General features: G+C 45.3%; 12 protein-coding genes across 22 annotated transcripts in view; 8 read left to right on the top strand and 4 right to left on the bottom strand.

Moving 5' to 3' along the window:
- Window positions 1–1,293: 1,293 nt before the first annotated feature.
- CPNE1 (copine 1) lies at window positions 1,294–37,665 on the top strand. 4 transcript variants are annotated; one of them, XM_081148182.1, is made up of 16 exons: window positions 1,294–1,404; window positions 32,083–32,211; window positions 32,310–32,489; window positions 32,644–32,718; window positions 32,809–32,880; window positions 33,029–33,109; window positions 33,277–33,366; window positions 33,458–33,544; window positions 33,689–33,775; window positions 33,869–33,928; window positions 34,008–34,141; window positions 34,244–34,298; window positions 34,549–34,600; window positions 36,597–36,730; window positions 36,884–37,120; window positions 37,324–37,665. In XM_081148182.1, exons 2-16 carry the CDS (start codon window positions 32,083–32,085, stop codon window positions 37,462–37,464), a joined length of 1,614 nt encoding a protein of 537 aa, XP_081004308.1. In that variant the 5' UTR covers window positions 1,294–1,404; the 3' UTR covers window positions 37,465–37,665. The 4 variants fall into 4 exon arrangements, with proteins under 4 accessions (XP_081004308.1, XP_081004310.1, XP_081004311.1 ...); XM_081148184.1 differs by having other exon boundaries at window positions 1,376–1,445; XM_081148185.1 differs by lacking the exon at window positions 1,294–1,404 and adding an exon at window positions 1,739–1,834.
- RBM12 (RNA binding motif protein 12) lies at window positions 9,715–15,073 on the top strand (the record flags this gene model as incomplete). Its single annotated transcript, XM_081148181.1, has 1 exon — window positions 9,715–15,073. One exon carries the CDS (start codon window positions 9,715–9,717, stop codon window positions 12,523–12,525), a length of 2,811 nt encoding a protein of 936 aa, XP_081004307.1. The 3' UTR covers window positions 12,526–15,073.
- A 1,983-nt stretch (window positions 37,666–39,648) lies between the features above and the next one.
- Window positions 39,649–44,348, bottom strand: SPAG4 (sperm associated antigen 4). The gene is made up of 13 exons (XM_081150371.1): window positions 43,972–44,348; window positions 43,422–43,526; window positions 43,086–43,152; window positions 42,835–42,896; window positions 42,565–42,608; window positions 42,275–42,297; window positions 42,047–42,155; window positions 41,718–41,793; window positions 41,431–41,546; window positions 40,934–41,101; window positions 40,335–40,424; window positions 40,058–40,235; window positions 39,649–39,829 (listed from the first exon to the last, which is right to left on the bottom strand). The coding sequence occupies exons 1-12, from the start codon at window positions 44,279–44,281 to the stop codon at window positions 40,086–40,088; spliced, it is 1,320 nt and encodes a 439-aa protein (XP_081006497.1). The 5' UTR covers window positions 44,282–44,348; the 3' UTR covers window positions 39,649–39,829; window positions 40,058–40,085.
- A 5,802-nt stretch (window positions 44,349–50,150) lies between these two features.
- ERGIC3 (ERGIC and golgi 3) lies at window positions 50,151–63,178 on the bottom strand. Its single transcript, XM_081148630.1, has 13 exons — window positions 63,012–63,178; window positions 62,806–62,876; window positions 62,601–62,688; window positions 62,259–62,378; window positions 58,672–58,765; window positions 57,441–57,606; window positions 57,252–57,309; window positions 52,774–52,805; window positions 51,612–51,708; window positions 51,471–51,535; window positions 50,674–50,810; window positions 50,542–50,597; window positions 50,151–50,352 (listed from the first exon to the last, which is right to left on the bottom strand). Exons 1-13 carry the CDS (start codon window positions 63,097–63,099, stop codon window positions 50,273–50,275), a joined length of 1,152 nt encoding a protein of 383 aa, XP_081004756.1. The 5' UTR covers window positions 63,100–63,178; the 3' UTR covers window positions 50,151–50,272.
- Window positions 63,179–69,858: 6,680 nt separating this feature from the next.
- Window positions 69,859–71,156, top strand: LOC308562324 (CMP-N-acetylneuraminate-beta-galactosamide-alpha-2,3-sialyltransferase 2; the record flags this gene model as incomplete). Its single annotated transcript, XM_081148318.1, has 4 exons — window positions 69,859–69,968; window positions 70,110–70,468; window positions 70,702–70,880; window positions 70,961–71,156. Exons 2-4 carry the CDS (start codon window positions 70,157–70,159, stop codon window positions 71,154–71,156), a joined length of 687 nt encoding a protein of 228 aa, XP_081004444.1. The 5' UTR covers window positions 69,859–69,968; window positions 70,110–70,156.
- An 8,261-nt stretch (window positions 71,157–79,417) lies between these two features.
- CEP250 (centrosomal protein 250) lies at window positions 79,418–125,206 on the bottom strand. Of its 7 annotated transcripts, none has more exons than XM_081149289.1 (33): window positions 125,118–125,206; window positions 118,610–118,898; window positions 118,104–118,160; window positions 117,119–117,201; window positions 116,728–116,893; window positions 115,850–115,956; window positions 115,352–115,603; window positions 113,789–113,885; window positions 111,981–112,082; window positions 111,313–111,471; window positions 110,656–110,834; window positions 110,162–110,344; window positions 108,685–108,829; window positions 107,794–107,940; window positions 106,474–106,704; window positions 105,476–105,669; window positions 105,126–105,253; window positions 104,758–104,927; window positions 102,064–102,231; window positions 101,545–101,679; window positions 100,077–100,220; window positions 99,291–99,424; window positions 98,022–98,160; window positions 96,780–97,122; window positions 96,133–96,254; window positions 95,016–95,136; window positions 93,846–93,967; window positions 90,757–93,366; window positions 88,188–88,301; window positions 87,853–88,008; window positions 87,245–87,346; window positions 86,248–86,307; window positions 79,418–84,783 (listed from the first exon to the last, which is right to left on the bottom strand). In XM_081149289.1, exons 2-33 carry the CDS (start codon window positions 118,793–118,795, stop codon window positions 84,520–84,522), a joined length of 7,320 nt encoding a protein of 2,439 aa, XP_081005415.1. In that variant the 5' UTR covers window positions 118,796–118,898; window positions 125,118–125,206; the 3' UTR covers window positions 79,418–84,519. The 7 variants fall into 7 exon arrangements, with proteins under 7 accessions (XP_081005415.1, XP_081005416.1, XP_081005414.1 ...); XM_081149290.1 differs by having other exon boundaries at window positions 112,002–112,082; window positions 125,113–125,193; XM_081149288.1 differs by having other exon boundaries at window positions 125,113–125,193.
- Window positions 125,207–137,764: 12,558 nt separating this feature from the next.
- On the top strand, window positions 137,765–145,615 carry GDF5 (growth differentiation factor 5). The gene is made up of 2 exons (XM_081149295.1): window positions 137,765–138,773; window positions 140,913–145,615. Exons 1-2 carry the CDS (start codon window positions 138,149–138,151, stop codon window positions 141,785–141,787), a joined length of 1,500 nt encoding a protein of 499 aa, XP_081005421.1. The 5' UTR covers window positions 137,765–138,148; the 3' UTR covers window positions 141,788–145,615.
- A 6,793-nt stretch (window positions 145,616–152,408) lies between these two features.
- Window positions 152,409–245,548, top strand: UQCC1 (ubiquinol-cytochrome c reductase complex assembly factor 1). Of its 2 annotated transcripts, XM_081149298.1 has the most exons (10): window positions 152,409–152,616; window positions 165,458–165,562; window positions 175,228–175,323; window positions 176,223–176,330; window positions 182,253–182,325; window positions 187,930–187,987; window positions 202,137–202,245; window positions 235,428–235,505; window positions 241,037–241,150; window positions 244,072–245,548. In XM_081149298.1, the coding sequence occupies exons 1-10, from the start codon at window positions 152,593–152,595 to the stop codon at window positions 244,204–244,206; spliced, it is 900 nt and encodes a 299-aa protein (XP_081005424.1). In that variant the 5' UTR covers window positions 152,409–152,592; the 3' UTR covers window positions 244,207–245,548. The 2 variants fall into 2 exon arrangements, with proteins under 2 accessions (XP_081005424.1, XP_081005425.1); XM_081149299.1 differs by lacking the exon at window positions 165,458–165,562 and having other exon boundaries at window positions 152,575–152,616; window positions 244,072–245,536.
- A 9,347-nt stretch (window positions 245,549–254,895) lies between these two features.
- Window positions 254,896–261,251, top strand: FAM83C (family with sequence similarity 83 member C). Its single transcript, XM_081149229.1, has 4 exons — window positions 254,896–255,501; window positions 257,527–257,694; window positions 257,897–258,021; window positions 258,521–261,251. The coding sequence occupies exons 1-4, from the start codon at window positions 254,989–254,991 to the stop codon at window positions 259,944–259,946; spliced, it is 2,232 nt and encodes a 743-aa protein (XP_081005355.1). The 5' UTR covers window positions 254,896–254,988; the 3' UTR covers window positions 259,947–261,251.
- A 1,006-nt stretch (window positions 261,252–262,257) lies between these two features.
- On the top strand, window positions 262,258–269,306 carry EIF6 (eukaryotic translation initiation factor 6). Its single transcript, XM_081149085.1, has 7 exons — window positions 262,258–262,424; window positions 262,644–262,755; window positions 262,880–262,965; window positions 265,148–265,323; window positions 265,846–266,022; window positions 266,207–266,388; window positions 269,053–269,306. The coding sequence occupies exons 2-7, from the start codon at window positions 262,649–262,651 to the stop codon at window positions 269,060–269,062; spliced, it is 738 nt and encodes a 245-aa protein (XP_081005211.1). The 5' UTR covers window positions 262,258–262,424; window positions 262,644–262,648; the 3' UTR covers window positions 269,063–269,306.
- A 1,036-nt stretch (window positions 269,307–270,342) lies between these two features.
- MMP24OS (MMP24 opposite strand) lies at window positions 270,343–271,336 on the top strand (the record flags this gene model as incomplete). Its single annotated transcript, XM_081149979.1, has 1 exon — window positions 270,343–271,336. The coding sequence occupies one exon, from the start codon at window positions 270,343–270,345 to the stop codon at window positions 270,517–270,519; it is 177 nt and encodes a 58-aa protein (XP_081006105.1). The 3' UTR covers window positions 270,520–271,336.
- MMP24 (matrix metallopeptidase 24) overlaps window positions 271,290–283,508 on the bottom strand; it is a 23,901-nt gene continuing 11,682 nt past the window's right edge. The window contains exons 4-8 of the mRNA XM_081149976.1: window positions 282,055–282,216; window positions 279,546–279,760; window positions 277,398–277,536; window positions 275,823–276,089; window positions 271,290–273,941 (exon numbers count right to left, since the gene is read on the bottom strand). Of these exons, the coding sequence (XP_081006102.1) occupies window positions 273,604–273,941; window positions 275,823–276,089; window positions 277,398–277,536; window positions 279,546–279,760; window positions 282,055–282,216 (1,121 nt within the window). The 3' untranslated portion in view covers window positions 271,290–273,603. The remainder of the gene's footprint in view (window positions 273,942–275,822; window positions 276,090–277,397; window positions 277,537–279,545; window positions 279,761–282,054; window positions 282,217–283,508) is intronic.

Consider the following 283,508-nt stretch of genomic DNA (forward strand, 5'->3'; position numbering starts at 1 on the left):
CCTCATCCCTCCTTTTCTGCATCCTCTTGTTAGGGAGGCTTTTAACCATTTGCTCTCAAGTGACCTTGCTGGGGAAGCTAATGGCTTGTTATTTGCAGGACAGCTGCAAATTGCCCACAGTTTGGCCTTGTTTTAACTTTTCTGTCTCAGTTTCCCTATTCCTCCTGCCCTGGAATCCTGTAACAAAAGTATAGATTTGGTTTAAAAGTGGGGCCTGGCCCTGGCCAGGTAGCTCAGTTGGTTGGAGCATCACCCCAATACACCAAGGTTACAGTTTCCATCCGGTCAGGGCACATATAAGAATCAACCAATGGATGCATAAATAAGTGGAACAACAAATTAGTATTTCTCTCCCCCTCCCTCTCTCTAAAACCAATAAAATAAAAGTGTGACCTAGTTTGTTCGCTTTTTTCTTTCAAATTATGAGAAAGTTTATTTAGAAAGTTACAGAGGTAGTAGAAGCCAGCCAGCTGGGCTGCATAGGCTCAGGAAACAAGTGGCAGAGGCTGGAGAGGGGCTCTGGTGGCTTAGGGGAGAGAAGGGCCAAGGCGGGGTGCGGAGGGAGGAGGGGAGGGCCGGCTGCGCTCCAGAGAGGAGAGGGGCCAGGCCTGGTTTTTTTAACTTGCTAGTTTTGGCCCACAGGGCCAGCACCAGGAATTCTGCACACATGTCTCCCCAAAAGCTTGTTTAAGGTGTGGAAATTTGCTCCCTGATTTTATTAGTTTACTCCTCTCTTTGGACGATTAATTAGATTATGATGACATTCATGAAGCTACAGGGTATAGGCAAGGGCAGTGGAGCCTGGGCAGCCTGGGCCAAAGCAGCATCAGAATGATTTTCCTATAATAAAATAATACGGCTGTGGCGGGGTTAATGAAGACTGGTGGGTGGGGCTCCCCTGGCTGAAATTTTTAAATGGAAAAAAGAATCAGGTTTTGGTTCTTCTGTCAGGGAATCATCACTTGAACTAGGCACCATTTCGTAGTCCTTTTAATTCTCCACAATCATGCGAGGTAGGTATTATTTCCCTCCTTTTGCGAAGGCTTACAAAAATGAAGCAATTTGCACAAGCCCCTTAGCGAGGGGCCCGCCCAGTCCCCCCTCCTGTCCCACCACCAGCACCCGCTCCCCAGGTGCGGCTGGGGCGGAGAGGAGCGCGGCGGACCGCGGCTCTTCGCCGCAAACCCGGGCAGCTTCCGGGAGACCGCCCGAAAAGGTGAGTGCGCTTGCGCCGTCCCGTCCGTGACGTCAACCTTCCCATCCCGCCTCTCCGGGAGCGCGGACCTGCGGAGCGGGCCGGCGGCCATTTTGTGAAGCAGCGGAGGAGGTGGTGGCTGCTGTGGGCTCCGGAAAGCCGTTCGCGCAGGGGCTGTCGGCCGCGGGGCGGAGGCACTCTCGTGGGGGGTAACTCGGGTCTGGGTTCGGGTGCCGCGCAGTTCTCCCCGGTAAGACTCCCGCAGCCCCGGAACGGGCGGGGCTGTGCGGGGCTCGAGCCGCCCCTTGGTGGCCCGGGGCGGGGCCTTCGGAGGCCTCCGAGCCCGCCGCAGCGAGCGCCCCACACAAAAGGGCCGGGCATGGCTTCTGGGGGTCCGGGGCGCCACTTGCACCTCTGAGGCCTGAGAATGACGCAAGAGAGGACGAGCCTGCTTCCTGAAGTGGGGACGAGGCAATAGCGAGGACGTCCCTGTGGTCTGAGAGGGAGGAGGCCAGAACTGGGTAGCCCAGGGGCAGTGAAAGCACAGCTGCATCCCGAGTGAGCAAGAATTTCTGTGCCCCCAAAGAGGGCAGAGATCAGAACTCCATTTCTGTGCTGCGAAGTGAGGAGATAACCATAGTGAGCACACTCCCTCCGCCCCAAGTGGAAAGGAGGCCCCTGTGGCCTCTCAGAAAAGGGACTATAATTAGGACACACCTGTGGGAAGGAAGCTGTAACCGGTACTTTCCTGTGAGCCTAGGAAATAAGTTTAAGAAGTGGCCCATTTCGTGGCCCGAAGGTGGAAGGGGTTGCAGTTGAAATGCTTATAAGGCCCAATGCTGGGGCGGGGCTTACCCTCGAGGGTATCCCTTGGGAGAGCCTCCAGCCCTGAAGGAGGAGGAGGTCCTATGGGGTATGGAATGTGGGTGCTTTTGATGGAGAGTGAATTGAGTTTCTCTAGTGAAGGCTGGTCTCGTTACTTTGCAGCCACATGAAATGGGTGGGAGGAACTTGGAGGATCTACAGGTTAGTGACGGAGATGGACACTAGTGCAGAGGCTTAACTGCTAGATTGTAAGTGTATGGGCTTTATGTGTGCCACCATTGTGCGCTTTATAGTGAAAAATCTGAGGGTCTGGGTGAGGGTTATTCTGGGTTATTCAGCGCTAAGCCGTATGCTGGGGGTTGTATAGTGAGAATTCCAGGCTCTGTAGGAGAGACACTTCTGGACCCTAAAAATCCTCCTCTGGCTCCAGGATTCCCACAGGTGACCTGATGTAAATTGGGGTAGTTGGCAGGAACCATTGTGTATTATTCAAGAATAGGGTGATGCCATTCGGTATAACTGGAAAAAAAAAGTGATTGCAATTGACGTTTTGTTGAGGACACTTGTGACAGGAGTGTATCTCTTAGAGCTCCTTGCTTGACTGGTTTCAGGTGGTGTCTTTTTTTAATTTTTTTGGCAAATGCAGTATTAGGAACATGAATTGCCTTGGACTTTGTTATATAGCTTATATTGTTAATACATTTCAGAGCATTTCCAGTTGAAAAAGTCTACAAGTCTGGACATACAGGTCGATCTTGGTTTTTTTTTGTTTTTTTTTTAAATTATAGAAATATAATACAAGACTGGTTGTACTTGTTTTTGAAATTTGGTAGCTTTGATAGAATGGAGGATTTTTGGACGTTGTGGAAAGTAATTGTGTTAAGGTATTTTCCAAGAGTATTAAAAAGAAGTTGGGAAGAACTGCTACAGGTGGTTAAAATAATTTTATGGTAATTAATTTTTGAAGAAAGTGAAATGTTTAGTGTGTTTATATAAAAGTTGAGGATGTGCTCAGTATTGCTGGAAAATTTTTTTAACAAAACTGCATTTTTATATCACTTTTATATGCTCGATCAAATATTTGATTATTTTGTGTATAGGTTGTAATGCATAATTTCTGTTTTTCTTACATTCATATCTGTTAGGTGGAAAATGTGAAACTTTAGAAACCATTGTGGTAGTTACTTGGAACATATTGTTATGTGCTAATACTAGTATACTTCAGGCTTCTTTCACTTTCTTTGACATGCCAAATGTTTTGATTGTTGCATATTGAGAGTTTGGGGCTCTTGGTATAATTTTTAGATGTGAAACTTGATTTTGTGGGCCAGTGTGTTTTAGGTGCTGAAATCCAGTGACAGTTTCATACTGTTTTTATTCCATTTTGTAAAGACCCACTTCATCATTCAGTTTAGATGAATATTTTTTGTAGATGTTATAGGAGAACTTCTTAGTGTCAGTAGTGGTTGCACAAAAGATGGTTTTAGACATCCCTTCCCAAAATGCAGGGACTATGGTCCATTTCTGTATTTCCTGTCTGGCCCACAAGTACTTAATAAATGTTCATGGAATAAATGATTATTGTTAAATGTTTTAGTTCAACTAAGAAAAATAACTTCACCTGATTTGTAGTTTTATCAGATTTTATTATCACCACCCATAGACCTTTTGGTTTGCAGAATTTAGTTCATTAAATTTAAGGCCAGCTTATAAGATCAATAGTGCAGGTGAATGGGGTCAGCTAGGTTAGAAGTAATATTGTTACTTTGAAGTTTAAATCTAGTAAAATAATGAACATTTTTGTTGGCATTTGGGGGGACTGAAAAATAATATTATAGTCTTTTTGGCAAGAGGAATAACTATCGTATTTAGAAATGTCTTTTGATTGGCTGCCTTTGAGTACTGACTGGAGGTTAATGGGAAAGTTGAGTAATGTGCTATCAAAGGGGTATATCTCCCTCAGTGTCAGAATTGTTTTATTAAGAATGATCTCAGAATCTGAAATGTGATCCATTTGGGGATGGGAACAAAATCGAGTGGATGAAGCTGTGCGGTTGGTTGGTTGGTTGGTTGGTTGGTTGGTTGTTTTTTTATTTATTTTTGTAATGCTTATCATAATTTGATTATGCTGCTTATAGTGTTATGCCCATTATGATTGGTTCTCTGTTGCTCATCTCTGAGGTGAATATTTGAGGAGTACTGGTTTTAGTTTCTTTTAAATCTGAAGAACTTAGCTGTGCTGTACCCTGATTCTTGTTGATTAAAGAGTAATTATCGGACAAAGTTAAAATTCACTTTTAGGTGTTACCAGATGAAGAGTGGAAATGGTTAAGTTCTGGTTTGTGCCTTGGCTTCCTGATAAAAGGGGATTGTTGTCAGACATTTTATTCTGAAATTCCAGGTGATTGGAATGACTAGTAAATAAGAAAATTTGTCCTGTCATAATAATTTTTGTAGCAGATTTTGTAATTTGCTCATGTATGTATGTGGTACTTGTAAAGCTGAAGCAAGACCACTGTGTTAGGACTAATTCTTTAATATAAAGTGGAAAATTTTACTAAGCAGCCTTCTTTGGATCTTCTGAAATGTATCAGGGGACTTAATAGCAGATCAGGCCCATTTTCTCCTTCCCTACCCTTATGCTCTAGGCATAGGTAAAACATGTATTTGCATAGAATTCTTTCAGTCTTATCCTTCTAAAATTCACCAAAGTTGGAGGTGATTGGAATGGATTTTTTATCTTGATATCCTGCATTCCATTGCTAGCTGACATTTAGAACACAGGAATGAGTAGGTTTCCTGGAAAATAGCGATGCTTTTATTAGATTATTGTGTTGCTCACAAAGTGAGGCGTAGAAAACAAAAGTACTTCAGTTCTCAGTTTATATACCTTGCCTATTTGAAGGTGGAGGTGTAACAGCAAGAGTAGTGAAGTTCTGGGCTTCTGGCCTGAACTTTCTTTGTACTTCCTTTTGGTATGGGGTGAGATTGACTTTCCCCTTTGCTGAAATAGAAATCCACAAATTTATGTCTAGATTGATTTTGTTTTTATTTATTTTTGTTTTATTTATTTTTAAGATTGATTTTGTACTTTACATTGAACACGTATACCTTGAACTAGGCATTTGACAAGTTCAACTGGGCCTCTCAAGTTTTCCTGGTGGCATGAGGTGTTTCCTCTTTGTTAAAATTATTTCTGGCAATCCTATACAAATTTCCGGTAATAAACCTAGTATGTTCCTTTCCAGATGGACATAAGGTGTTTTATTGGTTCTGTGAGGGAAGAGGCTAAAGAACTTGTTTCCCTCACCTCTAGGGCACATGTCCTGGCCCCACACATCTTTTGAATTGCAGTCTCCAATAATGGATGTCTATTTATCACAAGTGCTTATCGAGAAAATTACCCCAGTTGTTTGGCCAGTAACCTTTATGTAAAGCAAGTTTTTTTCTGTTTCACATTTCCTTTTGTGACCAGTTTAAATGAGTTTGAAAACTCTTTAGATTTCATTAGGATTGATTTATACAAAATAAAAGATTAATACAATGCTGTGGGCTTTTGAAGGCATTGTTTATAAGATATTTGCATAGCTTTTTGTGGCAAAACAATCTCACTGTTCTTGAGTAATTTGAGTTGTTGTCTAGAAGATGTTTGGCTTGTCCTTTAGAAAAGTTTGGAGTAACAGTAAAAATTTTAAATGTTTTGCTTTTTATGATATTAAGCTCACTGATGGTATCTTGATCTTGAAAGATAATAGTTAAAAATGAGCATCATTGTAATAGTATTCTGTTGGTAATCTTAATACCTAACAGTGACAATTTTCTTCTACTTTATTTCTTTGAATTAAAAAATGATCTTTTGAATCCAGTTGCCTGATCATTTGGTCATTTATATTGCTTTTGAATTGTTCATAATTTCTCTAGTTTGGGATAAATTCCAGTGAAAGAAGAGTGATCTGTTTTTACTTTGGGAAGTACTCTTAATATGCCAGGTGTTTTTAGGGATTTTAAAAAATAAGTTTCTTGGGACTCCTACGGTGTTAGAAGAAAAAACACTTTTCCTTAATGTTTTGAACTAGGAATTAGTCCTTATAGCCAGATCTGTCTCTATTTTTTGATGTTTGATGCTATTTTGGTGTAAAGGACAATGTATTAAAAGAGTAATTGCAATAATTTTCATGAGTACCCTTGAATTGATTACTTAATTTGTCCAGGAACTGTTATTGTGTGAACTTATTATTGTGCTTTTTCATCAGAAATTTGGTGAGAACGTGAGAAAATAGGTTGTAGTTGGACTTGTGTTATGGAGTTTTCTGGGCTGGTTTTATCAAGTGATAAAAGCACTTACCTGCTGTGAAGCTGAGAGCTTTATGACTGTTTTAGTTTTCAGTCGATTGATTCTTGGGCTGATTTGTGACACATTCATGATGTATGTAAATATATAATGTTTTGAGAAATACTCAGATTTTAAAGCAATACCGAGTAATAAGCATGTGTAGGATTTGGTACATATCTCTTCTTCTTCTTCTTCTTCCTCTTCTTCATCATATGCATTCTAATGAAGTTCTCTGGTTTCAGACTCGCCTTGGTAATGTACAGTTCAGTGTGGCCTGTACGTGTTTTGTGTTTCCTGCATTGATTTTTGCCTCCGTTTATTCTCTATTGCAGTCTAAAAGTTGGTTTTAATTGGTTGCCCACAGGATTGACATGGCCTCTACTTCTTGTTAAGAAAATACATCTCTTGTTTTATCAGGTAAGAGATTTTGAATAGAGGGTTTGCTTTAATACGAAATAAAATGAGATAGCTTATTAAGTAACATGAAAATATGTGTAGTAAATTGTGGATATTTTTTTAAACAAGCTTATCTTAAAAGATAAAACAAGACAGGGATGGTGGTGGGATGGATTGGGCACCATGATGGAGGAACAGTTGTTGCTTCCTTCAGGGGTCAGTTTTATATGGATGCATTTCTCCTGCTGAATTCCTGATTATTAGGCAGTAAGTAGCTGGGTTTTTCCCCCCCTCAGTAGCATTTAGACTAATTACAAGTACTGGTGCTTGTTATTGGTATGTTTTATTTGTTTGTTTGTTTGTTTAATATTTCTTAGACGTATAGGCATAGATAATGGGTCATATGTTTTAGAATACAAATTTTGACTTTAATGGAACCCCAGTGATTGGAATCTAGCCCTCCTATTAAATAACTAAGGTAGGCTCCAGATAGGTTGAAACGATGTATCTGTCAAACAGGTACTTGGTAGTGGAATAGCACATCTTGTTTCATATTTTTCAGAACCTAAAAACTTTTCCTTTTTGATGTCTTTATGAATAAATCTTGTGCTCTACTTTGGTTTAGTCTTCAGCCCTTTTCTAGCTGGTAATCTGGATAGATGTTGAGTATCATATTTTCATGTGTGCCTTGTACAGACTTTAACTAAATCCCTTCTTTTAGCAGCATATGGTTTGAAGACTTACTGTGTATGTCCCTTTAACCTTGTGTTCAATTTTTGTGTTTTTGGGACCATATCAAGTCCTAATTTTTATTGTCCCAATGCATACTAACATCTCTCAAGTTGTTTTGGGTACATAGAGTACCCATGATGCTTCCTCCATATGTAGTGATTAAATGATTAAGCATTTTTTGAAGTTGAAAGGGAATGCTGTCTCAGTTCTGCTTGCATATAGCCAGTCAGGAATGTAATTACTCGGAAGCTTCTTAATGAACTTCCTGATAGACTGCTAAATAGCAAATGAGAAAAGAGTCTGTTGGTGTGATTGTTTTTCAGTATATTTCTTGTCGACTCTTGCAGACCAGTTATAAAAACTTCCCCCCTCCGCCAGTTTTTAGTGTTTATAATGGTCTCACAAAGAGCATTTTCTGTTTGCCAGTCCACCTTTCAGGATTAAATTTGAAGATGGAGAGAGAGAGAGAGAGAGAGAGAGAGAGAGAGAGGGGGAGAGAGTGTGTGTGTGTGTGTGTGTGTGTGTGTGTGTGTGTGTGTGTGTGTGAGTGAAAACTGTCAGGGCCAAACATACTTCTCTTTTCTGTAGAGCAGTCATAATACTGAACTACAATTACAGATTTTTTTCATTGAGTTAGTATTCATATAATATCTAACATTGAAAAACTGCTTTCATAGAGTTGTAGAGTTCTTAGAGCTTGCAACAGGAAACTTTGCTCTTCTCATCTCATTCGAGAAGATAAAACCAAAGCTCAACTGCTTTATATTTTCCCTAATGTCACAGAGCCAGTTTAATAGGTTTATATCTAAAAGTTGACTTTTAAGATGGCTTGGGCAACACCCTATGTTGTTGACCACATAAAGTTCAAATTAATATTTTTTCCAGTGCCAAGAGTTTGTTTTGTGTTGCTTTATAAAGGCCTGCCATTGGCATTTACTCTTTGAAGCCATAAGAACTGAAATACTGAAATTTTACTTAAATGTTGGAGAAACTTTTTAAAAACATTTTTAATTGATTTTTAGAGAAAGGGAGAGAGAAAAGTGGATGTGTGAGAGTGAAACATTGATCATTTGCCTCCTGCACTCTCCCTACTGGGAGATGGAGCCTGCAACCTGGCATGTGCCCTGACGGAATCAAACCAGCAGCCTTTCCGTGCACAAGTGGATGCCCAACCGAGCCATACTGGGCAAGACACTTTTTTTTATTAGATCAAAATGGACATTATCTAAGGATATCAGCAAGCACCCAGAAATTCCACAGGAGTTATGGTGGGCCAGAGACTAAGTGATCACTGAATGAAGTTTATATTCTAGTTTTTCTAAAACAAAACATACCTCTTTTTCATTATCAGTTCTTCCCTATGGGAAAAACAAGACTTTTTTTTAATGGAGGGTTTGGGAATGAGTCATTGGACCTGAATTTTAATTAAAACAGCCATGGTGAATGGCACTGTAACCAGGTTCTATTTTTTGAAGTGAATATAGGTAACTAAGATTTTGGCTATTTTATTCAGTATTTCTTTTAGATTCTTAGCATGTATTAGCCTTGTTTGTAATAATAATTTTATGTGTAGTTTTCTTTAATAAATAAAGCTGCAAGGAAGATTGAAGAGTTTTAGGGTGAAATATGGAGTCAGCTCTCATTTGAGATTTGAATCTACTTTAGTGTTGAGTATTATTTGTAATTAATTAGTTTTCTGTTTCTGTTGGATTTTAGATTGAGCCATATAAAATGACACTGAAAATTCTATGAAGTTGTCAGGTTTATAAGGAAGATGCCAAACTATTTTTAAATATTAACTTTGATGCATCCTTTGCATGTTTTTCCTCTATAGATTGTTAAATTTGTTTCCTGATTTGACTTACACATTCCTTTTAAATCTTAAATCTTACTTGTGGTCTGAATGATTTAATTGGTGATTTACTTTCCTATGGTTGTTTTTTTCCTGAAACTTTTGAGTCTTGGGACCGAACTTCTAATTGTTTCCAGAATTAATTCCTTTTGGAAGTTGAAATTGTCTAGGTTTTACATTGTAAATGGCACATGATACTCCGTTTTTAGAATATCCAAGTTAAAAAAAACCACGACATTGCTTGTGATAGTTTGAGGGATTATTTGAGGGCCTAATGTGGTAGCTGGTCATTCTTGTAGCTAAAAATTTGGTGTGATAAACAGGAGTCTGACCTGGCCGTTGCCTTTTCTCATCTGCAGGTGTGTGTGGTTTCAGCGCAGCATGGCTGTGGTCATCCGTTTGCAAGGTCTCCCGATTGTGGCGGGGACCATGGACATTCGCCACTTCTTCTCTGGATTGACCATTCCTGATGGGGGCGTGCATATTGTAGGGGGTGAACTGGGTGAGGCTTTCATCGTTTTTGCCACTGATGAAGATGCAAGGCTTGGTATGATGCGCACAGGTGGTACAATTAAAGGGTCAAAAGTAACACTATTATTGAGTAGTAAAACGGAAATGCAGAATATGATTGAACTGAGTCGTAGGCGTTTTGAAACTGCCAACTTAGATATACCACCAGCAAATGCTAGTAGATCAGGACCACCACCTAGCTCAGGAATGAGTGGCAGGGTTAACTTGCCTACAACAGCACCCAATTTTAATAATCCTTCACCCAGTGTAGTTACTGCCACCACTTCTGTTCATGAAAGCAACAAAAACATACAGACATTTTCCACAGCCAGCATAGGAACGGCTCCTCCAAATATGGGAACTTCATTTGGGAGCCCAACGTTTAGCTCAACCATTTCGAGCACAGCCTCTTCAATGAACACAGTCCCACCACCACCAATTCCTCCAATCCCAGCAATGCCATCTTTACCACCAATGCCATCCATTCCCCCAATACCAGTTCCTCCTCCGGTACCTACATTGCCTCCTGTGCCTCCTGTGCCCCCAATTCCTCCAGTCCCTTCTGTGCCACCCATGACCCCACTGCCACCTATGTCGGGCATGCCACCCTTGAACCCACCACCTGTGGCACCTCTACCTGCTGGAATGAATGGCTCTGGAGCACCTATGAATCTGAACAATAACCTGAACCCTGTGTTTCTGGGTCCATTGAATCCTGTTAATCCTATCCAGATGAATTCTCAAAGCAGTGTGAAACCACTTCCCATCAACCCTGATGATCTGTATGTCAGTGTGCATGGAATGCCCTTTTCTGCAATGGAAAATGATGTCAGAGATTTTTTTCATGGGCTCCGTGTTGATGCAGTGCATTTGTTGAAAGATCATGTAGGTCGAAATAATGGGAATGGATTGGTTAAGTTTCTCTCCCCTCAAGATACATTCGAAGCCTTGAAACGAAATAGAATGCTGATGATACAACGCTATGTGGAAGTTAGTCCTGCAACAGAGAGACAGTGGGTAGCTGCTGGAGGCCATATCACTTTTAAGCAAAGTATAGGACCCTCTGGACAAACCCATCCCCCTCCTCAGACACTTCCCAGGTCAAAATCGCCCAGTGGGCAGAAAAGGTCAAGGTCAAGATCACCACATGAGGCTGGTTTTTGTGTTTACTTGAAAGGGCTACCATTTGAAGCTGAAAACAAACATGTCATTGATTTTTTTAAAAAGTTGGATATTGTGGAAGATAGTATTTATATCGCTTATGGACCAAATGGGAAAGCAACTGGTGAAGGCTTTGTGGAGTTCAGGAATGAGGCTGACTATAAGGCTGCTCTGTGTCGTCATAAACAATACATGGGCAATCGCTTTATTCAGGTTCATCCAATTACTAAGAAAGGTATGCTAGAAAAGATAGATATGATTAGAAAAAGACTGCAGAACTTTAATTATGACCAGAGAGAAATGATGTTAAATCCGGAGGGGGATGTCAGCTCTACCAAAGTCTGTGCTCACATAACAAATATTCCATTCAGCATTACCAAGATGGATGTTCTTCAGTTCCTAGAAGGAATCCCAGTGGATGAAAATGCTGTCCATGTTCTTGTTGATAACAATGGGCAAGGTCTAGGACAGGCATTGGTTCAGTTTAAAAATGAAGATGATGCACGTAAGTCTGAACGCTTACACCGTAAAAAACTTAATGGGCGAGAAGCTTTTGTTCATGTAGTTACTCTAGAAGATATGAGAGAGATTGAGAAAAATCCCCCTGCCCAAGGAAAAAAGGGGTTAAAGATGCCTGTGCCAGGTAATCCTGCAGTTCCAGGAATGCCCAGTGCTGGAATCCCTAGTGCTGGAATCCCCAGTGCTGGAATCCCCAGTGCCGGAATGCCTAGTGCCGGAATGCCCAGTGCCGGAATGCCCAATGCTGGAATTCCCAATGCGGGAATGCCCAATGTGGGAATGCCCAGTGTGGGAATGCCCAATGCAGGAATGCCTAGTGCAGGAGGTGAAGAGCATGCCTTCCTGACTGTAGGATCTAAGGAGGCCAATAATGGACCTCCATTTAATTTTCCTGGTAATTTTGGTGGGCCAAATGCCTTTGGGCCACCACTTCCTCCTCCAGGATTAGGAGGAGCCTTTGGTGATGTTAGGCCTAGTATGCCTTCAGTTGGAAATAGTGGTTTGCCTGGTCTAGGACTGGATGTTCCAGGTTTTGGAGGTGGACCAAATAATTTAAGTGGGCCAGGATTTGGAGGGGGGCCTCAGAATTTTGGAAATGTCCCTGGTGGCTTAGGTGGCCCCCCTGGCTTTGGAAGTGGCCCTCCTGGTCTTGGAAATGCCCCTGGCCATTTGGGTGGGCCGCCAGCCTTTGGGCCTGGGCCTGGGCCTGGCCCAATCCACATTGGTGGTCCCCCTGGCTTTGGATCTAGTTCTGGAAAACCAGGACCGACAGTAATTAAAGTGCAGAACATGCCCTTCACTGTGTCTATTGATGAGATTTTAGATTTCTTTTATGGTTATCAAGTGATCCCAGGCTCAGTTTGTTTAAAATACAATGAAAAAGGTATGCCCACAGGTGAAGCCATGGTGGCCTTTGAATCTCGAGATGAAGCCACAGCTGCTGTCATTGATTTAAATGACAGACCTATAGGCTCAAGGAAAGTAAAACTTGTATTAGGATAGCTGTTCACATCAATTCTTTGTAGGGTAGATATTCATAGTGCTGTGATTAATGCATCCAGATTGTTTTCCTAGTATTTCCAGGTTAGAACCTGTGGATTGTTTCAATTGCATATAGGTTGGTTTCCATAACATAGAGCATTGGTTGACTGTTTATAGAAGACTCACCACCAGGATAAACAGCTGTATGTTATAGTAAAACTGTCTGGAGAGAACACAAAAATGATTTTGGCTTACCATTAGAGAAACAATTTGTAAAACTCATGATGACATAAAGCTTATCAAGGAGTCTAGATTGGTTTTGTTTTGTACCATATGGGATGAAGAAAATAGAATTGTCAATAGAGCTCATTAAGGGTGCTCTTGCCAGCTGCTGAAAAATAGAAGTTGGCTGCTCTTGCAATTTGGTTTAAAGCTGGACAAATTTGCTTTGTTATAGGGTCAAAGCTTTGTCTAAAGTCCTCATTTTCTTTTAAAATTAAATAAAATCTCTGTATACAGATTCACTGTATGTACCTTTATTGCTTTTTGAGGGTTCTTGCTGTATAGACAGTCCTGCTCCTGAAGTTGCTGCTTTGTTTGCCTAATTGACTCATTTGTAAATGAGCAGAACTGTTTTTGTTGTTTTTTTTTTTTTAAATATGAAACTCCACACTTGGTTTGTGCTATAACCTTGAACTTTGATTTCTAATGTCACACTTAAAACTGGAATAAGATTTTGCCACAAAAATAAAATATGGAGTTCTCTACCTACCAGAGCCTTTTTGGTTTGACTGCCAACTTTTAGTTCAGTCAGTTTGAAAATTGTTCATATTGTTTGGATGGCATCAAAAACCAGAAGCTGCTTTTAATAATCATTGTTTAAGATTCCTGATTTGAAGTCCTGTCTGTGATGGACTAATGTTCTGGAAATTTCCTTCTGTCCCAGATTTATGAAATTATGGCCTATAACTAAACACAGAGTCCATGCATAAGAAGGAACATTATTACATCTAGGTTTTTAAAACTGAAGTTGAAATTGTTAGCTGTGTTAACAATAGCGTTACAGAATAAAAAATCTCTAAGCTGGTTTGTAGATGGATATGCATTTAATCCTGTCACTTGGAGGCTTTTGGTCTAGTTGTTTGATCAGGAGCCTGTTTACAAAAATTCTTCGTAGAGTGTAAGTGCAGCTGCCAGAGGGGAGAGAATTGAGACTCCTTGCCCTTTCATACTTTTTTCTTTGGCATTCAGGTCACTAAGGCAGGAGGACCACATGGGTTCTGGTCACTAGGTGTCCTTGTCATGAAAACATTTGTCTTACAACGTCCTGCTCACTGCCACAAAGGCTCTACTTATGGTTACTTTCCTTCTTAGTTAAAATGTTCTAAAGAGGTGTCACATTATCTTGTAAACATGGATGGAATGGGAGATGGTGAGATATCATGAAAAACAAATTTTGGCTTTTACATGGGCCTCTGTTTGGTTTAAAACATCCCCAACATTTCCTACAAATCAAAGTACTTACAAGGGGGGTCAGCCTTTTAAAAGAAGTATTTCCTGAAAAAGAAAAAAAAGTGCCTTTTTGGTATTGCAAGTCAGTGGAACACTGAAATACAGCGTCGTGTAATTTAGAGTTAAGAGTGGCAACAGTTTCATTTGTGTGGTAAGATTTGGAAAGCCTTTTCATCACTACACTCTTAGAGGATTGACAGTGCAGGATTTTTGTTTAGGAAAAGGATTGGTGAGACTCAAAAAAGACATGGCTGTGTTGTGGGTCTTGAATTTCATGAATACAAATTTGCTTTGACAGATCACTAGATACTGCCCCCTCAACTAAAAAAAGCAATATGATGTTTGTATATGCTGTTTAATTTTTCTGTTAAGTAATCATTTCTCATTCCAAGGACAGAGTGCAAAAAACTTCAGCACTATTTATAGGAATTTTATTTCAACTGCAGAGTATTTTCCTCACTGGAAAGCTGACAATTTTTATTTTAGAAACATTGGTTGTTTGAAGATGAAAGTCTTTTATTTTTTTTTACAATTTATTTTGTTTATATGGTCATACATTCTTATTAAATATTTCATATACTTTATTACAACTATTTTGTTATTTCTACATCTTAGATAAATGCTGGAAAGGAAAACTTGGTTTTATTGTTCATTAAATTAAATTAAGAAAATAGTGGTTGTGTAGAAATTGGAGAGAACTGTTTCATATTTGGTTGAATCACAACAGTGCTTTTCTTGTTGTGAAATGTAATTAAATGCTTTGCCCTTTGGAATTTGATTTTTGTATATCTAAGACTTATAACATATTACATAGTGCTAACTGCTAAGCACACTTCATCTTGTGCTGGGCATTGGAGTTTGAGTTTTAAAAAAATTCTTAAAAATATGTTCTGTGAAACTATTTATGCCTCCTTTTTGCACATTTTCTCATACAGACTAGGTTTTGGGTGATAATGAATTTACATTTTCTTATTTGCTTTGTATGGTTTGAAGGATTTGTAAAGCTTTGCTCAAAGTTGTGTGCATTTGTAAACATATTTACAATTTTATGTGTAAATTTTATTGTCTGTTTTGGTGACTTACATTAATGGAAGAGAATCTTTTCCATTAGGTTTAATGTTTCTCTATCCTTCCCCTTCCCCCAATACCAGCTGAAGGTTGTGTGTGTGTGTGTGTGTGTGTGTGTGTGTGTGTGTGTGTGTTTTAGTTGAAAGGATTAGAGAAATCTACAAAATGTATTTTATAAGTAAACAAATTTGTAAACTTTTTCTGAACTTCAGTGAAACATTTAGTTCACAAGCAAAATTTGGAGGTTTGTTTGTGTATACACTGTAGTTTGGATGTACAATTATTAGTGGCTTTTTTTTTTTAATGCAACACTGTTGAGTGAAATGTAGTTTCTAGCTTTGTGCTCCAAGTTGTCAAAGCAATGCAATAACAGTGGAAATTGCTTTATATTTTCAGTAGGGAACTTTTTATTCAAAATTTCAGAGTACTATTTAGCATAATCATGTCAAGTTTAAGGCACTGGATAAAATCTAGGGCTGTGTATGGAAGTAAGCAAACACATTGAGTGGAAATACCTTGGATAAAAATAAGGATGCATGAAATCCTTAATCAAGAGTCCCTTTTATTGGATTCTGACATTGTGTACAAATGTGGGTCAACGTTTAAAAATAAATCCACTCATCAGTTTCAAGAACATTTAAAAAAGAAGTAAAGAAAATGTAAAAATTGTTGTTAGTCAAACCTTCTGGAAAGAATTTCTGGCAGTAATCACTTTTAAAATTATTTACCACTCTTGCAAAATTACCACATTTAAATTGTTCTACTGGCAGTTCTATAGTGGTCCATACTTTAGAAACCAAACACAATAAAATGACTCATTGCCAATATGGCCAAAAATTGCCTGCAAATATGGCCTTGGCATTATTCAGCAGAGGTTTTTGTTTATAAAGGTGAAGTCTTGGATACTGTTCAATAAACTCGTCACAAAATAAAACAGGCTGATGATTTTAATGCTTTAATTGCACAAGAGTACTCTAAGGAGCTATACCATCCGTTTTTGTTTTTGTTTCTGTTTTTTTTAACACCTGAAAATACGTTGTGCCCCTGGAAAGGTGGATTTGGTGATCTTGGAGGTAACAATTGTGCTTATCCTTGCTCACTAATGCAGAAGTATGGAAAGAAGAGGATACCTGGAACAGCAGGGAGGAAACTTGATTCTAGGTCAAATCTGTGGTGGTCACCCTGTAAGACTTACATTTTATTATATGTGTTTTGCTAGCAAGCCCAGTTCTTTATGTGAACTCAAGAAACCAGATGCTCCTTTTCCCTGGAGTCTTAAGGGGACTATGCATTGTCTTTTTAAACTGATTACTTTAGGAAATGGGAAAAGATATCTTCAGAATACATTGTCAAGTGCACTGTCCTCTAAAGCTTTGTTTTTCTTTTGTTTGTTTTTTGCAGTAGTGTGTTTGAGGTGGGGAAGAGGAGAGAGGAATCAGAAATACTGCAGCTTTCTGACGTTGGTACTCTGGTTTTGTCCCTTCCACATTTATTCAACGTCTGAAAAAGAGGGGGTGCAAATGAAAAGTTCTCGTAAACTACAGAGTCATTTAAAGAAAACAAATCTGGAGCTGCAAGAGATTCGTGGGCTATTCCCTTTAACTTAGGCTCCTGAGAAGTAAGGCTTGTAGCTTTATCGTGAGAGAATTTTAGCCTGTGTTTGAGTTTGAATACCCAGATTGTATTAGAGGGTTTGGACTAGGCAATTCTGGATAGTTGCTGAGCTGTTTTAAAATTACGAAGGTTCGACTAAGCATTTGAAAAATCACAGAGTGAAATCAGCTGCCTGCAGAGATCCAGATGGCCTTGACCATCTTAAAGGCGTGAACTGTGCTAGTAAGTCCTTACTCAGGAGAGACCGCTCGCCTCTATCACTCATTGCCCATTTTTCAACATTTTGCAGCAGGAAATAGTTTATCAATTGTGTTCATCGCCACCATTTTCCATATTTCCCAAAAGTAGAGTTGTTATGGGATATGGTTCGATGAAAGCTTACTGTTATCCTTTTTGATTAAAAAATTGTTTGATTTCAGTGTCATCTTTTTTAACATAAAAGCTGGTCAATTGACTTAATTGTAAAATGTTCTGGGAAGAGTACTCTGGTGGTGGCGCAGTGCTCTGATGCTATAGTGACCTTTCGGAGAAAGCCCTTCTGTTCAGCAGCATAAGCAAGTTCAGCTTTACTGGTGCCTGCTCATGTAAAGGTTAATTCTTTGCTGCTGTTGGACTTATTCTTGGGGCCCTGAGCTGCTTTGTGCCAGAGCATCCTAACCATCCTAGAACTGGCTGCTTTCTGGATCTACATAACTAGCAACAAGCAACTTAAGTGGCACTGCTTTTCTTCATATTGCTCTACAACTAAAGAGTTCAGATGGCAAAGGGCAGCACCCTAAAAATCTGGGGGTAGGAAAAAGTGCTGGGGAAAATCTCGAAATGTATTCCTTGAATTTTGTCAAGAGGCCCAGGGACAACCCCCCCTCCCGTGAAAATTGTTGACAGGTCATAGAGACTAAACACCAGTTGTAGAGAATTGGTTAAGTGGTACAGCAGAGCATTGGAGTTGCCTCCTCAGCTGTTCTGGACATCTGGACTCTGCCTTTAGAAACAATAGTTTCAAGTCACTTTTCCTGATCAGTAACTGAGGATTGCTATTTCATGTTGAGAGGAGGAGGAGGTGACTCTTTGGGGAAAATAGAGCCATGACCAGCAGAAAACATATTCAATATGAACAGAGTCAAAGATGTTGAATAAGCATAATCCCAGGAGTGAGCTATCATGTATTAAAACAGGCTGCCCCTTAGTGGTTCATTCCCTCTCAATTCTAATGCTGCCGGTTTTCCCCTTTTATCTGCTTATGTAGGAAGCCTGCTGGTAACCAGGACTATGACTTTTAGACCGAAGCCCCCTCACTGCTCTCTGTAGCACTAGCTTCCTAACTGGGGTGAGGGAGGCATGAGTTCACACACGCTCCTGATTAGTAAGATTTGTCACTTAGGCATTTGTGCTATGTATCAAGTGGAGCAACCACATTGTGCAACCACAAGCCACTTGTTAGTCTTCACAGATAGGAAAAACTTAAATCCAGCTACTTAAGGGGCCTTAACTGGTGCTGTTGCCGATTTTCTCATTTTCCTTTTCCACTTGGAAGTGAGTGAATGCCACTACACTCCCCCACACATTGGGTTGCAGTACAGAGGATCATGTCCTTTATACATAACTCCCTTCTGTGGTGTGGATCTATGGGACCAACAGGGTCTCTGCTATGGATCTAGCTAAAGTGCTGGGAAAATTAATGCATCTCTTCCTACTGAAGTAGATACTGCCAATTACCTTTGCTTCTATGACCATTGAAATAACAGGTTGGAATTGGAAACATCTATTGCCTCCAAGCTTTTGAGACAATTTCACATGGATATACAGCTCAACCATAGCTGTAAGCCTTGCTGAGTTTTTTGAGCAATGTACACCTAGTGCTTAGACACTGGTGGAAAAAGAAGCAAAATAAGATGCCTGTTTTTAAAGACTTAAATTACACGAATGTGTGGTGGTACTTGTGCATGTATGAGATACACTTACGTCCCACAGGAATTGTATAAAGGGTTTCCTGGCCAATTGCTAAATGGTCAGAAACGTGTAAAGGGAGACTTATTTGTAACCTGAGGAAAGGCGTGATGTCTAACCAAGGTTCTTGGGGAGGGAATATGTTAATTTAGTAAGAGGAAGTGATTAGTAGTGTGAGGAAACACAGTGGCACTCTCTAAAATGGTGCTTGTCCTGGAAGCTTTTAAAGTCCCATATAATATAGCATAGGCTGAGGTTCCCACAGCCTGAGTGGTTGGTAGGTTAAGCAGGCAGGAAAGGGTTGGTGCTAGGGGTGTCCTGGCCTACCTGAGGGATAGAACCTTTAATCTCTGTAATAACCTTTCGACTAGCTGACAAAAATAACTTTTTATAAGTGTTCTAAGACATTGAGAAATACTCCAGAATTAAGTAAATTCCCCCATCAATTTACTACTATGCATTGTTGACTACCAGAAGTTCATTCCTCTCTAAGTTTTGGGTCAGTTTGGTACAGTTTTTAGCTTTTCTGTATGAAACGTCAGTCTTGTGGTCCTTTTCTAGATCAGCACTGTCCAACAGAATTTTCTCCAGTGGATGTCCTTATACGCACTAATATGGTAATTAGTGGCCATGGTAGCTACTATTAAATTTAAATCACCACATGTAGCTAGTGCCTACTGTATTGAACAGCAACAGAAAATTTTCTGTCTGGTCTTTGGAGTTTTCAGTTAGGTAGCACTGTCCAATAGGAATGAGTCACTTGATGTCGAATTTTTCAAGTAGTCAGCCACATTAAAAATGTCAAAAGAGCTCTGGCTGGTGTTGCTCAGTTGATTGAGCGTCGTACTGTGCACCAACAGGTTTCTGGTTCAATTCCCAGCTAGGGCACATGCGCAGTTGCAGCTTGATCCCCGGCAGGGGGTGTGAAGGAAGCAGCTGATTGAGGTTTTGCTCTCATTGATGTTTCCCTCTCCTCTTCCTCCTTCTCTTTAAAAACCAATAAATATCTTTTTTAAAATGTCAGACAAGTGAAATTAACTTTAATATATTTAATTCAGTAGATCTGAAGTGTTACCTTTTCAACATATAAAATTATTGAGATAGCATATACTTTTTTGTACTAAATTTTTCAAAATACAACATGTATTTAATACTACATAGTGGTTTGAACTAAGCATATTTCAAGTGCTCAGTAGTCACACGTGGCTAGGAGATAGCCTAGCACACATTTATATTTAAAAAGTTATTCCTTGTCATTTATTTCTGTTACCTCTTTCAGCCCTTGTTTTACTTCTGAGATTTGAGGTTTGTTGATTCCTCCTAGAATGTTTCCCTTTCCTGCTGTGTTTGCAGTGTTTTTGGAGAACTTGTCTCAGTTACCTTTTTCATGGGCCACACTGGAGGTTAACTAGGTGACCTATAGTTTTATATTATGAAGTTATTAATCCTGCACCAGAAGCAGCAGAGCTAGAATCTCCACCACCTCACACCCCATCCACAATGGAAAGTGAGAAAATAAGTGTGTCAATAATGTAGTTTCCTATTGTCAGAATACTCCCTTTTTTATTTGTCAGCTTCCCTAACATACATATCTGAAGAGCAACCCATCTTAAGATCTTCCAAGTATCCCAAGTGAATTTATTCCAGTGAAGAGGGCTGGCATGAACAGTAGGTAGGTTTATTTTCCAGGGACTGTGGTCTGCTGCTTTTGTGCATTCACTGAGCTTCTGTGCCATAGGTCACAGTGCACACTGGAGATGCACAAGTTCTCATTGATGCCCTTGCCCTTGCCCTGGAGATGGATGCTTGGGAAGGTGGTCTAATAGTTATCGTAGACACTGAAGGCAACAGAGAGGCAGGGGTCTCATTAAAAGAAGGTAGATTAAAAATATGTAGATCCCAGCAGGGCAGAATGGGGCAGAATTGGCTGTCCAGTGGATGTTCTTTGAAATTTTGGGTATAAATCACATTTCCCTGAGGTGAATACTACTTTATTTGCAGTATTGGTGCTTTTTAAAGTTTATTCCTTTGATAAAGTCATCTAAATTGGAGTCCAGCAATTTCTCCATTCCTGCCCTGGTAGTCAAATAGGGAGAAAGTGTGGTGGATGCAGTATTTTTCATCTATATGCAAGGCTAGTTAGTATAGGTCATTGGAAGAGGCCACATGAGCCTCACTGCTCTTTAGTGGCTAGGTGGACTTTAGAATGGACCAGATTGCAAGGTGTGAGCTGTTGCTAAAATGGGTGGATATGGAAATCACATTCTCCTGGAATCCAGCTGTGGTTCATCAATTACTGTGTGTCCAGGACTAGTCATTTCCTTTGGCCTCAGTGTTCTATAGAATGCGATTTAAGCTAGATAATCTTATTAAGTTTTAAGCTTCTGTGATTCTGTGAACCTAGCCATTCTATTTCTCTATGGAAATCCAGTGAAAAAAATTTTTTTTAATTTGTCTTTATTGTTGAAAGCATTTACAGATTTCCCCTTTTCCCCTCCATTGGCCCCACCCCTGAAATCTAGTGAATTTGAACCTTACTTAAACTAGAGAGAGGCCAGCGGAACTCAAATTTTTTGGTCTTGCTACTTTCTCTACTGCTTTTTCTGAGTGTGTTGGCTGTCTTACACTGCAGATGGAGAATTTCATTAGAGAGAAAAGGGGGAAGGACCTTCATTTCCTCTTTTGGGGAAAGAGGGTCTTCGTTTCTTCAGTTAGGTCCTCTGGAGCAGGTAGACTAGAGACATTCCTCCTGGGTGTCCCATGAACCAACATGTAGATCATGATACCACAAAAGGATCCATTTATAAGCACCCAAAGTATAGCAGTTAGCATACATTGGGCACTTACTGTGTCAGACAGGGGCACTTTTCATAGTTGGCCTCATTTAATTCTCTCAACAACCCTGTAAAGTTAGCATTATTATTATCCCCACTTTACAGACAGGGAAATCCAGGCACAGAGTAGCAAAATAACTTGCCAAAGATCTCGATAGTAAGGTGTGAACACAGATCATTCACTTGTAGGTTTCCTACATTCCTCTAGAGGAGGGGTGGGGAACCTTTTTTCCGCCAAGGGCCAGGATATTTATAACATCATTCCCGGGCCATACAAAATTATCAACTTAAAAATTATCTGTGAAAACTCCTAGATTTATTGAATTTTGAGTCCCTCCTGCATCTGCTTTGGCAGGGCCAGACCTAATGATTTCGTTGTCGTACACTGCAGACTAGAGCTTCTCCACCCCTGTTCTAGAGGCTGAGCCCCTCCTTCAGTTGTTCCCTGCCTCTCCCTGACTTTTGTGGGAAGATGTGGGAGGCCACTGGTAGCACTTTTCTGTCTTGGATCTTGAACCTGCTGGGGAAGGGACTCCAGCATTGCTCTAGTGCTCCAATGTTTATTTTGAAGTAGGCTGGTGGTAGCTTTGTGTTAGTACATTCAGAGTTATAGGCAGAGAGAAACTCCCACTCCAATACAGTTCTGTCTTGCTTGAAACCCAAGTGTTCCTCCTCAGTTTGCTTCCTTCCTCATGTCCAATTCTCTACTCAAGCTAGGTTCTCTTTGAAGAGTTGGACACAGGTTGGATTTGTTCAACTTTGGGTTAAGTGTTGTGGGGACTTTGGAGTTGGATCAGTGGTTTCCAAACTTTTTGACCATCAGAGAATATAACAGGATGGAAAACCCTGTGACAGTTTATCATTTTTCCACTTTTCACTTTTTGTATGAACATGCATATTTTAAGCTTTATAGTATTGCCAAATACTATGTGGCAGCTGGACTTCTTAGCATTAAATGGATCTAAACCAAATTAATGCTTAAAATTTTTGTTTATAAACACAGTTTTTAAAAATTTATCTTTATTGTTGAGTGTTACAGATGTCCCCCTTTTATTTCCCCCATTGACCTCCTATAGACACAATTTTAGTAGCCATCAGTCATACGTATAAATAATGTTATTTTATAGTAAGGATTTGCATATTTGGTTCAGTTTGTGACTTATGAGAACTGTCGGTTTGTGACCTATAAGGGCTACTAATTTAAACCTGGGGAATCCCCAAGTTATAGAGGGCGAAGCAGGAGGGAAAAAGTTTGTCTGCCTTCTCCATGTCCTTTGAGGAGCGGAGAAGGAAAGGAAGAATAGTGGTGGTGGGCATAGGTCCTCTTCTCAGTCTTATGGGAAAAGAGGACAGTAAAACCTCGATATAACAGGCAAGGGGGTGTTCATTAAAGCCAAAAGTTCGTTATATAATAATGTAGGTTTTTTGAATGCATATGTTAAAAAATTGGCAAATTAGTGTACCTATTTTTACTTATAGACACATTCGTGTAATTAAAATTATGTATGAAAAGTTTACACAGAAAATTTTCTATATATGGATTATATAACTTTAAATTTATACTGAATAGGTATAGTAAATGGGTGCACTCACCAGTCACCAAGAGTAAACAAATGCACATACTGGGGCTTGGTTAGTGCACTTCGGAACATCACTGGCAGGAGTTAAAACTGCTGCAGAAAGTTACACCACACAACAACAGAGCCAATTACCGCACGCGATGTGGTGCTATCACATGCTAATCATTTGCTGAATATTGTTTTTGAGTGGCGACTCTTGGATTTAAATATGTATAGTTGTAGATATGTAATATTTATGTCAGTGAAATGACTACAGTGTTTTTTCCAACCTATGGCCTATTCACTAAAGTTTATTAAACATAACAGTGAATTAATAACAAGATAATCTGTTTAATTATAAGACAGTCTTGGTTAAAAGCATTTAAAAATTAATAGGGTGTTAACTTTCACATATAACATGGACTGGAAATTTTGCCCGTTAAATTGAGGTTCACAAAATCAAGGGTTTACTGTGTTCCATGGGTGCTGTTCTGCTCATTGTGAACCTATGGAGAATTTCCTGATTGGCTTTCAAGACCTGATCCAGCATCTGAGCTGCGCCAGCCTGGCAAGGTAGGCAACAGGAGTGTGAGCATGGCTTTGGTTTGTTGAAGGAGCATTCCTGCCACCCAGACATTTGTGCTTTCTCCTTCCTCCTCGAAGTCTGGAAATGGGATTGAAGGCTGGTGCATCTTTCCTTGTTAGGCTTTTGGGAATAGAACAGGGCAGTGTGACTCCTGAGCATAAAATACTGATGAGTTTCAACTCAAGTGGCACTGAATTGGATCCAACTGCATCCAGGAAAAAAGATCTATTCTTGGATTTATGAAGAACAGAGTTAGAATCTCCCAAGGCTGGAGAGTATGAAGGGCAAATTACTCCCTATTGGCAGAGTGGGATTCCCTATCAACAGTGGTATGCTGGTAAACAGGCTAGCTGGGGGGAGAAAAACCCAGATTTTTATCATTTGTCTAGTTTCTGTGGTTTAAAACTTACCTAGCCCAAAATTTCTTAATACTTAACAGTTGTCTCTTGAAAACCATACATGCCTACATTAGCACACTGCTGCAAGCCTCCCTTACGGATTTTGAATTCCCATTATGTGCACAGGTTTGTGCTATGTGACAAAGGAAATGCTGAAGCAGCATCTGAAGTTTATTTTGTTAACAGGGAGCTGGAAACATTGACAGAATACAATTGTCGCATGGGTTGAGTATAGTAGTCCAGAGTGAGATGTCGAGTACTGGTGAGATCATGAAAAGGAGAGCATGTGAGAGCTAGGCTTGAAGGATAATAATTGCTGACACTGGTGATAATAGTACCAGACTCTGTACTAAGCATCTTGTGTACATTATTTATATAAACCTTCAGAAATAGATAATATTGCCCACTTTACACCTGAGGATCTTGAGGCTTAGGTATTTTGCTCAAGTTACATAGGTAAGACATCATTCTCGTAGGTGTGTGGTAGTATCTCATTGTGGCCAGGAAGGAGTGAGGCCAGTATTTGGAGCCTGGTCACTTTATTGCAGAACCCATAACCCTTGCCCACTATATCAGATTGCTATTGAATATAAGAAGAATGGTTCTTTCAGGAGAGAAGAAGGGTATAGCCACAGTCCCAAGTTCTAGACTAGCTGGGAGTCAGAACATTTGAGTTCTAGTGCTTATTTTCCTTAACCATATACGTGACCTTAGCCAAATCACATCTTCCTTAAATTAAAGGACTTGGATTAGATGGTCACTCAGTTCCTTTATTTCTGACATTTTGGGAATTTGAAGTTATAAAAATGAGAATGAGCCCCGCCAGGTGGCTCAGTTGGTTGGAGCATCATCCTATACTACAAAAAGGTTGTGGGTTTATTTCCTGGCCAGGGCACATACCTAGGTTGCGGGTTCCATCCCCCATTTGGGGTGCATAAAGGAGGCAACCGATCGGTGTTTCTCTGTCGCAGTGATGTTTCTTCCCCCAACCCTCTCTCCCTTCCTCTCTAAAATCAATAAACAGATCTTCAGTTGAGGATTTAAATTTTTTTTTTTTTTTTTTTTGCCCTGGGCAGTGTGCACTGGCTTAGTTGGTTGAGCGTCATCCCATACACTGAGGTTGCCAGTTCAATTCCTGGTCAGGGCCCATGGCGGGGTTTTGGGCTCGATCCCCTGTAGGGGGCATGCAAGAGGCAACTGATAGATGTTTCACTCGCTCTCATGGATGTTTCTTTTCCCCTCTAAAATCAATAAAAACATTTAAAAATTTTTGGTTTTTAAGTGAGAATGAGTATGGATTTAAGGAATAGTGGGGGGAAGTGCCCTATCATGGTATGGGGCTTGGAAAGCATTAAGGTTGGTGATGGGGGTAAGCATAGGAAAGCAACCTATAAGGGGGAGTAGAAAGCAATGAGACTCCAAGTGGTAGACAGCAAAGGCAGAAAAGGTTGGTGCTATGTACTTAGATGTTTCCATTTGCAGTTCTTGACTAGCATAAAATGGAAAGGGGAGAGTTGGGGACACACAGATAACAAGCTAGTCTTTTGTGCTGGGTTTTCCTAGAAAGTTCACTTCTCCCTTGATGGCTTCAACAGCAGGCCAGGGCTAGTTTGGGATATTTCTGAGGATCCTTGGATTATCACCCCTTTCCTAGCATTCAGCAGTTACTTATAAAGCACCTGCTCTGTGCAAATGGGAACAACAAGATCTGGTCCCTCCTGTTGAATTTATAGTCTAATAGGGGAAATCGATAATAAGCAAGTAAATAATTGACACACTGATAGGTTTATGAGAACTTGGGTTTTGTTGGGTTGGAGTCAGGGAAGGTCTCTGACTTCAATACAGAGAACTGATCAGAGGGGACAGTGGAAATTGGGAGACCAGTTAGGAGACATACTTATCCAAGCAAGTTATCCTGGTTCAGAAGACTTGGTGAGTATTAGCCAGACCTCTAACAAAAAAAAATGAGAAAATTTCTACGACTTCTCTTTTATTGATTCACTTAAGTGTGATATTTAATATGGTTTTGTAAAATTCCAGTTCTATAAAGGAGGCTGAAAGTCCTTTGAGAGTAATTATACTGGGGCTAGATGAAAGGAAGCAAGTCTGGTTTAAAGTATGTAGTTGTTGAAGAGATACAGGACAGAAGAGTGACAATGAACTAGGAGTTTTAATTATAGAAAATTTCCAAACAGAAGTAGGCTCAGAGGTGGATTGTAAAAGAGATAAACAGGATTTGGGAGAGATTAATAATCCCATGTATTAGGTAGTTTAAAGGGACAATGACTTAAAGGATAGAAAACGGCACGTTATAACCCTGGCCGGTATGGCTCGGTTGGGCGTCGAGGGTTGCACTTAAGGGTTGCCAGTTTGATTCCTGGGCACATGCTGGTGTTGCAGACTCCATCCCCAGTGGGAGGCTGCCAATTGATGTCTCGCTGTCACGTCGGTGTTTTTCTCTCCCCCTTCCTCTCTGAAAATCGATAAAAACATTTTAAAAAAGAGAAAACTTGACATTATAGAGTTGCTAATTCCAATGAGAGAGCAAAGGAGGCAGATCTCTGAAAAAACAAAACTGGTTGTACAGGTAGCTCTAATCTCTCAGAATGGAATACAGCCTCATATGCTACTAAGGCCCACATGGGCCCACAGCATTCTGGTTGTGGTTGTAGTCTGGTTGGAGAAGAAATTGAAAAAGGGTAGAATAAGACCTGCTGTGGAGAAAGTAGTGGAAATGGTAACAGAAAAGACTTTGTGCTCTGGTCCATCAGAAATTGAGGCCAATACAGGAAAAAAACTCCTGGTCCACTGCCTGTGTTTGGCCCGGACCAAAAGCCTCTCTCTCTGGGATCTTTGAGGAAAGTCATGGAGTGAGGGAAGAGGCAGCAGCTCCAGTTGTTGCCTGTAATCTCACCACCACAGATAATTACTGCTACTGATTTTGTAGTTCACTACAAAACTCTATCAGGGATAAACCTGTAGTCCTCCATTTAAATGTTCTCCCAACATTTTATTATAAAAATTTTGAACATACAGAGAAGTTGAAAAACTTTGAACATACAGTGACTATCCATATATCCATTGTAGGTTCTACAATGTAAATTTTCCCTATATTTGTTTTACCACATATCTATCCATTTAACAAACCATTTTATTTTTTGGTGCATTTCTAAGTTGCTGTTGATCACTTCTTTCAGCTTACCTCACCCATAAACATTTCAACACGCCTTAACTTGAGTTTAGTATTTGTCTATGTTTTTTGGGGGGTGGGGGTGGTAAATTTTACATATAATAAGATGTATAATCCTTAAGTGTACCATTAGATAAAAATGACAAGTGCATCCTGGCCAGTGTACTCAGTTGGTTGGAGCATCGTCCCATACACCGAAAGGCTGTGGGTTCATACTCTGGTATGGTTGGGGCACTTAAAGGATTCATTGGATCCATGTTTCTATCCCTTCCCCTCACTCTAAAAAAAAAAAAACCCACCAAAAAACAAGTGCACCTGTGACTCACATTCCTATCAAGATAAAGAACTTTTCCATTCCCCCTAGAGTTCTCTCCTGCCTTTTCTCAGTTAATACTTGCCCCTCTGTGGGACAAGGGAAGAACAACCAGTATTCCGAATTTTTTCACCACCGATTAGTTCTCCCTGTTCTGAAACTTCCTAAGTATAACCTATATATTTATACTTCAAATACATGTTGCAGATATTGATAGTTTCTTTTTGTTGCAGAGTGGTTTTCTATTACCTATATAAACATTACGGTTTATCCATTCTCATGTTGACGGACACCTGAGCTGTTTCAAATTTTGGGCTATTACAAATAAAGCTGCTATGAACATTCTTGTACAAATTCTTTTGTGGCCATAATGTTTTCGCTTCTTTTGGGTAAAAATCTAGGAGTGGAATTGCTTTGGACTAGGTGTATGTTTGGTTTTGTAATAAGCTGCCAGACTGTTTCCAAAGTGGTATATTTAATGCTTTCACTAACAACAAATGAGAGTTCCATGTCCCTTGCCACCATTTGGCGTTCTTGGTGTTTTTACTTTTAGCCATTGTAGTGGGTGTGCAATAGTATCTAATTGTGGTTTTAATTTGCATTTCCCTGATGACTAAGTGCTGTTGATCACTTCTTTCTTTGCTTATTTCCAATTCATATATTTTCCTTTAAGAAGTGTCTGATATTTTTTGCCTATTTTTAAAGTAATTGTCATTTAATGTCGAGTTCCAGAAGTCTTGCATTTAAAATTTTTAAGCCCAGATGTACAAGATCATGATAGGAAAGATTTACTGCTGGACATTCGTTTAAATGTAAAAAGCCTGAAGGCTTGAGTTGAGCAAAAGCACATTTATCATTTATTTAGCAAAAGGTTATTAATACCAAATATGTACTGAGCACTAGTATTAGAGATACAGAAATAATACCCAGCCCTCATTCCAAGGAGCCCATATATTACAAGGGTAGATGGACAAAAGTAAAAAATTTTGATGTAGTGGTTTCAACGATACTTTTTAAAAATATATATTTAAAACATTTACTGAGTACCCACTATAAGGTAGGTACTATTGTAGGTACTAGAGAATAGAGACAGATAAACCAGACATGGTCCCTACTCTAGTATAAAGCTTAGTTTCTGGAGTATATATGAGGGAAGATAGCACAGAGGCCATGAGGTTGATATGGTGTGTATGTGGGTCAGAAATGAAACCTGGCTGGACATATTTGTGTGACAAGATGATTAGTTAGGCAAGGGTCAGGTCTTGCAGGGCCTTGTAGACCATAGTAAGAACTTTGGATTTTATTTTGAGGTTTAGGAAGCCATTGCAGCTTTAAGCAGAGAATTAGAGAAATGGTATGGTCTGGTTTCTGTTTGGCTAATAAACACAGAGGAGGCAGGAGGGGGGGAGGGAGGGAGAGGGAGGGGGGAGGGAGGGAGGAAAAGAGGAAGGAAGGAAGGAAGGAAGGAAGGAAGGAAGGAAGGAAGGAAGGAAGGAAGGAAGGAAGGAAGGAAGGAAGGAAGGAAGGAAGGGGAGAAAGGAGAGAAAGAAAGAAGAAAGAAAGAAAGAAAGAAAGAAAGAAAGAAGAAAGAGAGAAAGAAAGAAGAAAGAGAAGAGGAAGGGAGGGAGGGAGGGAGGGAGGGAGGGAGGGAAGGAGGGAGATACCAATAGATGACAGATGATAGATAGACAGACAGACAGACTGACTGATAGATAGATATTGCAGAAAGACTAATGAGGAAACCATTGCAGCCATCCAGAGGAGAGAATAAATAAATCCTACCTGGAGAAGGCCTCATAAAGGAATAAAGTTTTGGCAGAACCTTGGATGACAAAGCATTTGCTAGGCAGAAAAGTCAGAGGTATCAGCATGTATGTGTGTTTGAAGAACCAGAAATATCTTTGGATGACTGGATGGGTGGTGGAATGGCAGAAGATAGAGCAGGTTGGGAAGGGCTTTGAAGGTTAAATTAGGGATGTAGAGTCACCACATTATACAACTACTGAATTCTATGTGGATGTGTCCTCTGGTTGTGCCACAGGTGGCTCTGCTAGGGATTTTGGCTCTGAATCTAAGGGCTATAGACAGCTTCTAGTTAAGATAGAGGCTCGGGAAGCTGGCATCAAGGATGACTGGGTGAGGCAGTGCTGAGGAGGAGAAATCAGGGAGGAGGCAAGAGACAAGGAAGCCTGAAGTTAGGCAGGGGTTGTTGCTCTGGAGGTAGAGGCTTTAAGCTTAGAATCAGTAGTCAAGAGGACTTCAGGTATGGATTGAGGGAAAATGCTAATGAGGCCCTTTAAAAAATACAAAATAAGCAGTGTAAAATCTTGAAACAGTACAGAAATGTATAGAGTCTGTAGAAGTCTTAGCTTCTTTCTACTCCTGAGGCGTACATAAAAGTTGCATTTATTTGGTGTCTCTTCCATTTTTCCTAGTGTGTGTATTTTTTATTTATTGATTTCAGAGAGAGAAAGGCAGAGGGAGAGAGAGATAGAAATATCAATAATGAGAAAGGATAATAAATTGGCTGCCTCTTGCACACCCCATGCTGGGGATTGAGCCTGCAACCTGCGCATGTGCCCTGACCAGGAATCGAACCTCGATTTCCTGGATCCTAGGTCGATGCTCAACCACTGAGCCATGCAGGCCAAGCTGGTATTTATTTTATGTATGTATTCAATTCTATTGTATATATACACAATTGAAGTTTACAATGGAATCACTCTTCTTACCGTTTTTTGCAACTTTGTTTTTTTCTGTAGTACCAATATTATAGTTCTGCCTTAGTAATTTGTACCTGCTACTCAGAATCTATTGTTTGAATGTACCATAATTTAGTCACTACCCAATTGATAGACCTTTAAGCTGTCTCAGGTTTTTCACTGTTCTCAGCAATAGTGAAATGAGCAATCTTCTTCATTTGTCTCTGTACTGTGCAAATACTACCTCAGAGAACATGTGAGGTGAGAAGCAGGAGTCAGGTCGTGACTTGGGGAAGTTAGGTTCTCCTCCCTTAGGAGTATGTGTTCTGCTCTGGATCTGCCCTTGGGGAACCTTCATAGGGATCATCAGGCTGGTCAAGTCTACAAGCCACATTCTAGGGGCACTATTCAAAAGAACTGGGGCTGTTTCTCCAGATTTTAGCAGGGGATTTCACTGCTTCCAGGTATCAAATGGATTCTCAGAGTGAGATGGAATAAGGCTTTCTTGTAGAATTTTAGACTGGGGAAGAAATGGGACTAATGTGTAGAAGTGAGAATTCAACAGACTTGGCTTGGTTTGGGCAGGACTTTATGAAGAAGGACTTTTCTGATGAATGGATTTTAAGAGGTGGATTTTCCATCATTGGATGCATTCAAACAGAGGCTGAGGTGCTGTGGAGGGGCAGTATGTGAAGCAAGTTGACCTCTAAGAATTATTCCGACTTTGATTGATGGCATTCTAGATGGAGACCATGAAGTACCAAGATGGGAACAGAATTAACTGTGCTGGGTCGGGGGAAGGATTGACTGAGGGTCAGTTTAGGGGAGGCTGAGGCTGGAGGCATCCTGGGGTATGGTGCTGGGGAACCTGGAATGCTGAATTAATGCCGAGTGGGAGATCTGACCTTATTTGCACTCCTGGTGGTCTGCAGGTGTATGGGTCAGGGAGAACACAGGGATAGTGAGGGGTCTGAGGATAATTGTTATGGTGACTGTAGGAGGAGGGGTTACATGAGAATCGTGGTGGTACATGCAAGAAGATAATGTTTCCAGAAAAGGAAATGGATGAGTTGGAGAAGTTTGGTGGTATTTGATTGTCGTTTAGAGATGGCTGGGCTGGGAGTTGAGGCTGGAGGTGGTCTTTAGGATTTCATTCAATAAATATTTATTGTCTAGGTGTTTGGGATAGAGCAATGAACAGAAGAGACAAATACCCTTCCTTCATGGAGTTTACATTCTGGTGGGGAAGACAAATTATATAAATGTATATATAGGTATTAGAGAGTGATAAATACTAAAGAGTAAATACAACAAAGGGGTATGTGATGTGCCAGTGGTAGTAGGTTTAAAATTTTAATGTGTCTAGGAAAAAAAGCCTTTTCCTTCATAAGAAGATGATTTGGAATAAAAACCTAGAGGGATGAGGGAACAGCAAGCCATGTGGATATGAGGGAAGAACATTCCACACTTTGGGGTAGAAACGAGCTTCTTTGAGGAATGGCAAGCAGACCTGTGTGGCCAGAATGTAGTAAGCAAGATAATAAGGTGTTAGGAAATCAGGTTAGAAAAATAGATCTTTCAAGACCTTGTAGGCTGTGGTAGAGTTAGATTTTTTCTAAGCAGTGGGAAATCATTAGAGGGTTTAGGCAGAGGTGTGACATGACCCAACTTACGTTTTAACAGGACTCCCTGGTTGCTGTATTGAGAATGGCTTGTTGGTGTGAGGATGTCATGGGGGTGGACACAGGCTCATCCCTGCCTGGGTAAAGGCTTCTTGCCTTCTCAAGCTGGAACACATAGTCAGGGAAGGGTGGAGAAGCACCCTCGGTGCTTGACTTAGGTTCTTTTTCCCTAGATGGCCCACTGTGTGACCTTGGTTCAGCTGTCCATTTCCTGTGACCACCTCATTGACAAGGACATCGGCTCCAAGTCTGACCCACTCTGCGTCCTTTTACAGGATGTGGGAGGGGGCAGCTGGGCTGAGGTGAGAAGGACAATGAGGGTTAGGGTTGTGGAGGGAAACTAGGATTATTTTGGGGTGGAGGATGTGTGACTGTGATGTTTATTGGCCCCTGCCCACAGCTTGGACGGACTGAGCGAGTACGGAACTGCTCGAGCCCCGAGTTCTCCAAAACTCTGCAGCTTGAGTACCACTTTGAAACAGTCCAGAAGCTCCGGTTTGGCATCTATGACATAGACAACAACACACCTGAGCTGGGGGATGATGACTTCCTAGGAGGGGCTGAGTGTTCCCTAGGACAGGTACGCAGGGCCAGGGACTAGAGTCCTTCAGACACAGGTTTGGTAAGAGCCCTGTCAGACAACCCAGCCTGCTTGGAACTTGGAGACTGGGGGTCAAACAGGACCTAACCCTGCCTGAGATCTTGACCACCGCCTCCTCCTTACTGTGCCCCAGATTGTGTCCAGCCAGATACTAACTCTACCCTTGATGCTGAAGCCTGGAAAACCTGCTGGGCAGGGGACCATCACGGTAAGAAAGAACTCTGTAAGGGTGGGGTCAGGGATTTTAAATTAATGAAGAATTCATGAGGTGATACAGTCTCCTGCCTCCCTTACCTAGGTCTCAGCTCAGGAGTTGAAGGATAGCCGTGTAGTAACCATGGAGGTAGAGGCCAGAAACCTAGATAAGAAGGTGTGTGTGGAAGGAGGTCCTGTGGGTTCTCTCCTACCCCAAGATTATGGGGACTGGAATGGTGTGATGGGGGCCAAGGTGGGACAGAGGTCTGGCATAGTGGTTGTTTCTCCCTGAATCTTATAACAGGTCTCTGTGGCATTGACAGGACTTCCTGGGGAAATCTGATCCATTCTTGGAGTTCTTCCGCCAGGGTGATGGGAAATGGCACCTGACATACAGATCTGAGGTGTGAGAACCCTGGGATTGGGTGGGGTGGGGTAGGAGAGAATCTCCTGGGGCTTATGACTACCAAGGTTTAGAACACAAGAAGAGACTACGTTTGGGTAGAGAAAGGATGGCAGCTCACCCCACACCAGCCCAGAGCTCACTGGAGGTCTTGCCCTTTACCTTCAGGTAATCAAGAACAACCTGAACCCTACGTGGAAGCGCTTCTCTGTTCCTCTTCAGCATTTCTGTGGGGGAGACCCCAGCACACCTATCCAGGTGAGGAGCTTGCCTCCTGAGTGGACTGAATGGGTGCAGAGAGGCTGGGGAGGGATTTATTCTCACCTGCCACCTGCCTCCCCTCCCCCAGGTGCGATGCTCAGACTATGACAGTGATGGCTCACATGATCTCATTGGTACCTTCCACACAAGCTTGGCCCACCTGCAAGCAGCCCCGGTGAGTGCTGGTCCTGCTCAGGGGTGTTGAGGTGGGCCTAGAGAGGGCTATAGCCCCAGAGAGAAGAGGAGGGCAGGGCAGCTCCACTCCAGTTTTGGCTGATGTTCTCGGAGTTTCCTACCCTAATTTTTCTTTCCTCACCAGGCTGAGTTTGAATGCATCCACCCTGAAAAACAGCAGAAAAAGAAGAGCTACAAGAACTCTGGAACTGTCCGTGTCAAGATTTGCCAGGTGAGACAATAGCCGATGTGAACCAGGCTCTGACCCTTGAACTCCATGGCCCCAACCCCTTTACCTCAGCCATGACCCTGGTTTCATCTGCAGGTAGAAACAGAGTATTCATTCCTGGACTATGTGATGGGAGGCTGTCAAATCAACTTTACTGTAAGTTGTTTTACCAGGAGCCAGAGAACAGATCTGGGGCACAAGGTGGCCTTCAGCTCCCTTTCTCCTATCCTCCTAGGTGGGTGTGGACTTCACAGGCTCCAATGGAGATCCCTCCTCACCTGACTCCCTGCACTACCTGAGCCCAACAGGGGTCAACGAGTACCTGACAGCACTGTGGAGCGTGGGCAACGTGGTTCAGGACTATGACTCGTGAGTAACTTCTCTTGCCCATCCTCAGTCCCTGCAGATGCTTTAGCCTCTGGGCTCACAGTTCCCTCACTGCCTCTTCCCCAATTCACTGTCCTCCTACAGGGACAAGATGTTCCCAGCATTTGGATTTGGGGCCCAGGTACCCCCTGACTGGCAGGTGAGCACTCTCTTCCCTATTGTACTTGTGTTTTCAGTTTCAGTGTCCTGATTTTGGGGGATGCAGTGAACTTGCCGCCTGACACTCAGTTTTATGGGGAGATGCATGGTTGCATCCCTACAGGCATGTGTATAGCAAGTGCTCAGGACTAAATAGCTCCTGTTTGATGCTTGGTACATACCATCATGTCCTTTTTCTGAGTGTAAAGGTGGTCATGGGGGAAGAGCCTTATTTTCATTCTTGTCCTCAGGTCTCCCATGAATTTGCTTTGAACTTCAATCCCAGTAACCCCTACTGTGCAGGTAAGTGCCCTATCCTCCAACATAAGACAGATCTGTTCACACCTAGAGGGCCAAGCCATTGCTGGCAAGGGAGAGTGACTCCATTGTCCAAAAGAATGGATTTTAGGGCTAGGCCTCTGGAGTCAAACCTTCATCCTGCCGCTTACTAACCATGTGACTTGGGGCCAGTTGCTTAGCTTCTGTGTGCCGTAGGATTACAATATTGTAGGATATGTGTGTGTGTGTGTGTGTGTGTATTTAATATATCTTTATTAATTTCAAAGAGAAGAAGGGAGAGGGGGAGAGAGAGAGAAACATCAATGATGAGTCATCGATTGGCTGCCTCTTGCACGCTTCCTGCTGGGTATTGAGCCCAAAACCCTGGCATGTGCCCTGACCTGGAATCGAACCTTGATCTCCTGGATCCTAGGTCAATGCTCAACCACTGAGCCATGCCCAGCTTGGCAAGGATATTGAATATTTAAGGAGAGGATGGGCATAAAGCTTGAAGCAGTAAGCCTGGCATATATGAAGTGCGCTCTAAAAAAATAGTAGGTATTATATTATCATTATCTTTGCCTAGAAGCTCACAGGTACTTTTTTGGGCATCAACTCTTCAGGGCGCTTTATGCCCTGAACTCTTTTGCCTAGAGAGGGCCAAACCTTGTGGCTCCCTAGCTAGCCTTCATGGGCAAAAAGCCAAAGTGGAAAACTTGACCTGACCTAACCTGGCCTGGGTTTTTTATCTTGACATTAGTTCAGACTCAGAAAGTTACAAGAATAGTTATAGGAGGGTTCACGTCATTGGAGCTCAGGGTTCAGGGCCTGGGTTAAAGGGGCTGTTGTTTACCTTTACTCAGATTCCCCAAACATGAACATTTCACCACATTTCTTTGTTATTCTTTCACTCAAGTTCTCTCTCTCTCCCTACACACACACACACACACACACACACATTCTTTTTCCCCCTGAAATGTTTGAGAATGGCAGTAAACTGGCCCTACCAACTTTGGGCCCATCATCATGCACAAGGCCCTTTATCCCTAAATACTTCAGTGTGTGTTTCTTAAAATCAAAGACACTCTTACATAATAACCACAGTACAATTCTCAAAGTCAGAAAATTAACTTCAATACAATATTATTATCCAATCTATAGAATTTATTCAAACTTTGCCAATTGTCCTGTGGTTGTTGTTTTTTCAATTGTCCAGTCTTTTACAGCAAAAGAAAATCTTAGATCACATGTTGCATTCAGTTGTTTTATCTTCCAAAGTTCATGTCTTTAATGATACTGACGTTGTTTAAGATTACAGGCCAGATAAATTGTGGAATGCCCCTCAGTTTGGGTTTACCCCATGATTAGATTCAGATTATACATTTTTGGTGGGAATACCACTTGTTTCTCGGTGCACCACAGCAGGGGGCATATGGTGTCGATTTATCCTATTACCAGTCAGGTTAACTTTGATCACTCGGTTAAGGTAGAGTCTAACAGGTTTCTCCTCTATGCAAGTACTTTTTTTCTCCTTGTAGTGAATAACTTTTTATACAAATATCTAATTACTCATCTTTTACCCCCTCGAGTTTTAGCATTCATTGATGATCCTTGCCTGAATCAATTCTCTCTGATTATCAAATGATTTTGTAATTCTTCCTTCTACATTTATTAAGGAAGAGCTTGCCCTTTCTTTAATATCTCTATGGGTTCTTATTTTATTAAATAGATTGTAATTCATTATCTTATGAAGTGAGTTATAGTCTGATGCTCAACTGCTTTGGATTTTTCAGGGTATTCCCCTAATTTGGGTTTTAATTCAAACTGTGATTTAGGGCAAGTGTCCCTCCTGTCTTTGACCTTAATTTCCTCATCTGTAGGATAAAGTTAAGTACCCTGGGTTACTGGGGTGATTGAATGAAGTTCACCCAGGTTCCCAAATCTCACCAGGATGGGGAGATGTCAGGACCAGCTCAGCTGAGTGGCTCAGTATTTTATAGTGTTTTCTGCCCTTCTCTAGGTATCCAGGGTATTGTGGATGCCTACCGTCAGGCCTTGCCCCAAGTTCGCCTCTATGGCCCCACCAATTTTGCTCCCATCATCAACCATGTGGCCAGGTTTGCAGCCCAGGCTGCACATCAAAGGACTGCTTCGGTGAGGGTTGTGGGAGGTAGTGGTGGTAGTGGGATGGTCTCAGTCAATGGCTCCCTTGAGGGCTATGTAACAAGGGACTTCATGTTAGTGTGGGAATATGTGGCTGGGATGTTTAAAAAATCTGACTCAGTATATGAATTGACTTGTCCCCAGCAATACTTTGTGCTGTTGCTGCTGACTGATGGTGCTGTGACTGATGTGGAGGCCACACGTGAGGCTGTAGTTCGTGCCTCTCACCTGCCCATGTCAGTGATCATTGTCGGAGTGGGTGGTGCTGACTTCGAGGCCATGGAGCAGCTGGATGCTGATGGTGGACCCCTGCGCACACGTTCTGGGGAGGGAGCTGCCCGTGACATAGTGCAGTTTGTGCCCTACCGCCGCTTTCAGAATGTGAGTGGGGGCAAGGTTGGGGCCAAACCAGATCTGAGAGTTTACCCTTCTACCTTTCCCTGATGTGAGTGGAGATACTCACCCTTTCATCTAAGTCTGGGGCAGCGTTGGGTTTTCGGTTTTATATCCTTTCTTGGGTATAATATGTAGGGCTTGGAAGCTGTTACAGGCCCTCACTGACCTTGCCTCTCTTCTCTGGGCAGGCCCCTCGGGAAGCATTGGCGCAGACTGTGCTTGCAGAAGTACCTGTGCAACTGGTCTCCTACTTCAAGACCCAAGGTTGGGCCCCATGCAAGCCACTTCCACTCCCACCCAAGGGCCCTGCACAGGCCCCTCAGGCCTAAATTGTCTCGGATAGGTTGTGGCTGGTCCTCAGCCCAAGGTCCGTATGGACCAGCACCCACCCCTGCACACGCTTCCCAGGGCTAGCACTTTATATTTTATACTTTTATACTTGCTCCTGCTATTGCTGCTCTTGATCCCACCTTCTTGCCCCTGGAGCCCCTCATTCAATAAAGATCAGTGATGACCACTGTTTTGTCACCACTTGGTGTGTTTTTGGGTGGGAATCTGCTGTTAGCCATGTTTACTTCTCTCTGAGCCCATTTGTTGACCTTAGAGGTTGTTGAGTGAAGAATGCCTCTGACATAATAGCCCCACTCAAAGAAATTAGGTATTCCTGGCTAGATATCTAGACACACTGACTCTGTTTTTGAAAACACAAAGATTGAATGTAAACTAAACACCCAGCCTGCCCTGCTTCAAAGCAGAACTGAGCTGAGAATGCAAGACAAGGTGGAGAATGTTAGGGGAGGGATGAGCTTTAAGATGGAGAAAAGGTTATGCTAGATGTAGTGGGGAGGGAGCAGTGGTGGTTCTAGTCTAAAAACAGGCTACAAGGCTGAATTTATTTTTTAATCCTTACCCAAGGATATTTTTTCCATTGCTTTTCTGAGAGAATGGAAGTGAGAGAGAGAAACATTGATGTGAGAGAGAATCAATTGGTTGCCTCCCACACCAGCCCCAACCGGGGCTGGGGATCAAGCCTGCAACCTAGGTATGTGCCCTTGACTAGAATCGAACCCAAGAGCCTTCAGTCTGAGGCCTATGCTCTAACCACTGAGCAAAACCAGCTGGGGCAAGCCTGATTTTTTTTTTAAAATATATCTTTATTGATTTCAAAGAGGAGGGAGGGAGAGAGAGAGAGAGAGAAACATCAATGAGAGAGAGTCATTGATCAGCTGCCTCCTGCACACACCCTAACTGGGGCTCAAGTCCGCAACCCAGGAATGTGCCCTGACCAGGAATCGAACCGCGATCTCCTGGATCCTAGGTCGATGCTCAGCCGCTGAGCCACACCCGGGTGAACATGATGAATATTCTTAAAAGTATTTTCATGACCCTGGCTGGTGTGGTTTAATTGGTTGAGCATCGTCCTGTGCACCAAGAGATTGCTGGTTCTAGCCCCGGTCAGGGCACATGCCCAGGTTGCTGGTTTGGTTCCTGATTATGGTGTGTATGGGAGGCAACTGATCAATGTTTCCCTCTCATATTAATGTTTTTCTTCCTCTCCCTTCCTCTCTAAAAAACAGCAAAAAAATTTTAAAAGTATTTTCCTTGATTACATCTAGGTATCCTTTGGATCCATAAAGATGGAATTGCAGTAAAGAGTATACAAGTGTGTGTGTTTTTTTTAATGTATCTTTATTGATTTCAGAGAGAAGGGAGAGGGAGAGAGAAAGTTGAAACATCAATGATGAGAGAGTCATTGATCGGCTGCGTCCTGCACATCCCCTGCTGGGGATCGAGCCCACAACCGGGGCATGTGCACTGACCGGGAATCAAACATCGATCTCCTGGATCCTAAGTCAATGCCCAACTACTGAGCCACACCCGGCTGGGCAAGAGTATACAAGTTTTTTAAGGCTTTTGGTTCCTGTTGTAAAACTGCCCTGAAAAAAAGCTGTGTTAGATTTCATATTTCTAACCTTAGGCTTTGAGACCACTTGAGAAAATCCTTCTCCTTTGTCTTCAGATTACAAAATAGCCCCCAAATTTCACAGGTGGATACGTGCTCCATTCCCACACATACTCAGCATTCCACTTCCTAGAGGGTTACCACTGGTAATAGTGTGTATATTCTTCCAAAACATGAACACACTGGGAAGGATCTTATCAGCCAAAATGTTGCCTGTGTCTTTGCTCATACTGGTCACCCTTTTCTCCTCTGCCCAGGTAGAACTCATTAATCCTTTGATGATTGTCTCCTCCATCTTTTATTCCTCTAGTTTTTTTGGTGAAGAATGCCTGGATCAGTAAATGAATTGCCCTATTTTCTGGAGCATCCTCTCTTTCCTATCAGGCCCTTGAGGGCAGAGACTGGTGAACACGTGACCATCTGTACTGTGCCTAGCACAGAGTTGGGCACTGAGGTCTCAGTGAAGCCAACCTGAATAGGGGCTACCAGGCCTGCATAAACTCTCAGATGCTTCCTAGAGGTTCTCAAGTCTCAGTTTTTGAGTGTTTACCTGAGGAAAGAGGCTTTCCCAGAGGCTGGGAGAGGTAATTGAGGTTCATATGCATGGCTTCAGGCTGACTGGCAGTTAAAAGGGTGGCCTCTGGAGGAAGATGGGCTTGGGTCCCGCCGTGATGCTGTTCTTCACTAGCTATGTGACCTTGAGCAAGTTTCCTGACCTGAGTGGTTTCCCCCTGTGGTTGTGAAGATTAGTTAGGTAATGTGTATAAAGTCCACAGTACCATCTCTTTTACATGGAAACACTCCATAAACATGAGCTGCTACTACTATATTGATCTGGACTTCTCCAAGAAAAGAGAGGATGCATTGGGAGATAGACCCCCTACCATATTTATATACCAAAGGCAACCAGAGCCCCCAACAGACCCTCCAGCACTGATCCAGCTTCTTTCAGCACAGACCTCCACTCTATTTTAACAATCGGCATGTTTAATTGGGCCCTCCTGTGGCACTGTCCCCTGCTGCCTCCAAGGTTCTCATGCCATGGGCTCGAACTCGATACAAGCATGTGTAATGGGGGTGGCCCCAGTTGCTTAGAATCTGTATCTTCACCTTAGGAAAGGCAGTTGGGGGGTCATTCTGGGGAGACAAATGTATCATGCCAAGGGCTGTCTTCCTCCCCAATCTTCCCTCCCTATCCCACTCCCTTAGCACCATCATCCCCAGAGAAAAACACACCTGTAGGTGGAAAGTCTGAATCTCAGATTTCTCCACGTTGAACGTGAATTTCCCCAAGAAAACTTCCGTCTCATCCTCAACCTGGAGGCCCTGGTAGGTGAAGAGTGAATGAAGGAACAGTGAGGCACAGGTGGAGGGGAAAGGAAGCAACAGTTGAGGACCTACTATGTATGTGTTCAGTAGCTGTGTGCATGCTCTCATTTATGTTGTGGTGTTAGGACAGCATAGTAGGGAATATGGGCTCACAGAAACCAGGCTGCAAATTTTAGTCTGGCGGATTGTTAGCTGTGTGACCTTGGGCAATTAAGGTCCCCTTTCTGAGCATTACTTTCCTCTTCTCTGTAGGGGACTTAATAGGTTGTGTGAATGCAAGGAGATAATCCATGGAAAGTACTCAGCACAGAGTTAGTGCTGAATAAACCATAACTAGTATCTGGATATGGTTATAATTATTTATAACCTATGGCAGCCCTGACAGGCAAATGGTGGTATCTCCATTTTATAGATGCGCAAGCGAAGACTCAGCGGCACCAGTTTTCATGAGTGCCTGGTGATTTCTAAGCAAAATCCCCCACCTCCTTGGCATCAGTCCCACTCACATAGACCGCGAAATCGCGGGGGGCGCTGCTGGCTCCGCCGGTGTGCGCCACACTGGGAGGTGGATGCTGCAGGGTGATGTCGCTCAGCTGCACGCTACCCGGCAGCCGGATCACCACCTGGCCCTGGTCGCCCTCAAAAGCCCAGCAATTCCCAGGGAACACATCTGGCTGCAAGCGGACAGTCGATCAGAACCCGCGGAACAGGCGACTTTGCCCTTGTCCAGCCTGAGCATGGGTTCACTTTGGCAGCGCCCTCAGTCCTCCACCTCCAGCAGGGCCGCTTAGCCAGACCCCTCCCGAGGCCCGTGTCCCTGGCTAGCTCTTGCCAGGTTTCTCCAGCAAAAGGAGGTGCGGCCCAGCCGGCCCCTCCTCGGCCCGGCTCTCCCCGCTTAGGCCCCGCCCGCAGCTCCCGCAGCTCGGCTCCACCTCCAGAGAGCAGTCGGGTTCTTTCCCCAGCGCCGCCCAGGTCCGCTCCGGGCTCCAGGTTCCAGGCTCACCTCTAGGATAACCGTGGGTGGCCGCGCGTAGTTCCAGAAGCTGAATCGATTCCAGAAGTAGGCGCTGTTTGCGTCCTCGTAGTCCCGGGATGTCTTCTCTAGGTCGATGGAGGCTCCTGAGCAGGGGAGAAGCAACCATTCAGAGACCCCCAGGCCTGATGGGCCGCTGGGCCGGTCGGTCTGAGGTTGGGCTCCTGGGGTCGGTCATGGGTACGGGTCTGCCTGCGTCAGCGTCTGCGGCTCTTTCTGTGTCTGTGTCTCAGTCTCTCTGGGTCTCTGGGCCTTACCCACAGAGCTCAGCGCATAGTCGGGTTTCCGCACAAAGTCCTCATTCAGCCTCTGGAATACGAGTTTGGCCACTCTCTGAAAAGAGGGAGGACGGGGCTTGCGGGCTGGTTTTAAAGGGCAGCATACTTGTCTGGTATGGACTTTGTGGCCCGGAAAGAAATCACCAAGTTGGGGCTCTGGGACAGGGCTTTAAGGTTCAGGACCCAGGGAGTGGGGCTTAGAAAGGGGTTTCCAGGGGCAGGGACCGTGCAGCAGGCGGAGCGCCTGGACATCCCTGGGCACCGGCTGTGAGCGCAGGGTTCCTGAGCGCAGGGTGCGCAGGGCTCACCTCGCTGTTGGCGGCGCGAACCCTAGACACCTCCTTGTGAAGTTTGTCCAGCTCGGCCTGGAGATGCTGCAGCTGCTGCCCCTGGGCACGCACGCGCTCGTGGTACTCGCTGCAGGCAGGGGGTTGGCACAGTGTGGTTGGCTCCCAGTCCCCGGGCACTTCCCGTAAGCCCCGCCACAGGAGCGCCTTTGAGTCCCCCAATTCCACACCCCAGGTGCCATCTTTCACCTTATAGTCAGCATCTCAGGTTCCTATTGGAGGGACAAAATACAGCATTGCTCAGCCCCCCCCCCCCCCCCCCCGTCCCGCTTCAGTCTGGCTAGACTCAACAGGCCTTCCTTTTGAGGACTGCCACCCTCCCCTGACCTCCCAGGGTACCTCGGAGACCCCTGGGCACCCCTGGGCACCACCTCATAAATCTACTTATATCCAGCCCTTCCAGCACTGCCCCCTCCTCCCAGCAGCCAGTTTCAGAGCCTGCCACCCACCCACCCCGGGACGCAGTCTCCCAGACTCACACTCTCCAAAGGAGGCACGAGGTACAGGAGCCCCCACCAGAGTGCTGGAGAAAGAGAGGGGTGGTCTCAGGGGAAGGGAGAGGAAGAGGGCCTCTCTGGCATGAAGGACAGTGAAGGAGAAGAGGCTTGAGGGCTTTTAGTCTGAGGGCACGGCAGGGCTCTGATGGGACTGTGGAGAGCGGAAGGGGCAGAGGGACGCGGGAGAAAGTGCTCCTGGTTTGGCTCTGAGGCCCGCAGGGCTGGGCCCGCGTAATTCACCACCCGCCTCACCTGTCAGAAAGACGCTCAGCAGCGACACGGCCGTGAGCAGGAAGCGGACGGAACAGACCTCCCTGGAGAACAGGAGGGAGGCTGAGGCCCCGGGGCCCCAGCGAACCCCACAGCCCCCACCCCAGGCTCCTGCACGCAGCAGCTCCTGTGAGCAGGACTCGACCCGGCCTGAGTGCGCTGGAGCATCAGCCGGGCCGGCCCTGCTCCCCGCCCCCCAGGAGCAGCCCCGGGCCCGCTCTCTTCCCTCTGACCTGTACGCACTGACCAGCACGTCTCCCAGCAGGGACGGCAGCACGCTCAGCACCTGAAGAAGCAGGCCTGGGAAGCGGGGGGGGCTCAGAGCCGGGGGCGGGCCCGGAGGGGCGTGGAGGCGGGACGTGGAGGGGCGTAGGGGCGTGGAGGGAAGTGGAGGCGGGGCGGGAGCAGCTGGCAGAGTGTGGGTTTAGGTTCAAGAAGAGGGCCAGGCCCCGAGGAGGGCCGCAGACTCAGGCCCGAGCCAGGGATGAGAGCGGAGAGCGGGTTCGGGACGAGAACTGGAGTTCGGGGAGGGCGGCTGGGCTAGGGGTCCGGGCGGGCCTGGCACGTACTCAGGAAGCCCGTGACCGCTCGCGGGGACTGCACCTCCTGCCTCAGGTCCAGGGTGGAGAGAAGGTTGAACTGCTCCTCAGAGACAACGGGGGAGCCAGCCGGTTCTGCGGGGGCCCAAGGGCTCCATTGGGGCCTTGCGCGCCGCAGGCCCACTCTTCCCCCGAAACTCGACGCGGGTTTCCCAGCCCCAAGCCGCGCGGCCTCTCACAGGGGCCCCGCAGCCTCCCCAGCCCAGGCCCCTCAGGGGTGCTCCCTCTAGCGGTGGGTCCCACCCCCAAACGGAAGCTCCGCCCCCAGCCTCAGGTCGTGGGCTGGCCCGAATCCCGGGCCGCCACGCAGGCTCACAGAGGCCCGCCTCCTCCGCGTGGCCCAGGCACAGGGTTTTCTCCGCCCCTCCAGGGTCCCGCACGGCGCCCCGCCGAGCACCTCCGGGCCTCCCCTCTAGGCCCCGCCCCTTAGGCCCCAGGGTGAGCTCTCTCCAGGCTCCGTGCCCCGCCCCTTGTGCCCCGCCCCCTCCCTCGGCTTACCCGGGTTCGACCCCGCCCGCACCCGAGGCCCCGCCCCTCACGGTTGCCGCGCCTTCGGCGGTCGGCCCCTTGTGGCTCCGCTGCGCCGGCTTCTGCCGAGGGCTTCCGGCCCTGGTGGCTCCTCCGGGCGCTCCTGCGCTCAAGGCGGGCTCACCGCAGCTCGGGCCCTGGGCTCTTCTGCCGTCAGGCTCCCCGGGCCCCGGCCCAGCGGACCGATGGCCGCTGCTGTCCCCCGAGGTGGTGCTCACTGAGCTGTTGCTGTTGTCGCTATAGAAGTTGGGCGTGTGCTTGTGCGGGGACGCGGCCGAGCCCGGGCGGGGGCTCCGCCGCATCCTGACTCCGGGCCGGCCCTCACGGACGCCAAAGTCGCCGCCGCCGCCGCCAAGCCCCTCGGCCTCCCCCAGCCGGTGCGCGCAGCCGAGACCCCACGGAGCTGCTGCCGCCGGCGGGCCCCGCCGCCAGACCCAACCCTCTCCCTGGTTTCTGAGCCTGTCCGCTGACGTCATAGAGGAGACGGCGGTCTCCAGCAAACGCCGGGACCAAGCGTCACAGAGCGAGTAGTGACGTCACTGGGAGCCATGGCAGTCTTTCCCATGCTAAAGCAAGCGATGACATCACGGCGCTTCCCAGAACACCCTGTTGTAAAACTGCACTTGGCTTAGAGGAACACCTGTCCTACACCCTCTGCACCCTCGACAGGCCTAGCGTGTAATAGGTTCTCAGTGCTGGCGAGTGAGGGGCTTATCCAGGGCGCTTCTAAATAAACATTTGGTCTCTTTTGCTCTGCAGACCCTCCAGGCCCCTCCTCTCATGCTAGTCATCAGGCCTGAGAACTCTGACTCGGGATCTGTGGGTCCCTCTCTCAGACCCATATTCACTAGGGGTGTGTGGGGTGAAAGTTCAGTACCCACCAATCATCATACCCACAGGCAAACCAACCACCTGAGTCTCCGAGAATGGAATGGGGAAATCACATGGTCACAGCCAAGAGACCAGAGGTTCGCAGGACTTCTGTGCAACAGCATACCAGTGCAGCAGACAGAAATTCAGGTTCCCAGGCACACCTTGGGGTTCTACTTCAGCATTTCTGGAGTGGGTGCAGGAACGTGCATTTTTAACCACATGTATGATCCTGATTAAGCACCACACTTGAAAAGCAATTCAGTGCACCTTGTGCATATTGCACAGCTAGACAAACAGGTCCAAAGAGGGGGAAGGATGTTCCTAAAACCACACAATGGTGATAGAGATTATAATTTGTTTTAAAATGTATCTTTATTGATTTCAGAGAGAGGGAAGGAGAGGGAGAGAGAGAGATAGAAACATCAATGATGAGAGAGTCATTGATTGAGCCCACAACCTGGGCATGTGCCCTGACCGGGAATCGAACCCTGATCGCCTGGATCCTAGGTCAACACTCAACCGCTGAGCCACGCCCAGCCAGGAGATTAGAATTCTAAAGCCCCATTACTCTTTCCTCCACATCCCATCTTTGGAATGTTAGAAAGTGGCAGTGACAGTTGTTAGAGGGGTTGAGGCCCAGGGAGAACCTGCCAGGCTGTGTTCCAGCCCAGAATGGAGGTGCCTGCGTTAGATTCCAGAGGAATGACATCAATACCTTGCTTGATTAGATGCCACCGAGCTCAGGGAGGAAGGAAGGGAAAGGCCAAGGCACTGCAAGCTAAGAATTCTGGTCCCCTCTCTGCCTTCCTTTGGCTCCACATGTCAAATGGGGAGGTGAAGCCCTCCCCCAACATCTGGGGGCCTTAAGGTCTAACCTGAACCTTGCTTAGAAACAGAACAATCCATGCCTCTTGCCTATTGTTCTACAGACCCCAAAACATATTTGAGTACCTCACGCCTGAGAAATAGGTAGATTAGGACTTTCTAACCCCACTATTGAGAAGGAGACACTGAAAGACAAGAAGGGACCACGTCTGGCTCAAGGCCACATAGCAAGGCCCAGCTCCTGACGGTCTAATCTTATCTGCTGCGGCTGCCCAATACATTCCTTACACGAAGGCCAAATTGAACAAATCACAGATCCAGGAACACGCCCTGCATTGTTCCCCACTGCCCGGATGTCCATCTCTGCGCAACTCCTGTCCTCAAAGCCCATTTTAAATGCTCCCTCCTCAGGGAAGGCCTTCTGACCTCCCTCCTCCAAGCAACTCAGCCTGACTCGTTCCTGTACTGATGGGGAATGCAGTTGTTCCAGGCTATGTTTGATGTTGGAGTCCACAAAGCTACTGGAAGACAGAGAACATGTCCTATGTATTTCTGGCTGCAACCCCTTTCCCTCAGGGTGTCATAGCACAAGTCCTGCATATAGGAGGTGCCATTAAGTAGAATGATTAAGTGGATGGCCATGAAATACACTCAGCACAGTTACTGTCATCCACTGGGTGCCATCTGCTATGGCCAGGGTGGTCAGTGATACCTGCCCTTTAAAGGACCACAGACAGTCTGATGACCCCGCTGGGCACACATCAGGTGCTCCGTGAATGTCAGTGACCCGGTCCCAAGTCCTTCCGGCAGCCCTTCCCAGGCCTCCTCTGGAGTCTGAAACCCCTTTCCCTCAGTATATCCCCAACTATGAGCTCAGAGTCGTCGTCTGGAGCACGGAGGGTGTGGTTCTGGATGATGTGGAGAGATGTTGAGTGACATCTATGTGAAAAGGTAGGCCTGCCGCCGGGCCTACAAAAACCTGCACACGGGTGAGACTGCGAACTGGGTTGGGCCCTGGGGCTGAGCCGGCCCGTCCCCTAAGCCCTCTAAGGTGCCTGGAGCTGGGCGGAGGACCTGGGCTGGTGGGCGAGCCGAGGGCCGGGTGGGCTCTGGGCTCGGCCCCGGTGGCTCTCAGATGGCCCCTGGCCCCGGGCTCAGCTGGGTGAAGGGGCTGGAGCACGCCCAGCAGGAGACGACGTGCACTTCACCTCTCCGACTGCGGAGGGGAGCTTCAGCGGCGCTCTGTGCTCCGCTTCCACTACCTGCCCCCGGAGCGCGAGGTGAGCGTCCGGCGCCGGCCCTTCGCGCTGGAGGCGCCGAGCTCGACAGCCTGCGGCGCTGGTCCTGCAGGTCTGGGGCCACGACCGCGTTCCCGCCCGCGGCTCCCCAGTCCCGGGCCTGGGCCGCCGCACCTAGCCCCGAAGTCTGCCCCGCCCTCCCTCCGCGCTCGGCTCCCTGCTCCACCCCAGCCCTGGACCCCGGCTTTCGGCCCGAAGCCTCTCACCTTCGCTCGCCAGCCTCATCACTGAGCTTACTGCGCTCTGAGCACAGCGGCCTCAGCCCTTCCCGAAGCCCAGACTCAGCCCTCGGTCCCCGACCCCGCGCAGGTTGCCCCGGACTCCGACTCCGTGGCCCTGGCCCTGTCTCACTGGGGGCTGCGGGGTGTGACCCACAGGTGCGGTGTGACCCACAGGCGGGGCCTGACCACCGCATTCTCACTTCTGGCGCCCAGACTTTTCCAACGCGCTGCGCTGCCCTCCCCGGGCCCGACAGACCTTGATCTGCCGCCTGACCCTCTGCGCTCTGGCCTTGCAGGGTCCCTGGAGCTGCGGCTGCCGGGTATGGTGCGGGGCGCCCGGATCCCCGAGCTCTGCTCCGCGCGCCCGGCCCGCGATGGGGCTGCGCCCAGGTGCGATCTGTTCAGCTGCCGCCGCTGCGGGGTTGGTGGCCGGTGGTGAGGCTGCGGGAGCCACAGGATGCGCAGCGAGAGCAGCTGGAGGCTCGGGCCGGCGGGCGGGGGCGCCTGGAAGACCGCGAGTTCGCAGACGCGGGGGGCAACGTCCACCCCCTCGCCGTGGGTGTGGGCCCGGGGCTGGGCGGGCGGGGAGCCAGGTCCGAGCCCGGAGAGAGCGCGGCCTCGGTTTCCCTTTTCTAGGGGAAGGTGGGGGCGGAGTTTGAGCTGCTGACGGCGGAGGGGGCGGAGAGGCGGCCGGTGAGGGCGCAAGGAGCCAGAGCCCCCGGAAACGCCCGAGTCAGCGGAAGGAGGTGTGTGTGGGGGGGGCCCAGGCGGCCTCATCCCCCCGACATCACCGGCCCACCCCCCCACAGCCGCCCCAAAACCTCCTTCAGCTGGCTTGTGAACCCGCTGAAGACTTTCGTCGTCTTCATCTGGCGCCGGTACTGACGCATCCGCCCCCCCCCCCCCCCGCAGCTGACCGCCGCCTGCCTCCTCCCCTGCAGCCTGCTCGGCTCCATCAGCCCGCCATCCTCCGGCCCTCCACCATCCCTGGGCCCACCTGACCGGGACAGTCACCCCCAGGCACTCGCCCCTCAACTCCCTCTCGGGAGTCCTTCCCTCCCGGAGGAGCCACTGGAGGTCACTGCTGGGAACAAGCCTCCGGGGCGTCCTCTGCGATGCTGTGCAGAGAACAGAGGCTCGTGGGTGACCTGATGCTGGTCTCACCGGGCGAACGATGCCCAGGACGGAAGGCCGCCACACGGCCCGGGAGAAGTCCACTCGGCAGGAGGTTCGGGCTGAGGCCCGGCTGCCAGGCGTCCTGCCTTCTGAGGGCCCACCTGCTGCTCCTGCCAGTGGCCAGGTCCCTCCCGCCTAACCTGCTTATGGCTTCTGCCTGTGACGGCTGCGCACTACACAGACTTCACTGACTGATTCTTCACCAGCCCTGAGGGTGGCCTATCAGTTAAGGACACTTTTGGCTGCAAGTAATAGATATCTTGGTCCAAACTGGCTTGAGCAAAAAGGGAATATTTTGGCTTGAATGACTAATTCCCAGGGCTTGTCTGGCTGGCTGCAGGTGCAGCTTGTCACAGGGTTAGACGATGTCACCAAGAGTGGTTCTCCACCTCTGGGCCCAGCTCTGCTGCCCTCTGGGTGCAGCTCATTCACCACAGCCCCCCTCGGAACTGCAGGATGGCTGCAACCTCACGTCCCCCCACGCTCACACCTGAAGGAAAGCTTTCCCAGTCCCAGCGGCCTGGCTCACACTGGGTCACTGCGCCAGGGGGACAGGAGGTACTGATGGGGCCCGCCCCTGGAGGTCAGGGCGGGAGATCAACCCTCTTCCCAAACCCCTGAGAGGGTAGAGGGGGTTCCCAGAGGAAATTCAGGGCACTGCTAACAAGTGGGAATGATTCCTGGGTGGCCAAAAAAACAAGGCTCTCCACAGCCATCACCCACAATTTAGAGATGAGGCCGGTGCCCACAGATTAAATAACATGTCTAACATCTCACAGACTGTACGTGATCACATCAGAGCTGGGTCTCTGATCTCCCTGCTCCAGAGGTTTTGCCATCACTCCCTACTTTGCTTTCTGTCCTCTTGGCTTCTCCCCCACGACTGTCTTACACTGAAGTCCCCTGAGAAATGACTGGACTGACCAGCTTCAGGTCTCCAGGGAGTGGGGAGGTCTTAGGGACTGGTTCTATACTGGGAAGCTATAATGGGAAGCCCTTATGAAGTCCAGGGCTGGGGTCTGATGCTAGCCCTGCTCCAGACGACAACTGCCACCTTCCCTCCCTGGTCTTCAGTTCTGCCCCACCTAGGAGACTGCATAGGGTCTGGCTGGACACCTCTCAGCACCAGGAGCCAGCAAAGGCTGGCACAGAGCAGGGACGGAGATCCAGGTGACTGAACCCAGAGTGGTAGGGGCCCCAGTTTTATTTTTTAAAATGTTTTTATTGATTTTTTAGAGGAAGGGAGAGGGATAGAAACAATGATGAGAGAGAAACATAGATCGGCTGCCTCCTGCATGCCCCCTACTGGGGATTGGGCTCACAACCCAGGAATGTACCCTGACCAGGAATTGAACCAGTGACCTCTTGGTTCATAGGCCACTGAGCCACACTGGCCAGGCAGGGTCCCCAGTGTTAGCTATAACTACAGAGGTGGTAAGCCCAAGCCTGCTCCCAGAGCCTATTACTAGCACTGGAGCCAGACACTTATGAACTTGGGGCACATAGTGGCTTTAAGAAACTCATCCTGCAAAGGTCTAAGCCCCGAGGCCGAAACCAGAAGGCCTACAGAGCACAGTGGAGGAAGGACTGAGAAGGGGGCTATGGGGTCATATCAGTCTAGTCTGAACAAAGCCCTATAAACCAGGAGATGTCTGTGTGGGGCACCCAGAGGGCATCTGGCCTGATCTGTCAGTCCTGATTGCCTTCAACAAGTGGCTGTGATGAGGGGTTGTCCCTGGGCTCCGGCCAGACCCAAGAACCACACGGAGACCAGTGAGTACTATCACAACCAATAGATTTATCAACCTGTGGCTGAGCAGGACTCTCTGGGTGGAGGCTGGGAAAATGACCAGAGCCAGAGAAACCGGAGAAAGGGAGCGACAAGGGGGGAAGAGGACAGCTATGTTGTCTTCCCCAGGTCAATTTTCTTCTGGATGGCTCGTGCCGAGTGGTAGATGAGTGAATCAATGAGTCCAGCCACTGGGGAGAGACAAAGGCTAGCACTGGCTCAACTGGGCCCTTGGCTTGACCTCCAGAGCCTTACTGTCCAGGCCAGCATCTCCCCTTGGTCTTGGGGTGCCCCTTCATCCCAACCAAAATCTGGGGGGAACCAGGCTTTACACTTCCCACCACACCCCAACCCCAAGCAGACACCCTGGAGCTACTGACCTGTGAACATGCCCCCGATGATAGCACACACGCCTGTGAGGAAGTGCGTGAAGGACCTGGCAGAGGGGTGGAGGGATCAGCAGGCACCCCTACTACCACCAGGCCCAGTACCTTCCCTTTCCCCACCCTCACCTGTGCTTCTCTGTCAGCTTCACCATCATGGGCGAGAGCTCGTACAGCACGAAGACTCCGGGAAGCCCCTGATCGCCCAGCAGCCCATTGGCGACCTTCTCATGTCTGGTCACAGAGAACTGATTTGTCCTCAGCACCTGCGACAGGAGGGGAGCCTGGGCTAGGGCCAGGTCTACAGCCTGACTCCCACATCCCCTCCACCCTACCCGTGTCTTGTGTGTTGTGGAAGAGAAAACGAGGCCCTGTGTTGGTAATGAACACTGGGGACCACCTAGACACCCTCTCCCAGCTTAACAACCCCAGCTTCCCTTCTGGTCACCAGCTCTTTAGAGTTTACCAATTCCAGCTCCATTTGGTGGATCCTCTCAATGGGGGCTTGAAGAGAAGCAACTCTTCAAGGCCACCACCATGAGCACCTGGCAAGGCTGGGCCTGACTCCTCTGCAAACTCAGTCCCATGCATTTATCAGTCTGCGGAGGTGCTGTTCCACAGGCCACAGAGGAAAGGGAAGTAGGGGACCCAGGAAGTTAGCTCCCAGCCCAGGACAGACCATAAGGGGCAGTGAGGCAGGCAGTGGGTACTGGAGGAACAGATGGATGCAGCTTCAGCAAATAAAAAGAGCAAGTGTTCTGAAGTCTGACAGCCTGGGGCCTGGGAGGGCACATCACCTGCACTCTCTGAGCCTTGGCTTGTCACCCCTCATATGGCCATAAGAGCAGCACTTAGCTTCTCAGGCTGAAGGGACTCATATGCTTGCCACCGAGAGGGCCTCTGGTATCTGAGCTCTGCAGACTTACCTCTCCACCTAGCTTCATGTACACTGTGGGTACCACCTTCACAAAGTACTGGAACATCATAGAGGCTGCAGGGAGAAGAGAGCACTGGGCATGGGTGTCGGGCAGGGCTTTGGGAGCTGGGGCTACCTCCCAGGCTGGTACCTTGAAGTGCGGTGACATTGGTGCGGTCCAGAGGGTTCACGATGCCTGGGTAGTCCTCCCCGAATGACAGGTGCCGGATGTAGTGGGTCATGTTGATCTGTAAGCAATACCAGTGCCTGGGTATTGGGACTCAGAGCACTAGACATACACAAGGAGCCCTTTGTGGGCAGGCCCCACCCCATTAAAAGCTCTGCAGGGCAGTAGCAGACAGGGACCCTTGGGTCTGGGGAGTGGCTGTGTGGAGATGGGGGTGGGAGGGAGAGTCCTGTCTGGAAGAATCTGAGACAAGCACTCCTATTCCCCACCTAGGGCCTCCTCCTTCAGAGTCTGCAGGCTCCTGGGGCTCCAAAGTTTGAGGTTCCGGCTGTACGCATACTTTAGGCAAACAGAGACTAGCCAAGGGCCCTTTGTGGCAGGTGCTAGCTTTCCCTGAGGTCTCAAGTCAAGGAAGCCTAGGCTGGAGGGGCCCCAGCTCCCTCTCCTGTCCTGTTCTAGTTAGTCTGTGTCACACTCAGCCACTACAAGGATCTTTAAAAATATGCCCGCCCAGCCGGGCGTGGCTCAGCGGTTGAGCGTCGACCTAGGATCCAGGTGATCGGGGTTCAATTCCCGGTCAGGGCACATGCCCGGGTTGCGGGCTCGATCAATGACTCTCTCATCATTGATGTTTCTATCTCTCTCTCTCCCTCGCCTTCCCTCTCTCTGAAATCAATAAATATATATTTAAAAAAAAAAAATCTTAAAAATATGCCGATCTGACTATGTCATGACCCTGGTTATGGTAGGAAAACAGCCTCCCAGTGCCCTCAGGACAAAGACCAGACTCTTCAGCATGGCCCGAGTCCTGTGGTCTGGGGTTCACCTACCTCTTCAGCCTCATGCATCCCCAATGGCACTGGCCCCTGTGGTTCATGAGAAGTACCACAGTCCCTCCTGACCTTGACCGGAATCTCCTATCCAACCCCATCTCCTGTCTCCAGCTGGCACAAACCTCAGTTCAAAAGTTACTCCCAGTTACTCAACTCTCAGTCTAGACTCCTTGTCAGAAGGTGGTATATTTTTCTTTATCTGCTTCCCCAACCCAGGATGGCCCTACAGAGAAATGAAGGCAGCAACTGTCTCCCACCCCATCCGCCCTCTATTATTTCCACCTGGTACGTACGTTGTCGAGGCCGAAGCTCTGCAAGTCATGGACTAGGAGAGAAGGGGGAAAGTGTCACCAGGCGGAGCAGGACTGGCCACCTCACTCTGAGTCCTCGGTCAGGCCACCTCACTCTTCCCTCTGGAGTGTGACCCACCTGGTTCTTCTGACCCCTCAACCCCCCTTTCCCTCCCAGCCTGGCCTTGCTTGAGGGCAGCCAGAAAGGGCCTGCCTTGGGCCTGTGGGAGAGGCCAGGCCCTCCTCGGGGGTCTTAAGAACACAGACCCCACTTCTACCTTGACATACACAGGGAGCCCTTTATGGGCATCACTCCAGGACTTTACTCCCACCAAGGCCATGCTTGCATCTCAGGAAGCAAAACCCACAAACTTTGGTCTCTCATTAACTAGAGCCATAGGCCAATCACTTGAATCCCAATGTGAGGTGGGACCTGAAAATGTTGTCTAAGCTCTTTCCCTGACGCCTCTGCCCCCACCGTCAGAGCCCCTTCAAAGGAAGTCCTATGGTACACTGTACCATCTGTTCCAGAGCAAGTTCTTCTTGCCCTCTGACCCTGATCCCGCCTGCTGCAAGGAACCCCAACTCAAAGATATGTCCCAGGGCTTTTCATAGTCACCCAGCAGCCAGGCCAGACAAGGCCCCAATCCCAGGCCCACCCAAACCTCCCCCCATCCTGGATGGATAGGCTGCCCCAGACGTTGGGCTTGGCTTCCCCAGGGGCAGGGCACTTACTCTCCACAGCATGTACTGCAGCATGGGAGCGAGAAGGGGAGAGAAGGGGGGAAGAAAAAGGAGATTCAGAGCTTTGGAGCAAGATACATGGTAGAAGGGAAGACTGGAGTGTTTTTGCCTCAGCAGCAGGGTCTTGGGCAGGGAAGAGTGTGACTAGGGTTGGGGCAGAAGTATGGTGGCCTAGGAAGAACAAAAGTCCTAGAGCCCAAACAGCCACTTTTCTAGTTGTGTGACCTTGGGCAAATCACTTGCCCTCTCTAGGCCTCAGTAACCTCTGTAAAGGGATGTCCTAAGGACAAGGTAGGATCTAAGATGGAAAAATATTTGGTAAACTTTACAATCTCTCCTCCCTCCCCACCCAAATCAACAAGGATGTCAGGAACTAGCTTCCTGACCTTCAATTAAGCCTGATTGCTGGCCTTGGGCAACTGTAGCTTCATGCTTTGAACATCATTCTGTGGTACAGAACACCCTTCATCCTGGACTCCCTGACTGACAACAGCCCAGGTAGAGAAGCAGAGATGCTGCTGCAGCTTTCAGCACTACCTCCTACTGAGTGCCCTCACGCCCTCTGCCAACAGCTTGCCGACTTCCCACAATCCCAGTGAACCCACCCTTCTCTGGCCCCTTCCACAGTAAAGAGGGGGCTCCAGACCCACCTACCTGTCCCTCCCCAACACTCAGCCTCACCCCCACAAACTGCCTTAAAAGACCACCAGGGCTATCTCCGCTGGGCGCCATTACTATTGCTCACCTTAGTCACTGGGCAGCCCAGGACTGTCAGCTCATCTCTCATCCCCCAGACTCCTGTCACCACTCTATACATCCCCAAATATTCCCAACTTCCATTCCTCCCAGGCCTTCTATGGGCGCTGTTACTCATCAGCAAAACTTCTACATCTTCAACCTCTAAACATTCCCCTCGCCTTCTTGCTCCAGTCACAGCTGGGCTCTTCCTTGAGGGTACTATTTCCCTTGCAGCCCCCCAAGTGGTGACTTTCCCACATCCATCCTTCTTGATCTAAACAGAGGTCCTCCTTGCTCCTAAATGCCACTTCCAGATCACTGTCCCTCTATCCTTCCTAAAACCCCCAGCTTTGCAGCTCATGGCAAACTATTCCACCAACCAGCCCAACTTGTTTTAGTCACTTAGAGCTCCATACAGAACCACCAGGTCAGTCCTCCCACCTCGTTTCTCAAAGGTTCTAGCCACGGCCATTGCTCTCCTATATGACCCTGTCACACTTCCTGGTGATTTCATATCACCCAGCTGCCAATCGAACTGTATCCGAGTAGTCTGCCTTCCCTCCTGCTGCCAAGTCTGAGCTTCCTATACTTCAGAGGCCCTAGATTCTGTCTTCTTTTTCCTTCTTAAGGTCTTCACTGCAATAATTGTCCCTCTCATCTCTGGAGCATCACCTTTTCTCTCTTTCATAGGTAATTCCAATAGCAGATTAACACACTGCATAGCACACATCTTACAAAGCCCTCCCTCAACTCCACATTTCCCTCCAGCTACAGCCCTCTCTCCCACTTGAGCCAACTCCATGAAGGAGTTGTCTACACTCACTGGCTCCAACTCCTCTCCCATTCCTTCCTATGGGTGCTCCCTATCACTCCGTCCAAAAGGTTCCATCAAGGGCAGTGACCATAGCCACGTTATACATCCATGGGCAATTATCACTGACGTCCAGAAGCATCTGACCACCTGACACTATTCTGGAAACACCTCCATCCATTGGCTTTCAGGACCCCACACTCTTGGTTTGCATTCTCACCTCACCAGTGTGTCTGATCAGTCTCCTTGGCTTCCTCCTGATGCCCGTGTCCTCTAATATTGGAGGCCCAGCACTCAGTCCTTTGAACTTTCCTCTTCTCCATCTACCCTCAACGCCAGGGCAATTTCATCCAGTCCCATGGGTTGAAATATGCTGATGACTCCAATATTTGTATCTCCATGCTAGACCTCTCCCCTGAACTCCACACTTGAATAGCCAACTGTATACTGGACATCCTGGTGTCTAAAAGGACACCCAAATGCCATTGATTTGAACCTGTCAAAAGCTGAACACCTGCTTTATGCCCCCCACTCCAACCACCTGAACCGGTTCCTTTCAGTCTTCCCCCTCTCACTAAATGCAACTTCATCCCTCTCGCTACTCAAGTACAAAACTTTGACTCCTCTTTCTCTTATCCTTCACATCCGCTAGCAACACCTCTCAGCTCTACCTTCAAGATATGTGCAGTCACTTCTCACCACCTTGCCCCGCCCCATCACCTTGTGCCTGGACTGGTGACTGCAATAGCCTCTGAACTGGACTCTGGTCTGTCCTTCCCCCTACAGTCTTCTCCATGGAGCAGGGTGCTGTCTGCCTTTTCAAAGTTAAGTCAGATCATGAACCACTTCTTCAGAGCCCTGCGAGGGCTTCCCATCTCACAGAGAGTAAAAGCCCTTACAGGGCTCTGAATGTCCCTCCAAGCAGTACATGACATGGCCCCCTTACCTCTCTCACCTTCTCTCTTTTCTTTCTTTTTTTAAAAAAATATTTTTATTGATTTTTAGAGAGATAGGAGAGGGGGAGAGAGAAAAACATTGATGTGAACATAGATCGGCTGTCTCCTACACAACCTCTACCAGGGATCGAGCCCACAACCTGGGCATATGCCCTGACCAGGAATCGAACCAGTGACCCTTTGATGCATGGGACGATGCCCAACCAACTGCACCACACCAACCAGGGCTCTCACCTTCTTTCTAACCACGTGGCTCCACTCACTCTGTGGCAGACACACTAACTTTCTTACTGGACTTTGTACCCGCCAGCACATGCTCACCTCAGGGATTTGCATTTGCTATTCTTTCTGTTTGAAGCACTTTCCCCCAGATGCCCACAGGGCAGCTCAAATACTGTCCCATTGGTCTTTCCCTGGCCACCCCATATAAAATAGCACACACATGTCCCTCTCACCAAGCCCCTTACCCCCATTATCTATCTTGTCTTTTTTGGTTCACATTACTTAATAGCAGCTGATATACCATATATTTCACATACTTGTTTATTGTCTGTTTATTTACTAGAATGTTTAAGGGCAGGGACTTTGTTTTGTTCACTGCTGTATCCTTAGCACCTAAACCAGCATATGTAGGTGATTACTAAATACCTAGTGCATGGATGAATGAATGAATGAGGATAAGTTTCATTTATTCATTCCTGTGAACAACCCTATGAGGTGGGTATTAGTTATCTTTAGCCCCATTTTACAGAAGAAGAAACTGAGTAGCGCTCACTACCTCCCAAATATGACATAGCTTGGCAGTGGAAAGACCTGTGTTCTAGCCCAACTCTGCTTCCCTCAAAGCCTCACACGCAGGTCATCTGAGACTGGGTGCTACCTTTTAAACAAGTGCCTACCATAAGCCAGGCTCTCTGCTATAGTTTTTAAGCAGCACAAATACCCTAGGGGATAAGTACTATCATCACCATTTTGTAAAGTAGGAAACTGAAGCTCAAAAAAGTTAAGAAACTTTCTCAAAGTTTCACACAGTCAGTAAGGTCTGAAACTGAAATCTGAACCCAGGAGTCTGGCTCCTCAGCCTGTGCTCTTAACTGTTGTACCAAATTGCCACCCTGATATGAGGGTCTTCTCTGGGCCAAAGACAAAAGAACATCAGGCAGGTGAAGGGGCACTCAAACTTGCCAAGGTACCCAAATCTAAGCCTCCCCGGCTGATGGAGGGTCACTCACCGTGCACGTGGGATTGCTGGAAGCTCTTCCCGGGAGCAAAGTGGAAGTTTCCGGCCACCTGTAGAGGATATTCCTCTTATTCTCTAGACCTTCCTTCCTTTCCCTTTGTCTCCTGAGGGCCTGAGCAGACCCTTGATAAACAGTGGAGTGGGCCCAACTGGCCCAGCTCAGCCCCAGTCCCTCCTTTACCTTGTTGACCTCCAAGAAGCCGTACACCTGGCAGCCTTCATTCTTCTGCTCCTGCATCTTCTGGCTGAAGCCCTCTCTCCGGCACTGCTCAATAGTGTCTGGGTTCTTAAAGGCCCAGCCTCGACGGCGATAGGCCTCCCGTACATCCTCACAGGTGTTACAGCACCTGTAGGAGAGGGGGAGCAGGGTGAGAGTGTCAAAGAGGCACAAAAACAAGAGGCTGGCACCTTGGGAAATAAATCCTGAGCTGTTCTGCCCACTACGGAAGCCTCTGTCAGCCTCATTCCTGACCACCAAATGTTCTCAAAGTGTGTTTCCTCAGTGGCAGCAGAACTGTTAAAAATACATATTCCTGCCCAGCTGGTGTTCTCAGTGGTTGAGCGTCTACCCATGAACCAGAAGGTCACGGTTCAATTCCCGGTCAGGGCACATGCCCAGGTTTTGAGCTTGATCCCCAGTAGGGGGCGTGCAGGAGGCAGCCGGTCAACGACTCTCATCACTGATGTTTCTGTGTCTCTCTTTCTCCTTTTCTCTGAAATCAATAAAAACATATTTAAAAACAAAAGAAAACATATTCCTATTCTGTTTGGGGTGATGAAAGGTTTTGGAACAGATAGTGGTGATGATGATTGCACAATGCTATGAATGTAGTTAATGCCACTGAATTGTACATTTGAAAATGGTTAAAATGGTAAAATTTATGGCACATGTATTTTACCACAATAAAACAACACATATTCCCAGGACCCACCCCAGACCTGCTGAATGAGCCTCTCAGGGGTCAGGGGCTGGGAAACATAATAGCAGTTGCTATATATCAAGGGCTTAATAATGTGAACCAGGCCTTCTGTCTCAGTGTTTTATACAGAGTACACAAATATTTAATCTGGACATGACTCTTATGAGAAAGATGTTATAATCATCCCCATTCACAAGGGATGTTATGTGGCAAAGCCCAAGGACACATGGTTGGAACCAGGCAGTTGGACTCAAGAGAGCACCTCTGAACCAGAGCAAGGACCACTTCCGCCTCTCCCCCAGGTCTGCAGCCCTGGGGCAGAGTCTGGGCACAGACCTTCAGTCACTCACACCAGAATCAGTGACCCAGGTACACATTCCATCCCCTCTAAATTCTTGGTCCAACCTCCACACCTGCCAGAGTCGGACTGAGGCTAAGGATGGCTGACAAACAGCCCCTCCCCTCCCCTCCCCCTGCCAGGGTGTGGCTCACTTGATGTCTTCTGTCTCAGCACCGTAGCAGCTCTCACAGCGGTTAGGGTCCAGGGAGTCAGGGTCAAACACCTTCACCTCAACTTTCCCGAGCTCTAAGAAGAGGGCAGAGGTGGGTATCAGTTGGGGCAGAGACAGTGAAATTTGTACTCTGTACTCCCAAGCCCTGCATAGGCCCTTTGGCCTGTGACTTGGGAATTATAAAAGTTATAATAATAGCTAATATTTACATAGTGCATTCTACGTGCCAGGCACTAAGTACTTCTACACATGTATTATTTCTTCTAATGATAGTAACAGTAATAAAACAATAATGGTAAATACTAAATGTCAGCCCCAGATCCCTGTACTTTATATACATCATCTCATTTCATCCTCACAATGACTCTATGAAGGTAAGGTTATTATCTCCATCATACTTGAGAAGATGCTGAGGCTTAGAGATAAGTGACTTTACAGCTTTCAGTTCTAATTCCAAAGTGTATGTCCTTAACTACTTCACCATGGTGCTTCTCAGACTTCTCTTCTTTGCACCGGCTCCCTGACTCTCTACCCCATCATAGCATTGAAAGTTGCTAAGAGAGCAGATCTTAAATGCTCTCATCACACACACACAAATGGTAACTATGTGAAGTGATAAATGTGTTAACTAACCTTATTGTGGTAATCATGTTGCAATATATACATATATCAAGTCACACCTTAAACTTACACAATGTTATGTTTCAACTATATCTCAACAAAGCTGGTAAATAAATTCCATGGTCCATTGTTGTAATTACTCTCTTCACACAACCACAACTCATTGTTCCTATCTCCCTTCATTACACAAGCCCAGCAAAACCCAAACCCTAGATAAATTCAACTCTCTGTGACTACTCTTGCCTGTACCTCCTTCAAGACTGCAGGCAGTCCTATCCTACTTCATTTCACTAATCAGTTCACTCTCCCATTCTCTGAGATGATTAACTTATGTTTTCTTCTCTTCTTATACTTCCAAAATCCCTTCCCCTTTCTTTACTCTTAGCTAATGACCTTGCTGTCAATTTCCACTAAGAGAAGCAACAGAACCTCACTCGTGTCACCACCAAACTCACCCCCACTCCTGCACTCTCCTCCAGCCCCCACCCCACTTCTCTGTTCTCCCTTACAGCAAAACTCATGAAAGGGTCATCTATACTTGATGTCCCCATGCCTCTTCTGCTCTTTGATTAGATTTTCATCCCCAACAGTATCAAAACTATTCCTTTCAAAGTCTCCAGTGACCTCAGTGTTACCAATTGCAATGGTCTAACTCTCACTCCTCATTTTACTGGACCATCAGTAGCTTTTGACACAGTTGCTCATTCTCTCTTCTTGAAACTCTTCCTCTATTTGGCTTTTGGTACATCTCTTGGCTCTTCTACCTTAATGTCTAATTCTTCTCAATCTTCCTTCCTGGGACCTCATTTCCTGACTTCTAAATATTGGAAGGGCTCAGGGTACTATCCCTAGACCTCTTCTCTACCTAAGTTCACTTCCTAGGTCTTGTCATTTAGTTCAGTGGCTTTATTTATTTTAAAAATGTTTTTATTGATTTCAGAGAAAGGGAGAGAGAGAAACATCAATCATGAGAGAGAATCATCGATCAGCTGCCTCCTGCAAGCCCTCTACTGGGGATCAAGCCAGAAACCTGGACATGTGCCTTGACTGGGAATTGAACCATGATCTCCTGGATCATAGGTCAATTCTTAACTATTGAGCCATGCCGGCTGGGCTAGTTCAATAGCTTTAACTACCATCTATACACTGATATGCCTACATTTATTTCTCTAGCCTTCCTCTAAAGTCTAGACTAGTACACACTAGTACATCTAATTGCCTCCTTATCATCACTAGGGTATAAAATGGGCATCCCAAATTTAACATGCCTCAAACCTGAAATCTCCACCCAAATCCTGATCCTCCCCTGAGGGACCACTCTCCAAGACATTCCCAATGATGCCCATCTCATGGTAGTCATGTCGTTAAGTATTCCTCTTCCACAATGAGTAAGACTGAACTGTGTAACCACCACTATATTGCAGAAATGATGGTGTGCAACTTTTGAGGCTAGGTCATTAAAGTTGTGATTTTCACCTCTCTCCTAGGTCACTTGCATAGGGGGAAGCCAGTTGCCAAGCTGTGAAGACACGCGAGCAGTCCTACTGAGAGGTCCATGTGGCGAAGGCACTAAGGCATCTTTCCAACAGCCATACGTGTGAGCCCTTTTACACGCAGATCCTTGACCCTGGTCAAACCTTCAAATGACTGCAGCCCCAGCTAACAGCTTCACTGCACTTTCATAAGGCCCTAAGGCAGAACCACCCAATCAGCCACTCTTGAATTCCTGACCCACAGAACAAATGTTTGTTGTACTAAGCCACCAAATTTGGGGGTAATTTGTTACACAGTAGTGGATATAAAATGTTATTCTCCCCCCCCCCCCAAAAAAAATCCTCTTCCTCCTCTCTGGTCATTCTTATCTCAAGTCATTCATTTGCGCAGGCCAAAAGCCTTGGAATCAAAGCCTTGACTACTCTATTACACCCCACATCCAATCCTACAGCAAATCCTATTGGTTTTACTGGTGTTCAACATGTATCTATTGAATAAATGAATGATAAAACTTACCAACAGAGCAATCCCTAAGGTATGAAAAATCACAGCGTTTTTTTTTTTTAAAAATCCTCACCCGAGGATATTTTTTCCATTGCTTTTCAGAGAGAGTGGAAGGGAGAGAGAAACATCAATGTGGGATATGATTGGTTGCCTTCCACATGCACCCCGACTGCGGCTGGGGATGGAGCCTGAAACCAAGATACGTGCACTTGGCCAGAAGTGAACCTGGGAACCTTCAGTCCATAGGTCAACGCACGAACCACTGAGCCAAACCAGCCAGGGTAAAAAATCATAGTTTTGAGAAGGGGTTTGTATGGTGGAAAACTGAGTTAATGGAGGCATTGGGAGGCTGCCTAGAGAGAGAAAAAGAAACTAAAAGTGAACAGCTACTCTCCTAGGCACTGTACCCATACTGCTTCATTTGATCCTACAGTTCCATGTGGTGGGTACCGCTGTTTATCACTTCTTTATAGCCAAGTCACTGACTGAGAAAGAAAAAGCTAAATCTGAACTCAGGTAATCTAAGTCAAGAATGTAAACTCTTAACCTTAAGCCACCCTACACTCCAAAAGGGGAGAGCATTAAGGGCTCTTAGCCAACAGGATAGGAAAGCAAACAGTCAGAGAAGCTTGGGTCCATCTAGAGAAGTCAGCCAAGGCAAGAGCACATAGGACCCATCCTCAAACTTCTGTTACTCAAACCATGATATGCAAGAATTGAGGACCTCTGAGAATAACAGTCAAGTAGAGTACTCCACATATAGAGGCCAGAAGCCTGGATTTCAGCCCACTCTGATTAATAGCTGGGGGACCCTGGGCAAGCCATTTGATTTCTCTGGGTCTTAGCTGCTTCACTGGTCACTGGGCCAACCATAGACCACTTGCCAGAACGTAGGGCTTAGGCATGTCCAGCTCTGGGATCTGAGAATAGGGCTCTTCCCCCAGTTACCATGACGCTCAGCCTCTGAGCTCACGGGTGTGCCATCCTTGTCTAGCCGTTGCTTGAACAGGTTGTGTTCCACATCCAGCTGCTGTTCCCCAGCCACATCCATGGCATCGATGCTCAGATCTGGAAGTAGTAAGTCAGGGTAAGGTACTGGGATCCTAGGGGCAAGGGAATCTGGGTTTTGGAGGGTGTAGGGGGAGGCCGGGCCTGTCTTGAGGCAGCAGTGGGTTAGGGGAAGGAGGCTGCCTTGGGGTCCAGTCCAGAACCTAAGGCTGGAGGTGTAAATCTGGAAGCCCACCTGAGAACCCTGGGACTTGCAACTCCCACCCAGGGGAAGGTACTCACAGGCACAAGGCATGTGCGGAAAAAACACATCGATGTTGATCTTCAGTTTATCTCCCCGTGACTTGTCCACGTAGAGTTCAGGATGCACCTGGGGCAGCACTACGTCAGGGAGATTTGGCCCCTGCCTTCTTCCCCCCATCCCCGTCCCCAAAGGTCCTATGCCTAGAATGTCAAGGCCCCGCACGCACTAGGCCCCGCCCCTTACCTCTGTGGTTAGGTAATACTGAAGCTCCGACAGGAACAGCAGCAGCATGAGAAGGCCGCTGACAATGGTCACTGCAGGGCAGGGAGCGAGGGTCAGAACGGCCTCAGCTCAGCTCCCTCAGCCCCTGGCAGGCCAGACCGTGCAAGAGCCCCGCCCAAGCTCCAGGACACCCCTCTCCCCGAGACCCCGGCCCCGCCGCCGCCTACCCGTGGCGCCCCCACAGGTCTTGACCCGGAAGTCCTCCAGAGTCTTAGGGTAGGCATCGAACTGCTTCAGCTTCCCCAGCGCCTCCATGGGGACCAGCCGGAAAGGGGTGCCAGCTGGCCCGCCCCTGCAGCCTCCCGCTTCCGGCCAGGAGCCTGAGCCCCGCCCCCTGTCCGCACGCCGGCGCAGCAACGCGCACGCTGGGCCCCGCCCCCGCCCGCGTTCCCTTGGGGCTGCCGAGCCGGCGGGTGCTGCTGGCTCCTCGCCTGGACGCCGCGCGCCGGCAGGGCGCCGCCCTCAGTCAGGGCGGCCCCGTGGGGACCACGGCGCCCGAGGCGGTCTCCGCGCGGTAGGAACAGCGGTAGCAGCATTCGCTCGCCTAGCTTGTGCTAGGAACTGCGCCAAGGGCTTCACATCACTCTCTTGGGACAACTTGGAACCTTCTAGAACAGTGGTTTTCTTTTCTTTTTTTTTAAGGACTATTTAAAATATAAATATATATATATATCTTTATTGACTTAAGAGAGAGAAGAAGGGAGAGGAACAGAGAGAGAAACATCAATGCCTCCTGCACACCCCACACGGGATGGAGCCTGCTACCCGGGCATGTGCCCTGACCGGAATGGAACCACGATCTCCTGGATCCCAGGTCCATGTTCAACCGCTGAGCCGCGCCCTGCCAGACTAGAACAGTGGTTTTCAAAGTTTCCCCAACCAGCAGCCTCATTATCATCTGGGAACTGGTTAGAAATGAAAATATCGGGCCCAACCACAGACCTGCTGCATCAGAACCTCTACAGAAAGTAGGTGTGACATACCCATTTTATGGAGGGACACTGGCCTGGAGAAGCTAGGTTACTTGCCCTCATCCCAGGTAATTAATGGCAGGGCTTGATTCCAGCCCATCTCTTCTGGACCTCAAAAGACTGGGAGCCAGGGTCTTTGGGTCGATTTTACTCAGACAGCATCAGTGCTTCTCCTGAGCGTGTCTCATGGCGGTGTAGGACCATTTCAGGGATGTAGGACCAGGACTTTGATGAGAGGTAGCACTGGGGACTGTGGGAGTCTGTAGGAGAAAGTGACATGCTAGGTTAGAAAAGTCTTCCAGGAGGAGGAGGAAGGAGCCAAATGCCGGTGGCAGCCTGACTGGGGAGAAGCTGAGCAATGCCAGAGTCCTCCTCTGCCCTCAGGCTGCAGGGGAGAAGGGGGGGACTAACTCATATTAATTAAAAACTGACAATATGCTAACAGGTCTAATCCATTCTACCATTAGAACAACCCTGGGAGGTAGGTGCTATTTCAAACCCCATTTTATAGGTGGGGAAGCCAAGAGAGGTGAATTAAAGTTGCCCAAGGTTGCAGGGTTAGTTAATGGGGCAAAGCTAGTTATCAAGGACTGTTTTTTTCTGCCTCCAGAGCCTGGGTCTTTTCCACGCATAAGCTGCCACCACCAAGTGTGAGAGGCATCTATTCTCAGATGGATGCCCAGGGTAAACCTTAGAAGAAACTGTCCTCTCCTCTCTGACCTGTGTCCATTCTGTGCCCGTCCATGTTTGACTTCAAAGCTGTCCCTCCTCAGTGGGCCTCCAGGCTAAATGATGCACTCCTTCACTCCTTCAACACGTATTTATCAAGCTCTTTCTATTTCCCAGGTCTCCCTGTTTTTTGTGAATACCTGGTGAATAAGGACGTGTTAGGGGGTCTCGGGGCCCAATTAGGGGAGCTTCTAGGGACTTCAATAATACAGGAGTCAGGGAAGGAACACCAAGTGAGTGACATTTAAAATGAGACCTGAAGTGTCCTGGCCTGTTTGGCTCAGCAGTTAGAGCGTCGGCCTGCAGACTGAGGGGTCGCAGGTTTGATTCCGGCCAAGGGCACGTATCTCGGTTGTAGGCTCGATCCCCGGCCCCGGGGAGCTTGTGGGAGGCAACCAATCGATGTGATGTCTCTCTCACACTGATGTTTCTCTCTCTCTCTCTCCCTCTCTCTTTTTCTCTCTCTCTCTCCCACTCTCTGAAAAGCAATGGAAAAAATATTCTCTAGTGAGGATTTAAAAATAAATTTTAAAAAAGAAAATGAGACCTGAAGAAAGGGTCGGAACTAGGGAGGTGAAGTGCTGAGGGTTGGAGTGGGAGGAACTGCAATTGCAAAGGTCTTGGGGCAAGATGGAACTTGGAAAGTTCTAGGAATAGGAAAAAGCCAGAATGCCTGGAAAATGTATGAGATGAGTGAGGATTTTGGATTTTTAAAAAATATATTTTTATTGATTTTTTTTTTTTTTAAGAGAGAGAGGAAGGGAGAAGGAGAGAGAGAGAAACATAGATGTGAGAATTAAACATGACATTGATCTGGCAACCTTTCAGTGCATGGGACCACACCCAACCAATTGAGCCACACTGGCCAGGGCAGGATTTTGGATTTTATTCTGGGTGCAATGGGATGCCATTTTAAGGATCCAAGCAGGAAATTAGTTTAAGATCATGCCAGTTACTGGGTGAAGAATGGATGAGGGATGGATAGAACAGAAGCAGAAATACCAGTTAGGAAGCTGTTGCAGGCTATGGGAGAAAAATATTATAAGCCTGTCTTTAGAAAGAAAAAATAGAAGTCAAATGTGAGCTTCCATTTTAATAAAGGAATCAGTTTTTCTCTGTAAAATACTTTGCTGGCTGGATATGTTCAGCTAGGGCAGTGGTTCTCAAAGTGTGGTCCCTGGAACAACAGCATTGGCACTACCTGGAAACTTGTTAGAAATGCAAATTCTCAGTCCCTCCAGACCCCAGGAAAACTGAATGGGAAACTCTAGGAATGAGGCTCAGCATCCTGTTTTTATTAAGGCTTCCAGGTGATTCTGATGCATACTCAAATTTGAGAAGCACTGAGCTAAGAAGAGTCTCAGGCAAACACTTTTATTTGCACAATGGTGCAATCCATCTAAGGAAGAACCTTCTTTCAATATTTGTAGAGCATTATTTAAATAATTATATGTCATAAAACAATAATCAATGAGAAAATGAATTATAAAGGCTCTAATTCTAGAGCCATATGCAGATTTAACCTTCTGCAAAGCATCTTGAAATGCTGAATAACAAGTATCCCTTTGAACATATAGCTGACTCATGAAAAAATAAGAAAATTCCCAGGGGCTAAAAGTGAAATAATTGAAAAGGTGATAAACTTGTGAGCTGATTTTGTGGCTCTGGGGATGGAGCAGAGAGTTGGTGGTTAATGGAGCTGGTGTGTCAGCAATCTACACCCTTAGGTTTTCTTTTTTTTTTTTAAACACCATAATAATTTATATTAACATAGACAATTACATTTTACAAAGCACCTTTATGTAAATGATTTTGTCCACTGAAGATAATATGTGTTAGAAGCTGTAATTTGGTAAGATGCTACATTAGTTTTAAAAGGCTTTGGAAGGAAGTGGCTTTTTTATTGGACTTCAACAGATGGGAAAAAAATAGTTTCACAAAGTATTTTTTTTTGTTAATCCTCACCTGAGGATATTTTCTCCATCGATTTTTTTAGAGAGTGGACAGGGAGAGACAGAAACATCGATGTGAGAGAGACATATCGATTGGTTGCCTCCTGCATGCACCCCGATGGCTACTGGGGATTGAGCTTGCAACTGAGGTACATGCCCTTGACAACAATCAAACCTGCGGCCCTTCAGTCTGAGAACTGATGCTCTAACCACTGAGCCAAACGGACTAGGGCCACAAAGTACTTTTTAATCAGTGTAGCCTGAACTCCCCCATGACCATATTGTACTTGTTTTATTATCACTGTCAAAATAGATGTGTATGTCTTCTTTGGGTATTGGATATTAATGCCTATATAGGGAGAAGAGATGATACCCTGAGATATCAATAAAAAGATGGGATCTTGACAGAGCTAGACCAATAGGAAGACGGTAGGCTAGAAAAAAATTATACACTTGTCTCAATTTGTGTCCTGGATGGGAAGACAAATACATAAAAACAAAACATTGCTGAGACATCATAATCATACATACTGCATGATTCCATTTATATGAAGTGATCTAACAAGACAAATCTATAGAGAAAATAGGTTAGTGGTTGCCTAAAATGAGGAATGGAATTGACGGCACATGTGAATGAGGGATCTCCAATGGAGAAGTCCTAAAACCAGATCGTGGTGGTGCTTGCACAGCTGAATAAATTTACTAAAAGTCATTGAATCATACGCTTAAAATACGTGAATTTTATGGTATGTATATTGTGCCTTGATAAAGATGCTGAAAAGCAAAGCTAACATTTTCGTCGTCGTCGTTGTTAATCCTTACTGGAAGATATTTTTTCCATTGATTTTTTTTTTTTAGAGAGCGTGGAAGAGAGGGGGGAGAGAGAGATTGATGTGAGAGAGACACATCAATCGGTTGCTTCCTGTACACACCCCAGCATGCAACTCAGGTACATGTCCTTGATCAGGAATCGAACCCATGACACTTTGGTCCATGGGCCGAAGATCTAACCACTGAGCAACACTGGCCAGGGCTGATTTAACTTTTTAAAAGATCACTTTTTCCAAGGGCTAGAAAAAAGAAAAATGGGAATGACGTTTTAATGGGTACGGGGTTTCCTTTTGCGGTGATAATATGTCCTGGAACTAGACAGTGGTGATGGTTGCATAACATTGTGAATGTATTGTCTCTGGATTGTACACTTAAAAAAACAACAACAGCCCTTTAATTTTTTTTTACAATTATCATCTCTTACTTACAATTATTGTCACAACTAGCATCACTCTTAGAGAATAGAATTGAAGAGTTGAGGAATGCTTTAGTTTATTCCCTCTTATTTTAAGAAAGATGGAACCAAGACCAAGGAAAGATCAAGTTGACCTACCAGTGTCACACAGCTCACTGTTGCTGAGTGGGGACAATGCCTACATCTCCCAACCCGAAGTCCAGTTTCCTTCCCACATACCTGGCCCTGCCTAAGGACAGAACTAGGTCTCCTCCAGGATGCCTGAAATGGCCTATTGTTCCTGTCTCTTGGAGTCTTGAATGGTTACTGTTTTCTTCGTCTTAGGAAGTTCCAGAACCCCATTATCCACCTCCAACACTCTACTGTGATTCTTCCCAGTCTGAATTCCACGGCATCACAAAGAGCTCCAAACACTTTACCAGCACCAATGAAGAGTCTTACAGAGGAATCCACTGACCACACTGATTGGAGCACGTGAGCATGCAGAGCCCATAGGCTGGCTAGCAGGGAGAGGGATGGGAGAAAATATTCTGACAGAGGTTTGCTACTTTGTTTTACTTTTTTCATTATTATTTTTTATTGAATTTATTGGCGTGACATTGGTTAATAAAATTATGTAGGTCTCAGGTGTACAATTCTATAACACATCATCTGTATATTGTTGTGTGTTCACCATGAATTGTACACTTTAAAATGATAAAGTTTTTGAGTGTTTTATAACAGTAGAAAGATTTTATCAATTGACATAAATAAAACAGCAATAGAGTTTACTGTGCATCTTTTTCTAGATGATTTAAAAAATCTTTTTATTTTGAAGTAACTATAGGCACATAAGAAATTGAAAAAAATAGCTCTGGCCACTGTGGTTCAGTGGTTAGAGTGTCGGCCTGAGCACCAAAGGATCTCAGGTTCAATTCCCAATCAAGGGCACATGCCTGGGTTGCAGGTTCAATCCCCAACCCCTGTTGGGGGCCCGTGTGGGGGGCAACCAATCAATGTGTCTCTCTCACATTGATGTTTCTCTCTCTCTCTCTCCCTCCCTCTTTCCCCAACCTCCCCTTCCACTCTCTAAAAAAATCAATGGAAAAAATATCCTTGGGTGAGGAATAACAGAAATAAAAAAAAATAAAGAAATTGCAAAAATAGTAAGGAGAGGTCCCATGTACCCATCACTCAGTTTCTCTCTCTTTCTTTTAATCCTCAATGAAGGATATTTTCCATTGATTTTAGAGAGAGGAAGGAAGAGGAAGAGAAACATTGATGTGCAAGAGAAACATCAAGTGTTTCCCTCCCATAAGTGCCCCGACCAGGGATCAAACCCACAACCTAGGTATGTGCCGTGGCAGGGAATCGAACCTGTGATCTGTTTTTGGTGTATGGGACGATGCTCAGTTTCTCTTAATGGTAGCATCTTACCATATAGTACCAATAATACATTATCCAAACCAGGAAACTGACATAGCAACAATTAACTGGACTATAGGCTTTACTCAGATTTTTTGGTGAATTGTTTTAAAAGCTATAAAATACCCTGCTAGGATTGAATTAAGGAGTGAGAGTGGAGATGAAGAGAGGGCAGTTTGGAAATAGAAGCAAGTGGATTAAAAATGGATTTGGAAATCAGAGGAGCGGGAGAAATCTCCCTCTGCCTTCAGCAGCTGGGGGAATGGTAGGACCAGTTAGAGACAGAGAAGTCTTGGGAAGGAATTGGTTTAAAGGGAAAAATCTGAGTTCAGTCCCAGGCTTTTTAGTGTGAGAGGTCTCTGAGACATCTTAGTGGAAGTTCATAGCTGTAGGATATACAGTCTAGAGAGGAGAAGGGAGGTCTGAGCTGGCTCCACAATTGGAGAGAGAGATCACACATAAACAGGGTTTAAATTCCCTCTCAGCTCTGTTCGTGTATCCCAAAATGTTCATTAAATGGTTCTAAGTCTTCTGGATGCAGAAGTAACGAAGACAAAGTCGGTCCCTGTCTTTGTGGCTTTTATGTTCAATGTAGACAGCTTGTGTATTACAGACTGGAGAGGGTGGTGGCTTTGCCCAGGCAGGCAAAGGAGGGAGGTCACAATGTGTACTTTGTGATGAGATCTATGATATATCTGTGTGGCAGATGGACCCCACTGAGAGCCAAGCTTTCCTCCTGCGGGGAAGATACAGGACATACCATATATTATCTTTCTGCTCCCGCACCTTCCATCCGAGGCCCAGTTAAAGTCCTATTTGGAGGTGAGCAAGTGGGTAAGGAGGCAGAAGAGGGGGCCTGGGAGGAGGCATGGCGTGAAGGGGTGGGGAGCCATGGAGGCCAATGGGACAGAGGCCTCCAGGCTGTTTGTGGGCTTATTCCTTTCTTCTCCCTGACCCTGGCAGGGAAGCCAGTCTGCTGCCTGCCCTGGAAGCCATTGCCTAGGCCAGACATGAGGTGCATGTGGCAGATTTTTGTCCTATGGGTCTTCTGGGTGCTCATCTTGTGCCTGATGGTCCCTTGCCTGGATCGGAAACCAGAACCAGCACCCCAGGAAAAACTGACGTATTTGGTACCATGGCGTGGCAACTGCCTTTGGTTCAAGTTCAGGAAGTGTGGCTGCCCATCTGGGTCTCTCAACTACTCCCTCTGCCACCACACAGTCAGAGAACAGAACTGGTTTGATGCATGCTATGAGAAGACCATGGGGTACCTGATGAGAACAACAGAGTCCATGACCCCCGATGCTGTGCTTTGGTGGTTGGTCAGTGGTTAACACTGGGCCTGACTCCTCCCTTGTCCTTCCCAGGCCTAGCCCATCTCCCACTTTCCAGCCCAAACCCCTACCCTTGGCCCTGGCTTAGTGCACCTCCCATTGTCAGAGCCTCAGCCCCTGACCTCTGGATGGAGCTCTCACCCACCTGGGTCTGCTTTCCTTCCACCCGGAGCTGACATCTGAGTCCTAGCCCTCAGTCTTCTCCCTCTGGCTGTTTCCAGGGCATGAACTCAGCAAGTGAGCTGGGCAAAGTGTGGGAGAAACTGTTCAAGGTGATCGCCAGACCCTCAGTGAGCCATAATGATCTGTACTGCGGGACGTGTGTGCTGGTGGGGAACTCAAAGGTCCTGCGGGCTTCTGGCCTCAGCAACAATGTCACCCAACACACCACAGTTTTCCGGTGGGTGTTGAGGAGAGGGCAGGGAGCAGGGGTTCCAGACCTGTCCCCAGAGTTCTGCCAGTTTCTGTTCTCCTTCCTAGGACGAGCCAGGCCCCTGTTCAGGGCTTTAAGATGGTAGGGAACCAAACCACGGGACGCTTCACCTGCCGCAGGAATGTTGGGGTCCAGGGATCCTGGAGACAGCTGCTGCTGCTGCTCCTGAAGCTTTCTGGTCTGGCATGGACTTCAGATGCTCTGAGTCAGGAGGTGAAGTTCTGGGAACTTAGGCATTCTTAGCATGGAGGTGAGGGGAGGTCAGTGCAGGGTAACTTACTAAGGACAGCTGCAGGACATTCCAGGTCCCAGGGGCTGCTGAACTCTCCACCTCCTAATTCTTTCTTAGATTTTGGAAGAAGATCTAGTTCCCTAGTGCAATGGAAGATAGCACAGACCAGGTAAGGGGATGGGATGGCTGTGGGCTGCTGTGGGAAGGGCCCCAGGTAGGGCCCCTGCCCCTTCTTCCCCAGGTCCTTGAGATCAGCCCCACCTTCCTCAGATACAACCAGGGCAATAGGCTGCATAACCAGGGTCAGTATCCATCCCCAGGGCTCATGGCTCTGTTCCGTGCCTTATCCATCTGTGAGCCAGTTAAGTGTCTTTTCCCTTCCTCACTTAAAACTTCTCACCCCTACGCCTTCAGCATAGAGCCTAAAACTTTCTGCCTGGCTTTCAGGACCCTGCACGACCTGACTCCTCCCCTCCTCCCAGGCTCACACACTGGGCTTCTTGGCATTCCCTAAACATACCAGCTGCCTCGTGCCTTCTCACACACTGCTCCTTCTGCCTGGAATGTCCTTCCCTTGTCTCCCTGGGGAATCCTCTCTCCCCAATATGAGGAGCAGCTAGTTGACGCTTTCTTTTATGGGCTCTGGAGTCACTCTGTGTGTTCAGAGTCTGTCTTCCCTGGAGAAGGTGAGCTTCATTCTCCTCCCAGTTCCAGGAGGCAGCCTGTCACATTCAATGCTGAATAAGGGGAGGTGGGACAAGGATAGGATTCAGTTCATTAACACATACATTCATCTCTCATTCACCAGGATGCCCGCTTTGGATTTGTATCAGAGAAGCAAGGAAAGTGGGAGGATATTAATCAGAACATGCATAGCACAGAAACAGAAATGGAAGTCAGCAAGAATGTGTGGTGGGCAAGCTCACCCTCCACAGCTGATGCCCTGCAGAGTCCACACAAGTCCTAGTCCTTCGGTCCTGGAAACAGGAAAGTCTTGGGACTGTAACAGCAACAGCAGGACTACGAGGACTTTCAGGGGTAAAGGGCAAGAGGAACTGTGTAGACATTAGTTGGGTACTGAATAAAATCCTGGTCTGATTTTCTTACCTGTGAGGACAGTGTCAGGAGAAGAAAGGCCAGACTCGATTTCCAGATCTCAGGGGCAATATTTACATGACTTTCTCTGCCTACGCCCTTGGATCATGCAGATGTGTAAATTTAGACCCAACCTCATAAAAATTGCAAGCCTAGACTGAGTTCTTGGGGAGGCTTTTTTCCAATGGAATGAAAGAGATGAGCCTCCGCATTTCATCCTATGCCGGAGGGTGACTTTTTTCTACCTCAGCTTTTCACTGAAGGCTCAGCTCTTTGAGATTCCCAGTGTTTTGCTCCAATTCTCTGCCTCTCCTGTGCTCAAGGGTCCTCTGCCCATATGGGCATCCCACTCCTAAATTCCAAGGCAGCCACTCAGGCAGCTCGAGCACTCCCCATGCTGTTTTCCATTTCTCTTTTCATTTCTGGCATCTGGATACTTCCTGTTTTTCTTCCTCTGCTCAGCATTTAAAATAGTTTTTGGTAAAAACTATGTATATGCTTATACATTTTCCAGTTAACTTAGGAAGGATACAAAGACATTAGGAATAGCAAGCAGTTGCCTCTGGGGAGGAGGCTGGGTAGGTAGAGAACTAGGCGGGGGGTGGATTCTTTCTTTTCATATATTTTTGTACCTTTTGGCCTGTGTACCACAGACCCATATTATACATTCAAAAATAAACACAATTTAAAAAATTAATACTATGTTTTGACCAGCAGTTCTGAATTTTTTGTAGTAAGAGCGTTTTTAGATTATCTTTTAATTCATTATTTTGCTAGAACTGGACGCAAAACTAAGTCTTCATAGGTCTTCATAGCTCTACTGCAGTTCTATGAGCTGGGTGAGTATGTGATAAGGCCAGTGAGTTCCATGGGCAGCCACTCATTGCCTTATTGCTGTGGGAAACAGTTTGGCAATTCACAGAAAGTTAAACAGAATTACCATATGAGCCAGCAATTCCACTCTTAGGTAGATACCCAAGAGAAATGAAAACATATGTCCACATAGAAACTTGTACACAAATGTTTATAGCAACACTACTCACAATAGCCAAAAGTGGAAACTACCCAAATGCCTATCAATGGATGAATGGATAAACAAACTGTGGTTTATCTATACAATGGAACATTATTCAGCCATTAAAAGGAGCAGAGTTTTAATCCATACTGCAACTTGGAAGAACTTCAAAAACATTACTCTTAGTGAAGAAGTCAGACACAAAAGATCACATATGATTCCTTTTATATGATCTATTCAGAAAAGGCAAAGGCATAGACATAGCAGATTAGTGGTTACCAAGGGTTGGGGCAGGAGAGAATGGTGAGTGATTATTTGATGGTTGGTCAGTGCTTAACACTGGGCCTGACTTCTCTCTTGTCCTTCCCAGGCCTAGCCCATCTCCCACTTTCCAGCCCAAACCCCTACCCTTGGCCCTGGATTAGTGCACCTCCCATCATCTGGATGGAGCTCTCACCCACCTGGGTCTACTTTCCTTCTACCTGGAGCTGATACCTGGGTCCTAGCCCTCAGTCTTCTCCCTTCGGCTATTTCCAGGGCATGAACTCAAGTGAGCTGGGCAGAGTGGGAAAAGCTGTTCAAGGTGATCGCCAGACCCTCAGTGAGCCATAATGATCTGTACTGTGGGACGTGTGTGCTGGTGGGGAAATTGAAGATCCTGAGTGCTTCTGGCCTCAGCAACAACGTCACCCAGCACACCACAGTCTGGGCCGCTGCTGGAATGACTGGAATTGCTAAGACAGCTAGGCCTCTCTCTCCATGCAATATTTTGTCCTAGACTTCTTCATGTGATGGTGGAAGCACTACAAGAGAGGGAGACTGGAAGTTGAAGACCTTTCAAAGTCAAGGCTTTGTAGTCACACAGTGTCACTCCTGCAGCATTGTATTGGTCAGATCAAGTCACAAAACAATCCTAGATTCAAAAAGTGAGGAAATAGACTTCTCTTCCTGATGGAAGGAGCTGGAAAGAATTTGTGGCCATATTTGAACTACCATAGTATCCCAGTGTCAAGAGTCAGGTTGTGATGGCAACAGTGGTGATATTCCTGGAGTAGTCATTGGCTATGCCTTGCCTCCCTTAGTTATAGCCTCAGTCTGGTTCTCTGGCTTTCCATCTATTCTGTAAACTGTTGGATATTTATTTATTTATTTATTTATTTAACATATCTTTATCGATTTCAGAGAGAGAAAAGGAGTGGGGGAGAGAGAGAGAAACATCAATGACGAGAGAGTCATTGATCGGCTGCCTAGCCCGCAACCCGGGCATGTGCCCTGACCGGGAATCGAACCCCGATCTCCTGGGTCCTAGGTCAACGCTCAACCGCTGAGCCACGCCCGGCCGGGCAACTGTTGGATATTTAAACAGTGAGTTGCCTTTCTGCTTAAGTTTACCAGCGTCTGTGTCTATTTCTGAGACCAAGAATTCCAACTACTACAGTTAACAAGGATCAAAAAGCATACTCTTGCCCTAGCCAATTTGGCATAGTGGTTAGAGTGTCAACCCTCTGACTGAAGGGTCTCGGGTTTGATTCCAGTCAAGGGCACGTACCTGGGTTGCAGGCTCAATCCCTGGCCTGAGTGGGGTGTGTTCAGGAGGCAACCAATCAATGTGTCTCTCTCACATTGATGTCCCCTTCCCTTCCCTTCCCTTCCCTTCCCTTCCCTTCCCTTCCCTTCCCTTCCCTTCCCTTCCCTTCCCTTCCCTTCCCTTCCCTTCCCTTCCCTCCCCTCCCCTCCCCTCCCCTCCCCTCCCCTCCCCTCCCCTCCCCTCCCCTCCCCTCCCCTCCCCTCCCCTCCCCTCCCCTCCCCTCCCCTCCCCTCCCCTCCCCTCCCCCCTCCCCTCTCCCCTCTCCCCTCTCCCCTCTCCCCTCTCCTCTTCCACTATCTCTGAAAAGCAATGGAAAAAATATCCTTGGGTGATGATTAAGAAAAAATTGTACTCTTGTTAAAACACACAAACATACTCTTGTTAACAGCACTGATGAGAATTGAGTGTCCAAATTTAGATATAATGTGAGTAAAATACAATTTGGATTTAGAAGGCTTAGTTTCAAAAAAGAAGGATGCAAAATATCTCAATAATATTTTTATATAAAGTGCATGTTGAAATGATAATATTTAGGCATCCTGGGTTAAATATGTTATTAAAATGAATTTTCTGTTTCTTTTTTCTTTTTTTAACTTTGGACACTAGAAAACTGTATGTGGCTCACATATTTCTTTTGGATAGCACTGCTATAAACAAAGCATGTGAGACTTAATGATGCAGCAGAATGCTTCCGTAACAGGATGTAAATGTTATCCTTGGTGAGGTAAAAGTTCAATATAATGATATTGGGAAGTGTAAGGAGAAAACAACTGACAAATAGAAGTGTATAGACACAATACTCCCATCTTATAGAAGGGGCTTCAAGAAACCTTGTCTTGAAGTGACAAGATGAGAAATACAGATTAGGATCCGTTATGTAAAGTTACAAAGTGACCAAGTAGCAGTTACTAAGCATAGCGATCATACATAGCGGGTCGTCTATATCCAGTCTCATGATGCAGTGGTACAGGCATATTCTTTAGAAACACGGACGTGAAAGCCAGCAGGGCGGTAGAGGCGAGCGGGTGAAGGGAGCCTGCCAGGGAAGAGGAGGGGAGGGGAGCAGGAGGCTGTTCCCCATCAGAAACCTTTCTGGGCTGCGTGATTTTCTTTTGGAAAGAACAATTTTCATGTATTTATCTTGGTCACAATTTTCAGAAAGAAAAGAAATTCAATCTCTGAGGGGCTTTAATGGTTGAATATGCTCATATGGTAAGTTCTCTTTGACCTGGGAGGTTCCAGGTGGCCCTTCCTTTCCCCTTTCTGGCTCCTGCTCACCCACGCCAGACCTTCACATAGCTGCTTCCTCCTTGCCCTCCTGTCCCTTGAACACTTGGTTTCAGGCCTCCCTTGTCAGCTGGACTCCGAGCTGAATGCTAAAGTGGAGGGGGCCTTGCCAGTAGCCTACGTAGAGGAGGTCACAATGTGGTCTCTGTGATGAGGTCCCTGATATAACTGCGCTGGCATGAGAGACTTCACTGAGCACCAGTCTCCTCTGGGAGACCAAAGGACACACAGTGTCACCTCTCCTGTCCTTTTAGCCTCTAGCCCCTGGCTTTGGCAGAATTTCTTTTAGAGGTTAGCAGGTGGCTGGGGAGGCGAGGGGTGAGGTGTTAGGAGGAGGTGTAGGGTGAGGGGTTGGGGGAGGGATAGAAGCCACAGGACAGGGAACACTGGCGATGTCTGTTGACCCCAGCCCCTCCTCTTTCCAAGTACCAGGCATTAGAGCTAATTTACCTGTTTGCTGAGGTACCATCACTGACCAAGGCCAGAGATGAAGACTCAACACATGAAGCTGGGTCTGGTGGCCATCTGTATGCCTACGTTGTGGTTGATGGCCTCCTTCCTGGGCCAGCAGTCCAGTCAGAAAGATCGCAATAAAAAGGCCAGAATACACTCAACGACCTGCAACTGCCCTGAGGACACTTTCAGAAACTGCATGTGTTTGTCTGGGATCCACAAGTGCTCTGCCTGCCTCCACTCGCCTGGAGACTCTGACTGGTTCGACAAACGCTTTGAAAGGGCCATCGAGCCCCTGCTGAGTTCAGAAGAGCCCATGTCCGCTGATGCTCTGTTACTGTGGTTGGTCAGTGCAGAATCTTGGTCTCTGTCCAGTCCCTTCCCCCAGCCCCAGGCCCTGGCCGTCTCTCCCTTCATCGCACCCCACTTTAACCTTCTTCCACAGATAGTGGGAATCTGGGATAAGCCCCTACATTCCTCCCTCTTATGCTATGAACTTCAGGGCATGAAGTCAGAGAAGGAATTTCAGAATCAGAAGCAGCAGCCGATTAAAATGTCTCTCAGCCACCCACTGGCCCGTGTGGAGTCCAGCTGCCGAACCTGTGCAGTGGTTGGAAACTCAAGATCCCTACTGGGCTCTGGCCTCGGCTTCAGGATTGACCAGCATGACATGGTCCTCAGGTGGGTGCAGGGTAGGAGGTGGAGACCAGGAAGGTCAGGCCAAATCCTCCTCCTCCCCCCAAAGTCCATCCTGCCCTCCTTCCCAGGATGAACCAGGCCCCTGTCCGAGGCTTTGAGAGGGACGTGGGGAACATGACCACCATACGCATGATGCAGCCTGGGGTAGCCCACATTCAGGATCCTGCCACCCAACTGCTGATGCTTCCTTTAAATGCATCTGGTCTGAAGTGGTTCATGAGAGCACTGGAAAATCAGGATGTCATCTGGAAGCTGAGAAACCCCGGGTATGCAGCGGGGGGAGGGGGGGGGGCTCCAGAGAGACCCTTGCTGGATATGGGGGCACCTCCAGGGCTTATGTAGGCTTGGGGCCGCTGTGCCAATGACTCTGAATTTCCTCCACTCCCAATCCTTATTTAGATTTCAAATAGTCCAGTTCCCCAATGGAAGCAAAGAGAGGAATGACAAGGTGAGAGACCCAAAAAGGAAAGGGGAAGGAGTAGGACGCTGTGGCTGTGGGCAGCCACAAGATGGACCTCAGGTCAGCATTCTCCATTTCCCCCAGCTCTCAATCATCAGCCTCACCTTCCTCCAGTATGTGCAAGACCATTGGCTGCATGCACAACCAAGCGTCGGAAACACTTATATTCCATCTTTGGGGCTTGTGGCTTTGTTTTATGCCTTGCACACGTGTGACCAGGTAAGATACCTTTTGCAACTCACAGACCTTCATCCCTCTGCCACTAAAAAAAAAAAAAAAAAAAAAAAATCTGTTTTCCCCAGGGACATCAGGTTAAATCTAAAACTTTCTACCTGGCTTTCAGGACCCTGCACGACCTGACTCCTCCCCTCCTCCCAGGCTCACACACTGGGCTTCTTGGCATTCCCTAAACATACCAGCTGCCTCGTGCCTTCTCACACAGTGCTCCTTCTGCCTGGAATGTCCTTCCCTTGTCTCCCTGGGGAATCCTTTCTCCCCAATACGAGGAGCAGCTAGTTGACGCTCTCTTTTATGGGCTCTGGAGTCACTCTATGTGTTCAGAGTCTGTCTTCCCTGGAGAAGGTGAGCTCTGTTCCCCTCCCAGTTCTAAGAAGCTTGTCACACTCGCTGTTATGCGTTTGCTGAAAGAAAGGTAGGTGGGCATGGGTGCGGGCCAGGATCCAGCCTGCTACCCGAGGCGCTCTCCTGTCCCATCCCACCTCCCAGGTATCCTTGTTTGGTTTTGGGACAGACAAATTCCTGAGGTGGTCCCATTACTGGGAGGACAAATATTGGTTCACCAGCCACACGTACAGTTTCGAAAGGGAGAAACAGCTCATCTCCAAGCTGCAGTGTGAGGGCAAGGTCGCCTTCTACAGCTGAACTGGTCCCCAGCCTCTTTAGCCCACTGGAGCCCGCTGACAGGTAGTCCAGGGGACCTTGGACTGCCGGAGGTACGGGGGCTTCCGGTGTACGAGGGAAGATCGCTCTGCTGCTGAATAAAACCCACTTCTTTCTCTCATTGGATTCCTGGTGGCATTAGAGGCCTGCATTTTCTTTCAGCTTCTCAACAGCAAACACTGCTGTGGGACTCCTGTGTATATTTATCTACCTTGTCACAAAATAAAATTTAAAAAGGGGCCCGGCCGGTCGTGGCTCAGCAGTTGAGCATCGACCTAGGATCCAGGCGATTGGGGTTCAGTTCCCGGTCAGGGCACATGCCCAGGTTGTGGGCTCGATCAATGACTCATCATTGATGTTTCTGTCTCTCTCTCTCCCTCTTTTCCTCTCTCTGAAATCAATAAAGATATATATTTAAAAAAAAAAATTAAAAAGGGGAAAAGATGAAATCTAAAGTGGAAGACAAATCAAATGGACCTAACTGCTTATCAAACTGATGACATAACCACCAGGGAGCAACTTACTTCAGGTTCCCTTAGAACCCAACACACCAAGTATCCTTCGCGGGAGATGTTCCTGTGGATAAAAAGAACTACAAAGAAATGTAAAACTCCACTCAGATTTATTATAATATTGGTATTATTTTTGAAAATATAATAAATGTCATGGAATAAAGTAAATATATAATTATACTAATATTAGGAACCAAATACACAATCAGGAAGGTATAGTAAAAACCTTGTGGCATTAAATTCAAACTGGAAATAATCAGTATGAACTCAATTTAAAAATTATTTTTATTGTGGTAAAATATACATAACATTTACAATTTAACCATTTTATTTTTTAACCCATCCCCCCACACCCCTCCCCTTTGGTAACCATCAGATTGTTCTCCATCTATGGGTCTGTTTTGTTTGTTCACTTGTTTCATTTTTAGATTTCACATGCAAGTAAAACCATATGGTGTTTGTCTTTCTCTGACATTTCACTTAGTATAACACCCTCTAGGTCCATCCGTTTTTGCAAAGGCAAGATTTCATTTGTTCTTACTGCTGAGCAATAATCCATTATACATACACATCTTTACCCAGTCCTCTATTGATGGGCACTTAGGTTGCTTCCATATCTTGACTATTGTAAATAACAGTGCAACGGACCTAAGGGTGCACATGTCCTTTTTAGTGTTTTTATTTTCTTTGGATAAATACCCAGAAATGATATTGCTGAGTGGAATGGCAGTTCTATTTTTAATTTTTTGAGGAATCTCCATACTGTTTGCCAGAGTGGCTGCACCAATTTACAGTGTACTAACAGTTCACTTCCTCGTCAGCACTTGATTTTTTGATGACAGCCTTTCCGACAGGTGTGAGGCAATGTCTCATTGTGGTTTTGATTTGCATTTCTGATGAGCGATGTTGGGCATCTTTTCATATGTCTGTTGGCCATCTGTGTGTTTTCTTTGGAGAAGTGTCTATTCAGGTCTTCTGCCCATTTCTAAATTGAATTTTTTTTTTTTGGTGGAAATTATAGGAGTTCCTTATATATTTTGGATATTGACCCCTTACGGAATGTATCATTTGCAAGTATCATTTCCCATTTAGTAGGTTGTCTTTTCATTTTGTTGGTTTCCTTTGCTGTACAAAAACATTTTAGTCTGATGTAGTCCTATTATTTCTGCTTTTGTTGCCCTTGCCCAAGGAGACACTGCCAAAAAGATATTGCTAAGACCCATATAGAAGAATTTACTGCTTACATTTTCTTTCAGTTTTATGGTTTCAGGTCTTACATTTAAGTCTTTAATCCATTTTGATATATATATATTTTTTGTATATGGTTTAAGAAAGTGGTCTGATTTTTTTTCATATATCTGTCCAGTTTTCCCAGCTTATTAAAAGGACTGTCTTTACCCCATTATATATTTTTGTCTCCTTTATTGAAGATTAACTGAACATTTAAGTGAGGATTTATTTCTGGGTATTCTATTCTATTCCAGTGATCTATATAGCTGTTTTTATGCAATTACCATACTGTTTTGATTATTGTAGCTTTGTAGTATAGTTTGAAATCAGGGAGTATGATCCCTCTCACTTGGTTCTTTCTCAAGGTTTCTTTGGCTATTTGGGGTCTTTTGTGGTTTCATATAAATTTTTGGATTAGTTCTAGCCATTTGAACCATTTTAAATTGTATGGTTCAGTAGCATTAAGTACATTCATATTGCTGTGCAACAATCACCGCCTTGAACTTACAGTTTTCAAAGTACATTTTCTGCTGTCATCTGAATGGTCTAAAAGTCACAACATCCCAATAGCAATGATCAATCCTGGAATTCAGGTTTTATTTTCTAAATATTTTTTTTCCCACTAAAAAGAGTCCAGGTCTGGACAAGAAAAGTACAAAGCTAACTGGAACATTAAACTTGGGACAATTTGAGTATCAAAAATAATTTGATTGAATCATGATTGAATCACAGTGAATATATAAAAATCCTTGAGACCATAATGATACTCAAAGAGAAATAAAAACAATTTATTGGAGGAGACTTATTACATCAGCTGGAGGGGGATGCATTTATCCTACCTTCTTGGTAGAAACAGTAGTTCAAGGTAACCAAACAGCCTCAGTTAAGGAGGCCAGTGGGTCTCTTCTGGGCATCCAGTGTTCAGTGGCTGGGTATCCAAAACAAGTATTTACTACATCCAATACACACACAACCGAAAGAGATGCAATATCCCTCGTAAACCCGAGAGTATATTTACTGCCTCCCGAGGGCACTAAGATGAACTGTGTATCTGGCTTAGAGACAGATTCCAAGAATCTCCAAAGGTGTGGTCAGTGAAGCTACCCATCACCATCTTGTTCCAGATACTAAACCTACTATTTAGAGGAACAAAGTCGCCCGTTACACAGTTTTAAAAAATTGGTTGCCCCTGGAGAGAGGTTGGAAAAGAATGGGGTAAGAAATTGTCGCCGCCTTTTCTATTTAATTTTTAAACCATGTGCATGCAATTGTTTCATTTTATATAAGTGAAAAGGATATCTACCAAAAAAACTTGGTGGTTTGCTTTTAACCACATTAGTTTTCGTGTAGATTCTTAAGAGGGGCCAAAGGCTCTTCCTTTCCTCTCTCTGCTTCATGCTCAGCCCTGCACTGGGAACAGGAGGCACCCCTCTCAAAGCCACCACGTCAGCTTTGGTACATCTTCTGCCCGTCTCATTTCTGTCTCCATTACACCTGACTTCCAGTTCCTCCCTTACCAGACAGACCCTGGACTGAATGCCAAGGTGAAGGTGGTCTTATCCACAAAGCCTATATACAAGAACTAAATGTGACTTGTGGTGGGGTCTTTGATATAAGTGGGCTGGTATGAAGGACCCCATTGGGCATCAACCCTTTCTCCAGGGAAGTCACAGGACAAACCAGATGTCACCCCCTTCCCTCCCGCCTCTCAGCCTCCTTAGCAGAGCACCCTGTATGGCTCAGCAGGTAGCTGTGGAGGCAAGAGGTGAAGCGTTGGGAGGAGTAGTGAGGAGAGTTGAGAGTGATGAAGGCTGCCAGGGCAGTGGGATGCTGGTGGTCTATGACCATAGCTTCCTGCTTTCCCCAGTGCTTGGTGCTTCAGTCAGCCTGCCACTTGCCCTGGGCCTTGTTCCTTTATGGTGGGCTTTAGGTTTTGGGCTGCCCTGATGCTCACGTGTGGCTGATGTTCCTGCTCTTTACAATTCCAAGAACCTGCCATTGCTCCCAGGACCTATAGGTGCACCCCTGGACTCCATATACCTAGGGTATCCAATTGGCTTAACAAACACTTTGGAAGGGCCCTCAAGCCTCCTCTTTCTCCAAGATGTTCTGTGACACTTTCCCTGACCTCATCCTGAGTGGCCAGTCTCTTCTGGGCATCCAGGTCATTCTATGAGTGGTTATGTCCAGGTTCTGTCTCCCCTGGAGAGGAACTGCTCCTTTCGGTGCCCACTGTGGAGCTTTGTCACAAAAAGGTTTAATGAGTATTCGTCAAATGAATGAAAAGCTGGATTAGGGGGAGGGGGCGGCAACCAGCCCATCCCATCTCATCCACAAGGCTTGGCTATTTGGGGTTGGGCAGACAAGCAGAAGAGGTGGGCCCTTACTCAGGGAAGACAGTCACATCCAAAGGCGTGACTTGTTGAGTCCTAATGCAATAGCAAAAGGTGAGAAAACCAGCCAGCTCGAAAGCCAGACCACTCTTGGCCAGCAACAAGCCTTGGACCTGGCCTGACAAGACTCTTGGACCTGACTGATAAGGCTGGAATATTCAGATACAGGAGAGATGAAGACAAGAAACAAGATAGGAGGTGCAGGCACTGAATAAAAGCCTTCTCTGATTCCTTCCCCTTAACTACTGGTAATTAAAGAGGAACCAAATCTGAATACTAAATCTCATCCTCCTCCCTGCCTCACACAAATAACTATGTGCAGGGAATGGAGAGCATGCAGGCTCAGAGGGGCACCACCCAACCTTAGTAGAGACTTGCATGCATCTTTCTGCTGACCCCTCACTCATTCAACTTCTTACCTCCAAGCCCTCCCACTGGTGTTGAGCTTCAGGCCCTATGAAGGCATAAAGAGCTGGTGGCATTGGTAACAAAGGACTAAGAGAAAAGAGGTCATAATGTCTACACTGTAACAGGCTGCTGATGCAAATGATTTGAGTGAGGTCAGCACAGTCGTTTCTTCTCTGAAGCCTCACTTCCTTTAGGGTCTAGGCAAACTCTGGTCCCAGAAGGGCAGAGGGAGTAAATAAATCCCAAGGCCCCAGGGATCCAGGGCCCTGAGACCCCAAGTTCTTGTCTTCCTCCTCCCTTGCCCACTTCCTAAGCGTGGTGAGCAGAGCTGAGCCTGCCCCTCCCCGCTGTGCCCCAGGGTCAGAGGGGTGCCTTTGCTTGGAGCACACTGATAGCCCTGGCTGCCTCCTCCCTGCCCTGCCCATTATTCCCCCTGTTCTTTAGAACCTGGGTTTGCTTAGAGCTAGCTACTCCTTTGCTAGGTTCTGGGAGTGAGAAGGTGGTTATTCTGAAAGTAGGAGGTGAGGTATTGGAGCGGGAGGGGGCTGGAAGCATCATCTGTCCTAAGACCAAGCCAAACCTATCAGCTGCCTGACAAGGGAGCTGTCCCATAGGCTGAGATGAGGTCTGCATGCAAAGTCTTAGGCTGAAAGATGCCTTGCTGCTTCTGTGGATAAGGTATCCCCACTTCCACAGGCACCTATGGAGGTTCTGCTGCTGGCCCCTGAGCTATAGACGCTCTGGGGCAGCTTAAAGCCACATCTGCATAGCCTGCCTCCACCAGCAGGTGTCTACCTGGTTTGACCATCACTTCCAGATGGCCTGTTTCCAGATGGGCCCCAAAGCTCCTCCAGAGGTCCTGGGCTCTGAGTTGCATCCCCTCCCTGTAACAAATTCTTCCTTAATAGATCCCTTGGTGCTGCTGCGGCCCAGCTACATAAGTGGAGATGGTAGCAGAGAACAAATGTAAACATCTAGGGTTTATTGTTGAAGTGGAAGGGGAAGGAGAGGGTGAGGGGCTGGGGTAATAAATTCTAGACGAGAGGCAGTAAATGCCCTTGGCGAGGGCAAGGCACCCCTCTGGGGAACTCTGAAAGCCAGCAGGCAAGGGTAATTTGTCTCATTCCCATGTCAGTTGGGGCCTTCCCCTGAGCCTTGCAGATTTCCTTCCCTCTTCCTGGGAATGCGAGCTGACCTGGGGCTCCCAGGTTGGATAACAGAGCTAGACCTTTCCATTGGCAAACTTATAGCTGTGTAGAGAGACCATGACCCACTCTACAGCCATCTGTCTGTGTGGTCCCAGGCTGACCTATATCCTGCCCTGGCTGAGGCTGCTACCTGGAGGTGGCTTGGGAAGCGCTGGGGCTGGGGCATAGCAGGACTGGCCCTGGGGATGTCAGACTTTGAGTTAGGGATTCATCCAGCTTGCGGGTCTCAGCCTCCAGGACAGTGGCTTCAGGGGCCCGGGCTACGGCAAGAAGAGAGTGGGAGAGGCTATGGTGCAGGCCTGCTAGCTCACGGCTGGTCTGGACCGAGCGAGCGATATAGTCCTGCTTCTGCTTCCGCTCCAAGGCCAGCTGTGCTCGCAGCAGGGCCACCTGGTGGGCAAGAAAACCAAGAGGGGGAGAGCAGTTGAGGATCTTGAAGCTGCCGCAACTCTTCCTGCTCTGCTCCTGCGGCTCTTGTCAAGACCAGCATTTGAACCAAGTCTATCCTGTGTACAAATCAGAATCAGGCTTTACGGTGTTTGTGGGAAGGGTCCCTGGGAATCAGCATCCAGTGGTGGTCAACCCCAGCTACATAGGAGACTCAAATAGGGAGCTTGAACAACAGCGGAACTATTCCTCAACTCTACTGAGGGATAACTTACAGGTAATAAAATGCCCATGTTTGAAGAGTACATCTTGATGAATTCAATAATGTACATACCCATGTGTAACCACTATCCCAATCAAGATGCAGAATACAGGGTGTCCCAACAAAATGTATATACACTTTAGCAGCTGATAGCTCAATTTTGAAAATGAAATGTGTTTTAATAAACACTGCCTTTATAATTACTCAGAGTGTGTGTATACATTTTCGGGAACACCCTATATTTAAATCACTGCAGAAAGTTCCATCATGTCCTTTTTGGAAACTTTTGAGAAATATTCTGACTTAATATTAGGTCTGGGCACCAGCATTTTTTTCAAAGCTCCCCCAGGTGGTTCTGATGTGCAGCCAGGGTTGAGAATCACTAATTAAACCTCCATTTCTCAGTGGGTATACTGAGACTGCCAGGGGGTAAAGTACTGGGAGCTCAGGGCAGACACAGGACTAGGGTGAGGCAAGAGAGGCTCCTAGGGTGCAAAATTTAAGGAGGCACTCCAGGACAACAGTGAGGGCCTAAAGTTATTTTACTCACAAGGTGCCTCTCATGCCTCATCGTAATCTGGGCCGTCTCAGGAATTGCTTGTGTGAATTCAAAGTAATAGCTTAGGTCTAGCTGTATAGTCAGGCCCTGCCAGCAGTGACTATCGATTTCTAAAACAGGCTCAGAAGTAAAAATTCTACAATTCTTTTTACTCCAGGGCCTTGAAAGATAGGAAGAACCTTTAGTGAGGCCTAGGAGGCACTTTATACAGTTTCCCAGAGCGAGGCGGTTTGACCTGAGCTCTGAGATAGGGATCCTGGCGGGGCCTGGTGCCAGACTGCTTGCCCGGTGTGCTGCAACAGTCCTGCCTGTAAAGGTGTGAGGGCAGAGGCTAGGCACTTCCGCTTGCTCTAGTCTGCCCTCCTAGACTCTGCTGTCCCTTACTCCCCTTCCCTGTCCTCCCCTACGCAGGGACCTGGGGCCCGGGGCATGCTTTCTTCCCACTCCCACCCTAACCACAGGAGGCTGAGCTACCACTTGGCTCTGCTTGTCTCCCATGTAGACTGCCGTTCTCTCAGACAGGAACTACTTCCCCTCTCCCTGTGGGAGGTGCACAAAGGGCCAAGCACACCGCAGACACTGAAGCCAGTTGCCTGAGTGCAAGGGAGGGAAAGGGGCTTAGAAAATGGATCCTTCTAGAATGTACCTCTTTCTGTAGTTCAACCATGTGCTTGGCCTCTGAGGAGCCCTTCTGTCCGCTTCCATTCTGTGGAAGACAAATGCCATTCCTGTTGGAAGAGGCCTTCCCACCCCAGGGGTTCCATGGGATCCTCAGCCAGCTCCTCACAATCCCGGGGCCAGGGCCAGGGCCAGGGCTATGGGTCGGAACTGAGACTGAATGCTACGGGGCACCATGGCCTTGGGGCAAGGAAAGGCCCAAACCAACATAAAAGGCTTGGAAAGCACTGGCTTCGCTGAGGCACCATGCATCTGCTTTGTGTTACCCCTGGGCTCCGAGCTAAGGATGCAGAAAGGAAGTAAGACAAGGTGCCTGCCATTGGGAAGCTCTTATTAAAGGAAGGGGGACAGAGAGCTGGGAGATGCTCAGCACACAGAAACAGTCTCCCTACAAAGGTGTAGGGCTGCCTAGCGATGGGCATAACAGCTAAAAGAATGCTGGTTTGAGAAATCTTCCCTAAACTCCTTACCCAAAAAAGGTACTCCGGGCCCAGGAAATACTTTGGACACTGATCGTGTAAATTCAGTGTGTCAAGGGGCAAAGAGGTCTGAGAGGTCTGCAAAGCTGCTATCAAGCTCCTAAACATGTCAGGGTCTGGCAAGCGTACTCTACACCCATATGCCAGGGATTCTGACCAGAAGCCCAATGAGCTCTGCTCCCAGGGGAGTCTGAGGGATGGCTGTGGGAGCAGGTAGATTAGACATCAGTGAAGGCTGAGTTCCTCAGAAGGCAGGGCTGCCAGCCTTGACACAACGCCACCCACTGATGCTGGGCCTCCTTTCTGGGTGAAGGACAGACTGAGCAGTGCTGGCTGGGGCAGAACTCAGGCAGGAGGGGCTCTCTGGGTTGGTGGAAGTGGTCGTCTCCTCTTGCAAGGGTAGCCTCGGATATGCACTGAAGAAGGCTGTTTCTGGTGGCTGGGACTGGGCTCTCCTGAGGCTACAGTCAATGAAAAGAGGTAAACCTGAAGAGTGGGTGATGACGCTGTGGCTTCACTGATCTCCAGGACCCCTGTCCGTGATGTGCGCAGGAAATCCCTCTTTAGCTTCCTCCTCTCTCGCTCCACCTGCCAGGAGGCAAGTGAGAAGTCAGGGCTCCACTCTGCTCTCCAGCTCTCTGGCTATAGCAGAGCTGCACTTTTCAAGAGAAGGTCAGTGCATGTGGGTATGAGAGGCAGGGGGCAGCAGTAACGGGAACCTAAACTGCTTGCTGAGGGGAGTCCAGGCTAGGGCAGCCTGAGTGCAAGGAAGTGCTCCTGGGGCAGAAGAGGTAGGGCCGGCCTCTCAGGCATTTGGAGCAAGGGTTAGCAAACATTTTCTGTGGTATTGGGCTTTGTGGGCCATTTGATCTCTGTGGGAACTAGTCAACTCCATTACTGTAGCTTGAGAGCAGCTGTAGACAATACATGACTGAATGGGCATGGCTGTGTTCCTGTAAAACTTTATTTTCAGAAATAGGCAGCAGGCAGAATATGGCCCTGAAGCTGCAGTATACCAGCCCCTGCTCCAGAGGCTGCACCAGTAGAGATCATGCCCACTGGACCCCGGAGGAGGGAGATGAGGGCAGAGTTACCTGCTCCAAGGTGGCCCGCAGCTGGAGGTTGTGGCGCTGCAGCCTGCTCCGGTCAACCTCCAGCTGTGCCACTGCTTGTTGTAGGTGCTCAAGCCTTTGTCCCCATGGCTGCTTCTCCTCCATCCCAGCACTAGGCTCTGCCTTTACTCCTGAGACCTGTGGGAGAGACATGTGAATCTCACCTGGGCAGGCCCCTTCGGTGGTGAACAGAGAGAGGGTGAAGGGACCAATCTGGCAGGTCTGGATTCAAGATGCAATTCCCAAGAGAAGAGGACAAGCCCCCTGGACAGGAGCTCCCTCTTGGGCCGTCTGTTCCCACCAGGCCCGCAGCTCACCTCCCCCAGCTGTACACCTGCCTCTCCTCTGGGCCCCCATTCTGCTCTGCTGGCAGGGCCAGGGCTGTGCAGCTGCTCCTTCTCCAGAGCCTGTCTGGTGAACTCCAACTCATCCTGGGGTATCAGGGTGTGGAACAAAATCATGTCATGACAACCTCAGATCCAGACACTTTCCACCCTCCATCCTCAGTTCAATTTCCTCATCAGGGTATAATCTTGTGTGTCCTGGAGCCTCTGAGCTATTCTAGTGCAGAACCTTAATTTCACAGTCGGATAAAACAAGGATGCATGGTGGGATAAGACTAAAACGTGCCTTGCTTTAGATCTCCCATAAGCTAAGTGAGAATGTGGAGCACTGAGGTGTTGTGGAAAGAGCACGGACTCTGAGCCACACAGAGCTGGGTATTACGTCATCACTTATTAGCTGGATGACTTTGGTCAGGAGATGGTTCTCTTCAAACCCGTTTCCTCATTTGTAAAATGACTACATGCTCCATGAAGCACAGAGCAAACCTTTGGAGTTAAATCCCTTTAGTTATGCAGGGAACCTAGTGCTAAATATGTGCCAGGCACCTACGTTTCATAAGTGATAGCGGTCAAGAAGAGAGACAGGTGAGTGTGCATGTGGGTGGAGGTTGTCTGGGAGAGAGGAAGAGCTTCATGGTAAAAAGGCTGCCTGGATCTAATTCTAGTTCTGCCACTTACTAGCTGTATGACCTTGGACAAGTTATTCAACCTCTGAACTGTCACTTCTCAACTATAAAATGAAAATAATAACAGTTCCTACATTTCAGGATTGTTGTGGGAGAAAGTGAGAGTAACAGTGCCGGAATATAAAATGCTTAAAATAAAAAATGGTACCACTGTGATGAAGGGCTGCACCTGAAAGATGTCCTTAAGTGGGTATGGCAGGAGAGACCCTGACCTGAGCTACAGTACTGAGTAAATGATGCTCAGTAACCCAAGAATATGGACAGGAAGTGCCCTCCTGCCAGCTGTATACCTTACTTGTTCTGTGCCTGTAAGAACGGGCCTGGAATAGGAAAGTTGTTCCGCTTATTGAATGTTTCCTTCCTATGCACTTTGTACTTACTATTTCATTTCATACACAAAATGGCCCTATGGAGCTGGTACCATCAGTCCCTATTTTAACCATGAGAAAGCCAAGGGTCAGAGAAGTGAAGGCACTTACCTAGGGTCACACAGCTAATAACTATAGAACTGTACCACAAAACCAGGAACTTCATTCCAAAGTTCATAAATGTAAACCCTTCTCTGCATGTTGCCCTTTAACCAGAGCAGAGCTCTGTGAGCTCCCAGAAAGCAAGACCCTGCAGAGCGGTGTGTCTGAGACGACGAAGGGGGTTCTCTGGGCCCAATCTCCCAGGAAAAGTGGGCCTGGTTCCTCTTAGCAAAAGAGATAACGCCTCTCTGTGTCCAACAGCCAACCCAGCTTTCCTGCCTGCCTACTCTGTGTGGGCCTTGTGCTCAGTGCTGGCAGTGCAGAGATGGCTCAGACATGGCCCCTGGCCTTGGGGTTAAATGTTATACCCTAAGGTCCACTTCCTTCCTCACTCACCGTTCCACCGAGGAGCCCACTTATTCCTAACTGCTGATGACCCAAGTCTCTCTAGTCAGTTTCATCCTTCACCTTCAGATCTCTTTACAGACCTGCCTGATGGACCTCTCCCCTTGCATGTCTCACAGGGACCTCACTCCATTTCCAAACCAAACTCATCATTCTGCTCTTCCCCAAACCTGCCTTCGTGCATCTCAGTGAGCAGAAACCTGGGGTCTGACTTCTTTCTGTCCTTTCTTTACTCCCCAGTCTCTTAGCTAAGCAACAGCCTGGTGTCCTATGATCATCTAGGCCCACTGACCACACTTACTATCTCAGGTCACCATCTCTCCCCTGACTTCTAGTTGGTCTCCGCAGGTCTACTGTTGCTTCACACAGCAGCCTGAGCTATCCTTCTTAACTATATCTGATCATGTCACTCCCCTGCCCTAAACCCTTCATCTATTTCCCATCCTTAATATGATTTATAAGCCCTGAATGATGGGGCCCCTGCTCTCTTCTCTTGCCAACTCCTCTTCTAGATTCCAGGAGCCTGAACTCCCTACACAGAGAGTCCACGTTCTGTGTCTTACCCAGAAAGCTCCTCTCCCCTCCTTTGCTCGGCTAATTCCTTGCTGATCCCCTCAGATCTAACCTTAAACATCACTTTTACAAGGAAGCCCTTCGGGACTCACCCCCAGGAAAGATAGGGTGTCCCTCTGACCTGCTCAGAGCACACTGAACTTCCCCAAAGAGGCACTGATTACAATTAGGCACTGCCTTCTAACTGCTTACCCCCTAAGCTGTAAGCTCTGTGAAGGCAGGGACTGTGGGTCTTATTCTCTTTGCATCCCCCCAAACCAGCACCATAACCTGGGTTCCACTTACGCTGAGTGGTTGTGATCTCAGCTTTCCCACCCCCTGAGGTGCACAAGTGGAGGGTGGCAGGCAGCCTGAGTTCAGCCACCCAGGGCTCTGGCCGCTGGTTCTTACAACCCACTGATGACTCACCTGCAGCCTCTGCTGTTCTGAGTCCCGCTCCAGGACAGAGGCTTGGAGGAACATGGCTACTTCCTGCAGACTGCTGACACTGGCCTTGCTCTGGGCCAGGGACAGTGCCAAGTCCTGGGCCTTCTCCCTCCACTCGATTTCCCTGGCCTCCGTCTGCCTCAAGGCTGCCTGTAATCGCTCCAGTTCCTGCTGCAGCCTGGGTTCTAAAGAATCAAATTTTGCAGAGGGCTCCTCCACTGGGGAGGCTTTGTGGCTGTGGACTGAGGTCTCCAGATTCTTCCTTTGCTCTCTCAGCTCCAGGATCTCCTCTTCCTTTTGGGCTAGAGTCAGCTGTAGCTCCCTTAGGCTCTCACGGAGGCCCCTCATCTCTTCCTCTTCTCTCTCCTGCCCCAGATTCTGCTTCTCTTGGATCACATCCTCTCGGAGCCTCTGGGCCAGAGACTTCTCCAGCAGCTGCCTCTGTTTCTTCTGATGTCTCAGTTCTCCATCCCTTTGCGCAAGTGCCTGCTGGAGCTCCTGCACGGCAGCCTGGTGTCGGAGATCCCGGTCCTGGATCTCACCTTCCCGCTTCCTTAGGACCTCCTCCAGCTGCCGAGCTTGTGCCTGGCAGGAGTCCAGGGCAGCCTGCAAGGTGGCAGTGCTGGCCTCCAGGTTGCGACTCAGTTCTGCCTGCCCAAGGAGATGCTGCTCTTTCTCCTGCAGGGCAGCCTGAGCCTTGCTGAGGGCTTCCTGCAGACCCTCAGCCTGGCCCCGGGCAGCCTCCTCCCGATGCTGGGAGGACTGGCTATCTGCCCACAGGGCCTCCAGCTCCCGGTCCCGTTCCTTGAGCATTGCCTCTGCCTGCAGCAGGCTGTCCTGCAGGGCCTTGGCCTCCGCCTCATACTCCTGGGCCCGCTCTGCACACTGTTGCTGGAGGGCCAGCAGAGCCTTCTCCTTGTCCTGAGACTCAGCCCTTAGATCACCCAACACCTCCTCCAGGGCCTGTGCCCGCTGTCCCTCCACTGTCAGCTCTTCCTGGAGCCTTCGCACATGTTCCTTGTGGTCCTCAAGCTCTCCCTGGAGCTCTTTTAGTGTCACATGGGCCTGCTCCAGATCTCTCTGCAGTGCACTTGCCTTTTCCTTCACATTCTCCTCCTGTCCCTGGGCCTGCCGCTGTTGCTGCTGCAGGGCCTCGAGCTCCTGGTCCCTCTGGGCCAGAGCTCTCTGGGCCTCTTCTAGCTGACCCTGAAGTGACTGCTCTTTCAGCTCTCCCCGTTCCCTGGCTTCCTGCAGGTGCTGCTGCAGGACCACTATCTCCTGCTCTCGCTGGGTCAGGAGTAGGCTGGTTTCACCTACCTTCCTGTGTAGGCCCTGGAGCTGCTGCTCCAACTGGCCCTTGTGTTCCTGGAGTTCCCGGATACGCTCCTGCTGGCATTCCACCTCCTTCTCCTTATCACGCAGGATCAGCTTCATGTGCTCGAGGCTCCCTCGCTGTGCTTTATTCTGGCCCTTCCCTTCCTCCCCCCGCTCCTGCATCAGCTGCCTTTGAGAGGCCAGTTCCCGGCCTCGCTCTCTCAAGGAAAGCTTGATCTGTTCCAGGTCCTCTTCTAGGATCTTGGTCTGCACTGTCCTCTGATCTTCTAGGACCTGAATCCTCTCCTTCTGCAGCATCATCTCCTGGTCCCTCCTCTGGAGGTCCTGAGTCAGATGCTCTTTCTGCCTCTGCAGCTCCTCAATCTGTTCTCGCTGGGACTTTACCTCCTGGTCCTTCTCCTGGAGCTCTCTGGCCAGGAGGCTGCTATGGCTCTCCAGCTCGTGGACCTGGCTGCTTTGCACCTGCAACTCCTGGCTCCTTTCCTCTAGGTCCAGTGTAAGGTGGGTCAGAGCCACCCTCTGCATCTCCCTCTGACCCTCCAGCTCCTCAATTGCCTTTTGCTGGCACTCCATTTTGCGATGGTTTTCCTCCAGTTCCAGGGCCAGGCACTCCAGGGTAACCAGCTGCTTCTTCAGATCCTGAATCTGTCCTTTCTGGGACCCAATCACTTCGTCCTTCCTCTCAAGTTCTAGACGCTGATGCTCCATGACATTCCTCTGTGTCTCTTGATCCTTCTCAAGCTCTTTGATCTGCTCCCTCTGCGCAGTCAGCTTCTGCTCTCGCTCCTGGACGGCCATGGGCAGATGCTCTAAAACAGACCTGCACCTCTCTAGCTCATGAATCTGTTCCTGCTGCAGATCCACCTCTTGGTTCCTCTTCTTTAGGTCTAGAGACAGCAATTCCAAAGCCGCCTTTTGCATTTCCCGCTGCCTCTCCAGTTCCTGGATTTTTTCCTGCAAAGCTTCCACCTCCCCTTCTCTTTCGGATAGGGCCTGGGCCAGGAGAGTCAGATTCTCCTGCAAAGCCTTCCCTTGGGCCATCTTTAGCTCGCCCTGCTCCTGCAGAGTCTGGGCTCTCTCACGCTCACTCTCCACCTCCTCGTTTTTCAGTTTCAGGGCTGAGCGAACAGTTCGCAGGTCTTCTTCCAGGACCCCAGCAGCACTTGCCTGAGCCCTGGCTTCTGCGACAGATGCTTCCAGATGTTGCACCTGGGCTGTCAGGTTCTCCTTGGCTGCCTGAAGTAACTCTCGCTCATTCTGGAAAACAAAATGCACAGCCACCTCAGACTGCACTTCCTTGACACCAGCACTCCAACACAGGCCCTTTCTTTCCTTACTTTGTAGCACCAGCACCATCAAACACTTGGACCAAAAGAACTTGTTCATTCCACTTAAGCTACTATTGTAAAAGAACATCCCTACCATGTCCCAAGGCTCTGCTATGCCCAGAGGAGAAAGCCTGGTGCAAATAAGCCATCCTGGACTCTGGTCCTTCAGGGTGAGGGAAAAAAGTTTCAACCTTAATTCAGAAAAATAATTGAAGGAGGATTCACTGGGGCCTTAATAGTGGCCCTCAGGGACGTGGGGACAGCCAGGGAAACAGACACTGCTAAGGAAATTGGGCATTACATATGGATGGGGTAGGACTATGGGCCAAGATAGGTCTGGGAGCTAGAGGTGGGTCCTGAGGGACCACTCCTGAAGCAACCCCCTTCCCCACACCAGTACCACCATACCTGGGCTTCCATTCCTTGCAGCTCTGCTTGCCGTAGGCAACTCTGTAAGGATGCCACAGTTTCGTGCAATTCCATCAGCTCAGACTCTAGGGACTTTTGCTTTTCTTCCCACTTGGATTTCTCTTTGGGAAGAGGAGAGGTAGAAGAGCAAGGCCCATGGTTGGGGGTGGAGGAAAAAGCGGGAGGTAGAGGCAGATGGAGGATGGGGAACAGAATCAAAGGAGAAGAAGGCCAAGGAGAGAATTATATCCTGTTTCACAGAGACATCACCCATCTGCCAGCTGTCCTGTTTGTCTAGACTCCAGCTGCTTTCAGACTCATGTCTGTGTTTGCTGCCCAGTCCCAGCACTGCCTGATAATCATTCTAACAACTCCTCATCCTGTTCCTATAGAGAACTACAACCCTGGATTCCAGGCAGGGTTGAGCTAGATGACCCTGGAGATCCTTGCCATTCCCCAATTCTATGATTTTGCTGAGGTTCCTGGAGACCAGGGTTGCTCTGCTAGCTGCCCCCATCCCTATCATGTCTGTAAAATACACCAGAACCCAGCTGTGTGTGTCTCTCAGGGAGATTTCTGGGATACTTTCAAGACCCAGACCCATCCCCAAGCTGTCTTCTTCTCTTCTATAGTAGAACCTTGAGCCTCAAGACCCTCTTCTCTCCTTTCCTTTCCAAGTAGTCACTGCCCTTTTCAGCCCTTAGCTGTGGCTCAGATACATTCTCCCCAGACCCCCCTCCTTGCTGTCTCCCAAATAGCCCATAATCCTGCTGTCAAAGGTTAAATCATTTGGGGACATAGTTGAAGATGACAAAAATAACTAACACGGATAAATGACAAAAGATAAAGAATTTTATAATGCCCTCACAGTCCTGGCCCTGGAATGCCAATTTTTAATCTGCAGACAGAAAACAGAAGCCTCACCAGCAACTTCTCAATTCACCAAATCTGTCCCTCCTAATCCCTCTGCCAGGATGGCCCTTAAAGGCCACACGAAGCAGAAAATAGTTCACAGGGTCATCCCCCCTTTGGAGATGGCTCTAGGTATCTTCTCACAGTTGTGGGTAAGCAGTAAAGAGTAGCTGCTAGGCCTGTTCCTGCCCCTTTCTGGGCTTCCTGTCTTTCCTCTCTTTTTCCTCCAAATCTCCCTGCCTGCCTTGAGCTCCTCACCTTCCTGGTTCTGGGACAGTTGTCTCTGCAGATCCTGCAACTCTTTGTGGACCTGGCTCTTCTCAGCTTCTGTATCAGTGAGACGCTGTTCCAGCTTCTGAGCCCTATCCCTCAGATCATCCTGGGAAAGAAAGGGCATGGCTAAACTCAAGTTCCTCTTCTCCCACAAAGCTATCCCAGTTCAGGGCCCAAGCCCTCTCCTCCCTCTCAGCCTCTGTGGGGGTGCCAGCAGGACCTACTCCCATATTGCTGGGTTATTTACTTCTGAACCTGTATCCACTTGGCTTCCTGAAGTGATGACAAGCTCTGCTCCAGCTGGAGCCTAGAATATCCTTCTGTCCCATCTGTGTCATTTGAAACAGAACTCCTGCTAAAGTCTTAGCATAGGGTCACCTCTCCTTTCTCTAAACTCCTCCTTCAGAGCTTAGCTCAGAGGTCATTCTTCCTTTCTTCTGACCTTCCTCAAGTTAGAATGAATTGTCCCTTTCTCCTATTATCATCACTGCATCTGTTATTGATCCAGTTAATTCTATCCATTCTGCTTTATCTTAGAATGCAGTTTGGCTCCTCGGCCATGTCATGAGCCTTCTTGAGGGCAGAGATCAGGGCTTTCTGTATTTTGTGTCCCTAGTTGCTAGAATATGGTGGCACTTGATTTTTATTGGCTGATAGGTTCACTTTACAGTGAGGTGCAATTTATAGGACATTTAGTTCAGTCTTAGGCTTAGCATATTCCTATAAATGGCAACCTCAAATCTCAGTGGTATCAATTTATTGGCTTTTTTCTTGGAAGTCTTGGCACCAAGAATTATTCAGGGTGAGAGAAAAATGATGCCAAACAATGTCACACATCTGTACAGGTTTTTTAGTTTACAGGGCTCACATAAGGCCTTCAATGATCTAATACTCTCAACCTTGTGAGACAGGCATGATTTGCCTGACTTTACTAGCAAAACCGATGCCCATGAAATGAAACACTTTGTTCATTGTTGCCAGGTAGTAAGTGACAGAGGTGGAACTCATCCCAACCTGATCTCAGGAAGAGAACAGGTCAAACTGCTTCATGAATCTTTTCCGGGGAGATGAAGAGGTCAAGGGAGGAGAGCAGGAAACATACCCGGGCCTGCTGAGTCTTCCACAGGTCTTGGTGGAGCTTGTTGAGGGCAGATGCCACCGTCTCAGCTGAGAGAGCCGACAGGAGGGGCCCTCTCTTAAAAAGGATCCTTGCTCCATTCTGGTCTGAAAAAATGAGGAAATACCTCCTGACTTGGTTGCACTATGAAAAAAAACAGCCATACCTCCCCAGACATGGCCTTGGCCTTCCCACTGATCCCTCCTCTCCTCAAAGCCTTTCTAAGCAGTTCATTCATCATGCACTTTCTGCATACTTCTGTGCCAGGCACTGTGGTGGGCACTAGGTAATGCTAGCTATCATTTGCTAGGCATTTAATAAGTGCCAGGAACTGTGTGAGCTACTTTACTCTGTAATCTCACTAACTCCTTAGAAAAATCCTGAGAGGTGGGTACTTCTAACATCTTCATTTTTAGTTGAGAAAATCAAGCTCGGAGAGGACAGGTGACTTGCCCAAGGACACACATCTAGCAAATGACAGAGCTGGGGGGTTCAAACTCTGGATTAATTCCAAAGTCTGTGGCCTTAGCCTTGAGGCATACTGTCTAAGGAATAGCATTCCCCTCCCTCCCTCCCTGGGAGCTAGGCCTGGCTTTGGCCCAAAGGACTGAGTTCTCAGGTGGCTGCCTCACCTGGCTCAGGGCCCCAGAGGGAGGGAGCAGAGTCTCCCCCGCCACTCAGCTCAGGCCTGCTCTCACAAACAGACCCCAGGGCATGCTGCAGGACAGAATAGAGGCTAGCTAGCTGAGCCTGGGCATGGTGCCCAGGCTGCTGCTCTGTGGCCAGCGCCTCCAGCTGGCTCTCCATGCTGCGCAGTTGCAGCTGTAGCTGGGCTGCCTTGGCTTCCTGGGCCCACAAGGAAGCTCGCAGTTGCTGCTCTGTTACTCGAGATGCCTCCAGCTCCTCCAGCAGCTGTGCTTCCTGGGCCAGAAAATCAGCTTCTTTTTCCTTCACCTCATGCTTCAGTAATTCCACCTGCAGGGAGGAAGTATGGTCACTCTGAGCAGGGAGTGGATACCAGCTCCTCCCTGGCCTGACACTACTCAATCCCTGCACAAACCTTGATCAGAGCTGGGAGGATTTCAGTAGGCTCAGCTCTCCAGCAGGTAGGGAGGGCTCTGCAATGAGTGCTACCCTAGGTCTGACCTGCATGCCCACCTACTCACTCCTATGCCAACTCCCTGCTCTGATTAGAACTCTGCCTGAAACCCTGACACTGAACCTAATAAGATCAGTCACAATAATAATGGCTATCATTTACTGAATGCTTATTGTGTTCATGACACTTTATATTTACCTATAATGGTTAACAATTATCACCCTTGTTTTATGGATGAAGAAACTGATGCTCACACAACCCAGAAGCAGTAGAGCTGGGAGTCAAACTCAGGATCTGGGTCCTAATCTGCTGCACTCTACTGTCTATCTCTTCCTCTCTCACTTGTCCCCTTCCAGTTCCATCTTTTCTCTGCACCCAAGCACTAAGGTCCTCCTGTGAGCAGACTCAGTTCCTTACTGCCTACCTGATCTGGAGTAATACTTATGCCCCCCTGCTATGTCTTGCCCAGTTGACCATGCATACTGGGAAATGGCCATGCTTGAACCAGGCCTGCGTGAGCTCGACCCCTTTGGGCACTATGTTCTAGGACATCAGGTTCCCCAGAGGGAGCAGTTCTCAACTCTGTGTCAGTCCCAAAACCCCCACCCTGCCCAGTCCTGGCTTCCCCTCCTGCCAGGGCTGCTGAAGTCCCAGCATGCCCTGCAATGAGGAAAAAGAGAAAGGTCCTTTTCAAGAACTGACCCTGAGCAACCATCTCCCACTCCAGCGGCAGGCTTCCACCATGGAATAGGGCCCATCACCAGGCAAGAAGTACCTGGGCACTGAGCTCTTTCTGCCCTCCCTGGGCCTCCTGCATGCCCTGGCGCAGGGAGCTCAGCTCCTGCTGTCGAACAGAATCAGCTTCTTCTAAAACAAGGAGTCTCCGTTCCTTTTCCACCAGAGACAGAGTCAGGCTGAAAAGAGAGGGGTAAGAGGGCTAGGCCATCCTCTCATGGAATGAAGAGCTACCTTTTCATCTGACTGTTCTAAATAAAGCATGGATAATCAAAATAAAAATAATGATAATGGTTACAGTGTAACAATAAAAACTTCTATTTATTGAGCACCTACTGAGTGCTCCTAGATACTTCTCGCATATGATACCTCATTTCAATTTCATAGTTTATTCTTCTCTGGGAAATTCCAGATATATCTATATCAAACCTCAAATTCAACATGTCCAATTCGTTCTAACTTGTCTTCCTGTCCCTAGTTTCATCTGTGAAAGGATTTGTTTCCCCCAAACTTCTCCGGCCCTGAGAATATATGCTGCTTCTCATTCTGGGTGACCTGACCTCATTCCTGATGTTTCGTGTCATCACTATCCCTTCTACTACACCATAAATTGGATTGTGTTGAGTTGCTGGCTTAAAACCTTGCAAAGGTTTCCTACCAAACCTAAAGTAACTATGAACTCCTTCCTGTGACCTACAGAATCCTGAATGGTATGGACCTGCCTAGCTCAAGCCACTCTCTCCTCAGTCAGAAGGCTCCAGTCATGTGACACCTTCAGGTTCCCCAAACACCCCAAGCTTCGATCTGCCCAGAGCTACTGTATGTGATTTCTATCCCTACTATACAGAACTCCCCCATGCCTTTGCATGGTGGCTCCATTTCATTCGGTAATGATCAGTTTAAAAGCAACCTCCTGGGGAAGGCCTTCCCTAATGTCTAAAGTAGATCTCCCTCTCCAGCCCACCACCATTTCTATCACAGCATCCTGTTTCTTTTCTCCACACCATGTAACATAATCTGCAATAATTTATTTTGGGGATTATTTGATTAATGTCTTCCCAACAAAACTGTAAATTCTGTTGAAACAAGGTCCATACTTTGTTGTTTATCACTGTATCCCATCCCCTGGCATAGTGCATTTGTCTAAATAATTACTGAGTAAATAAAATGTAGGGTTTGAAGACAGGGTCTGCGTCCTACCCACCTGGAGACATGAAAGGCTAGCTGACCTGAGCAAAGAACTGTCAACCTCATAGTGACCACTGTAGCCAGACCAGCAAAAGCCAACTCAGTGGCTTGTCTAGTCTACCTGGCTTTGTCTCTCTCCAATTCCTTCTGAATTCGGCTACACTCCTGGGCCTCTCTCAGCTTCTCCTGAACCTCCTGCTCCACCAGCCTCCGAGAGTCATCCTTGGAAACCAGCTGAGACTTCAAGTCCTCCACCTGGAAAGTTAAGGGCATGAGGACCAAGGGTAGGGGGCCAGAGTGAGGATGCTTCTCACCTAGGGCTTCATAGTCCTTCAAGGTTTACCAGTCACTGGCTCATTTCCAGTGCTCTGGAGGTTCTGCCAATCAATCCTTACACGTTCTTCTTAAACCCCCCCCCCCCAATAGCATCCAGCTTAGTCGTCTGTCTCCCAACCTCGTACATGCTGGATAAAGGCAGGCACAAGTAAAAATCTTGGCTGAATATAACTACACCCAAAGGTGAAGTAATGGGTAAGTGTAGAGTGATTGTATTTTTAAAAATAAATAATCAGAATACCATCTGATATAGGATTCTGAGAAGGAAAAGCAATCAGAATTAAAAAAGCAATCTGGGTAAAAATACTGATCCATGGGGAGGACAAGAAGAACAACTGACAGTGTGCCTGCATGAGAAAAATCTAAGTTCTGTGGCCACCACAGAGAGATTACTACCCTGGGGGCTCAAGAGGCACGTGCTCAGCTCTGAGCATCCCTCAATCTCCCACTCAGTACCGGGGCCTACCGTTCCCCTCTCAAGCTCCCAAGGTTCCCTTTGTCCTGCAGGAGGGAGTGGGGCAGCCTGCCTTTGTTGGGGAAGGGCTATGGGGTTGAGAGAGAGAGGAGGGACCTGCTTCAGCAGGTCTGTCTTATCCTGCAGCAGGAAGCTGCGCTCTTCTCGGAGGGCAGTGAGATCATCTCTGTGCTCCTGGGCTGCCTGATCCAGCTCCCGCTGAGCCTCCCAGAGCTGGGTCTGCAGCATCCCAATGGTCTCCTGCAAAGGGAGAAGACAGCTGTGAATAGAGGAGAGCTTTCACAGGGGCCTGAATCTTGAAATTCATGTTGTAGACATCTGTGCCATATAAATACTAATCTTTTAGTTGGGTTAGCAAAAGCTGAGGCAGGACCCAGCAACCCACCTTGTTTCCGTCATGCCTTGCCCCTCAACTCCTCACCTATTCCCTCTCCTCCCTCACAGAGTACGTTGGCTCACCCAGGATTTCTCGGTCAGGGTCCCTGAGTTGGCAGCAGTCCCTTAGCCAGACCACTGCAACATAGCCCTACTTCTACTTCATATCACCACGCCATACATGCATGTGTGCATACACACACACACATACATACATTTCTCCATTCAACAATAAAGTATTTTAGAATATATATATATATACTAAATCATGCTCTTCTCTGCTTTTTAAATACCATTGAACAGCTTTCCACAGTCTTTGGAACAAAATCTAGGCTCCTACCATGGCCGGTAAGGCCTCCTGCCTATCTCTCCACTCACCCCTGAGCTTATCACACTGGCACCACGCCACCTCCTTTCTGCCCTTGAACTCCCTAATCCCTTTGCTGTGTTGCGGGCCCTTATGATGCCTAAACTCTTCTTCAAATGGCTGGCTTCTTTGCTCTTTATCAGTTTTATTGAGATATAATTCACATGCCATACAATTCACCCATTTAAGGCGTAAAATTCAACATTTTTCAGTGTTTTCACAGAGTTTTGCAACTATTACAACTGACTTTAGAACATCTTCATCACTCCAGGGAGAAACCTGTACGCTCCCCATCCCCTGTTCTCACTCCCAACCACTCATCTACTCGCTGTCTCTATAGACTGGCCTGTTTTGGACATTTCCTATCAATGCTGTATGGCCTCTTGTGACTGGCTTCTTTTACTTAGCATAATGTTTTCAAGATTCACCCCTATTGTTACACAGGGCTTTTTAACCTCATGTCTCAGCTCAAATGTACTTTCTCAGTGAGGTCCTCCCTGACCACCTTGTCCAGTGGCCACCTTTGAATCACTCTCAATTACATTCAATTATATCACCTTACTCATTTCCTTTACAGCGCTCATTATCACCTGTAATTATCTCCTTTTTTTGGTCTGCTCATCCTTGTCTGTCTCTGCTACTAGAATGTCAGCTCCTTGAGGGCAGGGACCACGAGTTCACTGCCTGCCACACCGTTATGCTTGTCATGTATCAGCACCCAGTGCAGGGCCTGGCCCGAAGAAGTGCCAAAGAAGAACTGGCAGTGTTGAATGAGTAAATCCAAGTTCCCTTTTCTTCCCTGCCCAAGACCACCCTCCATACCTGTTCCTTTAACTTCTGAGCCTTCATGTCCTGCCTCAGCCGTTCCAGTTGCTGGCTGGCATCTGCCAGTTCCTTCTGGGTCTGCAGCAGTGTCTCCAGGAGAGACACCCTCTCCTTCTCTGTTTCAAGCTGCATCTGTGGAGGGTCAGGAGGGCAAGGGCTTGCTGAAGCGAGGTCACCATGCTCACCCACTAGGCCACCAGCATATTCCAGCTGCTCTATGGCTCTTCCGGCAAATGGGGTGGGGGCTGAGGGCAAAGGAAGGTCTGGATCTACTCACTGAGAACCAGGAAGTGCAAAGATTGCCTCTGGTTTTCAAGCTGACAGGATGTGGTAACGTCAGCCCTCCCTCAGGAAGTATGACATACTGCTGGCCCTGCAGCTAATGCTGCTGATAGGCCAGCTCGCGGGTAGCAAAGTGGGTAGCTACCTTCTCTTCTAGAAGCCCCAGTGGCACTGCTCTTGGAAGTGGAAGAGGAAGAGGCAGGGGGAATGTAGGTTGGATGTCCAGCCTCCCACCTGGCATAGGGCGCTCTCGGCCTCGGCCCGCTCCTCTTCCTTCTGGGTCCGGAGAGCCTCGGTCTCTGCCTGCTGCTCCCTAAGCCTCATTTCCAGCTCCACTTTCTGCCTCTCTAGGTTCTTCAGAGCCTTATCCAGTTCCTGCTGGTGCTGGGAGCACTCTTTCTCCTGGTCATACAAAGGAAACACTGTCAGAAACAAATGGGTGGGGAGAGGAGGCAGAAGGAGACTGGATGCGAATAAGCCCACTGCTCACCAGCTGCCACCTTGGTGCCGCGCTAAGCCTGCTTCCTCATCTGTAAGTGAGGCTAATGACTTCTGCCTTCCCTATCTCACCAAGCTTTATGAGAATCAAATGACATTTTAAAAAAATCAAACGGTATCACACATAAAAGTGCTTTCTAAAGTGCAACTATACCTAATATAAGCTACGAGTATCCGTTATTTTAAAGCAACCACATCCTGGTTCACAGCTGCAACAACGAACTGAGGTGGCGGACTTGCTCTCTGTTGCCCACTCTTCCCTGCTCAGGGTGGCAGAGTTGGCCTTCTGAGAAGTCAGGTCGAGCCTTGCGAAGGTGTCTCCTGTATTATACAAGAGCACGAAGATGAGCACCCTGGTCCTCCCAGAGGTCCACCAGTGACCAAAGCCTTCCTTGACCCCGCAGACTACCCAGTACCCTATTAGTGGTGAAGGGCTCTGGAGCCAGGCTGCCTAGGTTAGTCTTTAGTCCAACACTACTAGTATGACTCAGCTAAATTCTATCACATCTCCATGCCTCAGTTTCCTTGTCTAGAAAAATGGGGATAATAACTGTGTCCTCTTAGGGTTGTTTTGAGGATTAAGATAAGTCACGTAAAGCACTTTAAATGGTGCTTAGCACATGGAAAGCATTCAGAATTTAATATCTATTGTCATCACCATCATCGTGAGCAAAACTGTACATAGATCAAGAGGAGTGAATGCAGGTAAAATATTCTGCATGCTCCCATGTCATTGAGGAAAAAGGTAAATACACTGATTAACCTACGGGTTTTTAAAAAAAATTATATTTATTGAGGTAACACTGGTTAATAACATTACATAAATTTCGACATTATAATTCATTATCTGCATACTCTATTGTGTGTTCACCACCCAAAGTCTAGTTTCCTTCTATAACCATATATTTGATCCTACTTGAGATTTTAAGTATATATTTTAAAATATTAAAGGAAACAACTAAAAGAATAAAAAAATAGAGTACATATCTTCCAATGCAGTAGAGAGAAAAAAGAGGTGAGAAAAAGACTACAACTTAATCATCCAATTTAACCCTCTAAAAGAAGTTAAGAAAGGTCATCTCCCCTCCCCAAAAGATATAAAAAGGCTGGACAAATAGCATAAGATAGTGGAAATAGACCCAAATATACTTACAATTACAAAAAAAGAAAGTGGACTAAATTATCTAATTAAAAGACAAAGAAACACAGTTCTGAATTGGGCAAGAATGGGTCCAAGGCATTCCTCTGCTCCCTTTCCATCCTGAGGCCAGTTTAACAATTTAAAATCCCAGAATCCACTCTTAATTCTCTGTACATACTGCAACAATAACAGCTAACACAAATAAGAGTTCACTATATGTCAGGAATTGTTCTTAATGTCTTTTTATATATTATTTATTTAAGAGCTAGAAGCCAGACCAAAGAAACCCAAAACACTAATTCAAAAGAATATATGCACCCCTATGTTCATTGCAGCAGTATTTACAATAGGCAAGATATGGAAGCAACCCAGGTGTCCAAAAACAGACAAGTGAATAAAAAAGTTGTGGTAAATATATACCGTGAAATATTATTTGGCCGTGAAAAAGAATGAAATCTCACCATTTGTGAGAGTATGGATGAACTAGAGGGTATCACGCTAAGTGAAATAAGTTAGAGAAAAACAAATATCATATGATTTCACTTATATGTGGAATCTAAAGAATAAAATTAATGAACAAACAAAATAGAAACAGACTCACAGATAAAGAGAACAGACTGCTGGCTGCCAGAAGGGAGAGAGGTTAAGGGGCTGGGTAAAAAAGGTGAAGGAATTAAGAAGTACAAATTGGCAGTTACAAAACAGTCATGGGGATATAAAGTACAGCATAGGAAATATAGTCACTAACATTGTAATAATTATGCATGGTGCCAGGTGGGTATTGGAAATATGGGGGATCACTTTGTAAAGTATATGACTGTCTAAAAACTATACACCTGAAACTAATATAAAATAATATTGAATATAAACTATAATTGAAAGATAAATTTATTTTTTTAAAAATATATCTTTATTGATTTCAGAGAGGAAAGGAGAGGGAGAGAGAGATAGAAACATCAATGATGAGAGAGTCATTGACCGGCTGCCTCCTGCACGTCCCCGACTGGGGATCGGGCCCGCAACCTGGACATGTGCCCTGACCAGGAATCGAACCCTGATTGCCTGGATCCTAGGTAGACGCTCAACCACTAAGCCACACCTGGCCAGGGGAAAGATAAAAATTTTTTAAGAGCTAGAAGCTATAGTTTGCACTTTGGTAACCAGGCTAGTCCTATTCATACTTCACTCTCATAAGTAGTAATATCTGGACCAAGAGTCAGCAGGTAGAGCACTCACTGAAGGGAGGCCAGGCCAGCCTCTCCCATCCCCTAGCCACATCCACCACCTACCCATTTCTCCTGGAGCCGGTTCACCTCCTCCTCATGGGCTGACTTCAGCTGCTGCAGAGCAGTCTGCCCATCTCGTTCAGCCTGGGCAAGCTGTCTGGCTGCTGTATCCCGCTCCTGCTCTGCCCGGCTCCGTTCAGTGTCCAGTTCCAGCTTCAAGCACTTTACTTCCCCTAAGATGCCAGAGACAGGATCTAGTCTCTGAGTCTCTGCTCTCTTCCTTTTAAAAACTCCCCTCCCCAGACCTCATGAGCAACTCCCATCTTAGAGGCACTGGACCTGGCTGGAGAAGACCTCTAATAGCTTCCCCCTGCCTTCCTGGCTTTCAACATCCCCATGGAACAAAGTGCCCATTCCACTTGGGTTCTTACCTTGGATTACTTCCTTGGCTTGAGTGACAGTTTGAATCTGGACCTCCAGCTGCCCCTTGGTGACCTCTATCAGAGAATTTTGTTGTTGGGCCTCAAACAGACTGCCCTCCAGCAGTTCCTTGGCTGAGCTGTCAGGTTCAGGAATCAGAAAAAGTTCTTACCTATCAAGTCCCTTACCCTTCCTTAAGAGAAGTTGGGTTCTAAGTACTGGCTACCTGGAGAAGTTAGGGTGGCAATTACAAATTCCTAAGTCATGTAGAACCCATATAGTTAGGGCAGGGAAATTAGCTTGGCTACCCTTTGCCTTGAAAAGCTCCTTCTGCCCTTGGGTGAACTAGGTCTGGCCCTACCTGAGCCCCAGTAGTTGATCAGAGAGATCCTGCCGGTCACGCTCCACAGCCTGCAGCCGCACCTCTAGAGCTGCTTTCTCTCGTACAAGGGCCTCCTTCTCCTGAACTTCCTGGGCCAGCACTTCTTTCTGTCGCTTTGCCTCCTGATGTAGTTGCTCCAGCTGAGCTGAGGCTGCCTCCTGCTGGTGATGTGCCTGAGGGGAAGAAATTGGTGAGATTCAGAGCAGAGGTAGGATTTCCCCAAGAGCTGCCATCACAGGTTGGGACCATTGGCTCCTCAGAGATTCTGGACCTGCTCTGTGAGGCCTGGGCATTGCCCACTCATACCCAGTGGCATTAATGTATTTCTCTATCAACCCATAGAGCCCCCAGAGAGGAAGCATACTCTCCTTTGAGCAAGACTCTGTGCTAGGGCTGCAAGAGACCTACCTCTAAGGAGCTTTTAGTTTTAAGGAGAAGACACGTGCATGATACCAGGAAGAAAGTGATCAGTGCCCCAAGAAAGGGGTTCTGAGAAGGGGGATTATTACTTATAATTATTAGGGCAAGGAGAAGTGTGGTGGAGAAGAAAGATGACCTTTGAGGTAGGTCATTGGTTCAGAAAAACTTCTGAGCCCCTGCTATGTGTTAGACACTGTACTAAAGCTGAAGGAACACAAATAAGTCATAGCCTTGCCTTCAAGGAGCTTGTGCTTTAATGGTAGAGACATGTAAACAGATAATTATAATATAGTATGAAGATGTGGTGGTTGAAATGTGCACAAGGTCCTAACAGAGCATACAGGAGAGGCATCTAATTCAAACTGGGGGTGTGGAATAGTGGGGAATCACTGAAGGATTCCTATAGGAATTCCTTTTAACAGCTGGAAGGTATATCCCAAACTAGTAACATTGGTCATTTCTAGGAAGTAAGACTATCACTTTCTGAATCATCTCTGTAGTGTTTTACAATGAGTGTATTATACCTTAATGTGACGGTATGTGTTTTGTCTTCTCACCTCACTTAGTTTCTCTTGAAGGTCTTCCTTCTCTTCTTGGATCCCCCTGAGATCTGCCTGCAGCTGAGCCTCCATCTTCTCCGCTTTCTGCAGCTGGGCCTCCAGGTGAGTGTTATTTTCCCACAGGGCTTCCTTGCTCCTCTCCGTCTCTGCAAGGCCCACTTGCAAAGTATTTCTTGCCTGCTCTGCAGCCTCCATTCTGCTGCACACAGACTGGTTCTCCTGTTCTAACTACTGACCAACAAGGGAAGGGCATCAAAGACAAATGGTTACAGTTTAGAGATCAAGTGCTGAGACAGAAATCCAAGTGAGATATGAATCTATTCTCCAAAGATGAACACAGGAGTGCTTATAAGAGAGGGGACTATGCATTCATTTGGTCTATTCCAGGTACTAGATGGATTGATGTCTGAGAGAGAGAGAAAAAAGGCAAAATTCTATTCTCAAAAAATTCAGAATTAGAAAACATCGAAGATATCTGGGGCTCAAGGAAACAGGTAGCAAAAAGACATGTTAAATTCACAACCCATAGAGAAGATTCTTTGAGACTTAGGCTCTTCAGCAAACCCTTTTCTGGTGATTGCTGGTATCTCATGCAAGAGGATTAAAAACCTAGTCTTCCTTAATGAACAAAATAAACTGACGAACAAAATGGGTCCAGAGGCATGGATGCATGGAACAGACTGACAGATCTGAGGGGAGTGCGGGGGGACGACATGGGATGGGATGGGGGTCGGGAAGAGATTAACCAAAGAACATATATGCATGTATGCACAGCCAGTGGACACGGACAATAATGTAGTAAAGGCCTGGGGTGGGGTAGGACTGTATGGAGGGAAACAAAGGGAGGGAAGTGGGGGTTGTCTGTAGTACTGTCAACAATTAGGAAAACACACCCTAGTCTTTCTGTGTTTGTGATGTTTATTATATAAGATCCTATATGTGTTGAGATCTAGAGGTGTCATTTCATTTGTTTGCTAATAAATATAAATTTAAAAAATAAAAACCTAGTCTTCCTTCCTGAGGGCAGGGGCCTCCTTTCTAGCCCTGGTGATTTTACCCTAAAGCCCAAAGGTGGATCTGCTGTAGGTGCAGGAGGGGCATAGTTTAATGGCTAACAGCCCAGTCCTTACAGTCTGCTCTCCTCTGCACCATAAATGCTCCTTCTGCTCATTTCAGAACTACAGTTGGGAGCTGATCTGTCTTGGGCTGATCCATTTAAGGACTCTTCCTTATCATGGATATCAGCTGCTTCTGTCACTGGCTTACCCTCAGTCAGGGCCCAGCCCTACCCCGTGTATCAGAAACATCTTTGCTCACCTGGAGAAGCTGCTGGTTCAGCCCAACTTTATCTAAGGCCAACGCCTCATTTAAGGCACTGAGCTTGGCAGCTGCAGCCCGAAGATCAGCTACCTCAGCCTTCAGGCTATTCTGAGAACTCGACAGCTCCACAATGGACTGTTCAGCCTAAATACAAAGAGAGTCAAAGGGTTTCCTACTTCCAGTTCTCCTGCACCAGCTCATATCCCCAACGCCTGCTGCTTTCCTTGCACAGAGATTAGTTAACACTCCATTCCTTCCCTTACATTCTGACCAAGTTTTCCCTTCATTCATTTCTTCATTCATTAAGTTGTAAGAGGAGCTTACAGTAAAGAGGCACAGACAGTGGGATGTGTAAACAACTACAACTGGAACACCACCGTAGACAATGTAAGCCAAATGCTCTGGGAATGCAAAGAAAACATTGATTCAGTTTGGGAGAATCAAATATGTTTGGTAGAAGAGTTGACAAGTTGGGTACTGCTGAGATGAGGAACAGTTTGTGGTTAAAGGGAGAGGAAAGAAGCAGTAACACATGCGAAGTATTAGTCATGAAAGAACACGGTGAAACGGAGATTGCAATTAGTGCTAGAAACAGTTTGGGGCAGATAGAAAAGGGCTTTGAATGCAGCATCAAGGAGCCAGGAAGCCACTAAATGGTTTTAGAAAAGAGACTGAAAGCCAATTTATACTTCAGAAAACCATTCTAATTCCAATACAAAGAGTATACTGGGAGGGAAAGAACCCAAAGCAAAGACTAGTAATTGAGGCAAGAAATATAAAGGGTCATGGCTCGCAGGGTGAAGAACGAGGCAGACTGCATAACCTTTTCCTAGGAACACAACTTTCTACTCGGCTCTCCCCCCAGAATGGAGAGGGAGGCCTACGTACCCTAGCCAGCGCAGCGGTCACTTCTGTTTGCTCTTGCTTCAGCAACTCCCCTTCCAGGCGACTTGACTCCAGGGCTTCCCGAAGAGTGATCAGTTCACTGAGTGATTCTGACTGTTTGGCTTCCAGGCACGCCAGCATCTCCTGACTAAGGTGGGAAGGAGAGGGGGCTAGAGGAAGTCTTAAGGAGTGGCCACTCGCCGAAAGGTAACAGGAATATAATTACCTGTGCTATGCAAAGAAACTGAAGGTCTCTAATAAGTGATGAGATCTCCGAGACATATAAAATGAAAACAGCAAGATGCAGAACAGTGTATGAAGTGTACGCAAGAAACTGGGGAAAATAAGAATTATGCACAATTTCCATATAGCAAACCAAGAAATTAATTTAAATGATCACCTAGAGAAGGGAAATGGGACGAATGAAGCAGAGGGGAGTAGACTTTCTCTGTGCATATCTTTTAAATAGTTTTGATTTTTGAATCATATAAATATTGATAAAAGTATTATTGATTCAAATAAATTAAAGAACGTGATTATTTTTGTGGACTGTTAGTTCTTCTCCAGGAAGCATCATTCCTCATACAAATCATGATCCTTACAGTAATCCTTCAAGATTCCACTCTTGGTTCCTACTAGGTGCAAGGAGGTAGGGCACCGGGGAGGAGGGGTCACACCAAAGGTGGAGAAGACACTGTCCCTGCCACCCGTTGCTCAGAACCTACCATATGCCAGGCTCTTTGCTGACATTTTGCAAAACACTTCTCTAATCTTCCCAATGACCCTTCAAAGTAAATACTACTGTCCCCATCTTACAAATAAAGTTACCTGTCCAAGTGGCAGAGCCATAATTTAAACCAAGCTTTGGCCCAGCTTAAAAGACCTTGTCTTGCTTTTTACAGATTAGCTGGGTGCTTTACTCTGGAACTCTCTTTCTTGACCAGCTCATTTCTCATTACTTCCTAGGGTAAGTCCTTCCCTTCCCTTTAGTCACGCCATGAACCTTCTGCCTTCTTTTTTTGCTAATCTGTTCCTTTAACCCTTCTCTCACTCTCTACAAATCAAAACATGGCAAGGCCCAGCTCAAAGGCTACCCTTTCCTCCATGAAGTTTCAATAATTAACTGTTACTCCTATGCTCCTGGCTTGAAACTCTTATTTAGCTCATACTTCATCTGGCCTCATGCCACAGTTAGTTCTTTGTCTTCACCATCACATTGCAAACTGCTTGAGATTAGGGCCTGTGTTTTCCTTATTTCTGTATCCCCCACAGTGCCTCATCCCTTACAGGTGCTGGGCAAAGCCTGGATGAAACTTCTGTAGTCATCTTTCTGCAAAGGAAAGAGCAGTAAGCTAATCTGAACCCACTGCACGCCAGGCTTCAATTCACTCTACTTTCTAAGAGAGGGGAGTGGGTGGAGGAGGGTGTGGAATTGAAGGGAAGATCAAGTCCCAGTGAGGAGGGGACTGGTCACACTCACAGGCGCTGCCTCTCTCGGACAGCTAGGTGCAGCTCCTCCTGCTGCTCCTCCTTCTCGCCCTGAGCAGAGTCCCCCTGCAGCTGCAGTTCCATGTTTGTCCTTCGCAGGCGCCATGCCTCCTGCTCCAGCACCTCCAGCTGCTGCTGCAGCTCTTCCCTGGTCTTCTGCAGGAGTTCTCGCTCCCTGGAAGAAGGAGGCCAGAGATGAGCAGAGACCTTGGAACCTAGAGTCCTTCCTGGAAGCAGACATCATAGAATCAAAGGACAGAGACATCTGTTTCCTTTACATATCTCATCTTCCCTTTTGAGCAGATACTTTCTATCATCACAAGAACCCAAAACTGAGTGAGTAGGAACAAGCAGAGCACAAAGCAAGGCAGCCCTGAGCTTAAGGGAGAGCAGGGCCAGCCAACCAGAAACGTGATGGGAGAGGGTAAATGGCCAGGTGAGGACTAAGCCCAGAGAGGAAGGGTGAATGAGCAGTCCCCAGCTCACTTGCTAAGTGAGTCCACTTCTCCCTGGAGGTCCACAGTCTGCCCTGCCAGAGTGTCTCGCTCCCCAGTGAGCTGCTGTAACCGCTGTCTCAAGGCCTCACCTTCTTCCTCCCACTGATCATGCTGCTGCTGCAAGAAGCTCACAGCTTCCTGACAGCCTGAAAGCTGCTGCCTTAGGTCCTGTGCAGGGAGAGTAACAGAAGTGGGATGGTGAACAAGAGGGAAGGGAAAGGAGGGTGTCAGAAGTCTGATCGTAGGGCTGGGCAAGAGGCTTGGGGGCTGCTGCAACACGAGTAAGCTAAGAAGAGATGTGACCAGTCAAAAAGACAAAGGATGAGAGATTACTGGGCTTCTGTGGCTCCTAGTCTCAGAGTTCATGCACAGTGTGTGTGGGGGCTTAGAATTGGGGAACACTCACCTGTACTCTCCCAGGACTTCGATCGCCAATCTTTGCATTCACTGGCACAGAGAGTGTGCCTGTTACCCACAAGCATAACTGGACAGACACAGAGATTCTAATGGGCACTCTGGGGTGTTGACAAAACACCTCATGAGTAGTCAACAGAGTGAAAGGGGCAGTCCAGGCTAGGAGGGCAACTGGGGCACAAGTCACTTTAGATACCCACACCTATGGCTGAGGAGGAATCTGGGGTCTCACCTGCACAGCATGCCGTCTCCGAGTCAGCACTGAACGCACCAGAGTAAGAGCCTTATCTGGGTTCTGGGAATCAAACTGGGAGAAGTCACCACAGTCCAGCTCCAAGGTGCTCTCATGACCAGAGCCTTGGGACATACTGTCCCCTTCTTCCACCATGACCTGAAATCCAACACAGCAGGGTCACCACCCTCGTGAGCAAGGCCTAGAGTCCACACAGGGGACCAACACCACAGCCTGGACAAACAAGATGGTTTCCTTCTCGGGTCGTCTCCCTGGGGAGTGGAAAGAGGGTATCTAAGAGGAAAATAGGTTGGTTCCTTCAACTCTTCACCTTCCGTCGCCCAAACCTAGGACTAGCAACAAGACTAGAGCACTCTCTGAGGTAACAAATGAAGAAATGAAGGAAGAGGAGGCTCTTGAGGTAATGTAAGCCAGAGTCCTGCCACTGGCCTGAGAACTACCACTGGGCATAAGAGAGGGCCTGTTCCAGCAGACAGCAAGAACACAGGAACGCTCTTAGGTTCCAGCCTTCAAATATGCTCAGAGAAATCATCCCCACAAGATCCTAAGTCCAAACACCTCAGAGAGTGGAAATGCAGGCATGACTGAGAAGCCTGGGGAGGAGTGAGGCATAACCTGCTTACCATGAGCAGGAGGCCTACCAGTACCTGGGTTATATCCTTGATCACCTGCTGTAAAGACAGCTTCTCGTCTTGGGCATTCCTACTAAGAGATGTCTCATGTTCCATTAATTCTGCATGATTTGTCTCCTGAATGGGGAACAAAATAGAGCCTAAGAGCCACACTCTCAGAAAAGAATTTCTCATTCCAGGCCCCAAATCAACTAGTCTCATTCTGTATATTCTGTCAACCCCACTTGTCCCCTGACCACACATGAATGCTAACATTGTCCCAGGACTCTGAAGATGATAGGATGTGGTGATCAAGAGCTCAGATTAGTGATAAGAGCTCCAAAGTAGACTGCCTAGATTAGAGTTCTTGTTCTCTCACTTACTGGCTTGGTAACTTTAGGTAACTGCTCCTTTGAACTTCCTTCTCTTTCTTATGCAAATAATTAGCAGCATCTACTTCACAGGTTTTGAGGCTTAAATAGAAAAACTGCATGTAAACTACTGGCACAAAGCAAATGCTCAATAAATGTGAGCTGCCACTGGAGGACGGCTACTGTCTCTAAGCAGCAAAATGGTGCTTGAGACAAAAGGTTCAACCAGAGAAACCCCTAGCCTCAGAGCTAGCAATGAACTTGAAGACTCAAGATTTCTTCTCTTCCTTCCTATCACACTGTTAGTGAAGGTCCAGGGACATAGACTTGCAGTGGTGTTTTGTTGAACCAACATTTGCAAAATTGAGAGATTTTATGAACGGAGATCTGAATTTCTGGCTTCTCAAAAATTTAACAAATGGGCCACACCAGCCCTCATTACTACATGGCAATAATTTACTTAAGTTGGGCCGCAAACACCTCTTTCAGATGAGACATGTATTCTTCAGGGTCCTGCAGTCCCTGCTACTCCTCATTGTTTCCTTAACACGGAGATCAAGTGTCCCCTCCACTAAAAACTAAATATGGCAGCACTGGAAAAACCAGAATTCTTACTGCTGACCGACTTCCTTCACTTTACCTTACCTGGGCCTGTGGACATTTGAATCTGCAAATTCCTGACAAACAGGAACCAAAAAGGCAAAAACATGTCCAGCTCCCAGCTGACCCCAGCTAGGATGAGAAGATTAGGGGTATACATGTGGATAAGCATTCAAGATCTACCTAAAATCAGAGATCTAAAAATTCTTAGAGATGAAAGGAAATGTGGGACCAAGCCAGAGGTTCTAACGCCCAACCTGAGAGAATCCCTTTGGTAACAGCCCCAGCAGATGTTAAGCCAGTGACACAAACCTCACTCATTCCCAAGACAGATCATTCAACTACTGAACAGTGCTGGCTGTGAGCCAAGCCCTACCACCCTGTAACTTCTAGCCATTGACATTACTTGTGCCCATCTGGAAAACATTAAACAAGTCAACTCTTTCCCCAGTGTCAGTCCTTCAGATACGTGAAGGCAGCCATCACGGCTTCCCCAAGCCCTTTATTCTCTGGGCTAACCTTGCCACACTCCTCAGTTGTTTCCCTTATGACTAGGTTTTGAATCTCTCCACACATTCCATTCCTAGTTTGCCAGTGTGCCCTTAGTGTGTGTCCCACTGTCTCTGATAAGGCCACACTGTGTGTATATACCATTGTTGTCTCCCAAGGAATACAGTAGGGATAGTAGACAGTTAATATTTCTCGAATGAATAAATGAATGAGTTAATTTTCAAGTTCAGCCAAAATTTACTTTCTAGCTTTAGGGGATTTCATCAAGGAAGATTTAACTGGTACCCTGCACTACCTGTCCATGAAGGACAAGGAATCTACAGGTCCACTCCCACCTCCTTTCCAGAACAAAGGATCATGTACCAGGATCTCCACTGTCTCTCTCAGAGCCTTCAGCATATTTTCATAATCTTCATTTTGCTTCTGGGACTGGGTCAGAAGAGCAGAGAGCTCAGTCACCCTGAAGAGAAGAGCACAGCATTGTCACCTGGGCAGCCCACTGAGAGGACAAAGCTACTATGCAGCACACCCCATCCCCAACACAGACACTCCCACTGCAGCCCCCACAGGGTCCCGGGTGCCCGCAGCCCCTGCACTCCCTGAATACCACACGATGCTATAGTTTTGAACTGGGGGGAAGCCAAAAGCCACTCAGACACATGCAGGGATTTACCACATCTCAAGGCCGGAACACGTGTTTGGGGGCCTGAGAGCTGAAGGTAAGCCCTGGCCCATGCCCTTCCAGGCCCCGCTTGATCTTGAAGTCAAGCACCCTGAAGTCAATGAGAACATCAGAATTGCTACATGGGATAGTCCCACGGTCCCTCCAGCCCAAGGTTCTCACTTTGATAGGGAAAAAGGAGGGGCAACTTGGGAGGATTATGGTCAACCTCTCTGATATAAATCTCAAAGTTCAGGAAGATCACCACACATCTTTATCACTTTAACACTATATCCTGGAGCTCAGTACCTGGTGTTATATGGGAAGCTAAAGAAATATTTCTTGAATTAACATCATCCAGGAGTCTAAATTTTTTTTCAAAGTCTTAATCATTTATTTCATACCAACTCTAAGAGCCTTAATTCACTAAATGGTCATTAATTTAATTATTGCATCATTCAACAAACATTTATTGAGTGTCTGCTATATGGCAGAAGAAGTGCAAAGCACTAGAGACACAAAACTTACTAAGAAACCATCTATGGTGCTTCCCAGGGGTTTCACAACCAAACCAAACAAACTGCAATTTATGGACTACACCAATAGATGGTGATACAACCCTGGCCATGGGGTATAAACTGAACTTTGCCCTGAGATTTAAATGAGCTCTTTGCTTAGATCCCTGTCCTTGTTATCATCATTAAAAATAATAATAATAATAATAAATCTATTTTATTATAATCCAAAAAATAAAAAAGGAAACTAAATAATCAATGAGATACAATGAGCTCAAGGCTATAACAAACAGGCCAAAAGACCACATCGAGGCATAGTAATTTAACAGGCTATTGAGGTCAGAGAAGGCTTCACAGAAGAGGTGACATCTGAACTATGTCCTAAAGGATAAGGTAGAGAGAGAAGGGAAGGAGGCATTCCAGATTAAGGTCAGCATATACAATGGCAGCGAAGCATGGAAACGCTTGGCCCATCTGGGAACAGCAAGTAGTTTGGTTATGACAGAGGACAGAGTCATAGCTAGCTCTGTAAGTCAATGGGCAAGAAACTGAGCTGCAAGCTAGTCTGAGGGTAGAGGGCAGTGACATGACCCAAGCTGTGGCTCTGGGTTTCAAACTAGACTCCCTCTGGCACATCTCTTTCCCCTTTCATGGAAGGAATGCTCTTCACATCTCCTCCACCTATCTCTAACACCCTACGGGAGTCACCTTCCCCTCAGGGACTGCTTTCTGGACCCTAGCCCATCTCACCGATCCTGAAGCTCAGCCTTCTCCAGATCCCCTTGGCTCTTCAGCTGTATTAACTCCTGGCTCCTTTCATGGGCTTCCTTCTCCAGCTCCTGGGTCTTGGCTAGTAGCAGCAGCAGCTGCGTTGGCTCCCCCCGATCTAGTCTCCCAGATCCATCAGATTCCCGAGATTGAATTCCCACAGTCAAGCGCAGACAACAGGTCAATAGGGATCCTGAAAGCCTCACATGTTCAGCCTTGAGCTCCGTCAGGTCTCTGAGTACAAGCAAGGAAAGAACAGGCTCCAATAGGGACCAGGGAAGGGAGCATGGATCAGGCCCAGTGAAACCTAAGGAGAAAGTCTGGGGAAAAACATCTGAATACAGTAACACCAGCCTCCCCCCAACTCTTCCACTCACCCACTCGCCCCCACCTGTCATCTGATCCCCTTCAACAGCAGCCCACTGTCCTAAGTCCAGAATGGTAGAGGCAAACCTCCTCCCTCCTTAGTGCCCCACTAACCTGTCAGTGGCTGACTTCATTTCCAGGAAGTGGCGTCGGAAGGTCACCACGTCCCGCCATAGACTGAGAAGGCGACCATGCTCCCCTTTCAGGTAGCCCTTGAAGAACTGTGTGTCCAGAAACCCAGGTCATACCAAAGGGCAGAGGGCTATCTTTTGCCAACACAGGAGTCTTGGATTCCTCCTGACTACTGAGGTGGAGGGGAGGAGGGACTTATAGGAGATAGCTTATAAAGGGGTGTCCATACTCAAGTTGTGCTGAAGAGCTTAATCAAGTTAGCAGAGGGATTCAAGAGGTCAGAGGGCCTGGGATATACAGCCTGGGTTTATGGCCTCACTCTGAGCCAGATGAGAAAAAGAGAAACATAGCTGCTCAACAAATGGGATCTATTACAAGACTTACAATAAGGATTAAGTGACATAACATGTAAATCACCTAGCATCATTCCTAGCACAGGGTAAAGGCTCAGAAAACATTAGGGATCTGAAAATTCCCCAGGGTCCATATCTGGTCTTTCTTCCTCATTCAATTTCAGTAACTACCTCCTTAGCACCTACATACGCAGATCTCCAGACAAGGGGAGTCAGCAACTTTCAGATCCATCCAAAACCTAAGCTAGTCACTTACACAAGAACAGATTTGCTTTGAATGTCACGTCATCTATCAGCAAAACCTCACTAAGCAGGTAAGGATAGAACTAAGCTGAAGACTCAAGCAGGGCAAAGCTGCCAGCATGAGTGGTAAGGATGGTCACAGACTTTAATGATGACAGCCCAGTCTCCATCCAAGTCCTAAAGTAAACCCCTTCCAACACTGACCACGGTAGTGCCCAGAGTGTGAGCCCTCCTCTCACAGTCCCAGCTCCCTGTCCCTCCTACCTCCTGTTCCATCCGCCACTGGCTCTCCTTCCTCATCAGCTCGTCCCGGGCCCGGCTCCAATCTACCGTCAATTTTTCCACATCTTCCCGAAGTGCTTTATTGGCCACATCAGCTTTTTCCATGTGCAGCCGAAGCTGGGTGTTCACCTCTGCCAGACTCTCACACCTGCACTGGGGAGGGGGAGCAGCAAGAGCAAAATGAAGGTCCGGTCCAGCCACTGGACTTCTTGGAGTAAGATGACAACCCCTGGAATTTTCCATTGCCAGGACTGGAGGGGGAAGGCTGAAAGGCCATGGTCTAATTAATGCTAGCCCTCAGCACAGAGGTTTCCCATCAGCCTTCTCCACCCACTGGCCAAGCACCCAGGCCAGAGAATTTGGGGTCCATCACCTATGTTGCTCCTCCTCCAATCGGATTAGCAGCTGTTCCAGGTTTGGCTCCTCCACACTGTCCCACATCTGAGGGATTGGTCCCTTAGCCAGACAGAGACAAACCTTATTTACTTCCAAAGAGAGCATCACTCACACCAATTCCCTGTGCCCCCTTCCACAGCTTTCTTTTAATTCTTTCTTCCCTTTGTTAGCAATATGCCTTTCTGCTCAACCACTGCATCCTGAAAATAAGTCTACCACAACCCTCGCTCAAAAAGTGAACCCATGACTTCTGAAGGATGGCATTGGTAAAGGACTTTCAACCTAAGAAGAGTAAGATACAACTTTCACTGATGGCCTTGACTTCTACCACACCAATTTTTGGACCTTGGGAAGTTACTCAACTTCTCCAAACCACAGCATCTTCAGCTACAAAATGAAGACAATATCATTCCCCTCAGAAAGTTGCTCTGCAGATTAAGTGACAATTACATGACAATGCCTAGGGAGCCTGACCTACATAGACTAGCACTGAGTAAGTTTTGGTTCTTTCCTTCCTCTGAGGAAACTTTTCTAAGGGGAATGTGAGAAGATGCTGAGAGGGAGCTGGAACAAAGGCAAATGAGTCTCTCAAAGCCAGTTCTACCTAGCCAACACACCACAAACATGGTTTTCAGGTCTGCAAAGGCATACCTCTCTCTACAACAGATAAACACTGACACCTTCTGGAGGAAAAATGTATTTCTTCCCTCTGATTCCATAACCCTTCCAATCTGATTAAGTCTCCTGAAGTTGCATTTTGTCCTTAGAGAGCCAAGGGTTGAAGTCTGACAGGCCAGGAGTAGCTAGGTCCAAGAAGGTATCTGCGTGACAAAACTCTCTGGGGCTGAAGAAAGAGAGGCTTCTATCAAACACGCCTTATCACACCCAGACCCTCTCAGCAAGAAAAGCCTGACAAGCCTGTTCACTGAGGTCTTAGGGGAGCAAGGAACAGCCTTTCTCACCCCAGTGGCTTTCAGCCGCTTCTCCAGCTCTTGGCACCAGTTCCGGTACTGCAATACCTGAAGCAAACAGGGCAGGATGAGAGCAATGGGCAAAGTGGGTACAAACTGCCCAAACCGAAGGCCCCAAGAATCTTGGGCAAACCTGCTGTGAATGGGGGACTGGGTGAGGATATTGAGGTAAGGCCATAACATTTTTATAGTTTCTAAATAATAGTTTCTCTAGAACTCTTGTATTAAAGGCAAGATCATGGGCTTTGGAACGAGAAAACCTGTGGTAGGTCCAAGCTCCAGACTAGAGAAGCAAACCTAGACAACTAATTTAACCCTCATGAATGCCATCTTTAACAGGGAAATAACATACATCTCATGGCATAATTGTAAGCATTAAAGGAGAGGCTGGGACATACCCACCACATGGTTCTGCCTCCTGCAACCCTTACCCCACCTTAGCACCCAGCTCTAGGAGGTCTTCTCTTTTCCCTTCTATGAAAGGGCAGCTGCCTCACCTTGGCCTGCAGCTTCCTCACAAGGACTGCTTGCCTCTGCTGGGCCTCCTGGGAGCTCTTCAGCTTCCGCCAGGAGGCTGCCTGGTTTTCTGCCATCTGCTGCTGTAGCGCCAGCACCTGCTCCTCCAGCACCAGCTGCAGTGACTGGGGCTTCATACTGTTCAACCCAGGGCCTCCTGTCTCCATGGAGGCAGCAGACAGTAAGCCCAAAGGCCCCTATGCAGCCAGAGGCTGTTGGCTCTCAGCAGGGTCTCTAATCATTGCAGTGCCACTTGGACCTCCTCTCGAGCTGGGGACCAAAGCACAAAGCGGAGTTGAAAGGACTGTCTGCAAGACTCAAATTTATTCAGCAAATACTCATTAAGTCTGACAAAACTGGGCTGGACAAAGTATGTACCTGTACTATAAGTTCCCTCAGAGCCTTTAAAATACTAAGATGGACCCCAATCTCTAAGGGAGGCCTTTGATGAGCATCGTTTCCTAAATTTATTTGACCATGAAACAAGTTACAGGACTAGTGTTTCCTGGCATGTCTTTTGGAACTCTGTACTAGACCAAGAGCTCCTGGCTTACCATTGCATCCCTAGTGCCTGACACAGTGCCTAATAAACATCTGTTGAATGGATCACTGAAGGTGCTATTAGTCTATCAGGGGAGAAAGATACAATTACAATACAGCAAGTTCTCACTTAATGCCATTCGTAGGTTCTATGATTAAGTAAAATGACGTATAATAAAACCAATTTTACCATAGGCTAATTGATATAAAGAATTAAGTTCCTACAGCATCACATCAACATTATAACCAAACAACGCTGAACAAAACGATGCTTTTTGAGAACCTGTGTAATGTAGTATGTGCAATAATAATAGTGAAACCGCAGGATAGTACGGGAACACCAAGGAAAGGCATTAACCAACCTGGGGACTGTGAACTGTGTGGATCATCTTCATCACATTTAATACTTGCTAAGTGCTTCTAAGGTCAGTCACCTCATAGGTTCTTTACAAGCACTATGCCATTTTGTCATCATAAGAATCTTAAAATGTTCCAATGCCTTCCCATCACACTTCTGTATAGGTATGATTATAATTCTATATATGGATGAGGAAACTGGGGCTTAGAAAAATTAAGCAATTTGTCTTAGTTCACACAGTTGGCATTTGGTTGATTAGGGATTTGAACACAAACAGTCTGACTCTCTGACAAAGAAATGGAGTGGCAGGCATTTCAGGTAGGAGATCCAACAGAGTGGGAAGAAGGAACCAGCTTCAGCAGGATGGTAAAACCCTCCTCACCCACCACGAGCTGGGCCAAAACAGGGCAATGGGCTACCTGCAGGCAGAGGAGGCCACCCTACCCAGTGAGCTTTAGATATACCCTGGGGAGGGGGAGGCATGGTGGTCAAGAAGAGTTCCAGGTGCCAGTCCAAGCTCTGCCTCTAGTGGGCTCTGTGACCTTGAGCATTCCTCTTCCCCTTCACTCTTTGTCCAAAAATGAGGGTACCCAGCTACATGACCTCTGTGTTTCTTAGGCCTCTAAACACATCCAATAACCTCCTGCGTCCAGGCTCAAATGTCACTTCCTATCATGTACTCCCAGATGCAGAGATATATACATATACACATATATACATACATACACATATAGTAGTATATCAAATATATATTATTTAATAAAAATATTTGTATATATGTAGAGAAAATATAATGTCTATATTACATTTTTTCACTACTTGTCTATCTCCTCTACTAATCTGTGAGTGCCTCAAAGGCAAGAGCTCTCATTTTAGTCATTAGTAGGTCATCAACAAATGCATGTGGGCCTTACTCCTGACAGATCTAAACCCTTGGCCAGAGGTTACAGATGTGGCCCGATGGCTCTTTTCAACCACTGTGTGGCCCATACAAAGAATTTTTAAGAATTCAAATTAGGTGCCAACATTTACCACTGGGAAAATGCATATAACAATTCATATTTCTGGAAAATCAGAATAGCTAGTGACCCTTGCTTGATCCACAGTCCCACGAGGCGTAGCTACCTGCAGCTGAACAGTGTCTGTCCCCTTTAGATAGAATATATGCTCTCCAGTTCACCAGTCTCCACCCCCTACCCCAGCCTATTCTCTTCCTCACACTGATAGATTTCAGTCGTCATTTATCATTGCGCTTGTGCTGGTGTTTTTCTTACAACAGAGGAAAACTCAGTTTACTAATTTACATTACCTCCTGGGCAACTGCAGAGCTTGTGCTAGACAGTAAGGAAAGTGCATCTAGTAGGAACAGGTGAGTGGCACCAACACCCCAGGCTGCCTCTTCCTAGCCTGTAAACTGGGTTAAGACAGCCTTCCTGAAACGCCATTCATCTTCTTTGTCTGCCCTTCCTTTCCTCCACGGCAGTGTCATCCAACTCACCATGGCTCTGTAAAATGCTAGCTCAATCTCTCTGCTGGTTGGAGGCACAAACCTGCTGGGACACAGCTCTTACTGCCAACACCACCAACAAGAGTAGCTCCAAGAGGAGCCTTTTCTCTCCTAATACTGACGGTTCGCTAAGCTTTTGCACACAGTGAGAGTCTCAGAGGCTCCAAAGCCTCCCTTACCTTCTTTTGAATCCTCCCCCCTCCCAAATATTAGGTTGAACCTAATGAAATTGCCAATACTTGCCCATTTTTTAAAGCTGTACGGATGCTACTTTCATGCAGTTCAACCTAATGTGTGTTTAAGAAGCCACGCCACAGCTCCTAGAATTCTCATATTAGATACTCTTTCAGGATAAGACTGGCATGTAAACATTATTCGAGAAGGTGATAGTGATACTTCAGTAAAGAAACGGGATTATTTAATTATTTCACCTTAGCAGATGATTAAATGTTTTTAGAGCTATTTAAAAATTTAGTCCAGCCCTCTAATTTGACAATAAGGAGCCTGAGGCCAACAGAGATGAACTTCATTTTGTTCACATTTTATTTATATGCCCCCTTTACCTGAGAAAATGACTGAAATTGCAGCAAATGTACCCTCCTAATGTAAGATGTCACTAACAGGGAAAACTGGGAACTCTCTGTACTATTAAAATTTTCTGTAAATCTAAAATTGTTCTAAAAAGTTAAGTTTATTTTAAAAATGATTTGAAGTGTTCTATGATTAAAACAACAACAAAATCCCCATTAAACTGAAATTCCCAAAAAAGATAAGAATAAAAAGAGGGAGGGGGCAGAGAAAATTTACATCAGAAATCTTTCTGAAATTGGGATTTAGTTCTGAGCTTCAAGACGCAGTTCAGCACCCTTTTATTAGCACACTGTCAGATCAGCCAGAAAATAAACTAGCACAGTTCCAAAAGAAGGTAGGTTTCAATGCCCCTCAGAAAAGGAAAAGGTCAGAAGTTGGCAAATGGTGACAGACTGGATTGCATTCAAATGGGGAATGGATGTCACTGTGCTTTGTAAACTGTAAACCACTGAATAGACATTATCATTACTGTAGGAAAAGGAAAAAGAATCACTTCTTTTATACATTAATTTATCCCATAAATACTCATGAATTCCAGCTCAGTATCAGGCAGTCTGTCCACCAGTGGTACAGAAATGAACAAGACCAACTTCCTACTTTTGCTGGGAACCAGACTGGGAAGGACAGTAACCTCTGAACCCTGAACCTAGGGGTGGACAGCAAAAGAAGAGTGACATAAATTATGTATTTAGTCTTCCCTCACTCAAAATACTCAAAAAGGAGTATTTAGATAAAGCTTAAAATAGAAGCAACACCACCTGAACTTGGAGTAGAGGTGTAAATGCTGTAAGGATTAAGATGTGGACTACTATTATTAAATAGAATCTGTTGCTTAAAACAAAAAAGGAAAAACACTTGAGGGCATAAGTGTTTTATTTTCTGAGCAAAGAAACTACATATATTTGTTTGCAGAGACAATTTGTTTCTTACTGCAGAAAAAAATTAAGATGCAGCTAGCTCCTTATAGCAATCTCATACATGGGGCCTCTTTCTCTCTCTGATCTCCTCCCACCTCTGGCCTCTCCCTTCAGTCTCTTTTGCTGGCTCTCCTCATCTCCCCACCATCTAAAAGTTGGAGGCCCAGGAGCTCAGCCTTCAGACCTGTCCTCCATTAACCTTCATTTCCTAGGTAATCTCATCCAGACTCAGGGCTTAATTTTCTCCCCCTTAAGAGTGAGCTTGAATAAAGTTAATGAAGTAGAAATGACTTCCAGAACAAGATCATAAAAGGCGCTACAGCTCCACCCCCTACCGCTGTACCCCCATCCCCCCATGTCCTAAGGATACTCAGGCAGCCCTATGAAGAGGCTCAGTGGCAAGAAACCACATTGGGAGCAGAGCAGCCATCAGCTTGACTGCAATCTCCCGGGAGATCCTAAGCCAGAAACATCCAGCTAAGCTACTACTGAATTTCCAACCCACAACCATATGAGACAATAAATGATTGTTGTTTCAAGCTACTAAATTTTGGGGTAATCACTTGCACAAAAAAGTAGGTAATTAATACATCTGGATTACTGCAAAAGTTACCTAGCTGGTAGCGATGCTTCCAACCTTGTTCCCAGTATTTTTTTTTTTCTCTCAAAAGAGTAGTCAAGGTGATCCTTTTAAAACAGTGACGGATTATGCCACTCAGAACCCTCCAATACTACTCAGAGTAAAACTCATGATCATTATAATAGCCAACAGGGTCCTAATTATTTGATCCCAGTCTCTAATTGTTTTAATTCCCATTCTTACTCCCCCCTTTGCTCATGACCCTCCAGCCACTCAGCCCTCCTTGCTGCAGGTGCTTGGAACATACTAAGCCACACACTCATCTCAGGGTCTCTTCCTCCAGATATCTTTATGATTCATTCCCTTACCACCTTCAGGTCTCTGTTCAAATGTCACCTTCTCATTAAGTTGTTCCCTAACCACCCAAAGTAAAATACGACCATCCTTCCCCCACCTTTCACACAAATTTCTATTTACCTTACCATGACTTATCTGTACCTTCCTGATTATTATGTGTAATATACATGTCAGAATATAAATTTCCCAAATACAAGAACATTGTTTTGTTGATTGCTGTATCCCCAGTTCCTAAAACAATGCCTGAATGAACATAAGGACATTAGGTAACATGATCCATGTAACCAATGGTCTTGCAAAATGCTCACAGTTCTACAACGTTCTAAGGTAAAAAACAAGTCATATAGTTTGTATAGCACTTTACTCTCTCACGATGATTATCTGCAGTCTTCATGAAAAACAAACCACCTCTGAGATAAGATTATTGCCCCTATTTTACAGACAACAAAACTGAGGTTCAAAAAATGGAAGGGATATAACTGGTGAGTGTCAAAGATTAAACCCCAATCTGCCACCAAACACTATGCCCTCTCCATTACTCAAGCCGCCTCCTAAATCATGGCCTATGGAGTCTCAGCTCTGAGAGGGACACTTCTTACGGGGTGTGTGCTGAATGAAGCCTGCAGACCTCTGGCGGACAAGGAGCAAAGACAGACGGAGTGACTGAAGGAAGGTCGGCAAGTTGTAGCTCTGGTTTTGCCATGAACTCCCTTCCCTGCACGCTCAGGAACATCACTTCTCCTTGCTAAGCCTTCTCAGTGAAATGCGATCAGAGTCCTGGCCTCCGTACCTGCAGGGGCTAATGCGACCAACTCAACAGAAATTTATCAAACGCACAGGTCCCCTGGCGAAATTATCGCACGCTCCTGGGAGGAAAAGCCTTCATTCTCCCTGCTCTGCTCACTTAGCAGCTGTGGAGCTCTAGGCAGGCTGATCTGTGACTCCACGCCTCACAGAATGTGAAGCTATGGAATCCACCCTGTGGAACTGCTGAGATTAAAGGGGCCTTTCCATGTTAGGCCTCAGGCAGCACCTGACGCTCTGCGGCTCTTCAGTAAGTCTTGGTTATTGCTGTCATCATCATGTGCTAGACCCTGGGAGACAGGGATGGACAAGGCAAAGCAGACGCCCCACAGGCGCACGGGGGTAAAGGGAGCGACTCGGCGCTGAGCGCAAAACCCCACAGCGACCGGAGCTGCGCCCGCGGACAGGTCGCGAGGTTTCCGGGGAAGGGGCGACTGAGGTGGGCCGCGAGAATCGGGAGCTCCAGAGCGGGGGGGCGGGCCGGGCTTTCGGCAGAGCACGTGCAAAGCCCCGAGGGCAGGGGGAGCCACAAAATGCTGGGAGCCGGGGGCGCGGAGGGCCGGCCGGAGGGCGCAGCGCCGTGTCGGACGACCCTGAGTTCGTCCGCTGTAGGGACCAGGGGTCGGGAAGATCCCTTTCTGCGCGCGTCCTGGGGCCCAGCGTGGCGCCGGCAGCCGGACGCGGAGGCCAGGGGCCGAGAGCCCCGGGGAGGGTCCCAACCCCTCGGTGGGCCTCGGGGTCCTCCCAGGGAACCGGGCGCCTTAGCCCGGCGGTCTCCGGACCTCGGGCCGTTAGCCGGGACACCTCCCACCTGCCCCTGAGGCCCCCACCTCACCACGCTCGGTCCCGCGGATCTCCGGCCGCTTCCTCCGCGCGGGAGCGGCCGAAGCCGCTGCTTAGGCCTGGCGGGGGCCCACCACCCGGCGAGGGCCAGGCCCCGCCCCCCAAACTCCCGCCCTACGGAGGGTCCCGCCCCTGTGGCTGGTGCGCCCGCCATCTTGGGCCCGGGCCGCTGTGTCCCGGAGTGGCCCAGAATGCGAGGGGCATTGTATTAGGGACGGTAAGATTTTCCTAGCCAGAAACGGGGACGGCCAGGGTTGCTGGGTTCGAGCGAGGGGAGTTTTGGTCGCAGAAGAAAAGCTGTCCTCAGTCGTTCCCTCTTGGCTTCGCGGTTACACACTGCGCATGTGTGTGGCCCCCGGGCGCGGGCGCGCTGCTCCACCCGCAGCCCCAGGGGCGGCGCCGGAGGCCGGCGGGAACCGAACCCGCCCCCAGGTCGCTGCGGCAGCTGCCGGGCCGCCAGGCTTAGGGTTTTCTCGCCCTTGGGCGCGCAGCGCTAGCTAAGCTGCCTCAGGCAACACCGCGCTCACAGCTACTTACTGTCGTTTGATCGCACAGCACTGTTTTCGCCTAGTCTTTGCACAGGATGTTCTTTTTTTTCTTTTTCGTGAATGTCTTACATCCGCCCCGAGAACTGCGGTTCGTCTAATTTTCTGCGTAAACCTGAATTCCCGTAGAGGATTCTTTCTTCTCTCCATGACCCTGGCGTTATTACCGTAGCGTTTTGCGCATAAATTATCAATGCACTTTCTTAAGAGTTGTGAATTCCATTTACCTTCCACCCAGAGGTTCTAAGGTTTTAGTTGGGATTTAGAAAAAACAACCCCCCTCCAAAAAACACACCTGGGGAACTTATTAAAACGCAGATGATCAGATTCCACCCCCTAGAGAGTTAGTAAACAAGGGGTGGCGCCCAGGAATTTGGATTCGGCAAGTTACCCTCGTGCGCAACGGGAGCACATTTTGAGAAGCCCTGGGTGAGATGATGAGTCTCCAGCGCCCAGCGTGAGACTTGCGACAGAACAGGTGCTCAGTAAAGGCTGAGCGAGTGAATGGATGGGTGAATGGAGAGCAGGAGTAAAACAGGCAATTCGTAGCCAAAGGGAAACGGTTATCTTTTCTCCTTAAGAACAAAAAAAATTTTTAATAGTTATTTTGAGAAAAAGATAAAGGGAGGAAGGGAGGATACTGGTTCTGAAAGGCAAGCAATTTAGAGAGGGACGGAGAAAAAGATGCCAAGAATCCATCCCAGGGACATACTCATGCAACAGGTTCTGTGTAATGTTCACTACAACAATATATGGAATGGAGAGACATGAGAACAACCTGAATGTTATACATACCAACTTCTTTTCTGCCTCAGGGCCTTTGCACATACTTTGCCCTCTACTTAGATCATTTTCCCCCCAGCTCTTGGCTTAGCTGATACCTAGCCCCACTTCAGGTCTCATCTTTTTTTTTTTTTTTTTTTGTTATACATCTTTATTGATTTCAGAGAGAGGAAAGGAGGGAGAGAGAGAGATAGAAACATCAATGATGAGAGTCATTCATTGGCTGCAGCCGGCCACCCAGGCATGTGCCCTGACCGGGAATCGAACCCCGATCTCCTGGATCCTAGGTGAACACTCAACCACTGAGCCACGCCTGGCTGGACCCAGGTCTCATCTTAAATGATACTTCCTCAGCTAGGTCTTCCGCCATTGTGCTATCTAAAATAATACCTGATCCTTTGGATCTTTTTCTATCACAGTGCTTTGTTTCTTTCACAGTATTTTCCACTTTTTATTTATTTGTTTGCCTATTATCTTTCTTCCCCTCTAAAATTTAAGCTTCATGAGGATAGGAGACTATGTCTGACTTATTCCTAGCATTTAGCACAGAGCCTGACATATGGTACTAATAAATAAGCATCCACTGAATGAATGAATCAAGTCAGCCTCGGTGTTACAAAAGTTAATGACATAAAAATCCATCAGCAGCCCGGCTGGCATGGCCAGGTTGTGGGCTCGATTCTCCGGGGGAGGGGGGGGGGAGGTGCAGGAGGCAGCCGATCAAGGACTCTCTCATCATTGAGGTATCTCTCTCTTTCTCTCTCTGAAATCAATAAAGAGACATGTATATATTTTTAAATCCATCAGCAAACTACACAATACATTTTAAGACCATGAGGAGTAAACAGAGGTTTGGGTCTACCAAGACATGTCAATAAAGGGTACATGGGGTAGAAAGGGATTAAAACCAAACAGCAATCTTTTATCTTTGTAAAGGGGGATTCATTCATTCTCTTATTCATTTATTCTTTTGCCCATCAAACATTTATTGTGTACTAATATTAAATAATAATACAATGTATTAACAGCAACTTAGAAATTGTATTAAACATAATAAAGTAGTACAACTGGGTTTTTTGTCTGAGCCAGAACAGAAAATGAAGTTAGCTGATGTTTGAAAGTGGGTAAAATTCCCTTCAAATGTTCTCTAGGTTCTGAGAGTACATCAGCTTTCGAATGTCCCACAGAGTGCCAGGAACATTTGGGACAGACAGACAGATGTTCATACACATCACTTGAATTGCTTAGGTTCCAAGAGACCTGTGGGAAAAGACTTAATCCTGACACAGTTGGAGCCTGGCCATGTTCAAACCCGTCTGATGAACCAGAATGAGGAGAAGGCCTCAAAGGAGGCTGGATTGGACGGAGGGACAATGGGTCAGTTGAAAGCAACCCTGGTCCCCTCCAGGTGAAGTGAGCTTCTTCCTTTTTGTCCTAAAATCCATCTCTGGGCACATACTTTATATCTCTCCCAGGGCTATAATATGGATCCTACACCCCAGCCTAGCTCATTATTTATAGATATTTCCTCTGCCCCATGTCAAGAGGCTGCCTGAACTGACTGATTTTCTTTCTTTTTAAAATGAATGTGTGAAATTTCAAAGTACAGTGCTAAAGTGGCATATATATATTTTTCCAACAGCCTAAAATCTGTTTTAAAGTCCTTAAATCCCTACTTATAGGGTCAAGAGCGTGGAGGACAGAGAATTTATGTGGAGATATTTGTGGCTGTGAGTCCCCACCTTTCTTGGGGAAGATCAAGTGATTGGGGGAAAGGACTTCCACGAGTCTTTGAGGTGCCAAATCTGCCCCCATTGCAGTTGGGGAGCATGGTGACTGGATCTACCTCCTGTCTGGGAAATCTATCAAGAGACAAACATGCCAACTGCTTTGGTGGTAGAACCCAGGAGATTGCTGTTATGTTGAGGTTGGCCTGCTCTTCCAGAATTTGTCAGGGAATGTTTTCTGTAGGCCAGATGTGGACTAAGTGAGAGAAAATGAGTCTGCATAGGCTTACCCTGGGTCCTCTTCAATAGGGCCTCCTACTGGGGTAAAGGGACCCCAGAAGTAAGAAGAAAAGTGACCATTGGTAATAGAGATATCTTTACTAAGGGAAAGGAGCCCAGTACAGCCTCTAAAATCACCCCGTGATGCTTTGATGATGCACAGGAACAGTTATAAACATTTTCCAGATCCAGAAAGCACAAAGCTAGCTACAATGCTAGTTCAAAGAAGACTTTTCCCACTCCTTTCCCCACATTCCTCTCCATGTCAACACCCTGAGTAACTGAAGTGAGCTGAGGATGACAGAGGGGGAAAATTAAGGGGAAAACCCCCAACTATTACCCTCTTTCACTGCAAGCTAACAGTCTGAAACAGCAAGGGCACCAAAGGATACAGTCTCTTGTAGTAGACTGTGAACAACTTGCTGCTGTCCATCTGAGTCCATTCATTTATCATGAAACAGATATTGATTGAATATGTACCATGTGCCAAATCCTGAGTTAGATACTTGGAGAGAAGCAAAGAACAATACCCCATGGGCCCTGCCTAGAGCCTCAGTTCACAGACTCACATGGGAGGCAGGCAAGTAAACAAGTATTACACACACACACACACACACACTATGGTAAATTCTAGAGAGAGGGAGTGGCTGATGGTGAAGGATAAATCTGCTGAGCAGACAAAGTCAGGAAGGACATGTCAAGAGTGTGCAGGTATGTGGTGTGCTAGAGCATGGGATGTTAGGGGAATGCCAGGAATTTCCTCTGGGTACTCTTCCTTTTAAAAAGTAATTTTTTATTTTTCAGTTACAGTTGACATACAATATTAGTTTCAGGTGTACAACCCAGTGATTAGACATTTATATAATTTACGAAGTGATCACCCTGATAAAACTAGTACTCACCTGATACCATACATAGTCATTACAATATTATTGACTATATTCCCTATACTATACTTTACATCTCCATGACTATTCTGTAACTACCAATTTGTATTTCTTAATCCCTTCACCTTTTTCACCCATCCCCCAACTTCCCTCCCATCTGGCAACTGTCAAAATGTTCTCTGTATCTATGAGTCTGTTTCTATTCTGCTTGTTCGTTTATTTTTTAGATTCCACATATAAGTGAAATCATATGGCACTTGTCTTTCTCTGTCTGATGTATTTCACTCAGTACAATACCCTCTAGAACCATCCATGTTGTTGCAGATGGCAAGATTTCATTCTTTTTTATGGCTGAGTCATACTCCATTGTATAAAAGTACTGCTTCTTTATCCATTTATCTATTGATGGATTTAGATTGCTGCCATATCTTGGCTACTGTAGATAATACTGCAGTAAACATATGGATGCATATGTCTTTTTAAATAAAGTGTTTGTGTTTATTCAGATGAATATCCAGAAGTGGAGTTGCTAGTCCTTCTTTGTCTCTTGTTATAGCCTTTGTTTTAAAGTGTATTTTGTCTGGTATAAGTATTGCTACCCCAGCTTTTTTTGGTTTTGTTTTCATTTTAATGAAATATCTTTTTCCATCCCTTTACTTTCAGTCTGTGTGTTTCTTTCTATCTGAAGTGAGTCTCTTGTAGACAACATATGTAAGGGTCTGTTTTCTTATCCATTCAGCCACCCTGTGTCTTTTGATGTAGCATTTAATCCACTTACATTGAAAGTAATTGTTGAAAGATATGTACTTATTGCTATTTTGTTATTCATATTTTTATCTTTTTTCTTCTTCTTAAAGACCCTTTAACATTTCTTATAATACTGGTCTGGTGGTGATGAACTCCTGTACCTTTTTATTGTCTGGAAAGTTCTTTATCTGTCCTTCTGTTCTAAATGATAGCTTTGCTGGGTAGAGTAATCTTGGTTGCAGGTCCTTGCTTTTCATCACTTTGACTATTTTGTGTCAATCCCTTCTGGCCTGCAAATTTTCTGTTGAGAAATCAGCTGACAGTCTTATGGGAGCTCCCATGAGGTAACGGTCTTTCTCTTGCTTTTTATAAGATTCTCTCTTTGTCTTTAACCTTTGGCATTTAAAAAAAAAAAAAATCTTTATTGATTTCAGAGAGAGGAAAGGAGAGGGGGAGAGAGAGAGAGAAACATCAATGATGAGAGAGTCATTGATCGGCTGCCTCCTGCACGACCCCAACTGGGGATTGAGCCCGCAACCTGGGCATGTGCCCTGACCAGGAATTGAACCCCAATCACCTGGATCCTAGGTTGATGCTCAACCGCTGAACCATGTCTTGGTGTGGGCCTCTTTGGGTTCCTCTTGTTTGGGACTTGTGTGTCTTTTTCCTTCATTTGGTTAGGAAAGTTTTCAGTCATTATTTCTTCAAATAGACTCTCAATCCCTTGTGTTCTCTCTTCTCTTTCTGGCACCCCTATGATGCAGATATTGTTATGCTTGATGTTTTCCCAGAGGTCCCTTAACCTAGCCTCATTTTTTTTTTAAATCCTCACCTGAGGATATATATATATATATATATTTAGAGAGAGTGGATGGGAGGGAGGAGGGGAAGAGAGAGAGAAACATCAATGTGAGAGAGACTCACTGATTCGTTGCCTCCTGCATGTGCCCCAACCAGGGCCGGGGATCAAACCTGCAACAAGGTATATGCCTTTGACTGGGAATTGAACTTGCGACCCTTTGTTCTGTGGACTGACGCTCTAACCACTGAGCCAAACTGTCCAGGGCCTAGCCTTATTTTTTAAAATTCTTTTTCTTTTTACTGCTGTGATTGGATGTCTTCCGTTACCTTGTCTCCCAAATCGCTGATTCAGTCCTCTGCTTCATTTAATCGGCTGTTGATTCTTTCTGGTGTATTCTTCATCAGTTATTGTATTCCTCATTTCTGACTGGTTCTTTTTTATGGCTTTCTTGTCCTTTTTTATGCAGTTGAAATTCTCATTAAATTTCTTGGGCACCCTTATAATTATTGTTTTGAACTCTGTATCTGGTAGTTTGCTTGCCTTCATTTCATTTAGTTCTTCTTCTTGAGATTTCTTGTGTTCTTTCATTTGGGACATGTTTTTTGTTTGCTTTTTGTCTCCCATGTTGGATGCTTCTCTCTGTTTCTATGTATTAGATAGATCTGCTGTGTCTCCCAGTCTTTGTAAGGTGGTCTTATGTAGTAGATGTCCTGTAGGGCCCAGTGGTGCAGCCTCCCTGATAACCCAAGCTGATGTTCCAGGTGAGCCTCCCATGTAGGTCTGTGCGCACTCTCCTATTGTAGTTGAGCTTTGATTGCTGTTGGCACATAAATGGGAGGGATTGACCCCCCCCCCCAAGACAGTTGGCTACGAGGACCTGCATGAGTACAACAGAGGAGCTGCTGTGCAGTGGCCAACCCCACAGAGCAGAACTTGCTTCAGCAGGACTCTGGTGCGCACCAAGTCTGCCCCTTGAGTGTATTTCTCATGGAGGTGATTGGGTGGTGCTTCGGCAGGATCTGAAGCTGGCTACTGCGTGTGCTGGCTCTGGGGCCTCCTAGGATGCAGGCAAAGGTCAGCTGTTGCCTGTGCCCTGCACCAGGACCCCCACGCATGAGCTCAGCGCGGTCTGCAGATGGCTGCTACTCGTGCTGAGCTTGGAGGTGCCTGAAAGAGGCCAAGCTGGGAGCCGAGTTGGGCTGCCACTAGTGCCAGGTTTGGGGCCACTTAGCCAGAGGCACATGGCATGCCAAGGTCAGATGCTGTTTGTTTGGGGCTTGTGAACCTTTGAGAGAATTTAGGAAAGACGTCAGCATGAGCCAAGACAGGCCGTTTGCATGGAAAAGCCACTGGAAGCAGCTTGAGAGGCTCTGGGCACTCTTCTTCTTCTAATAATCACTTGAGAGAGAGAAAAAGGGAGAGAGGGAGAGAGAGAGAGAGAGAGAGAGAAACACGGATGAGAGAGGGAAACATCGATCAGCTGCCTCCATATGTGCCCAGACCAGGGATTGAACCTGCCACCTTTTGGTGTATGGGAGGCCGCTCCAACCAACTGAGCCACACCGTCCACTGTCAAAAAATATTTTAAATAAAGAATAAAAGTGAAGAGTGTATGATTACTTTGTTCACACTCCATACCCTCAACAGACAGAAACACACATACACTCACACACAATTTCCAGTTGGTTTTCTGTGGCAAGTGAGATATGTTGACCTAGGACAGAAGGCGCAGGCTTGGACAAGGTGCAGTTCCCAAGGAGCTCAGCTGGGGGAGCCATTGAGAGCTCACTGGAGTGCAGCGGTGGCAACTCCTGGGGAATTTAAACACCACAAAGCAGAATGATGCCTGAGGGGAGGATTGGGCTCTCTGGATTAGGACAGCCCAGGCCCTTAGATGAGAAGAAACACAGACAGAGGGTCAGGGATTCTGGGCCTTCTTTCCAGACGATCCCTAACATGTAGGGTGATAGCAAGAAAGAAGGTCAGTTCTCCCTTGCTGTGGGAAGAGCATTGACTTCAGAGTCAGGGGTCTGGGCAGAGTTCTCCCTCCATCATTTCTAGCTATGAATAAATAAATACATAAATAAATAAATAATTCAAACTTCTGCGAGTCACAACTTCTCTGAGACTCAATTTCCTCATTTGTGAAACGGGGACAATATTAACAGTGGGATCTTTTTTATATATATAACTATAATTTATGGAGCACCTACTATTTGCTGAAAGAAAGAGAGAAAAAAGAAAGAAATGAAAGAGGTGCTTTATATATGTAAATACATTTAACTCTTATAACAAGTCTATGAAGCAGATATTTTTATCCTCAGAGGTAAAGAAACAGTTTCAAAGGAGCAATTTTTTAAAACTGTAAGTAACAGCCAGCATTTATGTAGTGTTTACTATGCATGGAGTCACTATTCTAAGAATTTGACTCACAACAACTTAACTTCTTACAACTCTATGAAGTAGGCATATCATTATCCTCGTTTTACCCATAAGGACACTGAGGCACAGGGAGATTAAATAACTAGCCTGAAATTATCTGACTGGTGAATTGGGGAGCCAGGATTTGAAGGCAGGTAGCCTAGCTCTTAATCATTATGCTACCAATCGGACAACTTTCCTGTTTAAAACCCTCCATTGTGTTTCCCACTGCAATAAAAACAAGATCCAACTTCCTTTCTCTGGTGTGCGTGGCCATCCTTGACGTGGTTCTGGCATGATCTGACCCCACCTATCACTCTCCCCCTTGCTCACTGTGCTTCAGATGCATCAACTTCTCATCACTCCTCGGATATGCCAAGCACATTCCTGCCTCAGGGCCTTTGCACTTGTTTCCTCCACTTGGAATGATAATACCCCAGACACTTGTACAGCTCATTCCCTCACTACATCTGCATCTCTGCTCAAATGTCATCCCTCAAATAGACATTCCTATCTAAAATAGATATCCTTTTGACCCTGTTTAATTCCTCTTTACAGCACTCAGAATTCCCTGAAATTGTGCATTTGTTGGTTTGTTTGTCTCTTTCTCAGAATGTGAGCACAGACTTGGTTGTCTTGTCCATTGCTAGACATCCAGTTCTCAGACCCAGGACCTACCCTATGTCAGGCACCTCATATATAGTTGCTGAATAATAAAGTACATTAATGAATGAACCAAGGTCACACAATTGGTTAGTGGCAGAGCCAGGACACAAACTGAATTGTCTGATCCTGGAGCCTATGCTCTTAGTCACTGTGCTGCGCTAGGCTGACTCCAAGAGATCTCTGGAAGTTCTGACAGCATAATGAATGTAAAACCACTTCGAAAATTGCTAAGTGCTCGAAAACAAAGGATTATTATTATTACTCAGTTTACTGATTGCTCATCTGTGAAATGAGGGTAATAATACTCTGGACTACTGGCCTTAAGAGAATGTTTTGTGGAGTGGCAATGAAATAATGGCTGGATAAACATGTACAAGAGTTAAAGACTACATGGTAGAAGGAACTGTAAGGATTATTTCCATGCCAGTGGCTTCCCAAGGCTCCCATCCTCTACCTCAAGTTTGACATTAATATTGCTGACAGGAGAGGGGGAGGTAAGGGGACATGGGGAACTGAGGGACTCTGCGTCCCAGTAATTAAACATGTTGGGACTGAAGCGCTGCCAGCGGCAGCATCTGGTTGCAATTACCAGAGGGGACCGAAGTGATTAGTCACCTTTATAGTGAGAGCCAGGCTGGTCTCCTGGGCTCCTCCCTGGAGAGGGCCTTCTAAGTAAGCTCCGAGTCCCCTTTCCCTGCTCCCACCTCACTCTGGGGTTCCCTGGTCCTCAAACAATAGCCCCTGATCTGAGTCCTCCATGTCCCAAAGTTCCAGCTCATTGGACGAGACCTTGACCAAAAGCCAAGAATACCATAATTGCCCAACTACCCTTTTACTTCTTGTGTTTCTAGAGGCCAGGTTGGGATTCCTTGGTAAGAAATGTGTCAAAGCAGGAATTAGGCTCAAAAAGTAATTTACCCTTTCTGAACTTCAATTTCTTTATATTCAAAACGTGGGACTAACAATACCTTCATCATAGGGTTGTTGTGAAGATAAATAAGATAAAAATGCAGCGGGATACCAAGGCCCAAGTCTAGTTTACTAGAGTGCGTGCTCAGTAAATAGAAGCTGTTATTAATGTTTTCCAGGTGCTAGGCTAATCACTTTTTATGATTCATTTCATTGAATCCCCATAAAAACCCTGTGAGTAGTTACTGTCATGATCCCTGTTCAGAGTTTCAGAGAGGCTTAGAGGTTTCCAAAGATCACACAATGTACTAAACCGTATAATAGAACCGAAATTCAGAACCAGGTCTGCTTGTCTCCAGAGCCCTTGATCTTTATCAAACCACGTGCAGGGGCAGATTGTTTGGTTGATGCAGTCATCCCTTCACTTATTCACCCACTCGACCTTACAGAGTGCCTAGGAGGTGGTAAGACAGAATCCCTCCCTTCAAGGAACTCAGAGTCCAGCTGGAAAGGCATGATATGTCCGCAAATAACTTCATCTTAAAGCAGAAAATGATGGCTTTCATATATAAGGCCAGTTAGAAATTTATTCATCCATACTACACATACTGAGAATCTGCTGTGTGCTGGGCCCTGTGCCCAGCACTGGGAATAATTGAAAGATAAATATACTACAGTCTAGTCATAATCTAATGAGGGAGACAGATATGTAAATAAATTATTACAGCTATAAAGAATTAAGTCATGATTTTTTTTAAATATGAAAAAAGTATACAGAGTGGAAGAAATGAACTATGTTTGAGACAAGGGGCAGAACTGGATAATCTTTGAGGTACCAAAGTGGAAAGGGGCACAGAAAATGTGTGATGGCATTTCTGGAGTATGTATTTTCTGGTGGATGAGGGAAGGCTTCCTGGAGAAGAGGGCACATAACTTGGCACTTTTCACTGGGTATACTTTAGAGAGAGGGAGGGTTGGAACAGAGATATCCTCAAGGCATGGAAGCCAGTTACAAGGGAATCATAGTAGGACAGGCAGTGAGGAGAATGGAGACAGTGAGGCAGTGGGGATGGAGAGGAGGGAGGAATACCCGAGATGCCTGCTTAAGTGGGGACAAGACAAAAGGGGAGCCAAGCTTTGGCCGGTGTGTCCAAGTGGTTAGAGCATTAGCCCAAGCACCAAAGGATCTCTGGTTCGATTTTTGGTCAAGGGCATGTACCTGGGTTGTGGCTTTGCTCCCCCACCCTGGTCGGGGTGTGTGTAGGAGGCAACCAATTGATGTGTCTCTCTCACATTGATGTTTCTCTCTCTCTCTCTCTTGCTCCGCTCTCCCTCCCTTCTACTCTCTCTAAAAATCAACGGAAAAAATATCCTCAGGTGAGGATTAAAAAAAAAGGAAGTCAGGTGTTGTGAATCTGGGCAGTTGGAGGGATAGTCTTCCTCAAAGCTCCCCAAAAGAATGCCTGGTGGTGCACTGGTTCTTTGAGATGGGGCGGTGGAGCTCCACTGGGTTCCTGACCTGAGAGCACCAAATGAGGTTTGAAATGGCCAAGTTATGGGGCTGTGCTCTGAAGATCAGCACGGATCTAGCAGCATCACAACAAAAGGGCTTGTCAGGCACCTGGATACCCCCAGCTGTGAGTTTCATCTTTCATTCATCAAACACTTACTGAACTTCTACTCTGTGCCAGCTTGTGCTGGAAAAACAGTCGCGTGACCTTGGAGTATGAACAGATCTCTGTTAGGCAGGCTCAAAGAATCTCAGATTAAGAAGGAAGGCTGCCTGACTACTGCTTCTACTCTGCTATACCTTTTACAGTGTGACAAGTGTAGCGAAACATACAAGAAGAGGTAATTGGCTCTGTGTGGGGATCAGGGAAGGCTTCCCAGAGGAGGTAAATTTTCAGGATGAAGTTCTCAGGATGAGGAGGACTTCCTTCAGTTGTGGGAGTGAGAGGAGGGTATTCCAGGTGAAGAGAACAGCTTTCCCCCATGAGTCCAGCTGGAATTCAGACTTCTTCCAGAGCTGCCAGAAAAGCATCATATGGGAGGTCATTCCTCCAGCCTCCTGCAGGGGCCGCTGCTGCCCCAGGCTGGGTCTGCCACCTCTGGGCTCAGCCAGTCCTTTCTGACAAAACTCGGTGTCTGCCTTTCCTGGGGTGGTAGTGAGGTACACCCTGGACATACCTCTATCCGAGGAGTGGGCTCCGGGGTGGCAGTGCCCTCCAGTGCCTGAAGAAATCATCTGGGTTCAGTCAGTGGCGTTTGGGGGAGGGGTGTAGTGGGCACTGATATTTTTGTCTCTGGGTCACCACAAGTTTATTAAAATAAAAGAAAATGTGGGTAAATGCTGCCATCTGTGCTGCCCCCCCAACAACAAATCAGGCCCCAGACTAGACGCAGGAGTTGAAACTGCTTTAAAAACACCCCAAGGACTTAGCTGAAAACCCACACTCCCCATGTTTGGGGGCTTAAGATCCTTGAGCTCATTCCTCAGCATCTCTTCTCAGGAGGGTGGGGTGGGCTGCCTCATGAGGTGGAGGTGAAGACCCCTGAGTCTGCTCCATGGACCGAGGGGCCCCCTAAGCCTAGAGTCAAGCTTCAGGGCTCTGTGCCAAGAGCCCCCGTGAGCCGTGGCCTCGAAAGGGCAGCAGTGATTTTTTTCACATAAATATATCGCACTTAAATGAGTTTAGACAGCATGACATCAGAGAGTAATTAAATTGGTTTGGGTTGAAATTCCGTTTCCAATTCCTGAGTTCAGGTTTGTAAAAGATTTTTCTGAGCACCTGCAGGCGTGTGTGTGTGTGTGTGTGTGTGTGTGTGTGTGTGAAGTATTTTCACTGGAAAGGATTCAAAACTTAAAAAAAAACTGGAGCACACAGGCAGCATTACGCCATTCTTCCTTCTTGGAAAAATCCCTCAGCCTTATACAAGCCTCCTTCAAGCCCTCAGTCAGTTGTGCAGGAGAAAGGGGGCGGTCGGCTTTCTCCTTTCAAGAACGAGTTATTTTCAGCTGCTGACTGGAGACGGTGCACGTCTGGATACGAGAGCATTTCCACTATGGGACTGGATACAAACACACACCCGGCAGACTTAAAGAGTCTCAGACTGAGGAGAAAGCCTTTCCTTCTGCTGCTACTGCTGCTGCCGCTGCTTTTGAGGGTCCACTCCTTTCATGGTTTTTTCTGCCAAACCAGAGGCACCTTCGCTGCTGCCGCCGTTCTCTTTGGTGTCATTCAGCGGCTGGCCAGAGGATGAGACTCTCCAAACCCCTCACTTTCTTGCTTTGGTACCTGGCTTGGCTGGACCTGGAATTTATCTGCACTGTTGTGGGGGCCCCTGACTTGGGCCAGAGACCCCAGGGGACCAGGCCAGGATTGGCCAAAGCAGAAGCCAAAGAGAGGCCCCCTCTGGCCCGGAACATATTCAGGCCAGGGGGTCACAGCTATGGTGGGGGAGCCACCAATGCCAGGGCAAAGGGGGGCACCGGGCAGGCAGGAGGCCTGACACAGCCCAAGAAGGATGAATCCAAAAAGCTGCCCCCCAGATCGGGTGGCGCTGAACTTAAGCCAGGACACTCTCCCCAGACAAGGCAGGCTGCAACGCGGACTGTGACCCCAAAAGGACAGCTTCCTGGGGGTAAGGCACCCTCAAAGGCAGGAGCTGTCCCCAGCCCCTTCCTGCTGAAGAAGGCCAGGGAGCCTGGGGCCCCTCGAGAGCCCAAGGAGCCGTTCCGCCCGCCCCCCATCACACCCCACGAGTACATGCTCTCGCTGTACAGGACGCTGTCCGATGCTGACAGAAAGGGAGGCAACAGCAGCGTGAAGTTGGAGGCTGGCCTGGCCAACACCATCACCAGCTTTATTGACAAAGGGCAAGGTGAGGGGGCGGGGTGGCAGGGGCATGGCTCAGAGGGAGGGGCATCTGCATGCATGGAGGGGCCTTTCAGAGCCCTGACACTGCACTGGTGGGAGATGGTGAGTGCATCTGGCCTGGGGTGGTATCTGGGACTATCTCATACATACCAGGTATGTACTCTGCTGGTATGTCAGAGTTGGAGGTACCTGGGGATCACCAAGTCCAATTCCTGCAAGGTGCAGAGGGGATGACTAAAGCCCAGAGAGGAGACAAGACCTGCCTGTTGGTGGCAGAGTTGGGGACCAGACTCTAAGACTCTTAATCACCAGGCCATGCTCTGTTCCTATGTGGATTGGCCAGACTTTGTAGGCTCCAGGGGTGTGTAGGTTTTCCCAGAAGGCAGAGAAATTAATCTCTAGCTACCCATGGTTCTGCAACCTTGCCCTCAGGGGGCAGAGGTGGCAGGATAGGTGGAGACAGTAAATGAGGCATCTTGGAGTCATGGAATGACATTTAGACACATGGGGTCTGAGTGGACAGTAGATTTAGGGTTTAACAGTGTGACCTTGGAAAAGCTCCTTCTCCCTTCCGGGTCAGTTTCTCCATCAGTACAACTATATGGGGGTTGGACTGGGTGATTTCTGAGAGCACTTCAAATATGAAACTTTATGTCCTGTCCTAAGCACAGATACTTTTTATTGTTAGCCCAGGAGAATAGCTACTCTCATTTCTCCCTCTGCCCTCCTGGCATTACTGTCTTGGCTTTTCCTCTCAACTTACTGTGTGATCTCAGCAAGTCTCTTCCCCTCTCAGGGCCTCAGTTTCTCCCTAAGCATGATTGCTAAGGTTGATTGCAGCTCATATGCTCTGGTTCTGAGTCTTAGGACTTTGGCTGGCAGGGTGGGGGAGGGGTCAGAGAGTGGGAGAGGCTCCTCATTAGAGCTGGCCTGTGGGGGAATGACAGAGGGCGGGGGAGGCACAGAGGCAGCAGGTCTGGCTGAGGTGGGGGAGGTGGCCTGGCTGCCTGCCCAGTCAGGGAAAGCTGTGACCCCTTGGGGGCTCATAAAGTAAGTCCTTGTGCCCCCCAGCACTAAGGGAGCTCAGAGAGGGGGAGATGGGGAGTTTAAAGGCCTAATTAGTCACCTTCTAGAGCAATATATGAATGCTTCCCAATGGCAAATTGGTATTTAGGAAAGAGGGCATGCTGATTTGGACATACTACTGAGTTGTTTATACATATACACAGCCTTATATCTATACATATGTGCTAAATCACACACATGTATATACGTGCACACATACTTTCTTACATATATGTATATATGGAATCTTCTTACATATACATACACATGTACCCTTCAAATTTTGACACAAGCCCAATCATACATACACCTGACATGTCACACATATGCCACTTTCTTATTCACATGTAAACCCAGTCATACACACAAACTTTCACACACACACACACACAGTCATACATCCAGCAGGGTGAGACACATACACAACAAAATCATTAGACTGGGAAGCAGGGAAATTGGATTGTAAACCAGCTTTGTTATTAACTTGCTGTGTGACCGTAGTCAAGTCACTCCCCCTCTCTGTGCCTCATCTGTAAAAAAAGGACACTAAGATCTTCTTTAAGGTATGGTGGAAGCAGCTTTGGATTGGGTATAAAAAGTTCTAGGCTAATGTTTCAACTCTGCTTTTTCCTAGCTGGGTGACTTTGAGTAGCAAGTCACCTAACTTCTCTGAGCCTCTGGTTCCCCCTCTGGGAAAACAGGAGTAATTATAATGCCCCCCCTTCCTATTTCACCAATGAGATATCATTTTAGATAACAGACAGGAGAGAGGTAGGTAGAAGGCAGTTCTGAAGCTGATGGATTTCTGATATGAATAGTGATTGACACAAATACCCAGAACCACTCAAAGCACCCCCAGCTGCATCTACAGATAAACAACCCTACCCAGTAGGCTGTGTAGGACGCTCCCTTACTCTGAAAAAGGCTGTGGGTAGTTTGGGTCTTGGCCTCTGTCAGAGTGGGGAAGAGGTTGAAGTAAGCTCTCAAGGGGGGAGAGGGCTGTGGCCCTCCCCTGAGGCCTGAGGCGACTGGCTTCAAGATAAAGTTGCAGGGAATGACTTCTGGGTGTTCTCTCTAGATGACCGAGGCCCTGTGGTCAGGAAGCAGAGGTACGTGTTTGACATTAGTGCCCTGGAGAAGGATGGGCTGCTAGGGGCCGAGCTGCGGATCTTGCGGAAGAAGCCCTCAGACACAGCCAAGCCGGTGGCCCCCGGTAGTGGGCGGGCTGCCCAGCTGAAGCTGTCCAGCTGCCCCAGCGGCCGGCAGCCGGCAGCCTTGCTGGATGTGCGCTCAGTGCCAGGCCTGGACGGATCTGGCTGGGAGGTGTTCGACATCTGGAAGCTCTTCCGAAATTTTAAGAACTCGGCCCAGCTGTGCCTGGAGCTGGAGGCCTGGGAACGGGGCCGGGCTGTGGACCTCCGTGGCCTGGGCTTTGACCGGGCTGCCCGTCAGGTCCACGAGAAGGCCCTGTTCCTGGTGTTTGGCCGCACCAAGAAACGGGACCTGTTCTTTAATGAGATTAAGGCCCGCTCCGGCCAGGATGACAAGACTGTGTACGAGTACCTGTTCAGCCAGCGGCGAAAACGGAGGGCTCCGCTGGCCACGCGCCAGGGCAAGCGGCCCAGCAAGAACCCCAAGGCCCGCTGCAGTCGGAAGGCGCTGCACGTCAACTTCAAGGACATGGGCTGGGACGACTGGATCATCGCGCCCCTGGAGTATGAGGCCTTCCACTGCGAGGGGCTGTGTGAGTTCCCCTTGCGCTCCCACCTGGAGCCCACGAACCATGCGGTCATCCAGACCCTGATGAACTCCATGGACCCAGAGTCCACGCCACCCACCTGCTGTGTGCCCACGCGTCTGAGCCCCATCAGCATCCTCTTCATTGACTCTGCCAACAACGTGGTCTATAAGCAGTATGAGGACATGGTCGTGGAGTCTTGTGGTTGCAGGTAGCAGCACTGGCCCTCTGTCTTCCTGGGTGGCACATCCCCAAGATGCTGGTCACAAGAGCCCCTCCTCGCACTTGTGGGATCACAGGGGGTCAGGATGCTGCAGCCGGGAGCATCTCTACAGCCTGCCTGAAAGGGGATTCCAACGGCCTTGCTCACTCTCTGAGTGGGACTTGGGCTAATAGCCCCTTTCTATCCCCAAGCCCCTCTGTCTGAGGATTCCTCCCCTTCTGCTGCTCTGACTGGCAGGGACAGGCCCAGGGAGACAGACTCTGAATGGGACTGAGACACAGCAGACCTGGTTTTCCAATGAGACTCAGCCCACGAACCTCTCCTTTCCTGGGCCTTCTGGACTCTGGACTCTCCAGGAAGGGGTCCTCTTGGGAGAACCACAGGTGCTGCATCCTCCTGTGTCACCACAGTGCCTGGGACTTTCTGCCCCTGGGGTGGAGTAGATGCTGATTGGGCAGGGGTGGGAAAGAAGGGGAGAGGGCTTGGGCAGGGGTGAGGAATGTGGGGCTGTTTAGACTGTTAGATTAAAATGTACATTGATGAGATAAAAAGCAAAACTGTGCCTAAACTGTGGCAAATTTCTTGTTTACTCCAGGGTACCCAGTGACCCCTCAAAGAATGACTGACCCAGGGAGGGGAGATGGTTTCCTCATGTATAAACCCGGTGTCCAGGACCCAGTCCCCCTTCCAGTCCTGGAAACTGAAGCAGAACGGGACAGAGAGTACAGGTTGAGTGGGCCAGTGCCACCTCTAACCCCATTCCTGTTCCTTCTTAGGCCCTTTGGTCTGGAGCTCCATCTGCTCCATCAGGACCTGCCAGCAGAGTTAGGTTTTCTTTCTGTACTTCTCAGTTAAGCCAGTTGTCTCTGAAAGGGATCCCTAACTGGGAGGGAAATTGGGAGTTCGATTTCCTCTAAAATCACATAATATATAGGAGATAAATAACCTCCCCACTAACCTCAGACAGTCCAATGCCAGACACATCCTGACAATGTTTCCTACTTGGGGCTTTGCCCACACTAAATGCCCACCTCCCTTCCTCTACTAGAATCTTTGGGGAGGAGCATGAGACATGGACTCTTGGGAGAGGAGCGCAGCTCTCTGGTAGGGAAACGTGGGGGACTGAGTCCTTGTTCTAAGGGCCCAGGACGAGGTTCTGCCTGGATGAAGAGAGAGGGAGGACAAGGAGAAGGGAGTCCAGGCCTCTGCCTCCCACCCAGGGGGCCTCAACATTTTCCCCACCTCTCTCCAGCTGAGTCTTTCATTCCCAGGGCGCCTAGCCAAAGTTGTTTCAACAGTGGGGATTCCTGCCCAGCTATGGGCAGATCTTGTGTCCCTTCTCTCGAGACCTGAAACCTGGGTTGTCAAGACCTAAAGCAAGAGCCCCGTGCAAGGGGCAGCCTGGGCTTGAGCCTGGAGACTCGCCCTCCCTGGCTGGGCTTCGTTGTGTTTGGCTGGTGGCAGGCCTGCAAACTCTGGAAGTAAACAAAGAAGCTGCCACGGCAGACAGAGTTCTGGTGTGTGTGAAGGGAGAATGAGCCTGGAAAGGAGGTGCCAGGGAAGCCAAGCAGTGGCTGTGGATACAGGGTGAGCAGTGTAGAAACTGGGTGGCTGGAAACCAAAGGGCAGAGAGGCAGGGGATGAAGTGGTCACAGGTGGGCTGGCTCCTATACACACTTGTTTTTTGGACTGTGTGTCCCTAATTTCCTGGAAAGTCTGACAGAACTGGAGCTCCTCCCTGCCTTCGCCCATCAGAGAGTTTCATGTCACCCCAGCCACAGTGCTCTTTCTGCTAAAGGCCTGGGTGTTGAATTGACTGTTGTGGCATTGGCTTGATACACAAGGAGCTTCCTCTCCCACCTCAACCAGCTCTAGGACTCGCTTTCACAAAAGAGCCACTCAGACTGTGTACTGTCTCCCCTTTCCTACCCAGATAATTGTGAGGTGGTAGGAACAGCCCTTCCATCCTAACCATCTGATCTATTCATCTGCCTCCTTAGTAAATTGTCTCCACCAGGCACCCTCCTCCAGCCTCAGTCCTAACAAGCTGCATACTTGTACAGTACATTCTTGAACAAAAGGGGTACAAGGCTTATATCACTCCTTGGAGTTCACAAACACTCTCCCGCCTGTGGTCTTGCAGCACCGAAGGGCTCGAAAGGCAGCCCAGGTTCAAACTCCTGATCTGTCACCTAGTTAGAGTACTTGGGCAAGTAACTTAATTCCATGAATCTTGGTTTTCTCATTTGTAGGGGGGAAAAAAAGTGGGAGGGGGTAAACAGTATACCTATTTCATAAGGCTAACTGTGAGGATATAAAAGACACTCAACACAGTACCTGGCACAGTAATGTTAGCTGTTATCATTAATGTGCCTCAAATAGTCCCATGAAGCAGGCAGGGCAAGGACTATTACCCCCCCCCCCATTTTTACAGAAAAGGAAACTGATACCCAGAGAGGTAACTAAAGGTCTCCTACAGGTCTCAGCGTTCTTTGTGCCATTTTTGCTTTTTTCTGGGCCCCAGACTCCACTGACCTCAGTCCTGGCAAGCAGTCGAATTACCCACCTGCGGTTTGGCTCCCTGGTCTTAAAAGTATCCCCTCAGGGACACACAGTATTGTTAGTTCCTAGGGAGAAACAGCTAAGCAAATAGCTTAGGGCAGAGAAAATGGGAGGCCCATAGGGTGGGCAAGAGGTGCGGCTCCCAGAGCAATGATGCCCATCTCTTGGCCTCTTCCACAATCCTGTGTTCCAGGGCCATAAGCAGGAGAATTAGCTTTTCTAGGGCTTGGAACACACAACCTTGGGAAGCCACTCAGCCTTTACTCTGACTCCACCACTAGTTCTTATGTCCAATCTGAATATAGACGTGAAGAAGTGGAGCAGAGAAGGATTAGTCACATATGCCTGGAAGTCAGGCGGACCTGGGTTCAGTCTTGGTTCCACCACTTCCCAGCTGAGTGACTTTGGGCAAGTTATTTAACCTCTCTGAACCTCAGCTTCCCTATCTGCAGAAGAGGGATAATAATATCAAATTTACTGGGCTTGAGATTTATTTGTTCCATCAATCTTTGATTGATTCATTCATTAATCAATAAATATTTGTTGAGAGTCTTCCCGGGTCCAAACTCTATGCTGAGGGTTGGGACAACAACCACAACCACAATTGTTAATGTTTATGGAGGGCTTATCATGTGCCAGGTACTATGCTTAGCACTTTACTTGAATTCTCTTATCTTGCAATGATCATATCCTCAAGTTTCATGCGTGACTGAAAGAAAATAAAGCTTCTCAAAGGGTGCTAGGATAAATTATGATAGGCCGAATCAAAGGACATGAAATAAAATGAGAGAAAGTCAATTTATATATCTGAATGCATGAAACCAACTCTACAATTACAGGATGTAAAATATATGTGATTTCACAACTTCGGATGGGAGTGTTGCAGGTGGCTGTGAAATCAATTGAATATAATGTGGGTGCCTAAATGTGAATACAAGTGTGGGCTTCATTAAAAGACATGTAGTGTAAAATCCTGTTAGGCAGGACCTGGGGAGTGTTGGGATGGAGAGAGAAAGGGAGAAGCAAAGTCAAGGGTGAATCCTGTGGTTTTTTGCTTGGGCCACTGGGTAAACGATGTGCCATTTAACAGCAACAAAAAAGAGAACACGGAAGGAGAAGCAGATTTTGAGAGGAAGATGATGGATGAGGTCAGCTTTGGACATCAAGCTTGAAAAACTCTTTTATTTTATTGATTGATTTTAGAGAGAGAGGGGAAGGGAGGAAAAGGGGGAGAGAGAGAGAGAGAGAGAAACATCAACCTGTGGTTCCACCCACGCATTCATTGTTTTCTTCTGTTTGTGCCCTGACGAGAAAAACTCTTTAGAGATTAGCTTTAAATAGGAAAAGCAGCAATTCTTCCATGAAATGATAAAAAGAAGAAAGGATACATGCACACAATAAAACCAGGTACTTGGTTTAGTGGTAGGAAGTTGAGTTTCCTTCTCACGGCTTATGATTTCTGTTTTCTCTGTGAAGTAGGAGGTGAGGCAGTCTGTTAAGAGACAGTAGGAAGGGGCCAGAGTCAAGGTATGAGGAAGGTGGAAAAGATTCCTGTTATGGGTTGAATTGTGTCCCTTAAAGAGATATGCTAGAGTCCTAACCCCCATACCTCTGATTACAACCTTATTTGGAAAAAGGGTCTTTGCAGATGTAGTGAAGTTAAGATAAGGTCATTAGGGTGGGCCTAATCCAGTATGACTGGAGTCCTTATAAGAGGACAGGAAACACAGAGACTGGCACCCAGGGAGAATGAGGCAGAGAAAAGGGCGACACATCTGTAAAGCAAAAAACATAACGGTTGCTGGCAACTGCCAGAAGCTAGGAAGAGACAAGAAATGACCCTTTTCTAGAGCCTTCAGATAGAGCATGGTCCTGTCAACCCCTTGATTTTGGACTTTTAGCCTCCAGGTCTGCAAAACAATACATTTCCATGGTTTTAAGCCACCTGATTTGTGTGAGGTTTTTTTTGTTGTTATGTCAGCCCTAGGAATCCAATACAGTTATAAATAGTAGTATTGGAGAAAGGGGGCAGGGTTAAGCATAACAGAGATTGGTAGCCTTATTTGGGGAGTACCAATAGGCCCCTTGCAGGATTTTCTCCAATAGTATTCAATAATCTAGATGTAGGTGTAGGCTAAATGGACATTTACAGGGCTGGGGTCTTTCCAGGTGGGCAGGATAGAAAGACATTTGAGCAAAGGACTTAATATTGGCAAGAGAACAATTAAAATTATAGACCACATGGTCTGAGCTAGACAAAAGTAGTAAAGAGAGGAGAGGGTTGACAGACTATAAAAAGAAGAGTTTAAAAGCCTGGAGGTCTCAATGAGGTAGAATGACAGGTGTAGCAGGAGTAATGAATGAAAGCTGAAATAATAGGATGGGGAGAACACAGAATGACATAAATTAAAATTTTCAGAATTAAAACAATCCTGGTGATGAGGTCCAGGAATAGACCATGGTACTGGGCAGCTGGACACTTCATAGATATGCAATCATACGTATACAATGTGCAGCCTCTTGGGACTGACTCCTTTCACTTAGCATAACGATTTTGAGGGTCATTCATGTTGTAGCATGTGCCAGTTCATTCCTTTTTATTGCTGTATAATAATCCATCTTCTGTATTTACTACTTTATTTATCCATTCATCAGACAATGGACATTTGTTTCTACTTTTTAGCTGTGATAAACATTCATATACAAGTTTTTGTGTAAACATGTTTAAATTTGTCTTGAATGTATACATAGGAATGGAATCACTGGGTCATATGTGTATCATTTTAAGGAAAAGTCAGACTATTTTCCAAAACAGCTGTAACATTTTATATTCCCATCAGTAATGTATGAGGGATCCAGTTTTGTTACAGCCTTGCCAGCACTTTGTATTATATGTCTGCTTGATCATAGCTATCTAGAGGGTCTGTGAAGTGGTATCTCATTGTGTGTGTGTTCATTTGTGTGTGTTTTGCTAATGTCTAATGCTGCTGATCATCTTTTCATTAACTTAATGGCCATTTGTATATCTTCTTTGGAGAAATGGCTAATCAAATGTTTTGCCCATTTTAAATTGGGTGTTTGATTTTTAAAATTATTTTTGATTTTTAGAGAGAGAGGAACAGAGAGGGGGAGAGAGAGAAACATCCATGAGAGCACACCTTTGATCAGCTGCCTCCTGCACCCCCGCTACTGGGGGCCAAGTCTGCAACCCAGGCATGTGCCTTGACCAGGAATCCAACCTGCAACCTTTCAGTGCACAGGATGACGCCCAATCAATTGAGCCACACCGGTCAGGGCAGGTGTTTATTTTTTTATTATTGAATTGTAGAGTTCTTTATATAGTCTGGATACAAGTCACTTATCAGATATATGATTTGCAAATATTTTCTCCCATTCCACATCTTTTCACTTTCTTAATGGTATCTTTTTCAACACAAAGGTTTACATATTTATATAGTCTAATTTATTTTTCTTTTGTTATCTGTGCTTTTGCTGTTGTATCTAAGAAGGCTTTGCCTAACACAAGATCATGACGACTTACTCATGTTTTCTTTTAAAAGTTTTATAGTTTAGCTCTTACATTTAGGTCTATGTTCCATTTTGAGTTAATTTACCATATAGTGTAAGATAGGAGTCCAGCTAGATTCTTTTGAATTTTTTTAAAAAAATTGTGAATATGTATTATACACCCATGACTGTAATATTCTTGAAGGCAAGGACCAAATTCTACTTCTTTGTATTTTCCATAAAACCAATCAGTAAACTTTTTTTTTTCAGAATTAGATTTTGAGAGTGATATGGACATTTTAATTTCAATTTTAAAGGTAATTATATAGATATGGTACAAACTTCAAATAAGACAAAATGATATATAGTGAAAAGATGTCTACCTTCCATACCTCACCTCTTGTCCTCCAATCCCCATCCTCGGAATCAACAACCATAACCACCATTACTGTTGTTTTCTATACCTGTACTAGCACACACTCAGCATAGAATCCAAAGTCTTTATCATGGCCTGCAAGGTCCCCCACGATCTGGCCTCTCAGGTCACCTTGTCGACTTCATCTCTGATCATATTCTTTCTTACTTATTTGACTCAAGCCATAATACCCTCCTTGCTCTTCCTGGGAAAGACCAAGCATTTTCCCACGCTGGGCGCCTTGGAACTTGTTCTATCTGCCAAGCGTGCTCTTTTTGGAGATATCGACATGGGTCACTCCTCGACATGGGTAAGATTCTCATTTCACGCACTCTTCTGATCAAACTCAGTGAGGTCTCCCCTGATCATCTTATTTAGCACAGCACCTCGCCCTCTTGCTCTTTATTCTGACCCTGCTTGTCATTTACAATACCTGACATTAGATGATATTATTATTTATTTATTGTCTGTCTCCCTTTACTGGAACTTTGCTTTATTTTCTATTGTATCTTCAGCATCTAGATCTGAGCTTGAATTATGGTAAATGCTCAGCAAATATATTTTCAATGAATGACTGAATTTCAATGTGGTGCCTGTAAAGAAGTATGAAAATTCTGAGGGATAGAGACAGTGTAAAGAGAAAGATGAAATGTAGGGAGGGAGAGGAAGCTTTGAGAGAACAATGGAAATTGCTGGGGCTTCAGGCTGAGTGTTTAGGGGACAAGGAGCTGATGATCCCTGGGGGTGGAGAGAAGCTGAGCAGCACTGAGGGGTTAAGGCTGAGGAGCAGGGGGAGGAGCACTGTGAGGGGCCTTGTGGAGCCTGCAATCCCCACGGGTTCTGCACTACATAAACTTGTCTATACCCTCAGCCTGCTCCCAGGAAATTCCTTCTACTTTCTGTCTTAACTGAAACCTGTCTTCCTTTTTGAATATTACTTCCCCTGTAGCCATCCTTCTTTGGGATATTGCTTGTCATTATTCTTTACCTTGTGTGTGTTAAGACTGAGTCTTCATTCATTTGCTTTCCAATACCGCATTCAAGCCATTACCCTTCTACCTGCTGCTCCTTTAAGGTTCACGCTATATGCTCATGCTACCACCAATATCATGGACACTCTGCTTATCACAGACTTTGGTGTCAGGTCTCTTCATTCCAAATATAGCCATCATCTTAGGCAACCTTAATGTCTGAGTACATGACCAATCCTAAATCGTGAGCTCTCAATTCTTTGAAGGCCTCCACTCCAGAGATTTGCACCTGCAGTTCACTTCAGCCACTTTCTTCCATAGTCACCCCCTGCACTCTCTCATCATTCAGAACAGTTCTAACCCCAAAACCTTCAATTTAAAAATACCACGGTCTGACCACATTTTCTTACCCATTAAGCTCTCACTCAGTGTTGCTCATTACATTTTCTCTTAGTCATGTGCCCCTTCTTTCCTGACAGCCTCTTCCTCCGTTTATATTCTTCCCCATACAGGTTTCCTGGCCTGTCACTCAAACCTCTTTCTCGACAATATCATCACCTTCTTTGTGCTGATGACATTCATTCCATGACCTAGAGAGACCTTAATCCTTTTTTAAAAATCTTTACCCGAGGATATTTTTTCCATGGATATTCAGAGAGAGTAGAAGGAAGAGAGAGAAACATCGATTGGTTGCCTCCCACACTCGCCCCAACTGGGGCTGGGGATCAGGCCTGCAACCGAGGGACGTGCCCTTGGCTGGAATCGAACCCGAGCCCTTCAGCCCACAGGCTGATGCTCTAGCCACTGAGCCAAACCAGCTAGAGCAACTTTTTGCTCTTAACTGTATGAGAATATTCAAGAAAACATTGGTTATAAGAATAAGAAAAAAGGAAATTGTCTGTTAACTCTATCATACGCTAGAACAGCTGTTAAAAGGAAATGAACTGGATCTATATAGAGCAACATATATAGAACTTAAAAAAGAAATTGAGTAATAAAAAGGAAGCAGCAAAATCAAGTATGTTGTCAATTAAGTTAAGAAAAACCCAAAACCCCGTAACAACCAGAATGATTGATATATTTTCTAAGGGCGTATGGATATGTATGTGAAAGGATTAAGAAAGATCTGGAAGGAAATTCAATTTTAGAGCGGGAGGGATTGGGATTCAAGGTGGTAGTAAAAGGGACTTTAGCTTTATCTGTGATATGCTAATCTTTAGAAAAGAAAATATAATCATGTATCATTTTTCTTAAAATTAATAAATTAAAATTTAAAAAGTGAAGAATCATCCATGTTAACTAGATCCTCTGTGTTTCACTGGCCTCCTTTTCTTTCATTCTCTTCTAAACCTGAAGCTCTCTCTACTCTTCTGAACTACAATTTCATACCATCTGTATTCCTGAGTAGAAAAAAACTCTCTCCCCTGGTTCACAGAGAAAATAGCCAGAGGAAAAGAAATTAAGTATCTTAATAGTATCTTTTCAATGCTTTTTCTTTTTTCAAAGAATATGGTTTATTGATTTTTAGAGAGAGAGGAAGGGAGAGGGGGAGAGAGACAGAAACATGCCCCTCCTGGGGAACAAGCCGGCAACCGGGGCATGTGCCCTGACCCAGAGGACGGCCAAACCATTGAGCCGCACCGGCCAGGGGCTCAACGTTCTTTCTTGTCTCCAACATAGTTCCTCATCTCTTGTGTGAATTACTTACTTGGTCTTAACTTTGCACAGTCTGCTTCTTGAATCTGATTAACAAGAGTGTTTCTCTTATGCCTTTTTAATACGTGATGCCATTTCTCCTAACTTATGTATTGGAGCGCTACACTACTGTTTTTCAATACAGGGAAGCTACCGGCTTGAGTGCAGAAAGCATCTTCATTTCAGCTATAAAATCCTGCCTATGGGAGATTACTGAGGGAGATGTTCATATTCTGCATAAAAACTAAGTTAAATTTATATACTAAAATCACCAGTGTTCAGAGACCACCAGCCTACTAACTGGTCTTCCATTTTCACGTCAGCTTCTTAAACATGGGCGTTAGTTCTCCTCATCTTTATATTCCCGAATTGCTTCCTGCTATACTTGAGTACACTCTAGACTTAATTCGGAAGGCCTTGCGTAATCTAGCCTCTGCCTGCCTGCCTCTCTCTTAATTACCTCTTTGAGTTAATTGAGACTAATTTCAATACCACCCTGGTCTTTGGATTTCTGTAATACACCCTTGCTCTGTCCCATCTCAGGACACTCGTCCGGGCGTCTTTCCCTCGCTCACTCCCCCAGAACTGCTGACGGAGCGGCGGGTTCGAAGCGCCTCCCGAGACGCCCGCTCCTTCTCATCCTCTGCCGGGCCCCTCGTGTCACCTCCTCAGGCTTCACCTGGCTACGCTTTCTAAAGCCTAGCTTCCCTTGTCATTCTCTAGTTGTTGTTTCCTTCATGGCATTTACCAGTTTTTAATTATTTTCTACTTTCATTGGCTTACTGGGCTTTCGTACGCCTCCCCCCCAGTCAGTGGAGCTCCACGAAGTCAGTGTCCATACCTGTCTGGCGTCCCTTTGCGGACCGAGCGAGGAGGAGCGAGCCCTTCCACGTCCTGTCCTCTGCTCCCGCCACCCCCAGGGGCACCCACACCCTCTCCTCCACTGTTCTCGCGACACAGCGAAGAGGTTCTCTTCTGGTCAAGGCTGTTCTCTCCCACCTCCTCAGGGAACCCTCGCAACCTTGGTTCTTTGCTCTGCACCTTCACCTCTACAGCCATTTCCTACCAACCCTCAGAGATGTTCCCATGAAACAACCCCACAACCCCAAACCGCCAAAGCTCCCTCCTTGCCAGGCCTCAGGTCAGCGTGGGACTGTCCTCTTCTCCTGACTCGCAGGGCTCACCTGTGCCCTGTGTTCTGCTACTACCCCTTCTCAGACTCGTTTAACGGACCTCCCGAGAGCCTGTTCTTTCAACCCTAGTGAAAAGGCAGGCAAAGGAGGAGCTCTGATAGGAGGGCGCTGAGTAGTGAGGCTGGGTGAGGCGGGCGTTAAGGAGTGAGCCATGAAAGCCGAGAAGCCGGAGGTCAAGGAAGGAGGACTTCAGCCTCCGCGACGGGCTAGGTGTGGGCGAGAGCGAGGGAGAGGGAGACGGAGAGAGCGCGCAAGGGAGGAGCCGCCGCAGCCTCGCGCACCCGGGAAGCGCGCGCCGGTCGGGCGGCGGTGGCCTTTGTGCGCCTGCGCCGCCGTTGCCTGGGCACGCTCCCGGGAGACGGCGACCCGGGGAGAGGGAGGGGAAGGGAGAGGGCGTGGTGGCCGCGGGGACTCCGGAAGCCCACCCTTCACCCGGAAATGGTTGTTGAGGAACATGGCGTTGCTGGTGCGAGTCCTTGTGAGTGAAGGAATAATTTTGTAGGGTCGTCCGCCGGGCCCGGGGTTGGTGTCGGAGAGGACCGGGTGGGAGAAACGGGACGAAAGTGCAGGAGGGGAGCCTGTGCGGCAGCGGGGCTGCGCGACCGCCTCCCTGCGGGGAGACTGAGGCAGCCTCCCACCTCCCTCTACCCTTTTCGGCCGTGGCTTCCCCGTCTTTGGAGGAGAGGGGGAGTGACATCGGACCAAAATCCGATGACGTTTGGTTTTCCTCAGTCGCAGCTGCGGCCGCTTCCCCTCAGGGAGAGGCAGCACGTGGGGCGCTGGTTGGCATTTCGGGGTTCTGACTAGCCCCTGTTCTGTCGCAGAGGTACAGTGTGACGTTGGTAAGTCACGTTCAGACCTCAGGGGCCCTGTGTGAGAAGAGGTAGGACCTTAATCTGCGGTCCCTTCGGATTCTGTGTTTCCGTGGGTTGGTTTCAGATATCAGCAAGCCAGTTCGTAACTGCGCTTAAGTGGAGTACGCTTAGAGGACCGGGCCATACCTGGCTTCTTCCCCTTGCCTAGCACAGTGTCAGGCGTAGAGTAAGTGTTCAATAAATGTTGAATGAATGAAGTAAGGAGGGACTGCTAGACTTCTTAACACCTCTCGTGATACAGTCCGGATCCTTCTAGCATATTGTGACTTCGAGGAAGTAAAGGAGAAAGAAAGTGGCAGCAGAAAAAGGTTAGGAGGATACAGAGCTTAGTTGCTAACCATGGAGGGATGGGAGAGTATAATTTTAGCAAGTCTTTCAAAACCTGGGTCAAGGACCTTGTTTTTTCATAGCAGTCGCTGTATGTTCCTGCCTCTGGCTGTCTTTTGAGTTATTTTACACTCGTGTTTCTTTCTAATCTTTTTATGTGTGGCTCACAAGGACTGCAGTTTTACTTGTGTTTCTTGTCAGCCTAGCAAAGTGTAGTGCCCAAGATTGCTCCTCAGTAAATGTGTGCTTGAAGAATAGCTCTTATAACCTACAGAAAGATTCACTTGGTGGAGTAATTGTTGATGCAAGGGCAGAAATTGATTCAGGTCTGAGGACTGCTAAGGAAATGACGACCGGGATGTCCTAAGTTATTTAGTTTTTAAGACGGATATTTGGGGGAAGAGATGAAACATTTATTGGGCTGAATACCTGAAATAAACCCCTTGGTTTGTTTTGGAAGTTAGTGGATACCCCAGCTATCTTAAATACTCTTGCTCCTGAGCATGCGCACTGTTTCAGGTTCATTTCTTCTGAGGTGGTAGCATCCATAGAACGTACCTCTCTGAATGGATTCTATTAGTTGGATCTGTCCTCTAGTAGTTGGATCCTCCCCTCATTTATCCCTTTCTATTAATCTTTTCAGGGAAAAAGCAAATTTAGATAAGGAAAGTAACTTTCACTTTATACTGTGATTCTTTGAAGTATTTTTAACTTATGTTATAAATGTTAACATTCCAGTGACAAAGCAGTGGAAACTCCCTTAGGACAAGTTGAAAGTGTCAGTAAACATCAGAGTAGCAGATATTTATTGATCACCTACTCCAAAAAGGCATTTGGGTTAGGCACTGTGAGTAACTCACAGATACAGGAAAGTGCACGCGTTTAGGAGGCTGAAGGGCCTAGGCTTAAAGCTTGGCTCTGTTACTTACTGTGGGTGTGACCTTGAGCAAGTCACCTAACTTCTCTGAGCCTCAGATTTTCGTAACAGTAAATTTGATAGGGTTGATCAGAGAATCAGCTGGTAGTAGTGATGTTTAAATGCATTTCTAAATTAAATTATTTTGAAAGTATAAATTTTGTTTTTAATAGTCAACATAGTAAACATTCACATACCCACTGTTAGATTTTTGTTTTAATAGATCACTGAAGCAGTTGTGGATGGATCAGAGAGAGCTAAGATTAGAGACCCCAAAGCCAGTCAGCCGCTACTTAAGTAATCCTAGAAGAAGTGATAAGGGCCTGTAGTAAGTGGGGAGGAGCAGTGTGGTTAAAGAGGAAGGGATGGCTTCAAGAGGAAACAGTATATAGGGCTTGGTGAGAGGTTAGATGTTTAGGGTGAGGGAGAAGGGGGAGTCTTAACAGTGAGTCCCAGGTCAGCATTTGATGACTGAGTTAATAGCAGTGTCCACTGAGAAGATCCAGCTGGATATATATATGTATGTGTATATACACACACACACATATGTATATACGTGTATATACACATATATATTTAAACTTTTGGCAGCTGGAGAGTTGGTGTTCAGGAGAGAGAGAGAAGGGGAGAGAGCGCTGAGATAAAGGTTGTAGTTGAAGCAAGGTGTTGAGATTTCCTGGGCAATAATATTGACAGCTAACATTTATAGGGCACTTGCCATGTGCTAAGCACTCTTAAATACTTTATATATGTGAACTTAATCCTTACAACAGTCCCTTGAAGAGGTAAGCACTATTATTTTTCCCATTTTACTGATAAGAAAATTGAACCACAGAGAACTAGTCTTCCTGAAACATTCTCATTAGTCTTCCTTTACTTTTTCTTCTGTCAGGCTTAGTGGCCAGTTTTATTTCCTCTCTAATGATGGGTTTGGGAAGGAGGAGGAAACTAAAACACTATTGTTGAATAGCTCCAGCAGAAGCACTGGCCTTTTGAGCAGTGCAATGGGACTTGCTTATAGTTTTATGAGCTGTCCTGGGCATTGGTGATCATTTCTGCATTTCTTTGACAGTAATACAAATTGCAGAAAGCCACACTGTACTTTAAAAAAATTTTTAGTAAAATACATATAACATAAAATTTACCATTTTAGCCCTTTTGAGGATACAGTTCAGGGTTCAATACATTCACATTGTTGTGCCAAAATCACCACCATCATCCACAGAACTTTTTTCATTTTACAAAACTGAAACTCTGTATTCAGCCCAGGGCAACCACCATTCTGCTTTCTGTCTTTAAGATTTTGACTACTCTGTGTACCTCATATAAGTGGAATCATACAGTATTTGTCCTTTTGTGACTGGCTTATTTCACTTAGCATAATGTCCTCAAGGTTTATATATGTTGTAGCATGTGTCAGAATGTCCTTCCTTTTTAAGGCTGAATACTATTCCATTGTGTATATATACCACAGTATATTTATCTGTTCATTTGTCAGTGGTCACTTGGGTTACTCTACCTTTTGACTATTGTGAAATAGTGCTACCATGAACATGGGTATACAGATATCTGTTCGAGTCCCTGTTTTTACTTCTTTTGGGTATAAACTAAGAAGTGGAATTATTGGAGTATATGGTAAGTCCATGTTTAATTTTTTGAGGAATTGCCATTCTGTTTCCACAGCAGCTGAACCATTTTACATTCCTACCAGCAAAACACAGAGTTCCAATTTCTCCATATCTTCACCAATAGTTAATTTTTTTTTCCATAGTGACCATCTTAATGGGTGTGAGGCGGTATCTCATTGTAGTTTTGATTTGCATTTCTCTAATGATTTGTGATGCTCAGCATATTTTATATGCTTATTGGCCTTTAGTATATCTTCAGGAAAATGTCTGTTTAAGTCCTTTGCCCATTTTTTAATTGAGTGTTGTTTTTTATTATTGTTGAGTTGTAGGAGTCCTTTATATATTCTGGGTATCAGCCCTTTATCAGATATATGATTTGCAAATATTTTTTCCCATTCCATGGGTTGCCTTTTCATTTTGTTGATAGTATTTTTTGATGCACAAGAGTTAATTTTGATGAATTTCAACTTAACTATTTTTCATTTTGTCTGTGCTTTTGATGTTATATCCAAGAAATCATTGTCAAGTCCAATGTCATGAAGCTTTCCCTTATGTTTTCTTCTAAAAGTTTCATAGTTTTAGGCCTTAAATTTAGGTCTTTGGCCTGGCTGGTGTGACTTAGTTGGTTGGGCATCGTCCCATGCACCTAGAGGTTGCTGGTTTGATTCCAGTCATGCATATGCCTGGGCTTTGGGCTTGATCCTTAGTAGGGGATCTGCAGGAGGCAGCTGATCAATGTTGTGCTCTCACATCAATGTTTCTCTCTTTTCCCTTCTCTGAAAAAAATCAGTAACACTATTAAAAAGAAATGTAGGTCTTGACCCATTTTGAGTTAATTTTTGTATATAGTATAAGATTTTACTATTATTTTTTGTTATTTTCATAGTGTTTGCCTGGGGATTATAATTAACATCTTAATTTATAACAATCTAGTTTGGATTATTACTAACTTGATTTCAATAAGAGTATATAAAAGCTTTTGATTAAATATTGCTCCATTCCTTCTCTCATACTTTGTGCCATTATTGTCATTTAAATGACATCTTTTTATTTTTTTATTTTATTTATTTATTTATTTTAAAAAATATGTCTTTATTGATTTCCGAGAGAGGAAAGGAGAGGGAGAGAGAGAGATAGAAGCCGCCTCTTGCAGGCCCCGGACTGGGGACCAAGCCCCAACCCTGGCATGTGCCCTGACCGGGAATCGAACCCCGATCGCCTGGATCCCAGGTCGACGCTCAACAGCTGAGCCACGGCCGGCCGGGCCTTAAATGACATCTTTTTAGATTATATGCGCATCAACGTAGATTTATAATTTTTGCTTTATTCAGTTGTCTTTTAAATTAAAAATTAAAAAATAATTACAAGTGAAAAATACATTTAGAGCATTATGCTAAGTGAAATAAGGCAGAGAAAGACAAATACCATATGATTTCACTTATGTGTGGAATCTAATGAACAAAATAAACTAACAAATTAGAAAGATAGAGAACAGACCGACAGCTGTCAGAGGGGAGGGGAGTTGGGGGGCTGGGTGAAAAGGGTGAAGAGATTAAACAAAAACAAACAAACAGACACAGACAACAGTATGGTGATTATTAGAGGGAAGTGGGGGTGGGGGAGATAGAAGAGGATATGGAAAGAAACTTGGGATGGTGAACTTCACATAATACAATATAAAGATGATATAGAAATGTACACCTGAAACCTATATAATTTTATTAATTAATGTCAGCCCAATAAATTCAATAAAAAAGTTAAAAAAATACATTTATAGTATATTTTTTATTTATTTAAATAGTTACCATTACCAGTGCACTTTACTTCTTCATGTGGATTTAAGTTAATGTAGTGTCAAAAGTCTTATTTTAGCCTGAAGATCTCCCTTTAGTATTTGTTGTAGGGCAGGTCTGTTATAGATAGATTCCCTTAGTTTTTATTTATCTAGAAAGTATTAATTTTTCCTTCACTTTTGAATGATAGTTTTGCTAGATATACAAGGTGTCTGAAAAAAATGTATATACACTTTAACAACTGATAGCTCAATTTTGAAAATGAAATGTATTTTAATAAACACTGCCTTTATAATTATTCAAAGTATGTGTATACATTTTTTTTAAAAAAAGTGTCTTTATTGATTTCAGAGAGAGGAAGGGAGAGGGAGAGAGAGAGAGATAGAAACATCAATGATGAGAGAGTCGATGATCAGCTGCCTCCTGCACGCCCCCAACCGGGGATCGAGCCCACAACCCGGGCATGTGCCCTGACCGGGAATTGAACCCAATCGCCTGGATCCTAGATCGTCACTCAACCGCTGAGCCACGCCCGGCCTGGCTACATTTTTTTTTAATCTTCACCCTAGGAGTGAGGATATTTTTTTCCATTGATTTTAGAGAGAGTGAAAGGGAGAGGGGGACAAGGAAAGAGAGAGGGGAGAGACAGAGAGAGAAACATTGATGTGACAGAGACACATCTATTGGTTGCCTCCCACACGGGCCTGAGCAGGGGTGGGGATTAGACCTGCAACCCAGCACATCCCCTTGACCAGGAATTGAACCCACAACCCTCCAGTGTACAGGCTGATGCTCTAACCACTGAGCCACACCTGCCAGTGCAGTGTGTGTATACTTTTTTTGGGGACACCGTATAGAATTCTTGTGACAGCCTTATTCCCCTCCCCCCCGCAGCACTTTTAATATTTCATCCCACTGCCTTTTGGCCTCCATGGTTTCTGAGGAGAAATTAGCTGTTACATTATCTGGGATATCTTGTAAATGATGAATTGCTTCTCTTGCTGCTTTCAAGATTCTGTCTTTGTTATTGTCTTTCAGCAGCTTGATTATAATATGTCTATTTATGGATCTCTTGAGTTTATCCTACTTAGAGTTAGTTGAACTTCTTGGATTTATAGATTGATTTTTAAATCAAATTTGGGATGTTTTCTGCCAGTATTTCTTTAAATATTTTATTCTGTCCCTTTATTTCTTGCCTCCCCTTCTGAGACTCCCATTATACATGTCAGTATGTTTGGTGGTGTTCCATAGGTCTCCGAGGCTCTGTTAAATTTTCTTTATTATTTTTTCTTTCTGTTCTTAAGGCTGGATAATCTCAGTTGACCTATCTTCAAGGTCAGTGATTCTTCAGCTCAACTCTGTTGTTGCACCCCTCTAGTGAAATGTTTAGTTTATTTATTGTTCTTTTCAACTCCAGAGTTTTTATTATTATTATTATTATTATTATTATTATTTTCAATCCTTATTCAAGGACATGCTTAGAGAGAGGAAAGAAGAGAGGGGGGAGACACACACACACACACACACACACACACACACACACACACACACACACTCTCTGATGTGAGAGAGAAACATGGATTGGTTGCCTTCCGAATGTTCGACTGGGGATCAAACCCACAACCCAGGTATGTGCCCTGACCGGGAATTGAACTGTGACCTCCTGCTTCATAGGTCAATGCTCAACCACTGAGCCACCCCTGCTGGGCTTCTTTAGATCTTGAGTATTTAAAATAGCTGGTTCAAAAATCTTTGTCTAGTTTGTCTAATGTCTCAGCTTCCTCAGGGACAGTTTCTATTGGATTTCCCCCGCGTGTATGGATTTTATTTCTTTATGTGTTTCATAAATTTTTGTTGAAAACTGGAAACTTGAAAGAACATAATGTGGCAACTCTGGAAATCAGTTCCTTTCCCAGAGTTTGTTATTGTTTTTCTGTTTAGTGACTTTTCTGAATTAATTCTGTAAAGTTTGTATTCTTTGTTGTATACTCTCTGCTCAGTTAGCTTGGTGGTCAGATAATGTATGGTTGGAGATTTCCTTAAATGCCTGGAACCAGTAAGCCTCTGAGTTTTTGCTGAGGAGCTCTGTGTGCATGTCTGGGCCTTCAACATTCTGCCAGACATTTGACAGCTCTGCCTTAACCTTTACTTCCCTGCTTGTACAGAGCCTCAAGGTCAACCAGAGGTGAGAACTTAGGGCATTCTCAGGTCTTTCTTGTTTATGTGCACAGCTCTGGGTGTGTGCACAGCCCTGTGCATGTGCATAGCCTTCACATTCCCAGGAATATGTCAGAGCTTTTCAAAGTCCCTACGAACATCTCTTTCCCCTGCTTTTCCTTTTAAGCTTTTCCATTTAGCTTATTGTTTTCCCCAATTGTTATCCACTGCCTCAGGCAGCCACAGAGTTAAACAAATGCCTCTACAAGTTTGTTTTCAGTCAATGCTCCTGGGGAAAGCGGTTTTTAACACTGGGTGAGTTCCAAGACAGCCTTGTAAATGGAGCCTTCCAAGGAACTACTGGCCAGATCAAATATCAAATAATGACATTTTTTGTGAATATGGCTTTCAGGAGCATTGATCCATTTCAGGAGTCAACTTTTCTTCAGAGAAGACTGATTCCTTTTACTGATTATTGCTTTTTAGAAACCAAGTCTGGATGCTACATGTGGTCATTGCTAAAAGGCTCTCATTGCTTCCAGGCCCTATCAGGACAGGGGTAGGAAATACACATATACACACACATATATCTCTTTATCTACTTATCTATATATATTAAAAACATACACCAATTACTGTAATTCCAACCCAATACACAGTGTTTATTCTAGCCTTCTGCCTTTTCATACTTGTCAACTTCTTCCTCTGATAAAACTTGACTCTTCATTGTCTATATAGTTACTCATTTGCGCAAATCCTTCCTGTATGTAGTCAGTTTTTGAAAGCTCAGATTGGACACCTCCAACAAAGTGGGAGGAGGCAGAGTACTCCGTAATTACTGAAGGAATGGTTGAACATTCTCTGCTCCTCCTGTGTGTATAAGTACCCTTTTGTAGCATGCTGTATTGTGACTTGCAGGAGAGTTTGCTAAAGTAGTGTTTATTCTTTAGACAACAGAATGGAATTGGTATTGATGGCATTCAGAATACAGACACCACTGGAGAATTACAGAGTAAAGGATTTGATTGGTCTTCATTATTCACAGATTTTATATTTGTGAATGCACATACAGTAGTACTCTTTATCCACGGTTTTGCTTTCTGTGGTTTCAGTTACCCATGGTCAACTTCGGACTGAAAATATTAAATGGAAAATTCCTGAAATAAACAGTTCATAAGTTTTAAATTGTGCACAGTTCTGAGTAGCATGATGAAATCTTACACTGTCCCTCTCTGTCCCTCCCAAGAAGGGAACCATTCCTTTTTCCAGTGTATGCATGCTGTCTGTATACACTTACTGAGCAGTTAATCACTTAGTAGCCATCTTGCTTATCAGAATGACTGTTGTAGTATCTTAGTGCTTGTGTTTGAGTAACCCTTATTTTACTTGATAATGGCCCCAAGACGTAAGAGTAGTGATGTTGGTAATTCACATACACTAAAGGGAAGCTACAAAGTGCTTCCTTTAAGTGAAAAGGTGTATATGTATAGGAAAATGTGTATATATATATATATATATATATATATATATATATATATATATATATAGGGTTTGGTACTACCTGCAGTTTCAGGCCCACTGGGGGTCTTGGAATGTATCCCCTACAGGTAATGGGGACTACTGTACTTGCTAAATTGTATTTGTAGTTCAGAATCAATACTTATGAAACTTTTGCAGTCATTTATGGATGTGTAGAGGGGTGAAAAATTTGAGCTACAGCATGCATGTTTCTTGCTGAGGTTGATCAAGGCCACACTACTTTTGTAAACAAGTATCCTTTTCATGGTCTAGTTAGTGCCATGTTTTTGTTTGTTTGTTTTGTTTTTGTGCTTTTGTTGGTAATTTCTCTGTTTAAAATTGGCTTGCAAGTGTAGTGCTGAAGTGCTGTCTAATGATGCAAAGTGCAAAAATGCTGTGATGTTTCTTATGGAGAAAGTTTGTATGTTTGGTAATTTTTGTTCAGGATGAGTTATAGTGCTTGCTGTTGGCTGTGAGTTCAATGTTAACGAATCAATAACATATATTAAATAAGGTATGTTTAAACAGAAACACATAAAACAAGGTTATGTATTGATTGGTTGATGAAAATGTGAACGGAGGCCTGCAGGAACCTAACCCTGCATTTCCCCTAGAAGCAATGGTTCAGTATTTGCTAACTCTACTTGTAGTCACTTTATAAAGTATAACTATGGGGAGTAGGAGAATTGACTGCCTGTAAAGCCTTTTCCAGCTCATGAGTGAGCCAAGGAAAATACTGTGTATCTTAAAAACTACATGCAGAAACAGATTGCTTAGTGGACTGATTAAAGTGTATTAAAAAAAAAAAAAAAAGGCTGGGCTGTCGGAATGATCTGAAATATAAATGTAAAATCACTTGCATTTTTAAAAACTGTATTTTTATTGATTTCAGAAAGAGGAAAGGAGAGGGAGAGAAAGATAGAAATATTAGTGATGAGAAAGTCATTGATTGGCTGCCTCCTGCATGCCCCCTGCTGGGGATTGAGCCCGAAACCTGGGCATGTGCCCTGACCCAGAATCGAACTTCGATTTCCTGGATCATAGGTTGATGCTCAACCGCAGAGCCACGCTGGCTGGGTACGTGCATTTTATAATATGCATAGGAAATAACATGAAACCTATCTTTAAAATTTTGGTTTTGAAGTGTTGGCGAGGCAAAAAGACAATAAAACTCCCCTTAGTAATGGTGTATATATTATCCAAAATTAGAGCAATAATTTTAAATGGGAATGGCTATAAATGTATTAGTACCTGTAAGAGGGAGAGAAGTACTTCCACAGATTTATATTTATTAAATGAAGTATTGTAAGAGATGAAAAGGAAAAAGAAACTAAATAGAGTCAGTAGAACTAGAATTTGGAGCCTAGGGAAACTCCTTGAAACAATGAGCTCATGATTTGGGTGGGAATGAAGAAGAGAGTCCCAGAGAAATGACTACAAGGGGATTAGCTTGTGTGGAGTGGAGTGGAGTAGTGATTCTCAAACCAGAGAATCTGAGTCAGGTTTTGGAACTGCTGAGTGGAGAATTCAAGGCGGGTATGTAAGTATAACGATGAGTCTGGAGGGGTCCAGTTGGTAAAGATCGGGTGTGTAAGTTTGATTAAAGAGGTACATGGAGCCACTATAAGCTTTTGAGAAAGGGAATTCCAGGTTCAAAATAATATTTTAAGGAAATGGTTCTTGCTGCTATGAAAGAGGCACTTACTTATATAATTCAGTAACAGTTTTTAACACTAACGATGCCTTTGAGTATGTGTTTTACTCTTATCAAAGTGCTTTTACAAATGATCCTTGGAACACTACTTTGAGGAAGCTTTTATTATTCCTACTTTACTTAAGGGAAAACGGAGGCCCAGAGAATTGAGTAGCTAGTTCAGGGTCACAGAGCTATTTCATGGCAGGCTTGGGATTCAAACACCCTTTCTGCTACACCTCAGCAGTTTCAATTAAGGGTTTGGACAAGAATTGTTGTTGTAGGGTTGGAGAGGGAAAGAACAGAGCTGATTGCTCCTTTCTTCTAATAAGAACTGATTTAAAGTATTGGCATAAGACCAAGTAGAGCCAAAATTACAGAGAAAAATTTTGTTGACATTGGAAAAATATGATGAAATTCTTCAGAAAATCTTCCAAAAAGTTTTCATTATTCCTACTTGTAATTTTCTCTTACTACCCCCACCCCCCCACCGCACTTCGGGCCTAAATCTGCAGAAGGTTTATCTTATTTTTAGGAAAGGAGCATCTGGCATTGAATGATTCTGGTAAATCTGTCAGCAAAAAGCCAGTAACTGTCTCTCAATTGAAAATCGTCTCAACAGATCAAACCTCAGCTGAAATGAAATATTTTTATTCTTTATTTTTCATTTGAAATAATGTTATGAATGGCCTATTAGAAACAGTTAATATAGTTTTAGAACTGTGAGACACTTTAGAAAGTATCTCTAGGTTTAAAATTCTGCCTACTCATAAGGAAATGGAGATTCAGATTCAACTTAATATTTATTGAGTTGGATATACTGCAAAGTACATTTGTTGATTTTTCTTAAAATCCTGAGAAGCAGGGATTTTTCTTTATTTTATAAAAGAAGCAACAAAGGTTTGTAGCTTACTAACGGTGAAGCCAAGAGTCAAATCAGTGTTTTAATTCCAAGTACATGGCTCTTTCCACAATACTATGCTGTGGATTAATTGGTTCAAGACTAGGTCATAGAGTGAGAGAGCCAGAAGTGACTTTGGAGATATTCCCTTGACCCTTCCATTCCATAAATGGCCCTGGACCCTGGAGTCGTGCTGCCTGGGTTCAAATCCTAACCCTGCCATTTATTAACTATGTGACATACCCATACCTCAGTTTCTTTATATAAATGGGATAATAACAATATACCTAGGTCATTGGGTGATGATTGTGAGGTTTAAATGAGTTCATATAAGTGCCTAGAAAAGTGCCTGTAAAGTACCTAGAAAAGTGCCTGGTATGTAGTAAGTGCTCATAAGTATTACTAATAATTGCTATGAGGAAACTGAGCGTCATAGAGGTTAAATTACCTGTAAAGATCATATTAGAGTAGCTGAGTTTAAACTAGAATCCAAATTTTTGACCCCTGGCATTGTCGTTTATGCTTGGCAAATTGTGTTCAAATAATTTGTGTATCCAGTCCTCAGCATGACTGTATAAGGTCTACAGGTCAAGTGAAAGAAATCCTTGATTCCCCCAGAGTTGGTTCCTAGAATAGAGATTTCCAGTGCTGTGTACATGGATGCCATTTACACAGTGGAATGTGTTTCAGGTTCATAAAATAAAGCAGGTTTCTCATTTAGCAAAGTAGAGCTCCTCCTTTCTCCAGCCTAGCCTTTCACTTTGGCCCAGAGACCTTTCTGAGGTCACTAATGCCAGAGGGAAAAATTGAATCACAGTCTAGCTCAGCCATTTAATCTCTTTTGTCTTGGAAATTACTTGCCCAAGTGTGTTTTTCCACCCCAGAAATTTCAGCCCTAGTTTCTTTATCCTTTTGGGGATGATGATAATCTCAGCACTGTTTACTATAAAGGAATTCTATGACTATCAGGTAAGTCAGTTTGAAAAGGCATTGCAAACTCTAATTGAAATGATACTTTTATCCTGGCCAGATAGCTCAGTTATTTAGATAATCTTTCTGATATGCCAAGGTTGTGGCTTCGATCCCTGGTCAGGGCACATACAAGAATCAACCAATGAATGCATAAGTAAGTGGGACAACAAAATCAATGTTTCTCCAGTTCTTCTCTCTCTCTCTAAAGAAATCAATCAATCAATAATAATAAAATGATATTTTTATTGTAATATGCCTGAAGTCTGCTTATTTTGTTCCTCTACTGATAGGGAGCCTATGTTCTCTGCTTGAGTCAGCTATTACTAGAGTTCTTTTAGTCCATGGATCAGGAATAGGCAGGGTAATCTTATCCTTAAAGTGATAAGCTTTGGAAGGCTTGATCCTGGTCCTGTTTTAGATGTTCTCTTTTCATGTGCCCTGTTCTGGCAGGATTTCTAAACATATATGTATATACTCTTTGCCTTCTACATAAGGAGTCTGATACAGATTCTTGACGGACTATTTTTTTCTTTCTTTAGAGGAACCAGATTAGCATCTCCCAGTGGGGTCCAGTATGCAGCCTGTTGGTACCTTTGTCTCCTACACGGGGACAGTGGGGCAGGACTCTGTCTGCCACTTCCCAGGTAAGGTTTGTTGTTCCTTTGGTTAGTATGAAAACCTTAAGTGTTTATGTGCAAATATCATGTATTTATAGATTAGCCACCCAAATTGTGTGATGGAAAAACCTCATGAGACCACTTCTGGGTCTCTGTGGTGCCAGCTCAGGACTGATTCCTACAGTATGGTGTCTAGGGCGTTGCTTCTAAATACCCCAACAGTGGAACTTAGCCTAGGATACCATGCCACAGTCTGATGATTTTTACTGTTGGGAGTGCTTCCAGATATTCACCTCAGGGTTAACGTTTCTTTTCATAGACACTTTTATTTGGGGGAAGAAATGTTTCTTTCTTTGTTTTTTTCTTTTTACGAACATAAAATCCAAAGAATTATTTGAGGCCTTAATTTACCATTGACACATAATTTATTAGAATGTAGTTTAACATGGATGCTCCTTAAAAGTTTTTTTCTCCTGATTTTTCTTAATCATACAAATAATTAATAATAAAGGAAATAAAAATCACTCATGACCTCAAGCTGAAAACATCTGCTTTTTTTTTCTAGTCCGTGGGTGTGTACTAATTTTTTCCTTAGGTACCTTAACAAATATCCACAGAATTTTATGTTCTGGTACCTTTTCACTTGTTAGAACAGACATTGCTCATGTTGTTAGATAGATTTCATAATTACATTTTTAAATGGCTGCATGTTATTCTATTTACTTAGCCTTTGTTTGATATTAAAATTATTTACAAAATTTTTTGCCATTATGGGCTTTAATGTTATCGTTTTCTTGATATATAATTTTTCTTATTTTTAATTATTAAAGATAAATTCCTAGGCAGGTATACCCTTGGTCAAAGGGTATGAACAGTTTACCTCTCCAAAAAGTTGTTTTAATATATACTGCCACCAGCAGTGTATATATAACTAGTTTTTCATCATTATCGCCCCTAAGTTAGGTATTTTAAAAAAATTTAAACTAAGTGGGTAGGAAATGTTACCTTGTTTTGCTTTGCATTTACTTGCTTATCTGTCAGGGTTAAACATTTTGTTCTATGTTTACCAGTTGTATTCCAGATTGGGAATATTGTATGCTTATATAATTTCTCCACTTATCTACTGGGAAATTTATTTTTCTTACCAATTTATATGAATTTCTTCTGTAGCTATGAACTTTCTTTTCTATATTTGATGCAATTAAAAAGTTGTTTTTGATATATAATTACAGATGGTCCACAACTTACAATGATTTGATTTAAGATTTTTCAACTTTACAGTGGTGTAAAAGCGATATGCATTCAGTAGAAACTGTAGTTCAGGTTTGAATTTTGATCTTTTCCTGGGCTAGGAATATGTGGTATAATACTCTTGTGATGCTAAATATTGGCAGCGAGGTGCAGCTCCCAGTCAGCCACTCGATCATGATGGTAAACAACTGATCTCTACAGTGTATGCATCGTATTAGGTGATTTTGCCCAACTGTAGACTAATGTAAGTGTTCTGAGCATGTTTAAGGTTAGGCTAAGCTTTCAGTAGGTTAGGTGTATTAAATGCATTTTTGACTTAACAGTGGATTTATTGGATTGTGACCCCATCATAAGTCCAGGGGGTTTATTGGATTCTGACCCCCTTGTAAGTCGAGGAGCATCTGTGTATCTATTTATGTAATTTACTTATATAAATATAAGGTATTAAAATATTTAAAATATTCAGTAATTCCCTTCATAGTATGTAAACCTTGCCCTTCTGAAGAAATGTCTTGTTTGTCCTTGTATTTCCGGGGCTTCTCACTAAGCCAGATACAGAGTAGGTATTAAATTAAGTTGAATGAATGAAGGATATGCCTGGGCAGAAGAGGCATCTACTCTGGGTAGTTAGGGAGCTATCGTTTTTCAGAGTTAGACTATGTTCTATTACTTTTATGTATTGGAAAGTTTTAATAGAATTTACTATATAGTTCCAAATCATTTGTTATTTGTGTGTGCATAGATGGTGGAGAGGGGAACTCATTATATGACTCTCTGACTTGTGCCTGATTCTTTGAATCATAAACATTTCTGGAGTACCTGATATATACCAGGTATTGTATTAGGCTCTGCGGTAGCATTATAGGAAAGCATCCACATAGATAACTTAGGGTGGTTTATTTCATGCTGACAAGATGTAATTTTAGTCAATGTAAATAAATTGGACATTTTGTCTTATTGACTGTACCTCAGTGTATGTTCCCATTTTTGAGAACCCCTGGTCAGAAACTGCTGCCTCAGGATGACATCCTCAGGTACATGTCTAACAGGGAGGCGAATTTGGCTCAGAATGAGGAAGAACTTTGTGTTAATTAGAATTGTAGTATAATGGGATGTATGGGACACATTTTGACATAGTAAATTTACTCTTACTAGACCTATTGAAGCAATTGTTGGAAGACTGTATGTTAAAGGCATTACATAAAAGAATCCTTCATTGGATGAGTGGTAGTAGCAGGTGATCTCTAGGGTAGTGTCAAATGCTATAACCATATTATTTTAAAAAAGCTAGGGACATTGTACTCTCATCTCTGTCTTTCCTAAATCTCTTAAAGTTGTCATACTACAGTGATCCTGCTTTAAAAATTTTTTTTGGAAATAATTTAAACTTATAGAAAAGTTGTAAAATAAATAATGGTAAATTCTATATACGCTTCATCTAGCTTCCTTGAATATTAATGTTCCATGTACATAGTGTAATTATTATTGAAACCAGGAAATTAACATTGATATAATACTACTAATACTAACTAATCAACACACCTTTTTCCAATATTACTAGTTCCCCCCCCCCCAATGTCCTTTTGTAGTCTCTCAATTTGGGTTTGTCTAATATTTTCTTATAATTAGATTGAGGTTACGCATTTTTGGCGAAAGTAATGTTTCTGTCTCAGTACATCATACCAGGATACCTGATGCCAGTATGTCTTATTACTGGTGATGTTAACTTTGATCACTTAGTTATTAAATTGGCGTCTGTCAGGTTTCCCTACTATAAAGTTATCATTTTTCCCCTTTTAATTAGTATCTTGTGAGAAGATACTTTAAGACTATGCAAATATTCTGTTTCTGATCATACTTTTGCTCACTACTTTTAGCATCCATTGATGGTTCTTTTAAAATGATACATAATATTAACTAATTTAAAATTTGTGATTAAAAAACATAACATTAAATTTATAACCTTAACCATTTTTTTTGGTTTTGTTTTGTTTTGTAAATCCTCACCGAGAACATTTTTTCCATTGATTTTTAGAGAGAGTGGGGGGGGGGGAGAGAGAGAGAGAGAGAGAGAGACATTGATGTGAGAGAGACATCAATTGGTTGCCTCCCAAATTTGCCCACACTGGGGTGGGAGTGAACTTGTAACCTAGGTAGGTGCCCTGGACCAGGAATTGAACCCTAGACCTTTCATTGTGCAGGCCAACAAAATAATCACTGAGCCACACTGGCCAGGGTACAACCTTAACCATTTTTAAGAGTACTGTTCAGTAGTGTACAGTATATTCACATTGTTGTACAAAAAATCTCTAGAACTTTTTCATTTTGCAAAACTGAAAGTCTACCCATTCAACAGTCATCCTCCACCCTCTGCCTTTAGCAACTACCTTTCTACTTTCTGTTCTATATTTTGACTACTTTACATGCTACATATGAATGGAATTACACAATATTTGTTCTTTTGTGACTTATTTCACTTAGCATAATGTCATCAAGGTTCATCCATGTTATATCATGTAATAGGGCTTCCTGTTTTTAAAAAGGCTGCATAATATTCCATTATTTGTATATACTACACTTTCTTTATCCATTCATCTCTTGGTGGGCATTTGGGTTGCTTCCAGTCTTGCCTATTGTGAATAATGCTGCAATACACATAAGTGTGCAAATATTTCTTCAGGATCCTGTTTAAATTCTTTTGGATATATACCCAGAAGTGGAATTGCTGCTTCAAATGATAATTCTGTTGCTGGTTCTTGACTGCAACAATCATTACTGTGGTAATGATTAATGGTGCTTTTCTGTTTCTATCATTACTGCGACATTTATTGATTGGAATTCTACTGGAAGAAAGAGCTGTCACTTCTTCACCATTTACTTATTCCATTTATTTATATCAGGAGCTCATGGGTATTTATTTTCTTCTATGAGTTATAATTCTCATTATTTAATTTTTTGTTGATCTAATTGCCTCAGCTTTGGCTGTTGTATACTCCTTCAAGTACCTTTCTACATGCCTTCATCATTTTTTGAACACTTCCTTATTTCCTGGTACCCAAAGATATTTCAGGTTCTTGTATTTTCTTTGCTCTAGCCTGAGATTCCACAATTTCTCTGAGGATCCCTGGTTCCTTTTCTTTGAGAATGGTTGCTAAGTGTGCATGAGCCGGTGTTATTAAATTCTACTTAGGTTTTTGAAAGCTGCTTGATATAGGGTCATCTGAATATATGTTCTACCTTTTAATGGACTTTACTTCTTTAAGCTTTAGTGTCCGCATTTCTAAAGTGGGGAAGGAAATAGTATATATTTTGCAAGTTTGTTGTGTGATAAACATAAGTAAAACATTAAGCATGTAGATTCTGGGCTTATAAGCAGATCTTCAGGAAGTTGTAGTAAGTACTTTTGTTGCTATTTATGTTCATGCTACTTGAGTAAATTTTCTCTTCACTGTGTAAATTGAAACTTAAAAAAGTTTGTGCTAAAACTATATTAAGCAAGTTGCAACCTTTCCCTGGGTCTTAGTTTCCTCATCTGTGAAATGAAAAGGTTGGACTTAGATCTCTGAGATTTCTTCCAGCTCAAGTGTTGTTATTCTAAGTTACTTCTTAGTTCTTCAGTTGCTTTTTCTCCAAGCTAAATAGCCTCAATTCATTTTAACCTTTCCACTAAGACCTTTTATTCATCTCTTTGATCATTCCTGTGGTTCTTTTCTGGACCTTCTCCAGGTTGTCCTATTTAAAAAAAAACATGAAAAACAATCCACCTAGTTTTTATTGAGTGTCGACTCCATGCCCAGAATGGTGTTGAGCATTGGGTCAGAAAAGAAAAGAAGTTTAAGATAGACTGTGCCATGGTGGAACTTATAGTTTTGCTAAAATGATCAGACACACCCATGGTATTCAAGAAACGCAAGTCTTTCCCTTTCCCCTTCTCCCTCCCTCCCCTCCTTCTCCTCCCCCTCCCTCCCTCCCTCCCTCCCTCCCTCCCTCCCTCCCTCCCTCCCTTCCTCCCTCCCTTCCTTCCTGTTCTTTTCATTTTCAGAATCTTTTTTTTTTAATTCTTTTTTTTTTTTTTAAATATATCTTTATTGATTTCAGAGAGAGGAAAGGAGAGGGAGAGAGAGAGAGAGAAACATCAGTGATGGAGAGTCATTGATCGGCTGCAGCCCACAACCTGGGCATGTGCCCTGACCCGGAATCGAACCCTGATCGCTTGGATCCTAGGTCGACTCTCAACCCCTGAGCCATGCCTGGCCAGGCTCATTTTCAGAATCTTTTTGGAAGCAAAATATAAAGGCAAAATCTTATATTTCTTTTAACACAGAGCTGCCTGAAAAAGAGTTTATCATTGGAGTTGTCTGGAACAGGTCTTTACATTTGTATTATGCATTCTAGTTTACACATCTGTTTAACATACATTATTTTATTTGGTTCTCAAAATAAATTTATGAGATAGGAAGAGGTAGAGCTTCAGCCCAAGTCTTCTGACTCAATGATTTTTCTCTTCCCATTCACCATGCTTCCGTACCTCTGCCTTCTCACTCCGTCTCTCTCCCGTTCACTTCTTAAGGCTTCTGTATGAAGTCATTTTCTGATGATATGAGGTCATTCTTTTCTATCTCCAAATTTCTGTTGTTTACACTGCCTATTCCCCATCTTTAATCATTTTTGTACATTTTATTGAAGTATAATAAAAGTACAGAAAAAGGAATAAATTGTAAGTGAGTTATTACAAAGTGAACATAACCATCCAAATCAAGAAATAGAACCCCAGAAGCCTCCTCGATCCCCTTCTAGTCTCCACCGCTGAGCGAAGTTAATCATGGTCTTCACTTTGAATACCATAGAGTAGTTTTGCCTTTTATACATATGACATATACTTTCTTGTGTTTGCTTTCATTCAACTTTGTTTTAGAAATTCAACCATGTTGTTTTGTGTAGTAATAGTTTATTCATTCTCATTGTGATATGTAATATCTCATCATATGGATATACCTCTATTTATCCATTCTTCTGTTGATGGATATTTGTATTGTTTCCAGTTTGGGCTTTTATTAATACTGCTGCTATGAATATTCTTGTTCGTGTTTTTTAGTGAACATATGTACACATTTCTGTTGGAGTATATATATATACATATATATATATATATATGTATATATATATACACACTTAGAAATTAAATGATTGATCATGTAGGATGTGCATACATTCAGCTTCAATAGATACTGCCAAATAATTTTCCAAAGTGATTGTACACTTCCACGAGCAGTTTATGAGGGTTCTAGTTTTCTACATCATTGTCAACCCTTTTTTTGTGTGTGTGATCTTTAGAATGTGCTATTTAGTTCTGTTTCTTGTGTAGTGAGTCATCTTTTTCTTCTCCACAAGTTACGAGCTTCTTGAGGACAGGGATTCTGTTTGTATCCTAAAACCTGGTATAAGGCTGACAACTCTGGGGCATTTTATAGGTGTTGGATGAATGACGCATATAAGGACAGAAAGGAAATAATAAGACATAGCCATACAGTGGTTTCGTTTGTTCATACAACAAATATTTGAGTGTTTCCTGTGTTGCATGCACTGTACTTGATCCTGATATTCTACCCCATTCCTACTCATGGATCTTTTAGGTGGTGGTGATAGAAAATAAGCAAGCACATAAATAAATATATAATTGTACATTGTAATGAGTACTGTGAATAAAATGAACAGGCTACTGCTATGATAGAGTAGTGCGATAAAAAATGACTTTAGATAAAATGGCTAGAGAAAGCCTCTTTGAAGTGACATCTGAGTATTTCAAGGGTATTTTTTCTCTTTTACAAAAATTATTCATAGCTTTTCAATATATGCAAAAGAAAAAGGATGTCTTTAAAGGTCAAGGGAATCTTTTGGGGAGCACAGGGGTATAAAAAGGTAAATATGTGTGCTTATAGATGTGTGTAGGTATGGGACAGCTAGATATCCTTAGTATTAGATACCTAGGTAATTCAGTAGTTCAATATAGTGTTAATGTTAACTAATGAATGTGGTAGGACAGAAATATGGCAGGTGGTTAGACAGTCACAGAAGGAAACCATTGGTTACTCCTAGAGCTCTGGGCAAAGAGAAAATCATGGAATTTAATAGAGGAGAACTCTCCCCAAAGCTGAAATTGCTGTCTGTTGTGTTTTTGGAGCCTAAGTGTTTTGTGTTTTAGATGGACTATTACATTTGATGTGTGTGATGTAATGGGAGGTGTTCTGTGTTTAGTCTGTGTTTTACAAAGCCTGCTTGATACCTATGAATAAAAGCTTAAGTGTCCTTTGGACTGGCCAGAAGAATCCTGACTAATCTTTTAAGATCTTTGTTTGGAAACAGAAGTAAATAGTAACTCTACACAATTAGAAATTCCATTTTTTCTTCATTAGGATTATGAAAAAATTATTTTCATTTAATGTGTTTCATGTCTCCTTGGAATAAGCCAGACTAGAGGGGTAACCCTCCTCCTGCCCCCCTCCCTGCTCCTTTTTATTATAAAGATGATATACCATTATTGAGAGCTTGGAAACTAGATTCTGAAACTCACCCGTAGTTCTACTAATTTAACAAAATAACTTTTTCATTTCAGTGTGTTCTTTTCTAGGGTTGCCCATGTGCATTCATATTTTCATATATACTTTTATACATATTATGTGTGTTTTTTATGTTACTAAAAATAATAATCTTTAATGTAAATTATGGACTTTGAGTGATAGTAATGTATCTGTGTAGGTTCACTGATTGTAACAAATGTACCGCTCTGTTGAAGGATGTTGATAATAGGGGATGTTGTATGTATGGGGGGAGTGGATATGTATGTGTGAGCTTTCCAGCTCATTTTTGCTGTGAACCTAAAACTGCTTTAAAAAATAAAGTCTATTAAAAAAATCTCTGGTTACTGGATTTCCCATTGAGTATCTTAATTTAATTACCATCTCCTTCCTTATTGGACCTCCCGTTTTACCCATCTTCATTCTACAATGAGGATCTCTTATATGCAGTTTTTCTCATTAGGAACTTATTTTCAAAACTATGTCTATTGGTCTTTATTTTAATAATACTAGCCTAATAGGGTTGTGGTGAGGATTGAATAAGGTAATCTATGTAAGGCACTTAGCATAGTACCTGACACATAATAATTGTAAATAATTTTGCTATTATATTGCCAAAATACTTTCAAATGCAATGTGTGAACATAAAAGGAAGACAGTTCTGATCTGAACAATGATGATGGTGATGATGGAAGCTTCTTTTATTTATTATCTATTTTGTAAAAGGCATCTTACATATATAGTAGTCCCCCCTTATCCTTGGGGGATATGTTCCAACACCCCTAGTGGGTGCCTGAAACCGTGGATAGTACCAAACTCTATATATACGTTTTTTCCTGTACATACATGCCTGTGATAAAGTTTAATATATAAGTTAGGCATAGTAAGAGATTAACAATAATAACTAATAATAAAATAGAACAGTTGTGACAATATACTGTAATAAAAGTTGTGTGAATGTGTTTTCTCAGAGTATCTTATTGCACTATATAGTCACCTTTTCACTTAAAAGAAGCACTTTATGGTATCTCTTTGGCATATCTGAATTGCCAGCATCATTGCTCTTGTGCTTTAGGGCCATTAAGTAAAATAAGGGCCACTTGAATACAAGCACTGTGATACTGTGACAATCAGTCTGAAAACCAGTGTAGCTACTAAATGACTAACTGGCAGATATTGTATACAGTATGGATACGCTGGACAAAGGGATGATTCACATCCCAAGTGGGATGGAGTAGGAAGGCGTGAGATACCATCACTCTACTTAGAACTATGTGCAATTTAAAACTTATGAATTGTTTATTTCTGGAATTTTCCATTTAATATATTTGGATTGTATTGAGCGTGGATAGCTGAAACCACTGAAAGTGAAACCATAGATAAGGGGGGACTATTGTATTATTTCCTTCAGTCTTCATTACAGCTGAGTTTCAGTAATTTCCCCATGATCACCTAGCTTATAAGTGGCAAAAGCAAGTTTTAAACTTAAAATTGACTGATGTGAAAGTCTTTGGGTTTTCGCCCCCTGTGTACTGCACTGCTGCCAATGTTTAAGTAAGTCTTTATTGCAGTTCTAGTTCTTAGAGCAGATTTATTTAGTTCTAGGTTTCCAGGGCTGAATTCTTTTATTTATCCAAGTATTCAACAGATATTTATTGAGTACCTACCATATATCTGACAACATTCTAGGTGCCAATCTTAAATCCTCTTGGTGACCAGCTCACTAGGAACTGGGTTAAGCAAGGTTGTGAAGATTCTATAGTTTTCACTTTGAAGCAGCTCTTCTTAGATTAACCCTATAAGTGAATGCTCAGTGTTGCTCAAACCTGTTTTTTTGTTTTTGTTTTTGTTTTTTTAATCCCCAAGTCGCCCCAGATGAGCCAGTCCCTAGCATGTGGTGGATCAGAACAGATTTCTGGAATAGACATACAGCTGAGTAGGAAGTATCACACCACAAATAAGGTAAGAATTATTAGTGCTTTCTATGTATATAGAGGTTTTCACATGGGTGTTCTTATTTGAATCTCAGCAAAATTGTTAGCTGGATGAGGCAAGGAATTTTATCCAATGCAGAAGGTGAGGCTCAGGAAAATGAAGTGACTTGCCTAAGGTTACAAGGATGGTAAGTGGCAGACCAATTGAATATTTGAACCTTAGTCTTCTGATACCATGTCCTTTGTTTCTTCCATTGTACTGTCTTGCCTGGACAAAGCTTTAGAGAAGTAAGTCTGTATGAATTTTTTACATCTTAAAAATAAAATAATATTTAACTTTTGGAGAATTTATTGATTATATAGTCTGCCTTCATTTGGAGAGGCTTAGCATTAGAACAGGTTTTCCTTGGAGTTTATTTGCAAACTCATGTCTTCTGTAGTCATTAATAAAATTTGTTATACTAAGAAAATGCAAGAGTTTAAAAACATTTATCCAGTGCTTATTTGACTGCTTTCAGACAGTATTTTTCTTTCCTTTTCCTGTTATGTCAATAAACATAGAACATTCCTTTTCTCAGAATTGTTCTTTGGGAAATGCGGAGTCAAGATTTCCTTTTAGAAGTACTGTTTTTTTTAGAACTTTTATTCTGATACCCAGAATTGATCATTTCCTAGGTATGGGTCCATAGGCATATGGTCAGTGAGGTGGGTATGCCTTGTTTTGAAATTTGGAGAACATATATTACATAGAGTTCCAGATGGGTTTGCACTGAGTGATAAGATGACCAGAAAAATGAGAATTAAAAATTCTAGGTGGAAAAAAAAAAAAGCAATAAAAATGCTCTTAGACCTAATAAGAAACAAAAGCATTTAAAAATTTTTTTGGGGGGGGCCACTAATTTTGGTACCCCTTTTTTGGTTAAATAGCTTTCTACTACCAAGGATTTCCCACAGCCTGTTGAGGAGAAGGTTGGTGCCTTCACGAAGATAATAGAAGCCATGGGATTCACAGGACCTTTGAAATACAGTAAATGGGTAAAGTCTTTTAAGTTCTTTTCATTTTTTCTTTTGGGGCTTTGTGCTTTCTGCTCCTTATAGAAGATTTTTTTAAGTTTCTGCTTTGCTTTTGTGAAATTCATACATTATTTTGAGAGCTTCAGAATGTGTTGTTATCCTCCTGCCCCCTTCCCAAGTCAGGTCTATACAGCATAAGGGGCTGAAATGTTCCCTCTACTCCCTTAACTTGATTCCTTAGCAGTATCTCAGTAACAGGTAAGCCAATAAGACTGGGCTTTCCAGGTTCTTGCTACATGGTATGTCATGTAGATGAGTTCTAAGGAATTAGGTGCGCCAGCCAGATGCTTTGATGGACAGTGTTCTTAAGGAAACATTACTCTCTCCATATTCATAAGTGATTTTCACTAGGTCATTATAGTCACTTTCTTTAAAATTTTACTAAGAAGTATCTTTTAAATTACTAATTACCGCTGTGATTTATTATAATTCTTATTATGGAGGGATATTTGCTGATTATCATTCCTAGTCAACCTTGGCCTAACATGTTATGTTATATAGTAGTTGTTGTAAGTTAATGAATGTCCTCTTTGCATCAGGTGCATACTGCTTCTAGGCTTTTTAAACAGTGCCTTTAAGCAATTGAAGTAATAAAACATTCGCTATTCAGTTTTCCTCATTCCAGTTATCTTTTAGCACTACTAGTTTCTCTACCATTATGGCAGAAGTGCCTTTTAAAATTGCTAGAATGGCCCGGCTGGTGTGGTTCAGTGGTTGAGCACAGACCCATGTACCAAGAGGTCACCAGTTCGATTCCCCGTCAGGGCATACACCGGGTTTCGGGCTCCATATCCCCAGTAGGTGCTGTGCAGGAGGCAGCCAATCAGTGTTTCTCTCTCCCTCTCCCTTCCTCTTTCTCTAAAATCAATAAAAATATATTAAAATAAATTACTAGAATGTTGGACAAGCCTAATCAGTCATAAGTTATATATTAATCAAAGCAAGCCAATAGATTTTATCTATTTTCTAGATAACACCATAGTTTTGCCCAAATTACCAAATAATGCCAGTTACACCATTTTAACAAGTTGGATTTGAATTAGAATTTCAATTTTATTAGTCTTCTACTTTTAGTTTCTTATAATGTCTGGTTCTCTCCCTAATGATTCTCACTGTAGCAAATATAGGCTTCTCTCTATAATCTCCCTTTTACATAAATTCTGAAAAGTGAACAGTGATTCCAGTAACAGGCTTTGGAAAGTATAGAAAATAATACACACACTAGACCCTAAAGTTATGAAGTACCTCCTTAGTCATCGAAGAAATATTAGCTATGTTCATGAAAGTTATCTTTCCTATATCTTAAGTCTTTGACAATTAATAATCATTGTTACATTTGGTAATGTTATTAACCAGAATCTTTTCCCCTGTTAAAAAAAATGGTTATGATTATGTCATTTGGATTGAAAAACTTAAAATGTGTTTTGTTTGAAAATTAGAAATTAGTTAAGAGAAAAGGCAAATGAGAGCAGAAAGAAAAGAAAAAAATTTATTCACTTGATGGTTGGGTTCCACTTGGTTGCTACTATACTCTTTGTCTAGTGTGTTTTTTTATAATTCCAGAGGAAAAGTTGGCTACCACTTGGAGGATTACTAAATCACCAGAAAATTTCTTCATTGCTGTATCTTAAGTTAGCCTTTGATTTTTCTTGATTCCCTTGTGATCTCAACTAAGTTTCTAATATTTGCATTTTAAAAACTTTTGGTGATGTGGCACTCTCTATTTGCTATAACCATTTTTATAATTTGTGACATCAAAACATCCAAGTATGACATTCTAGTATAATTTAGGTGGGAAAATACAGGTATAACTTTCCATTTTGAAAGATTGTGAACTCTCTTTAGCAAATGCTGACTCTGAAATCTATGACTAGACACTTGTTTAGGATTGTACTGGCAAGATTCTTTGAGTTTTGTGTTTTTACATTCCTTTGATTAGGGAGTAAACTGCCTGCTTGTCTGTCCACATCAGCAGTATCAACCTTTTTCCTCCATCTTTTTCTATAATGTTTACTTGTGGGTTCCATTTTTCTTCTAGATTCATATTTTGGAATTTAAATGTAGCTTTTCCTTACCTATTTGACTACTGTGAAATAACTATTCTTTTTCATTATCTTTATGTAGCAATATCAGGTAAGACAAGGACAGCATTTACCAGATTCAGCCACATGCCATAGATTAGGCAGTTTCCAAATTATCATTAAAACAAAAAATTAACCCATTTCTGAAGGACAGTGGCACACTGGAATGCATTTAGGAATAGGCACTGAGCCTTGTGAAGGCTTTAGAAACTGTGTTGAATGAAGAATGTCTGAAGGAAGTAAGGATGCTTAGCCTGGAAAAGGGAAGACATGAATGTTCTTCTCAGATATTTGAAGGGCAGATATAAAAAATAATAATGAAGAGACTTAATCTGATGTATTCCAGTGGGCAGATGATGTTTAATAAATGTTACATGAAGCATATTTAAGTTCAGTTATCAAAAATCTAATAAGAGTTGTCCTCCAGTGGGATAGGTAGCCTCACAAGGTCATTGCACTTATCTGAACAGGGATCCAGGTGGTTGACCGTGAATCAGGAATGCTGCAGAAGGAATTCCAGTACAGAATAGAAGGTTCAAATGACTTCAGAGCCCCTTCCTTTAGTGTAAGCCTTTTACTAGATTTGTTTTTCATCTTGTAGGGTGGGACAAAATGCATGTTAGTGGGAGAGCTGATTTTCATTTCCTAAAACTGTCTTATGTGTTTCTGTTTTAGTCAGATAGACTGATGAAGTCTTTCAAAGTTAGAATGAAATAAACATGAAGTCCTCTGAGGACCAGAGCAATTTATGCATATTGACTGGGTGGAAATTTAGTCCACCTACCTCCTTAACCTACATTAACACGTGAATCTTGAAGAGGTTCTTTCCCCAAGTTATTATTTCCAATCCCTGTGATGGTCTCAAGGGACTTGCTTTAGAGATTTGTCCAGGAAAATGGCTCACCCAAGTATAAAGACTTGGCTTTGCTGTAGGAAAAGTGAGGAACTATAAAATTCTCCTGATTGCCACAGTATGAGCACTGTGTAAATACCTGGCCAATCTGGTGAAGTCTTCATTATTTGTAATGAATGCTTTCTTCATGAACATGTGGGGGAAAACTTCCTTCTCAAGGAAAGATTTGGGCCTTGGACACAAGTCTCCCTTTCCTTAGGCAGGGTGATTAATTATGGACCTGGAGGACTCTATGTATAAGGGAACTCCAGAGTTAAACAAATCAAGAAATAGCTATTAGGAATTTTACTTAAAATTATAAATGTGTCTAGAGTCAAACAGGCCATAAGCTCTATGAAAGCAGGAGTTTTTGACTGCTTTGTTCACTTCTCTATTCCCAGTGTCCAAATCAATGCCAGACATTGAGTTAGATACTCAGTAAATTATTTGTCAAATGAAGCAAAGAGCTGACAGGTGTCCTAAACCCTCTGTCTCAGGATAGGAATAGGCCTGTCAAGGCCAAAGTATTAGGATAATGATATCATTAGGATATCATTAGTGTGGTGATGGCACAGACCATTGCTTCCCAAAATATGTTCTGTGTCAGATACTGCCAAGAACCTGAAGGTGTTAATGAAGGTAAACAGGTTTGTTTTTAGCCTACTGATATGGTGAATTCCACTGATTCATTTGCAAATGTTGAATCAACTTTGCATTCCTGGGATAAATCCCACTTGATCATGATATATTGTCTTTTCTAAATATTGATGGATTCTATTTGTTGATACTGTGTTTTGTTAAGGAGTTTTGTATCTACATTTATGAAGGCTCTGGTTCTATAGTTTTGGTTTTGTATCAGAGTAATGTTGGTCTCATAGAATGAGCTGGGAAGTGTTCTTTCCCCTTGTTTTCTGGACGAGTTTGTGTAGATTAGTATCATTTCTTTAGATGTTTGGTAGAATCTGTAGTGATGCCTTTGTAGTAATTTCTTTGTGGTTCTTTGTGGGAAGGTCCCCCCCCCCCCCCAAATCCAATGTCTTTAGTAGATACAGGACTATTCATGTTATTATTCTAGTGAGCTTTGGTAGTTTGTATCATTCAAGGATTTTGTCCATTCATCTAGATAATCAAATGCATTGATCTAAAGTTTTTCCTAATATTCCCTTATCCTACTAATAACCTCAGGATTTGTGATGTCCCCTCTGATTCCTGATGTTTGTAATTTGTATTTTCTCTTTTTTTTTCATTATCAGTCTAACTAAAGTTTTATCAATTTTATTGATATTTTAAGAACCAGCTTTGGCTTCTTTGATTTTCCATATTATTTTTCTGTTTTCAATTTTATTGATTTTTGCTCTTAGTCTTTATTATATCTTTCTGCTTGCTTTTAGGTTTGATTTGCTCTTTTTTTTCCTAGTATTTTACCATGGATATTGTTTAATCATGGGCTTCTAGTGCTGATTTACTCCTTATATAGGTATATCGATTTCTACTTGTTAACATGTTCTGTTCTATTTCCCCCATGTGAGCTTTAGACTAAAAGCGTTGAAATGATGACAGGCTTCAAATTAGCAAATAAAAAAAATATTAATTACAATCAGAGACATAATCCTTCCTTAATTTATTATGGGTATTTCTGCTCATCAGAAGCTATTGCTTTGACTCTATAGAGTATAGAGAAATATGAAGATTATGTAGTACTGAATATAGTATATATTTGGTGACTTTGAATCTTAGTAACATACCTCTACTAAAATTCTAGATTAGTTTTTCTTTAGTTGCTATGCAATTCTCAGTCTGTGCATATTTTTTTTAGTCTGTACATATTTGAGTTTATAACTTTCTCTGTCATATTAAGACTAAATAAGCTTCACCCTGACTGATGCGTTCAGTAGTTTGAGTGTTGGCCTGCACCGAAGGGTTGCAGGTTTGATTCCTGTCAAGGTCTCATAACCTGGGTTGCAGGTTCCATTCCCGGCCCTGGTTGGGGTATGTGCAGAAGGCAACCAATCAGTGTGTCTCTCTCACATAGATGTTTCTCTCTCCCCCTCCTCCTCTCCCTTCCAGAGGAAAAAATATCCTTGGGTGAGGATTTAAAAAAAAAAGAATAAATAAGCTTCTTCTACAAACCTTTTGTTGATGTGCTAGTTTATTTAATTGTATCCTTAAGGAAATATTTTCAAAGTCCCTAGAAATACTTGTTTAGTTAAGTACTGAGTTGATCTTCAGACCTACAATTAATTCTTAAAAGAACTTATATTTTATTTTTAGATTTATTTTCATTAAGGCATAATTTACATATAGTAAATGTACAAATCTTAAGATAAAAATTTTCAGATAAAAATTTTAAGAAAATTCTTAGTGCTTTGGAGAATAGTAAAAGGTCAGTCCTTCTATATTTTATATTCATTAGAAGCTCTTATTTATAAACACAGTCTTCTGTTAATCAGCTAACTATTAAACTAGGGAAATATAGAAAAAAAGTGACCTTTCCTCCAAGGGAAAAAAAGACTCATGGAATAGATAGCTGTGCCTCTGAGAAAAGATTGAAGGATTAAGGTTTTGCTTGTTTGTTTGTTTAATTGATTTTGGTCAGAAGGATGAGGGAGGCTTATATGTGGTGGAATGGGCTTGACTTAAAGGAGAGATTTTTATCTAAGTATTGGGAAACCTTTTTTACCTGTTCATGCTAAAGTCCTGAAATGTGAAACCTGTGTGAAGTCTGTATGAATGAGTAGCTTTAAGAGTAGAAAGAAGTATCTGTCTTTTGTTTAGCTGTTAAACTGCCTAGAGACAGGTTTGTACCCTTCCTTCTAGTTGAAGAAATGTAAGGTTCTGAGACCTACATCTAATGGCAATAGATCATCCACTTGGTCACGTCTTGAGTTTGGTTTTGTTTTCTTTGTCTAGAAGATTAAGATTGCAGCCCTACGAATGTATACTAGCTGTGTGAAGAAAACTGACTTCGAGGAATTCTTTCTAAGTAAGTTACTGTTTTTGATAGTCCTGAAAAGGAAAATGAATCTACTTTTTATTTTTATGACTGTGTCTTAATAGGATAGATTTTTTTAAGTCACTAGTGAAATAATTTTTCCTTCACAACATGTGAAGCTGCTAATTTTTCTCTTAATAGAATAAACAAAGAGCAGAAGAGCCCTATAAATAAAATATTTTAACAAGTTTTGGGGAAAAATCTAAAAATGTGTCTAGTACACCTTTTTCATCTCATGACACACATAAACTAATAACTTCTGTGGCACACCAAAAAATATATTTTTTGCTGATCTGACCAAAAAAAAAAGGTATAATTTTGATTCATTCACACCAGTTGGCTATTATTATGTTGGCTGTTGTCATTTTTTTTGACAGTCTAAGGGAAAAAAGGTCAGTGCCCCTGACCAAATAGTTAGGTATTGCATATTTTAAAATTCTTGTGGCACATCTCCTGCCGTACACTGGTTAAAAATCGCCAGTCTAGCCCAGCCGGGCATGGCTCAGCGGTTGAGCATCGACCTAGGATCCAGGTGATCGGGATTCGATTCCCTGTCAGGGCACATGCCCGGGTTGCGGGCTGCAGCTGATCAATGATTCTCTTATCATTGATGTTTCTATCTCTCTCCCTCCCTGTCTATGAAATCAATAAAGATATATTAAAAAAAATTTTTTTAAATCGCCAGTCTAGTACTTTGATATTATCATCCCCCTTGTCCACACATGCTTTTTTTTAACATAAGAATACTCATGTAAACATACCTGTTTTACATTCTGGATATTTCGAATTTTGAGTGAACTTTTTGCCAGTTGGTCCTCTTTTTATTTCTAGTTTTTAATTGTTTTAGTTAATCCAGAAATGTGCCTTATGATTTTTCTTCCTTCTGTTGAAGGGCTATCAGCTCAAAAGGCATTTAGAATTTTATTATTTATATCTCATTGATAAATTGCTTTCCAAAAGGGTGTTACTAGCTTGGACCACCATTAGCCTTTGATTATACAGAGTATTCATTTTGATGTTATAAACTGTTGTAGTTTAAAACAAAGTTAATTAAAGTAGGTATGTCCAAAGTCACTGGGAAAGTTTAAGCCAATTCTAGTTCCACAGGTTTTGGAAGGAGATGTGTGCGAGGCATCTATAGTAGCAGCTATTATCCTCAAAGAACAAACACCTAACTATATATACTTAGTATTTTTCATGGACAGCAAATATTTTTATATAATTATGTTAACAACAATAAAGAAAGCTGGATGCAGTTTTGATTATTTAATAACTATTTTGTTTTTTTAAAACCAAATGCAAGTTTTGTTTATTTTTACTATTTTAGCAGATTGCTATAATATAAATTTAAAATATCATACTAACTTGTCATCCTGATTTAGTATCCACCTTCCATTCCTTATTTGTTTATAGTAAAGAAAGGAAACTTTCCTGCTGTTTTTTAATCTCTAACAGGTTCTCATTTTAGGAAAAATTAATCTGAAAGGAAAAAATTCTTTCTCTATGTGATGAAGAAACTATTAATATTAGAAGCTGGATTTTTCTTAAGTAGTTTCTTGAACCCATGTGCTTAAGTATTTGTTACCAGATATTAAAACCTCATCCTCAGACATCTGTTTAATATTTGATTCAATAATTAACTCAGAAATTATTATAATTATTTTGAAATGATGTTTACTAGCTATCTTTGTCTTAGCCAGTTCTCATTATTGAAAATTCTTGAGTTAATATTATAGTATGGAATAATGAGACATATTTAAGTTTCAATTTATAATCTGTTGTAAACTAGTTATAAAAATATACTTAAATGAGAACTGCTTATGAGATGTTCTCTTAGTATAGTAAATTGATGTTTATATATATTGAAGTATGTACATCTCAGTGAGCTTTGTTCTAGTTTTGTCCATTAAAGTAGCTAAGTAGGGAGGCAGTACATTTTCAGTGACACCACTCTTACTTCAGGTTTTCTAAGACTCAGTTTGAGAACTGCCTTTTAGAACCATAGAGTATTCATTTGTATTATGCTCCATTGTGATCCATCTTTGTCATTTGTGGGTAGATTAAATATTAAAATCAAACCATAGTGGTTTCAAACTGTGGCTAGTAAATAAAAAAGGGAGCCAATCTGAAAATACTATTTGGAGGCAGATAGAGAATAACTATGAAATAATGAGACTGACTTTTTTTGCATCCTAGGTTCTAAAGAGTAGGCCAGACAGGTTTGGGGTAAAAGAAGAGAATACACACACACACACACACACACACACACACACACATATGTGTATATATATGTATCAATATTACACCTTTCAAGTGGCCATTGGTACCTTGGGTTTTGGTATTTTAGGGCTTCACTTTTAGTGTTCTGAGAGTTTAGTAATTTTTTAAAATAACAGAGTCTCAGGTAGCTTATCAGTGTCATCCTCACTCCAACAGAAACAAGGCCAGTGCTATTTCATGAAGATTGTATAAGAATGAATTGTTCACATAGAGCAATATACAGATCTTGTAACATAGAAACTCAAGCCTGAAACCTATATGTTCATATCAACCATTGTTACCCCCAAAATTTAATAAAGTATTATTTTTTAAAAAAGAATGAATTGTTTACCCACAGTGTACTTGAGAGTAAACAGTATGCACATCAGCCTCTTGGACAGCACCCCATAAAATGCCAAAGTAGACCTGTCATCTCAGAGCCAAAGTGTTCAAGGATCTTGATCCAGAGAGCTAGATATTGGGAATTCTGACTACTGAGATACCTTAGCAGCCCACTGTTGTGCATGAATGAGCCTACCCTCTGTTAGCAGGCAGTGCTTTGCTAACTGGTCTTTTGGAGATCAGTTCTGTTATAAAGAGCACTTTGGATCAGAGGTGGCTAATCAGTAAAGTTAGTGTTTAATTCCATACTGCTGTCTGCAGACTGTTTTGTTGTTAGGCCTTAAGAGATAATACTTTGAGAGGAGACTCTTTAATGAATGAGTCAGTGATTGAAGTTCATCATTTTATTGACACAGTCTTAAGACACATGCCATATGAGAGTAGGCCAACCACCCTCCACAATTAGTGAGTTTTTCCAAAGATAATTTAACCTCTAACTTTTAAATAACTCACTGGAAACCAACAACACTGAATATTTATTGAGTACCTATTAAATACTAACTATTTTGCTAAATATTTTACAGGTCTTATTTAATCCTCACAAAAATCCTATTAAGGTAGGTTCTCTTGTTCTCCCCATTTTTACAGAGAAGAAAACTGAGGCACTGAGAGGCTAAGTAACTTGACTCAAAGTCATGTAGTGAGTGAGACCCCAGAGCCTACATTAAACAAACAACTATGTTAATACTGTGCCCTATAACAGTAATGAATTACTTAATTTTATCCAACTCGGTGTCGAGGAAGAAAGGACCTAGTCTCAGAAAATAATGCACTGAGTGTTTATTGGAGCAAAGTGTGATTATGGCAAAAGACTACAGCAGGTTTTAACTTTGAAGTGTTTAAACTCCTTTCATTGAGCTAAAGAATCTGCTGTGTTTTTGTGTTGCTCACAGTCAAACATTCAGTGGTCTTGTTTTTTAGGGCTTTACACTGTGGGTTTTGACCCCAGTGGGTACAGGGAGTCAATCATATGCCAGGTCTTTTCCCATCCTCAGCCCTGAGCCGACCCCCAGAAGGGAAAAAGTATGACCCAAGTCCAGCTGCTGGCCTGTCTGTCTGTCTGTGCTTTCCAGCCCAAGAACTGATTCCCTCTCTGAGAAAATTGGAAAGGCTCCTGGAGGCTGCTGAGAAGCTTTGATGTAGAGGTAGCAATTGAACAGATTGTCCTTTAGAAGCAGCCAAATTTCATTTTCCAGATTGAAAGACAGACTTCCAAGAAAACTTTTCTTTTTAATGTTTTGTTCTAGCATCCAAAAAAGACCCAACTTCAGATCCGGGCTTGAGAGTTTCTCATGGCTATTCTTGTTCTAGGTGGAGGGTGGTTGGCCTACTCTCATATGGCATGTGTCTTAATAGCTGTATGGCCAGCCAGGCCAGCCTTCACCTCCCTCCTGCTGGGCTCCAAGAGGAAGTCCACTTGACAGCTGCTGGGCACCTCCCAGTAAGCTCACCAGAATATTTTGGTGTCACTTTGTGACAGACCTGGACTTAAACTGCAACCCAGCCACTAGCTCATTAATATTGTGGCTGCCCATAAGTTACTTAGCCTTTTTGAGCCCATTTCCTTATCTCTAGAATGAGGATAATAATGCCTCCCTTCAGGGTTCAAGTGAGGATTAAGTGAGATAATGTATTGACATGACCAGAAGTGGACCTGGCATGTCGTATGGGCCCTTAGTGAATGTTAGTTTCTGATATTAGTATTAGAGAGGCAGTTGCCAATTAAGACCACAGTGTCTGGAATCAAGCAGATCTGAATTTGACCCACATGTCTCATTTCATAGCTATGACCTTGGGCAATTGTCCTAATCTCTCTTAAGAGTCAGTTTTCTCACCTGTCAATTGGGGATGATATCAGTACCCACCCACTTCATAGGACCATTGGGAGGACTCATTGAGCCAGTGTATGTAAAGCACCTATTATAATGTCTGGCACTTAGTAAGCCCTCAGTGGATTATAGCTCTTTACTGTAATTGGCGTGTTAGTATACCTCACAGGGGCCCTGCTCTGTGTTCCCTCCTGATTACCCCTGTTGGTTACCACGTAGTACACTGTGTACTTCATGGTTCCCTGAAAGGCAGAAGGTACCACTTACTTCTTGAGTCACTGTTCCATGGGACAGATTCTACCCACTGATTCTCTCTTATCCTCTTCTTTCAGCTTTTCTCCCTGTCATATTATAAGGGGGTATGTCCAGTGAGGGACCCCTCATCCTGCCAGAGGCATTTCTTAGAGATCTGAGAATTGAGAGACTTGGATGCCTGAGCACTGACCTGATTTTTGATATCTTCAGCCAGGATAAGTCCTGCCCATTTTGTCATTCCTGGAGGTGATAAACAGCCTTTTGTTAGAAATGGTTTCCTTTCTTAGTCAGCTACAGCTCCCTAGAGCTTGCTTCTTTCTCTGGTTATTTATTTTGGGTGAATCATTAGTAGCACACTGCGTCACCTTAAGGAAAGAAGACAGGAACAGGAGACTAGAAGAATTTAGACTTTTCAGTGGGGCTCAAGTGAAAAAAGCCTGTACTTAAGTGGAGTAGGCAAGGTGGTGTCTGCCTAGTTTCCCAGAAGAATTTGAGACTAGGAAGGGAAAATAACAGAATCACATGGAAGTTGGAAGGAACCATCGAGATCATCTAGGCCACATTATACAAAGTGAGAAAACTGAGGACCTGAGAAGAGAATTGATTTACCCAAGGCTGCACTGCAAGGTGATAATGGCTAGGACTAGAAGGCTGGTTGTCTGGCTACATTCAGTGCTCTTTCATTTTGTGGTCTTGCCCTGTGGTTTTCCTGGCTCACTCTGATAGTATAATCAGAAAGTACTGTAACTGTCATATATTTTAGTTGAACAGATTCCTACCAGTATTTAAAATATAGTTGATATTTCTCCTCTGAACCCATACATATTTATACTTTATTGTTATTTTCTAGGGTGTCAGATGCCTGATACATTCAATTCATGGTTTCTTATAACTCTCCTTCATGTCTGGTAAGTGAGCAATTTAAAAAAAAAATTTTTTTTTGTTATCCTCACTACAGGATATTTTTTCCTATTGCTTTTCAGAGAGAGTGGAAGGGGGGGAGAGAGAGAAACATTGATGTGAGAGAGACACATCAGTTGGTTGCCTCCCACATGCGCCCTAACCGTGGCCAGAAATGGAACCTGCAACCAAGGTACATGCCCTTGACTGGTACCGAACCTGAGACCCTTCAGTCCGTGGGCTGATGCTCTAACCATTGAGCCAAACTGGCTAGGGCAGTGAGCAATTTAAGTGAAGTTACCAAATGTATTTTCTTTAAACACTGCTGACTTGTAACGTATAGCCTTCTGCAGGGCTGATTTATGAAATGGCAGTTGTTCAGGCATTAAAAACTGTTCCTTTCATTTTAATAACTGGTGTCTTGAAGCACATTTTTAGTAAAGGTCAAAGCATAGTCCCAGAAAGAAGCTAATATTTGCAGGATTTTCTCAAAGAACACCTAACCCAATGAACTATTCTATCAGTATCTCTAAGAGACTCTATGAGCTTAGATGGAAAGTTCTCTCCCTTGGCTGTTTTAGGAAAGTTCACATTTACGTAAAAGTGGTTTGAATTGTGAGAATCCGTGGTCATTTTCATTGCTGGTCATCAGAAACCTATAACAAATTACAGCACTGACATTTACGCCTGTACCTCTAAAATGTGCATACAGGTTAGATTCATGCCAGGTTTGTTGCATGTAAAAATATTTAACACCTTAAACAGTATATTTTTTCTTCAGCTGCAAAATAAGTAGCCAAAAAAAATTAATTTTTCATCTAATGTTACACAGTATTAAAGGTCAGAAGGATATAGGAGAGACATTGAAGTGGGGGCTGGGGAATGTATTTATTGAACTGCCAGGCCTTGGGAAAGTAAATTCTGGAGAACTAAGTTTACTACTTTGACCATAGTGAGTATCTGAGGAACGTGGGGAATGGTTGCCCTGTCAAAAGGACCCTTGTTTGAGACTGCCTTCAGCTGAGCTTTGCATCACAGGACTGACTACTATATAAAGACTTTTTGGTTTTGATCACCTCTGAAATATTTCTTCTTCTGAACTCAGTCACTGAAATTGGCTAAGGAACCTAAGGTGGCAGTTCACTTTATGTTTTTGTTTTTTCCCTCTAAGCTCGTAGTTTATTGAGTGCACACTATGTCCTGGGCAGTTTGCAAGAAACTAGCAATAGTTCTAAGAAGCTCACAGTCTAATGAGGGAGATAAGACATGGATAGTGGTCAGTTGTAAATCAGAATGGCTAAGTTCTATAATAATTCTGAGTAAGTAGTGCTTATGGGATCACAGTGGAAACCACAACTATCAAAACCTTTACTAGCTCTACCTGTTTCTTTGAAATGTGCCATGTCTTTTAAGTCAGGCAGCTGAGAAGGCAAATTACCCTGTCTGAATGGTGAAGGTTAGGAAAAGCTTCAGGGCTGGAAGCTGGATATATTGAGAGAAAAACTACTTTTTCAAGAGGGGAGGACTGCAGAGGTGGCACTGTGGAATTACTCACTGAAAAGGCGGGAGGGTTGAGGGGCTGGGCTGTTCCCAGAGGAGCTCAAAGATAATATTCAGAGGCTGTATGAAAGACTCTTTATTGCCCATATAGTTAGAGGTATCAGAGTGTTAGAGGGAGTGGATGGCAAAATAAAATATATAATCCCTGTGACCACATCCCAAGGTCAATACCTGACTAATAGCAGCTGGGAGAACCTTGAAACTACTTGCAGTTCTTTCAAGTTGACCACCGTTTCCAAACATGTCGGCTGAGTCTTCCTTGCTGAGGTTGGTTTAATTTCTTAGAGCAGTGGGGAGTACCACCACCAGTTAAGTGGGAGGAGGGAGGCAGTCTGCTGCAAATCTGCCCTTGATCTCCGCTCTACCCTGCCCCCCTTCGCTTTCATGACCTGCAGGCTCTGGTGGAATGAATCAGTAGCTTTTCAGTTTTAACCAGCAAACTGAGGACCTACTGTGTGTTAAGGATTGTGGGGCATTGGAGAGAAGGATATGACATGGTGTGCATCTTCAGGAAACTTAGTCTAGTGGAAAACAGAAGTAAAGTACAATTGCCTGTAATGGATGACAGTGAAACAAGTGATGTGCCCAAGGTACCAGCAGCTACTATGGAAGCACGAGGAGGTGTGACTAAATCTAGATTTGGTGGTGGTGGTGGTAGGGAGTGTTGGATAAAGAGTGGCTCTGTGGTAGAGGTGACATTTGAGCTTCACCATGGAGGGTGAGGAGAATTTCTGTCAAAGAAAGGGGCATTTTAGGTTGAGGGGATCTCAGGAGCTAAACATAGATCATAGACAAGATCCTGGAAAGTGAAATAAGCCAGACACAAAAAGACAAATAGTATATCATTCTACTTCTGTGAAGTACCTAGAATAAGCAAATTCTTAGAGACAGAAAGTAAATTAGAGGTTATCAGGGGCTGAGAGGATACAGGAACTGGGAGTTATTGCTTAATGGTAAGGAATTGTTTGTGCGATGACAAGTTTTAAAAATAAATAGTGGTGATGGTTGCATAACATTGTCAATGTAATTAATGCCACTAAATTGTACACTTAAAATGGCTGAAAAAGAACATGGAGTATTTAAGGCAGCCAGTTGTCCGAAGTGTCTGGGGCAGGTTTGTGGAGGAACATAGTGGGAAGAGCCACCAGAAAGGTACTCATTTGTGCTGTGATCCTCCAAGAAGACATGGGGAACTCTCTTCTAAGGGATATGGGTGTTAGGAGGAGTAATGGATTCACCCCGTCTGTGGAGAAGCTGTGTTCTCTAACCCTTTTCTGTTAGTCTGAAGCTCCAAGGAGGGTAACTAAGGGATAGTCAAGTCCAAGGACTCAGTGGACTCGCTAGAGATGTATAGGGATTGAAATGCCTCCTGTAGGTGGTAGTGTGAGGGAGAAGTGGTGAGGCTTAGAAAGCAGTCATTAAAGTAGCAAGAATCCCCCCCAAAAAACAACCACCCCAAACTGCCTAATAAACAGAACCACCCTGGCAGTGGACTTTCCAGAAACCCTCCTTGGGTTCCCAAGGGTGATGGCTCCCCATTGGCTCTTAGAACATGGGCAGGATTTCTCACATCCTGTTAGTTCCCTGGAGGAGGTGTTGATCTTTTCCTTTCCTGTCTGATTCCTCTAGTTCCCAAGTTTTTCTGTGCATGGGGATTTAAGACTGGGATACCTCCAGAGGGTCCTTATCAGTGTGTATTCATGTGAACTTGCAGCTGCAATGACTGTGTCCTTTGTCTTTGCTGAACAGGATTAGTATTGACTGTAGCTGCTGAAAAAGTGCTGAGAGAGGTTGCTGTCTGGGCTATCCAGTATCCCCACAAGGACTTGATAAAGGCAGGCCTCCTCCTCTTCCCTGTCTTGGTCAGTGGTGTTATGATCTATTCAGGTACGCACACCAGAAACCTGGGAGTCCTCGACTTTTCCCTCACTCCCTTCATCTGGTTAGTCACCAGTCACCAACTCAAAGTCTTTTTAACCAGGACCCTTAGTAACAAATGCATTTTACTTTGTGACTCAGAATACACAGGTATCTGATACAATAGTTTTATAAAACATCCTTACAATGTCAGATAATCTTTGATATTTTCTCTTCCTTTTGAATTTATTTTAAACAAAAATTCAAGGTGTCACCCAATCAGTTGATTTACTGGGTTATAAACAAAACCGATCTTTGGCCTGCAACCTTCCTTTCCCTGTGCCAATTAACCTAATAATATTGAATATTAATTAATGCTTCTCAGTGCAAATTGGATCAGTTCACACACACACAGTCCTTAATATTCTCCATTGTTCTGAGGATAATGTATGTTTCTTAGCATGGCATTCCTATCCTATCAAATATGCTACTCCTTTACTAGTTTCCTCTGGTACCATTCTAAGTCCCACTACCACCACCACTCCTTCCTCTGCAAAACTATATAATGGAAATGTCAGGTCTTCTGCACAAAGGTTTCTTCTGCCTAGAAGGCCTTCTTCCTCTCTACCTGACAAACTCCTGTTTTTCATTCATTATGCAACTCAGATATCATCTCCTCTTTGAAGCCTTTCCTTCCCTCTAAAGGCAGTTAGTCCTCTTTTGTGTTCCGTTAGTATTTTAGATACCTCTATTATAGCACTCATCACATACATTTTTATATATTTTATTGTGTATGTATCAGTCTTCTTTGTGGATGATGAAATTATTACCTTTTAAGAAAGATATGTAAATGAGCTATTTCTTCTCCTTAGCCCCATCTCTTAACTCTTAGTTTTCATCAATAAATGTTTATAAAATAATTGATAGATCTGACTTGACTCCTGTGGCAATTGGAAGGGTCCTGGCGATGCCTATTGACCAGGCGAGAGTGGCAAATCTCTGCTTCTGCTTGAGTTTCTCTGGGCTGTGGGGTGTATATAGTTGGAATTTATGTTGGCATTATAAATGTTAATATATTTGTAGGGACTCCCCTATTAAAGTTTGTCGTGGAACACTAGTGCCTTCTAAATGCACAAATTAATTTAAGAAAATGCAATGGGACAAATAAAATTAAAATATGCCTATAATGGAGTGGAGAGGGAGTAAAATGCATTTTGTATTTTAAAAAATTATTTCAAAGTTGTTTATCATAAATATAAGTAGTAGGTCCTTTATATATATTACCTTTTATTTATTTACATATGTTATCTCACACATTCTTGTAACTACTTTATTTCTGTTTTACATATGAGGGATCAGAAACTTAGAGAAGTCAGAGAACTTGGCCAAAGGACTAGTTAGTACATGGTGGAGAGAAAATTTAAGTGTGGGTCTGGCTAGCTCAAAGTATTAAGTTGTTTTCCTCTTTGGTAATTAAAACTACCAAACTAGCTAGCTAAATAAATATTTATTAATGTAATAATATTTAATATTAATACTACTGAGTTAAGTACCTGCTTATTCTTAAACACAACTCCATAAAATTATAGCATTTATCTTGTAATTGGACCTACTGTATGCAGTAGATTTTTTCCTTGCCCTCACAGGACTTAGAGTTGGAAGAGAGACAATAAACAAATCACTAATAAAATACAACTGGGATAGGTGTCCTGAGAGGAAATTATGGGGCTCTGTGGGAGTAGAGGGGCACATAATTTAGTTGGGAAGTATGGGTCAATCAGGGAGGGCTTCACTGAAGAGATGTGTAGAAGTCATCACTGAATGATGACTAGAAGTTAGTAAGTCAGAGAGTAGATGAAAAACCATTCCAGGCAGAGGGACCTAGTAGTTTTCAATCTTTTTACCAGTGAAGTTTTTTTTCTTAAGTGAAATTGTATGTTCAGCCACAATGTATGAACAGATAAAAGAATTGCTACTTGGGTTAAAGAAGTGGGAATGATCTCACTTCAGGTCTTCACAACATGCCCACTGATAAAGGGACCCTTACATAGCTCGGTGGAAACTCAGAACGCAGTTTTAAAACTGTATATCTAGCCCTGGCCGGTGTGGCTCAGTGTTTGGGGCATCAGCCCGCACACCAAAGGGTTTCGGGTTCAATTCCGGTCAAGGGCATGTACCTGGGTTGCAGGTTTGATCCCTGGCCCCTGTTGGGATACATGCAGGAGACAACCAATTGATGTGTCTCTCATCAGTTTTTCTCTCTCTTTCTTTCTCTCTCCTCCTCTCTCTCCACCTCCCTCCCTCCCTTTCAACTCTGTCTCAAAATCAATGGAAAAAATGTCCTTGGGTGAGGATTAACAAAAAAACCCAAAACAAGACAAAAAACACACCCACAGATCTAGTCCAACCCCCCATTTTACAAGTGGGAAGACAATTCGAGAAATTTTAAAGGATTTGTCTCAGCCCTCTTCACCAGTAATGAAGGATCCAAGACTCAAATGCAAAGCTATGTGAACTGCTTCTTCTGCAGCACTCTGCTTCCTGCTGGAGTGTCCCTTTTGGTGGTCACAGGACAGTGGGGGTTGCTTCCTCTGAATAAGAAGAACACAGCACCTACCACCAACTATATAAAACTGTGTTTCTTGGCACTTACTGTCTGTGTCCTGGGCAAGGCAACAAGTAAACCTGAAAATAGTACAGGGTGATAAGTGCATTCAGCAGACATACAGATCTTATGGGAGCACAGGGGGAAGGGGGCTTCCTGGGGATGGTCAAGGAAAGCAGTTACATTGGCCTCTGGGGGCTAGAACCAGAGGACACCGGTTGTAAGGCATTATTAAGAGGGGGAAAAATAATTGTAAACTATTTTTAAAGATGTTCCAAGTGGGAAAGAAGGATGAGAGGATGATCACTAGAGGGAAAAACAGGATGGGGGTGCATTTTGTTATTTTTAATTTTAAGATGGGGAAGCACAGAAATGTTTTTATAAGCCTAGGGGAAGAAGCCTTTGGGAAAGAAGAGAAGTAAAGTGTGGAGGTGGGAAGGGGTTGGAAACCAGTCTCAGTCCAGCCAGAGAACTGCCCTGGCAAACACTCCCACCCTTTGCAAGAGGGCTCTTTAAAACCACTACTGCAGTTTTGATGTAGCTGTAGGGCTTTTGAACTCATGCTGGATTCCAGCAGCTCCAGACCTGCTATATATGGTGAGCCCTGGCCATGTGCACATCCTTTTTCTTCCTCCTGCAGCCAGAATCGCTCTGTCTACTCACACGTGAGCTTTTAGCACAAACCAAAGGCCTGTGCAGCATCATTTTACTAACACTGCTTAACCTATGAACACCGGTACCTGCTACCCTGGAGCTTGTTCTTTATAGTGGACTTGACAGGCAGGTCTCAGGCCAGGTGTAGCTCTTGGAGGAGGCTCACTGTCAGGTGAGATGGCTTCAGGAAGTGCCTCACCCCACTTGTCTGTTTGCCCACAGACTGTCCCTGTGTCCCCCGTGCTCCCCACATAAAGGTTAGGCTCCGTGGGGAGGGAGTTTAGGAAACCAGGTGGAGATAGCCATGTACACAGCCCCGGGAAAGGGTCAGCATGCCAGCTCACAAATAAATAACTCATTCATTAGCACATTGCTGAGGCTTGAGTGTGGCCATGTAGGCTCCGCTTTCTTGGCCTCAGGTGGTGGCAGAGTACAGGAAACAAGCTACGTGAAAGTCCCCTTTGGGATTCCTTCATAGCAGCCAGAGTAACAAGCCTCCCCGAGTGCCCACTAGTCGTTATTTAATTCAACTCAAATCTGCTCTGAGCAGCTTATAAACTACCATCAGGGAGAAACCAACGCCAAAACACAACTGGTATTGTCAGAGGCCCAAACAGAGCAAGTGAGACAGGATGCTCATAGCTGCCAGTACATGGCAGGAGGTCAGCATCAGGAATAACAAGAATTCTTTTCTCCCAGATTTAGGCAGAGAGGAGGAAAGCATGGCTAGGAAAGTCTTGTTCCTTTGAACTCTGCAGGCAGTGTTGTCTTCCCCCTTGTCTGATCCAGCAGGAAGAGGCTCTTGGAGCTGTGCTATCACAGAATGGGGAAAACAGCTAATGCTGACACTACACTGCACTGGGAGACACTGTGGTGTGGGGGAAAGAGGGAAGGGAAGCTCAGGCTTCATTCCAGCTCCTCCCTTTGCCACTGTGCAACCTTGCTACTTAACCTCCTCAGAGCATCAGTTTTGTCTTCTGTGAAATGGGACAGTTACACTAGATAGGTGGTTACCTAACAGAAAGACATAGTGAATGCAAATGTATCTTATAGTGACAAGTCTCATATTAATATTAATGAGTTATTAATATTATTAATAAGTTATTTGCCACAAGGCAGAATTTATATCTTAACCCTTTACGTTTTGAGTTTCCTGGTCAGCCTTTCTTCCCTTTTCTCGTCTCTATGCTTGCTTTTTAGAGATACTAGGGAGAAATTAGACAAGGGCTTGAACACTCTTTTTTTTCTTTATGTTGCTAGCTGGATTTTTTTGCTTTCCTTATATGTAAAAGAGATCGGTATTATTTATGAGCCACTGGAATCACTGAGACACAAGGATAGTGCTGTGAAGCTTAAAACCTTAATAATAAATTGTAGGTTTAAGAACATTATCAAACTTGAAAGGGCAACTGGAATTGTTCCTAAACAGAGCATACACAGATTGTCTATACTCAGAGTAGGTACTTAGTAAATACTTGATAAGTGAATGATTAAATTAAATATTTAATGCAAGAATTTTTTTTATTACTAGATTGTCTTTCTGTTTTTTAAACATTCAGTCTTTTATTATTTTTATATATTTCTTCCAGGTAATCAGTTTTCATTTTAAAATATTTTTGTCGTCTTAATCTAGATCGTCTCTTTAAAAAGATTTTTATAAATAGACTATTTTTAGAGCAGTTTTAGGTTCACAGCAAAACTGAGCAGACAATTGTCTTTTTTTAAAAAAAAAAAAGTATCTTTATTGATTTCAGAGAGAGGAAGGGAGAGGGAGAAACATCAATGATGAGGGAGTCATTGATCAGCTGCCTCCTGCATGCCCCCTGCTGGGGATCCAGCCCGCAACCCGGGCATGTGCCCTGACTGGGAATCCAACCGCCATCTTCTGGATCCTAGGTTGATGCTCAACTGCTGAGCCACGCCAGCCAGGCCAATTGTCTCCTTATAAAGTTTATTTTGCATTCTTAAGGGCAATTTTTATTATGTTTCAGCATGAAAGTCCTCCCTCCCTGCTTCTCTGTTCCTCTCAGAACAACTCTGGAATTATGAAATTGAATCAATAGGAAAATGTAATTTGACCTCTTGACATTTAATTAAGCGTTTGTTATGAGGAATGCATCCATGATGTGAATTGGAGTTGAGCTGTTCTGTTCTTTTATTTAAACCCAGTATTCTCAGTTGTGGAGTAGTTTACTTAATGACAAGTGTTGACTTTGTTTTACAGTGGATACCAGGATCATCAAATTGTTTTTTGTTTTTGTTTACAATTTTGAATTTGTTTCACTCCTTTTCTTTTCACTTTCTGACATACTTTAACATTTTCTGGATGATTCAGGAAGTTCTGGTAACTTTTACTGATTTTGACAGGCTGTCTTCTTTGAGTTGAATTGGGTAGGCTTACCCTCCCTGTGGTAATAGTACAACCTCAGTTGTACTATTTTTGGGGGTCTGTTTTAAATACATTTTTAGTTTCTCTTTTTCCTGTTAGGCTGCCAGGAGTTACTTTTTGTTGTTGTAGTTATGCTTGTCTCAAGTTAGCCAGTCTTTATTTTCCTTCCGATATACTATTTCTAATGTGATGCTAATTTTGAAACTTAAATTACTGCCCTTGTGAGGATTAAGTGAAAAATAGAGTGGATGGATTCTGGAGGTTTTCTTCTAGTCATTAAGGAAGCAGAGAAACAGTACTGGCATCAGATTATCAGGGTTCAGATCTCCTTTGACACTTACTAGGCTTGTAACTCTGGGCAAGTTACTTCTCTAAGACTCAGTTTCCTCATCTGTAAGATGGTGACAGGAAGAATACCAGCCTAACAGAGTTGTTATAAGGATTAAATGAAATATTGCTTCTAAATCATAGCACAGTGCCTGGCACATAGTTATTTTAGCTGTTAGTTGTAGCACTTGTTTACTTTGCTATTAAGGATTTTTTTCTTCCTATTTCTTAGTCATTTTTAGAATAGGAAAAATTGCCAGATAAGCTGAATTCAGCTTAGATCAGATGTTACCCTAACAATTGCCATATCAATTAGTGGAAATCTATTATCTCTGGCATCTAAAAAATGGTTTTACTGGAGTGACTGTGGTATTTGTGGTTGAAACAGAGTTGAGATTTCTTCACCTACATCTTTTTGTAGCAGATTAAGTATTTTCTCAACGTAAGAACAGTGTGTGTAGAATGACTATCACTATGAAAATGGGGGAAAAGGAGGCTATCATTTATGTAAAAAGAATACATATTCATGTAAGTTTGTGGATTATAGGATTCCTAAGGAACTATGATTGCCTTAGGGAGAGGAACAGGGTGGCTGGGGGATGTGGGTAGGAAGGAGACTTAGTTTTTATTACCATGTACAAGTATACCTATTCAAAACTGTAAAGAAAGAAAGGAGTAGACTGTGTTCACTGTAAGATCAGGTGGCCTAAGAATTGACCTTTGTCCGCTTGGTCTGGACATTCCAGGCAGCTGTCGATAAGATGTGGGCCCCGCCTTCTGCTGTGCTTTCTCCTTGAAGTGGGAAATACAAAAGTTCTTCCCTACAGGACTGCTTTCTGTCTTTATCTGTCTACCTACACAATTTGATTCACAAACTCAGGGAGAAAATTAGTTGAACTTTTAGTTAGCTGAATATGGTGCTGGTGAATGGACAGCCCTGTAGATTAGAATTGTATTTTACTGGTAGGACTCATGGGAATCTTCATTATATTTCCTGTTGTTGAGAACACTGATTCTTCGTTTTGATTTTATAACTTTAGTTATGTGTGATGAAATTTGCTATAGAGCTTTATATTTGAAAGTGTTTTGCATCAATTAAGTGTCTATTAAACTAATTAGGTACAGTGGTTTAGGAATAATTAGAATTTTCCCTCACCCAGCCGGGCGTGGCTCAGCGGTTGAGCATCGATCTAGGATCCAGGAGATTGGGGTTCAATTACCGGTTGGGGCACATGCCCGGGTTGCGGGCTAGGCAGCCAATCAATGACTCTCTCATCATTGATGTTTCTATCTCTCTCTCTCTCCCCCTCCTTTCCTCTCTCTGAAATCAATAAAGATATATTTTAAAAAAAAAGAAAAAAGAATTTGCCCTCCTTTTATTTAGCAGGCTTGAATCCATACTGTATTTTCTTAATTGTTAGTATCAGTAAAAATAGGTATATAGGTTATAACAAACTTTGCTGGTTGCATAGCTCTAAAAAGGCAGATGCACATGTTAGCTTATATTTCTGGATCAGACTATTCTGAATACCATAGTTCTATTCAAGTAAATATTCACTAACTTTGTCATTTTCCAACCCTGGTGACATTAATGTTTGATTTCAGGGCTGAGGCTGGAAAGAAAGGGTTAACGTCTCAGAGACTCATCTGCTATCAGTGCCAAGGTGCTAACGTTATTATACCCCTTCTTCAGTGGCTCCTCATTGTCTACTGGGTAAAGTCCAGACTTTTTTAGCGTGGCATTTCAAAGCCTTTTATGACCTGTCTGGCACACTTTTCTGTTTCCTATACCTGCCCTACTACAAAATCATTGTTCCCTTACATGTGTTGAGCTCTTCCATTGCCCTGCTCATGATGTTCCGTCTGCTGGAAATTCTCTTTATTTTTTGTCTCTACCTGTCCAGCCTCAGCTCATCTTTCCAAGCCCCAGTATAATGTTCCATGTTCCATGTTCCATGAAGCTTTCTCTGATCCCACTCAGCCAAAAGTAATCCTCTCAAACTCCATTGCACTTTGTACTTCTCTAGGAACCTCTTTTAGGGCTATTTGTATATATGGTGGATTTTGTCTCCCCTGGGAGACTAACTGGTCCTTGGAAGCTGGGCTTTTTTTAGCCATCATTCTAATAATCCCCACAGCCATATATATTCCCTCACACAGTAGGAAGTCAGTTTATGTTCATTGAGTTGATTGTTAGTGGACAGTCTTGAAAGTGTCTTCAATTTGCTTTATCTTTTCAACCCAGATAACCATTTGAGCCTACTGTTATCTGTAAGGGCTATGAAACAAACAGCTGTGAAACAAAAAACACTTCACCCATGTTGATATAGTTAGCAAGTTTATGGCCTGAGAAAATCTGTGCCTTTTAAACCTCAGAGGGCAGGTGTATTAACAAACTACAGAATTTTCAAATAAATGAAGAATTCCATTACCTCACTATTGCTGTTGATGAATTGGCCTCTGACGACACTCAAGCATCAAAACACACAGCTCTTTTCAGGTGAGAGGCTGACATGAGTGATTTGATTAACTTTAAGAAAAAATCTTATGAAAAGAACTGTTGAACTTACCCCAGTTTGTTTCTGCCTTGGAACATGCCCTATATCATATAAAGTGGCCAAATCTTTTTCCATGACCTGTTTTTATTGTCACAAAGTGTTATTTCTTAGGCACAAACTGGGTTCAGAGGCTACAAATTTAGAATCACAGCATCAGCAAATCCCAGGGTTGGAAGGGACATTAAAGATCAGATTGTCAGCTGAGTTCCCACCAAACATTTATTCAGCCTCCAGAAATGGGCAGTTCTCTACTTTTTGAGGTTATCCATTCCATCATTTGAATATTCAGAAGCTCCCCTGTTAGAAAGTTTTGTTTTCAGTATTCAGTGCTGAGTAATTCTTCTCTTTCTATGGCCCTCCCATTGGTTCTGATTCTAACTCTTGGACAGTGTAATCAGTATTCTACAATATTTAAGGCAACTTTCCTGTTTTTCTCCAGGTTAAATATCTTCTGATCTTTCATCTCTTCCTTTTGTCCTTTAAAAATATAATGTTCAAAACTATGGACAGTATTCCAAGTAGAATCGGATCTGTGCGGAGTAGGAAATCACACTTTATACATTGAAGATACTCTATTTCCATTACTGTATCTAAAATCACATTGATTTGGGGGTCAACCTCATCATCCTCTTGATCCCTTAAAAGATATACTGTTACTTATGCCTGTAAGACTTTTTCACACATAGGTAGGCATGACTCACCTCTCCTGTGGCTCTACAGTTGTTCTTTTAAGTTGAAATACAGGACTTTAGATTTATTCCTGTTCGGGTTCATTCTGTTAGATTCAGCCTGTTGAAATATCTTGTTGAAGTATTTTTGGTTCATGGTTGGGTCATCCAGCATATTTGTCTTCTTGCCCAGCTTCTTGTCATCTGCAAATTTGATAAGTATGTTTTCTTTTCTCCCATCTTAGTTACTAAAAGAGATGTTGAGGCAGGCCAGGTTGGAATCATTCCATTGTACCATGCTATTGTTAGTAGATTTTTAATGGGCAGGATTGTTTATGGAGATAGAATTGTCAATTTAGACTGAATATTCCATAATTATAGCAGGAATTGTCTTTTAGAGGAATAGTCCTGTTGTAGCTACTTAGTAACTAATGAGAGATAATAAATAGAAATAAGTTTACTCATGAGAATGAGATTAGGAACTGACTTGGAAAAGTTGATGACCCTGTTTATATTCTTATATATAATTAAATATAATATTGTATTTATTAATTAATAAAATATAATTCTTATATTTTTATGTAAGGTCTTAAGCAGAGAGAGCCCTCTGGATGGATTAAAGGCAATGTGGTATAGGGGAAAGAGCCCTGCACTTTGCCCTGAGTTTATCCATTTATTCCTTCAGCAAATATATATCGAGTACCTACTATACTTAAGCCCTGGAAATACAATGATAATTAAAAAACCAGATTTGATCTTTGCCTTCAGTGAAGCTTACATTCTAACGGGGGGAAAATTTGATAATTACACAGATGAAATCATAATATTTTCTGTGATTTATATTCTGGGCAAGTGCTGTCCAACAGAAATAAAATGCAAGCCACATATTTAATTTAAAAGTTCCTAATAGCTCCATTTAAAAAAATGAACTTAATTTTAACAGTAGGTTTATTTAACTCAATATATCTGAAGTAACATTTCAACATGTAAGCAATGTAAAATTTTTGAGATATTTATATTCTTTTTCTTGAACTAAATATTGAAACCTTAAATTTATAACCATATCTCAGTTTGAATTAACCGCTTTTAAAGTGCTCAAATAGCCACATGTAGCTAGTGGTTTCCATATTGGACAGCACAGTGTTTTACCCACCTTACAGACTACTCTGTGGTTGGGCAAATTACTTGCCTTCTGTAGGACACCGGTTTTCATCAGTAAAATGAAGGAATCAGGCTGACACATCTACAACTAAAAGTGGTTCCTTCCATGCCTGAGGGAACCTTCTGAGTTGCTCTGAATAATCTATATTTTGATCTGGGTGGTGCTTACATGGGTGTATATAATATGTAAAAATTAAGTTGTACACTTGAAGGTTTATGTACTTTATGGTATCTGTTATACCTCAGTAAGTTTTTAAAAACTTCAGTTTTTTTATTCTGCACTCTGCTGAAATCACTCAGATGAGCTGACCTTCAGTGGAAATGTGTGATGTGAAAAATGGAAACAGTCAGTGACTCTTTATGTCTTCTTCCCACCAGGATGTGTCTCGTCCGAATGAAGCAGGAAGGCCGGACTGGGAAGTACATGTGTCGTGTCATAGTTCATTTTATGTGGGAGGATGTTGAGCAGCGTGGCAGAGTCATGGGGGTAAGTGAGTGCTATCAGATTCTGGTCCTGGAAAACTCCAGTGAGGGACTGAGTTGAAGTTTTATCTATTCTAGAATGGCCTTGCTTTTATTTTATTTTCAATTACAGTTTACATTCAATATTATTTTGTGTTAGTTTCAGATGTACAATGCAGTGGTAGATAATCATACACTCTACAAAGTGGTCTCCCCGATATTTCAAGTACCCACCTGACACCATACATAGTTATTACAGTATTCTTGGCTATATTTCCTGTGCTGTGCTTTACATCCCCATGATTATTTTGTAACTACCAATTTGTGCTTCTTAATTCCTTCACCATTTTTATCTGTCCCCTCAACCCCTTCCCCTCTGGCAACCATCAGTCTGTTCCCTGTATCTATAAGTATATTTCTATTTTGTATGTTTGTTTATTTTGTTCTTTAGATTCCACATATAAGTGAAATCCTATGGTATTTGTCTTTCTCTGTCTGACTTACTTCACTTAGCATGATACTCTGTAGGTCCATCCATGTTGTCGAAAATGGTAAGATTTCATTTTTTTAAAATTTTTGGTTAATCCTCACTCAAGGATATTTTTTTCATTGACTTTTTTTTTTTTTTTTAGAGAGAGAGTGGCAGGGAGGGTGAGAAACAGAGAGAGAGAAACATCAATGTGAGAGAGACACATTGATTGGTTGCTTCCCGCACGCACCCCGGCCAGAGCCAGGGATCGAGCCTGCAACCAAGGTATGTGCCCTTGACCTGAATCTAACACAGGACCCTTCAGTCCACAGGTTGACTCTCTAACCACTAAGCCAAACTGGCTAGGGCAGATTTCATTCTTTTTTATGGCTGAGTAACATCCCTTTTTACATATTTACCACAGCTTTTTTCTCCACTCGTCTATTTTTGGGCACTTGGGTTGCTTCCATATCTTGACTATTGTAAATAATGCTACAATGCATATATTCTTGCAAATTAGTGTTTTGGGTTTCTTCGGATATATACCCAGAAGTGGAATTTCTGGATCATAAAGCAGTTCCATTTTTAATTTTTTGAGAAACCTCCACACTGTTTTCCACAGTAGCTGCACCAGTCTGCATTCCCACTAGTAGTGCACAAGGGTTCCCTTTTCTCCACACCCTCGCCAGCACTTTTTGTTTGTTGATTTATTTGGTTAATACTCACCCAAGGATATTTTTTCCATTGATTTATAGAGAGAGTGGAGGGGAGGGAGAGAGAGAGAGAAACATCAATGTGAAAGAGACACATCGATTGGTTGCCCTCCCATACGTGTCCTGACCGGGGCCAGAAATGGAACCCGAGACCCTTCGGTCCGAGGGCTGATGCTCTAACCACTGAGCAAACCAGTCAGGGCTGTTTGCTAATTTAGTGATGGTAGCCATTCTGACAGATGTGAGGCACTATCTCATTGTGGTTTTAATTTGCATGGATTAATTTGGTTTCTTTCATTACAGAGCAAAGCTCTCCCTGTAGATTGAGAGGTAAATAGATTTTATAAGTGTATTATAAAAGTCATACATGTTCATTGAATAACATGATTAATGACATTGTACATCTTTTCATATATCTTTTGGCCATCTGTATGTCCTCTTTGGAGAAGTATCTATTCAGGTCCTCTGCCCACTTTTTAATCAGATTGTTTGTTTTTTTGGTGTTGAATTGTATGAGTTCTTTCTAAATTTTGTGTATTAACCCCTTATTGGATGTATCATTGGCAAATATCTTCTCCTATTCAGTGGGTTGTCTTTTCATTTTGTTGATGGTTTCCTTTGCTGAGCAAAAACTTTTTAGTTTGATATAGTACCATTTGTTTATTTTTTCTTTTGTTTCCCTCGCCTGAGGAGATATGCTAGCAAAAATATTGCTAAGATAAATGTCAGAGATTTTACTGCCTAAATTTTCTTCTAGGAGTTTTGTGGTTTCAAGTCTTTAATCCATTTTGAGTTTATAGAATGGCCTTGCTTTTAGAGTTCTGTAAAATGCTGACTAATGTCAAGTAGTAATGCAGCTAGTCATTTCTGCCTCTATGGACACTGATATTCCATACATACTTTATATGTTTGCACACATTATCATGTTTTGTCAGTGTAAGGACATCCTGTGTGTGGAGATGGGATTATTAAACCCAAATCATGGTGATAGGAGGGATGGATTTGGTGAATGGAAGAAATCAAATAATAACCCAGTTTAAGGACGCTATGCTTTTGACACCCATTCAGTGTTTGAGCCAGTTCTCCTCTAATTTAGTTTAGATGAAAAGACCCTGGCAATGGGCCTGCACTGTTCTCAGGAACTGAAAAATAAGCTCCTTGAGTGCCAACAACCTAGGATACTTTGGCAAGGTACTACTGAAAATGTACTTAAGTATATTTAATAATTAAGCTGAGAAAGGAGAATATATAATATATATATAACATAGAATGATGACAATAGAAAAATGAAACCAAAACATTAGAATACAGTTGCTTATATAAATAATACTCTCCTCCTTTGTGTATTTTGTGTACTTTATGTGCCTAGATCATATTTTAGTAGATTGTAGTTCCTTGTTTTTTCCCATGTTGTTGCCTTCCAGTTTAGGAGCATCTTAAGCAGAACTATCAGATGGGGTCACAAAATGGGTTAATTTGGTTTCGTTTATTACAGAGCAAAGCTCTCCGTGTAGATTGAGAGGTAAATGGTATGTATTCTAAAAGTGATACACAGAATAAAAACCAAACAGTAAAAAGCATTTAATGTAAAAAACAAGTGTCTTTTCCCCAGTCCAACTTCCCAGAAGTAATCATTGTTAAGAATTGATGTGTATCTTTCTAGTTGTTTTCTATACAAATACAATGTATAACTGTGTATTCTTTTAACATAACTCAAGTGGGCTTATACTACATACACTGTTTTGCATCTTGGCTTTTTTTTACTTAATATATATTAGATATGTTTTAACTTTATAATTGTTTTCAAAATTCAGAATGTTTTAACTAAGACTAAAATCCCTTTAATCATCAATCTCAATCCTGGTCAGTTACCTCCTTTCAAGGAGTAATCACTGTTTCTAATTTGATACATATCTTTTAAGACTTTTTCCTGTGTTATCTATAGAAAATTTGTAGTATTGGTTTTCTGTGTATATACTTTATTATGTATGATATCATTCTCTATGTACTATATGCAACGTTTTTTCACTCAATATTACATCTTGTAGACCTTTCCATGCTGCATGGGAGTTAAGTGGGCCATCTTCACCCATGTTTTACTTTTATTTATTGTAATTATTTTCATATACTCCTATGTTATTGCCTAATGGTTTCCTCTGCTTATTATGTGTGTAAAATTGTAGTCTTTGAGACTAAACTTGTGGAAATGATGGTTGCCTACTGAGAGTCTGAGTTGAGGATATTTTAAAATTCTCCTGCATTTACAGTAATAGGCACAGTGGATCGCTTCTGAGCCTTTTGGCTTAGCCTTTTGGCTAAGTGTTGGAAGCACAGTGGGATGGATTTGCCTTTAGAATACTTCCTTGACGTTTATATGCCTTTCTCTGGGATAACAGACCATTGGCATTTCTATTCATTCTAAGAAGATGGTAGCATATGTCATAGTTCTAGCTGCTGCTATCACCATCACCATCATGATGTTTGGAGTCAGTATTCCGCTGTCTTTTCGGTAGTGCTCTTTTGGTTCCTTTTTCATTTTTCTCCCTGTCATGCCTTTCTACTCTCTGAGCTTCCCGGAGTGGGGTCAGCAGCCTCTAAGGTATTCATCCAGTGAGTGTTCCACACGTCCTTATGTACTTCTGTCCATCTCCGTGGCAGCACACAGTGGACACAGACTAGTGCTGGCAGTCTCAAAGCATCCCCATTTGATGATGACCAGTGATATCCCCTGGCCAGCTGAAGCCTAGGATGACTGCCATGCAGTTACCAGTAGCTCTTCTATTAGTTAGCCTGTTTTTTTATCACTGTTGACTAAACTCTGCTGGAAGCTGGACCACTAGAGCCATGTGGGCCACAGTTTGTCCCTTCCCCTAATAGCTTAATGAGCCATAGATTACTTACTCTGAACCACAGAAATCTTTTAGTTGCTTCTTTTCCATGAATTTCCTTTTAGACCTCCATATATATCTACATCACAGTATTCAACACTTTGAGCCGTCTCCTGTGTTACTTTATAGTGTCCCTTATTTGACTGTATGCTTTATAGAGGCAGGAGACTTGTCTTATCCCTTATCTGCAGTTTTTTGCTTACATAGTTAACATTGGATGAGTGAATTGAATTTCAGCCTCTGAAGTTCTGTTTTAAAGCAGAGAAATCACACTTGGTTTATTAGTCTCTGGTCCAGGTATACATCCATGTAGTCTTGTGTGAAGTAGTCTTTCCTTCTTTTTTCCCCTTTTGTTTTATTCAGCCATTTTTTTCTATCTGAATTGTTCTAGGTATGATGCTGCCTATAGCGAAGTGTGTTAGATCAGTGTTTCTCCAACTTTAATGTACCTACACTTCACCTGGGATCTTGTTAGAATGCAAATTGGTCATGCCAGTGCCACTGGTAGGGCAGGGTAGGGAGGGGCAAGCACACTTTGTATAGCAGGGTTTTCGATGATACATAATGCTCCCCAGTAAAGACTGTTAAATCTGCCTTCATGAAGGGAAATGCCATACTAAGAGTAATTTGGAAGAGCTGGGGAATTACTATTATCACTTTTCTATAATTGACTTGATACTCCCTTTCCAGTCTCATGGTATAAGCAGACATCCTTTATACAGGCAAGAAAATAACATATTAACCAGTTCTAAGTTGTGAATGTGATTGATTGTGTGTGTAGAGGGGATTTCAGTCTTCTGTGTGTGTATAACTTAAAGAAGTGGGAAAGTTAGGGACATGTAGCTGGAGAAAAGTAGTAGGCAATAGGGAGCCAGTCTGGCCTGGCTCTGACCCTGGCTGGCAAGTCTTTGCACCTCTGTGCTTCAGTTTTTCATTTAAAAAAGCATGGAGGTGGGCTATCTGACTTTGAAGTTTCTTTTCAGCTTTGAAAACCTATGATTTGAAGGTGGTAATTTGCAGATCTGTGTTATTTGGCATTCCAGGTGTGCATCTTTAAGAAAACTCATATAAAAAGTAGAATTTATAAGACTGATCAATGTAGAAATGATTTTCTTGTGATATGGAATTCTTAGAGGCCATTACTTTACCTTAGTGGATTGGTGTGGGGAAGATAGAGAACTAACAGAGCCACTTGCAAATTAATGACGAATCAGAAATTTGAATCAAGAACTCCTTTGAAATTAGAATTCCAGTTTCATTTGGTGGGGAAATTTTTATTTAAAAAAAAATTTTTTTTGCTTTTTACCAGTTTTCTAGGAGCCCAACTATTGTGAAAAATGAGGCAGACTCATATATCTTCAGTGAAGCTGGTATAAAAAGCGAGTGTTAAATTTGAGGTTACAAAAATCACATCAGAAATTTAGAGTATTCTGACTTTAAAAAAAAAACATTATTTGGGATTTAAACATATAAATTAGCTGTGGAAATAAAATTCATTATATCACCTCATCTGGTCTTGTTTTATTTCATTAACTGGTTCTTAAAAACCTTTGTGAGCTGAGTTACAGCTGAAGAGGTTGGAGACCATTTTTCCTTGGGTCCTTGCCTCACTCCTGAGTGTTGGTAAGAGTAGAGAACTAAGACTTGACACAGCTGTAAAAACAGACAGCGCCTTTGGCCTCAGCTTTTTCTCCTGGTGCAGGCAGATTTCAGATGTAAATTTCACTTTCTGCCTCTCCTACTAATGAAGTAAGTTTCTTTTGCTGGGTTTGCAGCCAGGTGTGTCCAGTCTTGTGGCTAACAGGGCGCTTTACTTAATTTTTCCATTTGTGACATTTCAACCAAACTTAAAAAACAAACATAAAAATTAGCTCAAGGCAGTGGCTCAAAGTGTTAATGGTAACCTTAGGCTGGCTAAACGACTTCCTCTCATTTCTGTCCTGCCAGACATCTCCACCTTGTGGCTTACAATGAGCAGGTTTAAAAGCTTTCCAACCTGGAGACTAGGTGGGAAGGGGTGGGGTGGGGTGGGCTGTAGTTAAGAAAATGCCAAGTTTATCCTTATCAGTGGTCCCTGGCATGCCACTTGCCTCAGCAGTACTGCAGGTGATTTCTTGCTAGCACCATTCCAGAATAATGATGGACTTCCTGTCCCTTCATGGTGTCCTGCTCTCTTTCTGGCTGAGCTGCTTGGTGGGATGGTGCAGAGGGCCTAGGGAGAGGTGGAGGAACTCTGGGCTGAACTGGACTCCTTTGTAAAATTTAACTTTGCTTTTCAGTACCAGCATTTTGCTTTGCAAGGTTCTCTGTGATCATACTCCAGACTACTTTTCCAAACTCATTTCCCTTAGCTCTTCTTGAACCTTAAGTACGTAAAACCTTCTAGCCATGTGCCTGGCACATAGTAAGCACTCAGTGAGCATCACATTCCGTCCTACCTTCACATACTCTTCACTCCAGCCAAGCTGAACGCCTTGCTCTCCTTGTCTTGTGTCTTTCCTCACGTGGTACATAAACCTAGATTACCCTAACTCCTCCTCATCCCTCCATCCCAAATGGGAAGCCAATTCCAGTTTCCTGTTGCTGGAAGTACCATAATTCTTCTGATTCTTACTATTTTGTTTGTATCATTGTCATTCATGTATGTTGACTGCCTTCCAGGTGAATTGGGGCCTGGGGAGACAGGATCACACACATCCCTCTTTGTATTCTCCAAAGTGCCTACCATTCATTGCCCCTTGGCTGAATGCATGCCTAGTAAATATCTCATGAAAGAAGACAGTTTTGGAAGCCTACTCTAAGTATTGGAAAAAGTGGGGTGGGAGGTATCCTTTTTTATTCAGAGGACATTTGTTTGCTCTGCTGGTCTTAAATATTGGAAGAAAAAGAAATGAGATATTGTTTCCGCTACCCTCATTTTCTCTGTTTCTTTTTCCATGCTTCCCCATCTTCTGATGGAGTCATTTGATTTAAAAAACCAATTTATACATAAAGTATGCTATGTTCCTAAACTAACAAAGGCTTTAAACCTATAAAGGGTGGTAAAAATAAGAATTACAAGTACTTTAGTTTTTTTGGAAATTTTCTTCCAGGCTTCTGTAATTCTACTCACATCTCCCTCCTCCCACAAAAGTTTTCACTCAAACGCTTCTGTTTTACCATGAGGTAAAAATTTTGCTATACTTTGCATTTCTAGGTCAGAATTAAAATTCATTACCAAACATATTGTTTTAAAAGATAAGAACCACTTTAAGGTTTAACTTCCATGCAGCTTGGTTTTTGTGGCCAATGGTATGACTGGTAAAGCATAAACACAGAGTGATCCCTTGGGCTTGAGGCCTTAAGAATGTATGTTTGTTCTCAGATATCAATTCTTATTTAGAAAGTTTTAAAAATGTTCTAAGCTGTTGGAATGGATACTTATTTATTAGGAGAAAGAAGGCTAAATTCTTATAAGACAGAGCAGTTCCATTTTGGAGTTAGCTAATGGATTTAAACGGTGTTCAACTGAAGTGTACCTCTAGTAGATGCATTCCTTTTCCTACACAAATTTCATACCCTCAGGCTGAAAGAGGTAGCAAGAGTATGCGGAGTATGTGCTTTAGGTGGTTTTCCAACTCATTGGATGCCTGGGTGATTGCAATCAGAATGCCAGTCTGATGGCTCAGGTGCCTCTCCTTCTGAGTGCCATACTGGATTCATTATTTTAGGAAGTGTCCCTGAAAGAGAATTTATAAACCTTTCTGTATCTGAAAATAAATAAAACATGAATCTCCTATCTTTATGCACATGACCATTTGTTTCTCTCATGGCCCTTTTTACCTTCAGTTATAGATTGTGAGTTTCCTGAGGTCTAATTCATACCAAAAATATATTCCTACTGTACCAGAAATGTGCTTTGTACATAATAGGCAATCGGTAAATGCTTCTTGACTGAATGAATCAATAAGTGAGTGAATTTGCCCTAGCCGGTTTTGCTCAGTGATTAGATTGTTGGCCACAGACTGAAGGTCCCCGGTTCAGTTCCTGCCAAGGGCACGTACCTCGATTGCAAGCTCAGTCCCCGGCCCCGTTGGTGTGCGAGTGGGAGGCAACCAGTCGATGTGTTTGTCTCATTGATGTTTCTCTCTCTCTTTCTCTTCCTTACACTCTCTCTGAAAAGCAGTGGAAAAAATATCCTTGGGTGAGCATTAAAAAAAGAAAAAGAATGAATCTGATCCCCTTTTGTTATCTTTAGCTTACCTCATGGAATTTCTGTACAAGAAAGACAGTGACCTAATTCCATTTTTCAAGGCCCTGGCTGCTTCAGTGCACTGGCACTACTCTGCCTTTCTATAATACTGCTGTTTAAGTATTTCCCATGCTAAGTATTCGCAGTTCAGCTCATCATTCCAGAACTGTTTACCTCTGCAATCCATCACACGTCTCCTCTAGTCTCTCTGAGGGCCCTGTTCTACTTGTGTCTTTTGTACTGTGGTTATACTGCTAAAGCCATTTTTCACACCTCCCTTTCAGGGGTCACCAGTGCTTCTCCTGAATAAGTCTCACTCAGCAGACAAGGGAAAAAGAGCTCCATGAACCCGTTCTTCCTGTGTGTCCTGTTTCACTTCTGACGTCATCGTCAATCCAGTCCCCCGAGCTGGAGTTCTTAGAGTCATCCTCATCTCCTGCCCCACCTCCTGCGTTTAGTGGGCCAGTCAGACCCCCAGATGTCTGGATTTATTCTCCCCTCTGTCTCGTTGCTTCATGTCAGTCCTCGTCATCCCTCTTTTGCTGCGCATGGCCTCTTATCTACTTCCTGGACTTACCCCGCTTTGTTGAACCCTCCCACCATATAATTGCCACAGGTTTTCTTTCTGAATCCCACACCTGAGTATGTCTCTCCTCTGCCTAAAAGTGTCTAAGTGCTCTCAGCATGTCCAGGACAAAATTCAGACTTCTTAGCAGTGGTATATGGAAGAACCCTTCATAGTTATGTAGGAGAATGTGCTTGCTCTTAGAAGATACATGCTGAAGTATTTATGGGTGAAATGTTTTGTTGTCTGCAAGTATCTTCAAATGATTTAGCAAAAGAAAAAAGCCGTGTGTGTGTGTAAAATTGACCCTTGAACAATGCGTGGGTTAGGGGCACTGACCACTCCCCCACCTCACATGTAGTCAGAAATCCACATATAATTTTGACTCCCCTAAAACTGAACTACTGTTGACCTAAAGCCTTAATGATAACATAAGCAGTCAGTTATCACACATTTTATATGTTATATGTGTTATATATTGTATTCTTACAATAAAGTAAGCTAGAGAAAAGAAAATGGTATTAAGAAAATCATGAGGGCCCGGCCGGGCATGGCTCAGTGGTTGAGCGTTGACCTAGGATCCAGGTGATTGGGATTCAATTCCTGGTCAGGGCACATGCCCGGATTGCAGGCTCAACTCCCAGTCAGGGACATGTAGGAGGCAGCCGATCAATGACTCTCATCATTGATGTTTCTATCTCTCTCTCTCTCCCCTTCCTTTCCTGGAAAAAAAAAAACATCATGAGGGAGGGAAAATACAGCTACAGTGTTTATTGAAAAAATAAGCATATGAGTGGACCCGCAGAGTCCAAATCCATATTGTTTAAGGGTCAACTGTAGATAGATATAAAGCAGATATCACAAAATGTTAATTGTGAATCTAAAGATTATACAAGTTTTTATATTACTTTTACATCTTTAAAAAAAAAAAAAGTTTGAAATTACTTAAAAGTGAGAACTTGGGGGAAAAGAATCTTCACATTCTTCCCTGAGCCTGCCTTTTTTTTAAAAAATATATTTTTATTGATTTCAGAGAGAGGAAGGGAGAAGGGAGAGAGAGAAACATCAATGATGAGAGTCATTGATCAGCTGCCTCCTGCACGCCCCCCACTGGGGATCAAGCCTGCAACCCGAGCATGTGCCCTGACCGGGAATCAAACCTTGATTTGGATCCTAGGTTGATGCTCAACCGCTGAGCCACGCCCGGCTGGCTGAGCCTGCCTTTCTATTCTAATTTCCAACAAACTCTATCCACACACAAATTTGTGTGCTCAAGTACCTGCACACATACCCTCAAACACATGCTCCACGCCTGCCAACTTGTCACTGGTATCACAGTATGCCATGCTCTTTTATGCTTCTGGGCTTTTTTTTATGCTGTTCTCTGTCTGAAGTGGCCTTAACCCCTGTCTCCTCTGTTCATGACACTATAAGACACAGCTGGGTAGTACCTCCTTCAAGAAGCTTTTCCCAACACCCCCCTCTAATGTTAATATAGTATATTTGGCTACTCCCTTCTCTGAACTGTATTTTTGCAGTACTTTGCACAAACTTCAAGATAAGACATACTGTAATTATGGGTTTGTGTAGGTCATGACCATTCAATGGGATAAGGATCTTAGGATCCCTGATGTCCTAAACGGAGTGTCAAACGTAGTCACCCACTTGTTGGGTGAACACAGGTACTAGTTTCTGTTCTTCGTGTCTGGCCAGTCCTAGCTCCCAAATGCTGACTTGATGAATGATCTTATATCACATCCAGATTCCGTTTTGCTGATAGCCTACCCCACCCTACCCTGTCCTCCCACCTGCAATTAAAAAGGTTAATTTTTCTCTCCCTGCCTTGCCTCATGGGTTCCCTGGCTCTCTAGTCATTTGTACTTTTAACCTACTTTATAGATAAACTTTAAAATGTTAGACTGAGTGTCTCTGAGATTCTCTTTATCAAATGGTTCTCAATCTGAAGGGTCTCAGTTGTGTATAATTTGGAAAATCTCCCCAGAAGATTTTTGATGCTCATCTCAGGTTAAGGACCGTAGATCTGTTCCCACCCTCTCATTTCTGCAGTGAGGATGTGGCATCCCAGAGAAGTTAATTGTTTTCCTGAGGTCATGCAGCTAGAAAACAGCAGAATGAGGACCCAAAGGAGGGCATGCCCATTCCCAGTCCAGGGTCCACTTTGCTATACCATAACTCCCCCAAATCAACCTCATGGCAGCTTCCTTCTCCCCTGTTGTGTTACCAAGGACTTCCAAAGACCAAGAGGACAGCTTTTCTTGAATCTAGAGGCATTGCATTTCTTCAGTGCACTCCCAAGCCTGAGCCCCCTTTTATTCAGAATTTCTAATCCAATACGGCAGAGGTTTCCTACTCAACAGAACTAATAGAGATTAAGGGGGAAAAAAAGACAGATGAGAATGCTAACAATGTTCTGAATTTGTTTCTTTTTCCAACATTTAGAGTCTGAATGTCTCCACATCGTCTGAATTTGCCTTAGTTGATTTTACAATTATTTTTCAGAGACTCCTTGCTTATGTTTTTTTAAGAGTAGAGGAACACCGAGACTGAACACTGTGCTTGGAGAGGCTGGGCCGGGAGACTAACAAAGGCAGTATTATGCTGTGCACGGCAAAGCCAATAAATGAATTCAGGAGACACCTAGATGTGTTTCTAGAGGAGGGCATGAGGGGGAAGGGTCTGGTGAAAAGGCAGAAAGGTGGGATTAAGATAAATTAAAATGGGGCCAGCATGTTGGATAAGGGGGACAGCCTCTTCCTATTCCCACCATTGCTTAAGATTTTTCATTCTGCTTACTTCAAAAGTTAAAACTAGTCTTGACCATGTACCTCCTAGTTACGCTCCCATCCTCCACTCTCTACTTAGGAAAAGAACCTAGTTTTAAGGCTATTTCAGCCTGATACAGCATTGTTTATTATTTGAGTGCTACATCTATTAGATGTTCCTGGAGGGTCTTAGACTGTCAAAACTGGAAAGGAACCTTAAAATATTCTAGTCCAGAGATTCTCAAAAGTGTGGTCCGCAGACCAGTGGCCTCAACATTGCTTAGGAATTTGTTCAAAATGCAGCTTTAGGGCCACACCTTGGATCTGCTCGTCAGAAACTCTGGAAATGGGACCCAACAATCTGTGTTCTAATAAATCCTTCAGTTTGAGAGTCACTGCTCTTGTCTGAGCTTCATTTTTAACTGATAGAAAAACAGTCTCTGGGAGAGCTGAGTAAGTGTAAGTTAGAAACCAGCTGAAGAGCAAGAACTCAGGTCTCCTTATTGCAGCCCTCCCTGGTGAGAAGGGCAGGGCCTGATCATGGGCTGGTGACATGCGGAAGTCGAGGGTTTCAGCATAATACAGAAACAGAGCTTATCAGTAGTAACAGCTAACATTTATTGAGCACATCCTCTTTGTGGTGAACTTTACGAGCACCATTTAAATTTTACATTTTACAGCAATCTTACCTGTGAGATAGGTAGTATTTCCACCCCCATTTTACAAATGAAGAAACTAAGGCTCTGAGAAGTTGGTGTATTAATTTCCTGCAGCTGCTGTAACAACTTACCACAAACTCGGTGGCTTAAAACACAGAAATTTATTCTCTCATAGTTTTGGAGGCCAGAAATCAGTTTCACTGACCCGAAATCAAGATGTTAGCAGGGTCGTGCTTCTTCTGGAGGCTCTAGGGGAGAATCTGTTCCTTGCCCCTTCCAGTTTCTGGTGGCTGCTGGCATTCCTTGGTTTGTGGCCACATCACTCCAGTCTCTGCCTCTATGGTCACATTACCTTCTCCTCTTCTGCCTGGGTCTAAGTGCCCTCTGCCTCCCTTTTATAAGAATGCATACATATGATTACAGTTAGGGCCCTCGTGCGTTATCCAGGAGTCTCTCCATCTGAGGAGCCTTAATCTAATCACAGGTGCAAAATCCTTTTCTGCCATATAAGGTATTATTCATAGATTCCATGATTTTGGATGTACATATCTTTTGGGAGACCACTTTTAGCCTACCAGTCAAGTAACTTAATCAGGCTTACACAGTACATATGGCATCCTGGATTAGAACCCAAACCTGCCAGATTGTAGAGCCCATGCTCTTAATTACTGCTTTGCATTGCTTGAAAAGATCATCACTAAAAACTGTGGCTCTAGCATTAGTGTTAAGATTTCAAACTAAGGTATAGTTTCCTTCTTTCTCTGACTTGCATTACATTACTCGTCGCATAATACTGAACCTATGAGTTCTTTAGTATCTCTGTATGTTGGTCCTGACTCAGTTAAATTGTTAGCTCCTAGAAGGCAGAGATTGTATCTCCCCCCCATTTAAAAAAACGGAGATATAATTCATAAACCATAAAATTCACTATTTTAAATGTGCTTTTTTTGTAAATTTGTGATGTTATGCAACCAACAACCATTATCTAATTCCAAAACATTTTCATCACCTCAGAAAGCAACTTCATGCCCATTAGCAGTCACTCCTTATTCCCCCTTCCCCCAAGCCCCTGGCAGCCACTATTCTACTTTCTGTCTCCATGGATTTACCTGTTCTGCGCATTTCATATAAATGGAATCATATAATATGTGGCCTTCAATGTCTGATTCCTTTCACTTAGCATACTGTTTCCGAGGTTCATCCATATTGTAGCATGTTTCAGTACTTCATTACTTTTTATAGATAGTCTTGTATGGATTATACCACATTTTATTATCCTTTCATCAGTTGATAGACATTTAGGTTGTTTTCATTTTTTGGCTTTTATGAATAATGCTGCTATGAACATTCACGTACAAGTTTTCGTCTCAACACATGCTTTCATTACTTTGGGTATATACCTAGAAGAGGAATTGCTGCGTCATATAGTAACTCTGTGTTTAGCTTTTTGAGCAACTCAGATATTGTATCTTATATCAAGCTATTTGAATTCCTAGCATGATATCCATTGTTTATTTGTTTATAAGAAAATAACATTCTCACAATATGTAGTCTTAATCATATTTCTCATCTTGTTGCCAAATAAATATTTACACCAACAATTTTCAACAGTAAGGAGAAGGGATGGCACAGTGCAGTGGAAGGTGTTCTGGGCAGGCCACTTTCTGGGTGAGCTTGAATAAGTCAGATCACCGCACCTCTCTGGGGAGGAGAGCCAGATGAGTTTTGAATTCTCTTCCAGACTTAGCATTCTGCAGCTCTGTAACAGTCTGAAAAGCTAGCCTTGTGTTAAATCCCAGAGCTTGTGTTCTATTTATATAGCAGTTCATCATTCTCTGTCTTATTTCTGTTCGTAGACACAAGCAAGGTTTTACCCATCTACCCATCCGTTCTACTGTGGCCTGCTAGCTTCCAGGTACTACTACGTCTAGCTTCCAGGCACTGGAAATACAGAGGGGATGAAAACACTGTCCCTGACTTCCAAATCTAGTAGGGGAGAAAAGAGGTGACCACAGTATTTACAGATGATGACATTTAAAGATTGCTGAGAAGACCCAGAGGAGGAAAGCTCGGGATAGATGGCATGTGGGGTATATCTTTTCAGATAAGTGTTTGCTAGACAAAAAGAGCATCCTTGGCAGAGAAACAGTGTGAGTGAAGGCAGAGTGGTGTGAGGACAAAGCATGCTTGTCTTTGGTGGCTTTCCCCCTCTCTTCCTGCAGAGGTGAAAGCAGGCTATCCTTATCCTACTAGCCCCATTTGGAGATTGTTCTGTGTCCAGTATTCACACTCATTGACTCAAAGTTCTGCAAATTGGCATGTTTTGTCTAAGTCCCAGACACCCATAGATCTTCTTCCCTGTTTCTTAAAGGGACTTCAGACTCAATTTCTGCGTAAGGAGATTCACTGAATAACTAAAGAGCCTTGGTCAAGATTTGGGTTTTCTCCATAGCATCAGCTTAGTTTGGGCTCTTGCATATGCCCTCTCTTCCCCCTAAGCGTTTTAGTTAATAAAAATATTAGGAACGTAAAATTTTACAATATGATCAGTGTAGCACAAACTAAATTTCTAACCTTTGACTAGAAACATATATGGAAGGCTTTGTGTTTGAAACTGCCCTCTTCCCAGCCTCCTAGCCTTCATGAGAGGTCATTGTACAGCTCTTTCCATGGTCACTGTTCTCTTTCCTTTTACTGGAGGGCAAAACTAGGGCAGAGAAATAATTTTTATTCACTTCTGAAAGGTTACAGTAATAAAGAAACTCTTGTTAACATCAGAGAACGTTGCAGCCAAGAGTTTTCACAGTCTGGCATTGTTTATTTTACATGTAATTTGGAACCTTCTGCACTCTTAAAATATTGGCACAAAAATGTTTTAACTGTTGAAGTACTTCATTGCACAGCAGTAGTGTGGTGTTGTCAGAGGGGCAGCAGGGCTCTGGAGAGCCGTTTTCCCTGTTCCTGTTGGAGAGAAAAATGGTGTGTGTGTGTGTGTGTGTGTGCGCGCGCGCGCGCGCGTGCGCGCATTCACATTCGCTCATGTATGCATAAGTCTCTGCGTTTAGAATTAAGAACTTTCTCTGTCCTGATGAACTTATATGCTTCCCTTTATTTAACAAGGAGACTGGTATAAGAGTCCTGCTTCTCTGCTGCCATGGCTGCTAGAAAGTACAGCACTTCTCTTAGTTAGATCTTTTGATATATTATTCATTATCCCCTTTCTCTATCACACACACTTTATTACTTAACTCTTTTCTTTTACTTTTGTTTTGGTTGAGATGCACACTATGGGCCAGACTCTGTGCCAGGCATCTTTCAGACACTGTCTCATTGAATCCTTACAAATTGCCCTAGTATAGAGGTGAGAGTGTCCCCATTTTGCAGCTGAGGAGAACTGAGGGGCAGAAAAGTTAAAGGACTTCGCTGTGGCCAGCATAGTAAGTTACAAGCCCAGATCTGACTGATTTAAAAAATTTTGCTGTTTTGGCCTTAGCACATGTCTTTTATTGTAAGCCAACTTGAGCCTTTTTTGGAAGCAGGTAGAGTATAAATAATGAATGAGTGAATGAACTAATGACTAACCCATCCATTGATAGGAGCAAAGTCGCCTGTGTTAATGAGCTAGTGATACACAGAAGTGTGGAACAGGAAGTACTCAGGACCTTTCAGCCCTCTTTGACCACAGAGAGCTCTGTTCCCTTTTGGAAGACACTTACCTTTGGCTTTTTGACCTGCAAGAACAGTCCCTATATGGAGAATCCAAATTAGCTCATATATATGCGATTTTGGGGCAGGGAAACTGGCCATTCTCTCTAAATTTAGTGAGGGATTCCTGTGTTCTGTCCACCTCTAAGATGTGGGTAGACTAAAATGTCCGAAGGCCAGCACTTAGTTTCCCAAGCACATGCGCTTTGGAGCCAGGTATACCTGGGTTCTACTCCCTGCTCTGCCATAGTTGTCCTTGAGGTCCTAGGCAAGTCTCTTTACCTCTCATTGTCTCCATTCCTTCCTCTGTAAGACAGGCCACACAGTGTGTGACTTAAACAGTGTGATGCTAGTAAAGACTTAGCACATTTCTTGGCACATTTTTGGCACTTGATAAAATGGGCGTTGTATTTGGACCTTTTCTGTGGCACCTAACATAGGCTGCCTTATTTCAAGACGATTCATGTATACAACTTTAATGCCCCACTGGATCCCGACTTTCTGGAAGATGGAGATGATATCTTTCATCTTTGTATCTCCTGTTCTGCCCAGCATGAGTCACAGGCATAGCAGGCACTCAGTCGAAGTTGGCCAAATCTGTTAGGATGACTTGGACAAAGCAGGACGGGCATGAATGTTTAAGTTTCTCCATCTGAACCTGGGGAAATAGTAACCCCTTATTTTGGAGCCTTTGAGGACAATTTAAAACGATATGTGTGAAGTGTTTGGAGCCCTTTGAAAGGAGGGTACTGGGGAAATTAATGGTGTTTTTGCTGTTCTTGGGAAAGCCCTTTGTGGTTCCCAGCGAATAAATTACTTGGAGTGAGTTTTCTAACACCTCCTACTCTGCTCTGTTCACTGAGACTTTTTTTCTTTTAATAACTGCTTTAATGCTTCTTTGCTCTGACTTATAAAGATATATATTTTTGGTTTTGGACTTTTGACCCCTTTCTGCTCCCAGGAGAGAAATTTCTATCAGAATAATAAAAGGTGTAAACTGTGTGTGTTGCCCCTTCTCTGGGCCTTGAGCAGTTCAGCTGCTGGGGTTAAGAATCAGCAAGCTTGTGATTTGTGCCTGGTTATGCGAAAGTAGGAGACGAAGTGCTCAGTGGCCTTCCAAGTGTCTTCCACACTACTTTTTTCATCCATGTCCCATGCCTGTTGGGTAAGCTTCTCCAGATACCAAGTGAACTCTATTGTCTTTGGTATTTGGGGTATATGTATGTATTTATGGCCATACCTCTTCTCTTTCAAAGACAGAAAATGTTTATTGTCTGTGGTGCTTTATGTCCCAAGCTATGTCACCTGCCTAAGGAAGAGCCTCCATTTAGAGGAGAAGGAGGGGGTGGGAGAGTTGAAAAACCACTTACTAGTCTTGGAGCCAGAAGAGTTGGTACTCTTCTAGTGACTTGGTTCCACCGTTAACCAGCAGACTCAGGTGAAGAGCTAGACCAGGTTATTTCTAAGGGCCCTTCCAGCTTGGAAAAAGAATCGATGAGACAAGAATTTTCCAACCCATGGTAGAATCGACAAGCGTGAATAGCAATTTGACAGACTTCCTACTTGTTTTCTAAGCCTCTGTTGCCCTGTTACCCTGGAATAACTGCACCCCTACCTAATATCCTCAGCTCAAAGGCCCAGGAGAGACTAGAATGGTTTGGGGTCAAGTGTGGAGTTCAGAACATGCTAGAGGTGTCTGGTCTTAAGCTGTGGGTGGGTATGGATATCAGAATCCCTCTTGGCGATGACTCCTCGCACTGTGTAATGGGAGTCTAGGCAGCCCTAGCTGATGGCAGGAATTCCAGTCAGGGCTAGACCTAGCTGATCAGAATTGGAAAGCAGTCGATGTTTATATTTTGTGCCACTTCAGTGGCCTGCGATCTCCTAGAAGCTTGACAGCCACAATGATGATCCTTTTTCCAACTCTTTCCAGTTGAGGACACTTAATCCTGACAAGAAAAATGGCTTGTTCAGTGTGACATATTAGTAGCAGAGCAGAGGCTAAACTCATTGCTGATTCATTCTGTTGCTTTTTCATTACTTCATACCATCACCTTTGCCATTCCCACACACACCCTCCATTTGTCTTTCTGTCTTACGGACCTTTTCTGATCTTTTTCTTTTTAAGGTCAGTTCCGGTGTCTGGCACAGTACTTAGTACATAATAGGCCTTCATAAAATGTTAGTGAATGAGTGAAGGAACTCACTCTATTCCTAACCACATTTTAGTTAGTTCTCTATTGCTACCTTATTTGATAAACTAATTAATACTAAATTGTTAATGGATGTTAATAGGATAATGTTTTAATGGTCTTAGATAATATTTGCATTTTAATGATGGCTTTCTGTAAAATTGTGTATTCAGAAAAAGGAGTGATTGCAATAGCAATGTGAGGAGCTCTTGAGGTAATGCCCCTCACTCTGTCCTACCACAAAGTAGGCAGCTGTTTACTTCTTTCTCCTGTGGGTTTAACCCCTCACCGGGCACTACCAGAGGGCAGTGGCTCTGCTAAGATCTGGATGGCTACATGAAAAAGTTCTGGAAGCTAAGGGGTCAGACCTAGGATACAGTAGAGCCAAACATTGACTGCAGCTGCCCTGGATGTGCTGTATTTCTGGATCCATTGGTGAGGCAGCTGTAATACCCCTCTTCCCTGTTGTTTCCCTAAAATGCTGGGTGAATGACCCTGTGGGGTTGGTTAGAACTGAAGGGCTTTAGCTAGGAAGAAGGGACTTCTTTCTCCATGTCGATTGCCATCTGTTTAGCTGATCTTTTTGGGTGGCAGTGATACTTACCATAAGTTTAACATGTTTGCTACTCAAAGGAGCAGGAGAAACTACAAGGAATCCTTTAAAACAATGACTAGCAGGACTTCAGTTGTCTTACTGATGCATAGATCCAGTCTCACTGTCAGCTGCTTCACTGGTCCTCCCTCTCATCGCTCATTATCTCAGATCCATCCTGCAAATCATTCAGCAGCCTGGCTCATCTTCCTAACACCACTATATTATGTACTCATCACACAGAAACCCACAATGGCTCCCTGGTGCCTGCTAGACGTGCACCATACCCCTTACCTATCTTCAAGGCTCTCTGTGATTCACCATCATTTTATTTTTATTTTATTTTTTAAAAATATATCTTTATTGATTTCAGAGAGAGGACAGGAGAGGGAGAGAGAGAGATAGAAACATCAATGATGAGAGAGTCATTGATCGAGCCCGCAACCTGGGCATGTGCCCTGACCGGGAATCGAACCCCGATTGTCTGGATCCTGGGTCGACGCTCAACCGCTGAGCCACACCCGGCCGGGCACCATCATTTTATTATCTTTCTGCCTGCAGAACTTTTCTTCCAATGTCTGCCTGTCCACATTCTACTGACTCCCTCCTGGAATCTTCCTGAACCACTCCAGGTTTTATATTTGTGTCTTATTCCACCAGTATGATAATTTCTTAAGTGTAAGAGTCATGGGGCATCCTCAAGTAAGCTCCTCAGGGCCCAGCATAGAGCAAGATACATTGTAAGTACACAGGAAATGCTTCTGGATTTGATTTAACAAGTAGTTTTGTTGTATTGCAAGGGGCTTCAAGGGAAGAGTAGAATGAAGTAAAGATAATCCTTCAAAAATTGACATAGGACTCAGACACAAACAACAGGGTGGTGATTACCGGAAGGAAAGGGGGTGGGACAGGTAGGAGAGGGTAAAGGGGGGATAAATGGTGATGGAAGGAGACTTGACTTTGAATGGCAAACACACAGTACAATATACAGATGATGTGTTATAGAATTGTATATTATATAGAAACCTATATAATTTTATTTACCAATGTAACCCCAATAAATTCGCTTTAAAAATTGATATAAGGCCCGGATGGCGTGGCTCAGCAGTAGAGCATCAACCTACAATCCAGAAGATTGAGGTTCGATTCCTGGTCAGGGCACATGCCGGGATTGTAGGCTCGATCCCCAGTGGGGGGCGTGTGGGAGGCAGCCTATCAATGGCCCTGTCTTATCATTGATGTTTTTATCTCTCCCTCTCCCTTCCTTTCTCTGAAATCATTACAAACATTAAAAAAAAATTTGACATAAGTATTGAGACACCTGTGCTAAGTATATGGGTAAAACATATTCTGAATAATATTTTCTTGATTAATTTTCCTCAGCTCTCCCCTTGACCCTCTCTCATCCAGCATGGTGGTACAGAGCAGAGTGGCGTGTGTGGAGGCATGAGGCTTCCCACTCTCCCTCACAGTCCCCAGATGCTCTGCATTATCATGAAGTGTTCACTCACTGTGCTGGGGATACAGATGGGACCCAAACATGACCTTGTCCTCTAGGAGTTTATAGCCAGTCTTCCATCATGTGACCTTGGTTCTGTCCCTGAGCAGTTTCTCCTACTTTTCATCAGTGCTTGCCTGCTTTGAGCAGTAGCAGGTTCCCAACCTATCCCCACATCTGTACCCCACACCCCTGGGCTGTTCTCATCTTAAGGACCTTGAATAACAGGATTAGGGCGATTGCACTAAGTTATCATTTAACATTCTATATATTTTATTTTGCTGATTGTGTCCCTTCCTCCCCTTCCTAGAATGTAAATTCCAGGTGGTCAGGATATCTTTTGTTTACTGCTGGAGCATCAGCCCCTAGAACAGTGCTTGGTGTGTGATTAGCACTGAATGCACATTTGTTGAATGATAGAGGCATTATTGAATTTTTTTCCTCCAGGCCTAGCAGCGTTATTAATTTGTATAGCTCTATTAAGGATTATTTCACTCATTCATTTATTTATTCAAGGATCATATTTGTCCTTCACTGCATGCTAATCCCTAAATGCTGTTGGTAGAGAGTACACCAGAGAGAAGTGATATTATAGGGATTACAATCTAGTTGGTGCAAAGAAGAGAAATGAAATTGACTCTCTCTTAGGTTAAGTCCAAATTAAATAGATGAAGAAATAAGAAAAGAATTCACCTGGTCTTTTTTTGTTTTGTTTTCTGCAGACTTCCTAGAGAAACTGGCCCAGAGCAGGGCTGAGAGTGATAGTGGGATGGTATAGGAGACTAGGCAGCCCCAGGCACTGAAGGGAGGGACGGAGACTGCCAGGCCTGCTTCTTAGGTGGAGGAGTGGATTGGGTTTATAAACTCCTTTCCAAGGCAGCATCACAGTGATTGAGAGAGCTTAGGCACTGAAGCCAGACTTTTGGGCTTAGATTTACCCCAGTCATGCTACCTTGAGCAAGGTCCTTAATCTCTGTTTCTTAGTTTCCTCTCTATAAAAGAGGGATAGCTACAGTACCCACCTTACAGCATTGTGGAGGTTAAATGAGTTAATCACATGTGAGACTCTTTGAACAGTGCTTGAAGGCTAGGTAGATGTTTGCTGCTATTAATTTTATCATTACTGTTAAGCATTTTAATCTCACATAATAATGTAAAAAGAAAAAGGAAAGGTAATTTTGCATAGTTTTCATGGAAAAACTTGAGACTCAGAGGTTTGTCTTTTCAGAGTCACAAGGTGGGGAAATGGAGTTTTGGGGTCCAGAATTTACTTCGATTTCAGGGCATTTCTTAGGTCCAAGTGGGACTTGAGTATAAATCACTAGAGAAAATCTCTTTAACAGTACACCATTGTAATTGAGGTTTCCTTTTCCCTTTGGATAAAATGCTTACCCTTTAAGAACATTTTCCTGAAAAAGAGGATGAGAAGAATTATCCTCTTGAGATGGGGCCACTCTCAGAGTTCAGAAGGCCAAGTGTCCATTCCATGTTCAGGGCGTATCTGAACGCCACTCCTTGCCTCACTCTTGGCCTCCTTATTACTCAAGGAGTGATCATATTGCTCCTCCCAGAATCCAGGCTCAGCCATTCTCAGGATACTTCTGCAGGATTCTGTAAGCTATCAGCTGCATGGTAATTCTGTTTGAGCATTAAAATAAAGGAATGTTGAACTAGGAATCAGAAGACCTTGTTTCTGTGAACATCTCAGCCGTCTATGAGTGGCTGAGTGATAATTGGGAGAGTCCCCTGACCTTCCTGAGCCTTTGTTTCCTCATCTGTACAGCAGAAAACAGACTGTTTCTCAGATTACCACAGGGTCAGTATTTTGAAAACTGTACAGTTCTGAACAGTAAGCAGTGAGGTACTATAGTGAAAGACAAGCATTCTATGACACATGGGGAACAGTAGAAATGTCCACTTTACTGTTTGGGGCTGGAGACTTTGGTCTGACTTCTCTACTCAGCTGAAGTTAACATGTGTGATTCAGTTCATTAGGGTGACCCATCTCTTTTGTTCCCCTTTACTGCCTAGAGAGAGAAGGCAGGGCTATCTGATGAAAGGGCTAGGAATCTCAAGATCAGGAATGGGCTAGGTTTTGGATCCTCTGAGAAAACGTTGCTGTGCAGGCAACATGATATCTATATTGGAATCGCTGAGTGGGAAAGGACTCTGGCTGGGGTCAGTGAGCTCAGTATTGCCTCTAGATTGTTCAGATCCTCAGCACCCAGGACAGGTGACAGTGCCCAGACTCCATTAGCAAAACACTCACTAACTTCTTAATTGTCTGTTTTCAGCTGTTTGGCTTGTATATCTGTGCATTTGAGACTGCTGGTATTGTTGGGGCACACACATCCTGTAATTTTTCACTGTCCCAGTCTGCTTAAATTTAATAGAAAATTATTTAAAAATCAAAGTTGTGCCTGCAGCTTTTCTGTACTCATAAATGTAGTCATGAGGTCCAGGGTGCAGTTGGTAATCTGGAAAGCTAAGGTATGTCAGTGTCTTCTTGCTGACAGTAGTCAGATCTCATGGCTGCACATAGAATGCAGAGGTCACAGAAAAACGATGTCCACTGACATGTAGTGAACAAAATACTGGGGAAGGGGATCAGAATCCTAGGCCCTGGTGTGCTATACTCCTGCTCCATTGGAGATGCCTACTGGGTTCAATCTGAATAAACATCTTGCTCATATTACATCTTATCCAAGTAAGATTTTCCATTACCATAATATGGGAGACATTGAGGACAACAGTGATTGCTAAAACTCTACTAAGACTGGTTGTCTACCCTTAGTGCTCCATAGCGTGCTAAGTGTTTTAATCATTTGAGTGTGATGTGTCTTTCACATGAGATTCCAAACTTCTTGAGGATAGGCACTGTATTTTATTCATCTTTTACCTCCAGCATGTACCACAATTTCTAGAATACAGTAAGTACTCAATGTATGCTTATCGAACATGTGCAAGGCAATGTAGAATTCTGTACCCAGACAGTTTATGGCCTAGCAAGGAACATAAATCACTTCATGATACTACTGCTCAGAATGGGATAGGTATCAAAGAGAGGCTTTTATATATATATATACATATATATATACACACACACACACACACACACACGGCTAAGTCACAGACTGAAATACTTGTGGGAGAAGAACCATTTGTGATTGGAATTTTCTTTTATTGTGGTAAAATATACATAATACTTATTTTAACCATTTATAAGTGTACAATTTGGTGACAGTAGACACATTCACAATGTTATGTAACCATTAGCACTATCTAGCCCCAAAACTTTTTTATCGTCCCTAGCAAGATCTTTGTACCCATTACATAACTCCCCCATATCACTTTCCCTAGCTCCTGGTAGCTTCTATCTTACTTTGTCTCTATGAATTTGCCTATTCTAGGTACCTCATATAATTGGAATCACAATAGTGTCTGACTTTTTTCCTCTAAGCATAATATTTTCAAGGTTCATTTATGTTGTAGTATATATAAAAAGTTCATTCATTTTTATGGTTGGGTAATGTTCCATTGTATATATATACTACATTTTGTTTATTTACCTCTTGATGAACACTTAGATTGTTTCTACCTTTTGGCTATTGTAAATAATGCTGTTATGAACATTGGTGTACAAATATCTGTTCCAGTCTCAGCTTTAAATTCTTCTGGATATATACTTAGGAGTGGAATGACTGGAACAGTCAGAGAGTAGTTCTGTGTTTAACCTTTTGAGAAATTACCAAACTGTTTTCCACAGTAGCTATATCATTTTACATTCTCCCCAGCAATGCATGAGGATTCCATTTTTTTTCTACATCCTTGCCAACACTTGTTTTCCTTTTTCGTTTTTAAAAAAATGTATAGCCATTCTAGTAGGGGTGAATGGCATTATCCTTTGCTTATACTTGTCTTGCTAATTGGTTCTACCTTGATTATTGGCCATTAATGACCGCTAATTAAACTTTTTTCACTTTCCAAATCTTGTATTTAATGACGCAAACCAAAGCCTGACCAAAACTTACATGCACTGGCACTCGTTAGCAGGGCATAGCCCTTTCTTAAACTTAGAAGTATGAGCAGAAAGGCACTTCTTAGAAAGTTTTCCTCATTATTCTTCCATAGCATTTGCGATAGAGCAGGCAAGTATGTTAATGTTTAACCTATTCACTTCAGAGAGTAGTTAGTTGCCTATTATCTTGTTAGACCAGTGACCAAGAAAAACTCATCCATTTCATGTTTTCTTAGCTTTGCAATCTCAACTTCTTTCTCTGTTCAATCAGAAGCTGTCCTTTTTACTTCAGACTGCTGTATAAGGCTTTTGATTCCAAATCTAGAATTCTTGCAGGTGAGAGTACTAGAACTAACGGTGGTCCTGAAACTTATTTCATGGAAGAGATTGATTTGAGAGGGCTCTGGGGTTTCAGAGGACATGTGAGGACAGACTACAAGGACAGGAGTTGGGTCCACTCAAGCTAGTGTGTTTGAAAACCATAAAGACAGCAGCAACACGTATACAAACCCCTTCCCAAATTCTTGTACTCTTGAAATTTGTGAAAGTGCATGGGCATCAATAATACAAGAGGTAATTATGACAGGAAATATTATATTAAGTCATTCTACAGACATGTGCTGAACAGTGTGCCATCTTTGCCCTCAAAGAGCTCATAGTCTACTGCAGTGGGAGTGCAGCCTATAAACAGGTTATTAAAATACTGCAGTTAGTATTCCTGGTGGAAATATTAAAAGCCACGAAAAGGCAAGAGCGGCAAACTTTGGAGAATTTGAAAGGCTTCACAGAAAATGAGATGATGTCTTTTCTATAAAGGGGGATAACACCCCCATTTTAGGATTATTGGAAGGATTAAAGAGATAGCATGCATAAAGTTTTTAATAATACAGTTTCTGGCACATGGTAGTCATTCAGCAAATGTTAGCTCATATATTCTTATCGGGAGGTTTTATTGAATTGAAGAATGACAGTATATCCATTGATTGTAAGCAACAGAGATTGACTGCTGCTAACTTAAGCAAACAAGGGAATGTTTTGGATGGTAACAAGGCTCACAGAATAGAAAAAAGAGTTTAACAACAGGCTTCAGATAGGAAAGATACAAGGAAGTTTAGGGATCCTAGAATTAGTAACAGAACTTAGTATAGTCTCTTTGGGATAATTCAACTTTAGATGCCTCTTATCTTTGGATGTCTCTTCTCAGAAGTGGGAGTCTGATTAGATTAGTTTGGACTCTGTGCCCATCTCTGTGATGAGGGGACAGGATTCTAGGATCAGCAGCCTGCCAACTTATATGGAATTGGGAAGTCGGTTCAGCCCTAAGGAAGAGATGCAGAGAGTGTGAGTGACGTTCACTTCAGACAGTATCAGAGTACCTTTAAGGCCTACTGATCCATTGAGGCTGATGATGGATACAACCAGGCCAACCCATGGAACAGCCATAGAACCTTGACTGTTTGTGATCAGTGCCAACCCAATGTGACCATACCTGTCCGACATCGTTCATTGAAATTTCTCTGGTTTCTCCATGTTTATTCTTAAGTATGGTAGCTAAAACAAAGACTCTTGACTATTATAGTACAGAGGGAAGACAACTTTTTATCTTTGTATGTGACATTTCTTTTAATATATTTAAAGTCCAGCTGGGCATGGCTCAGCGGTTGAGCGTTGACCTAGGATCCAGGTGATCAGAATTCGATTCCTGGTCAGGGCATATGCCAGGGTTGTGGGCTCGATCCCCAGTCGGGGGCATGCAGGAGGCAGCCAATCAATGACTCTCTCATCATTGATGTTTCTATCTTTCTCTCTCCCTTTCCTTTCCTCTCTCTGAAATCAATAAAGATATATTTTTAAAAATATATGTATATATATTTAATTATGATTACCTTTTCATGTTTCTCATTTATCTGCTCATGATCAGGGATTTGCTCTGGGACTTTATTATGTCTACCTAGTCAAACCCTTTTACATCCTGCTATTTATTTATTTATTTATTTATTTATTTATTTATTTATTTTGGTATGCTGCTGTGCACTTACCTTATTGAACCTCATCTTATTTCTAGGATAATTTTTCAGCAATTCAGATTTTTACTCTTATTTTCCAAAGTACTGAAATAAGCAATTTTAGCTTTTAGCTTGTGTGACACTATTTTTTATATGACTCATCAGAAGCAGAAAGGTGTGACAGTATAGAGAAGACACTAGATTTTGGGACTGGCTGTCTGAGATAAAAGTCCTAGCACTGTCGCAAGCAGGGGGTGACTTTGGGGTAGGTCACTTAACATTTGTGCCTGTTTCCTTGTTTATAGAATTGAGACAAAAGTAACAGTTTGTGAACTCCTGGAGTGCAAGGTATGATCCTGAGGCACAAGATCATATACGTGAAAACTGTCAAATGCGATGTATGCTCATTGTTACTACCACCATCATAATTGTTATCAGTGCAGATTTTCAGTGGAGACCCCAGAATTGTTTCCCTTAGAACTTTGTGCCATCAGTGCTGTTGGTAAAACAGTGGCTCTTTCAAGCTCGCATTGACCCCTCTAACTGGTGTATGCATGAGACTTGTCATATGGGATACAGTCAAAACATCAGAACTCAGATAGGTTATAACTCTCTACCTGCCATCTCTATGTCCTGACATAGAAGAATATTAAATTGGCATAATAGTTTGATTTTCCCAAGACCTGGATATACCTCATCAGATTCTTTTCAAAGTGATTATGGACTTACTGATGTGTTTGAATGCCTTGTCAAGTGGATAAGTGACTGTAATTTTCAAGGAGGGCAGTCTCTTGGTTGGCTTTTTTCCAAGCCTGAGGAAAGGGCTCCTGTACTTACTTTGTGACCATTCAGAAATTAGGCTTCTGGTTCTGTATTTCTTCCTGCTGACCATGTACCATCTCTAATACACACACATATTCACATATGCACACAGATACAGTTAGAGCTAGTTTCATTTGTTGTATTTTGTGATCATTGCTAATGGACTCTCAGTCATAAAGCAAGTGAATTAGTTACATGCACACATGTGTATTTAGTGTGTCCATGTCCCTTTTCTCTCTATTCTCACCTGTTTCTATATATCTCACATAATAATGCACACTGAGCTAATTTCTAACATTAAATTTACATAGACTGGCTGATGTTTAGTGAGTGCACATAGCTTATTGCTGTGCAGTGACTATGGCCCATGGTGTTAATACTGCAAAGCATTGCTGATGGCATTCCTGGCTACTAGAAAGACAACTAAAACCTGACCTGCAATATTTGCATTGCATTTTAGCCTTATGATGAATCTGATATATTCCTTATGCTTCAGTCATTTGTTCATTCTAACAAAATCTTACCAGCTTGCTACTGGTAGCAACTTTGCCTCAAGCTAATAGCCTTAAACTTTATTCTCACCTTCATGCTCGTCAGTTCTTGTGGTGTTCATACCAGCCTTCTTCCATTCTCCCCTCCCACACCATAGTTACACTATTTTCCCCTAGTTTTTCCAGGAGTGGGACTTAGCTATACCAGAGATGTCTGATGTATTAGTAACTGGCCACTGATGACCCATCTGCTGGCCCATCTCTAGCTACCATTGAAATTAGGATTCTCTGAGTTGTGTTTAACCAACACCATAGTAGCACTTGTTAGCCCTGCCTCTATCGGTAACCTGAGGTGTAGAGCACATGAAGGGCAGCCACATTATTTACGGTGTCAAGCTGCTGTGTATTCTAATCCTGACCCACTATTTCCTGGCTGTGTAACCTTTAACCTTCCCAAACCTGTTTCCTTTTCTCTAGAGTGGGGATAGTAACAGCACCTATCTCATAGAGTTGCTGGGAAGGATTACGCGAGCTCATATATAGAGCCCTTAGTGTAGTTCTTGACACGTGGTAAACAGTGAAATATGGAACCTGTTTCTGGACTCAAATCACTTTTGTGGCACCTGTAGACTGGGAAGAAAGGTGGCTTTGTAGAAGATATAATTTGTAAGCTGAGTTTTAGAAGTTATGGAGTTAGCATCCCAGTGGATAAAGAAAGGATTCCCAGCAGGAGTATGCTTAAGAGCTATAAGAGCACGACATGTTTGTGGAAAGTGCTCATAGTTTACTCTGAGGGATGTGATAAAAGACAGGAGGAGATGAGGTAGGAAAGAATATTAAGAGCAGATCACAAAGAACCTCATAGAGTTCATGGAAGGGTTTAAACTTGATCTTCCATCAGTCCCCCATCCACATAATCTGGTTTTTCTGTTAGGCAGTCACATAAACGTCTTTAAGAGCAGCAATAGCAAAAAGGGAAAAGAGGGCAGTGGATTGGCCTCAAATGAACTGGCATCTTTTACAGCTAATATTCCTCCTTGAGAATACTACATTAATTAAATATGCGCCTTGCAAGATTCATTATTGCTTTACTTGTGCTCCCTGTTGGTTGTCTCATTCATTAATCTGCTGATTAGTAACCCTGAACTCTTGCATCGCCCTCCCTTTTTTGCATTCCCTTTTTAATATACTATGCTATTCCCCCAGGACGTAAACTCCAGGACCCGTCTCTGGACTGCTCATGTTTGTTTTCTTTGCCCCTTGTGCCTGCCTCTGCTATAACATTTGTAGTATGTGTTAAGTAATCCTTAAGGTAACATTTTTATTATGTCATAAAAAGTGCATGGCAAATATATTATAACTCATGGACTTTGTTTAAAAATGAACGGATAATTTATTGAGTGTGTTACATGAGCCTTGCTCCCCTCCCCATTTCAGCTGAGACTTGCTGCTCATTTAGCCTAGCCTCCTATTGAGTGCTCCCACCCTGTGACATGCTGGGAAAGCACACCCATGGTTGGCTAGAAATGACATCATAGTTTATGTACTCAATAAAAATTTAATTAAGTCATTACAGGAATTGCAGTCATCATTTAACCCTCTGATTTCTTCTGTTTAGTTTATTATTAAACATTCAGTAATACCAGTCACCAAATCCTGATGGCTTATAAAATATCTGCATGAATTTTAATAGCTTAAATAAATGGGAAAATATGAGTAACTGATATAAAAGGAACCTTTTCCTTGTGGTGGTGTTGTATGTATGGGTTTTTATAAAAAGCAAAGCATTATGGAAAGGATAAGAGCTTAATAAGAAAATGGCCCGATGCTATCTGGGAGGAGTTTCTCCATCTATGTATTCATGGACAGGGTACTCCATATAGAATGATCTGGGAGTGGGGACACAGAACCTGCACACCAGCTTAAGTGAGAATAAAATCCCAACAGAGCCCGGCCAGGGTGGCGCAGTGTTGAGCGTCGACCTAGGATCCAGGCGATCTGGGTTCGATTCCCTGTCAGGGCACATGCCCGGGTTGCGGGCTCGATCCCCAGTCGGGGGCGTGCAGGAGGCAGCTGATCAATGACCCTCATCATTGATGTTTCTCTCTCTCGCTCCCTCTCCTTTCCTCTCTCTGAAATCAATAAAGACATATTAAAAAAAAAAAAAATCCCAACAGAGGTTCACCAGAGGGAATATCCAGCTCCCCTTGGCTTCTGGGCTGGCTAGAAGGGCCCAGTGGGGTGAGTCCAGTAGTTCAGGAAGCTGTTCTCACTTATGCTCACCTGTTGCCTGCATATCATGTGTCTGCACTGATCGAGCTTCCACCCTCTTCCAGGAAGGGCCCTTTTCATGATCTAATCCAGTCTGGGTGATGATATCTGAAAACCATTTCTAGCTGTGGCAGCTTGCCATTTCAGCTAGAGGTGAGGGGGAGAGGCAGCTTACAGGTCACTTGAGTTTAGAATATAGGACAAGGAGGTAGATGAGCCTTGCTAATAAGGAATTCCACTCCAGCTCTCTACTCTTGCTGGGCAGTAGCCAGCCAGAATGCAGGTGCATCCCAAGAGGAGAAAGTGTGTTCATATGTAAATAGACCTTGCTGAAAAGAACAGGTTTGCAGATGAATGTGTTGGTGATCTCTGGAAAAGCCCTTTAGGCGGTGAAACAGGAAAAGCACTTGTACAGAAATCAGTTTCCAGTCCTGACTCTTACACTAATCTGATGTGTGACCTTGAACAAGTGTTTTCTTCTTTCTGGATCTGTTTCCCATTTCCTCAAAGGGATGGAGCTAGATGGTTTCTGAGGGCCCTTCCAACTCCAAAGCCTACTGGTTTGATGCAACACATAAAGCAGCTCTGTGAGCACGTTTGGTGAATGTTTACCTCTGAGAGATGCTCCTGCCTTCGTGTTTGACATCTCTGGTTTTCATTTATGACTGGTACTTCTTGCACAGTTAGGAGAACAACTAGTATGGGAGTAGGGAGAGCCCCAAAATAGGTATCAACAGCTCTGAGTTGTAGTCCCATCCTCAAATTAACTCTAGCTCTGGTTTATTTCTTGCCTCCTTTCACCTCAGCCCATTCTGGAAGATGGTGCAGAAGTTTGGCAGTATATGTTTCTGAAATTTCAGAAGCAAGCAAATGGGTACCACTGGATAGAACATGCTATGCGTGGCACTCAGACCCTTGTAATGATTCAGTCATCAGCATGCCAGTCTTAAACCCTGCTCTAGGCCAGGCCCTGGACTGGGTGATGGGGGTGCCGAGAATAATCAGACAGAGTTCCTTATGACCTTTGAGGAGCTTGCAGACTAGTGGGAGAGACAGGTACATAAGCAACTCTAAACCATGTTATGTACCCAGGGGGAGAAGTGTGAACAGAGAGCTCTGGGAATACAAAGATGGATGGCTAATTTGGCCTGGGTTGAAGGTGGGGTGGGAAAGGTCATGGATTGTACTACAGCTTGCATCCAGTTTCACATTTTTCAGTCTTGAGCTTCACAATTCTCTCTTCCTTTTTGAAAATTATTCATGACTAGAAAGTATTGGAACTGATTTTAGTTTTATACAAACAAACCAAAAGGTATTACTAATAATTCCTTGAAGTTGTAGAGCACTTCACAGCTTACTAAGGCTTTCAGCATACATTGTTGAATTAATGAATGAATACATGCTAACTCATTTGCTCTTCAAACCAACCCTGTTGCAGAACATTTAAAAGACAAGGAAATAGACTCAAGAGGTTACTTGACTTACCCAAGATTACATTCTATGTATATAGCAGAATTATGACTTGAACCCAGGTTTTCTAACTAAATCCTTCACTACTCTTCTCTGCCCTTAGAGACCGGTTATAACCCATAGTATTAAATCACTCAGTCTTTAATGTATAATCCAAAGTAAAATTCTCCACCTGGAGGCAGAAACCTGATAGAACATTGGGCGCATGGACTTTACTCATCTCAGTTTTATCATTGATTTGCTGTGGGACTCAGGGCAAGTCACTTAACTGTCTGAGTCTCAGTTTTCTATGTCTGTACAAACATGACTATAGCACATCTACCTCTCTGAGTTCCCGTGATGATTAGAGGAGATGATGTCCATAAAGGTCCACCTGGGCCTTAACCAGTGCTCAATATATGGAAGAGATGATGGTGAGCATGGTCGTGGTCAGGGTTGTTAGGCACAAATCTTACTTTCCATATATAGTTCTAAACGACTTTTGGTTGTTTCCAAAACCTGTCAGCTTAAATATTTAATGAGTCCTTACTGCATATTGCACATTACACCAGACTTTCTGCTGGGATTCCAGAGAGGAATGAAGGCTGGATTCTGCCCTCAAGCATATTCTTGGAGGTCTGGAGGTCAAATTCTACCCTGTTGAAGACACTTAGTGAACTACGCTATGGGCTCTGAAGGCCCTCCTGACCACTCTCTCAGAGGAATCCTACCAGGTCTCAAGGGTCTTGCTGGAATTACATTTCTGGAATAGTCTCTTGACATTAACAATCTTAATACTTCAGCCCATCTTATTCTCTCCTCCTGTCCATGGCCTCAGAGTCCTGCCTCTTTCCCTCCTGTTCCCACATCTGTCACTTCCTTCTTCTGTCCTTTTACCACAACAGGGTCTTTTGAGTGATCCTTAAGACATTTCCTAACCTGGACCCAACATATCTTACCAGTGTTCCTGCCCACCTACCCCTCTTAGCACTCCCTAAATTTTGTTACCTGTCTTTGCACATTTGCAAACCTTGTTTCCTCTGTCTAGAATGTTGCCTCTTCACTCCCTTACTCTCTTCTGTCAGATTCCTCCTCCTCTGAGGTCCACTTAAATGTTACCTCCTAGAGAACTCTTTCCCAATCCTCCAAGCAGAGATCATTTGTACCAAAATTCACTTATGGCTCACCACTTTTGGAATAGAATTTAAGACAACACATTGTAGGTAATTACAGTTGACCTTTGAACAACTCGACACAACCCTTGTGCTGTTGAAAATCCACATATAACTTTGACTCTGCAAAAACTATCCTCAGTATCCATGGGGGATTGGTTCCAGTACCCTGTGCAAAATCCGTGGATGCTCAAGTCCTCTATATAAAATGGTTAGGTCAATATATGCAGTTGGCCCTCCTCATCCATGGACTCCCACCTGTGGATGGAAAACAGTACAAGTTCTTACTGCAGTTGAAAAATCCGTGTATGAGTGGACCCACACAGTTCACACCCATGTTGTTCAAGGGTCAACTGTAATTTTTACATGTCTGTTTTCCAATACTAGCTAGACTGTGCTCTTCCAGTCAAGAAACCGTTTCTTTTGCTTTGTGTTTAGGTGGGGCTCAGTTCATTAAACTGAGTTACTGCTTTGTGTAATATGGCATCAAAACCTAAAAGAACCTGTCACACTGGGGAGAATCCTGAAAGAGCAGGGGGATGGGGATGAACTAGCAGTTTGACCTGTTAGGGACCCTCTCTCTTTGTTCTAAGAGTGTGTGACAGCTAAAAGCCAAAGATCCTACTGTTTAGTTTGTTCCTTCCTTTCATTTGTTCCTGTTTTTGTGATTTTGTTTCTTGTAGGTTAATCCCTATATCCTGAAGAAGAACATGATGGTTATGACAAATAATTTCTATGCAGCGATCTTGGGATATGACGAGGTAAGATCATTTGTGAAGACTTACTTAGAACAGTGGCTTCCCCAGCAAAGGCTTATGATAAGAGCCTCCCAGGGAAGCCTCAGGGACCGTCACTGCCTGCCATCATGGCTTAGTGTTTCTTTCCTCCTCTTCATTGGCAACTAGAATGAATGTGCCCTAGTCTGCCTATACTTGGGAAAGAGAGCACCATATAATGTGGGCAAATCATTCAACTAGTCAGCATTTATTGAGTGCCTATGGGGAACTGGATGGAGGGACAAAGGCATTTCAGTTACTTTCTCAGCCCCAGGTGCCCCTAGAGAGAGGAAGATATACATGTAAATAGTACCATCTGCCAGACAAATGACCACTTTTTTTTTGTATTTAATTATAAAAGCAATACATTCGCATTTTAAAAATTCATAAAACTGTACATTCTTGGCCAGCTTGCCTCAATGGTGAGTGTCGACCCATGAACCAGGATGTCACGGTTGGATTACTAGTCAGGGCACATGCCTGGGTTGCTGGCTCAATCCCCTGTAGGGGGCATGCAGGAGGCAGCCGATCAATTACAATGTCTCATCATTGATGTTTCTATCTCTCTCCCTCTCTCTGAAATCAATAAAAACATATGTACAAAAACAAAATAAAAAAACTACATGAGTGTTTGCAGTAGAAAATAGAAGGCCCCTTTTCTGTCCTGCCCACTTCCCTGCCCCAGAGAAAACTCTTTGTTAATAGTCTGTTGGGTGTCCTTCCGGACGTTATCTGGGCTTATGCAAATGGCAGTCACGCTATACATACTATTCTGCATCTGCTTTTTTCACTAAACAATATATTTTGGGCATTCTTCCACATCAGAACATTTAGATCTAATTTTTTTATTATAAAATATACATAACATAAAAATTTTATCATTTTTAAGTGTACATTTTAGTGACTTTAACTACATTCACATTGTTGAGTAACAGTCACCACCATCCATTTCCAGAACTTTTTCCATCTTCCCAAGCTGAAACTCTGTACCCATGAAACACTGTTCTCCCAGTCTCCCCTCCTCCAGCCCCTGGTAACCACTATTCTGCTTTCTGTCTCTATAATGCTGATTATTCTAAATACCTCATATAAGTAGAATCATACAGTCTTTGTCCTTTGGTGTCTGGCTTATTTCACTTAGCATAATGTCTTCAGGGTTCATCCATGTTGTAGCATGTGTCTCATCTTTTCCCCCATTATTATGGAAATTTCAAACGCATAGAAATGTTAAAAGAATGGTGTAAAGGATACCTGTGTGTGCACCACCAGGATTCATCATACCTCATCTTTTTTAACAAACCATGTGCTTTTATGCTCGTTTTGTGGTCACCTCCAGATTTAATGTAAGCATCGCCCCTTCTGGGAAATGGTCCCAGAACTCCCCCAGGCTCTGCTCATTCTGCCCTCCCTGGAGTTCAACTGTTGTCCTGGTTGGGTGGGGATTTCATCTGGGTAGTGGCAGTGTCTACTGTTTGTGTTTCTATTGGCTAGCCTGGTGCTTGGCTTGGGGTAGGTAAAGAGCAAGGGAGGGAAGGGAAGGAAGTGCATAAAAGGATGAAAGTAAGAAACTAGAGTTCAGGCTGGAGGAAATGTTATCAGCCTAAAGATAATAGTTAAAACCAGGAGAGAAGCTTACAAAAAATTAAGTTAAATGACTTGCTTAGTGTCATAGGACTAGTTAAGATGGAGGTTTCCTGATTCTCAGTCCACCAGATGGGCTCATTTATAAGAGCAATTTAGAGTGCATGCCACACACATCATTGATTTAACATGAACTTCCTGGGAGTGGGATGGGACTTGAGAAACACTGCTTGAATCTACACATTAGTTGTTAAATCAGATACATTCTGATTTCAGAGACCTTACAATTTATTAAAGAATGAGGCTTTGAATTGAAGAAATAGAATTTTTTCTGTTAGCATTTGTTTGAAATCTTCATAGCAGGTTCAGTTGATGCCTTTCACCAACATTAATAAAGGTGTTCTGAATTGTGTCTCTTCTCTGTCCCCCATCCCAGGCCATCCTGGAAGAGCCATCTTACAAACATGCCTGGTCAACAAGAGTTACCTGGGGTGCTTTTTAAATTTGATTCTTGACTACCTCTTTGAAGATTCCAGTTCAATAGAAGTGGGGCCTGGTATTTCAACAAGTACCCCAGGTGACTTTTAAGAGTGGAAAAGTTTGGGAAATATACTAATTACCTGGGGCACTTTTTGGAAATACCAATATTTGGGCCCTATCCCCCAAAAGTTCTGATTTAACTGGTGTAGAGGGGTGTTTATAGCCGTGCCTGATTGAGGCTCTCTGGACAACCAGGTGTAGAGGGCAGTAGCTCAGTCTGTCAGCTTTGGCCCCAAGGGCCTGGTTCTAGGCCTGGCACCTTGTAGACACCCCCTCTATAAATGTTTAGTAAACTAAAGTTATTCTCTCTTGCTTAGAATGTCCTGTAGTTCTCCGAATAGTCTTCATTCCTAAATGCCCCCTTCTCCACAAAGCTTTTCTTATATCTCTGTCTTTTACTCTGAATTTCAATATCCAACCATCAATTTAACAGGTATTTATTAAATGCCTACCATGTGTGATGCACTAGGAATATATTGGTAAAAAAACAGACATGGTCTGGTTCTTTCCCACTTGTTTCCTGCCTATCCCCCCATTTCCAGTGTGGAGATAAGCAGTAAACAAGGAAACAAATACTATCTAATTATAAAGTGCAGTGATAGAGAATAACAGGGGGAATGGAAGATCTCTGAAGAGTTATCATAGGAGCTAAGACTCAGGAATGGGGAGGTGCTCTCCCTCCAGGGAGCATGGCCTGTGCCTTCCTCTGCCCCCTCCTTCCCCCCCAGGTGAGTTACCTCCTGAGACCATGTATTCTACTGCTCAATTCTACCTCTGTGACTTTCTAAGTAAACTTTCTCATTTAAAAAAGAATGGAGCAGTCCATTTGCACAGTGTGCCTCAGTGTCTCCTATGCAGAGCAGCGTTTGCTTGTTCTCCAGGGTGTAAGCTGCTTGATGGGCATGAGCTCTGTCCCTGATACTAGACTGCAAGCTGCCTGTGAGCTGAGACCATAGTGCTGTGGTTCTGTGTTCCTAGCATCATGCTAGGCACATCGTGGTGCCAAATCAGTCTTCACTGAGTGAGACTCTGCTACTCTGAACCCTTAATTATCACCAGAGCCTCTAGTGTCAGGGAGTCCCTTTTGTCTTCCTCTCAGTTACTCTAGACATGGTATCTTTATTTCCTGAAGGATACTTTTTTTTTTTTGCATTGGAGGGAAAACAGTTAGGCACCCTAGTAGATTGTGGGGAAAAGGCACCCTTTTTTCCTGCTTCCTTGGTTTGAAATTTACACTCTCTCAGACCAGTCTTCCATTTGTTTTCACTGACTTACAAGCAGCATGGTGGAAAGAGGGCTGAAGCTGGGTTTGTGGATTTATTTAACCATTTTTATTGCACTTCCACTCTGTTTCAAGTATTGCATCCTAACTAGAGCTACTCAGACACTGTCCTCTGACCTCACCAGTGCATTCTGGTCCTAGTTCTACCACCAATTAGCTAGATAACCTCCAAGTCTTAGTGTACTTTTCTTTCAAATGAGGGTAATAATATCTGCTCTTCTTGGCATCCATAGTTATTAGGAGCCAGGTGTGAGAAGGAACTCTGACAGTCTGGAATAGTCAGGCTGTTATCACTGTTAATGTGAGTCTTGAGTCATCCTGTTCCTTCTCACAGTTCAGGAACTGATTATGGGTTTGCCCCTTCCCAGCCGTCTCACCCACCGCCAAGGCTGCCTGTTTGCAGCAGGCCATGTCCCCCAGGCTTTTGCTGTCTTGTGCTCTGTGCTCGTTCTCCAAGTCCTCACAACACCCACTTGCACTCCTGTTCCTTCCCATGTAGCACATGTGGGTTGCTGCCAGCAGCACTCCGGCATGTGCCCAGGGCACTTCAGACACAGGCAGGCTGTTGTGTTAGCAAATAGCTTGGAAAACGGTGATGTGCCTGAGCTTGTCTTTGGCTCCTGTCCCATCTACCGGAAGAAGCTGGTTTTCCTGACTTTGCCATTGTGCCAGGATAGTTTCTTAAGTGGTAGAATTGCAGGGGTGTTTGGCAGGGACATTTGGAACAGGTGGACTATTTTTCCACCAAACTGTCGTACTGGACATGGCTTTTCCTGGCCTGAAGCCAGACCTCATGTACTGCGATGCTTCAGAGGCCAGCCCACAACATGTCAAATAAATGGTCCTGGGTCTTTGTGTAATGACTTACTACTCACAGGGTCTTACATGGCCATACTCTCTTGATTCTCACAACTCCTTGGTGGGATAGGTATTATATGCTTGTTTAGCCAATGAGAAACTGAGGCTCAGGATGGGCTTTCCAAAGGCCACACACCCATCAAGTGACAGCTGCCATTAGAACTCAGGTGGTCTGATCCCCACATCCCACTGTTGTTTCAACTATTACCCACAGCTGCCTGGCAAAGCTCCTAATCTTGATATGTGACATATTACACTTAACAAGACACCTTTACATTGTCTTAATGTTTATAATTTAAGGATACTATAAGAAGGGCAAATATTTTCATCTCTATTTTATAGATGAGAAGGTTGAGGCTCAGGTTTAGTGGATTGCCCACCATCTCTGAGCTTGGCAGTGGCAGAGCTAGGACTTGATCCAGCCTTCTAACTCCTAGTCAGCACTTTGCCTGGTTTCTCACACCACCTTGGCACCTGGACAGAGCAACTTCTCAGGGCCTTTCCCTTTAGTTGCCCTTACCCCAGGAAGTAAGACCCTCCCCTTGCCCTCCCTTAGAGGTCCAAGCTAGTAAATGGCCGCAGTCCATGGCCTAGCTGCTGATTAGCTTCTCTGATATTTGGATTCCCAACAGAGGTCTCCTCTGTACCGGGTGAGACAATGTTAGGCACACATACACACAGGCTCTGAGCATTCCTTCTGTGACCCATAGTAATCTTGCCAAACAGCCTGTTCCTCTACTCAGAGAGAGGCTGCGCCGGCCATGTCCAGCCTAGAGCTGGGTGACATTGAGGCCAAGGTGCCTAGTTCCTTTCCCCAAAGAGCCAGCTGTCTTGCAGACATATGGTTGGAGCAGGAGAGAAGGTGCAGTCCACACCTACCTTTGTTCCTGGGAAAAAACATACTTATGTTATTTCAAGCCCATGCCTTGTGGACAGCAGTGGGACCACTGCTGAGTAGAGCGAGCTGTGACCCGGGAGGGTCGACTAGACATGAGCTCCATCTCTGCATCAACCTTAGCCAGTCACTCAGCCCCTCTGGTTTCCATGTCCCTCCTCTGTATAAAATGAAGATTTTGGACCACATACTCTCTGAAGACCCCTTCCAGCTCTACCATATAGCTTCCCCTTTTCTCAGTGTCTGTCATGTCCCTCTGAGCCGATTCTGTGCTTACTAGCATATTCTTAATATCCCTGGCTTTTGTGTCATGGCTCTCCCAAACTTCCCGGAAGACCATTGTGGTGCTCTGTGTTCCAGGGGATCCTTTCAGATGATCATGGGCTGGCTGCTGCCCTCTGGAGAACCTTCTTCAACCAGAAATGTGAAGACCCTCGCCAGCTTGAACTGTTGGTGGAATATGTAAGGAAACAGGTGAGTAGTCCTTCCCCTCCCGTCCAGAGTCTCATGGAAAGCAGGTCCTTCCTGAGGTCTGTCAGTGCTGGGCTGCCAGAGGATGATGAGACGCTGAGTTCTCAGAGGCCAGTCTGAGGGAATTCTGACCAAATCATGTCCGCAGTGGGCACCTTTTGTGTATCTACCATGAGCTAGTCCAGGGGTCGGAATAGGAGAAAACGCACCAAGGAGTCTCCTGCTTTCAAAAGCTTATTCGTTGTGTTTGATCGCCTTCTGCGTGCCAAGTGCTGTGCTAGATCCTGGCACACACAGTCCTGTAAGGTATGGACGTGGGATACAGTGCAACCACCCACTGTAGCCCCACTTCTGTACCCACTTTGAGCCCCAAGGTTTATGTTTCCTGCTCCTGATTTCTGGCAGGACTGGACTCCAGGTAGCATTCCACAGTCATCCCTCATGCTTCTTCCCCCTGGGTGCTATGCTAGTCAAGTCGGGTCCCACCATTTCATTCTTCACTTCACTGGCTCTCCAGACCCCCCTGACACCCAAGGTTCTAGGAGAAAGCTCCAGAGTGACAACTGCTTAGTTTTTCTCAGGCCCATGGAGAATTCACTCCTTGATCTCTCTGCCTCCTGATCTTGTATTGATGGGAAACCCCAACCTTGCAGATGAGTGAGCTGAGTGGCAGGGAAGAGGAACATAGAGGCTTTTCCAGGGTCTCCCAGTGAATCAGCCTGCACAGTGGCCTAGAACCCTAGGCTTGGTGATTCATGTAGTCACTAGAGGCCTCAGCTGCTCCAGACAGCTCATCAGCTCAGGCTGTCCCATGAGTCACACTTTTGCTTCATATGTCTGGCCCCTGGAGCCGAAGGAGCCTCGCCCCACAGTTATTCTCTTATTCACCTGTGTCCATGGCCTTCAAGCCTCCAACAGCGAGAAAATGGAAGACCAGACCCCAGTTCTTGAAGAGAAGGCCAACAGGACCATCTTGTTTCTCCTGGGAAAGCCACATACCAAGGCTTTTCAGACCCAAAGGGTAGAGAACCCCCGAAGCCAGGGCTTCGGTTTGACCATTCTTCAAATCTGCCAGAGCCGGAGAGAAGGCACTATGGCCAGAGGGCCCCACCCAGGAAGAAGTCTGAGACTCACACTGTTCACTGGACTCGCCCTCAGCCAGCAGTAGCAATTGGCAAAGCAAATGCTGTTTTCTAGGAGACCAGCCCAATTTTTTCATCTGCTGTGGAGGGCCTGTGCGAGGGGCCACGACAAGGGCATAGCTGGGACCTCTCTGAGGGTCCTAAAGGGAGGGGCTGCCCCACCAGTTCCCCTACAAGAAGTCCCATATTGCCCCAGTGAGAGGCCAGCAATTGGAAAACAGTGATGGGGCTCTTAGGGAAGCGTGGAGCTTTGACAGGGACCCAGTTCTGTGAGCAGCCGTTTTGAGCACCTACTTTGCCAGGCACTCTATTCAAAAAGCAGAGATTAATGAATCCTAGTCCTGCCTCAGGGAGCCAGCTCCTGGCTTGGCGAGGAAGCCAGTCAGGCCCAAGGCTAAGCCTGGAATAAGTCAGTCTGGATGTGATACAGATAGGAACAAAGTGCTGTGGAAGGACAAAGAAAGGAGAGACAGTCTGATGAGGGGATCGGGGAGACCAGGGTGCTGGGACCTGAACAGACTCTGGTCCTGCACCATGATGCTAGTTGGTGTGGTAGATGGCCCCAAGCCCCAGTCAGGTTATGCTGAGATGTTTATCCCAGGAGATGGGCATAGTGGTGGCCTGAGGGACAGAAATGGAGTCATTGGAAAGAGGAGTGAATTTTAGAGAAGATAATGGGTCAGTTGACCTCATTGCCCTGGAGGACATCAGGACATGTGGAAATCTAGACCTGAGGTAATGAGAGAGACTGGGGTTCTGTTCAAAGGTCAGCAGCCTAAAGATGAAACAACAAAAGTGAAGGAATTCTTGGAAGAGGGAGATGATCCAGGGCCTAAGATGAGGCCTCTGGACTCCTGCCCCCTCCCCTTATCCCCCAAATGCTTCATACCCCAAAGTGGAATCTCATCTTATAAATCAAGTGCCGACTCTTGTTCTGATCCTGCTCTCACCCTAGATTGTGCCTGGCCACTTGAAAGCGTTTCTCGTCCTTCTGCTCTCCTTACTAGCAGCAGTCTGGGGAATCTTCCCAGAGACTGCCTTTATCTCCTGAGACTCAGCCACTCCTTAGATCACCTGCTTCTTGCAGAACTGCCTGACCATATCTCCCCTGTAGCTGTTCCAGTTCTCCTCCACAGGCGTTCCCTCTCCAGCTGGTCGGGGATAAACTCCCTCAGCCACCCTAGAGGGACGAAGCTGACCAGAGTCAGGGTCCACTAACCATGGGGTGAAGGCCTACCAGAGAACGGAGAGACATACATATTTTAAAAAAAAATTCCCAGTGACTAGCAGTGTACATATGTTCTATCATTTAATCTTGTCATAAGTCCTGTGAGGTCCACGTTACTATCCCCTTTCTGAGACCTTTCTCAGACAAGGGAAGTTAAATCTCAGAGAAGAGAATTAACTCACCTTGGGTACCATTCATTGCCATTCTGAATGGACACACACACCCCTACCTCAAGGACATGTCCCCCCCGATACATCCTCCGTAGAAAGTTCTTTCAGCCCAGAAAGTTGGGTTTGTGTGCCTGTGTGTCTGTCTAGAGGCACGATGGGGAATTCCCTGAAGCCTTCCCAGTGAGCTTCCCCAGTGACTTGTTTCTCTAAACCTCCTCAAGGGAAATAATCTGGAAGACCAGACACCACCCCTGCCTGAGACCTGGGATGGTCAGGCATACCCTCATGCCCCTCCCTTCCTCTCCATTAGAAGGCTGGTTCCTTATGCCACCTCACATCTGTCCTGCCCTGTGCCTTTCCTGTTTCCTGTTCTCCCCCTTGCAGATTCAGTACCTGGACTCCATGAATGGTGAGGATCTGCTTCTGACCGGGGAGGTGAGCTGGCGCCCTCTAGTGGAGAAGAATCCTCAGAGCGTCCTGAAGCCCCATTCCCCAATTTATAATGATGAGGGTCTTTGATGGGCTGGTCCCTCTCAGCAGCTGGCCAGCTGGCTTTGAAGAACCACCAGGAGAGAGGTGCCTGTTTGACCCAGGACCCTGCAGAAAGTGGCCTAAACTGACCTATGAACAGCATCTGTCAAATACTTGGCCCCCTTTGTGTTGATTTTCCTTAGTATGCCCAGGATCTGATCTAGTGGGCTATAGTACTGGGAGAAGTTCTTTTGGGGTGTCCTCTCCCTCAAGAGCAGTCCTGAACAAGAGCTCCCAGTATACATCCCCCAACTCCCCTCTAGCAACCTTGAGATGGACAGCTATTCCCAAAGGCCACAGAAGGAATGAGGGTGTTAGAAAGGGGACACCCCACCAAGGGCCCACTGTGGCCCAGGAGCACTTTGTAATGCTGCTGAATCAAGACGGGTACCATGCTCTGTCCCCTGGCTTTGAGCTGTGGGGTTGAGTTGGCCATTAAAAGAAATAGACTTAATTAACTCTTCCATGGTTCTCTTTTATTCCAGGGTCTTTTACAAACTTATCTGAGGTGGTGGATGCTATAAGCTGAGGAGTACCCCCCAGCTCAGAGACAGGCAGGGAGAGGGTCAGGAGGGCCTCTGCTGTTGCTTTTGCCTCCAGTTCATGGAGATGTCACTGTTCTGGCCCATCCAAGGCCTGCCAGGCCCTGTCCTCTGGGGCCCCAGAGGCCTCTGATGGCCAAGGGCTTGTCATATCCCAAGTCATTTGGAAAGAGGTCTCAAGGACCAGGTGAGGAACATGCTTTCCTTCCTCTCTTGTTCCCCCTTATATGAGATATTGGGAGAAGAGGAGAACATTCTTCCTGGTTTTGTTGTACCATTGCAGGACCCAGCCCATGCCCAGCTTTCTATGCCCTTCCCAACTTCTGGAGCGTGTGCAGAGCCAGCTGGGTGTGGGCACTTGAGGGCCAGTCCCCTCCTCCCTCTGAGTATGGGTCATCTCTTGGGGGATTTTCTTTAAATTGAAAGGGGGCGTGGAACCATATTGCCCCTCCTTCCCCCATCAAACTTCCTTCATTTAACTTGCTATAAAATGAGTCATATAAAGAAACTCTATATGGATGAGGTATATCCCACTTCTGTGAAAACATTACAAATCAAACCGCCTTCTCTGAATTTATTTAAGATGCTTTTGTTGTGAGCGGAGCTCTAGAGTGAAGCCTCCTCTGTGTGTGTGAGATAATAACACCTTGTAACTCATTACAGCTGGGCACTATTTACATAAACCAGAGCTGAGCCAGGCAGGAATTTGCTGATTAATTTATTTTTAATGGAGTGAAGTATACCATGCACCAAAATAAACTTTACTGTGTGTACCTAACTGCTCCTGGAATGGATGGAAAAATTAATGGAACAGATTTTGGCTCACAACTCTACACATTAATTCATATATAAAAGTTATTTGAGCCTTAACCCATTTGCTGCCCATGGCAGCTCCGCAGTCACAGATCCCAGTTCAGCTACCGGGTTTGCTTTAGAATCACGGAGTCTCTGATGATTTGGAAGGAACTTTAAAGGTCCTTTAGTCCAGCCCTGGTCCAGAACTTGGCTCCCTTTCTCAACATCCCAGTTGGCCCATGTTCACACAGGCCCTGTATGAAGACCTCCAGCAGCAGATGGTCCCATCTCCGAGTCAGGTCCTGTCTTCATGAGTATCATCAAACACTGCATGCAGCTTGTATACAAAGCTGAGTTTCAAGGGGCCAAGTTGGCCTGTCATATCTGTCATGTCCCGAAGCCCTCACTTTCTGGCCGTCAGCATCTTTCACTGACTACACACCCTCCCCTTCAGGATGAATTCCAGGCTCCTTGGAGGCTGCAAGGCTCTTCTCACTTTGACCCTTGCTTGTTTTTGTGAGTCTCTAACCCATTTCTTCCCTGAAAACACTCATCCACTTGGGGTACTGGAAGAGACCATCCAGTGTATTTCTTCTACCTGGATCCTCTCCCTCCCTCTTCTGACTAAAAAAATCCCCCATGTCATCAAATACCCCCTTCTCCTGTCCGCCCCAGGTGGTATCCTCCCATGAAGCTACCTTTTACATAGCCCCTCCATCCTGCACTGTGAGTTCCTTCAGAGTGGGCACTGTGTTAGGGTCAGTCCCTTGTTTTTCCAGTCCCAGCAGAGTGCCTGCCTCACAGCAGGCATCAGTGTAAGCTTTGACAAGTGAAAGAAGGAATGAATGACTAAGTCATCAGTCATCATCAGTACAAGCCCCCCAAAGCCCTTTTCTGGACCATTCTCTCAGTCTGACCTACAGTTCAGCTTATTTTAACAATTTAGTACAGAGAACTGGAATGTTCTTCATATAGCTAAATGTTTTTCTATTGTACATTGTTATTACACAAAACAAGGGAAGGACATGATTTCTTGTCCTTAGGGTAATCAACCTCTAGGAATAATTTTGTCATTTATTTGTACTCTGTATACTTTCAGACAGGATCACAGCAAATTAAGAGTTATAGTAAAACTGCAAAACAATGAAAACAAAGTTTAAAAGATAAGATGCAAGTATTGGGAGGGAATTGAAGGAAAATCATGTTAGAAAACCTTGGCTGCTGGTAACCAACTTTCATTCGACTTTTTGGGTAATTTGTGAAGTGTTCTTAATGCGTTATCTCACAGCAGTCCTATAAATAGGTATTGTCCTCATGGTTCTTATCCCCTTGACACAAATGAGGGGACTAAGGCTCAGAGAGGCCTGGAGGGTCATCCAGAGTAAGCAGGGGCCCAGAGCATCCCAGCCTGCATCTTCCAACCTCAGGGCCCTTGCTCTCTCCCCATCTCACACTGCCTCCTGCAGGTCAGCGAGGAAACCTGCAGTTGAGTGTAAAACTGCTCTGAGCTTCCTGGCAGCCAAAGGCAGAAACTGGAAAGCCTTAGGTTAGAAGTTCCCATGTCACAGGAAAGGAAGTATACTTACATTTCAGAGGAAACAAATGTTCCCTTACTCTTTAGAGAAGAATGTATTTAGGGGTTTTGAATGAAAAATACTGAACAATGGAGTAAGTGGTACCGCTAAGATTTAATTTTGTCTGAAACTCAAAAAAATAAATAAATAATTGCTGTTTCTTATATTAAGCGAAGGTTAAAGCCTGAGCCACAATTTAGCCAATATATTTTGCATTTCTGTCCAGTGCCAGACACTCCTTGGTATTTTCACTTGTTATCTCCTTTAATGCTCAGATGGTTCTGTGAGGTAAGTGTCATTAAGCTCATGCTGCCGGTGAGAGAAACTGAAGCCCAGGCAGGCCCCAGTTTACCCTGTGTGCAGACTCCCCAGGGGGTTCTGACACCCATGTCCTGCGCTGTAGTTAGAAAAGGAATGCTAGGTGGAGGACGGGTCAGTTATGCTACAGTTAAAAAGTAAAAGGACTGCCCGGCTGGGCATGGCTCAGCGGTTGAGCGTCGACCTAGGATCCAGGCGATTGGGGTTCGATTCCCGGTCAGGGCACATGCCTGGGTTGCGGGCTCGATCCCTAGTCAGGGGTATGCAGGAGGCAGCTGATCAATGACAACTATCTCATCATTGATGTTTCTATCTCTCTTTTCCTCTCCCTTTCTCTGAAATCAATAAAGATATTTTTTTTTAAAAAAAAAAAAGGAAAAGGAAACCTAAGGCAGCACTCCAGCCACATGGGCTTCTGTGGGCACATGCGCATACTAGCAGGAAGATAGAACAAGGGGATTGGAATCAGAAATGCCTTGAAGGGAATTGGGGGACAAGGATGGGCAAGGTCTAGGTAAGTGGGAGAAGATAGAACAAGGGGATTGGAATCAGAAATGCCTTGAAGGGAATTGGGGGACAAGGATGGGCAAGGTCTAGGTAAGTGGGAAGAAAATGACGTGAGGACTGCCCAGGGTGCAGGCATGTAACTCAGGTGAACCAGCTGAGTTGGTTGCTAAGGGAAGAAAAGGTTGCAAAGATCCCAGCCGGGCCATGGATGGGGTGACCTGGGTTATGCTGCGCATGCTGCGTTCTTGGAAAGGACGGACCTGACAGCAGAGCGGAGCACGGGGTGGATGGCCTCAGTCACACTGGGATTCTAGGCGTCTAGGCTTGGCCTGGGGAGCGACTAGGGATTCAAAGAGAAGTTCAAACCCCAGAGGAGAAGTCACAGAGTCCTGGGAGCTGGGAGATGGCGATGTCTGGCAGATGAGGGGAGTGTGAAAAGAAGAATCCTCTTTTTGGTGTGGTGGCGTTTTTTTCTCCAACTGTTAATTACAGTGCCCTATGAGATAGGGCACCCTGCAACAGGGAAACAGGGCCACTGAGAAGGAACCACTTCCTGGTGCGAGGTGACCCTGTAGCAAAGCTGAAAGTTTCATGTCTTCTGAGCCCGACCCCATTGCTTTTGGTTTACCTTGTTGTGTCTGCAGGGGGAGCCAGTCTGGTGGAAGACTTTATAGACAATAGAGATCCCCAGGGAGGGCAAGGGCTAGGGCAGAAGTGGACCTCGACATGACCAGGACAGGGGCCAAGGACTGCCTTGTCAGGTGTAGAAGGGACACTTGAAATCACGGAGCTGGATGAGCTCCCAGAGGTGACTTGCAGAGTGTAGACCAGGCACTGGGGGGAGGGGAGGAGCATGGGGGAAGCCTTCACAGGGGATGGTAGGAAGAGCAGGACCTGGCATAGGACATAGAACCCCGAGCAGAGGCCAGGGGAGAGGAGAACTTCCAGAAAGGAGGCTCTTCGTGCTGTGCGCTTTAGGAGCAGGAGGTAGGGCCAGGATTGGAAGTGGTGAGGCAGAAGGGTGTTAGACTATTTCAGGGACAGGATTTTGAGAGAATACAGATTAAAAGGGTTAAGGCAGCAGCTGTGGTGTCTTGGGAGGTGCCTAGCTGAGAAGAAATGGAGAAATAATTGGACAGGAGTTCGGAGAGCAGGGAAAAAATGAAGGCCTTCTCAGCACAGGATAAATGCTGAAGGTGCGTAGGGGTGGGGAAAAGTCTAATTGAATGTAAACTACTTAGTGAAGGAAATTTCTCAAACGTTAGGTGGTATTATTATTATTATTATTATTATTATTTCCCTCTGGAAGTGGAAGCCAGGACTTGAGAACAAGGGCTGGGCTTTGGAGGGGAGGAGGAAACCTTTTCCTGAGACCAGAAATTGAACAGATGGGGGACAAGAGATTTCAGAGGTCCTCGAGGGCTGAGAGGGAAGGGGGGGCTCATGCTGGTCTAGATGCCCAGGGAATCTAGAATTTACCCACTGTTTGGGTGAAGTTGGAAGGAAAGGAACCTGGCAGGTTTTGTGGGCAGAGTACCGGGAGCAGCCCTCCTATGCTTGTTGCCCTGGTTCTGCCTACGTCTAACTGGCTTTCTCCCCACTGCACCCCACCATGCCTTGCCCACCCCCTCCACTGGGTTTGGCCAGATGTCAGGGCCCTGGCCATAATCCTCTACCCACATACCCCTGCCCAGGTATTAACCCATCGCACATTTTCTGGGGCTTCCCTTGAGCCATGCTGGTGAGCCTAGGACCCAGACCCTGCGCAGTCAAGGGCCCGTCCCTCTGCTGAGGGAAGAAAAGGTCCTGGTGATCCTGACTAGGGAATTTCCAGGAAGGGAGTCTGTGATGTCAAAAGCGATGGAGTACAATGTGAGCGCCGTAAGGGACTTGGAGACCTTCCACACAGCCACTCGCTTTACAGAAGGAGCTGAGGCCCTGAGAGCTCACTTGAGGTTTCAGTCAGGAACCAGAACTCATGGGCCTGTGCTGGCTTGCTCCTTCCCTCTCTTTCTCCCTGTGGCCAGAAACAGCTCCTTCAGCTCCTAGTCACCATCTGGGAAAGAGCCTGCCACAGGGCTGTACCCTAGTTGGGAGAAGGGGGTGAGGACATGGTTCCTCTAAGGTTCCAGAATGGGTCATGAGCTCTACGCCCCAAGCATTTGGTTTATACCTCAGCTTAACCTGTGGCTTATAATTATTTATGAATCTGCCTTCCCCACTAAACTGAGTTCCTTCAGGGTAGAAACCAAGTCTTACTCATATTTGGAACCACAGTGCTGGCCTAAAGTAGGCATTAAGTACAGGCAGGGTGGGCCCTGGCTGGGGAGCTCAGATGGTTAGAGCATTGTCCTGATGTGCCAAGGTTGTGGGTTTGACGTGCGATCAGGGCACACACAAGAAACAACTAGTGGGTGCAATGAGTCGATGCTCCTCTCTCAAATCAATACGAATAAATACATATGTATATACATGCAGGGTGGATTGGATGGACAGCAGGGCAGGGGAGGGAGCGGTGACTGGATCACCCACCATTGAATGAGAGAAATGGAGAGAGGTGGAGGGAAAGGTGTGAGAGAAAGGATGAGACCCCATTGTCACAGTGTCTACAGCCTAGACGCAGACACAGCCACCTTTCTGAAATAGAATGCCAACATTCTTGTTCCTTGTGCCTGAGTGCCCAAGAAAGGTGTGAATACTCGTCTGTGTGCAAAGTGGAGAGAGAGGACGTTGCCTCCTGAACTGGGATGAGAGGCCACATCTCTGGGATGAGAGGCCGGGAGCCATGTTCATCTTCAGGGCCAGCCTTTGGTCCAGGAGGGGCCAGAGACTGACCAGGAGGTGCCCCTGGTCACTGCTTCATTTGTCTTCAGGCCTTCACCGAGCCCCTGCCCTTTCACGGCCAGAAAGCTCTGGAATCAGCAGGTGCTGGGCTGATACTCCCCTCAGTCAGCCACGTGTCAGAGCAACCCCCTTATTCCTCACAACAGCCTGGAGAAGGAGGTGGTGTCGGTCCCATTTCACAGATTCAGCCACTGACTCAGAGGATTGTTCAACTCATTAAGTGCTAGAGCCAGTGTGACCTCCCGGAGGCCTCTGGTGCTCAGGGACAGTGAGCCACACCCATCTGGGGTGTTTCTGGGAGTCTGGTGCTTTGGGCTACTCTGCCCCTAGGGAGCTGCTTCCTGGGCTAACCTACAATACCACTCTGTGCTGTCATCTTTGGGAAGAGAGGTCGTACTTTTTTTTCCTTTTTTTTAATATATTGATCTCAGAGAGAGGAAAGGAGAGGAAGAGAGAGAGATAGAAACATCAATGATGAGAGAGTCATTGATTGGCTGCAGCCTGCAACCCGGGCCTGTGCCCTGACCAGGAATCGAACCCCAATCGCCCAGATCCCAGGTGGATGCTCAACCGCTGAGCCACGCCCGGTAGGGCAGAGAGGTCTTACTTTAGCAAGGCCCTTTTCAGAGTGTGGCCCGGATGGCCTTTCTGACAGTCCCTTCGCTGCCCCGCCCGCACCTTCTTTCACTAGCCTACCCTTGCCCCTCTAGTCCTCCAGCCTGGAGCACCCTGCGTGCCATTCTGAACATCGGGAAGTCTTTTCATCCTCACAACCAGCTCAAACCAGCCTCTGGGAATCCTTGCCACTTGGCCCTGTATCTCTAGATCCTAGGATTGCTTTGCCTTGATTCAGCGGAGTTGGGCACACTGGCTCCCCTACTCACCCTGGCAGCTTCTCCCCAGGAATTTTATCTCCCTTACCTAGAGGTGCCACATTAAAGGTATGTGGCAGTGTTGGAATCAGAGTGGCCTGCACCTGGAGGGCTGCAGCCCAGCCTTAGGACAGTCACCTGTCCAGGCGCCACTTGGCTGGTTAGAGATAAGGCTAAATGTCCCCCAGGATGGCAGAAGGATGCCAAGCAGGCGCCTGACACACCTCCTGGACAGGAAAATATTTTTCTTCCTCTTAATAACAGTTATTAAGGGGCTTGTGCCCAACACACTGTAGCCAGGGTCTGGCTTAGCTATCTGTATGGTTCCCATCACTGTGGGCCCCCACCCCATGGCCAGGATCCATTTATCTACCCTCTTGTTGCCCTTCACCCACTCAGCCCATAGGGAGGGGCCTCCAGTCCTGCAGCCCTGGGGGATTTGATTTGATTTACATGCTTTTCGTTATCAAGATGTCGGGAATCCCTTTGACTCAGTCTTCCCATTCATGCCCTTCTCAGTTGAGCTCCCTTATACCATAGTTAGGGTCAAAGACCACCATTGCCCAGGCACTCATGCAACAAATTGATAGATCTGTGCCCAGACTTGCACACATGAGTACGTATACACAGATGCACACAGGTAAATATACACTGACATGCAGCTAGATCCTTAAAGACAGCCAAGCAGATGCACAAACATCACAGTACGTACATGTACCTACATGTACAGGTACAGTTCTGCATAGGATAAGTATATATGTTGAATTGAACCATACAAAATTGCCAATAGTCGGTTTTTTTACTTACACAAATGGAATATAATACAAACGTGGACATAGAGGGAAATATACAAAAATACAGAGCCAAGTCTGTACACCCATGTTCAGGCAGCTTTATTCACAATAGTAAAGGGTAGAAATAACCCGCATGTCTGTCGGTGGGTGACTGGATAAACAATGTGGCATATACACACAGAGGAATAGTATTTGGCCTTAAAAAGGAAGGACATTCTGACCCAGGCTACAATATGGATGAACCTTATTGAGGCTCATTATGCAGAATGAAATAAGCCAGCCACAAGAGGACAAATACTGTATGATTCCACTTACATGAAGTACTTAGAATGGCCAAATTCATAGAGTTAGAAAGTAGAATGGTGGCTATCAGGGTCTGGGGAGAGGGAGAAAGGGGGAGTTATTAATGGGCACAGAGTCTCAGTTTGGGAAGATTAAAAGAGTTCTGGAGACTCATGATGGTGATGCAAATATACTTAATGCCACTGAACTGTAAATGGTTAAGATGTAAACTTCGTTATATGCATTTTACCACAATTAAAAATAATTTTTAAAAAGACAGAGCCAAAAATATGTACCATCAGGTAGCCGTATGCATGCTGAGGGATAAACACAAGAACTCAGTAACATAGAAACGTGGCTGCCTCCCATCCCAGGAGCACTTCTTCAGCCCAAATAAGGCCCTAATGGAGGCCCTGCCTCCTCGGCTACCCCCACAGCCCATTACCTTCCCACAGCCTGACCTCTCTTGCTCAACCTCCGGCCCCTCACACAGCCTCCCCACCTCCAGGGAAGGGTCTCCTTCAAGCTGCTGGTGCTCCAGTTTCTGCTCCTGCCCCTGAGATGGGATGCAGCGTTTGGGCATTTCAGCTCTTGGCCTCCCCCCCCCCCTCCATTCCCGCCCCCTTGTCCCTCCCCACCTTCTAGACTCCTTAAACACAAAACCCAACCCCATTTATCTTTGATCACAGGGCCCAGCTTGATGCAGGGGGTTGGGGGCCTACTCCCTAACCCCTGTGCACATGTTGGGCTGTGTGTGAAACTGGACATAAAAGAGCCTGTGCTCTGGACATGACCACAGACCAGATAAACCAATTGCCATCAGTACTAACAGAGTCATGAGGTTTCCTGGCCATCCTCATTGGAGCTTGTCCCTCCATAGAAAGTGGTCCCCCAAGCTGGCACAGCACCATTGTGATCCTTTCTGCCTGGCCTGCTCCCCAACTAGCTGCCATCTGAGCAAAGCCTCCCACCCATGATCCTGAAGACTCTGGGACTTTGGCCCATGTTAGGAGCAGAGATAAGAAACCTACCAGCCCTGTTTGTCTCCTGACTTTGCAGTGTGCTTCCCTCCCCTCCACCTCTCACATTGTCTGGAACAATCTTTCTCACTATTTAATACTCAGCTCCTGAGGCAGAGAGGAAGGCTGTGGTCTGGTTTCCCCCCAGGGGGTGGAGGGTGTTGGAAGTGCAGCCACCTGGAATAGCATTTCTCAGGGTGGGCCTCAGCCTGCTGCCCCAGATGCACCGTGTCTGTCACCTGTTAAAAAGACAGGCTCCAGAAGCCTCCTCAGACCTGGATCAGAATCCCAGGTGGGTGGAGCCTGGGGAATCTGCATTTTAACACATCTGGCTATTTTTGGGAACTGTAGAGACAGCCACTATTCTAGACCCTTGGAGACTGGGCCTGGAGCTGGGGTGAAGGTGGGACAGGTGGCTGTGAGTGCCACAGCTATGGAAGTGGAGAGTGGCAGGTCCAAACGGGAACAAAGAAAGGCCCAGATGGGGACAGACAAGTCACGTCCGTCCTTGGCAGTTCTGTGACACTCTCCTCAGCTCTTATTCGGGCTGTGTGCAGGTGTGCTGGGCTTGTAGTAGCCATCGTGGTGTGTTCAGAGTTATGGCCAGTCTCTGAACTAGTGTTTGGGTCTGTTTACATGTGATCAAAATGTGTGGTCTGCACATGTCAGCCTGTAGTCTGTCTGTATGTCTGTCTACTCTAAGTATGTCAGTCAACCTACATGCTTGTGTGTTCATTCACATCTTTCTCTTGGTGTCTTGAGTCATTCATCCACCCTGGGCTATGCGTGTGCGTGCGTGCGTGCGTGCGTGCGTGTGTGTGTGTGTGTGTGTGTGTGTCCCTGAGCAGGGACATGATACAACCTCCGGAGGGCTCTGGAAGGTCAGGGTTTAAAGGAGACTTGCTAGGAGCTGGTGTGGATGGGGCAGGCAGTGCTGGGGTGGGGGTGGGGGCAGGAGTATGTAAGGGCCTACCACTGACGTTCTCCTGGGAGGGCAAGTCCCGACAGCAGGCCGACAGGTGAGGCTGACCCAACAGGTTCCAGAAGCCAGGGGCAATGGGGCGGAGCATAGTTCTCTGACTTAGGGCGGCAACGGGTTGGGGGCCCTGCCACACACGGGGCAGGCAGACAGGAGCTGGGTTTGCTGCTATCTTCCTGCTGCAGCCAGCTGGGGTACGGGCCATGGAGCCCACTGGAGGGTGACCGCAGCCTGGTGGGCAGGCATGCTTGGAGGCCTGGGGCCTGGGGGCCTGGGAGCCCAGGGCATGGCAGGACCCCTGCGGGGCAGGGTGGAGGAACTGAAGCGGCCCTGGTGGCGGGAGAGCTCACCCCTGGTGCTGCAGCACAGCGAGGCAGCTCGTCTGGCGGCTGACGCCCTCCTGGAGCGGGGTGAAGCCGCCTACCTGCGGGTCATCTCCGAGGAGCGGGAACTGCCCTTCTTGAGCGCCCTGGATGTGGACTACATGACCAGCCACGTGCGTGGGGGTCCTGAGCTTGGTGAGACCCAGGGACCGGAGGCCTCAGTGCCCGACCGCCTCAGCCTGCTCTCAGAAGTCACTTCGGGCACTTACTTTCCCATGGCCTCTGACATCGATCCCCCAGACCTGGACCTGGGCTGGCCTGAGGTTCCACAGGCCACAGGCTTCAGCCCCACCCAGGCTGTGGTCCACTTTCAGCGGGAGAAGACCAAGAACATCAAAGACCTTCTGCGTTTCCTCTTCAGCCAGGCTCGCACGGTAAGGACCTCATCTCTTCAGATATGAATTTCACAGATGTGAAAACTGAGGCCTGGGAGGGAAGGGATGAGCCCAAGGACATGCCTCAGTTTAGGTGCAGCTCTGGGACTAGAACTCCTGCCCTCTATCAGACCACAAGCCCTTAGAGCATGAGCTGTATTTTATTTACCTTGGTAACCCCTTGGCCCTCGGGGACATTATGGATAAGAAGAGAATGGAATGGCCCTCAGGGACTCCACAAACACCCTGAAAATGCATGCAAAGTAGTGCATGTTCCAGAGAGGGATCCTTCCGGCATCTCTCTTGGGAGAGGGTGTATGGCCTTCATCAGATTCTCAAAAAGGTTAATGACCTCCAAACTAAGAACCCCAACCTTGGTGAAATCTGAGCCACCCTTTGACTTGCAGAGGAGGAAGCTGAGGTCAGGGACATGCTCAGGATTGTCCAGTCAGTTGGTGAAATAGAGCCCAGGGCTCAGGAAGGAGAGGAAAGTGTCCTGACTCAGGTACAGCCCTGCCTCCTGGCGCCTGTCCCCATCCAACCCTTGCTCCTGTGCACTGTACCTCCAGCTGGGCCTGAGGCACAGGACCCCTGACTCAGGAGGCACGGGAATGAATCACTTGATCCCAAGCAGGATTTGAGGTAGCTTGACTTCAGTGCCCTTGTCTGGGAGAGCAGCCCGGAGGGCGCCTGTTGCTGATAGCAGGAGCCAGGATGCTGGGATCTTACCTGTACCTTCTGAGCCTCCCTGACAGGCCTGCCTTTGCCTGGAGCAGGGGTGGGCCAGGCCTAATTGGCACTGAGAGTGGGGTTATTAGTGAGGTGGCTGCTGTGGTCACCCCTTTCCCTTTGATCTTTCTTGCCTGTCCTTGTTCCCCCTACCCCTGGCCAGGCCTGTGCCATGTACTAGGGCATCCTCCAGCGCCTTACCTCCTTGCCCCCCATCCAGACCCTCCACCTCTGGGCCAGAAGCCAGGCTTCTGCTCTGGGTTGTCACTGACTCTGGAGTGACTTCCCCTCCCTGCCTCCCAATGCCCAGTGTCCCTATTTGTTAAAGAGGTAGCAGGAAAGGAGCACGTACTGGGCTTCTGTTGTGCGTTGAGTATTTTCCCACTTAATTGCCCATAACTCTGAGATGTAGCTATCACTGCCTCCATTTAGCAGGTGAGGAAGCTGAGGATTCCAGAGGAGAAGCAATTGGCCCGAGGCCTTATCACTAGCAGGCAGCAGAGCGCAGGTTTAGACCTAGTTCTGCGTGGCTGGAGCTGGAGTGCTTTGCTCGGCACCTCCTGCCTCTCAGCCTGGATTAGGAGGGGAGGTTCTCACAGCAGATGCATGAAATGGGAAGGGTAGGAAGGGACAGTGGGGGCTTGGTGGCTCCAGGGGTTTTTCAGGGTTTCTCTGACACAGCCCATTATGAGGGAGGCCCCAGCCCCTCAACTGAGGAGAAAACCTGGTCCCACTTGGCATGGGTGGAAGTGAGGAAGTCCATGGGTATAAGATGTCATCCAGACCTCTATAGCTTCACAGGGAAACTGAGGCAGGTCTGACAAAGGACATTGAAGACCCAGTGCGTGGCTTGCAGCTGTGATCCTTGAGAAGGGAATCCCAGAGACACAGTCCCTGGGCCAGAGCTAGGGCTGGAGCTAGTGGGTAGTGTGAGGACCCAGACTGGGTTCTGCTTCTGACTCCTTTCCCCCTCTAGGCCTTAGTTTCCCCATATGTAGAGTGAAGTTTTAGACTGGTGCAGCTGATCCACAGGCATCTTTGAGAATCTGATGACAGATACACATTCTGCCCTCAGAAAAAAAATGCACACAAAAACATTCATACAACTTCTGGAGGTTTAAGACAGTGACACCTTCCTGTGTCTAAGTTAAGAACCACTGGGCTAGGTCATGGCTAAGAGCCTTTCAGTTCAGGTTTTCTTGCAGGGTCTGGCTTCCTGCTTTTTAATCCAGCGCTGTTTTCCTGGGACCCCAGGCCTTGTCCCTGGCAAGACTGAGCTTCCCTTCCCTCCCACAGGTGGTGGCTGTGGTGATGGATGTATTCACCGACATGGAGCTCCTATGTGACCTCATGGAGGCCTCTAGCCGGCGTGGCGTCCCCATCTACCTGCTCCTGGCTCAGGAGCACCTGAGCCACTTTCTGGAGATGTGCTACAAGATGGACCTCAATGGAGGGCACCTGCCAGTGAGCAAGGGACGGGGCAGTAACCAGGGTGGGGTGGGGAGTCAGGGAGGGCTGAAGAGTCAGTTGGGTGGTCAATGAGCACTGGGAGTGGGGGACAGGGTTTAGCTGTTTAAGCTTTTTAAGGTGAGAGACCCCATGGGATTTAGACGTGTCCTGAGTCCCATTCTCTCACCCCCCCAATCTTCATTCCTCCTTGGCTCAGAACATGCGTGTACGGAGCACATGTGGGGACACATACTGCAGCAAGGGAGGCCGCCGCTTCACGGGGCAGGCCTTGGAGAAGTTTGTCATCATTGACTGTGAGCAGGTGGTTGCAGGCAGCTACAGGTGAGCAAGTGGACCTGAGGAGAGGGGCCTGGGGGTGGGCCGCTGGCTGGGATCTGGCAGCGTTGAACCTCTCTTCACTCATCCACCTCTTCCAACATGAGCTGAGCAGCTGCCCCGTGCTAGGCACTGTGCAGGGCTCAGGGGATAGTGTGGGGAGTGAGACATCCCAGGCTGGGCCCTGGCGGTGGTTGCTATGTAGAAGGATTACTTTAATGCCATTGGCATAGAAAATAAGTATTTTACCTTGGAACTGGTGGGACTTCAGGGAACCTTGCCCTTGGTCCATTTTACAGATGGGGAAGTTTGGGCCCTGAGATGGGAAACCACGTGCCCAAGTACACTGAGCTGGGCTAGGACTGGTACAGACTCTGGAGTCAGAGCTCTGCCCCTTGCTTGGGCCCTCGAGGTGGTGGAGTTGTCTTGGTATGTTCTGGTTGTGACTCTGGCCTAGGCCCAGGGTCCTAACTTTTGCCTCCTGACCCTGACGCTCTGCCCCCAGCTTCACCTGGCTTTGCAGCCAGGCACACACCAGCATGGTGCTGCAGCTGAGGGGCCGCATCGTGGAAGACTTTGACCGGGAGTTCCGCTGTCTGTATGCCGAGTCCCGGCCCGTGGAGGGCTTCTGTGGCGGCGAGGATCCCAGGGCACCATGCCCTCCTCCAGTGGCCCTGGCCTTTGGGCCCAGCGTCCCAAGCCCCATGTCCTCATCGCCTTCCAGTGCCAGCCTCAGCAGCATCAAGCACTCCCCACTCATGGGCCGTTCCTCCTACCTGGCTCTACCAGGGGGCGGTGGCTGCAGTGATAAGGGTATTGGGTCCTCATCCCCAGGCCCTGCTAGTCGCAAAGCCAGTGGCCAGCCCTCCCTACAACGCCAGCTGTCAGATCCTGACCATGGCTCCCAGTCAGGGCCCTACAGGGCCAACCTGGGCAAGATGGGGGCGTCCCCATGGTCCCAGTCCTCCCCTGCCCTCAATCACAATAGCACCAGCCCCTTGACCCTGGCAGTGGGGTCACCTCTGCTTACCTGCCCACGCTCCCTCCTCCCCTTCTCCCGGGGTGTCCCAGCCCTGTCTAGGCTCCCAGAGAATGGGCTCCCAGGAAGCCAGGAGCCTACCCCCCCACGAGGTCGCTGGATACCTGGCGCAGCCCTGGAGACAGTGGAGGAGAAGGTGTCTCTGAGCCAGAGCCATGGCCAGCTGGATCGCCTTGTCCCCTTTTCCAGGGCCCGAGAAGCAAGAGGCCCTGATTCTGGTGTTACTGCCAACTCAGACTCCCTTTGGCCTGGTGAGCAGGCCCGAAAGGACAGGAGGTTATCTCCAAACCAGAGATACAACCAGGCAGATCTCTTGCCCCGGGCCCAAGGTGCTGGGGGTGCCCCTGAGTCAGGTTCCCCCAGAATTGGCAATGGAAACCCAGAGGATAAGAGGCTGCCTCCAAACCACAGCCATGGCCAACTGGGTCTCCTGGTACAGTCCCCCAAGGCTGGGGGCTCCAGAGCGCCCCCTGAAGCCAACTCAGCCAGGGCTGGCAAGCAGGGTCCAGATGAGCGACGGCAGACCCTGGGCCACAGCCAGCTGGATCTCATCACAAAGTTTGGCCCATTCCGGGGCGAGGGGCCTGGGCCCAATAGTCTCCCGGGACCGAGCCATGCTTGCAAGCCTGGAATGGGCTCTGGGGATGAGAAGCGGCTGACTCTGGGCCACAGCAAGCTGGACCTCATCACCAAGTACCATCAGTTACAGGGTGCCAGGCAGGGACCTGAGCATGGCCTCCCTGGGGGCCCCACAGGTGGCCATCGCAATGGCAGTAGCAATGGCCCATTTGGGAATGAGAAACGGCTGACCCTGGGCCACAGCAAACTGGACCTCATCACTAAGTGCAACAAGTCCAAGTTCAAGCTTCTCCGAAGCCGCTTTGAGTCCTAGTCTTGCTCCCAGCAGGGACATGTCCCTCCTTCATCTGCTGAGACTCTAGATTTGCTCAGGTCCCAGACTCTGGGGTGGAAGCTAGGGCAGAGGCTGCATGGGGAGGAGAGGGTGTCTAAAAGCCAAGGTCAGATACTCCCTGGGCTCAGGATTCTTGCTTACACACACACACACACACACACACACACACACACGGGGAAATAGAACCCACAGTTAATGTCATTTGTCACTGTGCTGGGCACTTCACATCAGTTATATCTCATCCTTCATCCTTACATCCTACAAGACGGAACCTCTGGTAGGTAATCCTAGGATCAGAGGTGTTATCTTCCCTATTTTATACATGTGGTAGCTGAGTTTGATGACTTGCTTGGAATCAGGTCTAAGTAAGTGGCAGAGTAGGGGCTCAAACCCGTGTCTCTTACTCCTAAGATTGTGTTTTTGCATAGACACAACCCACATTATCAACAATTCATATGTCCCCATGTACACAAAATGCACACATCACAGAGATACCCCAATGCCTGCACAATATACATAGCATACTAACAGGGTGCACACCCACAAGTGGCACACCCATAAACACAATAAATGTCATTTGGCTGAGTGAATGACTACACCAAATATATGCATTCAGAAACATTGTAGACCCCTCAGGACCCACAGACCGAAAATATGCACATAAACACACACAACAGGACATGTGCCAACTTTTCTTGTACCTAAGCTGTGTACCCAGCCCAGCTGGGCATGCTATAGGGCTGACAAATGAATCAGACACAGTCCCTGGATTAAATGCCTAAATCACTGGCCAGCAAGACAAGGTTGTATCTAATTAAAGGCAAACCAATGAAAGAGGTTGGTAGAGAATGAAGGGCAGAGAGTTATAGTGACAGTAGAGCGTGGAAGAACATTTTTTAGAGGAGGCACCCTTTGAGCCAGGCCTCAAAAGATGGGGAGGATTTGGATGGGTGGAGAGTGTTGGAGGAATTCCTGGCAGAGTGGACCAGGTGAAGAGATACTAGGGAGGGGACTGAGGAGGTGGGTGTGAGGTGACCTGGGGAGGATGAGGAACATGTGCATACCCAGACTCTGACTTGCGCACGCGTGCGCACACACACACATGCACACATACACACACATTTTGCTGAGTGTTCCTAGAAGCACAAGCTCTGAGGCAAGTTTAGGGGCCTTTTCCTGAGCTCACCACCTGCCTGGGACAGTGTTACACATGGTACAAATCAATAAAAGCAGACATGTTATAACTGCCCCAACAGCAGCTTGGTGTATCCCCAGGAAGGCGTTGTTATGGAGCTGCGCCTTGGGGGCAGGGGAAGGGCACCATTTAGGGCAATTATGCAGGGCTCCCTGGAGGAGTGTGGGTGGCCACAGGAGGAGTGTGGGTGCCCTCACTGTGACATTCTGAGAGCTCTTGTGGCTTTTGTAGATCCTACAAAATGTGCACCAAATATGTCCCATTCAGAAGTGCTTGTCCCTTGGCTGGCACCATCTATCCCAGGGACAGAAAGTGGCTGCTGAGTGAGTGATCAAGCACATGCAAGGGGCACATAGTGGAAGCCAGTCAGCCACACTCCCTTGCCCACTCTGGTCCCTCCCTAAGGCCCTGCTTCATCCATCCTCCCCTCTCTATACCTTCTTCAGCCTGTTTCCTCTCCTTCTCTGGCTGCGCCTCCTTCTCCAGCCTCTGACCTGGTCTCACTTCTCACTTGGTCTCACCCTCATGGGTGACTTCATGCACCCCAGGCTTCAGCCCCAAATCTCGCTCTTCACTCTCCCCTGGGCTCCAGATCCGGCCTGGAGGTCTGTCTCACACCTCACATTCGACATGTCACCTCCCCCACACCTGCTCTTCCTCTTCAGGCTTTATTTCAGTAAATTCCTCCATCAACCCACCTGTGAGACACCCCTGGCTCCCCCTCTCCTATACCTCACAGCCTACCAGCCTCAAGTCTCCATCGATTGTACCTCCTGAAAGTTCCTGAAGGAATGAATGAATGGATGGACGAAGGAATGAATGGATGGATGGGTGGGTGGATAGACGGACGGATGGATGAATGGACGGACGAATGATGAATGGATGGATGGATGGATGGACGGACGAATGAATGGATGGATGGGTGGATGAATGAATAGACGGATGGGTGGACGAATGAATGAATGAATGAATGAATGAATGAATGAATGAATGAATGAATGAACGGACGGACGGACGGATGGACGGATGTGAGCACTCTGGGGGCGGAGCCAGGCGGCGCCACAACATGAGGGGTTGCAAACATAAAGTCCTCCCAGAGGGTGGAGCTCGAGCGGCTGACGCGAGGCTTGGTGCGCTTGGCTCTCCCGGAAGTCTCCTAGGCGGAGGCGGAAGTGGAAACCTGCTTGGGGCGAAGAAGGCCCGGACGTTGCGCGTGGAGTTTGTGGTTACCTGCTGAGTCTGAGGGAAGGGCGATCGGAAGGGTCAGTTCGGGCGCCGGGGGTCATGAGGGGGCGGCGGCTGGAGGATTCGGAGGGGCCCAGAGGGCTGGACCGGAGGCCTGAGGGGCCGCGAGGGGTGGGGTCGCAGTGGGGCCTAGGGGGTGGGGTGGCGGTTGGGGCCTGCAGGGCCAAGGCGGGGGAACCAGGACCCTGGCCGCAGAGGATCACCCGGCCCTGAACTCCCGGCCCCACCGCCCCCAGGCCTCATGGCGGTTCGAGCGTCGTTCGAGAACAACTGTGAGATCGGTTGCTTTGCCAAACTCACCAACACCTATTGTCTGGTGGCCATCGGAGGGTCAGAGAACTTCTACAGGTGCGGCGGGAGCCCCTGAGCCCCTGGCAGTGTGTGGATGGGTGGCGGGAAGGGGTGCTGGTTGTCGGGGACACCGGCAGAGTGAGGGCTCAGGCCCCGTGACCCCGAGACCATGTTCCTACAGCGTGTTCGAGGGTGAGCTCGCCGAGACCATCCCCGTGGTGCACGCGTCCATTGCTGGCTGCCGCATCATCGGGCGTATGTGTGTGGGTAAGTCGGGAGGAAGACCGGAGGGAGGGAGTGGAGCCTCCCAGCACCTTTAATTATACCCCAGGAAGGGACCCCGGTGACCCAGGGATTTCCAGGCATTCATCTATCATAGAATCTCTGAGGCCTGGGCCTAAGGCAAAGTGTCAGCAGGTCTGGGACAACCTCTGGGGAAGGCTTCCGGATCATAGTCACTACAAATAACATTAAATGCTTTCATTCTTACACTCGTTTGCGCTCCTTCTCCACGGAGACCCTGGGAGGTAAGAATTATTGGCTTAATTTGACTGATGAGAAAGCTGAGACTTATAGAACCTAAGTGACTCACCAGGTGCCACACCTAGTGTGAGGCAAGATTAGAATGCTCTCTCCCCTGTTACCGACTCTGGGCCAGTTGCATTTTCTTTCTGGGTGTCCATTTCTGTCTCTCTAAAATGACAAGCTAAGATTCTAGATCAGCCTGTTCAGTTATTCACTTAAATCTTAAATTCCCACCCGGCTGGTGTGGCTCTGTGGTTGAGCATCGACCCAGGAACCTGGAGGTAGGTCACTGTTTAATTCCTGGTTGGGGCATGTGCTGGGGTTGTGGGCTCTATCCCCAGTGAGGGGGGGGGATGGCTCTCATCATTGATATCTCTCTCTCTCCCTCTCCCTTCCTCTCTGAAATAAGTAAAAACATATATTTTTTAAAAATCTTAAATTCCCATGTCTTTGAGTGGCATCCCTATCCTACCTCTCAGCACCATTGACTCTTGCCTTTGGTTCTTTCTTTGAGCCAGATCTGTCTACCTTTACTGCCACCCCTTATTTCTAGTTCTGCTCATATAGGAGTTTGTTCCTTTATTTTTTTTACCGTAATCCTTATAATACTAGCCTCTGAGTATTTTCTTTTTCATTGATTTTTTTTTTTTTAGAAGGGGAGAGAGAGAGAGAAACATTGATGTGAGAGAAACATCAGTTGGTTGCCTCCCGAACGAACCCTGATTGGGGATCAAACCTGCAGCCTGGGCATGTGCCCTGATCCGGAATCGATCCCTCGACCTTTTGGTTTTACAGCAGACCTCTCCAACGAACTGAGCCGCACTTGCCAGACTGTATTTCCTTAAGGCAAAACACTCTTATTCTTTTTTCTTTTTTTTTTTAATGTATCTTTATTGATTTCAGAGAGAGGAAGGGAGAGGGAGAGAGAGAGATAGAAACATCAATGATGAGAGTCATTGATCGGCCGCAGCCCACAACCCAGGCATGTGCCCTGACCGGGAATCGAAGAACCCTGATCGCCTGGATCCTAGGTCGATGTTCAACCGCTGAGCCACGCCCGGCTGGGCAACACTCTTATTCTTAACATGACTTAAGGACTTGAAGTAAGTTCTGATGTAACTCAGGAGAATTTAGCCTGACCTCTGGTGTTTTTGTTTGTTTCTTTGTTTGTTTGTTTTTTATGATGGGAGTAACAGAGTTCAAAAGTTCACAGAATTGTGTCCATGTAGAGGGAGGCAGAGGTTTAGTCATTGTTGTCACAACATAATTGTAGTTTGTTCATTCCTGTTTCTGTATAGTGCATTTCATGTAAGTATACCACAATGTATTTACCCATTCTATTGATAGTGGGCATTTGGGTGGTTTTCAGTTTGATCTTTTATATAGTGCTGCTGTATCTTTTAGTGAATGCACGTATGTATATCTGTTGGATAAATAATACTTAGGAGAAAATGGCTGGATCACAGGGTATGTGAATATTCAGTGTAGTAGGTGATGCCAGATAATTACCTGAAGTGGTTACCAATTTATACCACTGTTGGTTGCTCCATATATTTGCCAACACTTGGTATTGATGTTCTTTTTAAAATTTTAGCCATTCTGGTGTGTGTATAGTGTTATCTTTTAAGTAGTAAAATACACAACTAATGTCAAGAGCCCTTACTGCTATTCCTGGTCACCCTGGTTGATAATTTCAAAGTGGGTAGGGTGTTTTGGGACAGACTCCTAGGCTATCTGTCCTGCTCAGTGGGACTCCTACTCCTTAGTGTTGTATGAATCAATGGGTTAGAGGGCTGGAGTCGGCCTAAAGCTTTTCTGGGAAAGCTAATAGGGCTGGGTTGTATCCTCAGCCCCCAGGGCTCAGCAGGCCTCTTGTGTATTCATGGTCCTTCCTTGTTCCACCTCCCAATTTGGGTCTCTCCAGGGAACAGGCATGGTCTCCTGGTGCCCAGCAACACCACCGACCAGGAGCTGCAACATATTCGAAACTGCCTCCCAGACTCAGTGCAGATCCGGCGGGTAGAGGAGCGGCTCTCAGCCCTGGGCAATGTCACCACCTGCAATGACTATGTGGCCTTGGTCCACCCAGACCTGGACAGGGTAAGGCAACCTAGCTTGGCCCAAGAGTGACAGGACTAGCCTAGTAAATGGTTAGCCACTGTTCTTGCTTATCAGGCAGGAATCAGGGGTATCTTTTGTGGTTTCTTTTTATATCTGTGGTCTTGCATTTCAGGCACTCATTGAAATAGTGATAATAGAGGCCTTTCATGGTGTGGTCAGTGTCAGAAAGAAGCTAGGAAGGGTATTAATCCTTCAGAATCAGGGAGATTGACCCATCTAGTCCTACAGCCAGGGCCAGGAGAGATGATTGACAGTTGAACTCTTGAGTGTGTGTTAAAGGGTGGTGTGGAGACCATCCCCTGGCTGTTCAGGGCACACATGGATATTAGGGGCTCCGTAGCTGGCCTTGACTCTGCTCCAAGCTGTATCCCCTCCTTTTTCTGGGTGAAGCTTCCATATGCAGCTATGTAGGAGAGGAATGAGGGGCTTAGGGCATCAAGCCCTGGGTGGTTCTTGGCATGGAGGGCCCTGGGCACTGAGTACAGTACCTTTGACTGACAGGAGACAGAAGAAATCCTGGCTGATGTGCTCAAGGTGGAAGTCTTCAGACAGACAGTGGCTGACCAGGTGTTAGTAGGAAGCTACTGTGTCTTCAGCAATCAGGGAGGGCTGGTACATCCCAAGACTTCAATTGAAGACCAGGATGAGCTGTCCTCTCTCCTTCAGGTCCCCCTTGTGGTAAGCATTCTTGTTCTCTCACCTCTGTCTCCTGCTGAAGCAGATCCCTTTATGCTAGGTTACTGGGGTTATTACCCATCACAGTTTGGGATTGGGGCTGCAGGGTTTGGGGAGTGTTCTCATCAGGGATAGGAGAAACTTTGATTGTTGATGCCATGATCCATATTGAGCTATCACTTGGCAGGCGGGCACTGTGAACCGAGGCAGTGAGGTAATTGCTGCTGGGATGGTGGTGAACGACTGGTGTGCCTTCTGTGGCCTGGACACAACCAGCACAGAGCTTTCAGTGGTGGAGAGTGTCTTCAAGCTGAACGAAGCCCAGCCTAGCACCATTGCTACCAGCATGCGGGATTCACTCATTGACAGGTATCTGAGCCTCTCTCCTGCCTTTTGAGGGCGGGGGGAAGGAGATGCCACCTATAATGGGAACCACACTATATTCATACCAATAGGGTTCTCATTGCGTGCGAGTGCACTCCTGCACAATGCCGCGCTGTCACGGTACAGCTGGTAAGCATTGCCTGAGTACCTGCTTATCCCTATCTTTGAAGACTTGGTTCAGTGTATCTCCTCTCTGGTCTGTCTTATTTTATGACTTACCACATGGTTTTACAGTTTGTATCTGCCCTATGTGCCAGTGTCCCAAACAGCAGACTGAGACAGAAAAGAGCTGTTTACTGAGAGGAGGGGAGGCTGCTCTTAGGAACTGAGGAGACCTTGGGTGCCTAATGGACTTGGGGGATGGGGATTGCATCAAAATCACAATCATCTGGATTTTGTGGGGTGTTTTTTTTAAATGGGTTCTTGCGCCCTAACCCTGGAGATTCGGGGTTGTGAGGCTCTAGAAACTCTTCGTCCTTTGGAAGAGGCCTCCTCCTCTCATTCCCCATTGAGGATTCTTCCCAAGGCAGGTGATCCCCAGCTAGTACAGGTGTCTTTATGAGGATAGAAACCATAAGGTGGAGCAAGTACCCAGTAACAGACTTCTACTGACCAAAGCAATATTTCCCTTCATTCTCCCTTCTTCATTTATTCTTTCATTTGCCTGATGTTCATTGAGCCCTACAGACAAGGCTCCATGTGGGATAGTCAGGTAACTTAGTGCTATTTCTACCTCTGAGGGGCTCACAGTGTAACAGGTGGGAAAAGTTGTAGTGGCCACACATAACTCTTAGCTACCTTCATAGGAGAAATAAAAGGTGCCTTACGTGGTTTGGGAACTCTGGTGAGAATTTCTGGGATCCAGAAAGGTTTCTTGGAGGACAGTTCATTTAGTCTGGGCTTCAAGGAATGAGAGTACGTAATTAAATATGCATAGATAGAGTGGGGAAGCACATCAGACACACAGATGGAGAAGTGTGGTGGGTGTGAAGGAGAAAAGTATTATTCCCAGAGTGTTGGGGACTCTGAATGCCTGTGTCAAGGTTTTTGTTTTGTTTTCTTTTCTTTTTTTAAATATATCTTTATTGATTTCAGAGAGAGGAAAGGTGAGGGGGAGAGAGAGAGAGAAACATCAATGATGAGAGAGTCATTGATCGAGCCTGCAACCCAGGCATGTGCCCTGACCGGGAATCGAACCCCAATCGCCTAGATCCTAGGTCGATGCTCAACCGCTGAGCCACACCGGGCCGGGCATGTTTTGTTTTCAATTAAAGTTGACATTCAATATTATGTTAGTTTCAGGTTTATAGCATAGTGGTTAGACATTTATATAACTTAACAAAGTGATTCCCCCAGTACCCACCTAACACCATACATAGTTATTACAATATTACTAGCTACATCCCCTATGTTGTACTTTACATCCCCATGACTATTTTGTAGCTGCCAATTTGTGGTTTTTAATTCCTTCACCTTTTTTACCCAGCCCCCCCAACCTTCCTCCCCCACATCAAGAAGTTTTGACTATAGACCTGTGATTTTGATCGTGGATCTATGTCAGATGCTTGTTGACGTAGATTCCTCGCATCATCCCTCAGCTACTGACTCCCTTAATCTGGACTGGGGCGAGTACCTATTCTGTGCTAGACAATAGTGATGTAGTGGTGAATAAAATATACCCGCCCTGTCCTTTTGGAACATAGACTCTCATAAGAAAAAGACAGTACTTATAAAGAACAAAACAGAAAAACCTCTTAGCAACCTAAGAACAGAAATTTCTGTAACCTGATAATTGGTATCTACTGAAAAACTATAGAAAATGTTGCATTTAATGGTGAAACTTTAGATATTGACATTAAAGTCATGTAGTCGGCAGCACTGGTCAGCATTGCAGTTTAATAAGATAAAGAAATGGGTATTAGAAAGAAGAGACAAAATTCATTAGCCTCATTTGGTTTTGAACCCATTGAAATTGAAGTGCCTGTGAGCCCTTAAAATGAAGATGTCAGGCCGTTAGAAATTTGTACTTCATTTTTTTTCTTTTAAATATGTATTGATTTCAGAAAGAGGAAGGGAGAGAGAGATAGAGATAGAAACATCAATGATGAGTCATTGATCAGCTGCCTCCTGCATGCCCCCCACCAGGGATTGAGCCTGCAACCCTGGAATTGAACCATGATCTCCTGGATCATTGGTCGATGTTCAACCACTGAACCACGCTGCCTTGGCTGTATTTCAGTTTTATAATCATCACTTGCAGGAAGAAAGTTCTGGCCCGAGCACCGTCACTGGGGGATTTGTGGTCTAGGCACGTCCCTCCCCCTGTCTGGGCCCCCTTGTTCCTTTCTCATGTCTGTTAGACTTGACCTCTGAGGGTCCAATCTAAGACCAATAACAGTTTGAATAAATTGTTGAGTTGACCCACCTGAATAAAGAAGGAGTTACTTTTGGTTTTTAAGCATTGAGAGTTCTAGATTAGATTGTAACTCATGAGATCAGTAGAACCTAGAAGGGGCTTTGAGTATGGCTCTTCAGGGCTGAGCTGGAAGAAAGGGCCTGGGGTAAGGGTGGGGGCAACCACCTGGAGAATGGAGGGTGAGGCGTCGTTTGTGAAGAACCTACTGACAATGCACCTTGCTCTCTCTCTAGCCTTGCCTGAATCACCTTCCATGCTGTTTTGTTGGCTCCTGGCTCTGAACTTTGGCTCCTTCTCAATGTCCCACCCAGTCTGTCCCAGATGCTGGCAGGGAGGTGGCAGAGAGCTCATTGGTATCAAGTGGCTGGATGCCCATCTTCGGAATGTTACTGTAAAAGTCTGCCATGTATTAGCTGTCAGGCCCTATGTTTCCCAGCTGAGAGCTCTGCTGTCCTGTGCCAGCCAATTAAAGGCAGCTGCTTCTGACCATTCTGAATGTGTTGTTGGCGACTTCGGCCTGCACTCAGCCCTCACCATGGTTGCAGGGGGAAGGTGGGGTAGCATGCACACACACACAGACACACACAGACACAGACACACACACAGACACACACACACACACACTCTCTGTCTCTCTGTCTCTCTCTCTCTCTCTGTCTCTCTGTCTCTCTCCCTCTCTGTCTCTCTCCCTCTCTGTCTCTCTCTCTCTGTCTCTCTCTCTCTCTCTGTCTCTCTCTGTCTCTGTCTCTCTCTCTGTCTGTCTCTCTGTATCTCTGTCTCTCTGTCTCTGTCTCTCTGTCTCTGTCTCTCTGTCTCTCTCTGTCTCTCTCTCTGTCTCTGTCTCTCTCTCTGTCTCTCTCTCTCTCTCTCTCTGTCTCTCTCTCTCTCTCTCTCTCTCTCTCTCTCTCTGTCTCTCTCTCCCCCCCTCTCCCCCCAGGTCCACAGTCTCCCACTCCACACTGTAGTTCGCACATTTTCCACACAACTTCAGCCTCATACTTCGGGCTTCAAAGGATGAGAGTGTTTAATTCTTCCCTGGGCTGGTGTGAGGACCCTGGGGCAGAGCCCTGTGTAAGGCCTCTGGGGTACCTGGCTATAGGGCAGCCTTGACTTCCTTGACCCAATGCGGCTGCAGGTTACTGGCGTGGCAGCCGGGTGCCCTGGACGGCCCAGCCTCTGGACCTCAGCAGGACCCACCTTAGGAGCGTGGGGGGGCGTCCTATTGGTCTCTTGGCTGTGGGCGGGACGGGACGTCGGGACAGGATTGGTCGGTTGCCGGTGGGGTCGAGCTTGTAGGGTTCCGCCCCCGGGGCCGGAAATAGCTCTGGCTGCGGGGGAAGGTGACGTCAGGGTGCCAGCCCCTCCCAGAGCCGCTGCACAGGTGAAGGGGACGCCGAGGGGACGCCGAGGCCGGTGTTGCGATTTTCCAGACCCGCCGCTCCCGCAGCCCGAGGTGAGGGCCAGAGGGGGCGGGGCCAGGGTGGCGCAGGGCGCGCCCCACACCTGACGGGCTTCTGCAGGCCATGGGCGCTCTGCTGAGCGGCCGCGAAGGCGCCGCACCGCCGGCGCAGCCCCAGCCGCCGCCGCCGCCGCCCCAGCCCGCGGCGCCCGGGGGCCCTGAGCGGCCCCGGCCTGAGCCGGGGCCCTGGGGGCCGCTGGACGACGTTCGTTTCCTCATCGCCTGCACCTCCTGGTACTGACTCTTCGCCCTCAGTTCACCGCTCACTGCCCTGTTCGCCTCGCCTGGTCCGGCCGTCGTCGGTCCCCACGGCCCGGTGCCTCCCTTAACCTACCAACGCCCCATCCCCACCGGCGCCCAGAGACGTGCAGAGTCGAGGAGGTCGAGGGGGACAGGAAGGAGGTCTGCGCTGAGCTGCTGCACTGCAGGGCCGTGAGGCCCCGTCTCGCCTCTGCCCCCTCCGGCCACCGGAGACTCTTGGGCTTCCCGCGCTGCACCCAGACACCTCAGGCCTCCGTGCTCGCCCCGCCCGCAGCTCCAGCCGTCTGGGTCCTAGTTCAGCCTGCCCTGCGCGGACTTCTAGAACCAGGCTGGGGCTCTTGGTAAGACCTTAAGGCTGCGGGCCTCACCACAGTTCATCTGTCCCTAATTGCTGAGAACTGGGCTGCTTTTGTTCCCGGTCATTGCACCCTGTACCTCGACTTCAAAGGAGACCTCGCCCGGCGACCCTTCCTGTAGTCCTAGAGGAGGTGCCCCTCCAGCCTGGATTCCAGTGAGGCATCATCAGGCTGTATTCCTGGGACCCCAGTAACACTGGGCCTTTCGAGTCAGCCATTTGGAGAAAGGGGACATCTGATTGCTTGGCTGGCAGATGAGATGAAAGAGGCAGTTTGTGGACACCCCCAAAGTACTCTGTTTCTCTTCTCCAGAAGCTTCTTAGGCTACCCTCAGAACCTGATCCTCTTTCCCACTTCTAAGGGAAGTGACACGCTCTGTATTTTTGTTTTATTTAGAAATGATTTAAAAAACATTATACAAAGGCTGATCAGTTTAAAATGTGACCGACACTGAAATGCTGTGATGTTCCCCAGGCCGAGGGGAAGCTGGGCTCTGGGGCCCTGGTGCTTTGCCCCTCTCTCTGCTCTGTCCTGGGGTGATGGACAAACAGATGACCACAAGGCAGGAGAATCCGAGATTAGAAGCCTCCAGGCTGAGCCCTCTCTGGGCCCGGCCTTGCATCCCTCACATCTGCAGCCTGGGCTGCCTGCCTCCATCTCCTGCTCTTTCTCAGCTGACCTCAGTAGTACCAGGAGCCAACGGGGAGCCTGAGGGCCTAGAACTTTCAAGAAGTGAGAGCACCAACCTGAGGAGTAGAGAGGGACTAGGAAGGGGAGAAGGGAGGCCAGGAAAAGATGGATAAAAGAGACACCTCTGATCTCATCTTGGACCCTGGAGGGGTCCATGGGTGGAGACCCAGGGCCCAGCCAGCCCACTGGATGGCCTGGGCATGTAACAACCTCTCTGTGCTTCATTTGAGGGCACAGTGAGAATTACCCTTGGCCTCCCAGGGCCTACACTAGTTTCATGTGAGTGAACATGTGAGCTAATAAAGTGCTTTGCAAAGTATAAAACACTGTACAAACCTATGAATCACTAATATCTCTGTAGTTGTTCCCCACCCGCCCCAGGGAGCCCGCCCTTGGCCAAAATGAGAAGAAACAGAAGGATAGTGACGGGAAACACAGTGGACCCAGATAGGTGCCTCTGGGACAAGAGATTTTGCTTGAGACAGCTCCCAGGGCAGCAGAAGTCTCTGTCTCCTACAGGTTAAGCAGACCCAAAGACCAGAGACCACAGTGTGGGGGCAAGGTCCAAGTAGGCTCAGAGGGCCAGGGTGGCATCTGAGGCCCTGCCAGTACCCTGCAGGCTGATGCTACTTCTTGGATTTGGCAGAGAGCCAGTGAGCATCACTGAGCCCATTAGTCTTGCCTAGGGCTCCTCAGTGACAAGCAGGGTTGCCTCCACTGGGTTGGAGTGAGGCAAGCTAAGCCCTAGGAATTCCTGCCAGAGATAGTGTAGGGTAGGCCCCTAGGCTTGGGGCCACTACCCATTGGGGGTGCCCTTTTCTAAAGAGCAATGCAGGAAGATGGGCCTAGTGAGCTGGGTTAGCAAGGGCCAAGCTCATGATATGAACACTGGTTCTGGGCTGAGAGATTGAGCCTCAGGGTAGCTGGGGGATATGGACTCTGAGCACTTCAGAAGGCTGCCCTGAGTCCCTTACCCCAAGGCCATGAGAATGTTGGCCTGGACCCATTTCTGCCTCACCCAACTAGTCAGACTGATCCCCCAGGCTACAAGCTACACACTGGAGTGGGGCTGGAGACTGAGGAATGGAGGGAGAGGGAAGTGGGTGGTCACAAACTCAGATCAGCCTCCGGAACTGGGGTCAGCCCCCACCCCACTGGTTTAGCCTCATGAGCAGGGCCTGGCTCCTGGGGTGTCCGGGCGTTAGAGTGGCCTTAGCAGCACCTTGGTCCTTATCACCTAGGGGAGGGCCTGCCACGCTGGCCTCATCACCAAGACAGTCACCTCTAATTCACCTAAAGCCTCAAGCAGCCTTTGCAGAATGGGACTCTAAACAGTAGAGACAGGACATTTAAATATTCAAGATGTGACAGCTGGGTCCTTGTGAGACCCAGCTGGGCCACAGCCCTGCCTGCAGCATGTGACCCTAAATCCTGGGTCTCAGAGGAGACCCTGATGTACGGAGCAGGTTTCCTGAGGGATCTGCTGCATGCCAGCAGGGGAAACCCATCTTGTTGCCCACCATATTGGCAGCAGGGGTCCCGTAGCCTTGGAGAACAGTGGGGTGGGGGTGAGGGGACATCTGACCAGCAGGTGTTGGCAAAGGGGGACAGGACTGGTGGCTTCCCCCAGATGGGACTGAGAGCTCTAGTGCTGGCTTCCCACAGAAGGTGCTGGGTCCAGCCAGGAATCAAGCTGTGGGGTCTCATGGACACCACAGGATGCAGTGACCACAGGGCCTCCTCCTGGCATGGGGCCTGGCCTATTTCCTTGAGTAGGGAGCAGTTTACCCAGGACAGAAGGCTGGTGTCTGGGTGCCAGACACCCACCCTGGGGCACAGCTGCCATCACTCCCTGCCCCACATTCAGCCTAGGCCAATACACCCACCACTTCAACTACATGACCCCTGGCCTAGGGCCCTGCTGGCTCCGGTGGGCAGTGGCCACAGCTGCCCCTCAGATCCTGGTGAGGAAGGGCCTGGTTGGCCAGACTGAGTGGACAGAGAGGGCTCTGGGCTGCTCACACCCACTCCTGGACTGGCCGCTTATAGTAGGTGACAGGCTGAGGGCCTGCCTTGTTCTTGAACTGGAAGATGGTGTAGACCAGCACCAGGATGCAGAGGGACAGGATGCAGGGGATGACCACAGCCACCGCGTTCACAGAGCCTGGCATGTCGTTGATGGTCACCATGATGTCCACATCATCCTGGGGCAGCCGCCGCTCCTTGCGCCGTTCCACCTCCTTCTGGTTGCAGCCCATCCAGTCACGCAGGATGTTGCGTGGGTAGCCAGGCTCCACACTCAGTTTCTGGTTGTCAAACTTCCAGTAGTCCCGGCCCTTGTAGAAGTAGGTGTAATCTGCAGAAACACAGCCGAGCATCACCACCACTCCCAGACACTGACCTGCTCTGGGTCAGTGTGTGAGGGTGTAAGGTGCTGGGGCAGCGTGGAGGAGGGGCACCTCTCCCACCCTGTGGGAGCCCCAGAGGAGCTCTAAAAGGGGGGTGGGCTTATGAGGTGGTGGGAGCAGAGTGTTGGACACTTGGAGGTGGGGGGAGTGCAGTGCTTGGCACATCCTGCAAATTAGTGTGTCTGGGTCATCGAGTATCACCTGCATGGCTGCAGACAGGCACCCAGAACCTGGAGCAGCCCACCCCGTATTCTCAAAAGTGCTGGGAGCCATAGAAGAGCTTTAAGCAGAGTTGGTATATTCAATTTGTGACTCTCAGACTAAACCCTTCTCAGCCTGGGGCCACAGCTCTGTCACACTGTGCCATAGGCACCCCCATGTGGGTTAGATCAAGCCCCAACTTAGGGCTTGGACAGCACTGTCTGCATAGTTCTAGGGCCTCAGTCCAGCTCCCGCCTGAGCCAAGGGAGGCAGGGAGCAAGATTTCTCCTGTTGACAGCAGATACCACCTCTTAGCAATTATCAAGTGTTTGTTTTTTGGCTTGGCACACATCACTTCGCAACACTGATTGCAGGGTCTCTGGGACCCTTCTAGGGGAGGGGTTGGAAGGAAAGAAGGCAGTAGAACTGGGGGGCCACCTAAAGCCCCCAGCAACAGCCTTAGCAGCCAGCCAGTCCATAGACTCAAAGCGACACACTCAGACTCTCATTGGCTGGTTTCCCACCCTGGCTGGGATGTTCATTGGCCAAAGTCTTGATGTCATCTGTCTCTGAGGCTCCCCAGAAAGCGAGACCACGTAAAGCATTAGGTACACAAGAGAGCCGCCAAACAGCTACTCTGTCCCTGGGGCTGCTGGCTTTCTTACTCATGATGTCTTCTCAGAGCCCTTCCCAACTACCTTCTCTGATGTGGCCCTCTGCATAGCTGCTCTCTCATAGCCTTTCTTTCCCTTATAGCATTTGTTGCTACCTTATTTTTCTGCCTCTAGCCTGGGAGACAGGATGCAATGCAAGCCTTGTTCTCTGCTCCATCTCCAGCCCCCCCCCCCCAAACCTGGCTCTAAGTAATTATTGTGGAATGAATGAATCTGTCATTCCATATAAACACACCAACAAGATGATGATCATGATAATGACAGCAGCTAAAGCATATAACATGGGCCATGTGCCAGGCATTAGTCTGAGCGCTCTACATAATTTATCTTATTTAATCCTTACAAAACCCTATGAGGTAGGTATCATTATTGTCTCCTTTTTATAGATGAGGAGACTGAGAAAAAAGTGATTTGCCCAAACTCATAGTAAGTGGTGGAGATGGAATGTGAAACCATCCAGGCTGTGCTTTTGACCATATCAGTGGAGATGTATTCAACAGACATTTATGATACCTACTCTGTGCCTGGCAAGACCCAGCCCCTTCTCTTGCAAAGCTCCTAGCCTGGCCTCCAGGAGGAGCTTAGAAAATGTCTTGTAAATAAAAAAGACTTCTCTCTCCACCTTCCTGCCCTCAAGCCCTGTGAAAAAGCACCTTTGAACCACCATATCCATCACTACTTTTCAGATTTGATAACTTGAACTCCTGGAGTACACTGGAGGAATGCTGTTTGAAGGAATGAAGTCAGTCTATGAAAACATCTCTCAATTAAGAATCATCCCTGAAGATGAGAAACTGTGACTTGACAGCTGGTAAGACAATTTTACTGTGTGAACATGGATGGATATGAGGCAGTTGTCTTTGGTCCCAGGTGGTGTTTCTCAAACCTGGACACCCTAAGAGTGTGCCCAAGGGCCTTGCTGAGACCCCTCCCACCCAGCCGGCCCTTACGTACATCCTTCCTTGCTGATGAAGGCCCCCTGGGGAGCCTGTGGGATGCCCTTCCACACGGTGATTGGCTTGGGGTAGCCAGGGTCTGTGGCCCGCCGCTCCTCGCTGTAGCGCCAGTACTGCTCGCCTTTGAAAAAGTAGGTCTTGCCCACAGGTTCCCAGCGCAGAGCCGTGTCAATGCCTTCTCGGGGCAGACAGCTGCCCAGCTCCCCCAGGCTGTGAGGGTACCCAGGCTCCACCGTCACCTCCTTAAACACCCAGTACTTGTCACCTGTGGCCAAGAGGAGCCCAGGATCAGCCTTCCCCAGTTACTCAATGCCGGAGATTGCGGTTAGTGCCATTTGCCCATCTTCCTCTGGGATTGGTCATTCATAGAGCCAGAGTGTGAGGGGAAACAGCCTAGGCCTGCTTGATCCCCTCAGTGGGAGACTGAGGCCTGTTGGCCCAGGCAAAGCATAGGGATAAGAGGCCAGAAGCCAGTCACAGATCCTGGACACCTCGCTCCATGCCGCCCAAGCTCCATGTTTCACCCTTTCTGTTCATGTGACTTGCCCCTTCTCCCCTCTGGATGACCTCAGCCACTCATACACACTTGTCCCCCTCCCCCACAATGACACCCAACTCCGAGGCTGTAGCCCACAGCCACTCTCAGTGGACCTGGACACCAGCCCCAGGTACCTGGATGGCCCCCCAGCCTCGGGGCATTTCCAAGTCGGCTTCCTGGAGTTCCTCATTTCCACCACAGGGGGCTCCCTTCCTCATCACCTTACAGCCCCCCAGAGTCCCCCAAGTCCCCGCATCACCTTTGACCCCCTTTCCTCCTCTAGCTGTCTCTGGACTCCCTGCTCCTCCCTGCTATGGGCCTCACAAACATTGCTCTCTGCTGCTCACAAACATTCAGTGAATTTCCAGCGTTGCCGTAATGGATCAATATTAAATTCTGGCCTGGAAAACAAGGCTCCTCAGGCCTCTCCCTCAAACTACCATTCCAGGCCACTTCTGACAGCTTTCTAATGTGGGGCTCCAGGCTCGTGCACGTTCCCACACTCCTCCCTTCCCCATGCTGTTCCTTCCCCCTTGGAATGCTGTCTGTATCTTACCTCCTGGGACCTGGCCCAGGTCAAGATAATTGAAGTGAAACCACCTAGCACAGGATGGGCCCAGGGCAGGCCCAGGGAAGGCATGCTGCACACGTTAGCTCCCCTCCCTCTTCCCTCTCCAGCTCCTGGCTGTGTGACCTGCTCCCTCCAGACTCATAGAACTGACAGGGTGGCTTTCCATGGAGCACCGATGATCTTCAATGGCCTGTACAACCCTCTACTTCGTGTGGCTGAGGCTTGTCACCTCACCAACTTTGGCACATACAGACCCTCAACAATCACTCCCTGACTTGATTTCCCCAGATTGTGCATTGCCTGCCTGAAGGGATCTTCTCTGTCTGATGTCAGTGTCTCTATTAGGGCTAGAAGGACCCTTGGAGTGCATCTGTCTCCCACCCCACTTCTCCCATGTCACAGGTGAAAAAAGGGGGTCACGAGGGTAAGGAATCATCCCAAGTCCCTCGCCCAGGGTACGTTACCTTTGAAGAAGACGAATCTCCCATCAGCCCTTTCATAGGCTGCGTCTATGCGGGCGGGTAGGCCCTTCCAGAACTGCTCAATCTGCATGGGGTAACCCTCCTGCACCCGGTTATTGCGCAGGCGCCAGAACCAGCGATCCTGGGGATTAAGGAGGGGAGAGGAAGAGGCACAGCCTCTGAACTCAGTGCTCAGCCCCACAGCCCAATACCTTCCCCTGGGCCTAGCCTGGAAACCCTTCATGAAGTCTGTCCACTTACTGCTTCTGCCTTTTAAAGCCCTGTGAGGAAGATAGGATGCTCATTAACTCTTCACATAAGCCTCCTGATGGCTCTTGCTCCTGAGGAGCCAGGAGACAGAGCAGACAGGTCTGATGGGGGAGAGGAGGTGTGGAGGAGCCAGAAAGGGTGATGTCGGGGCCTGGAGTAGCCACGTGAGGGCAGCAGAGAGTCGCTGACGTCAGCAGGGCCACTCCACAGGCTGGTGGGAAGCTCCAGTGGTCACTGAACCTGGGCAGAGTGCCCTCCTCATACATGGCTGGCTCCATCCAGCAGGGCAAGGACCATGGGGAGCAAACCGTGGGAATTCCCCCAAGACCTGGGTGTGAATTCAGGTTCCTCCACTTACAGCTGTGTGACCTTGGGCATAGTACTTAAAGAGCCTCACCTGCAAATGGGGGTACTAATGGGGGATCAGATAAGAGATTATCGGCAAAGTGCCTAGAACAGTGTGGGCACATAGTTGATGTTGAGTAAATGGCAGATCCGTAGGCCAAGAGTGTGATAAAAACCCTCCTTTTCAAACTGATGCCTTGCCTCACTGTAGCCCCTGGCTGGCAGGCACACTGGGCAAGGCCCATAACCTTCCAGGACCTCAGTTGCCTTATGTGTAAATGAGGGTGATAAAACCCAGACTTGCCTAGGAGCCGTTCAAGAGGACAGAAGAATGGATGGGATTCGTAAAAGATGGTACAAAGGCTAGAAAAGGTTTTTCAAGGGTGTTTTCCAAAGCACTTTCACATCCAGTTTTTTAAACCTTATTTTGCAACTCTTGTTAAGTCGATCTGAGATATACAGTCTTAAGGAAGGCCAAGTGGTTTTCCTAGAGCCACTTAGTGAGAGGCAGGACTGGGCCGACCCAGGGTTCCTGATTCCTGCTCAGTGCTCAGATCTCGCTGGGAGAGCTCCACGGGGGGGGGGGGGGGGGGGGGGGGGGGGGGGGGGGGGGGAAGGCAGTCCTCCATCCTCCCAGTGCAATGGAGACATGTTGCCCACATCCCTTCCACTGGAGGGCTTACTGCCTCCACCCCTGGGAGTATGGTCAGCAGGGAGCTTTCAACTGTCAGCCTCTTGGGATGCCGCAGCTTCAGAGAGTTCCCCTAAGGTCACACCCTTCCTTATCCAATGACTGAATGAGGCAGGGGGTATAAAGTTATAGCCATTTGGGGCCCAACATGGAAAAATTCTGAGCAGCCAACCTAGCTCCAAAGCCCCCTGTAAGGGTGGATGAGTCTGCAATGGGCCCAATCCTGCTTCCTTCCCACAGATGCTGATCCCAAAGGGACTCCCTCATTAAAGTCCTGCATTCCACACACCGTCTCACAATCTGCTCCCCTTAGGCCCAACTGCAATACACCAAGCAGGCTGCCCCCCGCCCTCCTCCCAGTCAGCCCATGGCTAACGTGACAGGACCAGACAGGTAACAAGATGTATCCTGCCTTGCTTTCTGTGAGGCACGCCTCAGTACCAGCCTCTCAGCCCTGGCAGGATCTGGACACAGACGCAGCCCCCACTGCGCCAACCCCTACTCCATGGCCATGCACTATTAGATCTGCATACACCCTTGGTTAGGGGATTGACTCCCCTAGTTTTCAAATGGAGAAATTGAGGTCCAGAGAAGAGGTGACTTGCTTAGTCACAGACCCGAAGCCAGTCTCCAACATTTTTCCCTGGTGTTAACCCCAGGAAGGTACAGGGTCACCCATCTTCCCCCCTCCCTCTTGACTCACTCAGCAGCACCAGGAAGAGACCCCATGTCCTGGCCACTGGGCCAGCTCCCATCCAGAATCCCAGAGCAGCAGCCTTCTCTGGCTCCATGGTGGGAAAGAAATGGCAGGGGACCCCTGGAAGGTGCCAGTTAACTGGCCCTACCTTAAACACAAACATCTCGCCCCGGAAGAGGGCCACTGTGTTGAAGTTGCCATCACAGATGTTGGGTTTGGCGCCGGGTGTGGATGGCCTGTCCCCAAGGGGTGGCCGAGGGGGCCTGGGCTGGCGCTCATGCTTCCTCTCAGACGGTGAATGGATCCTGCGGACGGGGAGCGTGGGGAGGGGCCTTGTGGGCTCCAGGGGCTCGGCTGGGGGTCCTGGAGAGAGGGGCTGCATCTTAGAAAGGAGCCAGCCACTCCCCACCTCCCCACTGCCCTTGACTTGTCATCACCCAGGCAGCCCTGAGACAAGTCTGTCACATTCTAGCCTCCTGGCCTCGCTTCCCATTTTTACTCCCCCAATCTTTGAGAAAATAGGTGAAAAAGAACCATTAATTGGGACTCTCATCTGTCCGCCCTCAAACGTGGTGTCTTCTCTTTCTTCTCCCCTGTTGTGGGAACATGTCCCTTCTGAGGCTCAATGTCCCATACCCTCTCCACACACCCTGGCCCCACTTCCTCACTCCTCCTTCACTCCTTTTTCTTTTTAATCCTCACTGGAGGATCTTTTTCCCATTGCTTTTCAGAGAGAGGGGAAGGCAGAGAGAGAAACATCGATGTGAGAGAGACACATCGATTAGTTGCCTCCCGCGTGCTCCCCGACTAGGGCCGGGGTGAGCCTGCAACTGAGGTCCCCTTGGCCAGAATCGAACCCGGGACCTTTCAGTCCACGGGCTGATGCTTTAACCACTGAGCCATGCCAGCTGCGGCCCCCTTCACTCTTTATCCTGCTCCAACATTGACTTCTGCCTCATCACCCACTGACACTGCTCTGTCAAGATCACCAATGGCCTGAATGTTACCAAATCCAATGGTTACTTGGCTCAGACTTTGATGTGCATAAGAATTCTCCAGGGATCTTGATAAAATGGAGATTATGACTCAGAGGATCTGGGTGGGGCCTGGGATTCTGCATTTCTTCAGGCCCTTGGGTGATGCTCATGCTCTCTGAGGCCCACACTTTGAGTAGCAAGATCATAGAAACACCTTCCTTGAAAGTCTCCTCTCTTTTCTGGAACCCTGCACTCTCCTGGTTCTCTTACCTCATGGACTGTTCCTTCTCAGCCTCCTTTACTGTCAGCCTTTCCTCACCCACCCTACTCTAAAGATGGGGGTAGCCCTGGGTCTGGTCCCTAGGGCAGAACTTCTCAACTTGGGCTGCATAATAGGATCACCTGGGGAACTTTAAAAACTGATGCTCAGAAGGCACCCAGACCAATTAAAACCAAGTCTCTGGGGTGAGGGCCTGGTATCTGCATTTTTCATTGAAATCTGAAGGCGATTCCAGTGGGCAGCCTGGTTGAGAATCACCACCCTAACTGATCTCATCCAGGTTCACGGCTTTACAGACTTTCTGTTAGAGTTGCCCAATAGGATGTTCTGTGATGACAAATGTTCTATATCCTCACTGTCCAATACAGAAATGAGTAACTAGTTGTTAGTGTCACAGAGAAACTGAAATTTTAATTTTATTTAAGTCTAATGAGTATAAATTTCAATTTCAATAGCCACATGTGGCTAGTGGCTACTATACTGGACACCAAAGATTCCCCAATCAACACCCCAGTCCAGATCTCTGAGCTAGACTTGTCAGTCCTATTGCCCCACAATTACAAAAGCCAGAAACCTTGCCATCTTCCTTACCCCATGCCTGATCTAGTTTGTTCTGTTTTCAAAATAACTTCCAGTTACCCCCAGCCCTGTCCAGTCCTCTATAGCTTGACCTACAGAGATCCTGCCTGATGTCTGGGGCTCTGGGTGGCGCCACCTCCTCTGTGAGTTCCTCAGGACCTCCAGAAGGAACCCTTCTATGCACCATAGCCGGGGGAGGGGGGGGGCTGTGCTATGTGGACATGCATTTGCTCAAGTGAACTGGTTTTGCCCTCTCCACCTATTTGACATGAACAAGAGCTTCACATACCAGCGTGACCAGGGAGCTGGGAGGGAGGCATGGCAGCAGGCTTTTCATTTTTTATCAAGATATCAGCCTAGCTTCTTATTTTTTCTTGTTTAAGAAAAAGCTCTGGTTATAATACTCACCACATTGTATCACTATTACTTGGGCAGATGTGTGCATCTCCTGGCTAGAGGTGAGACCCCTTAAGAGTGAACCACAGGAGGCTAGAGGGAGGTGAGTGGAGGGGCAAGGCAGGAGAGAAGAGGGCATAGGTGGGCCTCTACTCACTTTTGTCCCTCCCAATAGCAGGTCAGACCCTCCCCTAGGTTTCCCAGGGTGAGGGCCAGGGGGGATGATGAGGGTGGGAGGTCGCCTTGCCCACTCTGGTTAAGCAATGACATCAAAAGTCTCTAAAGGTCAGACAGCTGTCAGAGACAGCAGCTATGGGGATAGATGGCAATGCTCCCCCCACCTCTGACCCCCTCCTCTGTGATAGGCAGGTAGTCACAGCCCAACCCCGCAGTAGACATGGTAGCCCCACTCCCCTGCCACACACCGTAGATCTTCTGGATGCCCTGGAGATCATCCTGAGGCAGCTTGAAGTTGTGTGTCTCCATGTACTGGTAGAAGGGTGCCATGATGGCGCTGGGGTCGTTGGAGTGCTCCAGCCCCAGTGCGTGGCCCAGCTCGTGCACAGCCACCAGGAAGAGGTCATTGCCTGTGGAGAGGGGGTGGGGAGGTGCCCAAGGCACCCACGTAGTATCAGTCAGCCAATCCATTATGTCAGCAAACACCCATAGACTCTGTGCTAGGCCCTGTGCCGGGCACTGGGACACAGAGAAATCAGACACATCGCTGCCTTCCAGAGCTCTCCATATAGTGGGGGGTAGGGAGAGAGAAACAGAATAAGTGAAACTAGTGTTCTGGGTACTTTAATAGATGCCTACAGGGCCGAGTGAGGATACCAAGAAGGGAGGAGTCACTTACACTTGAAGGGAGACGTTCCCTGAAAGCTTCATAAAGGTGAAGCTGGGTTTTGAAAGATAAGAAGTTAGTCAGGAGAATGGATTCAGGGGGCAGGAGAGGAAGGTGGGTAGGGATGGCATTCCTGGCAGAGGAAAAGCTATAAACCAGATCCAGGGACAAGCAGTTTCATTCCACTTGGCTCTGGAACAAAGCACAAGGGGAGGGCCAGAGAGCGATGAGGTCAGCCAGGCTGGCAAGCAGGGCTCCACGATGCTATGCAAAGGAATTTGGGTTGGCTTCCTGGCCAGTGGGGGGTTCAAGCAGGAGTGAGGGTGGTGACACGATGACATCACTCTGGCTCTGGTTGGAGGACAGTTTAGAGGGCTGTGAGACTAGAGGCAGGGGGACCAGGGGGGTCAGTTCGGAAACTGTACAAGGGTCCAGGTGAGAGATGAAAAGGGCCTGAGCCAAGACAGAGGTAGTGGGCCAAGCAGAGGGGAGTCCTGGGACGGCAGGCTGGAGGATAACTTCAGGAGACTAGGGGCAGGCAGAGCTCTGGTCGTGTGGCAGCTCTCAGTCCTGCAAGACCTCAGTTCTAAAAGAACTGAGCTATGGCAAGATCAAGGCAGGGATTCAAGTTTGAGTGAAAAACAGGGTCCAGGTGCCGAAAGTGGGGCTTGGGGTCCCAAGGATGAAGCTGAGGCAGCAACATGCATGTGGTCGTGAGCACGTGCCTCTGAGTGGAACAGGCCTCATTCATGTCCAGCTCTCCCCTCACTAGCTGTGGGAACTTGGCCAGAAGGTCTATCCCCTGAGCCTCATTCACCTGTAAATGGGGAAATATCCCACCTCATAGGGTTGTGTGAGGATTGGGTAAGATGATATGAGTAGAGGGCATGGCTGCGGGTAGCTCTTGTTACCATACATAAGACAGGGAAGGCTGGTGCCTGGAACAAGCCCATTGACCAGAAGAGAAGCACAAGGCCAGTGGGGTTCCAGCAACCAGGTCTTCTTAAAGCCGACTCCCCTGAGCTCTGGATCAGG

Source organism: Miniopterus schreibersii, assembly GCF_964146895.1.
Source record: "Miniopterus schreibersii genome assembly, chromosome: 10".
Classification (NCBI taxonomy): domain Eukaryota; kingdom Metazoa; phylum Chordata; class Mammalia; order Chiroptera; family Miniopteridae; genus Miniopterus; species Miniopterus schreibersii.

What these genes read in the sequence shown, in the direction of transcription:
- CPNE1 (XM_081148182.1), top strand. Translation starts at nt 32,083, where the DNA reads ATGGCCCACTGTGTGACCTTGGTTCAGCTGTCCATTTCCTGTGACCAC. An exon ending in CCAGAAACCTAGATAAGAAG is followed by an intron (nt 32,881 to 33,028) that starts GTGTGTGTGGAA and finishes TGGCATTGACAG; the next exon opens with GACTTCCTGGGGAAATCTGA. An exon ending in CAGTAACCCCTACTGTGCAG is followed by an intron (nt 34,601 to 36,596) that starts GTAAGTGCCCTA and finishes GCCCTTCTCTAG; the next exon opens with GTATCCAGGGTATTGTGGAT.
- SPAG4 (XM_081150371.1), bottom strand. Translation starts at nt 44,281, where the DNA reads ATGCGGCGGAGCCCCCGCCCGGGCTCGGCCGCGTCCCCGCACAAGCAC. An exon ending in CACCCACGGTTATCCTAGAG is followed by an intron (nt 41,102 to 41,430) that starts GTGAGCCTGGAA and finishes GTCCGCTTGCAG; the next exon opens with CCAGATGTGTTCCCTGGGAA. An exon ending in TTCAGACTTTCCACCTACAG is followed by an intron (nt 40,236 to 40,334) that starts GTGTGTTTTTCT and finishes TTGTCTCCCCAG; the next exon opens with AATGACCCCCCAACTGCCTT.
- ERGIC3 (XM_081148630.1), bottom strand. Translation starts at nt 63,099, where the DNA reads ATGGAGGCGCTGGGGAAGCTGAAGCAGTTCGATGCCTACCCTAAGACT. An exon ending in AGTATTACCTAACCACAGAG is followed by an intron (nt 62,689 to 62,805) that starts GTAAGGGGCGGG and finishes GTGCTGCCCCAG; the next exon opens with GTGCATCCTGAACTCTACGT. An exon ending in TCCGCACATGCCTTGTGCCT is followed by an intron (nt 62,379 to 62,600) that starts GTGAGTACCTTC and finishes TACTACTTCCAG; the next exon opens with ATCTGAGCATCGATGCCATG.
- CEP250 (XM_081149289.1), bottom strand. Translation starts at nt 118,795, where the DNA reads ATGGAGACAGGAGGCCCTGGGTTGAACAGTATGAAGCCCCAGTCACTG. An exon ending in TTGGAGGAGGAGCAACATAG is followed by an intron (nt 116,894 to 117,118) that starts GTGATGGACCCC and finishes TCCCCAGTGCAG; the next exon opens with GTGTGAGAGTCTGGCAGAGG. An exon ending in CAGGTGTACAGCTGGGGGAG is followed by an intron (nt 88,009 to 88,187) that starts GTGAGCTGCGGG and finishes TCTCTCCCACAG; the next exon opens with GTCTCAGGAGTAAAGGCAGA.
- GDF5 (XM_081149295.1), top strand. Translation starts at nt 138,149, where the DNA reads ATGAGACTCTCCAAACCCCTCACTTTCTTGCTTTGGTACCTGGCTTGG. An exon ending in CTTTATTGACAAAGGGCAAG is followed by an intron (nt 138,774 to 140,912) that starts GTGAGGGGGCGG and finishes TGTTCTCTCTAG; the next exon opens with ATGACCGAGGCCCTGTGGTC.
- UQCC1 (XM_081149298.1), top strand. Translation starts at nt 152,593, where the DNA reads ATGGCGTTGCTGGTGCGAGTCCTT. An exon ending in CTTTGAAATACAGTAAATGG is followed by an intron (nt 176,331 to 182,252) that starts GTAAAGTCTTTT and finishes TTCTTTGTCTAG; the next exon opens with AAGATTAAGATTGCAGCCCT. An exon ending in ATAACTCTCCTTCATGTCTG is followed by an intron (nt 187,988 to 202,136) that starts GTAAGTGAGCAA and finishes TCTTCCCACCAG; the next exon opens with GATGTGTCTCGTCCGAATGA.
- FAM83C (XM_081149229.1), top strand. Translation starts at nt 254,989, where the DNA reads ATGCTTGGAGGCCTGGGGCCTGGGGGCCTGGGAGCCCAGGGCATGGCA. An exon ending in TCTTCAGCCAGGCTCGCACG is followed by an intron (nt 255,502 to 257,526) that starts GTAAGGACCTCA and finishes TCCCTCCCACAG; the next exon opens with GTGGTGGCTGTGGTGATGGA. An exon ending in TCAATGGAGGGCACCTGCCA is followed by an intron (nt 257,695 to 257,896) that starts GTGAGCAAGGGA and finishes TCCTTGGCTCAG; the next exon opens with AACATGCGTGTACGGAGCAC.
- EIF6 (XM_081149085.1), top strand. Translation starts at nt 262,649, where the DNA reads ATGGCGGTTCGAGCGTCGTTCGAGAACAACTGTGAGATCGGTTGCTTT. An exon ending in GGGTCAGAGAACTTCTACAG is followed by an intron (nt 262,756 to 262,879) that starts GTGCGGCGGGAG and finishes ATGTTCCTACAG; the next exon opens with CGTGTTCGAGGGTGAGCTCG. An exon ending in TCCACCCAGACCTGGACAGG is followed by an intron (nt 265,324 to 265,845) that starts GTAAGGCAACCT and finishes TTTGACTGACAG; the next exon opens with GAGACAGAAGAAATCCTGGC.